General features: G+C 40.4%; 3 protein-coding genes across 5 annotated transcripts; 1 reads left to right on the forward strand and 2 right to left on the reverse strand.

The window, feature by feature from the left end:
• Positions 1-12112: 12112 nt before the first annotated feature.
• LOC119659737 lies at positions 12113-126402 on the forward strand. Its single transcript, XM_038067999.1, has 14 exons — positions 12113-12928; positions 108488-108744; positions 115264-115581; positions 115639-115768; positions 121778-121996; positions 122061-122175; positions 122288-122559; positions 122621-122896; positions 122953-123173; positions 123336-124886; positions 124951-125212; positions 125272-125418; positions 125475-125628; positions 125755-126402. The coding sequence occupies exons 1-14, from the start codon at positions 12897-12899 to the stop codon at positions 125998-126000; spliced, it is 4200 nt and encodes a 1399-aa protein (XP_037923927.1). The 5' UTR covers positions 12113-12896; the 3' UTR covers positions 126001-126402.
• Positions 126403-133253: 6851 nt separating this feature from the next.
• Positions 133254-140962, reverse strand: LOC119661329. 2 transcript variants are annotated; one of them, XM_038070629.1, is made up of 6 exons: positions 140070-140962; positions 139629-139859; positions 139336-139546; positions 133968-134160; positions 133724-133909; positions 133254-133640 (listed from the first exon to the last, which is right to left on the reverse strand). In XM_038070629.1, exons 1-6 carry the CDS (start codon positions 140166-140168, stop codon positions 133415-133417), a joined length of 1146 nt encoding a protein of 381 aa, XP_037926557.1. In that variant the 5' UTR covers positions 140169-140962; the 3' UTR covers positions 133254-133414. The 2 variants fall into 2 exon arrangements, with proteins under 2 accessions (XP_037926557.1, XP_037926558.1); XM_038070630.1 differs by having other exon boundaries at positions 139336-139543; positions 140070-140958.
• A 7258-nt stretch (positions 140963-148220) lies between these two features.
• On the reverse strand, positions 148221-232918 carry LOC119661332. 2 transcript variants are annotated; one of them, XM_038070633.1, is made up of 5 exons: positions 232482-232918; positions 173959-174252; positions 155867-157004; positions 155066-155359; positions 148221-149178 (listed from the first exon to the last, which is right to left on the reverse strand). In XM_038070633.1, exons 2-5 carry the CDS (start codon positions 174236-174238, stop codon positions 148494-148496), a joined length of 2397 nt encoding a protein of 798 aa, XP_037926561.1. In that variant the 5' UTR covers positions 174239-174252; positions 232482-232918; the 3' UTR covers positions 148221-148493. The 2 variants fall into 2 exon arrangements, with proteins under 2 accessions (XP_037926561.1, XP_037926562.1); XM_038070634.1 differs by lacking the exons at positions 173959-174252; positions 232482-232918 and adding an exon at positions 157110-157130.
• Positions 232919-248859: the final 15941 nt, after the last annotated feature.

The following is a 248859-nucleotide window of genomic DNA, read 5'->3' on the forward strand; positions in this document are numbered from 1 at the left end:
GGAGGGGAGGAAGGTCGTTAATAAAAAATAAAAATAGCAAAGGACCCAGAATAGACCCCTGTGGGACGCCAGAAGAGGGGGAGAAGGAGCGGGAAGTACAGCCGTCAAAAGAGACGCGGCAGGATCGGTTGGAAAGGTAAGAGGCAAGCCATAAAACCAGTGGTTTGGGAACATTTAGGGACGAGAGTTTGGATAGAAGTATCTTGTGATTTACAGTGTCGAAGGCTTTCGCGAAGTCAGTGTAAATGGTATGCACTTCTTGCCGTGAATTTAGACATTTGGCGACAAAGTTGGTAAAGTCGAGCAGGTTGGAGGCAGTGGACCTACGTTTAACGAAGCCGTGTTGTTCTTTCACTATGTGTTGGCCAAAGTGGGCGGACAACCAGTCGCTGACATATCTTTCCAGGATTTTGGAACAGGAGGAGAGGAGGGAAATGGGACGGTAATTCTCGGCAAGCGAACGATCGCCACTTTTGTGAATGGGGATAATGAGAGCCTCTTTCCACAAGCTGGGAAAATGATTCTCTTCAAGGCTTTTGTTGAAAATAAGAGATAGGGGAAGGGAGATGGACTTACCAGTTTTGATCAAAAAGAGGTTTGGAAGACCATCGTAGCCAGGTCCGACATTGGCATCAAGTTCGCCAATGAGGTACTCGATAAGGATAGGAGTAAGAAGGGGAATGGTAGGCGATGCGGGGCAGGCTACATCTACTATCGGGAGGGATTCGGAGGAAGGAGGAGGGACATAGACTGACGAAAAGTAGCGGCAGAGTAAATCACAAGATCGTTGGGGGAAGTTAGCTGAGAAGCCAGAGAATTTAATGGACGGAGGGGATAACTGGGCGGGGCAGCGAGAGTTGCGAATGTGGGACCAGAAAGGTTTCAGATTTCCGCGCTTTAGTGAGTCTTCCACGCTGGACAAATATTCCTGTCTGGACTTACATATTAAAGATTTGACCGAGGAACGAAGGGATTTGAAAAAAACTAAGTCAGCAACATTTCTAGAAGACAGGAACTTCTTTCTCGCAGTCTGTTTTTGACGTAGTTTTTTGTGAATTTCAGTGGTGAACCAGACGGGGTAAGAGCGTAAGCACTTAGGAGAGGAGGGAACGTAACAAGGAAGAAGATCAGATAAAATGGTATAGAAAGTGTTGAGTGCCTGGTCACATGTAAATGGAGAGAGCAGGGGGACCCAGTTGATTGACGCCAGGGCTGAGTTCAGACCTTCGAAGTTCGCCTTACGAAAGTTGAACTTGGTAGACTTGCGAGCGACAGGAGAGTGGAGTCGGGATATCTGAACATCGAACTCGAGAGCAGGATGATGGGCGTCAGGGGCAACGTAAGACGGAGCATGAAGGGATTGGGAAAGATAACGTACAGGAAGGTTAGAGAGGACAAGGTCAAGAGTGCGATCTAAGTGATTTCTAGAAAGGTTAAATTGGAGGGCCCCACAGGTGTACATGAAAGTGGATAGAGGAAGGGAAGGGTGGGTCGAGTTATTAGGGAGGGAGGGAGGGAGGTGTAACGGGCCAGGAGAGCATAGGAAGATTAAAGTCACCACAGAGGATGAAAGGAATTGAGGGAAACCAAACGGTTAGGGCCTCTGATAATCTGTCGAAGAAATCCTCGTACAGAGAAGGCGGGCTTAGGCAGGGAAAATATACACACGATATGATAAAGGGACATACGTTTGGCGGAAGGACACGTATGGTAACAGAATCGTAGGAGGAGGAAGAGGAGGAAAAGATGATTTCGGCACGGAGAGGGGATTTAACAGCTATTAGGTCACCTCCGCCAGTTGTCTTGCCAAGCGCAACGCAGTCTCTGTCACAACGAAAGACAGAGTAACCTTCGAGGAGCTCAGAATCTAAAATCCTGTCATCCAGCCAGGTTTCAGAAATGCAGATGACATGATGTTGGAATGCTAAGGCAGACAGTTTGAAATCCGACAGCTTGGTCCTTAGACCCCTTACATTTTGATAAAATAGCGTAAAGTTATTGGAATCATTCAAGTTCGGCGAGGCAGGCGGGCGGGCCGGAAATTTTGACGAATCTTAGACCTCTGATAAGGCTTAACGAAGACCCCCTGTGGCCAAAAGGAGGATTGGACGATAGCATCGAAGTCATGGGGATATGTCACTTTGAAGGAAGCGATCACTCGGTCAGGAGAGCCATCCTTCGTCAGCTTCACACAGGAAAGAGGTGACAAAGTTGAGTTGCTTTTGCTTCTGATATAGGCCAGAATTTCGTCGGGCGTAGTGGAGTACGCTAGCCTTGACACGAACAGCTGTTTCGGTGGCGAGGCGACGTTCAATTGGGGGCCGCTCGGACGACATGAGGTCGTAAGAGCCTGCGGTTCAGCGGTGGCGGGCGTCGATGATACACAGGAGGAAGCGTGCGGTGGTGCTAATGTAGCGACTGTAGGATAAATGCCAGAACTTCGTAGCGCATCCGATGTTGCGTAGGGAACTTGTCCCTCGGATGGAGGATTTTTCAGTAGGCTAGCGGACGTCATCGGGTTGATACCATCTTTTATGGACACACTGGAATTAAGCGAGGCAGATCGAGGCAGAGAATTAGAATTAGTCCATAGTTATAGTCATAGTTTTGTAGTTCTCGCATGAAATTAAAGGGGGTTTCCGGTTAAATTTCTAAAAAATTCTAATCTAATATAATATTATTAACTTTATTTGTGCAGATATCGGAACGGGATGTATTTTGAGGCCTAGATTTCTTTTAAATACACCATTGCGATTTGCCGGTTGGATAGGCTCTGAGAACGAGACCTGTTACACTTTTTGGTGCTCATTTTTTGAGTCCTCACTCCCCTACGTTTCACCCGATATCAAATGTGGGGCCAGTTTCGAAAAGTACTAATTAAGCCCTTTCATTTGATACACCACATGGCTACATTCAAACAATGCACCCTGCATTCACAAGTATGGGGAGCAGGAGAGAGTTTATAAGAAATTTTATGTAGTTTCCGAAAATGATACCAAATATGGCATTATATGATTGAGGAAGTGGAAAATTGTTTTTTTTTTTTGGGAAGGTAAAGCTTTTTCCCAGTATTGACGAAAAACACTACAACTCTGTACCGGTAAAAAGTAGGGTACCCATGGACCAATTTTCCTCAACCAAGTGATTCTATCCACCATTAAAAATTGTACCATACAGTCTGTGATTTACTGCTGACTTGGTCTGAAGAGCAGGATTTATACACAAGTGGGGCGGGGGTGTAAAATTTTTTTGCCGCTATGAGACATCAATATTTTCCTTTACACTCGATAAGCCATGAGAAGATATATGATTTATTTGATCAAATGCGCGGACACCTGACAACAACTATGGTCCCCTTTTTATACACAAATGGAAAATTAAATAAAAAGAGCAGAATTTTTTTTTTAAAAAGACAACCGTAGTTCTCCCCTCCTCAGTGCTTACAATCTAAATCAAAAAAGTCCTATCCTCATTTAATAAATTGTCTGAATACTTCAATTGCGAAGTAATTAGTTGGCCATTAGAGTATCCGGAGCCCCTCTCTAAGCACCATACGTGGGCATGCAAGTATGTTGCGAAAGCTATTTGAAGTTCAACCTAGCTTCTACCACAAATTTCCCATTTTGAAGCGAGAATTTGTTTCATTCCTGCTATAGGCAACCTCCGTAAATATTAGCTAATCAATTGCCCACTCCAGTTCGAATCCTCATCATATTGCAAGCTAATGAAGGACTAACGAAAGTCAGATTCACTCTCGGACCCTCCTTCGCAATATGATATATAACTGTGGTCTCTACGGCTATATATTAAAGTCAGCGGCAGTGACTTTCAGTCTCTGTTCGCTGCCGTCCAAGTCCACAACCAAATTGAGGCTGGTAGGAACATATAAATGATGGATACCAACAATTTTTGCCCATACGAAGCCAGTGGAAAACTGCTTCATACATTCCTCTATGACTTGATCACTACATATGCATAAATCCACCCCTGCTGCATCAGCTACCTACTCATTGTTCTGGGAATTTCTAAGGGGTACCGTTTATTGTAGACAGTTGCGTCTCAATGCAAATGCATGTCTTAACCGGTCCCACAGTGTTTAGGATTAATTTAAATCAATCTCCTCTTCCCACCGCAATTAACACCTCTTCGAACTCAAGATACTTACCACGACTGTGAGTATTGCAGGTATCCAGGCTCTCCTTTCCATAGCGCAGCGTGTACTTGGGATCCCTGATGCATCTCCGGACAATGTAACCCTTTTCCCCGCACCATCTGTCTGTCACACCCAATTTATTCGGAACGGCTGACGCTATTATCACGAAATTGGGTGAGAATGTGTGGTATATTCCTACAAACAGCAAGTGGTGCCATTTTGTGTTGAGTTTAAGGAGGAGGGATCCCCATAGATGCGAAAGGGGGTGCAACAATTATTTGAAATGGCTATGAAAGGGCTCAATTAATACTTTTCGAAATTGATCCTGTTTTTGGTATTGAGTGAAAATAAGCGAAAGTGTAACAGGTCTCGTTCTCAGAACCTATCAAACCGAAAATCTGAGAAAAATCAGAGGATACACTCCACTGCGAAATCTAGGCCTCAAAATTAACTTTGCTTTATTGTTCGAACTACGTTATCATAACAACCTTGTTCAGTTTTTCCTCGTGCACCATAAATTTCGGCGTCAGCAGTCTGGATGCATCAATGCTAGCCATGTTCATCATCATCAACGGTGCAACAACAGGTGTCTATCTGAGTGTAATTACGTGGCATTTCTAGCGATTAAATTATTTAAATTAATTAGAACTTGCTTTTGTCTATTCGCTAGTGTCTAGCTAGACTTGTTAACACTGAGGAAGGGAACAAGTGGTTCCCGAAATATCGGTGCTTAGACGACCAATAAATAACATTAGCGAATTGAAAAAAGAACAAGTTTTAATTATTTCAAACAGGTATCTGGTCTTAGCCTGCCTTAATAAGAAACTCGAGACATCCCGGTTTGGCACCGTCTTAGAGTACCTATTAAATTGCTGGTGGATTCTTAAATTCTTGGCAAATCCAAATGTCTATTGGCGTACTTTTGTTTGGCTTGGAATCCAGAAGCATACATTTTTTTAAGTGTTCAATAGGTTTTTATTCGTTATTGGTGCAGATTTCTTCACCCTTCCTCACTCCATTTACGGCTGATCCCAAAAAAACAGGCTAACGTCAACTAACTCCTACTTCCTTAGTTTATTATTTATTGTATTTCCTTAGTTTGTTATCAGTGCTTCGATCATGTTTGCGAACTCCATTTTACTCTCAGTTCTCTCCTGTGGGGGGCCATTCCGTGCCCCGAAGAAAATGTCGAAAATGAAGAATGGGGTGATATCCCAACTAGCACGCAGTTTAGCGCCGCCAACAAGAGAGTCCTATCTTCAATTTTTTCCAAAGTACAAACGCTTTTGTGTTTTTCATTAAAAAAAAAGGCAAAATGCACTAACGAAATATCAACCCTCAACTACATTCGGATAATGAAATTGAAATGTTGAATATCAAAATCCACTAATTTGATTACCATTATGGGCGTCTCAATATGAAAGGCAAAAACACTTGGCCAACATTAACCAGTCATGCTGGGAAAACTTGAAATTACTCTATTTCGGCCAATCAAAAAGGACTAAATAAATAGCCTAGGGAAGAAGAAACACGACCCATTACCCTATAAACCTAATTTATTAATTCTCCTACAGAACTCCCCTGGAAAGAGTGTTGGACGTGCAGATTGATGGTTTTCCCTGATGACCTAAGGGTGGTTGTCGATGAGAAATCTGTTGTGCAGATCCACTAGCAATCCATAGTGATACAGAAAGCCTACGCCTTAGCTGGTAGTGCGACGATAATGAAACTCCAAAAAAACGTACGTCGAAGCCCCAGACTCATGTCTATCTACCTGTTTTCATAAGTGCGCATCGACGAGCAATTTTCTGCTGCGAGTTTAAAGATTACACGATTGCGGGAGAAATCGAAACTTCAGTATCTGTATCTATCAGGTAGTAGCTTCGGCACAATTATAAATTGTTACGTGGCATGGTGGTAGATTTCGGATAATAGCCGCCAGAGCCTGGGAAAGTCAATTTTTTTTTTCGGTGAAAAATCGCAAGGGCTAGTACATTTAGTAGTCTTTTCCTACTTTCGCTAATATCACCAAAACACCAACCGTGTCTCCTAACTTGGAAACGGCTTCTGTTGGTACTGCTAAAATCTGCTGCAGTTGAGTCACCTGGTCTCTTGCAAACCACGAGTCTTCTTGGATTTTAATGGCAGCGATGGCGGTCCAATGACATTAAATCCGCACACGCTAGGATAGATAGGATGTACTCAGCTACAGCCACAAAAATCATAGCAGCTCGGCACCGAATTTGTCACTAACCTATGGCTTCATCTCATGTGTAGGAACAGTTTCCTCCTCGTCCAGCCTGACGCACGCGTGGGTCTCAAACCGGCAGGATAATGTACCAAAATGGTTGCAGCCGTACTGCCAAGGTAACTACTGAATGTGTTATTATATTTTCGTTAACATCGCTATTTTACAAGATCGCGGCGAACGGAGCTTTACAACTTACACCGACAATCACCAAGTGGAACGAGGACTGAAAAACTGGGGACACAAAAAGCTCCGCCCCGTCTCTTACGATGTTTTGTTATTATTTTGTTTAAATAATTAGTTAATTTAACTAAATGAATTAATTGCTAAAAGTTCTTAAATTTAATTTTTCAAAATTACCACCAAAATTGCTTGTCGGGACGATTTGCTCCTGAAATTCAGGCTGATTCACGAAAAGGCGGCAATGTCAACATGACTGATAGTTGTTGGTGCTAATCTCGTTAGCACCACACCAGACAACGGCTATCTTTATATACATGCAGCAGAATAAGACAAAAAGTTCAACGTGTGATGGTGCGAAACAATATGAGTGTAATCGTTCAAAAAATCAAAGCTTTCGCTTCAACAAGGTCACATTTTATATTGATTTTCACGCTCACCCCTCAGATTGCCGAGTTACATCGACCGTCGGAATTACATATTTCGTATTGTACTTTCACCAATGTATCGAGTTGAATCAGGCTCACTCAAAACGTGTGGTTTTTTTAAGAAAGGTCGGTGGTAGGTACTATGCCAACTTCTGAAAACAGTCCGACAACTGCAAAACCTACCCCTGATGTGGCCCCCGTATTCAATAATTAAGGTCCTTGTATTGAAAGCGCTTCTAACAATATATATCATCTTGATCCTGATGAAAATTATCCAAGAAAATGGCCATCGAGGGTATGAGAGAATTTTTGGATAGGCGAAAAAATCAAATTCCAACTCGGTGTGATGATTTTCGAGCCCGTTTGTGCTTCGTGCGTCGGGATCACCGCTGCAGTATTATATCCAATTTATATCCTCCACTCATAATTAATGACATGAAAAGTAGCACCGGAATGATAGAATTTGTGTTGCAACCCGCCGCGACCCTCATAAATTTGGTATTCATTCAAATTCCATTCACTGTACTTCATGAAATTAGATTCTTGCAACTCAGCACAATCCAGGGCTGTCCTAGAAAATTTTTATATAATGAATATCAGCAAAGTAAACAAATATCGGGGAAAACCAGAAAATTGAAGATACACCATTTCTAAGGTTTTGTGTAAAACAAAGCCTTATTAAAATCGGTTTACAGTATCTATCCGTCTGTCGGTCACATTTAATATCTGAGAAAGAGTTATTCCTATTGATACGAAATTTGCTAAAAAGTTGAGGCTTGAATTTAGGCGAGTATCAAATGAGAGATAGGGGGAGTATCAACAAGTCTGTGAACTAGAAAAGTATAGGGAAATAACCGCACTAGGCACGCAAATGTCACCAGAAAGTTAGCAGGATGAAGCCTTATACACCTCGATGCTCATCCTGCCGAGGCAAAGAGGCAAATCTGATTTCCGAAAGAATGGGCACATTCGAGCGATGGGCTGAGTTTTTTGATGAGTTACTCAACAATCAAAATATCGGCGAGTTGGAGGTCCCGCCAACTAAAGAAGATGTGCGAATGCTGCCACCACCAAGCATAGAAGAAACAGTCGGTGCAATTCATCGGCTTAAAAACCATAAGTCGCCAGGAGCCGAAGGAATTACAGCCGAATTGGTTAAATATTCAGTCGAACAACTACACCCAACGGTTCATCCACTTATGCTCAAAGTATGGGACAGCGAATCAAGGCCTGACGACTGGCAACGGGGCATTATCTGTCCCATTCATAAAAAGAGAGATATCACGCAGTGCACCAATTATAGAGGTATCACACTGCTAAGTATTCTCCGCTATCTAGCTCGGATAACACCATACGCCCAGAACATCATTGGTCCATACCAAAAAAGCTCCACTTCAGGCAAATCAGTAACAGATCAGATTTTCTCTCTGCGGCAAGCAATGGACGAACTGTTGGAATATGGACATCAGTTGCACCATCTCTTCACCAACTGTAAAACCGCCTATGATAGCATAGCCAGGGTAAAACTGTATACGGCCATGAGAGAATTCGGTATCTCGACGAAATTGATAAGACTGACTAGGCTGGCCATAACTAATGTGCGAAGCCAGATAAAAGTACCAGGATCACTCTCAAGACCATTCAACATTAACAACGGTCTACGACAGGGGGATGCCCTATTATGCATCCTCTTTAACCTGGCCCCTGGAAAGTGATTCGCGACGAAGATGTAAATGCGAGAGATACCATCTTCTTCAAGTCCACCCAACTACTGGCCTATGCTGACCTTATTGACAATTATGTGAAGAACAACCCGAGATGTACAATCTACATTCATCCAGATCGAGCAGGCGGCTATTGGCTCTTGGGGTGCACATTAATGAAGGTAATGATAGTCGCAAAGTCAGCGCCAAAAACGATAGAACGAACAACATCGAATGGCACTAGTCAAACGAAAACAATGAAGATAGGAGACCACAACTTTGAGACCGTTGAAAATCTCTCCTATCTACGGTCGACAATCACAACCGATAATAGCTATGACAATGAAATCCGCGCATGGTTGCTGGCAGCCAACAGAGTCTATTCCAATTTATAAACACGTCAGTCCTCATGTATTCCTGGGATTCTTCGGAGACTTGGGTTCTTAGCAAGGAAAATTGCGAACTCTTGGCCACTCTCTCGAGAGAGTCCTCTAAAGAATTGTTGTCCCCCTACAGGAGGATGGACGATTCCGTAGCCTACATAACGACGAAATCTGTGAGTGATACGATAACCGTCTGGTTGTAGATAAAATCTGGCTAAACAGGTTGCGGTGGGCAGGTCACTTAATAGATGATCCAGCCAGGAAAGTATATAAGGGCAATATCTATGGTAGAAAAAGAATATGAAGCAGACCCTGGCTGAAATAGAACGTTGGTGTAGGCCAGCACGCCAGACAGCTTTTAGGGATATCGAATTGGTAAACCTCGGCGCAAAACCGGGGTGTCTGGGTTTCCTGATTAAGGCAGGCCTACGCCGGATACCGATTGTCGCGCCGTTGATGATGATGATAAAATGAAAGACCTCGATTAGTACTTTTCGAAACCGATATTAATTTCCACATTGGTTGCAAGGGGAGGAGGGCGGGCTTCCGGAATGGGTCAGTTACTTCAAGTTTTGCATTACGTTTTGAGAAACTAACCAACTCAAATATCTGAAAATAAATATGGCAGTCCCTGCATATGGTATCTAGGCCTAAAAGTACTCTCCATATTGATGCCGGTTTAAATAAAGTTAATAATACCATATTCATTATAAACATATTTTCCAGAAATCGATTGGGAAACCCCTCTAAGTTTTTAATAGGATCATCAAGCAGTAATAAAGAATATATAGTCTCAGCAGTAATAAAGGCCATACTTTGGAGCATAATCTTACCGAATGTGGTGGAAATCGCACTATTACTAGCAGAGCTGTAATAAGTCAAATTTATTGCATTCCAAGACTTTGAATGCAGTATCATATTAAAGTGAATGGTGTGACAAATTAAAGTGTAAAGATTACGACCTAAGTAAAAATAGGACAAATGCCCACTTTTGATACCTGAAGTGTTTACCTTCCGGTTTCCCAACTCATTACAAACTTGCAATTGTTGCTCGGTATTTAAGGGACAGTTTTAAAATGATGGACAGTCAGTCACCGAAACTCCGGTTGTTTTAATCACAAGTAAAAGAACCCGTTCTCAAACAGTGTGTATCTCCGCCGTGGTTCGTTGGAAATGTCACATGCAACTGAAAGTTGGGCTGTTTTAGTCTAAACATGAAGTCAGCCCCAGGTTGATATGTTGAATTCTCTAATTCTGATATTCCGCTATACATGCTCGCATTCCATAAGAATTTCATATTGCTTCGTATAAAATGTTTTTTACTTCAGTAACTAGTTTGTAATTCATCGATTTCATCGCATTTCCGGCTAATACCAAAGGTGTACCAATAATAGGGTCCTTGAAGTATTTCCAAATTTCGCTTAGTGTAACTTCGGCATCGCTACGCTACTAAATGAATTATTCACGGTCCGTTATCATTAGTTATGCCACCCTTCAACGAAACGAAGGCGGGCTCTTTGACCATCGTGCTGTAAAAATCCCAGGCATGATTATAATGCCATATTTCATATTCTTCCTAGCCCCCTCGAAAACAGCATCCTTGTCCTCCTTGTAGACTTCTTCGGAAGTTAATTTTACAGAAATTGCCTTGGAAGCACACATTTCATATCCTTCCATTAATTGCGTTAAAAACAATAGCAAAAGGTTTCATATTCCAACTCGCCTTCAAAATGACAATGTACTATGATAGGAAGCATGAAATTCGATATTAAGCCTCCGGATCTGGATCTGAGGAAAGGTGTGAAAATCTAGCCGTTTCGGCTTAGGTTAGGTTAGATTGAGATTAGAGACGGCCCCAGAATTGTCCATCCTCATGACGAGGATTAAAAATTCGTCGAAGCATTCTTCTCCCAGAGAGCGAGAGAGTTTGCAATTTTCATGCTACGCGTAGAAGTCTCTGAATAATATATGGGGACTGGTAAGATCACTCTCTTGTAAAGTAAGAGCCTTGAAGACATGGTGAGATCATTCAACTCTATATATGAGAAACTTTCAACGGTTTCAATGTTATAGTCCCCTACCTTTCTTGCTCGCGGTTAGCCAATACTAACTAATGTTATTGTTGGCTTCATTTTTGCCGCTGACACTGTCAACATGTGCAAACTTCACGTCGCCTTCATTAGAGTGGAACCCAAGGTTTCACGCCGCTCGATCTTAATAAAGGATGTACACATCTCGGGCTGTCCTTCCCATTATGTCAATATCGTCAGCATAGACCAGTAATTGGGTGGACATTTATAGGATAATGCTCTCGCTTTTACATCGGCGTCATGGATCACCATTTCCAAAGCTAGATTGAAAAGGATACATTATAGAGCATTCCCTCATCTTAGACCTTTGTTGATGATAAATGATCGCTAGTCTGGTACATTGGTCAGGGTCAACGTAACCATTTGCATTAGGCCACGGTAGTACCCTCTGAACCGCCTGCAGTCTTCCAGCTCGCGGCACATGTGATAAGCAGAGGGTATGAAGATTACTCGTTAAGGACCTTTTTCAGTAGGATGCAGTAACCGGATTTACCCAAAATCGAGAATATAATGTGATGCCTCATTGTGAAAGTTACGAAAGTCCTCATCCAGTGACCTCAGGGTGAACCAAACTCCAAGGTCCACTCAGACAAATGGACGCTTTCTCTACTGATACCATCGGTTTACAGTTTCTAAATTTACCTCTTCATTACATGTCATCACTAACCCGTTACGACCACTCTGTTTTAGACCAATAAATTTCTGCAATGAAGTAATCTGCGGAAACCATGTGATTCTGGATTTCAAAGTAGATCATTAGGCCATCATCACGTGAGGAGGTTACCCATCATGTGATATAACTCGCCCCTCAATTGTGTTGTCGGCAACCCTTCCGACTCAACCACGTGACTCCTTTCACATAAAGAAAACTTTCTCTGTTAAGTCAGGTTTGCGTTTATCAACCAGTTGTGCCCCAAGCTATAGACTCTTAAGCTCGGACGAATGGTGGATCAGTTGCTCGTAGTATTTCGAACGTATCAGTTAGTCCAGCTGAGTTGGGTTCGAGGTTTTAGTTTGGATCGAGTAGTGAGTTGAGTGCGGCGGAATCTTGGGTTTCCAGTTTTCATGGCGCGTTAAATTCAAATATTCAAGTTGAGGAGTTTGTTTTCTTTTAATTCCGAACGATCAAAACCAGTGACTTGGGGTAGAGCTCGCTTGGGCAACGCTGAAACACTTGCTCGATTACGTAAATGCCGTTTTAGTTCCCATTCAAGAAATAATAGAAACGTGAAAGAAACAGCGCACGGACAAGAGACCGCAGTAACAATAACGTAAACTACACAGCGCAGGCTCTCTGGGTGGACTACCGCAGTGGGAAGAAGATTCACTTTCATTACTGATGTAATACATTTTCCGTTTTATTCGTAAGGCGGTTAGTGCAGTGAAACGGTTGGCGCGATCTTTTCTTACCTCCGAAGCTACTTAGCCGCATTAGCAGCCAACACAGCGAAAAGATTAATTTCGATTTAGTCAATTAGTAGAGTCTTTTCCCATGATTTGTTGAATGCTTGAATGACTATTTAACGAGCTACGGATTCTTCCGAAAGGTGGTTAATTAAATCCGGGTACGGGTTAGACTGGAGTGACTGGTGTGTGCGCGGTTTGCCAACACTTGAAATACCACACGAGTGCCGTGCGAAAACGGAACCAAATGTGTCGTCCAGTGATCTTCTGAAATAAAGGGTTAAAGTAATTATCGATCGCTGGCAACATGGGTTTTCCTGGAACCTACTTATTATGCTGGTGAGTAAATTAATTGTGTTTGCGTCGAAAGCAGGTGTGGGGGTTTTACAATCAACATAGAGGAGTTTCGTTCTTTTTATATTCAAAAAGATGCCGGCTATCTTTCATGGGAGAATGATTACAAAAAAACACTAGAATAATCAGAAAATGTAGTTAACACAAATGGATTACTCTCAAATTATTGCATATAATATTGAAGAAAATCTGCCAGACAAAAAAAATGATGTATTACCACCAATAGGTTACTTATTATATAATTATCGAAAATGCGGGTTTAGTTATAGCTGGCACAGGGGAGAATCTCCAGTCATTTGGCTTTTTCCTGGGAATGGATTATCAAGGCTCAAGCTAAGGAAGGAGTTCTCGAATCACCTTACCAATGAAGATGTTTATGGTCTTAGGATATTTTCAACAAACCCGTATTTGCATAGTTCAAGAACGTGAATTATCAACTTCAAGAAATTCCGGAAATAGACAGAAGTATCTTTTCAATGCATGTAGAAAAAAGGTTCCTGTATAGAAACATATATATCATGTAGTTGTATGAAATATAATTTTGAATTTAAGCCTAATTTTCTAGATGGTCCTAACCTACATATGTGTATCTCAAAAAAATTCCCTTTATTATATAAATCGCAGTCATGGCAAGCAACACTAAGGCGATTTGAGTTAAAAATTTTCTCTTCATTTCATTACTAGGTAACCCATAAACCCCCTGTTAAACGACTGGATTAATTGGTTGATTGATGAAAACATTATTAATTACTTCAGATTGCATTAGCCACTCTTGCCAATTAAATGTGCATTTAACATGATTTCATGAGAGCATGGATAATTACTTTCGGTGGGAATTGCGTGAAAGTGATAATTAATTTTTTTTTTTTGTAGCAAACCAAATTTTATCAATCTATTCAGATTAAGGGTGCTGCAATAATCCTTTTTTTTTACTAAACGTGGTGCCTTGATATAACAAGAAGGAAATGTAATTTTACGAAGAAAGATTGTAAGTGTCAACAAATGACAACATTGGAGCTTACTTAAAATTTTAAGCACGTAATTAAATTGGTTCAGTCCAAAAAGGGTAGATGCCTTGAAAATTGACAACCAAAGCAAGTCTAAAAAGAACTCTCCCTGCATATGTGGTTAGAACGTACTACTAGAGGGTAACGAGGCTTGACGAAACATACAATTCGATATAAAATAACATAGAATGGCACCGGATATAACCTACCAGACAAGAATAGTCATAACCGAAATACATGCATTGACCACCAAATTTAACAAAAGTCAAGTTAGACCCATTTACCTCCTATGTTGGCTCCATTGCTAAATTCAGTCCTCCATTTGTCAGTCAATAGTAATAGTCAATAGCATCATAAGATTGCTCTGAAATATAAATTTATTATGCAGTTGTCAGAAAATTCTTTGAAAAGAATATAAAGGGATATTAGTTACAGACATTCCCCAAAAGATCAAAACTAGAGAGAGGTAAGAAAATCTAACACAAGACGCTCACCACCCTTGTTGCTGCTGTGCTGCTGCTGGTCAAACCCCTAAAAATGCAAGTTGACACCGGACGACTATCCTATAGTTTTAGAATTGACAGTACCCCTTTGCCAATGTGTTCTATTCATACTTTTGTAGAACTTATGGCGTCCACAAAATGTCATCTTTTTTATTGGCATCTTTTCCGCATTTCGATTTCAATAAGGCTACTTTATCATCGCCCATGATCTACAAATAATAAACCAACCCGCACCATATCACAAAAATCGGATTCGAAGCCGGGGCACAGAAATCGAGATGGTAACGCTTTAAAAATTCGGCCTTCATTATAAACGCATTCTAGAAAAGAACGATAAATAATTGGGAAAAACCAGCTTCACCCTCCAAGTGCATTGAAGGAAAAATGGTATGCGCTTTCATAAAACATTGATTCTGGTGATAGCAAAAGTATAGCAGTACTAACCCTACCTATTCTAATTTTGAACCCACGGTCCAATCCGTCTCATCCAACAGCATTTAATTTGACGATTTGACCTTTCCCTAATGTAGAGATTTCAAATCACCTGTGCATCAACGTGCCATCCCTGCTGGAGGAGTGAATAAATAATGCACTTCGTTTTCCCTCGCCAGGTTGACCAACCAATCATTCTTGCCAATCTACACTCCAACCAATCTACACTCGCCTTCCAATTCCGACTGCTCTCCACTTACACTTCGGACCCGCCTTTGTTTAGATGCTCATTATTACAAAAATCCGAAAAGCGGACCTTACACGATCAGTATTTCAACAGTCTGACAGAAGTCAACCCATCAAAAATGGACTGATGAAAAACTGATGGATTGACGTGTTTAGTATAAACAAGACGACAAAAACCATTTTCGTCGCATGTATTTAAAGATCCGAACCATTCAAAAGTCATGTTTCAATTAACAATACAATCACACTCAACTTAATATCAGTCCAGCTAAATTTTCAAATAAAATCTGTCACTTTGAATGACTGATGTCTAAATAAAATGGACGGTCAGTTTGCCTAGCTTTGTCATTCTGACTGATGCCAAGCAAAACGTCTTAATCGCTCTGAAACGACCTATCAGCGGTAGAAACGTGTGTTAATAGTATACATATATTTAGTGAGTTTTTCCATTTATCTGGCAAAAAATCCTGCTAGTTAGGAAATTTAGAAGGGAGCCTCAAGATATCTGGCTAACCTTCCATGTGTAATAAAAAGAAGAGTAATTTTTTTCCGCTGAATATTGTCAGGTGGGATATTAGCTTAAAAGCCGCAAATAGTACCTTACGGTGCAGGTTAAATCATTGAGGTCGTTTTTTAAGGTTTCGAGAAATACTAGCGGGAGGCGCGGAAGCACACGATTCACGGACGGAAGATCCGCGCCTACATACGAAACCGAGCGAACGCATATACCACTTTAAACGCTTATCCTGCGGAACTAGCGATAGATATTATTTCGTTGGGCCGGTTAGCATTTATGCTTCTATACTTGTCTATCAATCGATCGCCTCTCCTTTTCCGCGACACCAACGCCACCAAATTCAACCATCGGTCCTCCCACTGAAGTACATACTCCAACACATTCAAAATATTGGTCCTCCACGTGACAAAGCGTCTCCAAAAAAAAAATTGCATGCACTGCGTTTTATTCTGGGCCTGGGCAAGTTGGACTTTCTGGAGACCCGTCTTGGCCAAATGTGTATAGGCAATTTCGGTAGATACTGTGACGAATAGTAGCTGCGTTAACTGTTACTTCCCCAATCGATGATGAGAATCGGTTTATGCGTCCCCCCGCCTTTCATTAACCCATCAGGCATGCTATCCGACAGTTGATGTTGTCCTGTCTTCGATTTTGTTCATTTTCACGTCGTCTTCGGTTGTCGTTCTGCTGGTGTAGATTCGTGACATCGCTTCAGTCAAGATGTTTACAGCCAGCAAACCGAGTATAATTAACGTCGTGTCAGCGGAAATAGTTCGAAAGATACTAATTACTTTCAGGGCACGTATCCTGCATCCCTGAGGGATGGTTGTTTAGAGACCTGGCTGAGATGCGCAAAGGTGCACACATGAATCAAATTCAATTCAAATTCTCAGGAACTATCCCTGCAAAAAATTTGCCCCTATGCGATATCTACATATCAAAGTAACCCACATGTCGAAATGGGTTCTAATACACATAGAAATGGTATATTACTATATTTAGAAATTTTTTTTATCATAGAATCATACCTCAAGAGTAACGTGTGCTAAATATAATCGAGCTATACCACAAACCATTCTCAATAAAGTAAATACATTTAAACAGATTGGTAAGGTTGTTGCGAAGCGGTATCATCCAGGGCAGAGGTAACTCATCAGACGTTGCCTCACATCTGCCCTGAGAAGGCGGGGGGACTTTCTTCACAAACCGTGTGCTCGGATGGCGAAAGTGGTTAGAGTGATAAGCTGTCGTAGCGGAAGGTCGCGGTTCAAATTGCACCACTCAGCTGTGAATGAGTACCTGAGTCAAATCCGGCTAATAATCTCGAGCGAGCGCAATGCCGGCCGTATTGCCTCCTACAGTGTACTGTAGTGTACCGTTACGGTCTTCAATGAAGAACTCTAACACACTTCAAGGCCCTGATCCAATTGGATTAGCACGCCAACGATTATTATTATTATTAGTACCATGTATCGTGGAGACGAAATGTAAGGAGGTGACAGCCCTATATTGATGGCGTGGCGCGCTCAGGCTCCTTTATCGAAATGAACTACGAGCAAACAATTGCACCATTTGTTGATGAGGGAAGCAGAAGCTGCATAAACAACATTTCGCCATCGTTTTTGGCACCACGAGAGAAGGTGCAGGTGGTCGTAAGCTATTCAACGGTTCTGTAATGGACTTTAACGGTAGACTCGCATCCATAATGATGAGTAACTGACGAGGTGGAAAGCGCACTTCAGATTAAGCTACACCTCTTGCAGATACGGATTATTCCTCCAAACAAAACCAAATTATCTTGACAATCAATGCTCTCGAAGGAACAGTTTTCCTGCGACATTTTCCCTTGCAACGCCTCCTGTCTCTGAAAAGTTATTATTCCTACTCATTCTCTCAAATGCTAGGATTTTGAGATCGTTACCAATGAGTGGAAGATCGTTAAGAAGGACACCCTCGTTCATCATAATCGAATATATCAAGGAACATCTCGAAAGCTTTCATTAAGGTGCAGTGCATGGAGTTTAGATCTCCTTCGACTCTTGTTGAGCCATGTACCTTTGCCAAATGGATAAGGAAGTAATTAAAATCGAACTGTAAGCGACACGAACATCAGCAAAACCAAGATTTTCTGTCTAACTACCTTTTTGCGTTAATGTGAAGCATATAGAAAGCGTCCAAAAATTTTTATCTCTAGGCAGTGCTGTTTCTACCGATGGCGGCATCGAACTTTGCATAGTTCGACGCATTAACAGTGCTAAACCCGCCTTCATTTTTTCGTCCAAAACCTGTAAATGTAACTACGTTAATATCAATATCAAGTGCAGGTTGAGGTTGCTAATGTTCTCTCTGTGCTACTAAATGAACGGCTTTGCTACTCAAAAACTTTAAGGTTTCATCGATTCATCTCTGAGCCTTGTCATCGGGATATTCTCTCCTAACATGATAGTAGATCAGTGCCTTTGTTAATAAACGAAAATTGCAGCATTTGAAGCTATCGATATCATGCTATTTCATATCTCCAGATTTTTCTTGTAGAGTTATAAGAATCGTTGTATCTACACACATAATCCAGAAAAAACTGAGCATTGCCCGAAATCTGCCAAAAAGCCTTCGAAAATTACCTTAAGCAAATCAATTCACACATAATGACAAACGGCATGCGCTGATAATAGCGCAATTTTTCAAGGAATTATAATTTTTAAAGTGCCTTTTTTGTATTTTACTTTGTCAAGTTGAAATTATATATCTATATATTTTTATCAGTTTTTCCTTACTTCTTATTACTATAGGTAGAAATATTGGCAGGATTTAGTCAGGGATTTACGAAAACTAACTGGGTGCTCATGATTATAACAAGTTACTAAAAAATTATTAAGAAAAAATCTATAAACAGAAATGTACGAGGATATCCAGAATTCCTGCTGATATCATATTATTATATTATTCAGAATTAGTATTGTGTTTCCTGCTCCTTCGAAAAATATAGTATAACCACACAATCTCAGCGCTGACACTGTAATTTAATTCACTATCATCATACTTAATGCTGTGGCAGTGATAGGCTTACAGTAGCGATAGAAAACAATGACGAACACAAGCATCCATGACGACTAAGACTGGAATCCGGGATATGGAGATCGGGAAGCTTGCTCTCAAATATTTCAAGCACCATATTCGACATCACTTACGACTAAAATGCATGTCTTAGGTAGATAGATAAATCGATAGCACACCTATCCAATTTGAACCAATGACTGTGACAAAGTACTTTATTTCTTGACCGGAAAGGTACTCTAAGTACCGAATATGGTCAGCATCCGTTCATCCGCAATTATTACTCTGATTTGACTTAGGCACTCAATCCTAGTTAAATTAACTGACAAACGAAGCCTAGAACACAATCTATCTATTTTACCTAGGCTACACAGTTACATCAATACGTTCTTTTATTTTGTTGTAATTTTTAACATATATGACCCATCTAACATTACACGATATACGATAAATAGGAATACGCGAAAGGCACATCAAGAGCTTTTTCACAATATTTCGTAGAACTTTCTCAAAGAACAATGGCTTCAGTTTTATGGGAAGAAGTCTATAACAATGATTATATTTCTTTACTAATTTACTCATAAATCGCTCTTTAAATTGATTAAAGTTGTAGTGAAACCTCACTAATGACTGAAAATTCCTCATTTTTCCAGCCATTGCTACATTTGCTCTTTTCTTTCTATTCAGTAAAAGGTATAGTTTTTCATAAGCCACTCTTGCCCATCCGTCCGCTCCGATAAGCCTACTTAGTTCCGCTCGTTCTTATAGGGTCTTTTTCTTTTTTGCTGAAGGCAGATTTTCAAGTATACGAGTATACACCAATAGGGAAAATTAGGCAAGAAACCAAAGATTTCACAGCTTGCGTTCCGCTATTTTGTAAAGCAATAGTAATTTGAAAACTTTTGATTAATAATTTGAAAATCAGTGTAAAAACTCCAGACGACTTGACATTTTCAAATGATATTCGAATTTTAATCACTCCCTTGAGCGATTACATAACTGCTGTAGTTCTCAGCAGCAACCTTAGTTTCACCCCCTACAACTATCACCATGGGTGCTCACAATTTCGACTAATTTATCAAAGACGTCTGAGTCCGCTGGATTTTCGGCACAAAAGAAAATGAACAAATCGTAATTATATCACCGCATTGGGACCATTTGCTTTCTATGAAGCTGACATTTAATTTTTTGCTATTCATGCCGAAACCTGGAACGAAAATTAATGTCATAATCCCAATGTGGTTTTCATAGCTTATAATCCACGCGCCTTCCTGTCAAGTTAAATTTAGTCTTACTCGTAAATGCGCAAACGAAAAAAAAATATTTATTCACAGAACAGGATTAGTTAATAAAAAAAAATCAAGTTATTCACTAAGTAGTCTCAAAAAAATTAATTTGTAATATTTTAGAATAATCTTCTTTCTAGAGCGTGTAAACCTGCCATTTTAATTGAATAATACGGAAACTTGCCTTACACGTCGTTCCCTCTTCATGGGTGCAATATATGAATGGGTACAATAATATGAAGAATAAATAGCATTGACTTCCTCGATCCTTCTTGTGCAAATAACGTACTTTAAAGTCTGAATAGCAGATGAGCATTAGGCTCTCATTTCCAATTCAAATCCAACAAGACAGTCTAAGCGCTGTTTCCAGGCCGATGAGAAAATAACCTGTTTTAGAAAATATTATATCCAGATCAAAATATTTTTTACAACCCACGTCAACCTGTCGATAAAGTATAAATCCTTTAGCAGGGTCTTAACCCTCATCCAAATCGATCGGCCGAAAATAAATTATAAATACGCGTATAGTAACGCCTTCGGGTGTAAGCTGGGTTTAAGGCGAACATAGTTCTTTGGATGTACACAGACGTGGTTCGTCCATACTTTGTTTGTAATGCAAGGTAGTCAGAACCGAGGAAAAATTACATTAGAACCAAGATTAATAGGATCGAAAGTTAGAGTGCTACTATGTAGGACTCTGCAACCCTGTTCGGGAGATGTCCGCAATGTGCCTGTATTCCTGCATCTCCTCCCCCCGGACCTTCACATTAAATGCGCTGTAGCGTGCAGTACTCTCAGACTACGTGAGTCCGGATTTTTGACAGCCGCCCTAGTAACGCCCAGATTAAATACCTCCGAAGCTGTAGGCATTCCCAACGGATTACGCCACATACAAACCGTGCTTTAAAACGAATTTTGCGGTGGACATTGCAAGCAGTGAAAAATAAAAGACCGGCGATGTGGTACGACGATACGACACTATTTTTTAACGTGTCCGAGTGACTGAGTTAGCCACTGGTGGCTCAGTGATTAGAGCACTAATCTGTCGTACCAGAAAGTCGCGGTACAAATCTCACTGGTGGCAGAAGGATTTGTATCGTAACTGTGAATGATTACCTGAATCAAATCAGGGTAATAATCTCGGGCGAGTACAATGGACCACATTGCCTCCTACATTGTACTGTACTGTACCATTACGGTCTTGAATACAGTGCTCTAACACAAACCAATGGTATTATCACCACAATGATAATAATTATTATTCTTTACCGACGAATCAAAGGTGGTTTGTGGATGAAATGAAAATCTTTGTTGGGTTGATTCTGGTCCCTTGCCGCTTGGATTTGTGACATCAAAACGACGTAGCAATTGGGCTCCTCGGAGCGGCCACTAATTCTACCTACTTACTTTCCATCCCATCGTTCAAATCAACGCCGAACCTTCTCTTATCTGACGGCGATTCTAAATGTTTTTATCCCTTTGTCCTTCCACAAATCACGGAAATAAAAAAACAAATCCATCAGTTCTGTCAAGAACAAGCGCTGGGTTCACACTCGCTAGCCATTAACTGTCTCCACGCTGGCATTGACACAAATTTTGATCACCACTTACCGAGCTAGACGAAGGAGTTCATTGCTATTTACTTTTTTAATTGAAACATTTCTATATAATTTCTTTTGAATGTTAGAATGAATTCAGAAGTTTATGAACGTCTACTGTTTCAAATTAATATCTGTTTTGTGCTAAATTCTATGGCCCAACAAAGCGGCCTAGATTACAAATCTATAGGTCTACCCGCACCTAAATGTCGCTTCACAGAAATATGGATAGACATATATTTTTGACATTATACCATATATATACATTAGGAAAAGAGAAAAAAAAATGGTCTGATTACGCACATGGAAAAGAGCATTCCTCTACCCGGAAAACGCGATCCGCATGAGGAAAACTCCAAAGAATTGCATCGTTGCTTAATTCTTCCTTTAGGCTTACCCTAGCTCGTCATCTCTCGGCCTGCAATATATTAAAGATATCCCTTCTAAAACGCTACAGGAAGTGGAACTGGCTGATAGGCAAAGGCATTAGAATGCCGCTAATGTATTTGATGCCTGCCGCACCTTCAAAGTGTGTTGAACCAACAGAGCTCCATTCTAAGTTTCCACTTCATCTAACTACTCTTTTCGTAGCTTTGAACCTTATTATTGCACAATACGTAATTCGCAAGATAGATAGACATCAATAAATATAATATTTCCGATTTGTAAACCGACAAATATCGTACATGAACAGATATTTAGCATTGAATCATTGAATTCCAGATACTTGTCTCGAATTAGAACTTCTAGAACCTAGAACTTTTTCCACCGAAGTGATCTACTCTCTAAAAGTTAGCTAATTGCCAGCAGGTTAAGTGGAGCTGTGACTGATTAGAAGAGGGAGTCCACTCACAGTTCCCACTTTCTGAACATCACAATTAGAAGCAGGATCGATATTGGATTTAACTAAACAAATCAAATATATGAGCACGGCTTTCATTCAACTTCTGCTACAGCCTCACCTGATAATCCCCTCCCTCCCCTCAATGTGATCCAGTGAAAGCTAACAATAGCAATCCCTTTAAAAGTTTATAATAATTAGAGATACATTTTAATATGCCGTCGCAAATTACCCATTTTTGCTACAAACCCTTCTGTAAGAACCATATTGACAACTTTTCGATCAGAATGCAATAGTGTCCAAGGCATTCTATCCTTTGTATGTCTGGGCAGTAATAGCTGAATAAATCAGTGTTTGTCAATATGTCTAAAATATGAAATACCAACATTAGGTTGGAGATTATCAACGAAAGCTCCTATCTACATCTGCACCCCCTGTTTAGTTTTAATTACAAGGCGGATACCTGGGAATAAATTCATTGGAAGCCCACAGCAAACGATTTTGAGAACTGCAATACCACGTATATTAACCTATTTTGTCAATATAATCCACGCTGGAAGGGAAAACCGATTGCATGCTAGACCCCGTTTTCCCTCCCTCCATGGTTTCAAATAATCTCCAGCTATCTTTGACAACACAACATTCAAATTAATCATAAAAAGTTAACAGGTAGATTGTTAAGTGGCCTGCTTACTCCCCTTACGCCACGAAAGTACCTTCCAGTAGAACATTCATAACAACTATCCCTTCCATCTATCTAGCATTGACTACTAAATCTAGTAGAGACAAAACTGCAGTAATGGGCACACTTTCCTTAATGCACCCCCTGGCATGGCTTGACTGAACGATCGACATCGAGACGCTTTTGTGAACTCACCTTAGCCAACCAGCCTAAAAGACACAGACGGCAGATGAGATCTTCATTTACAAAGTGAGAAGTACCACGAAATCGATGACAAAACAGCAAACCATCTGCTTGCAAGACACCTTCCAGACAGCATCCAAAATCACAGCTAAAGGCGGAAAGCCATATACACTCGTCTGCTCAGAGACTGAACTTTGGTAGTGCAAAATAGTGTCTCTTGCACGAGTAAAATCAGTATTGGCTCCGTTCCATAAATACAAATCTGCAGACCCAGATTATATCATTCTTGCTCTAGTAATGGAATAAACGCCTTAGGTCAATACATCTCACATTTTTGAATTATCTGACGTAATTTGAAGATAATATTTATTCCCAAACTGGTAAACCCCGTTAAAAACCTCAAAAAGCTTGAACCGATCACTCTAACTTCCTTTTTACTAAAAGGACTAGAAAGACTAGCAGATCGGTTTATTAGGGATATATACACGCCTAGATAACCAGTCTACCAGAACCCAAACCCAAGACATAACATAACACTCCCCCAGCTTACGGAAAAAATTGAGAATTGCCAGTTAAATAGATGGGTATGATGCTGAACCTTGCGGAAGCTGCCAGCAGAGATCCAAGGGTTGGTTGCCTAGCTGTTATTGAAGCAATGAGAACTACGGCATCAGTGACCCTTTAAACTATCATAAATTCGTCCATGGTAAACAAATGGGCTTAAGTCATTTGGAATAATGGACGTAGTAATTATCCCCATGTTTTTGGATTATGGGGGGAAAGTATTGAGCATATTCCAAGTGGAGATACATCCCGCTTTTTTGACAATGCAAGAATGTCTGAACCACCAGTCCATCATCCAGCAATCTGCAATACAAACCTTTTTAGAAGAATTCGAAACCTCTAGAGTACCATTTTTATTGTCCCCATAGAGCCTTTAAGAAGAAAAGAAGGTCCTATATTACATATCTAACTGCTCAGCCTCCTCAGGCCTCAGACGGAACAATTTATTTCAACGAAGCAAACGACGCATGAACGATTAAAAAGACTAGAGACAAATGCAGAGCAGATTATTTGCATTGCTTGTATGTTGAAAAAGTTCTGTTATCAACTTTGCACCGAACATGCAGACTATCTACACACGTGTTCTGCTTGTTGATTCTGGCGGTATCAATTAGTTGCTGGTATATGGTATCTCTCTGATTTGTCTGTAAAAAGTAGCCACTAAACCAGATTTAAGACTCCTTCGAGAACTTCCACACATTTGGAATTCATGATCATGAATTGATCATCCACCAAGTGTATACCTCATCACACAAAAGAGCTCTTCCGATAAAAGCTTCATTCATGCATTTTCCACCATCTGTTGATTTAGCTTTCCTAACCGCATCCACCTCGAGGTTACAAACCTAACCGGAACTGGATGAAAATTTGCAACTTTTGCAACGTGCCTAAGATAAAGAGATAGTGCCGGTTTTGAGCCCACACAAAGTGATATCTAAATTCCCAACCTCTCAGCGGTATATCTACATGTTCTTTTCACCTCATTTGCATAAATTAATAGTAAAATTTCGCACCGATTAGATACACCTAAAAGCCGGTACACCATGCTGCAGTCGCGACAGTGCACCTGGATTACATCAACATCTGTAGTGCATGTTGCGTGTCTTGTATAAGTCCGGGTTCTACCGATTTGCAATTTACTTCAACTTTTAATTTTGTCCTACTTTTAAGCAAATTATTACATAAACTAACCGCATTTTGCTTTTTGCGTTACTCGCCATTTGTCAAGTATCTACTAGCGAACGTACAGGTCACCTGGTAACGAACAGAACCAAATAGATTGAAAAAAACAGCGGGCAGGGCTGGGCCGAATAACCCGTAAAACTAGCTTTTCAAATAGTCTCAATATTTCAACTCTCAAATCTTGTTTTCGTTTTCGATTTTGATTTTTTCCAAATAAAGTCACTATTTAACTTTTTTCGCCAAAACTCTCCAAAGATTTCATAAAATTTCGCCTTTTTGACACACTGTCGGTGTTATGTGGCAACGTAAATAAATCAGCGTCGCTCCAACATTGACAAGGACACTGGGCCGACAGTAGTGATATCAACAGCGCAGCAGCAACAATGGCAACAACCGATTGTCGTTTACTTGTTTAGTTGGCTGATCTGAAGACAACCTTGGTAACGTACGTATATGAATGCCAGCAACGGAATCTTGCTAGACTTGCTCGTACAAGCGAATATACTACGACCCACTTCATATCGGCGTGAATTCAACAATTCAATTTGGGGGAGATGGTCATTTATACTTACAATTGCAGTTGAATTGGTTAGTTTTTCAACAATTATTTTAAACTTTATGTGAAATTTATGGAAGAAAGATGGAAGCTTCCACCTATCCTCAACGTAATATATATGTAGATACATGTTTTACTTCTGTAGAAACATCATATACATCATTCCAAATATAAATGACGAGTATTGCTTATGAAAAGAGCAAAGGGAGGGTCTAATATATTAATATATTCCAAAGGATTCCCTCATCAGAATCTTTTGGGGTTCCTCCCGTGGACCGAATACAGCACTCACAAAAGAATCCCACCATTCTCTAGGTAGCATTTCATTCGCAAATTATGTGTATTTAGTTACCTTCAACTAGCTAAACAACTAGTACTTCTGGTGTTTATGAAACCCATGGAGGACTCAACCAGCCAATCATGTTTAGATATGGTTGAAAAGATCGCATCAGCAAAGGCACTTGGGGGTGTACATGATGAAAAGAATGCTGACAAATTATGAAGGTATTATATTTCAAACGGAAGAGAGCTACACTCTCTAAATGTGCCCTTTTTAGATGGTTTAGCTCTCTTCCGTTTGAAATATAACAGCTTTGCTATATTGTTGTATTATGTTACTTTATGGCGGTATAATGAAGCTATTAGCCAGTTGCTCTTATTTTCATAGAAGTATCAGTATCAATTGAACTTGGGGAACTCTCCGATCTCTCCCTCTATAATTTAGGAGTGCATTTTTTTCATTTAAGTTTATGTTTTCTATCTACTGGATCCCACCTAGATCTATTTGTTTAAAAGTTTGAAACCGATCCACTAGCGGAAGAGTTCCCTCCAACTTTCTAGCTCTACGTTTATACACAAATTCTCTTCAGGTTCTTTAATGTAAACCTCTGCATTCATTTCATTTGATACCTTGGCAGATATGCATTTATTGGATATCCAGCTATTTATAGGTATAACTTGTAAAGAATATCAAAGATAGAATCAAAAAACTACACTACCCTTTTGGCAATGTCATACGGATTGACAAGATGTTCGCTTTATAGGAGGACTTTTTTATGGTTCGGCTATGTTTTCTATAACCTCGCATCCGGAAGAACTACTACCTGGAAACTGAATACTGGAGCTTATGAATTTAATTACCTCCCTAAGCGAACTGAACTAATTTGTGGATTCGTTCTTAGTCGCTGACGAACCCCAATTTTAAAAGATATTATTACGAGTAGTTAGTGTAATACTTCAGTTATCTGGAACTTCTATTTTTCTGTAAATACATAGTAAGCCATAAGTTCTGTCAGTCGATGCGTATAGCGAGAAATGTTAGGCCGCCGAAACTGGTAATACTGCGCACGGAGAGTACCTCACCATACCCCACTTCCGTCAGACTTTCAGATTCCAGTAGCGCGTGAACGACAACACGATGAAGTTCCGTAACTACGAATAAAGAATCGCGATTATTGCGTTGCACCAATGCGGGAATGCGCCGAAAAGTTTGTTGCCGGTAAACGAACAATTCATTTTTAGGATATTATAATAGCTCGATACCGCGAAACAGCTAATGTGGTTGACAAGTCGCGAGGGGGCGCCCGCGCTCCTACGTCGCCCGAATGTCGTGCATGCTGTGCGTAAGCGTATTCGTAGCATCCTCTCCGCAAGCAGAAACGAATGTCGGCGGAAATGGGCGTTTCAACTCGAATTGTGAGTCGTATTTTACGAGAAAATTTCGGTCTCAGTGCGTACCGACGACATATGTTAACGCCAAAACTGAAGGGAATACAGCGAACTCGGTGTGCTGCTCTCCTGCAACGATTTCTCGGTGAAAAATATCGCAAAATTCGATTTTCTGTTGAAAAAAATGTTTACCATTAAGGAAAAATTCAACCGACAAAATGATCAAGTATATGCTCACGCGAGTCCAACATCGTCACCATCTGACTTCTGTCATGGTATTGTGGGGCGTCTCATAACACGGAGTAACTGATATTCATTTCTGCAAGGCCGTCATCAAAACCAATGCGAGCGTGTACGAAAAGATGTTAGAGAATGTAGTCGAACCATTGAGTGAATCTCTATTCGCTGGAAAGCCGTGGTGCTACCAGCAGGACTCGGCCCCCGCTCGCAAAGTCAAGATAATTCACCAGTGGTTAGCAGCGCATGTTCCTGACTTCATAAACGCGGATCAATGGACCTCAGGCAACCCAGATTTGAATCCTCTGGACTACAGCCTTTGGGCTAAGTTAGAGGAGACTGCCTGCGATCGAACTTACACCGATTTGGAGAGTTTGAAGGCCAGCATCGTGCGTGCAGCAAGAGAAATACAGCTTCATACCGTGCGATCGATGCATGTTCTCACAGACTTCGGGCCTGTATAGCTGCTAGTCGCGGCCATTTTGAATATTTTTTTTTCGTTTGAAAGCTTTTCTAATGGTGCACTTTTCGATTGTTTTATTATAGTTCACTACTTCGTGAGAAATAAAGATTTGTTTGACAGACAGAACTTATGGCTATACTATGTATTTACTAAATGATGTGCAATAATCTGGACTATTGCTTTGACCGGCAGTTATCCACAATAAATACTATAACTGACAATCAGCACGCAAAAGAAAACGGTAGTCAAAGGCAGCAAGTTCTCGACAAGAAATCTCTTAAATTTCTTTTCTGGGCATATTCCAATTTCATAGATTGAAAATGTCAAAGCCTCTTGTAGCTTCACCAGAAAAAGTCTCTTTTCATTCATTTATGATTCACAATTTGGTCTTTAACCCCATACTGACAAAACATTGATTTGAGTGAGCTGATCCGATTGAACTATCGTTTTCCCTTAAACTGAGCAATATTAATCGGGTTAGACTAAGGGGCAAGAGTAATAGCTTACAACAAGCAGGACACCTTACCGATTTTTTTATTATTATTTCAGCGCTAATCCATTAAAATTTGGGGTTATTTTTCTAAGTTGAAAAGGGGAAATTGAAAGCGAGCACATACTAAAATTACTTCATTTCTATATGTATATCCCTTTCGCCAAATAGCTCAACTTTACGATGATTGCCTATTACCACTACTTCCATCGCCTACTTAATATACATTTTCCAGATAGTAATTTCCAGCCGTTTCCTTGTTAAGCCTACCACTTCCATAATGCACGGAAAAATTCCACGCATGCCCTCAACGTTACCAGGTATACAATACACGTTTGGGGTGTTATTATCCACTATCCTACTGCAGTTTTCCAACAGCTCATCTCTACTTACTGCAGGTATTAGTATCGCATCCAAAGAACTCACTTTCATTTTGGGAAACAGCCTGAAGTTCGGAGGGGCAAGATCAGGTAACTAGGGTGGGTGTTCGATCACAGTCACCTCTTTTTTGGCCAGGAAGCTTAGCAATGAGAGCGGAATGTGTTAACGCACTGTTTTGCTGCAAAAATCATTCACCGTCATCTCACATTCCTCTTCGTACTCGACGGATGTGATTCAACAAACGCTCCCACATATCTTTGTAAAAAAGCCCGCACCTTGATTGGCTGTTCTTCCGATCTCTCCTTTCAGCTGTTTAGCTTGTCGTAGATGGGTCTTGATGCATCATTTGAAACATTTCTGACGCTTTTTTGCGCACTTAAAACAAAGTTTAATTGCCGCTCTCTGATCAAAGGTTCGACGGTTCATTATCTCATCTGTAATTATGCTGTTTCTTGGAAAAAGGGTATGTTCTTAGCTTAAAGAAATCGCTCCTTTACAATATGCATTATATTGTGTTATATGAAAATATCTGAATTTCATCAGAAAATTACAAACAGCTACCAGCGTTTACCGGCTATAAAGGAAATAAACGTCCCCTTTCGTTTACGGGACTACTGTACTGTGGCCAAAATATGAGAAAAGAGAAACTTTCTTAGATAAACGTTGGCAAATATAGAAACATTTCGAGAGATAACCAGTCTGTTAACTGTCAAAGATTTTCTCCACATCTATATATATTTTCCACGTCTATAGCCATAACAAACTACCAACCATCCCTTTTAGGGAATGAGAGAAAGCAAGTTTTGTTTATAATGAATTACTCGTACATCACCACCGGAAACATCCGCTTAGTCTTTGATGATATTGAGACACGCCATTTTGGATCTCCATCCTAACTTGGCTTTTCGTGGCCTAATGAAATTGTTCCCTCAATCAGCTTCCGACCAACTCACTAGATTATCTCAACTAGACGAGCGATCATTCCCCTACTACGCTCTAACTACTTGAACCATCCAGATAGACACAGTAAAATCCCAAGCAAAGGGCAATTTGATATCCTCACACATCTGGATAACCACACCTGCAGAAGAAAAGTTGGTATTGTTAGACCTTATCTATTAGATGAGCATTATAAAATTTATATTGCGGAGAATATTTAGACAAGAAATTTACGAATTTACAAAAAAGAAGAAAGAAAGGAAAGCTAAAATAAATGCAATTTGCGCAGGCAATCTTCACACTACGTCTCAAGCATTCTGTCCAACCCAATAATCATAACAAATTATATGAAAATATTACAGGCAACACAGATTTAAAGTGAAAAACCACGTAAAGAAATACAAAGTTAAGGAGCAGGTTCTCAGATTTAAGGACCGCATATTGAGCTTGTAATTTTTTTTCACCAAATATAGTTACCTGGGGTATCAAATGAAAGGTCTCGGGTAGTTCATTCCGAACCTGGTGTTAGTTTTGACATTTACTAGAAAGGTGGGTAGTGCGGGGGGTCGAATGTGATCATTTCTTTAACGAACCCATTCTGAAAAAAAAATCAGGAGACTGCGACTATATAGTGCCTGAGCTCCGAAATACCCTCCATGCCGATATCTGTTCAAGTAAAGTTAATAATAATAATACTATATTTTTTAGTGATTGGCTCCAAAGCCCACTTAAGTTCATCTTAGAATCACGAATGTAGGCTATAGCATAGATCATGATCCTGCCAAGTTTGATGAAAACCGCATTATTGCTAAGGAAGTTATAATAGGTCAAACTTGCCGTTTCTGTGCAAATGCAAGACTTTGGATGTCAATATCACGCGAAAGCGAATATTCTCACATAATATATGCATATATTACGTGCGAGGTACTAATGGGGAAAACACACACTCAAATGACTTTTCTTTAGCCTATATCCCCTTCATAAGTGGGGGCGGCTCGCCGAGATCGGTTGCTTCATTTTATTTTACCAAAAGCCTGATCTGGATATGGTTGTGAGGCCTTTAAATCATTATCCAGCCTATCAAGCCACCGTTGTTTCGGCCGGCCTTTTTGTCACTTACCGTCGACTTCGATGTTTAGATCAATCTTGTCTAGTAAATTCTCTTTAGCACGAATTACAAGACGCCTCTCTTGCAATTTTGCGCAACCCCATATCTATCTCGGATATCCTCATTTCGGATGTGGTCAAGGCGTGTTATTCCACTAGTTCAACGCAACATTTTCATCTCCGTTGCCGCAAGACGCCGTTCATTGTTCTTTATAGTCGGCCAACACACCGAACCATAAGGAGTGAAAGAGGGGAAGATATTGCGATAAAGCTGATTTAAGGCGTTCGTTGATACTTTGATCACAAAGAACACCAGTTGTGGGCCGCCACTGCATTTAGGTTGCGCTAATGCGTGAAGCAATTTCATAAAGAAATTCTCCATCGGCTGATAGCATTGGGGCGTAAAATTGAGAAACTGTAAGGCATAGAACAAGAACAAAATTGTTTTAGGTGAGAAAACCCTGCTATAATAGTTCCACTGTATTCTATCCCGACGCCCTACCCTATTAAGGCAATTTATAGTTTATGTAACTATAGGACTTTTATGAATTTAAGGATATCTTCTAAAGGCATCATCGAGAAGGATCCCTCTGAGGTGACTCCATCTTAGTTCTGTGGAAGCCTGGAATTTGCATATCAAATAGGGAGCCCCCTCTTCCTCTTCAAAGGGTTGAACATTTTCAAGGGATGTAAGACGGATAGCTCAGTGGTTAGAGCACTAGGCTGTCATACGGAAGGTCGCGGTTCAAATCTCACTGGTGGCAGTGGAATTTGTATCGTGATTTGACGTCGGATACCAGTCGACTCAGCTGTGAATGAGTACCTGAGTCAAATCAGGGTAATAATCTCGGGCGAGCGCAATGCTGACCACATTGCCTCCTAGTGTACCGTTACGGTCTTGAATGAAGTGCTCTAACACACTTCAAGGCCCTGATCCAATATGGATTGTTGCGCCAACGATTATTATTATTATTAAGACAATAGTGAATATCATAAGAAAAAATCAACAAGGAATCAATTCAATTATTATTGAAAACCTACCTTACCATAGATTTCTATTTTTATACACCTATAACAGTACTTTCCACCTACGATAATCAGCTCCTCGCTTCCTTTTCAGTAATGATGGAAACCATTTCTTTCATTTTGAAAAATAAAACAAACATTTTTAAATTATATGCATTTCAAATTTAATTCAGATTCATACTGACTGGAAGGCGCGCATGACATGTGACGACACAGGTCACGCCGAGAAACGTCAATAACCCCACGGCCTACGGTTCACATGCATCGATTGCACTCTCCCAACTGAATTATCTTCATAGCTTTCACGTTTGGATCTGCATATTAAATTATGTATAAATATGAGGAAGATTTACATGAATTTAACTTTAACCCGACACAGCTTTTATTCAAACTACTCGCCCCGTGATGTCATCAGGTTTTTCAACCACACTCCATATTTTTTCTTATATTGTCACAATTTTTGAAAAATTATACTAAATGAAATGAACGGGGTAGATAAATTTACTATTTCGATACAAAAAACCACAACCAGGAACCTATTCTCTAACTCCCAAATCAAACTTTTATAATTAGTTTATTTTTTAGACTATGCCGGAAGGTTTACCAAGTAATTCTCGATCTGGAAAATGCACCTTTGCCAGATTATCATCTGTATAAATGCAGTATCGTAATAAATGGAAAACCAAAACTATATTTAGAGGGCCTTCTTTCTGGGACATATTTGAGATTTTGCGCAGTTTTATTAAGTACCGAGATGCTGACATGAGTTTCATCGTCATGGTCTCCATTAGACACATTATAATTTCCCATGATATACAGAGATTCCAGCATCTCCCCGTCCGATAGATTGGCTTATGGTCATTTAAATGTGCAATCTGAAAATTTTGCTCCAACTTATGCTAATATCTGCATAAATTTCGAACTACTTTCAGGGTATTTTATGTAATTTTTCATAACGTGTTTACTCTGGCTTTCCCACTAATTTCTTTCAATTCACCTCTGCAGCTATCATGACAGGTTTGTTTAGACGTTACGCTTTTAATTTCAGATTTTCGAGTGAATTCGTGTGCATTTTGAGTATATGAGGCTGAAAATAATCATGGAAGTAAATTATTTAAATTTTTTGTAATGCGCGTTTGCCTACCGAGCTACTGAAAAGAAGCTATTTTGGTAGTGAAGATGCCGGCTGTACTGCGTAAAAAGTGTGTTCATCTCAAGAGAAGAGATATAAAGGCCGAGGCACTGAAGTGTTTCACTCGAGGTCAAGGTTAATGGTAGGAGTAAGCTTCAAATTAAAGAGTGCATAATGATAAATGTGCTCAGATAAAATCAAATTTGTCATATCTCCGCGGATCAAATGACATCTTTTTCTGGCTGCTTCGTTGCATCAATATACTTATAGCGAAGTAGTTTGTAGTTATGGCTGCTTTTGATGAGTACCTTCACCTTGAAATGAAACTCGCTCTGTCAGGAATAGTGAGAAGCCACTGCAAATTATTTCACGATGGTATTACATTTTATACGAATTTATTTTAATTATTCCACAAATCGCTCTCCTAGTGGGAATATGTGAGTCAGAATTCGAAATTCCCATTAAATTTTTTATTTAAGTAAATTATCGTAATTAGGACGATTAATTACCAAATCGGCTGACGGCAGATTCCGTTTATGGTGGGGGTAAATGCCAAGATGCAAACTATGGTACGTAATGCGAAAAGGGGATTCTGGTAACAAATTATTCAAACCAACAATTGACAATCTTTTATGAGCTACAATAATATGAATCTCTAATTCGAATTTTTGAGCCATTTTATTATACGCAGCGGATTTTCATTGTGTAGCAAAATTAAACTGCATCACATTTTATCCCATGAAACATGTAGCAAGAGGTAATCCATATCTTCACCAGCATCTGAATTCTGCTTTTTTTTAACAGTGTCCGCATCGTGAATAAGTTCAAAGAAGTTGCCATCCTCTAATGAAGGTACTATGAGGCAATCAAGACCATATATTTTTTGGACCCCGAAATTCCGCAAACAAATCGTCTCGTCTCAATTATGTTTTGTACCACTCGCAGTTATATGTGTTGAGCAAAAACTTCACCCCAATCTTGTCTCGTTCCCAGTACTAGAAATTAAATCATACAAATTTTATTGTATGTATTTTATGCAAGTTCAACGACCTGCAGCGGCTTTACTAGTTCTTAAGTTGTGTTCTAAGTATGCCCGATATTCACCACATTCACAACAGAGCCTATTTCAGCATACAAAAACTGTTTCTCTCGAAACGTCTCACCATAGGGTCAAAACTCTATGCCGTTGCCAGTCCTAATGTATTCCTCGGAGACTTGGGCTATTAGCAAAAAAAACTTCAAACTCTTGGCCGCGTTCGGAAAAAAAATCCTCCGAAGAATTGTTGGCCCCCTACATGAGGATGGAAGATTCCGTAGCCAACGACGACGAAATCTAGGAACGATACCACGACAGTGTAGTTGTGGATAAAATCGGTGGCGGTGGGCGGGTCACTTAATCCGTATGGATGAGGATGATCCAGCCCGGAAAGTCTATAAGGGCAATATTTGTGGTAGAAAAAGAAGATGAGGCAGACTCTGCCTGAGATGGAGCGATGGCGTAGGTCAGGCCGCCAGACAGCTTATAAAGATATCGAATTGGTGGAACTCGGTGCAAAACCAGGATGTCTGGAGTTCCTTATGAAGGTAGGCCTAAACCGGATACCGGTGGCTACATCGCTAATGATGATAATGAAAAACATATGATTTGATGAAATAGATACACTATATCCTCTGTAAGTTAGGTTGGAAATCATCTCGGTGCCGCCTCCATGAATCGATTTCTCGTGGTGAGCCTCGTCTTTCATCTAAATAAGACATAAATGAGATGACCCGCCCATCGCAATGAAGTGAGCCCGTTATATATGCTACGGAATTATCCATTCTATTGTTGAGGGGGCAACAATTTCTCGGAGGATTCTCCTTTCGGCTAAAAGTTAACAATTTTTCTTACTAAAAACCTAAGTCTCCGAGGATTGACAAGATAAATGCCTTATACAGTAAGAGCCTTGATTCTATGGTGGAGCATTTCGGGCGAAAACGTCTGTGTAAAGGCTTTGTTGGCGACAACCCTGCTTGAGTTTTACCGTTATCGGTTGTCATATTCAATTCTATAGGCATATGACAGCAAGCAAGTTTGAAAAGAATGCATAGTAGTGTACTCCTTTGTCCTTTGAGCATTGGTAATAAACAGCCTTGAAATGAATGAAAACATTGTACAACCGCTGGTCATATTCCAACAGTTTTTCCATCGATTATTGCAGAAAATCTAATTTTTGCTATTTTGGTTGAAGTAAAGCCCTTTTGGCATGAGCCTAATCTGCCTAATCAAATTGTGGTTGGTGCTTTATAGTTATTTCTACTTCAACCATTGCAGTGCTGAGTAGTATCTACTTTTTTTGTGTACAATATTAGCATCGGCTCCCTGTCCCAAAATTTGAAATTAAGTCTTATAAACCGCTTTGTATAGTTCGGCTGCGATTCCATCAACTCCGGGGGAGCCATTATTCTTAAGCATTTGAATAGTTCGAACTGTTTCTTCAAAATACTCAACCCATCGCTCCAATATCCCTATGTGGTCGAAAGTCAGACTTCTCTCTTTGTCTCGAGAGAATGAGCATCAAAGGCATATGGTTTCATCCTGCTAACTTATTCGTAGAAATGCTGTGCCTAGTGCGGTTGCTCCCAACACTTCTCAAGTTCATAAACCTGTTGATTTTACTAGGGTTCCTTTTCCTATCTGTGAGGTCGTTTTCCGCCGTAAAAAGTTCGTTGTAAGTCTCTGCACGTGCTTTTTTTTCTTCTCACACTATGATATGAAAAAATTCATAAATAACTCAGCCAGTTTCATTTTTTCACACTAGCTATTAACAATACATTTCATGGAAGTTGGCCAGCTAAGAATGATAGTTATCATAGTTGAAATATGAATTTTCTGTTGGTAGCTAGTGTTCTTAGTGTACCTTCTTCTGAAGACATATTTCACCACTTTCTGAATGACAAAGGTTCTATTATTACATAATATCTACAACGCAATTACTACCATCAAAGATCATAAAATCCGCGCTCCCAGTTAAACAAGAAAGAATTCGATTTAACGATACTTAACTGAACGAAATTGCTAACTGAAAAATATTTCGAATCATGGAAGACTCATTCACTTTCTTAAAGGTGTCCCTATTCGCAGTTTCATCATGACTGGCAACGGTTTTTAGAAGAACTTCACAACATATCTATTATCACAACTGGCGCGATTTACTTTGAAAGATGATAACTTCCTTTCCTTCCTTTCAGCTTCTAACGCAAATGAAACAATCCTTCCAATCGGAAGAGCTGAATCTGCAATATTACTCCTTTCAAACTCCTAGAAAACCCATAGCGTAGATCCTTGTCGCACAATATTTATTACTCACTTGGATGTTAGAGCTAGCTCTTTCGAAGAAGCAGTTTTTCAACGTTTTGATCTCAAGATTAATCCATACCACAAATCCTCAACTCCCAAATGTCATTAATCCATCTGAAGTAATTGTCCCTAAAAAGCTTCTTCGGGGAACCTTTCCGTCTTTTTAGTGCCAGAAGCGTCCATTGTGATGTCATTTGATAGAAGATTTTTTTTTTTGGATTTGGCAAATAATTAGTTGTGTTCATCACCTGTAATCTCTAGCTTTTGTGATAGGATGTTACTAATGAATATGGATTGAATGTTTTGATAACCGGAGGAGTGTGGATAATGCTTGAAGAAAACCACGCTTTGCACCACATATAGTCTGTATGTTAATAATACCATTCTAACTTCATCGGCCATCGGCGGCTACATCAAACGCAAATGGTCTCTTCAGCGATGATCTCCTCAACTAACGCATTGGAAATGCCTTTCATAAGGTTCGATTTTTCTACTTAAACTTTTTTTCAGGATTTAATCCTACTACTCAGCAACAGAAGAGAGAGAATGTGCTATTCTTTTAATTTGCCACTAGTCGCTATCACACTTTAATTTGGTTCGACAGAACGTTTCTCCTACTCGAGTACCTAAGTGCTCAACAAATTGTTAGTCCCACTTTTCCAATCTAGGGAAACAAAGGCTGTCCAGCGGGTGTTCAAATTAGAGTCCGATCATCATCAACACGGTTACTTGTGGAGGAACGTCGTGAAAAACATCGCTTTCTCTACAATTCCATGAGCTAAAGAAGGCGACAATGTGCGAGACAAACTCATCTGGTATACTTTGCAACAACAGCTAGTGCAGAAACTTGTGCGCTGGGTTAAATTTTTCCACCACGATCACATGTGTTCATTAAGGAAGCGCTCTCTCGCTACTCTACTTTGTTCTGTTATGAATCGTGTCTTACATTTTCTCTGCGTCTTATAGCAAAGCTGATTTCGAGCAACTTGTCCAAAATATCTTTAAATAACTTGGGAGGATGTTATCAGCGAATGACAAATGTCAACAGTAGTAATTCTCTTTTATCAATATGGGATTTCACCGAACGTAGAAAAATTGCGAGAGATTGTTCTTCGATGGTATGGACATGTAATTGTTGATAACCTTAGCTCAGTTCTCATCGGAGAACTCAGTAGGTATGATTGATCTAACATGAAAGTCGATGGCAAATTACCAAAAGACCGACCGAAACAATGATGGATTGATACGCTAAATGGTGCCTTTCAGCTCCACCCAGATCAGACCTATGACCGAGGAAGATGATGTAATCGATCGAAAAGAACCGATTTCGCTACTGAACCGGACAATATCTAAACAAAACGAAGATGAGGGTTCATTTATAGCAATTTCCTTTTTTAAATTCTCTCATTAGTGCTCCTTCAGTTCCCATTCATGATGAATGTAATAAACCTCTTAATAATATTTTTCCATGACTACTTCACTTCCTCAAGGACTTTTTGCATATTTTTGTGTATAGGCTGTGATATCATATTTGAAGAATTTGAATATTTTGCGGCTACCTTGATTGCACTGAATTGGAATCATAAAATATGCTGGCGTGCCATGGCCTTACCAATTTATGATTGCCAGTTTTCAAATGGTAGAAGTCACCTTATCTATGTTGACGCTCGTTTATTACTTTCTTATTTTCATAATATTGAATGCAATATGAGGTCAATGAACATCAATAACTACAAGTCCACCTCTAGATGATTGCAAGCACTACAATATACTCGAGCTGACCCTGCTACCAAATGGTACAAAGCCTAAAAAACAGAATAGGTATTTGCATTAGTACTCCTAAATGTATATGGAAACTGGACAAAGTTACTTTCAAACTCAAAGTTAAGTAATTTTCATTTCATTTAATGCGTTTATGAATTCTTCTAACTATACTATAATATGAAGGGGTAACATAGTAACCAATGACACTCTCGCTGAAGGGCTAACCAAAGACAGCAGCTACTACTCAACTGTGGTGTTCGAAGGTTTTATATAGAAAGGTAGACAGAAACTGCACACTCAAAATATCAGTGGCGGTTTTTGACTTTCAAATGGACACAAACACCTTCGTCTGAGTGCTAAAACATGCTTCAAAAATTGGCAAAAATCAACTTTTACTGGTCTCACATATCCGTAAGAGTCCCTATCAAGTGGGTTTTAAAAAAGCACCTGAGGTGAAAACTCAAAACAGCTGCAAGAAATATCCACTTTTCACGCATTATAATACGCTTAAGGGCATATTTTGCGAAACAAATTCAATATTTATCGAGATCCACTCGAAATGCCCGCCTGACCATATATCAATTATCTCCAGTCGTAGCTTACGTAAATGTGACTTTTGCATATTTTAACGAATTCGCCATCAGCACCGGTTTGATAAGTATGCCATACATGCAAAAATACCCACAATACATCCAGAGCGCATAACTGCTCAGCTCGGACAGTATCTCAGGCACAAGCGGAAATTAATTTTAGTGCAGAATGCAAAGCAATAAACATACATACACTAGTGAGTGATTGCCGCTGTGATGCCCATAAAACACCGACAAGATTTTTGAAACACGATTATTGTGTAGACTGTAGATGGATTGCATTGCGACGGCTATCATGGGGATTAACACATGTTTCGGTTATGCAACAAACAACAATTACATGCATGCCTCCACGCTTCTTTACGTACTATCCACATCCGTTAGTGAAGAAATTCCCTAGCCATCAGAGCAAAAATTGTAGAAAAACCCCAAAGTCTAGAAGAATTAGCATCCGTGCGGACCAAATGAGGCACCGAATTAAAAGACAAAGTCCTTAAAACAACTGAGATTTCCAAAAAAATTGGGATTCCCTGAAGAGCGACAATTTGGCAAACCGGATCAAAATCGAACTAATAGAAGGAAAGGAAACTAATAGAAGGAAGGAAAGATCGTGTTTCCATGATATCATATTTTCACATAACAACCGAATTTCTGTTCCCTCCTCGACATTGACATTGAACACTCCGAAACATGCCAATTGTTTTGACCATAGTACCCACTGGCTTCCCCATCAGCATTCAAAATCAATCACAAAAAATGTAAATTGAGTTGTAAAAAGCAACATCTTCAATCAAAGAAGTCATCAATCTGATCAGCTCTCGATGATTCTCTAGTGTTTGCTGAAATTGGAAAACCTGAATCGGGAGTTACCATGGCTCCTCTTTTGTGCAAGCATCACAGAAAATTTTTCAGATAATAATCTCTCGACACAGCATGACCTTAGGATGGCTATCATGAAATCGGAGACGACTGCTGGAGAACCAATTGTTATGCATCAGAGATTCAATGCAAATTCTGCTCGACATTAAAGCGAATAGAGTGGAAAGCTTGATCCGAGCAAAAACCCTAATTGCACAATCAATCGTGCCATGAATTTAATGAATAAGCGAAAGAGCGGCGATCGTGGCTCAGTGACGACATCGCTAATATTAAAATCGAACGTGAAGATGATTCGAACCCGTAGATTGGTTCGTTCTCAGATTATTTGGTTTTTGACGACTCAGTGGTTTTCTTCGGAATAAATTTGAATATCCAATGTAAACACCAAGCAGCTCACTTCCAAAGATAATGCTTTCTCCATACAATCTTACATAACCAACTCCTAGAACTGAAATATTAAACATATTTGAAGAATAAAGCCTAGATCGAAAATACGATGTTCAAAACTAGCTGAACTACCAATCATAATCCGCAATCGCCTCAAGATACGTGTTTTACAGTGAAATATTGTTGGTTATTGTTAGTAACAATGACGTCTTCCAAGAATGTGCGCGTGATCAAATTCCATAATGAAATCATAGTCACAAAAATACCATCAATAAATTGGAAGCCAAAGCCAGGCCTGATCGCCAAGTACTATACATAGATAAAGGTCAAGAGAGTACGATGGCCGAGGCGGTTGATCGTCAGCCTGACAATCTCGTTACCCCGAGTTCCGATCCTGGTTTATCATGGATGTTTATGTTCTCTTTGTGTTATCGATGCGCTTATGGCTTCCACAGCATTAAGCAATGATAGCGAAATTGGACCATAGAAAATGAAATAGGGAAAAATTATAAAGAAAAGGAAACTGCAAAAACACTTCATGATCCGCAAAGAATGAGTAATGAGAATTAGGCTGATATCCATAACGTCCGTACGTTGAAACACATCTATGGAATCATAGGGAGTTAGAAAATTCGAACTGATTATAAGATTTATCTTACATTTTAATTCAAGAAATCAATCAAACGTTAAACTTTATTTAATATTTGACTTACACTTTATATGCCGGTTTCAATGAACACTGTGTAACAAAGGGCGAAACGTGGTCGTGTAGATTTGTCATCACGTAAGTAAAGGTGAACAGGTATTTCCACATCGCTAAATCTATCAGTTCCTCAAAAAGAAGAGGTTCTTATCCCCTTTACCACCGATAATGAGCCTAAAAGCTTAAATAATAACTTCCAACAATAACTCGGGATGGATTTTATATTCAAACAAAAATTCTTCAAGAACTTTTCAATTTCAATGCATTGTAGGGATAGCGATATATGTATATGTGTATGTAGTTAAGGAAATATAAAAAAAATTGTTCAGGCTAGCAGTACCCTTTTCGGTTAACTAGGATGATTATTATGGGCACCGCTATTTCTACGCACATTACAAAATGACACCCAGCGTTGGGCCCAACTTCGTTAGGTAACAACTAACCTTTATGCTGGAGAGAGACCTAGGAGTGTAGTCTCGTATGTGGATGCCTTCCAGCTGTACGCTGAAAAGGAATGCCATCCGAACTTCTCAGGTGTCCTGTCTGTGTATGTTAAGTGAGAATATTTTTATTCAATTATTTCAAGATATTTTTTCTTCCTTACCGAGCCGAACGGAACTTTGATAGAATACGATCGGCTCATACTCTACCTAGTCCGTCCTCGTTGTTGTATTTCCATTTTGTCCCCTGGTTTCAAAAGAGGAAGGTTGTATTTCCATGATTCTCTTTCAGTTATTGAATTATGCATTCGACTGCGACTTACCACATTCCTCTTCAGTTAAAGTGCGATGCATGTCAATTTTAAGACCTCCCATGTTAATATTTTGGTGGGTCTGGAATTGAGAATTTCTGGAGGAGGATTCTTCAGTAAATTTGGAACTCAAATACATGTTATTTTTTTCTTTTCTTTTTGCTGCTTTTGTTAAGAAGTTTTAGTGAATATAAGCCAATTTTCCTTAAGTTAGCTAGTTTTCTTCGGTAGTGACGTAACATTAGTTTTATTTCCCGTGATTTCGAAATTTCTTGCTAAAATTATTTATATAGAAAAAACCGAGCATTGCACTCGTATTTAGAACTAATAGAAAACTTCCCACCTTCCCAAACTTGTCCGATATTCGAACTGTTGATCCCATTTAGACCTCAATCGTTGACATTGATTAGGGCGTAACTGCTAACTGGAATTTCGTTGCGCAAATTACTTTTGGTTTTGCCTTTTTATATTCTGAAGTCGGAAGTCCTTTACAGCATAGATGAATAAGGAGCCGGTCCAGACAAAGTTCACAAGGTAGAGGAATCAGCAAAAATTACAGGAGGCAAACCAAAAGGAGAAAACTTTGATCAAAAAACAGGCTCCTCCTATCATATGGCCTTTGACCCCTCTATACTATCCATTTCCGGCTCCTGCCGAAGAATGCGAGAGGCAACTGACTACTACACAATAAATCCAGCAGAAGGCACGCTTGCTGTCTCGATTCAGTGTAACCATGACAGAAGCTTTAAAGAAGGAACAGCGTTTTTCCATTTTAGCTTGCAATCTCACGGAAGAGTCAACTGTCCAGTTCTTTAGGATGCCCTCAGAAAAAGATTTCGGGATCGATTGTCGGACATCATTTGGAGTGAATATCGAGCCGGTTGCAAAAACACCAGGCACTTACTGGCTATTGCGGTGATATTCGCTCATTGGTGTCCATACTCCAGCATCCACCCAGAGAAGTAGAGGTTCATTATTTATGGACGGACTTTTACGAAGAATTTATAATAGCTCTGTTCTTATAAACCCTAGAGTTTTATTGTAATTTCAGTGGGGACCCTTTTTGTCATCAGTTCGCGGGAGACTGCTCTACTGACTAGGCAATCAAATGCTGCCTTTAAACCAATAAACAATGTGACTTTGACTATATTTGCAATGGAATAAGACACCGAAAAGACCTGACCCATTGTCAACCAAATATACAATAGCAAAGGATAACGATAATGTGATTGACATACTTAGTCGCAATCGGTTTTAGAAGACATCATCATCATCAACGGCGCGACAACCGGTATCCGGTCTAGGCCTGCCTTAATGAGGAACTCCTGACATCCCTGCTTTGCGCCGAGGTTGACCAATTCGATATCCCTAAAAGCTGTTTGGCGTCCTGACCTATGCCTTCTTCTTCTACCATAGATATTGCCCTTATAGACTTTCCGGACTGGATCATCCTCATCCATACTTATTAAGTGACCCGCCTACCGTAACCTATTGAGCCGGATTTTATCCACAACCTGACGGTCATGGTATCGCTCATAGATTTCGTCGTTATGTAGCCTACGAAATCGTCCATGCTCATGTAGGAGGCCAAAAATTCTTCGTAGGGTTCTTCTCTCGAACGCGGCCAAGAGTTAGAAGACATCTCTCGTTGAAAGGGACGAAAAGTAATATGCGTTACTCTGCACTTAGTGATATGGTGTAGCCTGTAATTTAGCAGATAGTTGATCATGTTGTTTCGGTTTCGTCAATGCCGAGATAACTCTCTAATTTAAATTAGGAGGTTGTTACTTTATTTCGTTAAAAAATAACATTGGCTAATACTATCCTATCTTCGTTTGAAAGTATACTATTTTCAACCTTGATTGGGCCATTAATCAATTAGCGACCTCCCACTCTCCTACGACACCAAAAACTGGAACCGAAAAATTTGGATCGATTCAAATTAGTTCAACGTCTTTTTTAGAAAGCCTTTTCAAATACAGCAAACTGGTCGTAAATAAACTTAATAACGTAAAGTATTTTTTTGAAATAAATACATTTATATAGGCATAAAATGTGTAGCAATTTTGGCTCCTAATATTAAATTTTGTAAATATTGTCTTAATTTGTATGGAATCTGTTCATTTTCTGAAAATATATTTTTATTTCTTTTCAGGTAAGTTAACGATCATCTTTCACGGTATCGAAATTCAATGGTTACTTTTAATGATACTGTTTGTAAGTATTACTGGCCAATTAATGGTTACCAATTGCAAATTGTGCTTTTCTTGGCATGCTGTAGCATATATAGCATAGGAAATTAGCATAACCCAAGGTGTGGTGTGATTCACTGTAAACCCTAAATAAGTGGCTGTTGTCCTGTGGAATTATTTCAACGATACTTAGTTTAGGCGTAACATATCTTCCACGCATATTCCACACCTCTGTAATTTCTTAACTTTAGCTAAGATTTTTTGAAAATGTACTGCCTCCGTTGAAATTTTGATCTCCTAGAACGACTAGATTCATAGCGTAGTAATCAATAGAATTGCGGCCCTTTCGTATTATGTAACATATCCATTGACACTTCCATACACTAGACAATTCTAAACAATTCGTCAGTTAATAGGCTGGAGGATGTATAGCCACTAATTAGTATATGGGGGAATAGAGAAAAATCCCCCGCGTCCGCCTCGCACATAAGATTGGTCAACCAACTTGGGAAGCATTCTTCAGGTTTATCGCGCAGAATTATGTGTGTAAGAGTTCGGCAAATATAGAACTTCCATTTCCGTAATGATGGAAACTTTTTCAATAATGATAATACACTAATTAGTGGTTACCCCCCAATAGAATAGCACAAATTAGAGAATTTTGATATGAAGACATTCACAGATTGCTTCTTCTTCAGCAAATTATCATAAATTAACGTTTGAAGACCGAACAGTCACTTGTCCCAGGACATAGTCTGACTTATCATCACATCATCAACGGCACAACAACCGGTATCCGGTCTTGACCTGCCTTAGTAAGGAACTCCAGACACACCGGTTTTACGCCAAGGTCCACAAATTTGATTTCCCTGAAATCTGCTTGGCGTTCCAACCTACGTCAACGCTCCATTTCAGGCAGGTCTGCCTCGCATTCTATTTCTACCATAGATAGTACACTTATAGACTTTGCGGGCTGGATTATCCTCATTCGTACGGATTAGGTGACTCACTCACTGCAACCTATTGAGCCGGATTTTATCCACAACCAAATGGTTGTCATATCGCTCATAGATTTCATCGTTATAGAGGCTGCGAAATCGTCAATCCTCATGTAGGGGGTCAAAAATTCTTCGGAGGATTCTTCTCTCAATTTTGTAATTTTTCTTGCTAATAAGCCAGGACTCCGAGGAATATATGAGGATTGACAAGAGGATTGTCTTGTAGAGTGAGAGCTTTGCCCCTATGGTGAGACGTTTGAAACGGAACAGTTTTTGTTAGTTGAAATAGGCTCTATTGGCTTTCAGCATCCGTGCGCGGATTTCATCATCGTGGGTGTTATCGGTTGTGATTTTCGACCCTAGGTAGAAGAAATTATTAATGGTTTCAAAGTGGTAGTCTCCTATCTTTATTCTTCTCGTTTGACCAGTGTGATTTGATGTTGTTGGTTGGTTGATTTTTGATGCTGACGTTGCCACCATATATTTCGTCTCACCTTCATTGATGTCCAGCCGAAGATCTCGCGCCAATAACCGCCTGCTCGATCTGAATAAAGGCCGCTTGTACATCTCGGGTGTTTCTTCCCATGATGTCGATATAGCCAGCATAGGCCAGTAATCGGGTGGACTTAAAGAGGATCGTGCCTCTCAATAGAGAGGCATAGTCAGTCTTATCAATTTCTCCGAGATACCGAATTCGCTCATGATCGTGTACGATTTTACCCTGGCTATTATATCATAGGCGGCTTTTAAGTCGATGGAAAGATGATGCGAGCAATGGCCATATTCCAACAGTTTTTCTGAAAATCTGATCTGTTGCTGATTTGCCCGGGTCAAACCTCTTAGGTATGGGCCAATGATGTTCTGGGCGTATGGGGCTATCTGACCGATGGTACTCAGCAACGTGATACCTATACAATTGCTGCACTGCGTGATATCTCCCTTTTTATGTATGGGACAGCTAATGCCCCATTGCCAATCGTCAGGCATTGATTCACTGTCCCACGCCTTGTGCATTAGTTGATGAACTGGTTTGTAGTGGGTTTCCTCCATATTTATCCAATTCGGCTGTAGTTCCATTGGCTCCTAGCGAATTATGATTTTTAAGCCAATGAATTGCATGAACTGTTTCTTCTAAACTTGGTGGTGGCAGTATTTGCCCGTAGTCTTCAGTTGGCGGGGCCTCCAACTCACCGATGTTCTGACTGTTGAGCAGTTCGTTAAAGTACTCCACCCATCCCTCCAATATGCCCATTCTGTCGGAAATCAAATTTCCCTCTTTGTCTCGGCAGGATAAGCATCGGGCTCTATAAGGCTTCATCCTGCTGACTTGTTGATAAAACATCCGTGCCTGGTGCGGTTGCCCCCTGTACTTTTCGAGTTCACAGATCTGTTGGTTCTGCCAGGCTTCCTTTTTCCGCCACTCCGGTCGACGGAATTCGTGAGAAGTCTCCGCGCGTGCCCGATTGTGAAGACTTGTCCCAACTACAATTTCAGACCTTATGAAATGTCATATTCTCACTGGTATAACAATTAGACCTTTCAAACTTCTTCTTCAATTGTACCACTTCGGAAAGCTCAACATCTGGGGAACTAGGAGCTGGGTACTTCAGGTATGAATGGTTTTGTCCATTTCCATTTGAACATAGCTAGTCTTGGTATCCAGTAAATCACGAAAATAGTAAATTTAACTTACTATAACTTTCTTAATAATATTGGGATTCCCTTACATAATATATAATATACAACATTACTGTAATTAGCTAACATGATACATGCCCCAGTTTTAAGAGTTATCAAAAATACGTGGCTCATGAACAACAACCCATTGCTGCAGAACTTAGGAGTCTAGAAAATGTAGTGGCGTAATTCCATTTGATGTACTCCAAAATCCATTTATACATTCACCATTTGAAGGCCCAAGACAATCAGCTCCTCCCTACGACACCTTTCCTGTCGCCGCTTGTAGAAACAAGTGGAACTTTCTTATAATAAGAACCTATACTACAAGTTGCATACTAAATAAGGTCGAACAAGCAATGGCATAAACGAAATACTCATCAAATATGTACCCCTTTTATCTGAGTTCATAGAAATTTAAACACTATATAACTTTGCTGAATTTACTACTTACCTGGCATATATCACGTTTTGTTACCAAATATAAATTGGAAAGACAAATGCTATTCAAGCAGACGCGCTACTACAGACGCTGCTAAAAATTCAAGCATTTGAATATTTCATAGGTCCACACGTTTTCATAATGCTCTGCCTCCACCTAGACAGCCTTAACGGGGGTCATCTCGTGTGAAGGTCGGTTTTTCTGGAAATTTTTGTAAAGAACTAGATAAAGACACAAATGCTAATTTTTCACCATTTATTTATTAAGATCTTGAGCATTCGCAACAATTCTTGGGGCCCGATATCTTAGTTCATTATTGAAGTACAGCGTAACTTATACACCTATCTCCACCCACCTTTGGGTCCCACGCTAAAGGGCGCCGGACTTTTCTTAAACAAAACATATTTAAAAATTAGATGATGATTATTAACATAAAATCTTAACTGACAATTAGTCTTTTGTGCTTGGTCCAGAAACTTCGGTATCTTTAAAAACCGCATGTAAGGTCTTGGCTTCGATTTTCCCTCTTCTAGCGAAGCTATTCGAATGTCGTTCGGAACAGTAAATTCGGACTTCATAACGGCAATCGACATAAATTTAACATATGACTCTTTACTTGTTTAACACTGTGATTTCCGAATGACTCGAAATATCGAAAAATCTCTTTGCCCAAATATTCTGCAATACTGCAATTGATGCCAAAGGAAAATCAATTCCTCGGATCCGGCACACTGAATGACCTATATCCTTAAAGTTTGTTCAAACAAGCGTTCATCGAAATATCCGGCCTAGGCCTGCCTTAATAAGAAACTCCAGACATCCCGATTTTGCGCCGAGGACCACCAATTCGATATCCATAAAAGCTGCCTGGCGTCCTGGCCTACGCCATCGTTCCATGTCAGGCAGGGTCTGCCTCGTCTTTTTTTCTATCATAGATTTCGGCATTATGTAGGCTACGGAATCGTTCATCCTCATGTAGGTGGTCAAAAATTCTTCATAGGATTCTTCTCTCGAACGCGGCCAAAAGTTCGCAACTTTTCTTGCTAAGAACCCGTCTCCAAGGAATACATGAGGACTAGCAAGAGGATTGTCTTGTAGAGTAAGAGTTTTGGCCCTATGATGAGACGTTTGGAGTAGAGCAGTTTTTGTAAGCTGAAATATGCTCTCTTGGCTGCCAGCAACCGTTCGCGGATTTCATCGTCGTAGCTATTATTGGTTGCGATCTGCGACCCTAGATAGGAGAAATTGTCAACGATCTCAAAGTTGTAGTCTCTTGTCTTTATTCTTCCTGTTTAACCAGTGCGGTTGTCGGTTGGCTGGTTTTTGGTGCTGACGTTGCCACCATATATTTTGTCTTGCCTTCATTGATGTGCAGCCCAGGATCTCACACCGCCTGCTCGATCTGGATGAAGGCAGTTTGTATGTCTCAATAACGAATTTACGTGAATTTAAAATACATGAAAGTTAGCCAGTACTACTTAGAAACATAAACTACTATAAACAGATACACTAATGGATTGATGAGGACAATTTTCCAGAAACCCCTACTATACTGCTAAATAATCAGGATTCGCCATCAGTGTACTTGAACACAACAGTGCATTGTGTGTGCGTTTTGTCGAAAGTTGACAGTCATAATTTGACAAGATATGTATTATATGTGTCAATATATCTAATATATTTCTTTCTTTCTTCTTTCCACCCCGATGGAGGCAGCAGTTGGCTCTGATCAAAAACTTGAAGAATTGACGGTCCTGTTGAGTAATTTTGACCTGAATTGATTGGAAAGTGCGATTTTTTTAAGGAAATTTAAATGCATTATCCAAGGACATTGTGCCTTCTCCTAATCATTTTTAAGGCTTTGGGGAAAACAAAATCTTATTAAAATAGGTTTATTGTCTGTCTGTCTGTCCGCCTATCTGTCATAGATACACTCAGAAATGCTTGCACATATCGACACGAAATTCGGTAGAATGTTTGGAACTGTAAACCGCTATACATGACATGAATTTCATTGTTCTACATTTAAGTTAAGGGAACAAGCGTCCCATAATGACAGGTGGGAGAGCCTAAATGCTGCTCTACACACCAAACTGTTCCTGCCAAAACCGAACATACGTACCGCAAAGTTTATCCTGTCGAAAAGCAGGAGGACTTGCAGGTGTATTGTGGGCATTCTGACAGGCCATAATTCACTAGCTAGCTAAAAATGTTCAGAATAGGAATTACTGAAGATGATACGTGTCCCTCCTGTAAGGAGGAAGCGGAATCCACGGAGCATTTCCTATGTGAATGCCCCGCCTATGGACGCATCAGGCATCAGATCTTTGGTGCCGATGTTCTCCAATTGCGACGGGTAGCATCACATCCACTATCGGAAATCCTGCGATACGTTAACGAATCCGGAATATTCCGTTAGACGGGGGTGGTGAGTACAATGGGCCAACACTGTAGCCAACACTGTAGCTGTAGCTTCTCCCCACCATACACACACACACAAGGGTGTCATCCCGTGTGAAGGCCGTTTTTTTTGCTTTTTTTACAAAGTTTTTGTGAAGAACTGGATAAAGACACAAATCCGATTTTTTCCAACCCGATAACATAGTTCATTATCGAAATGCAGAGCTATTTATACACCCATCTTCGAAGAAAGGTGTTTTTCTGGTACCTCGCTAGAGGGCGCTGCGATCATCTTAAAGTAAAAAGTAAACGGTATCTCAACGTGCAGACGTAATTACAGTCCGCAAACTAGGATTATTAAAAAATATTGAAAGCAACATTTTTGATGCCTTGTTAAACTTTTTTTGTGAATTTTGGTGTTTTTTCAAGGCTTCTTTAATGAATAAAAAAAAACTACCGAATGAATCGCAATTATCAAATATGTTCTGAATAAATCGTGAAAATTTCAAAGAATTTCATTGGATGGATTTTGGACTATGGTGGCAGCAGGTTTCCAATATGCAGTTTCGAGAAAAATGCATTTAAAAAGTAGAATGTGATTTTTAGCCATAAAATCTTAACTGACCATTAATCTGCTATACCTAATCCATAAACCGTAGGTTTCTTCAAGAAATACATCTACAGCCTAGATCAAATTTATGCCAAAAAAAATTCGATTCTTCGGATCCGGCACACGGGATGACTCCCTTAAGGAGTTTTTCACCGAATATAGCAACATACATATATATGTAACTTTGTGGGGCATTGAATGAAAGGTTGTAATTAGTACTCTTCAAAGACATTGTTAGTTTTGAGAGTTAGTTTTGAAAGAGAAGGAATGCAGGGGTTCGATATGGGTCAAGTAGTCCAAGGACCCATTCTCAGATACTAACCAAAAAAGGAATCTAAAAAAGAAATTATTGTGGTTCACGCGTATGCTATCTAGGCCACGAAATACCCGAAATACCCCATTACGATATCTATACAAGTAAACCTAATAATAGTGTAATAGTGTTCCATTCTGACGTTACGTATATATTGGTGAAAAGAAGTAAAGCCGTTGATGATACACGGGCAAGATAATCGTTCTTAAACTTATATGATAGATAACTGGGCTTCTTAGGCATAACTATCTTTTGCAGCATATAGTTCTTGTTTTGATTTTACCTAATACTAGCACGAAGTGCCAAGCAGTTAAGCTCGAACGATCCTGCCTACTCAAAAACTAAAGGGGTGCTGGTGGTGATGGCCGGTTGTAGGTTGATTGGAGAATCCGTCGAGAGCTCCCCGCAACATCCAGCACGTGTGACTGTCTGCGAGTCCAAGGACATCAAGGGAAATTTTGTTTTATTATTTTTTTTTCTTTTTTGGTTTCATTACCTTTCACCGCATTGGTAGACATTTCCTCGCCCATATATATCACAAATATATTTATTTATGAATATTTTATGTTAAAATACAGTTTCTAAAACTGACAAAATGATTGCTAAATGCAAGTAACAACATTCTTTAGTCGGAATGTGCATCACCAAAGCTACATGAACTTAAGTAACAGATCCAATTCGAAAAAAATGTCAATGGAAACTTATTATCAAGCATCGAACCGCCGGCGTTGGAACGTGCCGCGTCAAAACGAGCGGCGTCGAAATGACATGTACCCAAAATGTCAGCACCCCATCGAATTGAGTATCGGGTATATTCATGTATGTATAAATGGAACCATCCTATACTTAAATATTTTTAAATAAAACTTTTCATACGTGAAGCGCTGAGCTTCCAGTTTCCGATTTGTTTGTATTTCTTATCAAAAAAATTCTCCACTTCAAAGCACCCTGAGAATGTAGTAGAAATGAAGCGCCATAACAGTTGAAAGCAGAAGCCACTTATAATTTATACTTTCCAACTATCAATGGTCAGATTGAAAGCATGATATTAAGTCTTTCCAATGTGTTTTAATTCACATAATGACTACTGCGTGAACTCAATTCCATAGCAACTTGCCTTATCTTTAACGTTTGATTATTGCGGGTTTCGTAAAATCAGATTCAGTTTGCTGCATTTCTTCTTTTTCCATTTCCAGATATTTTCCATTTTCGAAATATCACACTTCATTACATTCGTCCAATAACACAAAATTTCCCCGACTGCCATTAATACTGCATTTTGCTCAAATATTTATCATTCGATTTCTCACTACTAAAATAAGAATGCACCCCAAAATATGGAAGCCGTTTCGACTTATAGTACATCTCGACATACTTGATATCTTCTGTATATTTACTCAATTAAAATTTCTATATTGGGCTGGTGGCTTTCAACAGCTTCTGTATCACATCATTCAAAGAAAACACCAATGTATCATACATAGATCACGATGAGAGCACTGCAAAGTGCTAATAAACCACAGAGCGGGGTAAAGAGCTCCAAGTGCACGACCTACCCAAAACCAGACCTTTGTCAACAGAAATCGAAAGTGATCCGTTAACCGCGATCGCTTTACACATTCAGTGACACGCTATTGGAGTCAGAGCTAGTCCCGCAGTCACCAACCAGCTATCGGTTGGAAGATTAATGGCCGTAGCACAACAAAGACTGCGGTTACCCGTAATTTAGTAGGCATGTAATGGATTTAATTATGAATAATGCAATAGTTTCACGTTTAAGCGGATACTGTACCCACTAAGAAAACATTGCTTTGTACTCGCCAACAGTAGTTATGCAGTATTTATCGGCGTTGGTGTGCGTTTTAGTTGATTCATTAAAAAACTTGTTCATTAAAAACGGTAGACGCAAACAACACCGGCCCCACTGCTCAGGTGCTTATCACTGTGGAAGTATTGACAGCCGAACCTAACACTTTGGTCACGCCGCAAAGATCTCAGACAGATGAATATACAATAATAATAGTAACTACAATTCAACCAAAACATTCATTTCCATATAAACAAAAGTGAAAGTCAGGCTACAGCAGAAAAATATTATCTTTACACTTTTTTCTCTGTCTCCATTACGTAGTTTGAAATCTTCAAGGAAAGGCTTTACTGGCCACGCCGTGAAAGCCACAATAGTTTGCCGATGATCAACTACAACGTTATGACGGCATCATCGTTGTTCACATTCATATTCTCGCCTCTTTCGAATCGATAAACACAACAACGACCCTGGGATGCATCAGGAAGCTATCATTAACCGAAATGCATGGTGCACATATTTCCAGGCCAAGTGTTTTATGACTCTACGTCAGTACGACACTTCTAGTAGCTCTTCTTTTTACGCCTATGTATTTGGGAATTAAACAGCAAAGAATTAACAATATTTTGCTTCCCAAGAGTCGGAAAATCCCGAATATATCGGTTTCATCGCGTTCATGGGTTGTTAATTTTATCAAATTATGATGCCCCTTAACCTCATAGGTAGTTATTGCCTAACTAACCAGAATGCTCTGCAATACCTTACCCATCTATTCGCTGAAAATTAAATTAAATATAATTGGGGAACTTCATTTCACCTAAGTTGTTCGCTTGCCATTACGAAAGTTTCTCGCTTAAGTCTTTTGATTTTGATGCTAGTGAATTGGAGTGGAATACTTTCCGTAGGAACGATGTACAAATTCTAAAAGGTCATGGCAACGGCATTTACTACGCTTGAACACCGGGCTGCGTTATTGGAACGACAACATTTTATGGGAAGATTCAAGATACAAAAATCTTTGAAAGTTTGTTAGAATTTTATGAAAATCGGCCAAGCTTATATAAGAATTTAGGTGAGTTAGTTCTTAGAATCAACATGCAATTTCAACTGGAAAATTCTAAAATTATATCAAACACAAAATGCAGAAAGATATCAGACGGGGAAGACTACTGGAACATATCTACAAAATTACAAAAAAAAACAATTCTTTATCGAACATTTCCTGCGCCTTGTAAAAAAACTCACTTCCCACGTTCATTAGAAAGTTGTATTCTCTTAAGAATTAGATTTTCTAATCATAATAGTCTAATACTTTATACATATTGAAACCGTATTCTCTAAGCGATTTTCATTTTCTTCACCTATACAGTTCAGGTTGTTTCTAGACTTTTTAGTCTTTCAATTGTAAAATAATAATAATCGTTGGCGCAATAATTCAATTGGATCAGGGCCTTGGGGTGCGTTAGAGCACTTCATTCAATACCGTAACCGTACACTACAGGATTACAGTAGTAAAATAAACTTCTGCCTTATCTTAGAATTCAGCATTATTTGTACACATGATCAACATGGGTGTTCCACAGCAGATAATCGGTCTTTGCAGGGCTTAGATCGACTTTTTTACCAACAAGATAGTTGACGTTACTAACTGCACCGCATGCCTTACTGCTCATTATCAGACGAGTGGGGTTATAAAAATTCAATCCAAGGTCTCTGCTTGCTTGCTTGCTTCTCAAGGCTGTGGCTCTTATCTTTGGGGACCCGACGAAAGGATAAATGTTTCATCTATGTGCAAAAAGTAGGAATATAGCCCCCTTTAATATCTAGTTTTTGTTACTTTACAATCTATAAATTTGATTTTGAAAAATGTTAATTTTACTTGAAAAACGTTAATTTGGTTTGGGAAAAGTTAATTTCATTTGGGAAATCGTGAATTTGATTTGTAAAGACGTGAATTTGATGTGAAAGCCATTAGTTTGATTTGGAAAATTGTTAAATGCAATATATACCATTGAAGACACTGATCGTTTCCTCATACGAACTCTAATTATTGGTCTGGATTTGCTACTTCACTAATTGTTGACATTTAGAATTCAAATTTTCCTTGTTTGCATACGTCTCCGTCTGTCTGTTTGTCACCTCTACTTACTCTGAAACTACTAAAGTTATTGTCACGATGGTATCTGACACAATTTTCATAAAATATGGTCATATAGGACGTCAAATCAAAGAATTAATTTAGTATTTTTCGAATCTTTGAATTCAATTATATTTTAATGTTCTTCTTCAATTCTGTCTTAATGTTTGCTTCCTGTTTTTTTTTTTTTGGAAATTTCCCAGAAAAGAGCCCTTAGCTTTATTCTGCATGTACCGCCGCGACATAGACCATAATATAAAACTTAATATTGGAAAGTCTTATGGAAATACTGCCATTCTTAAAACAATGGTAGAACAAATTTTTTTTTGCGGAAATTTGCTTCATCCTTGTGAAACTTCGCATGTTCTCTGATATGATTTCGCCCCTTTCTCTGAAATGCGGCACAATTTAAAAGTCGGTCATTATGCGCACCAGGTGCTTAGGCCTTCCTAATTTAATTGGGGTCTTCAGTATTTTGTCTATATCGCGGAATTGAAGGCAAGTATTATCACTGTAGAACATTGTTCTCTTCGAAAGCCACTTTAGCAATGTTAGCCACAAAATTAACCGCATTGGCCGTAGACCTTTTTTCGAAATCTGAACTGATTTTCAGAGAGACCACCTTCTTGTTCGGCAATTGAAACTAATATATTGTTGCCAATATTATTTAGAAGGCATATCGATCTGTTTGATGAAGGTTCATTCAAAGATTTATCTAGCTTCGGAATGAGAATTAGTCTATTATATACTATCTATTATATACTATATATATCTATATCTATACTATATACTATTCAAACATTAGAGTTTGAACGGATTCCACTTAGACAATGATGGCGGTGTTCACATTTTGTGGGAAAAGCTTCGTCACTATCTCGTTAGCAAGCTAAGGGAAGTAATCAGTTGAGAGTGTTTGCCTTTAATTTTGGTCATTACCGTTTTGTAAGCGTCACCTCAGGAGTCCGAATCAGCTTTCTTACATGGCCACTTGAAGTGTTCGCTTTTACTTCTTAATATAGACACATACAATTTTTTCCGCGCACTTTGTATGGTTTATTTAGATGCTCGTATCCAGATCGGTTTCTGTTTCACTGACTGCGTTTTCTAGCCTTGGTGCTGGTCTTGCTTGTTGTAATTTGGGCACTATAGCCTCCAGAACATACAATTGAGTCTTTCATCACAATCCTTAGCAATGTGACCTCTTTTTCCAAATTTATGGTACAGCTCGGACCAGTCGTGTACACTTGTATAGTTTTTTGCCATATACCCAAAGTCTAGACATCTGAAGTATATCTGTCTGTCTGTCAGTCTTTCAATCAACGAGTGGCATCATTTTGCACTGGATTTAAGCGGCTCCCTATACATACCAAAAAGGATGTAAATTTTTTTTCCACAATATGGTCATGTCGTGTATCAAATGGTGTTCTGATGTTGTTTGAAACATAAGGCAGTTAGAGCTTAAAGTAGGTGACCCGAAAAGTGTAACAGGCGTCGTTTTAGGAACCTATCCAAATGAAAAATCTGAAAAAAATCGCAATAGTGCATCTATACGAAATCTCAAAGACCTTCCTTTCCGATATCTGCTCAAATAAAGTTGATAATAATGTATTATCACGCTTTAGAATCCGATTAAGTTGATCCTAGAAGTACAAAATTTTACACCATTATAAGTAATAATATTATACACAATTTTGGAAAGTTTGAATTTATAGAAGGTATTTCGACTAGTTCAAATGCTCTAGTCAATGACGGAACGCTTCAAAGAAGCATCTCCTGGAGAACTCTGCTGTGGAGAAGCGAATATAGGGATATTTGGGTTGTTCTTTCCTTTAGCTCTGTTGGAAGACACTTGTGAACTTCCTGGTGGAAGCTCCACTTAAGGCGTTATATATGTCACTCTATTTGATCCTTTTCCTTTGATGCACATCTTTGTCGATACTGCACGTTCTTATTGTTTTGTCATAGTTCATTTTAAAAAGATCGTCCAAATGCGAACCGGCAATATCTCATTAACACTCTCAATAGGAAGCTCGCCGGGCTTCCAAGTTTTCCGTCATTTTCCTCTATTTGCAGGTTCATATAATCTTCCATCAGTCTTTTAAAATCGACTGGCGAAGAAAAACATATCCAACTTAACTCTAAACTCCGGATCTAGCCATCATCCACTAAAATAGAAAGAAGAGAGAGAAAGATTCCGACTTCCTGCTAGTCAACAAAAATTACTCTGGAAGACACATGTCGGAAACACTTGTCGGAAAGCCACGAGGGCTCTGATGACTTGCAGATCCATAGCAGGAAAAAAATGGGGTTGTAGCCCGAAGATACTACTTTGGATATATACTGCAATAGTAAGACCAATGATTACCTATGGATCGGTAATCTGGGCAGAAAGAACCCAACTCAGTACACAAGCCAGGGAATTACATAAGCTCCAAAGGCTGGCTTGCGTGTGTATCAGTGGGGCAATGAGGACATGCCCAACGGCATCCCTGGAAGTCCTTCTGGGATTAACCCCTCTCCATCTGCACATACAGATGCAGGCAAGGAGATCAATATTCAGGATGGCCGGTAGCATGAGTGAGGCGGGGAGCTGCCTAAATCGAAGGAAGATTGATATCCTTTCTAGGCGGTATCCCGAATTACTGATACCGAGGGACAACATGACAACGAGGTTTCACTTCGATAAGAAGTTTGAAACACGTTGGAGTAACAAGGCAAACTGGGAGAGCGTGGCTGCGACATACGGCCTAAACCAGCAACTGATTACTTGGTACACTGACGGATCCCTCACAGCAGAGGGAGCGGGTGCCGGTGTCATTGGTCCAAGGAAAATGTACTTTGAGGCAATGGGCAGGTACACTAGCATATTCCAGGCGGAAATTTACGCCATAGACAAATGTGCCTCCTTTAATCTGCAAAGGAACTACAGGGGGCAGAACATAGCTATTCTCACCGATAGCCAAGCAGCGATCAAGGCACTTAGGTCCAACCAGGTGAACTCTAAACTGGTATGGGAATGCCTTGAGAGACTGAATACACTCGGCTCGTCCAACAAGGTCTGGATACTTTGGGTTCCAGGCCATGCTGGGCTGGAAGGCAATGAGGCAGCGGATGAACTAGCCAAGAAGGGAGCAGGGATGCCTTTATACGGGCCAGAACCCTTCTGTGGAATCGGAAACGGTTTCATGGCTATGAATCTAAGAAACGAAGAAAAACGGTTGAGGGAACTATATTGGGCGGGCCTACCAGGGATGGAGCAGTCCAGGGTGCTTATTGGGGGATACGAACCCATGCGCACAAAGGATTGCTTAAACCTCACAAAAAAGAACCTCAGAATCATAGTGGGAATTCTCACTGGTCATTGTCGGCTGAACTACCACCTAGGGAAGCTAGGGATATCTACGGACACTGCCTGCAGGTTCTGTGAGGAGGAGGACGAAACCTCTATGCACGTCCTGGGACAGTGTCCAGCACTTGTGCAAAGTAGGTCGATACATCTGGGAGAACACTTAATACCAGATGCAAAGCTGAAACTTCTGGAAGTGGGGAACATACTAAAGTTCCTAACGGTTACTGGCCTGCTTGAGATACTATGATCAACAGGTACACTATAACCAGTAAAAGGGGCACAATAGTTCTTCAAGGACGCGGTGCGACTTTCCCTTAACAGAATAATAATAATAATAGTCAACAAAAATGAATTGACTGTCCATCAGACTATACAGAAAGAACATATAGAGGAACAAATGTATATAAAGCAGTCCAATTTATATTTGACACATCCTTGTATTCCACTTTTAAACTCGTATCTCTTTCCAATTTCCCGCAAGCTATACTATTAAAGTTTGCCCATGACTTTTGGCATTGTCCGATGCCCTGCAGCACTAAACAAGTCGGAAATCGAAAGCGGCGCTTTAGGTACGAAAGGTTTTGTGGATTTCTAGTGTAAAAATATTTGGGTGTTATGCATGTTATACATGTGAAACTGACATTTTATCTCTTAAGTGGCAAGTACTTTGACCTACTGTAACTTTGTTAATAATAGTATGAAAGCCACTAAACTTTCCAAAATCACACTCCGGACTAAAATGTATATTACTACATTTATGGACTCAGGGTGAATTTTATGGGATTGGCAGTATATTTGCAAAATATGATAATGCGCTATTATGAACTTTATTTGAGTAAATATCGTAACGGAGGGTATTTTGAGGACTGAGGCCCTACGTATGGACGACCATAATTTGTTTCAAGTTTTTCTGAGAATGAATCCTTGAAATAACTGACCATTTTCGGGCCTCGCACACCTCCTATTCAAAAGTTACCGTTTGTACCTAACCTAAAAAATACAGCCCGAATTTTACTTTTAAAATTCTATTTGCTATTACGTATCTTTCTTCAACCATTTAAAAACTAGTACCAGGAACAATTACCAAATTTCTAAACAACCATGAATTACATCAAACCGTTTGAAACTGGAAGTAAATAGACAATAGACAACAATTTAAGTACATTTCTAGGGCTTAACTGTAATTGTGAAATCAGAGGATCAACAAAATGCTGCCTTTTAGATAAAAGGATGTTTTCTTAAAAATAATGGATTGTAAGGGTCCTATTCTTCAATGGCAAAAGTATACTCACACTTCATCGGTAAAACAACACCTGGAAATTTTTTAGCAGAATTAGACTGATTAACCCTTTTAAAATATAAATTAACTTCACCTCTGCAGTGATGCGTAAGTATAAAGAATTGAAAAATATTGTTCAACTCTGTCTCTGAGTAAGAGGTCCCGCCTAAGAATCTCTGTCAACCGAAGACTTGAATAAACATTCTAGATACTGGAAAATCTCGCTGAAGGGCATTATAACAACTCTCAGAAAATGAATTGTTGCTCAATATAGACAAAGACAAAGCTTATTAGTAATCGATATTGTGCTGTTTCCCAAGAATTAATTTCCATATTCAAATACCTCAAAACTCATACGTAATTATTTGCAAATTGAATGCTTCGGGTTTCACCACCTGAAATAAGTCAATGAACACTCGTATAGATTGCCTAGATGTATGAGAGATCTGTGTGCATATTTTACATTTTTCTAATTAATATCGAAATTTGAAATTCTGTACCCTTTGACGTCTTACAGGAAATTGTCGATAAATTGCAAGGAAGTGGGGATATGCGTATGAGTATTTCTGCTCAAACTACTTTTACCAGACCACTGCAGTTGCAAAGAACGCTTGACAGCAAATACAAAATGAGTAGATGATCCATCATCACCTTCGCTTTTCAGTTTTATGAATCATACCACGCAGCGGACAAGGACAAGGGGAATTATAAAAATGTTATGCCAAAAGAGGAAAAAAGTGATGTAGATGTAGAAGCGTTTATTCCGGGCACTTAGGTGTGAAGCACTGCGTAGAGGGGAATCCTCCGCAAAATTAAAAATGAACGAACACAATATGCATTAGGAATATATCGTTCATTATGATTTATCAATGAAGTTCGACTTAGACCCGATTTCCTCAGTTTGTACGCGGAAATAAAAATTAGAAATCGCTAATGGACAAAATGTTAACCACCTTTTCGTTAAGATCTACGCGACTTTACCCCTAACGCACTCCCTTTCTAGTGGACTACTACATCAAATATTCGCCATCTAGCCTTTGTCAGTGACTAAACATGCAATGCTGCTTATGCGAATTCGCAATGGAAAAGAAGCTATTTTATACCTTTATGTTGATGTTTACATAACTTTTATGCTTAATCAACTGTTTTATTCATGTTGCGCGAAACTGCAGAGTTCTTATTTAAGTTCCAAGCTTGTCTCACAGTTTCAACAATAACTAGAAAATAGTTAACTATTTCGATTCCAGAATCATAATTTCCCTATTATGATCTTATGATCATCTTATGATCATATCTCGTATGAGAAACTTTTTCTTCGAGGAAAAAATTGGCGATCATGTTTTCGCAACTTTCTCCTGCAAAATATCAAATATAAATCCTGCTAGTTCTTTCCCAATTTAACCATATTTATAGAAATACAAACTCTCAACCTGCACCACTATTTAAAAAAATTCCAGGAGAAGGTAACTTGAAAAAAAATTAACAGATTCAAATATTATTAAGCGGTTAGTTAAATGCATGTGCTAGTTTTGTTTAAATAATGATTCCTTCAGAATACCTTGTATTAAAATTCAGGGAAAATAGACATCGGGTTACTCGCTTAAATCTTTTAATAAATTTAAACGAGAAGCTTGGCTTCTCTTCAAATAAGGGGTGGGTTTTATTTAAAGTAATGTCTGCACGATGAACAGTGACACACTTTCACTTAACAAAATAAGCACGCTTGGTCATATTTATTATAACAACGCTTATCTAGACCTTCATATCAAGCTCATATATGTACACACAAACGACATATGTAGCAACGCTTCAGCTATCTGCGTCCCCCGCATATCATATCTGATCTGGATATCTCCCACTCATCATCAGTGAATTTCTTCCGAATAAAGATAATCTTACCAACACCTCATCATCATCTATTTTATTTCACCTTCCTTTTCTTTTCGAATGCATATGTCAAGTGTGAAACCATGGGTTTTCTCCAGGCTTGTGGTGATCATTTTCAATTATCACAACTTCCATTCCATTCATTTATTTCCTACATGTAATGTAGACGAATTGGATTATATGATATTTTGTAAGTCAGACTGCACGCAATCTGGAAATCTATTTCAATTACCAGTTTAATACGATTAAAAGATAATAATTACTTCTCGGATTAGCAGCGTGTAATAGAAAAGTAGTTGCATTTTTATTTATTAGTCATGCCGACGATTGATCTAATTCGAAATGAAAGATTAGTCGGTTTGTAATTTTTTATTATTGATATAGATATTAAGCAAGTTACCGTTACTATGCAAGAGTATATGAAATCACTAGCTATATGTATTTCATGTAACTTTCCGACATTAATGGTTGCATACGTGATGTCAGAGAAATAATTTCTTAATTAAAAGTTTGTTTTGATGCAAGAATGTATATTATGTCATATTTCCGAATATCGCTCTTCCTTCAAGTGTTTAATACTTTCTTAAGGATATTTACTTTTCTATCAAGACGAAGCCAAGAAAAGACCCGATAATATCAGCACAACTTACCAAATTATTTGCAGACGTATTCATAACGCTGAAAACAACTCTTTTTTTACTCACTCCATATTAAATTTCGAGGGACGACAAAATTCAAAACTGAACGTTTGGTATCAGTCAAATCCTCCTAACATATCTCCCACGTCATGATTCTGTGCATCAGTTTAACCTCTTTTCATAGCTACTCCTGGACAAGATGAGCACCTACTACCACGAAAAATGCTCCTAGTTCCTATAGCACTAGAATATAATTAATAATTCTTGATTACAGCCTTCCATTGCGATTTGCTGATTTCTACCTAATTAGTATTATCTGTAAAAGGAATCAGTTCTCCAATGTAAGATAATCATGCTAATATAACTTTATAATTTTATTGCAGGTGTAGCTAGATAATCTTCGAAATTGAATAGAGGACTCAAAATAATGGCCTATCCCTAAACGTGTAAAACAAAACCGTATTAAAATCCCCCTCTGCCCCGTGGAACCACCATTCAATAGTTAAATTAATGGTTGGAATTGGCTCACTTTAGCTAGGTCTTTTTTCATCTATTCGGGGAGTTCATAACCGCGCCTGCCTAACTTCTTCCGCTTCACGGAGTTTATCATAGATTGTTCCGATCATCCCAGTCTTGCTGACATGTTAGAATTCTCCGGACAATATTTTCCCGTAAAAGGATTTTACCGAGAATTTCCTCAAGATTTCTCCTCTCGTCCACGAATCTTGGACATAGTAACAATACATGCACAGGGCCCTCCGGAACCTCATTGCAGTTTGAACACTCAGATGAGAAACCTGTAGAGGTACTGACGGTATCCTCCATAATCCCTAAGAAACAGGATGAGATTGTAATTAATCTCCATATGTTTTCTGTCCAGGATCTTATATATGCTCATCATCTCATCTGCCAAGATGTCAATCGGCATTATTCCCGAAGTGACGAATGCCGCTGCATCTGAGACGATCCTGAAGGCAGAAACACCCTTAGCGCTGTTCTTGCATAGACTGCACTCAGTTTCTGTGCGTTATCTAAAACATGCAATTCTTGGGACTACATACAGTGAGATGGAACTCACCATCCATGAGCAGCCCGCAAGTATGCCACGGCCCTCCTAAATTCAGCATCATTATTGCCAGAGCCATACTCGAGGTGCATGCTTTTCCACAAGTATAGTTTATGTGCTGCTTAAACTTGAGTGTTGCATCTATTGTCTTCTTCTTCTTCTTTTTCTTCAGCCTTTGTCCCGTTCACAAGCATCTATTGTCACTCCCAAGTATTCGATGGCCAGCTTGTAAATGATGAAATGATTCCTAACTCTGATCCGGACGTAATTTCTCTTACGGAGCTTGCTGACGGCTGCCGTCTTCTCGCCCGCAAGTGCCAGTCCAGCGCTATCTACCCAAGCCTTAACAGCTCCGATTGCCTGACGTGAGTACAACTCAGCATCTTGGGGATGCTTCGCGAACACAATTAGAGCTCCTCTGCATAATCCAACACCGTGGCCTCCTCCGGAAACGGAAGACTAAGTACCTCGTTGTACATGATGTTCCAAAGTACATGCACGCCTCGTGCAACTCACTGAACATGTCTGCTCTACATCTCACGGCCACATACCCCATCCGGGGACTTTATTGTTTCCTATTCTACAGCAGATTTCCAGCAGCTCACATCTGGTGGCTATCAGAATCGGCATCATATTCAAAGACCCACTAGAAGGTGTCTTGCTGGGGAAATAACCTCTGGAAGATTTTTAATAAGAGGCTTGTGTGGCTCTATGGCAAATCGATCGAAGTTCACTATTCTACCAGTACTCGGATCTTCTAGTGAAAAATGAGCATTTCCTAGCATCTATGCGTCACATGCTTTAACGATGCATTGTGTGACATCAAGAGCACTATCTTTGGTTATACCTTACCGCCTTGTAAGGATGGTCTAAGCACACCTTCATGAATGTTGGCTCATTCATTGCTTTTGGAGACCATCCTGACGTTCCTCTCAATTTTGGCTTCCGGCGTGCGGGTCTCCTGCCCTGTGGCTCCCTCCACAGTTCAAAGGTGATTTCCTGGTAGTTGTTGTACATGAAGTCCTCTTTAACTTAGCAATACAAGTGTATCTAACTTGGCAAATGCTTCTGATAAGGTACGGACTCCCTTTGCTGCCCCATTTCCCCTCCTGCAGTCGAATCTGTCACTCATATACTACCACCAACGTTTCTGCAGGACCCACCTATGATGTCAATTTTCATCTCGCATTCCTAAGTGATCTCTGCATGCAAATCCTGCGGAACCCTGCAATGGACTTTATTTGTATTAATATAGTATGAAGTCATGCCAATTTTCTGCAACCCAAAACACAAAATATCAATATCAGCCTAAGGTGAATAGTCTGAAATGCAAAGTGCTTATATATTGCTGAACGTACAATAGTCATTCAATCAAAAATACCTATATATTATTATTATAAAAGAAAAATGCACAAAAATTTTCCTACCTGAAGGGGTTTTCGATTTCCCTAATCACCGCAGGTCTTTCTTCAATTTTAAACAAGCTAATTTCTTTCTCCAAATGAAGTTTTCACTTGTTATTAATATTAATTAGCATTTTTTTACAAGAATCGATTTATAGCGTGTCTGCCTGTCTGCCTATTTATCAAACGCACTTTTCTCATACCTATTGATACGAAATGCCGTAGAAAGATTGGAACTGTGACCCCCACACTAGTTTTTTTTCACCGAATATAGTCTGGTTGGGTATTAAATGAAATGTGTTGATCAGCAAGTACTGGTATTGGCATTAGTTGCGGAAGGGAAGAGTGTAGGGATTCAAAAAAGGTCAATTATTTCAAGGACTCGTTCTCAGAACCTACCCAACTAGAAAATCTGGAAAAATGATGGTGGTCCATAGTATCTAGGTCGCGAAATACCTTGCACTACGATATTTGCTCAAATAAAGTGAATAATAGTGTTTTATTATGTTTTGGAAATTCACTGCGATATTCTCCCCCTTAAGTTCATCCTTAAGTCGTAAGTTTCAATATAAAGGATCAGAATGGAAAGTTTGGTGAAAATTCTATTATTATTCACAAAATTATAATAAGTCAGTTGCCTCTTTCGCATCAGATTCATACTCACTAAAAAATAAAATGTGAGTATCTTTTCATACCTGAAGCGCCGAGCTTCTGTCTATCGACTTGTTTTACATTTGCGATGGTCATAAACATGAAGAGTAGTATGGACTCATTGAAGGAGCAGTAGTGTGTAGGATTTGCACTCACTGAAACGACTCCTCTTTCTACTTCTTGACATTTCTTTTAGATCGTGGGTATTGTGGCGTTTACTGCAATCCAATCTGCCTCTGACCTCCTCTTTGGGTTTTGGGGGCCTCCCTCTCCATGAACCTCGAACAATGAAACATAAGGTTCTGGGATGTAGAGGCACACCCGGGACAATCAATAAACTAGTCTAACTCGAACCATTGGCCAAGTTAGGTGGTAATTCAATTCTCCGTCTTTTCGCTCGACCTATCTTCCATTATGCGGGGTCTGTGTATGAGGGTCACTACCTGATGGCACACACTGCTTCACCTGATGCTGTGCTATATGCACTGCACACCCTCAGCACGATTGGTCTTCCCTGAAAATGAACTATCTTTTACTGCATTATCTCTAGCCTAGTTCAAGTCTCGAGCGCGTGATCACCAATCCAGATGCCAGCAGTATTGATAATAAGGACCAGCTCCGTTTTTCACCCTTTACACCTGGACCATATATATCTTTAAGTAGTTCCAATATGCCTCCCGTTGTTTAAGCTTGTTACGAAAGTCCAAAACCTTTCTGAAATTAGACAGCTTCCCATACCACCATGAAGGTGGTTTTTTTTTGTTGTATTTTAGTGTGCGTTATTTTTTTTGGCATCAGAAAACTAGCTTGGAATCGTTTGACAAATTACTTCGGGGTAGCCCTCCCACTCTCCCGACTTTGGGAGCCTTCAAGTCAGGGAATTCCTTTCACAAACGGGAGGGAAGGAAGGGAGTTGTTAGCTCAGGGTACCCCTTATCGCCCGATCGCTCCACGGGCGACTTCTTCTTCGCAATAAGAAGAGCCCGAACATTATGCGCAATATGATTCCAGCTGCCAGCGCTTTTCAGCATCTCTCTGACAATGTTGTCTGGAGAGAGCTGCCCTGTGTATGCATAAAGCTGCTGGCGAAGGCCGTCCCACATCTCGCAAGAGAAAAAAGTGTGTTCAGCGTCGTCCGCCACTCCTTTACAGAACACACAATCAGGAGATTGTGCAGGTAAGACTGAAAACCTTCATTCCCCCTTAGAAGTTGGGCGAAGAAGTAATCAATCTCATCGTGCGTTCTGTTCAACCACGGGTCTAATTTGTCGATGAGCCGCGCAGTCCATCTGCCCCTTGGCTCATTTTGCCAAGAAAGTTGCCACTCGGTAAGGGTGGTTAACGGCCTTCACGGGCAACCACCTCTCTTAAGTTTTCGCCCTAAAGGCGGTAGATAGCTTTACGCTCCTTGGCAACGGGGATCACTGCCGCGATCACCATCACAGCCGGTTCGGAGACGATGCAATAAGCAGACGCCACTCGCAAAGCTGCCCGCCTCTGCACTTGAGCAAGACGTTTACGATGCACCTCCTTGTCAAGGGCATCAACCTATACCTCCGCATCATAGAACAGCACCGACTGCGTTGCTCCCATAAGGAGACGTCTCCTAGTTGATATAGAGCCCCCAACATTCGTCATTACCTAACTCAAGGCCGCAACTCTAGCTGCCCTGTCCACTGCTGCTTTGATTTGCTCGAAGAAGCTCATCTTCGAGTCGAGCATTAAACCAAGGTGATCGATATGGGACACAGGGTCAGGATTCTCCTTCTGGTCAAGATCACTACTTCGGTTTTTTCAACGCAAGGCTGAAACCGTAAGCAGCCATCCATCCGCTTACCCGTCGCATCAATATGCCAAGTCTGCTTTCCGCCTGCTCAAGAGGCAACTGCATAACCGACCAGGAGAGACTCTTCGGGCATATCGAGTCTCAGCAGACTATCGTAGGAAACGCTCCAGAGGTCCGGCCCTAGGATGATCCCTGTGCCACTCTCGACGTGATTTTCATCCTCCTTTGGCCCTCTATCGTCTCATAGAGCAAGGAGCGGTCTTTCAGATAATCCCTCAATATCCGCCAGACATAGCTTGACACGTGAAATGAGCTTTCTAGTGTGCCTAGCATATCTGTCCATCTTACAGAATTGAAGACATCTCTGACATCAAGCGTTATGAGGAGCACTATCCGTCGGGATCGGCGGCTGTGTGCCTCGGCTCGATGAACAGCATAGCATGTACGATCTACATACCAGCATCCCCCGTTGATCTCCCTGTTCTGAACCCAAACTGCCGTGCGGATAAGTCCCTGGCAGGGCGGGTCGCTTCAAAGGGTCTACCCCTGATGAGCTTCTCCAGCACTTTCCCGGCCGTGAGTGTGCGTTATTATAGGATCAACTTGTATACTTTTTTCTCTTAAAAATCCACGTGCTCTTCTAGTGTCCAACACCGATTCTTTTATTCGAATTGTCAAATTCTCTTTGTCGTTTCAAGTTTAGCGTTTACAAGTCAAGAACAGATTTTGAGACTCGCCAGCTTTCACTGGTAGCATATTTTCTGGCTGGGTTATGCGAAAGCACTTACCCCGAGTTTTGCATATTAAAGATGATATAACTTGCTATACATAGCTAAGCTCCGAGTTACTTAACACTTAATGTATGCCAAGTTTAAATTTTTATTCATTTTATCTTATTTTCTTTTCAGGTAAGTTTGCTACGTTTCTATGAAGCATAATCATGAACGAAAACTATTTGCGATGTAGAGCGTAAGTAATATTAACAAAATTGGCCATTAACGTTTTCAATGCTCTCAGAATAAAATATGAATTTGCTCAGCTATTAGTCACCTTTAAAGATTCTACAGTCGGTTTTGTATTGGAGACGCTTTGTCACCATTTAACAATTTACAATTGCACAACAAGCCAAAATCTTCAAGCCCGCAAATAGTATCCCATCCAAGGCAAAAGCCATGTATAAGAAAACAGTGTAGATAGATTCACTAGATTAATACAGTGCAATAGACAGTTTAGCTTAATTATCTAAATTCAGTGTCTCAGATTCGAATTATGATTACGGTTGGATAGGTTTGTGTTTAATTTTCTGCTCATCCCGCCTTTTCGGTTGACCACTTGTAGTATAATGATAATGAAACTAAAGCATAATTCTATTAAAAATTAAATGAGAAAAATGATATAAGTATGAAATCATCAACGGAGCAACAACCGGTATCCGGTCTAGGCCTGCCTTAATAAGGAATTCCAAACATCCCGGTTTTGCGCCGAGGTCCACCAATTCGATATCCTTAAAAGCTGTCTGGCGTCCTGACTTACGCCATCGCTCCATCGTAGGCAGGGTCTGCCTCGTCTTCTTTTCCTACCATAGATATTGCCCTTATAGACTTTCCGGGCTGGATCGTCCTCATCCATACGGATTAAGTGACCCGCCCACCGTAACCTATTGAGCCGGATTTTATCCACAACCGGACGGTCATGGTATCGATCATTCGTCGTTATGTAGGCTACGGAATCTTCCATCCTCATGTAGGGGGCCAAAAATTCTTCGGAGGATTCTTCTCTCGAACGCGGCCAAAAGTTCGCAATTCTTCTTGCTAAGAACGCAAGTCTCCGAAGAATACATGAGGACTGGCAAGATCATTGTCTTGTATAGTAAGAGCTTTGACCCTATGGTGAGACGTTTCGAGCGGAACAGTTTTTGTAAGATGAAATAGGCTCTCTTGGTTGCCAAGAACCGTGCGCGGATTTCATCATCGTAGCTGTTATCGGTTGTGATTTTCGACCCTAGATAAGAGAAATTATCAACGGTCTCAAGGTTGTAGTGTCCTATCTTTATTCTTTCCGTTTGACCAGTGTGGTTTGATGTTATTGGTTGGTTGGTTTTCAGGGCTGACGTTGCCAGCATGTGCTCCACAAAGGAGGGAGGTGGGGCTCAATGAGATTTTAGTTGCTCCTCATTTTCCATTGTTTTCCTTTGAGAGAGCACCTAATTTAACTTAGTGCCGCTCAATAAAAGTGGGTGAGACTCCTTCAGGAACAATTGCAACTACCGACGAAGGTCACTAAATTATCACCTCCCGTTTGGTTTGGGCATGATGAAAGGCTTCAGTGGTGATAATTACTCGCAAGAGAAAACGATTGGCAAGGTCGCGTCTAGATCATAATAGTTGCGATGCATCTGCATAGAAACTTTGAAAGCTCAACCGCATCCAATCCTTGTGCAGGAGCAAGTTCGATGTTCGAATAAAAGGAACGATGATTGAGTTGGTTAAATACAAACCTCTCGATCTCGGTGCACCACGTTCGAGTACCGGTTGCGTCATGTCTGTTTATCTCGTCGTTGTGTTTGTCCTATTGCTGTCCACTTATGTCTGTGTGTATATAGAGGAAATAAATAACAAAATATCATATATGTATGTCTAAATTTAATAAAGAATTAATAATAACTCAAGTTCCTACGTATGTGTTGTACACCTACTCGTTATCTGACAAGTTACTCCTGAGCATAAAACTACAAAATAAGAGTCCCCCAAATTATCTACCACACCCCTTCTTATATTTAATAGAACTTGTTAACCACCGGGTTCCGAATTTATATGCCACATGGCACAATTTCTTTAACTGATTTGAATTAAAACGTCTTAAATAATAAACGGGCTTAGCTACAGCTCCTAAAGTATTAAATTTAGATAGAAAAAGATATAATGAAACCTGTTTGTATTTTTTCCAAGTAGTCCTTATAGTAGATTAAAAAATTGAAATTGAATTTAAACTACTCATAAATGTTATATACATGCCGAACGAATAATGATAGATAGATAAATATATTAGTTCCTATATACATCGACGTTTTCGGAATGCAAAGTATAGTATCAATCTAGAAAGCAAATAACTCTTGTAAAACTGGTTCCGATGGTAGTTGTGACTTCTAAGTTTATTGGTATCCGAGGTTTCTGACCGAGGAGGATGTGATGACTGCGAAACAAATTCTTATTTATATGAGTATCGCGATTCTGATGAATGTTCTTTTAAATGTCGATGACATCCTTTATGTGCATCCATTTAGTTTACGATTAATCGGTAATAAAATTTTTCACTCAGATGATGAAAAACATTTTCACATTCCTTCACTTTCACGGAATCAAATTCTATGGTGATTATTTTAAGGAATAGATTCTGATCTATAAAATGGAAGATAGATTGATTTTTAAAGCAGAAATAGATACTGACGGCTCATAGTATTATATGCCTTTTTTTTTTAATAAAACAGAACAGAGCAAGTTCACTCCAATATCTATCAAGCAGAAGGCTTCTGGAGACGGCATTGGAGTCAACCCAGCCACTGTAGTTTTGAAGTCAATGATGTCAATGCGCTCACGCTAGCCAAGCCAGGCAAATTATATTCGCCTAGTGCCATGATATCTAATCACATCAACCGCCACCAATCGGAGAGCAAAGAAATTATTTTAGAATTTTGAACTTAGATTTTATTTTTCTAAAGAGCTACCGCTCCTTCAATCCGTCACTGCAGCAGTATAACAGCTGTTGATATTTGATTTAGGACTTAAATAATATAACAATTTTTAGATACAGTTGTCAACACAGATACTCCCTCCTTTCCTGTTCCCTTGCTCAACTAGATTACGCATAACCTTGTTTCAAAAATCCAAACTTCAATACAAAATCTATAGCTATCTAGTAGTTTAAACGTCTCAACCTATTTCACGAAATTTGGTATGGTCTCTAAGTTATTATATTGAGTTTAAGGAAAGGGCTCCTGATACACACCAAAAGAAAGTGAAATGAAAGAGCGTAATTGATATTGCACAGCAGGAGAACAAGGACGTTAGGGTCCAAAATGTACGAGCCATAAAAAGCAATAGTTCTCGTGGTCAGAACCTATCCAGCCGAATATCTCGACCTTAAAATAAATTCTATTCAAATTTCTTTCCAGATAAAATTAATTTTGGAATATAACAGTACAGGAAATTTATCAAAAAAAGAAGTTTCAATTCATCCTCAATTTTATAACATGAGACATGTTACTGGAAAGCTTGATGGACAAACATATACTAGGTTAAAACTTTCTATGAATATCATATATTCTATGTATATGATATATTCTACGTATGTATATATTGATGAAGTCGGAGCGGAGTTCCCCAGGGTTGCATCCTGTCATCGATATTATTTCTTCTTGTTATTGGTGACGTTCTTCTTGTTGCCTTGTCCGGAGGACGTGGAGAAAAGTTCAATGAACCACGACATCCTCGACCACACCGATGACATCTCTTTGCTCTCTCACCAGGTCATTGGCCTTGGCCAAAAGGCTCTGGATTTGGAAAGAGGAGCAAATAGAGTTGGACTGAAAATAAACACCAATAAAACCACGTTTCTCAGTTTGACGGTTGATCGCATTCTTCCTATATTAATAAATGGACAGAGGATCGAAAACGTCAATCAATTTTTATATCTAGGAAGCGTGGTCTCTGCCGACGGTACCACAAACTGGACGTTGCCAGCGCTTGATCCCCTTTCGCTGCCCTCTCAACACCAAAATCAAGTTGAGGCTATTCTGTGCTAGTATTTTTTTGTATTTTGCTATATGGAAGCCTTCGTTAACACCTATCTGCATCGTATCATCGGACTAGGCCTTCCTGATACAACTAGAAATCAAGAATGTGAACGATAGCTTGTAGGTGTGGTTGATGCGCTATACCCCACGAAATGGTGAATGGCGCGGATAGTGCCTAATTCAGATGGATACATATACATGCACTTACGAATGTCAGATTTTACTACTACGCAACTACTACTCCGTAAGTAATTTAGGAATAGTATGATTTTGAAAAATGTTATTTCCAAACAAATAAACAGATTCTAATTTCCTTTTTGTCAATGATTTTCATTTATTTTCTGAAAACATACTCGGCAACCATTCGCTGCCTTCTTCAGGGGAACTAAGTGGCTGCTACCTTATTCGGAAAATAAACGAAAATCATTGACAAAAAGGAAATTAGAATCTGTTTATATGTTCGGACATGAATTCTGTCAATGCAAACACGCCGAGCGCAACACGCAATACTATTGTCATGCCTCACTATGGGATTTGAAAAGCTGCTGCATTACTGATCAATAATTTCAGACCTGTTTTTAAGGTTTCATTTAAAAAAAAAAGCTTATTAAAATCGGTTTACTGTCTATCTGTCTGTATGCCTGTCACATATGCTTTTCTCAGAAATGGTTACTCCACGAAACGCCGCGCACGCAATCAATTACATTGTTCTATGTTAAGTTTAAGGGGGTCCCCCATATATGCAAAAAAGCGATACTAGAATTACTTCAAGGGGGTGGCAGTCAACTATTAAGAAATACGGTAATATGCTGCTACTGACCTTACTTAAACAGATATCAGCATGGTGCTGTGTAGGGTGTGGTGGCAACTTTCTGAACGAGTTTTGAAAAGCACTAATTGACACCTTTCATTTGGTACCCCATGTGAATATATGCGGTGAAAAAGATATACACCTCCATTTTGCATGTATGGGGAGTCCTTCAAACAGCGTGTGGATTCACAGTTCTCCCATTTCTACCAAATTTCATATCAATGAGCGTAACTATTTCTAAGGAAATGAATGTGAGAGACAGACAGTAAACCGATTTTAATAAGGTTTTGTTTGGCATAAAACCTTAAAAAGCTATGCAGGGCTGTATTGTAAGAGGGATTTTTTAGACTACACCACCCTATATATGGGGTTGATAGAATCAGTAGTTTTGTTTGAAGTATCAATATTAGTGTTCCTATTATCACATGCTAAATCCGATATGAGATCATTTGTGGTAAGGCACTAATTGCGAACGGCTTCGATGGTTTGGTTATGCCATTCGCACAGATGATAAGGTCCTGGTTAAGATTTGCCCGATCATCCAACCCAATGGAAAATGACCCAAAAGATTAGCGGAATAGGAATGCCCAATGATTTAAAAGCCTTTTGACTTTACGCGGCCTAAGTTTATGATTATAAAGTGGCTAACGCAAAAAAACATCAATACGGATAATAATTCTAAATAACACTAAGTTCGCCATTTCTTTGAAGAGTCATTGTGAACGGGTTTGACAGTGAAACAGTAATAAGACAGAAGATAGAAAATAAATCTTATACATCCTTACCCAAAAAGCGAGTACTTCAACTCCAACATTAATTTGTGGAATTTCTACACGAATATTCCCCCTGTGCTGCTATATGACAACATTTGCCCCAGATCATGGGACTGCAGCTATCTTGCTGACCATGCCATGTTGTAGATTTCACCAAGAATTACCACCGAGTGGATCACCCCTGAAATCAAGCAGGAATGTAGGCTTCCCAGGAAGGTCCTTTGGAGTTTCAAAGATCAATGGTATATACAGGATATAATTTTCAAATTGGTGAACAAATATGTGTGTTTCAAGAAGCACTGAAGAGGGTCAGACATTCATAGCAGACTGATCACGTAGCGTCAGTAATTTCTGTGCACCATATGTACTCACAGAAAAGCACATAATATTCAATTCTAGATTGCTTGTAATTTTAGTTACTATAAAAGATGTCTTCAATTCATTCAATTTATAATTAACGATAGTTGGCTGTTAAAATCCAACAGTGCTAACTAAGCTCAGACACATGGGGCTTCATCTTCGGTCCTATATTCTATAAAGAGATGTTACAGAGAGAATTTATCAAACAATTCACTAGTGGAGTATTCGCGTACCTTTCTGAAATATCCTGCGAGGTATAAGAAGTCCAAAATGCTCAGTGGTTAGTGCCAAACTGGTTAGTACCAAAAGGTGGCCGTTGAATCTTGCTACCAGAAGTTGGATTTGGATCGTCACTAGATATCAGATACCAGCTACTCAGTTAAGAATGAGCACCTAAGTCAAATCAGGGCAATAATTACGGGTGAGTGCCATGCTGACCACATTGCTTCCTACAGTGTAAAGTAGAAATGCTCTAACACAATTTAAAACCCAGATCTAATTGAATTGTGGCGCCAAAGATTACTATTATTATAAAAGAACCTGGGATCCGCCCTCAGAGTCAATTCTGTTTCAAAAATAGGCTTATTGCGCCTCCAATATAATTAAATTTTGCATAATTATTTACCTATAAAAATTGTATATAAGCTGAAGAAAGGGTTTTTATTAAAACTTTACACAATTCGTGGCGCAGATCCACGGAACGTATATGTGTAATTTCTACGACAGTTGAGAATTATATGCATGCATTCTCATAACGGTTTATTACGATTTAATACAGATTCAAACATAAACGAACATTCAAGTGATAAATCCTATCAGAAGGATGATCAGATGACCCTTTACTTAAACAACTGGACAGCCCTGAAATGACAAGAAATAGGATTGCAAGTACATTGAGTAAGGCGTAATCACAGCTTTTGCCCCAAAGGTTGTCCGATCGAAAGGAATTGCAGATATCAACATCAAGTTTAGCAGTTATGGCCAATGAATCAGTATCAGGCTGCCATCACAAACAGATATGTCCTAAGATTGGTATTCACCATTATAGCCCTGAAAACAATCTCCTCCCGTAGCAGTCAAACCCTGGAAATGCGTTTGTTTACTTCGAAATTATGATTATATTCTTACATTCAATACGCTTGATTTGGCTGGCATGCTTTTGGATCAAGTAAAGGCTAAAGATGCAACAATCTTTTAGAGACGTTGCTTTGCTTCTAAATATGACTCGATGCCACCTATCCCACCACAAATGAATTAAATTATGAACTTAGATCCTTTAAGTCGGCTTTGGATCTTCCAAAGCTCGTGTTACCAAACTGTAGCAACTTGTGGCAAAAAGACCGTAACGCGTCTTAACTAATCCGTAACATATAAATTGGTAACGGTTGACAATAAGTCGGGAACGCAAAAATTTGTTACATTGAATGCCGGCTCGACAGTTCAGTCCTCCAGTCCTCGTGTGATTTCCGTTAGGCCTCTGACTAAATTCTCGAGGAGAGGAGTGGTTTGATAATGACTTGAAAATTGAGCTGATCCTATGTTAAGCGTTGAACCAATTGCCCAACCCTTTTTCTAAAACATATCAATTCGTTGGGAAAATGTTTTAATGAAATGATAAAATATACGGAAAAGTAATAAATTTTTTATTAATTTTTAAAAACAAATACTGGTTTCTGTCTAAATGACCACAATATTTACCGACGAAATTTGGATACAATTTTTCTTTATTTTTTACTGAATTTCAATGGCAAACCAACTCTTGTTTATGTCCTAGTTCCATCCAACGCCTACGCAAGCTTTTGTTAGTTCATTTCACAGCGAGATTATATCATTACTACTTTCAAACCGGTGGCAGCATCTTATATGTTTCGGATACTTGAACCTCTCCACCCATTGGTCTTGACACATAAGTCATAGCCCCGGGAAGTATTCTTTGATTCTAGCAGCTTTGGCAGTACCGACTCCATCACTAAAATTATGTCCGAGTTTTGTGATTTATGACGTTGATTTAGGCTTTTGTCTTCAAATCACATCAATGACCTTAAAGCTATTGGCGAAATGTAATTAAAAGCCTACGTAGGTGAAAAAAATCCAAACAATGTTCGAGTAATGTTTGTATTGACCGCGCCACCCAACCCTAAGAAAACGGCGTGAAGCATTTATGAAGGCTGAGTCGAAAATTACTCGCACAAAGGGCCTACTTGCCAGACAATGAATTCTCATCGTCAATTGACCAAACAGCACGAGGAAATCATTATAGAAAGTGTGAAAAAATATATAAATAATTAGCTCTCTACTGGTAAAGAGACCACGTCTTAACAACTACTTTGTGAAGAAACCTTGAAGAATAATTGCATCCACTTTGAAATTTCCAGTGGAAAAAAATTAGACTTTTCATTGGGAGTGTGTACATCTATTAGCATATTTTGTAAATTCCGAATAAGCTCTTGAAACTTTAATGCGATCAAGAAGTTGGAGCGGATTATCGTGAAAATGGGATTATACTCTTAAAGTTGGAAAGAGTTGGACGAATTCTGGGGAAGATAACAATTAACACATTGGTTGGTATGTGCATATCTTTCCGGGAAAAGTACCCTTATGTAATATGGTATATTGCAATACGGAGTGGAGATATTACTGAGTACTGTACGTGTGCATACTCTATGCCCGTGACCCGTCTGCAGCTGGCCTTCAGTAAGGTCAAAACTGATCATCTTCACTTTCGGAAATTGCAAATGCGTTCGGCGAAAAGTAATAAATCCGAATGTCATTTGTAATGTGATTTTAAACATTATTGCTTAGTTTCGCTTTCAAAAGAGACATCCGCCGCGGCTAATTCTAAGTCATCAAGATGGAAGATTTAAACCTGTTTTTCTATTGGACCGAAATTAAGATTTGTATCTTGCAGAATAGTAACTGGGAGTATATTATAATCTATTTTGACTTGTAACTCCTAGGTAAAGAAAGGGCAATTCTTCTTAAAGTATGAAGTGTAATCCGGGATTACATAGTTTGGTTCCTATGGAAAACCAATATAGGCGCAGCACAATAAATGAACTAATATATATTCACACTTAAGGTCCGCTGTACTTAGGTGCAAGTCCGCACGAGCCCAAGTACAAATCCGCAAAAATAACCATTAATACGGCCTTGTATGCCGTCATAATAGCTTGGTCTGCAATGTGTGCAATGTCCTTCACACTTCAGCCCTTCATACATCATTTGAAAAAAATATCATTAATCGTTTTCCAAACAAAACCTTAAAAGTACTACGTCGTAGGAAGGGGAATTTACGGAAACATCTAGATGTACTTCCCAGAGGACAACGAAACAGAGGCTGTAAAATAGGCAAACATTATAATATATATTTTTAAAAATACGCACGTACTTGTCTCACCACTCAGAATTCCACCGAGGAAAAAAATTACACTGAATAATACCAATGAACAATAGGACTAAAAAATCTATTGAAAACCTTATAAACGTTCGTTATTAAGGGCAAAGCAAAGGATATATTATTGAACGTTAGGGCACGTAGCCATTATTTTTCCAAAACTGAGATACTCTAATAATCGCGGTGGTTGTTAAAAATCAAATCGATAACTCTAAAATGTTCAAGATAAGACACTGAAACCCGCTTCCACACACAAATAAATCAGAAATGATTTAAATGATTGTAACGAAATAACACATTTTCTAAGAAGCATATAACATACAATAATATAGTGTTTGTTCTCCAAAAGAATCACCAAAAGAATTGTGGTGGAGCGAGCAATTTGCAGGTCGGACGCATGCAAGTCCGAATCACGGCGGTCAATTTTCGGAGTGTTGTGGCGGATCGAGTCGGACACACACAAGTACGAATCGCGATGGCCCTAAGAGAACCACTAATAAATTAACATAACTCTTCTTCAATATGTTGACAAATTATTCCTTGCCATCCAACATCCTAAAATCAATAAACGCGTTTTCAGTTTGGGTTGCCGTACACAAAAGTGACTTGTTGTGTCAAATAAGTTCTCCCACCCTTGCCTTGGACTCTTCTTTTTCATGTATAGCTATCGATTCTGAGCTCATCCACGCCGTTACTGTGTTCAGCCCATTTTAGTTTTCAGAGTCTCGAGAAAACCGAACCTGATGAATAAAAATTAGCATTTTCCCATCTGTAATATCTTCGAGTCTGGTTTTTATTTTTCATTTATTGACTTCCAACCCCTGCTTTACAGCTGTCAGAGAACACCACTAATTGAGAGGTCTGGTCTGGATTTCTGACAACAAATTACAATGCCAAATTGAATAGCATAGGAACCTAACCCCCCTAAACCTCCTCTCCTAACATTGTTTCGAAGTTTTCCGCAATTTAATTTTAGAACTCAACTTGGGGTTATAGCTTTTGATTGATTTGCTGTCGCCCTCTATTATGAGTACTAGCCGACTATCAAAGATAATGAACGGCGCCTCGCGATAATCAAGACGAAAATGCGTAACACACCATGATCATATTTGAAATCAGAATATGCGTGATCTATCGATCACGGGTTGCACCTTTGAATACCAAATGATGATCTCCTTCAAAACCAATGTCAGCGTGTAATGACATGGCCAATATATTTGAACATTCGGCTATGCTCGAACAAATAGATACCAATAAAGAGAATAAAACCAGAATATGGTTTTTGCGACGACGATAAGTAATGTGTTATCAGAGTCTACGATAGCAACCAGATCTCCTAGCAAGATTCTTGCTCCTGCATGAACCTGATTCTATTAATCAATATTCTTTTTGAAACCGGTTACAAGATACTAAGGTTAGGTCTGTTGGCTACCATTAACATTAATATGAACTCGCCGTTGTTATCGTAAATGCTTACCTAAGTACAAATCCCCTGTGTCACATATCAAAGATGAGTGTCTTCGAGAATCCTTTATTTCACATCGTCCCCAATGGCTAGTCAATGCGCCTGAAATTTTCAATCATGTTGCAGAGCGCGATCTTTCTGGGAACCCCCGATATCCTTATCGAAAATCATGCCGACAATACTTCTTAATCTGCCAGAAGTTACCAAAGAAGTCGCTCCCTCTGTCAGGTACTTGATGCATTTAATGGTGGCCGCTACTACCATTAGTACCAAGTGGAATTATATCTCATACACCCTGAGACGACTAGATGCTTTATGGTCATTAAAACTAAGGTGACTCTCCTCTCTTCTGTTTAAGCGAACTTCGACTCCTTTTTGCAGTTCTATCTAAGAGCAATATTTGCCGTGAAGTAGGTGAACATTCCCACGCCGCCGAAGGTACTTATTATGAATACCGTATCGTATTGTAGATAATTGCATGATTCTTTATATGTCATTTCTGGTGAAATTTTATAATAATGATCGACGGTGATGCATTTATTTTCAAAATATGGGACTAATAAGAGGCTACACATTTGACTTTCTAATCCAGAAGTAAAGTAAAGGATGCATTTTGTCTGCGTGTATGTGGATCTCTAAATCCCATGACATCTGTTCTGAGAGACTTTTCTGTAACCCATTCTAGAAAGCAAAAAATTCGTATTTTAAAGTCGCCAGTGCAACAACTCTCCATGAACAATCAGCTCCCGGTAATCCCATTATCAAATATGCAGCGCAAAAAAACTGGAAGCTATAATCAGTGGGTACTTTATTAAACCAAGAGTAGTTCCAAATTATCAAATTAAATCCACAACACTATCATTTACTGTTCAATTATATCAGAGCTACTACCTTAATATGTATAATAATGTCCATACTATGTTTTATTTCCCATGTTTGCAGACTAGCTATGTTATGTAGCCTATCGGTCTAGCATTTAGTTTCAGTTGTCTTGGCTTTTTTGCAAAGCAAGTGAGCTAGTAATTATTGAGGTATAAAATACAGTCATAGGGTTACTCTATTTTCAAATAAGAAACTATATCTTTTGTCAGAAAGACGTTCTCATGGACATATAAAAGTTCAGATTTATACACTATTGAAGCCTTTCCATGTTCACTGGAGAGATTTTGTTGATGTCATAATAAATAGTACCCATGCCATGTGTTCAAGTAGAAACAAAAGTACAATAGAAAGCAATCGAAATAACACCACCGTGACAAGCAACTATCGCTTACCGAAGGTAAATTATTCCACAGCAGGGTTCTCCGTCAATACACATGAAAGTACCTTCTCGTGGTGCCACCAGAAGAGATTTTTACACATGGCCAATATGTGCTTCTTAAGTCTTTGACTCGTTCAGTAAATGGGCTGGTTCGTCTCAATCAGATTCTTAATTGATTTTGGGCTATAGGCTTGGTTCTGGTCGAGATACTCTCAAATCACCATCTAGCGCATCAATTTGTTGTTATTTCGATCGACCGTTTACTACTTCGTCCAAACTTAGCTAGTGAATTATTGTGCCTTACCATTCCATTAGAGATGCCTACCGTGGAATTTTTCCACGATGCGTACAACCCCCTATCGGGTGCGGACGTGCTCATTTGGGACCTAATCATGTTGTCAAGTCACTGATCCAAAGCAACATCTTCATCTTCTTTACCGCGAGTGTTAATTGTTTCTGACATTCACCCAACGCTCAGAACCATACGGGGCAATTCAGCAAACGTCACTGTGGTAGGTTGTGTGTAGGGCTCTGTACTGATAGGGCCTGCTTCATTGGGCTCGATTGTCAAAAACTATGTTTTATTCAAAGTATTGAAGTTGCACTTTTTATGATTTTAGTCGTTCCTAAAGTTATGGTTACTGAATGTCGGATACCAGTCGACTGTGAATGAATACCTGAGTCAAATCAGGGTAATAATCTCGGGCGAGTGTAATGCAGACCACATTGCCTCCTAAAATGTACTGTAGTATACCGTTGCGGTCTTGAATGGAGTGCTCTAACACGCTGCAAGGTACTGATCCAATACGGACTGTTGCGCCGACGATTACTTTCACGACTATGGGTTATTTTTTCAGATAGTGTTCACACCTGGGGCAGTATGGCACTATACACCACGTGGACATGCTAGCTGCTATGTTGGGCTTGCCTTTTCTTAGCAATCCCTAGTACGCCAATGGCGAGCGCCGATTTTACGTTCGAACCACTTCTGTAGATAAACTCCTTCGAATCAGAGTACTATGGGCTACCAGGTAATTCCCTCTTAAGAAATTGTCCCTACTCCAGATGAAATCACCATTCCATATTCCTTTTTTTTTTTAGTGTTATTTGCACAATTGACAGTCAATATGCAGTGGATCTGGCTTCTGAGGTTGAAATTATAGGATTATTCGTGGAATCAAACCGGCAAATTCGTGCTGCTGCGTTTTTCAACAGCGCCATTATTTATTCGATTCTATGAGCTTCGGTTTCAGCAGTAATGTTTGCTGTCACCTTTCAAAGAGCAATTAGGGCACAAACAACACTCCAGAAATGTGTTGACAAAATACTTAACCAGGACAAACTAAATACTCGGCGCTAAGCAGAAATTGTGATGTTAAGCAGGAACAGCGGTATACGAAATTAATCTTCCTGAAGTGCAGCATTTGATAGTTGGATGAGGGAATTCGCATTCCAGGACATATGTAATTACCATTAACCACTAAATAGGACAGCCCGTTAGCAACATTGAGGGTGATTGATGCTCATAATCATCAACGGCGCAACAATCAATATCCGGTCTAGGCCTGCCTTAATAAGAAACTCCAGACATCCCGGTTTTGCGCCGAGGTCCACCAATTCGATATTCCTAAAAGCTGTCTAGCATCCTGACCTACGCCATCGCTCCATCTGAAGTAGGGTCTGCCCCACCTTCTTTTTCTACCACAGATATTGCCTTCATACACTTCCCGGGTTGGTTCATCCTCACCCATACGAATTTGGTGACTCACCCACCGTAACCTGTTGAGCAGCTGATAGATTGCATCGTTATAGAGGTTGCGCAATCGTCCATCTTCATGCAAGGGTTCGAAATTTTTCTTGCTAAGAACCCTGGTTTCCGAAGAATACATAAGGACTGGCAAGATCATAGTCTTGTACAGTAAGAGTTTTGACCCTATGGTGAGACGTTTCGAGCGAAACAGTTTTTATAAGCTGAAACAGGTTCTGTTGGCTGCCAACAACTGTGCGCTGCTTTTATCGTCATAGCTGTTAACGGTTGTGATTTTCAACCCTAGGTAGGAGAAATTTTCAACGCTCTCAAAATTGTAGTCTCCTTTCTTCACTGTTCTCGCTTTTCCAGTGCGATTCAATGTTGTTCATTTTTAAGGTTTTGTGTAAAACAAAACCTTATTAAAATCGATTCAATGTCAATGGACAGATGGGAACTATGAAATCCCACGCATACAGTGAGTGGCATAAATTTAGGTGGAGTTTAAAGGGGCGCTCCCCATACATGCAAAGGGGGGATTCAAAAATTTTTTTCACCAGATATAGTTGTGTAGGGTATCAAATGAAAGGCCTCGATTTGTACTTTCCGAAACTGATATTAGTTTTGGCATGAATTGCAAAGTGCGTGAGTAATGAGTCAAAATGTACGCACTTGAAGTGAGACAGGAGTCATTTTCGGAAACTACGCAACCTAAAAATCCGAAAAAAATCGGAGTGGTGCGCCTAGAAGAAATATAGGCCTCAAAATATGTCCCATTCCGATATCTGCTCAAATAAACTTACTAATAGTATATTACTACTTTTTAGAAATTTACTGAAAAGCCCCCCTTAGATACATCCTAGGACTTTCGAATTTTGTACCAGCATAGAGGACAATATTTCGTATATACATGCAAAATTTCGTAGAAATCTGGCAATTAACGCCAAAGTTATAGCAGTTCAAACTTAGCAATTTCACGCGAATTTACCGCTTCCAAAGCCATGCAAATAAGATGCTGACGTCATAATTACCCGGAATAATTGACATTCGCGTGAAATATTAAAGTCGCATTTATGAAGAATCTACTTATCTGCAACCCTTTTTAAGATTTTGGGTAAAACACTTATGTGAAATCTAATCTTCGAGAGATGTCCTATTCCGGTATCTGCTCAAAAAATGTACTAATAGTATATTATCAACTTTTAGAAATTGACTATAAAACTCCCCTTAAGTTACTCCTAAGTGTACTAAATGCACTGACATAGAGGACAGCCTCGTGCATACACATGCCAAGTTTCATGAAAATCCAACTATTATTGGGAAAGTTATAGCAGTTCAAACTTATCAATTTCGTGCTAATTAACAGCATCCTAAGCCATACAAATAAGATGCTGACGTCATAATTAACGAGAATAATTGAAATTCGAGTGAAATATTCAAATTCCATTCAAGAGGAATCTAATTCTCCCTAGCCCTTTTTAAGGTTTTGTGTAAAACAAAACCTTATTAAAATTAAAATGCGTATGAGGTTGACTATTTCAATACAGGGCTTTCCATCAAATGATTTATTTAACTTACTTTCTAAAAAATAGATGCCAATAGAATTTTTAACTATGTGACACGGAACTATCAGGCTCATCGCTCCTCACATCTTCTTCTTTTTCTTCAGCCTTCAGTTCACAAGCGGGGTCGGCTCGTCGTGATCGGTTTCGTCATTTTATTTTATCAAATGCCTGATCAGGATGTAATCGCGAGACCTTTAAATCCCCATCCAGTGTATCATGCGACCATTGTTTTGGTCGGTTTTTTGGTTGCTTACCATTGACTTCGATGTTCTGACCAATACTGGTTGTTGAATTTTCGTTAGCGTGAATTACGTGACCACACCATCGAAAACGCCTCTCTTGCAGTTTTCCCACGATCGGTGCAAACCCATATCGATCGCGGATATTCTCATTTCAGACGTGATCAAAACGTGTCACGCCACCAGTGCAATGCAAGATTTTCGTCCCCATTACCGCAAGACGCCGTTCATTGTCCTTTATAGTCAACACTCAAACTATAGAGAGTGACCGACGGACGACATTGCAGTAAATTTTAGATTTGGGACGTGCGCTGATACGTCGATCACAAAGAACACTAGTTGCGGAATGTCACTTCATCCAGGTGGCGTTAATGATTGAAACATTTCGTTACGCAGTTCTTTATTGGCTGGTAGCATTGACTCGGGATATTTAAATCGCTCAGTTCTTTCATTGGCAGTAATCTGCCCCTCCAGATATTTAAATCGCTGAGTTCTGGCAATGGTGGTAACCTGCCCAGAACTGAGCGATTTAAATATCTCGGGTCAATGCTATAAGCCAATGGAGAACTACGTTATGCTCCTCACATAGGGAAACACAAAACCTTTTATACCTGAAGCCTCAAGCTTCCGGTTTCCCGACTTGTTTGTTATTTTCAGGCGGACGTTACCACCACATACTTCGTCTTACCTTCATTAATGTGCAGCCCAGGATCTCGCGCCAATAACTGCCTGGTCGATCTGGATGAAGGTAGAGTGTATATCTCGGGTTGTTCTTCCCATAATGCCAATATCGTCAACATTGACCAGTAGTTGGGTGGACTTGGAGAGGATGGTACAGAGGACGCATGATATGGCATCCCCTTATCTTAGACCGTTGTTAATGTTAAATGATCTCGAAAGTGATCCTGCTTTTATCTGCCCTCCCACATTGGTCAGGGTCAGCCTCATCAATTTCGTCGGGATACCGAATCATCCCAAAGTCATGTACAGTTTCGCCCTAGCTATGCTATCATAGGCGGCCTTAAACATTTTTTCCATCACTTTCGGCAAAGAGAAAATCTAATCGGTTGCTGATTTACCTAGAGTAAAGCCTCTTTGGTATGGACCGATGATCGGCAATGTTGGTTCTTTGAAATCTCTTCTGTGTGTATTCCCGATAAGGAGTAGTTCAAGCTCCTCCGCTGTTCTGCATCACGTAAATTTGGGGCGACCCACTCGCCTGAGAAAATCAGCAAAGGAATTATCGCCCTTTCTTAAAGTGGGACCTATCCACTACAACTTATGCTTTCTAATCAGGAAAGATGGGGCCGAAAATTATAGGCGACCTGAAATTTGCAGAATTATCTGTTATAGATCAAGTAAAAAGCAGGAGAAAAGCTTAACTAGACAACTTATGACAAGTGGAATTCAAATCTATTTCATTGTCAGACACACAGATAGAATAGATACTTTGATATTATAGTATTTCAGACAATTCTCCACACTCCTTAATCAATACAAAAATAGATGAAGCACCTATCGCAGGAAACACAGTAAACCGTCTTGATTTGCTGCATTCAACACAAAAAATTCTTCGGATTTTTCTAGGTTCCTATGGAAAAAAACAAAGTCACAAAACACATTAGGTATTTGCGTCAATATGTGTTTGTTTGGTATTTCCATTCAAAACCGGTTTCCCTCCTTTTTCTACAGTTTTAATTTGAAAAAGCAATTCATTGATGAAATTTCGAATATATAAATAAATATAAAATAGATTGAGCATTACAAAATGCGTTAAAGCATTTGCCCAGGGTGCATAATAACACAAATATTTCCATAGTGTGAAATTCACTCAAAAATTTGCAAATATGCAATAAAGTGCAATCTCGAATTCGGTACCAAAGTCATTATGCCCCCTAGCGGATACATGACCACAGCTCCATAACTCATATGTATAGTTTGGAAAAATAAAAATATGGATTCCTGGAGAAATAGCATATCATCCAAAGATGCGAATCATGATTTTTAAATAAATGAAGTTGAGCAAGATTTTTTTCGAACAAATCTAAAATGAAAAAAATTATAATAAAATAAGAAAAACATCTACAATGCTATGACGACAGACAGGTTCGAAAAGTGACCTTTAAATGATTTGACTATTGTTTATAAATTAACACAACAATTTTATTTTTCGACTAAGGTGTTCGAGATGTTGTTATTTCAACCATAATCCCGATGCTTCTTTTTGATTCATAGCCATAATGAGATTGTCAATTGTCAATTAAATTTCTGATGGCATTCCTACTGATTTAAGTCCCTTTTTTTTCTTTCGCAAATTTCAACATCACAGCTAAACAGTTGTGAAAATCTTACCTCCACAAGTTCGATTCCTTCCCCACGACTCCACGTCGATCACCTTCTTTTCTCGTGGAAGGTGGGATGAGATTGGTCAACCACACTATGCCGACGTAGGGATGCTCCACACATCGGATAGGATAGGAAGGAGTTGTTTAAAATAAAACCTTCCCCTCCTCCCCTCTTCTCCCTATGATTTAAAGAACTCCTTGACTTGAAAGCTCCCTAGGAAAATATTTTCGTTCTACCTATATACGTGTGGTGAACATTGCGCTCACCCGTGATTATAATCCTGATTTATCTAATTCACTGTGAAATTTGAACCGCGATCTTTCGCAACGATAGGCACCGCAATCGCACCATCTGGACAAAAATGCATTTCTTTGAATTAATTAGTTATTTGGCAACGATGTCTTAGGGAACAGTATACGTAAGATATTGATCCCTCAATATTATTTCTAGGTTCAATCGTACCTAAATAATTTCTGTATAGTACGGTTCATATACTTGAACAAAAGCTAAGCCATCACAACTTAACTTAATTAACGTGACACACCACGGCCGCCACCCATTGATGGTTAGCAAAGACAGCCTTGAGACACATGAGCATAGCGCAAAGCGCACCAATAAGCTTTCAACTGTAACAAGTTCATCCAAAGCCATTGTAAAAAGCAACAATGCAATAATTTTAACTCTTCAGTTTTCAAGTCTTATCTACTTACATAGAGATGCTTCCTAACAACTTTAGACCAGGGCAAGCAAATTTGCTCCGCCTTGGATTCCTTAACGGCTCAAGCAAATAACGCTAAACACTTACTATTCAAGCTCCAAAGTTTTTAAGATTTTGTGCGAAACAAAACCTTATTAGAATCAATTATTTGTCTGTCTGTTCGTCTGTCTGTCTGTCTGTCACACCCGATTTATTCGGAAATGGCTGGACCGATTGTCGCAATTAGTACTTTTCAAAACTGGCTCTACATTTGATATTGGGTGAAACATAGGGGAGTGAGGGCTCAAAATATGACTATCAAAAAGTGCAACAGGTCTCGTTCTGACAACCTACCCAACCGAAAAATCTGAAAAAAAATCACAGTAGTGCATCTCTACAAAATCTAGACATCAAAATATATCTGGTTCCGATATCTCCATAAATAAAGTTAAAAATAGTATATTGGCATATTTTAGAAATTTAGCCCCTTAAGTTGATGCTAGAACTACAATATTTTGCATTTGTATAAAGGACGACATAAGGCACAATTTGGTTAAGTTTGAAGAAAATCCAACTATTATTAACAAAGTTAAAGAGGGTCGAACTTTACCATTTGTTGTGCATTTCGTGTATTCTACAACGAGTATGACGTCATCATCCCATATCAATTCGTCAATACCACAGCAAAGTGAGCTTACATGAATGGGGGGTTATATACAAACATTTTATTTTAAGTTTTTGGGTCATTTACATATCAATATCAATTACTCCAGGCAGACATATGTGTGTATGTAGGTATATATTACGTGCTAATGCAGTTTGCGGGTAGTTAATCCAGATAGATATATTAGTACATTAAACCAGCGGTGTTCAATATACGTACTATATATGTATGTACATATGTATACTTTTGTGCATAAAGTAAACCGGAAATATAAGTACGATGAATTTCTGTATGCATGGATATTTACAGTATTGAGTAATAGGCAATTTGTATGTTTAAGGTGAGGATAATATCTATGTCTGTAATATGGACGCATATTTTGTAGTTCGGAAAAATATGAAAGAGTATGTTGGATTTCTAGCTATATACGCATGGAAAAATGTGCGTAGAAATTTCTCATATAAGATGAACACAAAATCTTTATACCTCAAGCGCGAGCTTCCTGTATTCCGACTTGTTTCTCTATTTCCGCACTTGTATCTTTTTCTACGCGTTAGGAAATAATAGCACGGTCATGGTAATATGATTTTGCAAGAGCTTGATTTTACATTAAATACAAGAATCCGCAGGGAAAGGCCCCAATTAGTCTTTTTCGAAGCGAACACAAGCTTTAAAATGAACCTCAAAAAGGAGATATACATAATTTCTGATGTCAGTATGCAAGGAGACTTTTTTGTTGGTCCGCTTTTAATAGAAAAAGGACAATACAGATTCATTACGATTAAGTGAAATATTTAATTTGTTGAGGGACCTACTCAAACTTTAATATTCCCTAATTATTGTAAAATGGGTCGCTTCGGGTATGAAAGGTTTTGGTTTGATTGTTTATGTAAGAATATTTGCGTACACGATGGTTCCATTGGTACATAAGGCATAATGTATATACATGGAATATACCCAATATTCAACTCGATGTGGTAATGACTTTTTTCCCTCAGAAAGTAGTAATTTAACGCGAAAGAATTAAAAATCACCTACTATAAGATGTCCGGATAGCTGAGTGATTAGAGCACAAAGCTGTCGTACGGAAGGTCGCGATCCAAATCTCACTGGTGCCAGTGGGGTTTGACGTCGGATACCAGTCAACTCAGCTGTGAATGAGTACCTGAGTCAAATCAGGGTAATAATCTCGGGCTATCGCAATTCTGACCACATTGCTTCCTGTAGGGTATCCTGTAGTGTACCGTTACGGTCTTGAATGAAGTGTTCCAACATACTTCAAGACTCTCATCCAATATGAATTGTTGCGCGAAACTTAAGGGGAGTTCGCAGTAAATTTCCAAAATATAATAAAATTCTTTCATTAATTTCTCTTGCGTAAATACCGGAAAGTATGATATTTTGACGTCTAAACATTATGCTCATGGACCATCATATTTTTTTTAAAATTGTTCAGTTAGATAGTTTGAAACTGATCTTTTTACGACCCCCGCGTTCCTCCCATTTGCAATAAATGTCAAAACTAATATCTGCTACGAGAAATACTAATCGAGACCTGCTATTTGATACCCCACATGATTATATTCGTTAACAAAAATTACACCCATTTTTACGTATATAGGGACCTCTCCCACCCTGAAGTACAACGTGCAAAAATGCAATTCGCCGCACGTAGGGGCGCTCACAGTTCCTTTCTACCAAATTTTGTGTAAAAACAAGTCAGGAAACCAGAAGCTGGGCGCTTCAGATATGAAAGGTTTTGTTTATTTCTTCTGTGAGTATATTTGAGTGTAGAACTATCCCATTTGTACACTTTTGAGCTACTGTAACTTTGTTATTAATAGTGTGATTTTGATCAAACATGGAGATAATATGCTTTATATTATATTTTATATTACTACAGATTTTTATAACTCTGAGGTAAACTTAAGGGGGGTTTTACTCAATTTTCCCAAAAATATGTTAATATACTATTATTACCCTAATTTGAACGGATATCGATATGGAGAGTATTTTGAGGTCTGGGCACCATATAGAAGCAGCTTCATGATTTTTTTCAGATTTTTCGGTTGGGTAGTTTCTGAGAATGGCTTCCTTAAAGAAATCATCACTTTGCACCCCTCTCACTCCCCGTCTTTTTAACCAATCTCAAAACTAAGACCGGCTTCGAAAAGTACTAATCAAGACCTTTCATTTGATACCCAACATGCCTATATTTGGTGAAAAAAAATGTACACCTCCATTTTATATGTATGGGGACCCCCTTAAATCTCAACGTAGGAGGATATCACTCACTGTATGTCTGGGGGTACACAGGTCCCACCTTCTCACCAAATTTCGTGTCAATCGGGATAGCCGTTTCTGAGAAAAGTGCCTGTGACAGACAGACAGACATTGAACCGAAAAGACAGACAGACAGCACTGTCTGTCTGTCTTTTCTTTTCTTTTTTCACATGAACTTTTCTTTTTCTATCCAGTTACTTCAATAAAATCTTAAAACCAAACATATCTTTCCCTAGCTCCTTCAATATGCGATCATTTCTTTGACAGTAACCACAAATGGACATTTCCCGAAAATTGGCAGTTCAGTGCCCATAAACGCGGCTTAGATGAGTAAGAGGTGAGAACGGGCTACACCAAGGAAAACGTTGTTATTCCAATCAGCGAGATCAGATCCTCCTCAAACGCTATCATGTATAATATATTTACTCAGAAAGCCTATCTCCAAAGTTAAGATGGTCCATCTCCGGCAATTTTTAGACCATTCTACACACTCCTTATGAACCTATTCATTATTTCATCTACTCACTGAAACTCGGTACTCTTGCTTGGTCCACTGCGTTTGAAAGTGAAAAGTATGTATGTACATATGCATCATAAATTTGCTGGTGTTTAGACAAATACATGTATTTATTGTGGTTCTACCCCAAATATGCCTTTCTGCAAAAAGTTCTGGCTTGCTATGCGAAAATATCCCCCAGCCAAAAGATCCTGTTATAGGTAAATGGCTTTCCACACCTATAAAGTCACTTCCTCCTTGAGCCGGAACATAATCCAAGTCGGTCATAAAACCCATTAAAGCATGGACCTCTGTCACGTATAATGCCAATTCCGTGTCGTTAAGTTATGCCTGCCTTTATCTCGATCCAATCCACATTCTGGCAAGAACCACAAACGGAACGGACATCCAAGATTCTATTTTCGCGATGGTTATTTATTCATAAATTTAAATTACATAAAGAAACGAAACAACAAAAGAATCAAAGTAAAAAACAAGAAATTCAGCACGAGATTATCCGCGACGAAGGCAATTATTATTACGTTTGGGAAGACTCGCGACATCCGCTTAAAAACGGGTTTCTCGCGGGCATCTCACGGATCCAATCCGCCTCAGAGCTCTGATGGTGGAGTTTTCAGTTTCATTTCTGCCCATGTGTTGGTGGATATCATCTTTATTCCGGTGTTGAGTATCTTCCATCTGTTGAATGAAAACATATGGAGGCAGAGAAGCCATCAGGCAGCGATTTCAATTTCAAATACCTTCCAGCAAGGTCGTTCGTTCAAGTGACAACATTGTACTCGGCGTAATGGATATCGAAGCATTCCGCCGATTTGTTCAAATTGGTTTGTTTGGAAGTTATGTCCCGATTAGATTTCCTATTCCAAGAGACACTCGATACATCGAGAAATCGAGATACTCGCTGGTAGCCATGTTCAGTGGTATCTGCAAATATGCTCCCCCGATAAATACCAGAAAGTCAACCTTGAGATTGGAACTGAGGCGACTACATATGTACATATGTTGGAGATGTAATGCTGCTCACGATAGCCATTAATCTGAGAATCTCCAGTGTAAGTTAATCTTGGTAATTTCTGATGGTAGAAATTTTATAAGTCGACACGTTAGACAAATATATTTTGGAATCTGTAACCTGTTCATTTAAGATCCGATTAGTTGTTTTCAGTATCATAGGAAAACATATTCATTGATATGGCATGTATTCATAAGGATAAATGCGGGTAAAATTATCGGAAAAAACATCACAAAACGGAATTGCATCACACAAACTTTATTTCCTTCGAAAATGACAGTTAAGGGACCATCCGGGAATATAACGAACAATACACATGTGTATTACCCGGGATTTGCTGCTTAAATCAGGCAATGTACGCACAATGGGGTCTCATTGAAATAGGCAAACAGGACAATCTCTAGTCCACAGTATTTTATATGAAGGAGGATTTTCGTCACAGAGTAAGTCACGTCTGGGTTCTTTCTCATTTATTCTCTTGCTGCTTCGTTTCCTTCGACTTTAGCCACGTTTGAAGCTAAATCGGCTTGACTGAAACGAGTCCTCCATTTGTCGCAGGCCTCGATTGAATTGATTTTCCCGCTGTTTTGCAATTATGAAAAATAATAAAAGGGGCAGCTCAGAATAACTTCATTCCTTGGATTGTAATCCTAATATTCTCGTCAGGATTATTCTCCAGTCCCTTAGTATAATATTTTTGAATTCGTTAGAAAGCAATCGTTCCATGAGTTGTTTCGAATCGATTTAGTTACCATAAATTATGGTCCATTCGACTTGGTGTGGATGCTACCGCATCAGCTGCGGGCCCGCTTACCTTTTTGGGGTTCTATGTTCACTATTTTCGCCATTTGACAAGCAGAAACAATGTCCTTCTGAGCTTGTAGTGAAATTCTGATGACCTCTTCCACTGTCACTTGAGAATACGATTCTCCCAGCAGTGAACATTACAATCCTTCATTTTGACATTATCAGTTCAGAGCTAAGTATTGCACTTGAAATGTTTACAAACTAGCGCTCCCAAGCATTTTCTAGACTTCTGTAGGGAAAGTTTTCCCTACCACAATAGCCAATTAAACGTGAGGACCGTACTTCTACCTTCGAAGTAGATAATAAGACGATACGAAATATCAAAATGGACGATGACAATCTATCCAATCAGTGACAACATTTTAAGAATTCACTCCTGGAACAAGACGGTTTTCAAGGCTTCGGCTGCGGACTTTGTCGAAAGCAATTTTATGGACAGCATATCAAGGTTTAAAATCAATTCTTGAAGCACCTCAAAATTTATTGAAGAAGAGCATAGACCGTTAATAATTGCGTCCCTTAAACGTAGTAATTTTGAAATATTTAGCAATTTCAAACCAAATCAGATTGAATGCCTCCTTCAGATCAACGTTGTACCTTTTGGAGTAATTGCATAGAAAACTGATTTACCGAAAAAGAACTTTGGAATATATTTGACATTTTTTTTATTACATTTCTATTGGAAAATCAAAGATACCAAATTTCAATGAGAACGCAGAAATCATTCTTTGACATGTTAGATTCCAGTTACCAGAGAATGCCACAAACTGTTCTTTGGAGGTCGAGTATTTCTCAAGGGCCAAATAAATTCTCCTAATATCCCCCAGGGGGGAAAATTACAACCGATAACAGCTATGACGATGAAATCCGCGCACGGTTGTTGGCTGCCCACAGAGCCTATTTCAGCTTACAAAAACTGCTCCGTTCCAAACGTTTCACCATAGGGTCAAAGCTCTTACTGTACAAGACAATAATCTTGCCAGTTCTTATGTATTCCTCGGAAACCTGGGTTCTTAGCAAAGAAAACTTCCAACTCTTGGCCGCGTTCAAGAGAAGAATTCTTCGAAGGATTTTTGGTCCGTTACATGAGGATGGACGATTCCGTAGCCGACCAAATCTATGAGCGGTACCATGGTTGTGGATGAAATTCGGCTCAACAGGTTGCGGTGGGCGGGTTATTTAAATCGTATGGATGAAGATGATCTTGCCCGGAAAGTGTATGAAAGCAATATCTATCGTAGAAAAAGAAGACGTTGTAGACACTGCCTGAGATGGAGCGATGGCGTAGGCGAGGATTCCAGACAGCTTTTAGGGATGTGGAATTGGTGGACCTCGGCGCAAACTGAGATGTCTGGAGTTTCTTACTATAGCAAGCCCGAACTGGATACCGGTTATTGCTCCGGTGATGATGATGATGCTAACCTAAGTCCCGTCAATAACTTGATAAAAAGAGCAGGATTCCAAACAAAAGCGACTCTACGTGAAAACGCACCGACTGATCTAATCGGAGATGAAGAACAGATTAAAACCTAATGGTTAAATACTTGGGAGGGTCACTAAAGGCGGCTATACAGTCCATCTACTTCGAAGTAGCAAAAACCGTAGGAGTGGCAAAGGAATCAAAAATGCTGTAAAGATGCTTCGAAATAACACGGAAACTCCAAGGGATAAGCCATGTAATTGATGTATAGAGGAGAATCCGGAGACGTTTATAGAAGGAAAAATATGAAAGAGCTCGAAACAAATATGATGACTCGATTAACAACTCAAAATATACTCTCGGCTTTCGGAATCAATGCGACCACTCGACCGAGAAGAGCGGAGGGTTAAGATTGATATCAAACTGTAATCCTAGAAAACGATAAGGTCAGAATCGTCCTTTTTATTGAAAATTCACTGGACCCGAGGATATCATAGAATGTCAGTATCACATTAAAGGGTATATTTTAACATAATAATGGTTAATATACATATATAGCAAGAGTATTCTCATTAGGTGCAAATTTCTAGACAAACTGTTAGAATTTCACTCATCTAATGTTATTACTGGGAAACATTAATTAACTGGCTGAAAAAACCGACTTCGTTCGATCTCCAACGTTAAGCATTGTTGGTGGTAATTATTATTTAGATTGGGGACAAAATGGAAAGGTTTTGTCTTTATTTTCCTACATTTTCTAAATATTGTAAAATTAATGCAATATCTTTTGAATAGAAACAGATGCATAGATTAGAATAATAGTCGAAGTAGTTAGATTTTATTTGCTTATTGAAAAATGGTGAACTCCCATCATGTCGTGAATGGATTATTTAGGCTGTTGCCAATATAGCACTCTTCAGAACAAAATTGTGGTCCACTGCGCCAATTACATCATCATACGGTGACGAATTAACAATTAAATCGTGTCACAATCGTTTATTTATAAAATTATCACAAAGAAAACAAGGAATTGTAAATATGTGGAGATAGCAGTTTCCCCGGAATTTTCCGCAGCGGACAACAATGACAAAGTCATCACACAGCTGCAAAAACAAATTGTTATTTCAAAGGAATTGGACGTTTTTATTAGGTTTGATACCTTAACTAGTACCCATTCCTATATGGACTGTACTAATTTTACTGCGTAATCAACGAAAATTGCACTCAGTTCTGCCAAAAGGCGACTTGTCAGTTGTACCTTGCTATTAATAACAGTGAATCGCAATTCCAGATAATCCCAAAGATGTTCAATCGGTTTCAAATCTGGACTTTGTGCTGTTTTCAACTGGCGTGGGGTGTTAAACAATAAAAACAATTGCGAATTCGTAGTAGTATGTTTGGCATCATTATCTTGTTGAAAATAATTTTCCAATCCATTGGCAGCCATGCACCTCCAGACCATAACATCAGCTCAATTGTGTTTAACCGCTTTGGCGATATATTTGGGATTAAGGCCTTCCCCCTGTATTTAAGCCCTCTTAATAAATTCTAGAAATTTGGTATATACAGAGTGCGTAGTTTGGGGAAAGCGTGAATTACTTCAAAAACAAAATATTTTATTATATTTTTCTCAAAACACAATTATTTTTTAAAAATATCTCACAAAATAAAGATCATATTGAACAGCCCCTGAACAAGGAAGAGACCACATTTTTTTACATAGTATTTTCCTATTTTCTGAGATATTTAAAAAATGAATTTTTCATTTAAAAAGAAAAAGGTAAATCCCTTTTTTCCAGAAACTACATCATCATACACCAAATTTTCAAAATTTATGGCGATGTGTTAAATACAGTAAATTCTCAAGGGGGTCGGCTTAGTTTTAATTTATATAAGAAAACCGCACTTTTTTATTGGTTTTTATGTCAAAAATTGAGATAATTACATTATGTTGATCAAATCATCAACGGCGCAACAACCGGTATCCGGTCTAGGCCTGCTTTAGTAAAGAACTCCAGACATCCCAGTTTTGCGCCGAGGTTCACCATCCCCCTACGGCATCGCTCCATCTCAGGCAGGGTCTGCCTCGTCTTCTTTTTCTACCATAGCAATTGCCCTTATAGACTTTCCGGGCTGCATCATCCGTGCTACTGATGCCATTTCCCAGCAGTGTTTCTATCACTTACCGCAGAAAAAAATCTGAGCTGTTGCTAATTTGCCTGGAGTGAAGCCTCTTTAGTATGATCCAATGATGTTCTCATAGTAGAGGGCTATCCGGCCTAGCAAGATAGCGGAGAATATTTTATAGATGGTACTCAGCAACGTGATACCTCTATAATTGCTGCACTGCGTGATATCTCCCTTTTTATATATGGGACAGATAATGCCTCACCTTGAGCATAACTATATGAACCGTTTGGTGTAATTGGTCGCCTCCATATTTAACCAATTCAACTGTAATTCCATCGGCTCCTGGCGACTTATCGTTTCTAAGCCGATGGATTGCACGGACTGTTTCTTCTATGCTTGGTGGTGGCAGCATTTGTCCATCGTCTTCAGTTGGTGGGACATCCAACTCACCGATATTTTGGTTGTTGAGTAACTCTTCAAAATACTCAACCCATCGCTCCAATATACCCATTCCGTCTTAAATCAGATTTCCCTCTTTGTCTCGGCAGGATGAGCATCGAAGTGTGTAAGGCTTCATCCTGCTGACTTCTTGACAAAACTTGCGCGCCTAGTGCAGTTGTTCATTATACTTTTCGAGTTCATAGAACTGTTAGTTCTCCTGGGTTACCTTTTTCCGTCTGTGGAGTCACTTCTCCACGCGACGATATAAGTCTCTGCGCGTGCCCACGTTCTTTGAGAATGCAACATTACTCGGTATGCCAACGAGGTAGTGACCCGAGTCTATAATGGCCCCCTTATATGTTCTGACATTCATCAAGGCTGAGAAGTGGCTGCGTTCAATAAGCATGTGGACAATTGGTTGAAAGTGGTCCCGTTTAGAGAGGCCCACGTATGTTTGTGGACCGCTTTCTGCGCAAAGCAGATACTTACAACAACCTTTTCGTGCGATACTGCTAACTGAATAATCTGCAGTCTATTATCATTAGTATCCTTATGTAAGCTATGGGACAGGTTTCGAAGGTGCATTCAACTGTCTCATAGAAGGTACCCTTTTCCGACCCTGCAGTCTCCTCGGTAGGGGCGTGAACATTAATGAGACTTATATTTCTAGATTTGCCTTGCAAACGCAGAGTGCATAGCCTTTCGCTTATGTTTTCAAAGCCGACAACAACAGGTTTAATTTTGTTGACTGACTGGGCAACCTACTCCGACCACATGGTTTACTAGATGCCCACTATAATATAGGGTGTAGTGGCTCTGCTTAAGGAAACTAGTCCCTGCCCAATGCATCATTTGCAATGTTGTCACACAACATACGAGGGGGAACCCAAAACTTCTGGGAATTACGCTGTGGTGGGGAGGGAGAATGGGGGAACCTATTGTTTGACCACATGTCCGTTAGTGTTATGCCACCTGCGTCAGTGTGCGAAGTTGTGTCGCTGTGAGTGCATCGGGGCATCGGTGTGAGATTTTTTTTAGTAAAACAACTTTGTACATTTCGGCGAAAACGTAATGGCAGACTGTCGAGTACAACGCGCGGCTGTGAAATTTTGTTTCCTGGTGGAGAAATCGGCCGCGGAAACGATTGTAATGCTTAAGACTGCTAACGGGGGTGCTGCCTTAAGTAAAACCAGAGTTTACGATTCGTTTCCAAGTTTAAAAATGGAGAAATGTCTATTGAAGTCCAACTTCGTTCAGGACGCCCCTCAACGTCAAGAACTGATGAAAACGTCGACAAAATAAATGCCCTCGTTCGTGAAGACCATCGCCAAACCATTAGTCAACTCTGTGAGATGTCGGGAATGTCATGGAGTTCAATTCAGAGAATTTTATCCGAAGATTTTCACATGAGAAGGGTTGCAGCCAGATTCGTCCCACGCCTTTTCACAGACGAGCAAAGGGGGCGTCGACTTCAGGCATGTTTTGAGTTTCAAAATCAGCTCGAAGAGGACCCTGAAGAAGGGAGATTATCCGGAAGAAAAGGGGCAGATCTTTCGCGCACAGGCGACTGGTTCTTCCATCATGACAACGCGCCGGCTCACACCGCCCTTTCCGTGAAGCAATTTTTGACCAAAAACGCCATGACACCGTTTGTCCACCCCCATACTCACCAGATCTACCTCCCTGTGACTTATTTTTATTGCCCAGACTCAAAAGGAATATGAAAGGAAAGCATTTTGCCACTGTGGAGGAGGTGAAACAAAAATCGCTGGAAGGCTTAAAGGACATCCCGATGAGTGAATTTAAAACATGTTTTGAATAATGAAAGAATCGTTTAGAGAAGTGCGTTGTAGTCAAAGGCGAATACTTTGAAGATGATCAAAATTTGGTGTAAAAATATTGAGAAGTTGAGAGTTATAACGAAATTCCAGTTTTTTTTGGGTTCCCCCCTCATATACTCTTTTTGCTGTTTGATGACTTCTTTGCCATATATTTCCGCCAGTAGCGGAGAATTCCAGGAATTATGCTAGACAAGCAAAAATTATTTCGAAACGGCTATATTAGAATAATCATATTTCCTTCTTTTCGTTAAGTTAAAATTAAATTCATAAATAAAATATTGAGAAGCGATTTAATTGTTATTTTGTCTCTGTATGATGATTTAATTGCGCAATGTATATGCTCTTAATTGAATTGAAATCTTAGTTATTTCAAGCCCTAGCTTCTAGTTTAATTAATTTAATATGCGATCTGACCTGTTGGATGTTTTCTGCCGTTTCTTTTCTAACAGCCAAGCTTGAAAGGAAATCCCTCCACGAAAGAGCAACTATTCTTGCCCACCTAGAAGTCAATGTTGCAATAATCTCCATGAAACTCTCAAAATCTTGTAGGCTGAAATCTCATTGAAATACATATCACCACTTTGAAATAATTAATAGACTCCAATTACTCAAAGAAGTGACTATGACACGTACAAAATCATGCGAACACATTCCCCAAATATGTACATCACTTTTCGCATGCGATTTCTATTCAACAAGGTTACATCGATACATCCGGATATCTTCAAATTTCAAAGTTTCTCCAAAATCTCTTCGGAGGACCGTACACGCGAAGATAGGTTGCTAACATGAAGTGTTAATGGTGTCGCAATCTTCATAGATTTCATCATGACTGCATTGAACCTGAGTTGGTGACGGCGTTGTTCGTCGATGGCATGTAGGTACCATGTCAACGCCGCGTGAACTCGTATCTCCTAAAACGAGATAAAACTTTTATAAGCACAAATAATAAACGCGCAGATCCAAACGCTCGTAAAAGGGGCCTTGAAGAACCTGGCTCGTCATAAGAGCTGTTTAGATAAATAATACTGTTTTACGCTAAGGTCGTGAATCTTTAGTACAAATGCAATGCAAGTGCGGCGTACTCAAGTCAATCCAATACATACTCACCGTGTGGGACAAGTTCCATTATTGATTGCTGAAGAACCACCTTTGGGACTCCAGCAAAACTCTTGTGCACTCTTATACAATTCACGGCTACATAATTTGTGACCTGTATGAAGGAAATGAAGTTGAAATGAAGTAACACTCTCAAAAGTAATAACAACAAATATGCTACTAAACTTCGAACAACTTTTTTGAAACAACTGTTGATAGTTGACTTGAACTGCTAACTTTCAAGTCTGCTGTGGCATGTGGTTAATGAAACTTTTCCCTTTTTACAATAATTTAACCAATTATTTTCGCAACAAGAAAATCAGACCAAAAATGATGATGTGATACAAATGGGAAAAGACTTTTGTAACCAATTGCAATCACACATTTTATTTTCGTGAACAGTAGAAAGCACTTCTACCAATCTTACCCAGGGAAATAAAAGAAAGGCAATCAGCAGATACTTGGAAGCTTACGCAATCAGAAAATCAAATGGCCGTTAACTTCAATGGCACTTAATCCTACGTTATTAGGGGCAATTGCAAATATTCTTAGGTTGAATCACATCCTCCAATCATTAGGTTCCCCAAATTAATAATTACTCCTTTGCACGTTGTAGTTTCCAATCAATAATCACACCTCCCCTGCCTCCTTTGGTTTATTTTATTGCTTTGACCATCAGCAAGGTCCACTCCACATTGAGAACACTCTAAGGATATGCCAGTTCACTCAGCTTAATTCGGACGATTGCTACCATTTGCACGATTGTGTTTGTTACTAAACTTTCAAATAGAATATTTGTAACTTACACTGTCTTTCATAAAGATACGGTTCCCGAAATATCTACAACGGAAAAATCTTTTTTCCCTTTAAAAGAATGACAAATGACAAAATGTTTAGTCTATTAACCGCGACCCCAACTAAAAGCGAGTATGAAGCAAAAGGTGCAAGTTAATAACATCAGAATCACTTGGAAAGTAAAAACAGGAACCTTTCACGCAAATAAAATCATCATAAATTTGGATACGAATGAAAATTAAACAAATCCAAGCAGTAAAACGTTCACTTTCTCGATTTGCATCTCAGTTTACCAAAGATTTTATCAGAGTTGTCCAGATTTCCAAGGTATGGAACGTTTGACCAAAACCGGTCAAAAAACCGTGACCTTATGCATTGAAAGTAAATGCTTCTGCTGCCTACCAAATTCCCTGGTCTCAGCTTTGTATTGCACTCGAACTCTGCATTTATTTCCTTCATTTCTCCGAATTCAGATTTTATCACTATGTGGACGCAGCAGGGTTTTAGCAAAATATTAACCTCCGCTTGGGTCGCAATTCAACGCAGCATCGCATATTGGTCTCTTGAGGATGATCAGGCAAAAACGCTAATTCATTTCTTATTTTCAAAAGCCATTTGGAACTGTTGAGGTGGCTCAATTGCTTCAGTTCGGAGGTAATTGCAAAGCTCTTGCCGCGGTATTTCTTGGTGAGTTCGAAACAAGTTGTCAGTTGAGGTAATTTTGTCGAGATCATTACCACGACGTGAATGGAATCAATCAGACACATAAATTCCTCCTTCTCTCATACATTCCCCGGTCCATTTGCTCGGCTTTTTTCCGCATGCCACACGTGGAGGTCACTTCACGCTAAAGGCCATTCAAAAGAACGACATTTTATAATACATAAATGAATAATTACTAACACGCTCGGCGTACAAATCTCAAAGGTACATTGACTACAGATACTTTGCTTCTCATTATTTGCATATGATTGACTGACTAGAGGATCGCTGCAAACCGGTAAAGTTAGAAGTAGATTCTTGCCTCCTGCCACGGATCAGGCTGCAATATACCACTGCCTTCTGAGAAGCTGTCCTACAAGCCAGCAAACTACCGACGCCGACCCTGGTGGAATGGTGGTAAAGACAGCAGTGACAATGGTGGTATTATTTATTTACTTTTGTCGTACGGCGGCTAAGAGTGAAAGTGACGCCGGTCTATTTAGATTACGGCCCGCAGCTATATTAAATGGAAACCGAACTTAATAACTCTTAATTTCAACGACAAAAAAGGTTTGCGTTGAGTGTGAAGATTGCGTTTTTGTTCACAACGAAGGAGTGAAATATTTAGCTTAAGCGTCTTTATGGTATTCACTGTAGAAAGCGAAAGGATGGTCTTGATGATTTTGAACGTAATGGTGGTTATCGATGATGTAATGGTAATCTGAAGCCAAGTATGATGATGTAATTCAAAAAATATGACTGAGTAATAATAAAGCGTATGTGAATGAAAAGAGCGGAATTCCTACAAATAGAGAATCGATTTTACAGAAGAATTATTTGGCGAGTGCACTCTTAAATCCATCTTATACGCTTTATGTAATACAGCAAAATCCCGATAATTCGTTTGATCAAGGGACAGGCGGCTTGTCACGAATTATCCGGATTGCCAATTATCGGTTGTACAAAATAAAGAAAATTAATTCTGGGGAAAATTTAGCCGGAAATACGAATAATCGGGATACAGATTATGAGAATTCTACTATATTATCTCTATTGTGGGCTTACACTTTTAACGGGCACAGTACAGGAACCATGCGTATATGATATTGTCGACAATTTTCCCCTCAATATGCGAGGAAGACCCCTTAGGAGTGGGAGAATCAAAATCGAATTGGTAGTATGCAGAGTGCGAATGCGGATAGTCCCCACCAAGTGCTACAGGTGGCTGGACTATGAACACACGTCAGCAGCTTGCAAGGGTCGGGACAGAAGGACCTGCAAGGAAAGCGAGAGTTGCGTTCTCTGCAGGGATCGTAGTGGAAGCGTCGCACACACTGCGGGCTCGGGACGGTGTCCGATCTTCAGGGCGGAATTAGAGTAGGCTAGGATGCCAACGGCATGATCCGCATTTTGCAAATTAACATGAACCGGAATGTAATCGCTCACCAGCTGCTAGCACAGTTCGCTGCGGAAGTAAATGCTGATCTAGTGCTGATTAGCGAGCAATATCGAAGCAAGGATCCGTCCTCATGGTATCTCGACCTATCGAACACCGCTGCCATCTGACTTCGGGACAACGTTCGACTTCGTGTTCTTGCCGAAGGTCGGGGGAACGGGTTTGTCTGGATCCGGTGTTTAGGGATAACGTTTTTTAGCGTTCACTTGACGCCGAATAAGACGATGCCGGACTTTCGGCGCCGGCTTGATGCTCTAGAGGACGCCGTTTCGAGCACGGAGGGACGAATCCTAGTTGGCGGTGATTTTAATGCCAGGGCTCTTGAATGGACATGCCTCAGTGAGACTTCAAAGGGAAACGGATTCTGGAAATGGCGGCGAGAACCGGGCTCGTAGTTTTAAACACCGGATCCACGCCAACATTTCGGCGCCCAGGCTGTGAAGGAAGCATTCCTGACATCACTTTTGCATCGGAATCTCTGGCATCATCGGTGGATGGGTGGCGAGTCCTAGAGGACTTCTCGTCTTCTTGCTGGCGAGCACCAACACGACGCTCCCCCCTGGTGGACGGCAGAAATTGCCGACCTACGGAAGGGGTGTCATAAGCTCCGCCGTTTGGCACAACGTTTGCACGCCAAAGAGAAGGCATGTGCCATAAAGGGACAATATAGATTAGCAAAAAGGAGACTCCGCAGCGCTATAAATAAAAGGAAAGCTCGTGGCCGGCAGAACCTTGTTAACGAGGTGAATGAGGACCCGTGGGGACATGGCTATAAGCTTGCCATCATGGCCCTGCGGAATCCCTGCATACTGAGCACAGACCAGATGGACCGCATTGTGCAGGCATTGTTCCCCAGACACCCTGTACGGGTTTATGTACATTGCACGGAAAGCGTCGTGGATTGCCCACTTTTCACAATGAAAGAGCTCGAATAAGTGGTTCTCACTATGAAAAACAGGAAAGCGCCAGGTCCTGATGGCATCCCGGCGGAAGTTTACAAACTAGTGTTCCGTAAACGGCCAGAATTTCTGCTTGAAGTGTTCAACGCCTGCTTGAAGGAAGGCATTTTTCCTTGTCGCTGGAAAGTGGCCAGACTCGCGTTGATCAGTGAGGGTAAAGGAGACCCGGAGCTCCCGTCTGCATACCGACCGCTGTGTATGCTTGACACGGCCGGGAAAGTCCTCGAGAAGCTCATCAGGGGTAGACTCTATGAAACGATCCGTGTTGCCGGGGACTTATCCGCAAGGCAGTTCGGGTTCAGAATAGGGAAATCTACAGTCGATGCTGTTATGAAGGTCGTAGATGCGGTTAATCAAGCCGAGGCACACAGCTGTCAATCTCGACGGATAGTGCTCCTCATAACGTTTGATGTCAGAAATGCCTTCAATTCCGTAAGATGGACAGATATGCTAGGCACACTAGAGAACTAATTTCACGTGCCAAGCTATCTCTTGTAGATATTGAGGGATTATCTGAAAGACCGCTCCCTGCTCTATGAGACGCTAAAGGGCCAAAATAGAATGGAAAGCGTTACGGCACTTGTTACTGGACGCACTGTTGAACAAGCGCAAAGCATACTTGGCATATTGATGCGACGGGTAAGCGGATGGATGACTGCTCACGGTTTCAACCTTGCGCTGGAAAACCGAAGGTCAGGATCACTGACCAGAAGGAGAATCCCGACCCTGCGTCCAACATCGATCGGCGAGTTGACTATAGAGTCAAAACCAGCGGTTAAATAGCTTGGTTTAATGCCCGGCTCGAAGATGAACTTCTTCGAGCAAATCAAAGCAGCGGCGGACAGGGCTGCACCTGGAGTCACGGCTTCGAGTCGGGTAATGGCGAACGTCGGGGGTCCCATATCAACTAGGAGACATCTCCTTATGGGAGCAACGCAGTCGGTCCTTCTCTATGGCGTGGAGATATGGGCTGATGCCCTTGACAAGGAGGTGCATCGTAAACGCTTTGCTCAAGTGCAAAGGGGGGGAGCTTTGCGAGTGGCGTCGGCTTATCGCACCGTCTCCGAACCGGCTGTGATGGTGATCGCGGGGTGATATCCGTTGCCCTCCTTGCCAAGGAGCACAAAGCTACCTACCGCCGTAAGGTCGAAAACTTAAGGGAGGTGGTTGTCCGTGAAGAATGTCAACGCACCCTTACCGAGTGGCAACTTTCTTGGCAAAATGAGCCAAGGGGCATGGAGGTTTTCAGTCTTACCTGCACAGGATTGGGAAGGCGCGATCTCCTGATTGTGTGTTCTCCAATGGAGTGGCGGACGACGCGGAACATACCTTTTTCTCTTGCGAGAGGTGGGACTTCGCCAACAGCTTTATGCAGACACAGGGGAACTCTCTCCAGACAACATTGTCGGAAAGATGCTGAAGAGCGCTGACAGCTGAAATCGTATTGCGCATTATATTCGGGCTCTTCTTATTGCGAGGAAGATTAAACTCGACCAGCGGCCAGCGGAGAGATCGGACGGTAAGGAGTTCCCTGAACTAACAACAACTCCCTTCCTCCCCTCGCCTCCCGTTAGTGAAAGGCCCCCAAAGCCGGGAGAGGGGGAGGTCTAGCCCGAAGTAATGTGTCAAACGGTTCCAGGCTACTTCTCTGATGACAGGGAGGTGTTTAGTTGGTAGTCCGCCAACGTGCTGTTGTGGGAGTCCAACACTCTGTGCGTAAACGCATTCACCTACCCTACTCCCAAAAAAAACAAGATTGGATCAAGCTTTATGGAAATCAAGAGCTAATAAGTAGCGATCACTTCCAAGTAATCCCGTAGATTTGTGTGTATTTCCCCTGTTCACTCCTTCCATGGATGTGGGTATCCAAACAGTTTCAGTTTTCAGCAGAACAGCACGAATATGAACACAAACATCCAAGACTACCGGGATTCGAGCCCGAGGTAACGATATCTAGATCCTGCACCCATCAAAGGGAAAGAATCCTAAATAAAAGTTTGTTCCGTTTTTAGCTAAATTTTGTTATCACAGTACAGTACAGTATTTCAGGAGCCATTTCTTCTTTTCTTCTGCTGGTTTTCATTCATATGATCTATTTGGTAGTAACATTTGAGGAGCTAAGTTTCCTTGTTAAACTAATCTGACTGGTTTGGATTTATAATTACCCGAACTAATACTCAATAAATTGTATGCTCTAACATTTAATGAGAAACGAATCTGTTTATTATGTAATTATCAAACCCTTCCTGAATTCAAGTCTCCCTATTTATCAGGTAACTTAATAATTTGATTTCTTTAACCTTAAATTACTAGTTCTCTAAGAACACCAACAATATTTCTTTTGTAAAGTACATCCCACGATTTTTTTAGTTTTATGACCCCCAAATTCGTTCATCTTCAAATGCCTACATTAAATATTATATTTCTCTACTGTTATTATTGCAATTTTACTGCCCTCTCGAAGAACTAGATGGGAAGTTGAACAGGGGCGCCTTAACCCAACTTTGTGCAAGGAGTTGGAGGAGAATTCGTCCTGGGTGAATGGTAGGTAAGGAATGAAGTGTCTGGTTAGAAAGCGAATTCAGTTCAGTTGCAGTTGAGAAACAGTTATATTATTGCTGATAAGCACGACGATCAAATACAAAGGATCTGCTGTATAAGCTGCTTGCAATCCTATCGCGGAGTGTATTGCTTGCGACTAACTTTCATTTGCTCATACCTTTCATTGTTATTAAATTTACAAAAGAAGCCAACCATGATAATTTTCGCTGAAATGCCTGGAGAGACCAGTTGAGCATCACATTCGCCAGATGGCGCTAAGGTCACAACCACTAAATGAAAACCAACACGGTTACCAGCGTGAAATTTATGTGAGCCTGCTCTTCACGCTTTGGTCTCGAAAATAGATGACGCAGCTATGAAAGGCGAGTACACGATTGGTATTCGTGGACATTGAAGGGGCGTTTGATTGTGTGCCTTTCCAAAAGCTCTGTGATGCCGCTAGAAACCATGGTGTTGATGAAACTTTAATTAGGGGGATCTATGTTAAATGGACCTTTGCCTTGCCATACGCTTCAGGTAGTAATGTAGATATACGTTGCTATCATTAGGCCGATGTTCGCTTATGCATCGGCGATGTGATGGGTTAAGGTGAAACAAAAAAGTTTTCATAGCAAACTAACCAAACTGCAAGGAACTGTGTGTCTGGATATTACCGGTGCCATGAACACAACATCCTGCATCGAATACAATGGACCACTAGGGTCTGACTGCTCAAAGGCTTTGCCTCCTCCCCACCTCGGACAGACACAACCATTATCGTATTTTCTGCTTTCCAAGCTCAGATTTCAAATTCTAATGGCTGTTGATTTTTTTTTCCTTGGGGCATCAGCAAAGCAGGCAAAAATGCTGAGATACGTCTGAAGGTGACCGGGAGAACTAGTTAACATTCCCAAAATTCCTTGGAACAACGAGCTGCCAAATAAGAATATGTACATGTTATTTGAGTTAACATGGCTGGTCTTGCATGGACCGTATCCGGAGCATGATCACTAGTTTGTGTTCAACTGAAGTAGGCCTCCTGTCTCCTACTCGAGGTTTGGGCCATTCAGTAGGTTATAACTTATTAGCGTAAGAAGGGAACCACAAAAGCTGCGACTAATTTTCGGCTGAGATTAAAAAGTTTTTCTTCGTTTAAATCATGGTATCCAGCTAGTAAAGTATCCCATTCCATACGCCGTTTTGCAGACCTTACGTAGTTAATGTTTTCACCCCTATTCTGGTTTAGATTTAGGTTTAGATTTCCAGCTAAGACATATGATATTCTAATCATCCGTAAGGAACAGGCTCTACCCATATTTGCATTCTAACAAACCCACCAATGCACGGATCCGCAACAACGAGCACATCACATCACTAGATCCGCATTTAAATGCGAGAGGACCTGAATAATCAGCGGCCACAAATTCCTTTCCTAGTTAGCAGTAGTAAACTGTTTATGGAATTGCATCTGATTTGAGTTCCCTTTCGAATCAGAAGTTTTTAGTTACATTGCCACTACCAACGACCATATTGCTTCTCTACTTAAACAAGACTGAATTTTTGACGACCAATCTCCATGAAACAGGCACAATCACTGTCAGCGGCAGTGATCTGCCCAGAACTGAACGATTTAAATACCTCGGATCAACGCTATCGGCCAATGGAGAACTGCGTTATGAAATTGCTTCACGCATTAACGCAACCTGGTTGAAGTGGCGTTCCACAACTGGTGTTCTTTGTGATCGACGTATCAACGAACGTCTCAAATCTAAAATTTACCGCAATGTCGTCCGTTCAGTCGCTCTCTATGGTTCTGAGTATTGGCCGATTATAAAAGACAATGAACGTCTTGCGGCAATGGAGACTATTGGCTTGAACTATTGGCGTCACACGTTTTGATCACATCCGGAATGAGGATATCCGCGATCGTTATGGGGTTGCACCGATCGTGGGAAAGTTGCAAGAGAGGCGACGCAATTCGTGCTAACGAGAGTTCGCTTGCCAAGATTGGTCTGAACATCGAAGTCGATGGTAAAATACCAAAAGGCAGGCCTAAACAACGGTGGCTTGATACGCTGGGTGGGGATTTAAAAGCCTCGAGATTGCACCCAGATCAGGCATTCGTTAAAGCCAAATGGCGGAACTGATCACGAAGAGCCGACCCCGCTTGTGAACGCGACAAAGGCTGAAGAAAAAGAAAATTGTAATCAGCACCTCAAATCAGTGGAGCCAAAGAGCTCGATCCAGTCGATTGTTGCTAATCATGGAAAAAAAGCTAGAACTCACCTTAGTCCATCAATCCTTAAACATTCTTCGGCCCTGCTTAGGCAAAACTAAGTGGGTTTCGTCTTCAATATAAATCGTATCCATGCCGTGTTTATAAACCTATTATTTACAATGGAACAAATAAGCTTTGGCAACTTCACGCTTTCGGTCATCATGGTCACAGGGCAGAAATGAGGCAGCGTCTGAAGAGTTATCTTTGCCCTTGATGATATCGCAAATCGTCTTTTTGAGGATTAATAAATTTAGGAGAAATTTCGTAAATTCAAGCCTACGAAATAAAAGTATGGCTAGATGATGGTTGAGTTTATTTAGCATCAGCCTCTCGATCTGATCTCTCCGACTCCAATCTCTGTGATTTTTTATTTGTCCTTGTGTGATCATGCTGCCATAAGCTACAAATCAATAAAAATAATCACTTTCCTGGTTTCAAGATAAACGTCTGAATATGAGAAATATAATAAAGTAAAATCAGACACATAACAAGGCCTAGGTACTCCTGTTAGTAACTGTATTCTATTCCTGGTATGTCGATCAGCATTTCAGTGGGGAGGGTGCGTAACCTAACAAAGTGGTGAGAATTATCGAATAACTAAAATTATATTCTGTCACTAGCATATTCGAGAGCGTCGACCACAATCCCACCAGGGATCTATATTATGTGCGCAAACACTCCGCTTCTTTTTACAATAAACGTCCCTCCATCATGTAATCTTACAAATGAACACAATACTGTATATGTTTATTCACAGCCTTACTCATCCGGACTCCCTTAATTGACTTGCTGTACTAATAGTTAATTACATCAGAGTAAGGCTTTTCCCATAGCATGATAAATTCTCTCCAGACTGTTCCACACTAAATATCGTAATTTTAATTACAACTAAATTATTTAAAATATGGAATTAAATTTACCCGGAAGAGTGGTTTTTTCATTACAACAATGTAGTATCAATTTCACCTTTCCCAACATTAACTCTGGCAATAAATTAACAATTTTTTTCAATATATTGTTGATATTTTAGTTTCTTCGAGTGATCGACGACTATAGCATTAATGAATAATGTATTAATTAAATCTCCTAGTGGTGCACTGAGTGCTGACACAGTTGACTTCCTACAGAATGTTAGAGCAGTGTGGCGTTAGTTAAATTAATTGCTGCACAATAAACAATAAAGCACAACTGCTGCAAATTATAACGTTAATGATAACTCATAACCTAACGAATACATTTATCGTTGCATCATCAAATGCAGTGGGTCTAAATCAAAAGATTTAAGCGAGAAACTTGAACTTTAATTTTAATAAATTGACTCCCTCTCTCTCTCTTTCTTAATTTCTCTTTCTCTAGAAGTTTTTCGAATACAATATTTAGTTTTCTTTCAAGCTAAGTAAACTTTTTCTGAACAGTTATGGAGCTTAGCTACACATAAACCAGATTTTTATGAAATTTTCGAAAGACTTGAGATAAACATGGACACGAAATTGTTTGCTTCATTATCTTTAAGTCAATTGATGCTATTAGAAAAAAGGCCTCTTCTGGACTCACAAGTTTGATTATTTTCCTGAAATAAACTTTTGAAAATCGAAAACATGCAGATAGCTAAAAATTAAAATTGCCAATTACTGCAAATGATCATCACTTCTTGTCACTGCCAATGTGCGGAAATCAATGGTTATTAAAAGGAAACGAAGATTCAAAGTAAAGTCTACGATACAACCAATCATCAACTGGAAACGAACTCAAAATTCCCTCAACCAACACAAGCATTATTTTTTCAGCTTAGTATGTAACTTAGATTTTAAATCAAATGAATAATAATAATAAGGATATCAAGATACCAATCGGGAATTCTTTCCGTTCACCATTAACACTCAGAATTCTTATTTTTTAATTCGTATTTCAATGTTCAGATATTCCGTTGATATCATTGTATTTATCCTACAATCGTTCGTATCTTCAAAATCACATTCTAACCCATATTTTCCTTTCTCTTTACAGCATATATCTCTTAGGACTAGTATATTATGTACAACCTGATGCTACACCTTCAGACTTGAGAGCAGCTGCTAAAGCTGCACTATTGCGAGAAAAAGAGAATAATCTTCAACCATGTAATGAAACGACCACTTCACTGCCAGTTTGCCCACCAAGTAAATTCAGATCAGCTACAGGCGAATGTAATAATATCCTGCATAGAAGTTGGGGATCGCGAGGAGATGTATTCCTTCGTCTACTGGAAGCAAATTATGCAAATGGTCAGTATTTTTTTTACTTTGTTCTTACATTTCAAATATTTATGGTTCTAAGACTTAACGTATTTGTTTTGAAATAGGCATAAGTAAAGGCATGAGGTAAGGTCGACAGCTGTTACACAGGAAGGCCTTCTATATAAAACACTGTTCCTGTTGCAGGCATCCTGCAAAGAACAATCGAATTTAAACCCAATTTCAAAAATAATAATTAGCTATTATGACGGCATATGACGATTTTTTACAAAATCAAACTCAACAGGCCGCGATAGACAAATTACTTGATCCAAATGAACGAGGTAGATCCTGCCCGCAAAGCTTTATGACGATCCCCAAAACCCTCGCTTTTCTCGAACTTAAACACAAATTGTGACACTGAATTTCAAATAGGTAACTTAGTAAAACTCAAGAAAACACTTCTCTTCACTGCAAAGTGTTGAAATCTTGAAAGTATAAGCATTACATAAACGATTCTAATATTCGAATCATACAGGCAACATTCTCATTCCTTGATAGAAAGGGAATTTCTTTTCCAATATCATTCCTTGAGTTAAACTCGGAGTATGAATAAGGAGCATTGTAATGGTGCTTTGTTCTGTACACAAAGGCACTTCACGTGCAAAAGAGGGCGAATTCTTCTAATAGTCATTTAATATAGTCCGGCAGAACTGCTAGGAGTTGGAATTGTACTTTTTCTTCTTCTTTAGCCTTTTTTCGTTCAGAAATGGAGTCAGCTCGTTATGGTCGGTGACGCCATTTTGTCTAGTCAATGTCCTAATTTGAATGTAGTCGCAAGGCTTTCCAATTACCATCGAGCGTATCAAGCCAAGGTTGTCTCGGTCGGCTATTTGGTTGTTTCCCATCAACTTCGAGGTTCTGACCAATCTTGACAAGTGAATCCTCGTTAGCGCCAATTTCATACCATACCATCAAACACGCCTCTTTCGCAGTTTTTGCACAATCGATGCAACCCGATATCGATCAAGGATGTCCTCATTTCGGTTGTGCCCATGGCGTGTTCTGTTAAATTCCGTGTTGCATGAGACAATCAATCAATTTTTGTACAAGTTGCTCGAGATCAGCTTTTCTATGAAGCATAGAGCAGTATATAGGGTACTGCACGCGGAAAGTCCCGTGTGACAGTGTCCAGAACAAGAACAAAAAGAAGCGGTTATAGCGCGCTTCTTTGATGACACCAACAAAGACAGCACCTGGTACTGCCGCGGGGCAGACCACATGAGTTTGTGTGGCACACGATCAAACGCCTCCTCTAGATCCAGAAGTATGATGTAAAAAGGGCAATGCTTCCCGCGGTGTTTCCCCATAAGTAACCGCACTGCCTGTATTGTGTCAGTAGTTTTCTTAACAAACCCGGCTTGATTCACGATTATTTGAACGATGTCGCGAATACGGTTATCAAAAATACGTTCAGAAATCTTCATAGTATTGGACAGTACCAGATCGGATGGTAATTTGAACACTCGGCTGGACTACCTTTCTTTTTCCGTATTGAAACGGTCGTGCTTTCTTGCCAGTCAGATGGTGAACTCACTAAAATTGTACTTGGGATGGCAAATCGAAATGTCAAAGGATATTATTAAACATGTCAAACAAGTTTTTCCCTGATTGGAAGGGAAAACCCAGAAAAGACCAATTGGATCACTTAGAATCAGCTATCTCCCCAGGAAAGGAATGAACAGATTAGAGATAAAACATTGTCACATGGAGGAAAATCATCATGTATTGGATTCCATACTTTCAAGGGCACGGTTTTTCCTGGGCTGCTGTCATCATTTGACAATCATAATCCGCAATCATTTCCATATCAGTAAATTGGCCTGATAGAGATTTTACCTATGATAAATTATACACATAAATATTTGGGTAGTATAGTGAGTCCTTTTAAGTTGCATAAGAGTTTTTGAGTGACACAAAATGTTTAAGGAAAGTCGGAAGATGAGCACCACGTTGGACGCCCGACGACTGCTCTAACCTATGCTCAAGTAAAAATATTTTAGAATCTGACAGGCGTTTAACCATCGCCCTTTGGTCGAAACTGTCGACACCATTGTAACAGAGAATCTTGCGATGCCAAAGTTGACTGCTGGTGACATTCAACGAGGCAATGTTGCCTCACTTCCTACCCTCTACAGCCCACACCTGGCTTCATCTGACTTTTTCTTATTTCCGCGAATGAAAAGGCGGCCCAAAGGATATCGATTCGATTCCATCAAGGTGGTTCAAGTGGCGACGACAAAGGCTCTCAACAGTAAACCGAAAACCGACTTCCAGCGGGCTTTTGACAAGTGGCAGACAGGATGCAGGAGGAGTATATTTTTCAGATTGTAATGATTGCAATAAATTTTGATTTTTGAAATCAGTCCCTATACTTATTGAACGGATCCTGTATATAGGATGCTCGATTTTCGTTCACCGGTTAATTATGTCATCCCTTGATTGGTTTTCTCTTTTTGTTTGACACTGACATTCCCGCTTTGAGTAATTTTCTCACATGGGTCTCCAGCGATAACAATTCTGCAAGATTTGTGTGTACGATCTTTCGCCTATCTACAAACAAATGCGAAAAATGCATTTTCAATATACAGCATGATCTGGTCTAAGACCAAGCCATGCAATACACGCTTAGTACAAAATAAATAAATTTTGGGGTTTTGGAATTGGAATTGGAAGGAGTGCAATGGAGAAATTAAAGGAAAGCAAATTAATTTTCTCGTGAGCTCATCACAAGACAAAACAAACGAATGCCGCTAAGCTGCGCACACTAAGGATGTCAGGTTGTAGAATTGGGAAAGAGAAGCGCTAGTTCTACGCTGGTCCACATTCACGAGCGCGCCAACATGTGCCAGAACGCTGGGAATATCCGACGTACTTTTAGGTGGCTCAGGCTTGAGCAAAGAAGTGAGGGATTTTCCAGAAATCCGAAATTCTATCCATTGAACACAGCTCAAAGGATAATAAAGGGAACGCATAACTCCGGCCCGGATGTTCTCTATTCTAGCTAAAATGCATCAATTTAAGAAGCAATTTGGACTTTTGTTTGACCTAAGGAGAAGATAACTCACTGCTGGAAACGTGTTATAGAAAGAGTGTGGCTATAAATTGTATTTTTGTGTGGATGTAGAAGTCGGGCCGGAGAGGAACTTAGCCTCTAAATATTCAGAACTTAGTGGGGAATTATTCTCGATGCCCTCATCTAACAGAATTTCCCAGATTTGTTTGTGTATCGCGTTAGCGGATGCGATGCTACCCCCTCTCGCCATATTTAGAGTACATCAAGAAGGCATTCACGTTCAAAGTATTCTGTGGATTCCACTTTCTCCTTACAGGATGGGCCCGTATTATTTTGCAGAATTCCTATTCTGAACATATGTCCGAACTAGTGAATTATAGCCAGTTTGAATGCCCACAATACCTCTGCATATCCTTCTGCTTTTCGATAGCTTTTCAATACAATAAAAACCATCATGTAGGCTGTGAACAATTACTTATGGGAAGCTTGTTCCCATGATCGTATATTCTTCAGCCTGAAATTCATTGTATACTGTTCCAAGGAAAAAGCTTACCTTTCATTTTTATCTGATGAGTAGAATTATACTGCAGAATTTTGTTCCGTTTTCGAACCATCGGTGTAGGAGACCTCAATACACGCTGCCACGCATTCCTTTGATTCATCGAAATTTTCGCCACGTCCACTATCTTCGTCCAAATGGGTGTACAACTATCGTGATCCGAAGATATTACAAGAACCGGATTCAGTTCTTCGAATATGTTTTCCAATAACACTCAATTCCGTTGCTTTTTCATAGACAAAAACGAATTAGTCTTTGAACTACTTTTATTGCAATACTCTGAATAAGTATATCCAGCGCTTCGTCAGATGTTGTGCACATATCACCTTGTAGTTATGTTATGTGTTGTTATGTTGTGTTATGCTTACAGTTTGGCGCTTTGAGCAGCTCGTTCCCTAAAGTGTCATTAAACGGATAGCTGAGTGGTTAGAGCACAAGGTTATCGAATGGAAGCTCGCGATTCAAATCTTACTGGTGGCAGCTGTGAATGAGTACCTGAGTCAAATCAGGGAAATATTCTCGGACGAGCGCAATGCTGACCACATTGCCTCATACAGTGTACTGTAGTATACCGTTTCGGTCTTGAATGAAGTGCTCTAACACACTTCAAGGCCCTGAGCCAATATGGATTGTTGCGCCAAAGATTATTATTATTGTACAAAAATTCACGTGTCCTTTATTGTTATCCGCACCGGGTCCTGAAAAGTAAACAAACACGGAACCTAGCGGCAATGCGGGCTAAACGTGGAAAGTTGAAATAAAAAAGATGGAGAAACCGAAAGCTCAGCGCTTTAGAAATGAAAGGTTTTGTTTATTTTGTATGTAAGAATATTTGGGTGCACAATGGTTCCATTCCATTTTGTCTCTTAGGGAGTAATAATTTGATGCGAAAGGGGTAAGTTCAATATGCTACAACTTTGTTGATAGTAGTAGAATTTCCACCAAACTTTCCAGCACGATGCTTCTATATTTTTTTAAGAATCTAGGATGAGCATTAAGGAAGTTCGCAGTAAATTTTCAAAATACAGCAACACACTATTATTGACTATATTTGATCATATATCGTAATGGGAAGTATTTTGAGGAATTGTTTTCCTACGATTCAAAATGAATATTTCATGAAAGTATGAGGGGGGTATTTTTTGTTGAGGAACGCAGGGAGTCCTGAGTCCGCCCTGGACGAAACCGTCAGTCAACCTGCTCTGTTTAAAACTTGGATGTTTAATTCAAAACGAGGGGTCCAAATGCTTCCCAAATGGTTCGGTCCGTCATCAAATGGATGCGGACTCAGGAGGATGTCAAATTGAACGCATATGAAGAGAAACTCGGGGAGCCAGAAAAAGGACGATACTCATAAACCACTGTAAGAGAAATTAAGTTTTGCCTAACATTAGCAATTAAAGCGCCTGCTTTTAACTTGGCCTTTATGTCGGAGTCATGATAGATCGCAAGAGGTGTGCGGTATACTTGAAGATATTATAAGAGGAGAGGAGGAAGGGAGCAATTTCTCCAAGTCTTTTTTTTCGGAAGCTCACCTCGAGTCCGTTTTTCTCTTTACGGCCCTGCTAACGTTAAATGCTTAAAAGGTACGGGGCATCTGTCAAGCAATCGCACCTTTCCATAGAAACCATCCAACGTGAGAAAAGAACCATGACAAATATTCGAAACCTATTCTACAAATATCTGACGCGCAACCTAAGTAATTGATGAAGTAACGTTATTTCCAAAAACATGAAAGCAATTCGTAGTCAAATTATAGAGCATAAATTATAAAAGGTCTTGTGATTTTCTTATGTGAGGCTTACATGCGCGACTATTCACCCCTAAAGTGATACAGGTAATTTATAATGTCTTAAGGTACGGTAAATTCATACCAAAAGCATAAGGAGTAAGTTCTGTCCTGTCTCACATTAAGTCTGCACGTCCCCCCCCCCTGACTTCCTTAGCAACAAAGATCTGCATCATAAAATACCAACCTAGCCCCTTCATTTAATATCCTACACAACCACATCAAAACGAATTATTCAAACACCTCCCCCTCCCCCAAACCGAAATTAATGCACAGATTTAAGGATCTATGAAGCTATAATTACAGGAGAACGCCCTTAACCCTGGACATCTGCATAAACTGGCTGTCAAAGTAACATACTAGCGCGTTTCGGCAGACTTTAATTGGAAGCGGGTGGACCTAAGCAGCCATTTATCGCTAATTTACCCCAAACTTCATGACCATTACATATCAACCCTCGTGGTTGACAATAGGCGGAATTCTCAGGGTGGCCATCTGACCAACATCCAACGATCGTGGTCATTACAAAGCCAAGAGTAAAAGTATCGATTTAATAATCTTTAATTAATATAACATATTAAGAGATTTGCATCGAATTCGGCGCTGCATCTCGAACAAACCCTACGAATCAAATCCCAAGTAGTGAATGAACCTTTCAGAAGGTGTAGACGATGGGTACTAGACCTTTTATATCCTCAATAGAATTCGGCTTTCGGCTACCATGCTCAATTGATCTCATAGCTGGATCTTTTACTTATTCAAGTGGCAAGGACCACACAAAGTACTGAATTTGGACAAGATATGAAAATATAAAGTGTAGAATTGTCGGATCATTCACACGCATTTTAAATCCGCATGCTTCATTTTCCAAATAAAGAGTTGTTTGGCCAAGGTTTATGACTCGGTGAACGAGTTAGTAGATATCAACAACGTAGTCTAGATTTTTTAACAAAATTTAAAAACGATGGTAGTAAGAACGATTTGTAGCTTTACAGTATGCAGGTAGGCATAAAGGCAAAATTCGACAGAAGCTAATGGAAATATGTATATACGAAAAACCATATTTACTTGAAAGTCTTATCGTATTTCAATTAACATTCACATAAATCAGAACTATTATTCAACCATTTTATTCTATCTTTCCAGGATTCAATCAACCCCGTTCGTCGGTTGGATCTCACGCCCTTCCTGATGGAGAAGATATTATTAACTTGTTGCAAAAACACACAAATTCAAAAGCAGTTCATCCCCACATTACAGCTATGTTGCCTGCCTGGGGTCAACTCTTAGCTTATGATTTAGTTGAAATTACACAGACAGCCACACAGGCACGATGCTGCAACCAGAAAGAGAATCCCACAATGACTCCCGATGAGATGATTCAGTGCTATGTCCGTTTGGGTGAGGGATGCCGTGAATATAAAAGATCTGCACCTTCGCTAGATCCCGACAATTGCCACTTGAGTGAGTTTTGTCGATAAAGCTCCAGTTTCGATTTTTTAAGTATCACTTATGTTACAGCTCGACGAGATCAAATGAATGTTGCTTCAGGATACATTGATGGATCTGGTCTATATGGTGCTACAGAAAAGGAGTTCCAAGGACTTCGAACATTTTTGAATGGAAAAGTTGATATCAAATCCTGTCCTAGGTAAGTGCATTGCTTGGATTGTCGTTTCTCCCTTAGTTTCACTAATAATAATAATTGATGGCGCGACAATCCAATTTGGACCTGAACCTTAAAATGTGTTAGAGGACTTCATTTCTAGACCGTAACGGTTTACTAGAAGGCTGATGTCCGATCCAACCTAGATCCCTCTGCCAAAAGCGAAGTATAAGTTGTGACCTCCATTGCGACAGCTAGTTTCATGTAGGCATTAGCAATGTATGAACAATTGATATTATAGAACAACCAAGTCGCAATACCGAAAGCTGGCGCTTCGGGTACAAGGTTTGTGTTCATCCTCTGTGAGAAATTTTCTACGCACATGTTTCCATTCGTATATGACGAAAAACTCACTTAACCCCTTTTCTTTAAACTACAAGAAATACGTACATATTACAGAGGTAGACATTATGCTCACGCTAAACAGACAAATATTGCCTATTATAATCGTACGCCTATTTTCGATTTACTTCGTCCATAAAAATGTACATATACACATATAAAATTCGTATATTGAATTCCGCTTGTTCAATGTACAAATATACATATCCGTCTGAATTAGGCATTACCCCAAAGTTTTATTTACATATATATGTAATTTGTAGTTCTAGCATGAACTTAAGGGGGTTTTCCGGCTAAATTTCTAAAATATGCTAATAGACTATTAATAACGTTATTTGTACAGATATCGGGACGGGATGTCATTTAAGGCCTGAAATTCGTTTAGATAGACTAGAGTGATTTTTTTTCAGATTTTTCGATTCTGACAACGAGACCTGTTACATCTTTTGAGGGTCATATCTTAAGACCTCGCTCCCCTACGTTTCACCCGATATCAAATACGGGGCCAGTTTCGAAAAGTACTAATTGAGCCCTTTTATTTGATATCCCACATGGCCACATTCTATGGAAGAAAAAATTGGCACCCACCATGCACATGTATGGGGAGCCCCCCTTAAACTTAACACGAAATGTCGCCACTTACAATGTGTGAAAGCAACACAGACCACACGCTCTCATCAATTTTTGTGACCATCGATCCAGCCCCCTTTAAACCGCGCGTAAATTTATGTCGCTCACTGTATGCATTTGATAGTTCCCATATGTCCACCAAATTTCATTTGAATCGGTTTAGCCGTTTTGGAGAAAAATGCGTGTGCTAGACAGACAGCGAATCGATTTTAATAAAGTTTTGTTTTACACAAAACCCTAACAAATCAGAAACCGGAAGCCCGGCGCTTCAGGTATTAATGGTTTTGTGTGGTGCTTATGTAAGAATATTTATGTGTACATTTGCGTCGAGCTCGTAATTTTCATGTATTTAGATTTCAGACTATTCACTTTTGGGTAAAATAGTCAATCTTAGATTGCAGTAAATTTACACAAAAAAGACAACTTGACGTTATTATAGAACTTTCATAGTAACAGTGCGATTTCCGCCTATATTACTGCAAAACTTGATGATTCTAGAATAAACTTAAGAGTGGTTTCCAGTAAATTTTAAAAATATAGTAACCTCAGATGTAGTAATAAACTATTATTAACTTTAAAGTTTATACAGACAGTTTTACAGTTTAAACAGATAACGCCCTTCCCCTATTGCATCGAAAAGGAGGTCAGCTTTGGAAAGTGCTAATCGAGATCTTTCATTTGCCCTTTCATACCCCACATAACTATATTCAGCAAAAAATAAAATTACGTTTGCATGTATGAGGACCGACAAACGATGGCACTCACTGCATACCATAAGATTTACAGTTCCCACCTTTCCCAAATGGGTGGGACCGACTCAGTGGAACAGGTGCATAAAAAATGAAACTAAAACATTTCACCATTGCTTCTGTAAATATCCTCTTATTATTTTCCACTTGCCTTCTGTGCATGTACGACATTTTCCAAATGATGGCACACTGAGCAAAAAGACGTCACCTTAGATAAACTCGTGAAACTTGTAACTGGGAAACCAGTGTTACTGTCAAATCTGCAACTACAAAACTAAAGGAATCACATATTCAAAAATAAATAAAAAAAATTATCCAATTTCGGTTTCGCTGCCGTTTCATCCATCAAATCTCATGGTAAAAATGTTTTATAGGAAAACATTGTTAGCACTCAACTCCCCCATCCCCCTTCCTTAAGATATGCCGTAGTCGTCTCTCTCAACCATCATCCGTCCGCTGCTGCAGTAGCTAAACACCCAGAAGTCACGCTTAACTGTAGGATTCAGTAGCAAAGTTCTAGATGCTATTTATTTTTTGTTATTTCACAAGATTTGCACTTCAATATACACAAGATCACCACGTCTCCCTACAATGACGAATCCATTTTACAAGGAGATTCCATCTGGAAATATCATCAAATATTACCACAGCGAACCAAAAAGACGATAACAACTATTTTTTTGTAAAAGTTTATAAAACGTAGTTTAGGGAATTTATCTTTGTCGACGTTGTCATATTCTTGTGCCTTTAGTCCCTCCTATGTAGCCAATTTTTGAACTACTAATGAATTCACTCTTAAGCCTTATTAGGACGAAGTTACTTGTCTTATTATTCTCATTATTGATTATTAGAAGCATTCAAAGAGGTTGAGGTCCGATGGTCGAATTGTTTGATCGTCAACATCTCGATCCCTTCCCCCAAGTTTGAGTCCTGGGCCGCCATGGACGTTTGCGTTCTTCTTTGCATTATCCCGCTGCTGTAGGCTTATTATTTGTACAACATTAACTGTAAAGCCGGATACTTTATCAGATATCACGTTCTATACAAGAAATCACAATACGGAATCTTGAGGATCTCATGCTCAGTCTCGTATCATAAAATTATTTCTGGAAGGTAATACCCTATCACCCGAGCTAAACAACCTAGTGGGCCCAATTTAGCTAAAATCCCCTTTATCCAACCCCAGTTTTTCTAATAAAACATATACTATATATCCAGCGTCACCGCTACACAACCACTTACCCAAAGCCATCGCATCCCCACTTAGATCCACTAACCCTGTCATCGCCATATCCATAGTAGGGCAGGTTGAAACCTATATTGCTATATTGCCTTGATGGGCCACCGGCTTCTTCAATGAACGAAAACAGTCTACTATTGTTTTTTCCAAGACCTTTCCCATGGTGTCTAAAAAGTAGATACAAACCGGGTGGTTCTTTGGAGTTTTGGTGATGAAGTCAGCTTTCGTCTCCAATACTGGGCGGAAAGCACTCCTTCTACCATGCTCAATTAGGCCCAGCCGAGCTCTGTTCAAAACTCCGTACAATTCCCTAATCTTATTGCTTCCAATACGTCTACAGATCTCCGAAGATGTCGCAATAGAGACCCGTAAACAGGTCACTTAGAGTAAATTCAGTCTATGTAGTTCGTTATCTTATTCATACCTTTAAAATACAATTTCCTGTAGCGTTTGCTCTTACTTCTTCATTACGACCGTTCAAGAGTGTTCTCGAAATGCCGGCACTCTTGTCCCTACTTTTAATTATCAAGCCTTACTCTTACTATTTAAAAAAGGCTCTCTCGAAACGCAAGTTAAAATATTAATTTTCTGGTTTCCCCCACTAAAATTCAACTGCTGCTCGTCTTAGTATGCCAACGTGGCGTGCTTCGGGTTCTGAATCCACGATAATCGATCGACTTTGGCGCGATATTTTGGGTTTAGCTTCACCTTTTGCACAATATTCACTGGATTGGCCACTGGCTTTCGGATTGTAAGCATAAATCCAAATCTCATCTCCAATAATAATCTATTTCGTGGCCCCTTGATAGTCATGGAGCATCTCTTCGCCGATCTTAATACTGCGCTCTTTTTCGTAGAAATTGAGTTGTTTTGACACTAGCCTAGACTTGGTATTGACAGATCCTTTCAAAATACCAGCAGCATCAGCAAGGTCTCTAGCAGTAGTCATTCGACGATGGATAAGCACAAGTTTCTTCAGATTTGCTGGACGTGTTACTCGTCGGTAGAGATTGAAGATAGTCAGGAACGCTCTTCATCTTCGACACTTTCACGACGACGCACGATTTAAATTGAAAACTAGTTTTAGAAAATTGAAATGCATTAACCGCCGCTTATAAAGTATAGCAACCAGTACGCCTTCGCAAGGTTCTTTATGGTGCTTTACTCCAAGCCAGTAATACAGAACTGCTTAAGTGCAGTGAAGGTATTTTCCCACAAGATGACCGCATCTGGGTTCCTGTCGTTAAGTTGTGATATTTCACTGCTCAGTATTTTGCTTTTTAGTTCGTCCATCATAGAGAGTTGCTCTTTTATTCCGCGTGTAGCTTTCCCAGTTGTTGTTTATGAGTCTTGCTCCGCCAACCACTTAATGTAAGGTGATTTGATTCCCGCTATGTTTCTTCTCTTACGAACTGGCACAGTTCATTTATTTTCTCGGCAAGCGAGAATCTACTGCCCGCGTCGTCCACTTAATGAGTTAGTTCCCGTCAATGAAATATCCATGTTCTTTTTTGACTCTGGCAAGGAGTCAAAACTAGTCAAAGACACCGTTTTTACCGGTGGTCAGCTCATGAGCATGGAGCTCATCTTAAATAAATCTGACGTGAACTTAAGTCTTACCCTTTCGTGATTTCTCGCAACTTTATATAGTACAGTAGCCAAGCTTGGCACTATTGAGAAACTAGACCCATTGACCATGGGCACCGGGAACTGCCTTATTTCTCACGCTCCCATAGTTCTTAGCACACTTGGCAAACTCTTGTTCATTCCTTTGGGCAGCATAAGACATCTACACAGTCTATTTTGCATATCATTAGCCAGCTGTGCTTCAGCTACAAGTGGGGAGCATGCAACAGCGAGACAAGCGTGAAAACAAACGCGAACATCCATAACCACCGGGGTTCAAACCCAAGGAAACAAAATCGATGGTATGCGATAACCAGATTTCAGATCGGGTGGTATTTCGCGATTGAAAAACTTCCTGAGCCAGTTTGTTTGACCACAACTCGTCTTTCTCCAAGGCTGTCATTGGGTCCTCTTACTTTTACAGGTTTCATTCTCTTGATTGCTTCTTCAACTTCTTTGACAGAGGTAGGTACTCCAAAAGTCGGCATTGCCTGCCAATTAGAGATAATCAAGAGGTGGTCTTCTTTTAGTGATGTACTATCAGTGTTAATATAATTTTCATCGAGGTTTTAATCCCCCATGTATGCTTCTCACATTTTACTCCCATGCACGAAACAATCTTTGCTTTACCTAAAAACTATCGTTTTAACCTAATCACAGTAATTGTGAACAGGCTTCAAACCATCATTATTGTGCGCCACCTGCTTCTGACTCGCCGGAGAACTACTAGACGCAGAATAATAGAGGAAGGATACACGCTTCACAAAAAGACGTGGGGATTTTGTAAATGATACACAAGCAACTTCTTCTCCTGTAGAAACAACTTTTATGTTGCATATACATATTCCGAGAACTGCTTACTCGCTTATTCAGTGCTTAACTACTCTGGTGTAGTGTTTTTTAATAAATGAAGATCCTATACCCAAAGCACAATCCCAGGCAATATATTCACCGAACCTTAAGCATCTTTGGTCCATCCTAATTTATAGCGGATATAAGCACTTGACTATCGAATCATATTAATGTCGTCGCTTGCATTACCATAATAATAATAATAAGCGTTGGCGCGATAATCGGAATGGATTGTATGAGGCAATGTGGTCAGCGTTGCACTCACCCAAAATTATTTGACTCAGGTACTCATTCACAGCTAGGTCGACTGATATCCGACGTGAACCAGTGAGATTTGACCTCCCGTACGCCAAAATTAGGTCACCACTAAGTATCTGCTTTATTAGAATTAGAAGACACACCTGCGAACAAAAGAACATTTTGCTATTTATTGACTACACTTTCTTTCATCCCCAAAAAACTGAAAAATCACATAATCCCCCCCACTTGAATGTTCATTCAACCAGCACCTAGTTTACTCCTACTTTGACGAATACACTATATTCCCTTTTACAGATGCAACCAACCTGGTGCTGTTGGAGCCTTACATACTGCCCTTCTTCAAGAACATAACCGAATCACTGATGTACTTCTTGGACTCAATCCATCATGGAATGATGCCACCCTATTCTTTGAAGCACGTCGTATTGTCACAAACCAAATTCAGCACATCACATACAACGAGTTCCTACCCATCCTTCTTGGACAAGAAATTACAAATCGCGATGGGCTGAGGTAAGTTAAAATATAAAATTCTCCTATATTTTGGATGATAACCGAAGTCATCTATTCTTCCCAGATTACTTTCGGGTAAGCACTTCTCAGGTTATTCAAGCATAAACCGAGCGGGAGTTTTCAATGAATTCGCAGTAGGAGCGATGCCAGCATTCCTAACAATTTTACCAGAGGAAATGGTAGGAACATGAATAATAATCTTAATTAGTTACAGTTCTTTTCAATAAAACCTCAGACGTCCGTTGTACCCACTTGCACCTGAACCATACTAATCTTATGTTTTCCTTTCAGCTTAATGAAAAATCATCAGCAGCTTCACTAATCGAAGTACCAGCTTTAATGAAATCATTCGTGCCACCCAACTTTGAGCGGACAGAATGGAGTCCTATCGCTTTAGCTATACAAAGAGGCCGTGACCATGGTATACCCTCGTACCGACATGCCTTGCACCTATGTGACCCCCGATTCAGTGTTAACAACAGCGAACCACTCACCTTCGAAGCGTTCAAGAGAATTTCAAATCTTGGAGATGAGCCAATCGCTCTCTTGCAGAAACTTTTTCAGTAGGACGATTTCCATTACTTCCCAAATTCCAAAAAAATTAATTCAATTTTGTTACTTCAGAGACCCAGAGGATGTAGACTTGATCGTTGGCGCTCTCTTGGAAAATGCTGCCCCTGGTACTGTTTTTGGTCCAACTATATCTTGCATAATGGCTCTGCAATTCACTCACGTGCGTACCAGTGATCGATTCTGGTATGAAAACGATATTCCACCATCTTCCCTGTCAATTGAACAACTTCAAAGCATCCGGAAAACATCCCTCTCGGGACTACTCTGTTCATCGTCAGGAGTATCAAGGTCGCAACCAAAAGCTTTCTTCCGTGAAGATATATTCTTGTAAGTTCGGAAATCCTCAGCTAAACAAAAGAGTTACAATTACTCATTTATTTTAGGAATGCTGGTTTACCTTGTGAACAATTGCCCGGAATCGATTTAACTCCATGGAAAGTAGAAACTTTGGAACAAATTGAAGTTGAAAACTACATGAGTGAACCAACCAAAAGGCCAGAAGAGTTGGAAGAATTGAATGACGAACTTATCAAAGCAGCTGTTGAAAAGGCCAAGGAAGATTTGATTGCACGCCGCAAGTTCGAATACGAAGCATGGCTTCAACGTAAGTGCAGTACAGTTTCAGTACACAAGGAAATAGAATCAATATTAAGATTATTGGCCTGCAATTTCGAATTCAAGGATTTTTTTATTAAAATTTACAATATATTTTGATATACACTTTAGTATGAACGGTCTTCAAAATTTTCATTATTTCAATTTCCAGAGGGTGGAATTGACGCCAGATCACCAGACGGAACTGCAGCATCTTTTAGCAAAGCCAACCGCAATGCATTACTCTTGGCCAATTCGTCTCTAATCTACGAACTGGCTTCCAATGAAATCCTCAACACACTGCACAGAATCAATCGCAAGAAGCGACAAACTTTTGACAACAGCATAAGCGTATTCAATCGTGATGATCTCTCTGAAACACTACAAACAATCGACATAAATTCTTTCATTTCCGGATCGATTTCGCCACTGACCTTAGAGCCTCAATGTGAAGATTTCTCAATTGCTTGTGATCCAAGCGGGCCATTCCGATCTATGTCAGGACATTGTAACAACTTGAGGAATCCAACTCTCGGACAATCTCTAACAACATTCAACCGCCTGTTACCCGCCGTGTACGAGGACGGTATTTCGAGGCCAAGGATATCTAGTGTTACAGGAGCACCCTTACCCAACCCACGTGTGATCTCTACACTTGTGCATCCAGATATTTCAAATTTACACACACGATATTCCTTAATGGTCATGCAGTATGCTCAGTTCTTAGACCATGATCTTACCATGACTCCAATCCATAAAGGATTTCATGAATCGATTCCAAGCTGCCGCAAATGTGATTCACCCAGAACGGTTCACCCAGAATGCAATCCATTCCCAGTACCTCCAGGTGATCATTTCTATCCAGAAATCAATGTAACCAGTGGAGAAAGACTGTGCTTCCCATTCATGAGATCTCTGCCTGGGCAACAAAATTTAGGCCCTCGTGATCAAATCAACCAAAATACTGCATTCCTTGACGCATCCCAAATTTATGGAGAAAATAATTGCGTCGCCAACAAGCTTCGTGGCTTCTCAGGACGTTTGAATTCCACCATTCATCCAATAAAGGGCAAGGAATTACTCCCACAAACCAATAGCCATCCTGAATGCAAATCTCCAAGTGGACTTTGCTTCGAAGCCGGAGATGGTAGAGCTTCTGAGCAACCTGGTCTTACATCAATCCATAATACATTTTTACGAGAGCACAACAGAATTGTAGAAGGACTTCGTGGTGTGAACCCACATTGGAACGGTGATCAACTCTTCCAACACGCAAGGCGAATCATAATTGCACAGACTCAACACATCACATACAACGAGTTCCTGCCGCGTCTTCTCAGTTGGAATGCTGTCAACCTTTACGGACTAAAACTCTTACCTCAAGGCTACTATAAGGACTATGATCCAACATGCAATCCATCGATCTTTACGGAATTCGCTTCAGCATGCTTCCGTATTGGTCACTCATTGCTACGACCACACATTCCACGATTAAGTCCCAACCATCAACCTGTTGATCCTCCACTATTGCTTCGTGATGGTTTCTTCAAAATGGACCAACTCTTACAACCAGGAATTATGGATGAAATCAGCCGTGGTCTTGTTGCTACTCCCATGGAATCCCTTGATCAGTTCATAACGGGCGAAGTAACTAATCACCTGTTCGAGGACACTCGCATTCCTTTTTCGGGAATTGATTTGGTTGCCCTCAATGTTCAACGAGGTATTATTCATCAGCTGGACAAATTTCTCGAACATATAATCTAATAATTCTTTACACCTTTCAGCTCGCGATCACGGTATTCCGAGCTACAACAACTATCGAGCCCTCTGTAACTTAAAACGGGCTCATACTTGGGACGATTTGAGCCGCGAAATTCCACCAGAAGTAATTACTCGTTTCAAAAAGATTTACGCAACTGTAGATGATATCGATCTTTTCCCTGGTGCCATGTCTGAACGGCCATTGCAAGGTGGTCTGGTGGGTCCTACATTGGCATGTGTAATAGGCATTCAGTTCCGTCAACTACGCAAATGCGATCGTTTCTGGTAAGTACTTAACCTTAATATGAAAGTCCATTATGACTCTATGTTCACTCTCCAAAAAGGTACGAAACCGAAAATCCCGATTTGAGGTTCACAGAAGCTCAACTTGCTGAACTACGTAAGACCACATTGGCAAAGATCATTTGCGAAAATTTGGAAATTCCAGGAGACATGCAGCGTGCTGCCTTTGATTTGCCCAGCAACTTCCTGTAGGTTCTCATATTAAATTATTTATTTCTCAAAGTAATGTTATATCTTTTGACAGCAATCCTCGCGTACCTTGCCAATCCATGCCACAAATTGATTTGAGTGCATGGCGTGAAAATATCCAAGGATGCCAAATTGGCAATCGACAAGTGAGAATTGGCGACTCTGCGTTCCCATCTCCATGCACAAGCTGCGTATGCACAGTTGAAGGAGTAAGTACTTTGTGTCCCCTAAAGTTTATTTTGCCATCAGGGGATCCACTCCTTTGGAGCCTTGAACTAATTTTTGTACGCATTCCACTGAGACAAAAATTACTCACCCTGAAAATCTTTTTTCAGCCCCAATGCGCCTCCCTCCGCATTACTAATTGCGCCCAGTTAGCGCGTGAATGGCCCCGCGATGCTATCCTCCGCGACGACGTATGTAGCGCCCAATGCGGATCCGTTCTACAGAACGGTAATGGTGCAGGATTCTCAAATATTGCCGGTCTCAACCCACCCCCATCGAGAGTGTCGAGATCACGTCCACAAAACACTTTAGGTTTCAAATTGCCCGATCTTACACCATTCATTGCATCTCTATAAACAGCAGAAAGTCAGATGTTATCTCCACATTTTTCAACATGTTCAATCCTTATTTTCACAAAACATAAAAAGAGCACATAAACCGACTACACTTTATACAAATATTGACGGAAGGAAAGAGCCATATTTTAGGATGCGTTAGGTCGCCAAAAATAACGTTCCATTAAACCTATAAAAGTATATTTCTTTGTAAAATATATCTGTATATATGATAAGGAAAAATATTTAGAGAGATTCGAGAGGGAGCCAGTACCTTAAGAAAAAAAGGTTAAATATTAAAAATTGTAAAAAGTGATGATGTAAAAAGGTTAGCGCCTGTTACCGACATCTTAGAAAATAGTTTCCCATCATATTTAATGTATGTATGTAAATTTTAATTTTAAATAAATTATTATTATTATATCCCCGTTTATTTCTCCTACTTGATTCCGAGGACACTATCTCCATTTGGCTTTTGCTACAGATTCATTAGTTCCAACAGCCCAGAGCCCCCAAAGCAGCCTACAATGTGAGACATTTCAAATGGAAAGTTGTCTATTTACTGGTGGAGAGCCGAAATGGTCAATTTACGAAGAAGTTGGCTAAACCTCAACGGATTGCACAGCGCAAGAGCTGTAGACGAAGCTACTCTTAAGTCCACAGAATTAAACACCACGAGAAATAAAACCTTTCACGTAATCAATACTAAACCTTAACACGGACCCATGTGGCCTTGAATATAAAATGGTGATCCAAAAGCTCGAAACTTATCGATGGAAACTCGTTTTCACATTACAGGCTAATGAATATATTGCTGACTACCTATCCGACCACTTTCTACTCAATAGAACCTGGAAAGCACAATGGAAATTGAAGTTCGCAATGACGGTAGCCTAGGGATCTGTCGTTAATTTGTGAGGAGAGGGCTCGCACTCCCAGCAGATGGCAGCAATCCTGGATGAATGAATTGAGGAAGTCAGGTAAATCATACAACTAACCAAATACGAGCGACTCTGGTTTGCCCGACGGAACGATAGGATTAAATAATACCTAACTCAACCAGCCCAGAGAAGAAATAAAGAAGATTAGTTTGAGGAGAAATTTACCACCTAAATATATATATTCAATCCAGATGCACCCACGCAGATCAAAATTATTGAAATGTAGTCTCCATTATCGGGGACCATCAACAATGGTAGGTACAACTTAGGTTAAATTAGTTTAGGGGATTGGGAGAAGCCACAACTGTAAGAATGCTCTCTCTCAATTTAGGTCCACTGTACTATAGCCTAAAATCATTTATTTAACGACATCCTCACTGCGGCTTTCGCAAGCTTTTTCGAATCTGAAAACGTTTTCCATTGGCAGTGAGTGCGCCAATTCTTTGTTATCTTTATCCTTAGGTATCTGTTACGTACGCAACAGATGTGGCCTACGTTAAGCGCCAACTCTGTTACGATGAGAGTCACAATATGAGGAACCGGACGGCAGGTGCTGGCCCTAACCCGAATGCTAGCGCTCGGCGAAATGAGGGCCAAGGCTCTTGGTTCCCAAATATTATCTCCCTGTCAGGACACAAAGATTTTATCACATGCCTTGATTCGATAATAAAAAAAACTAAACCCACTCAGGGTAAACTACTCGAATAGAAATGAGAAGTCTCAGAACGGATTGTTACCACCGAAAATTTCAATCCCAACGGATATAAACTGCCAAACGACCTAATAAGGAAGGGGACACAATCACAAAAACAAACTTAACGCGCGCGTGAGCATGAGAAATGATTACCTCTAAGCCGATTTCGGCATCTTGGTGACGAATAGGAAATCATCGCCCTGATTTTTTCCATACGGTAGTTTAAGAAGCAACGTAGTTATTCAAATATCTCCCTTCGGCTAGGTGAACCCTATCCTTTAGGGTAGACTTATAGATAATGGGTGGCACCCCTGTAGCCGATACATATTCTACGACTGACCGGCCAAAAGGATCGTGGCTATTTCTCGACCATTCTTCTCTTTTAGTAGCAGAACTTGTCTTTTCAAAAATAAACCTGGAAACTATACGATCAAAGGACATCACAATCACCTGATGTTTGTCCAGAAATTTCCATATGGATGCACCATCCTATTAAACCTATTTGTGCTCCTTCCAGTAACACTTAAGCAACCGAGCTGTTATCAGGGGTCAGCCACAAGGTGTTATCGTTTCCATGTTTCCGTGGAGATTCAATCCTAAATACCTTACTGTCTGTACTGGTTGGATTTCCACCCCAATGCGGTAATTACAGATTACCTGCAGAGTTGCGCTCAAGCGAAGATTTCTGTCCTCAAGGAGCCAAGCAAGATGTTCGTAACCAGAACCTATGGCAAGGCAATCCCCTAAAACATTTTGTCTCAATAGATTGCCATCCGGCCACAATGTAAATCTGTCTGAAAAATGTAATCACTTAAGGGGTTGACGATGGTCGGATGAAAATCGGTCCATTTTACCTCTTTGACCTCGGGAAATAGGACAAGTTTCTTCAAAGCACTCTAAATGTATGTGATTCAGAGTTTCCAATTGATCTTCTGCCTCCAAATGAGCCCTTGGTCACCTAGGGAGTGGTACTTTGTTGCTAAGAAGTTCATTAAACTTTACAAGACTAAATTCAAAGTAACGGTGATCTGAGAGTAAGATATCTAGCACTCGCCAATCCCTAATCCACTCTAACTTTGTAGTGCAAATTGCTAGATCAATTACTTCACTGCTTCTTGGCCCTAGGAACGTAGGGACACACTCTAAGCAATACCACATATTTCGTTAATATGAACCCGTAGCTCTTATACCAGAAATATATATGGCTAGTCCCGCAATGTTGCCAGCATGCAGATTGCAGGTTAATTTCACTAACCTTTATGCTTATAGACCTAACGGTAATCTAATGTGAAAACCGCCATTAACTGAAAAGTCTACTGCGTTAGATTTCTCTGAATATCGCCACACTTGGTAGTATAGCAACGCCGATGGCCTCATTCAAGGGAAACTTCGCCTTCTTTTGCAGTGCCTTCCATTGTCGTCTACTGTGAGCCTTCCCAGTTTCACGGTGTCCGAGCTGCGTAGATCTGTTTCCACATACCGGTATTAGATCAGTTGCGTACACATCACCAGCTTCCATTTCTTCCGCTTTTCCAGGTAGAGGCGGAAAGGAAAGTTCTAACAGGCTAACCTGTGGTGTCATCTCCTTTAGGGGTGAAGCTTCCTTCTGCCGAGCCTTCCTCTCACGTTTACTGGAAAAGTTAGGCAATAATGTCACCGACAGGCCACCGTAATCAGATTTCCAGTTCCTCCTATTTACTATCTTTTCTAGCTGACCACGCCGTAGACAGTGGGTGCAGGCTTTCCACTGAAGTGGATCTGATGAGGCCTCCAAATCCATGCCTCGACCACGATCTGATTTCTCAAAGTCGCGGGAGGATTCGAAGTTTGTGACTCGTTATCACTTGGAGAGTTACAATCCATTCCTGCCATCTTCATGTGTCTTGGACACTCTTAGTGTAGTAGTAAACTACTACAGCCCTCCTCACGACCACAAAGTGGTGTCCGAGTACATACGAAAGGCTTGCCAGAATGCAGCACTGCATTCGTATGAAAGAGAAGAGTACTCTCCAGAGTCCTACAATCTTTTTTCGCTTAACCGCTCAATGTAAAAGCAGTATTGCTCAAATTCTCGCTCACCTTAGAAAAAGTATCAAATTATCCGATAACTTTGTTATCAAGAAGCTTACGCTTATCTGATGACACGTGGACATATGTGTGTTCACAAATTGAACTGGGCATTTGGTCATGTATTCTTTCAATAAATTCTAGATGGAACAGTTGTTGAATAAAAAAAAGTCAAGCGACGACGGCTTTACGGTTTCTTACCAGGGCAGAGGCAAATCGTCAGACGCTGAATCACCTCTGCCCTGGGAGCAGCGTGACCGTAGCGGCTCGCAGATGTTGAATGCTCCTTTACATAATTCGTAGAACACGTCATGCCTACGAATTATATTGAGCGCAAATCCGCCTTATTGACGAGAGCTTGGCCAGAGCTGAAATATTCGTTTTGAGAATGAAGGAGTTGTTGAATAGATTAATTCACACAGGGCAAACTCTTTTTTTTTTTTTGTTACTTTCACCCTATTTCATTTCGAACGAAGCTCGTTTTCAGTTTTATCATTCTCACTATACACGATAAGCAACCATTACGAATGCGGAAGAATCGTGCAACCAAATGAAATACACAATCGACAAAACGTCCTTTGCAACCCTCGAGAGATACTTGGCTTTGGAATAACGATGTTGAAATGGAGGTCCCTGAAAAGGAACGCCTCTACCACAAGTTTCAGGACGATAACACGCTGGCCAATTGGTAAATTTGTAAGAATGACAACCGGGAAGCAAAGAAAGCAGTCGCTGTCACCCGAGCGGATCATTACAAAAATCTTTACGATAAACTGGACACTCGGGATGGTGAGAGAGATTTGTATCCACTTGCTAAAAGCCGAAATGAACGCACACAGGATGTCGAACACTTCTGTTGCGTTAATGACAAGAACGGTACTTTGCTTACCAACTGTCGAGCCGCGACTGATAGATGGTGAAAATATTTCGAGCAGATTTTAACTGAAGAATTTCCTCATACTCCATTTCCACAATCATTGCCGAGATTTGGAGCAGTTCCACCTATCAGCGCAACTGAAGTCGAGGAAGCAACAAAACGAATGAAATCAGGGAAAACTACAGGCCCTGACGACATCGCATCTGATCTCTGGAAAGCGAAGAACTGGGACCCAACACTGTGACTCAGTGAATTGTTTAATCGGGTTATTCAGGAAGGTAGAACACCATCTGACTGGCGAAAAATTACCACAGTTCCAATATGGAAAAAGAAAGTTAGCCCAGCAGAATGCTCAAATTGCCATCCGATCCGATTACTTTCCCATACCATGAAGATTTTTGAACGCATTCTTGACAACTGACAACGTGAAATCGTTGAAGTAATCGTGAATCAAGCCGGCATTTTCAAGAACTGCGGAACTACTGATGCAATACACGCTGCGCGGTTACTCATGGAGAAACACCGTGAGTAGCATCGCCCTCTTTACATTGCATTTCTCGATCTAGAGCAAGCGTTTGACAATGTGCCACATGAACTCATCTGGTAGGCTCTGCGACAACACTTAGTACCAGAAGAACTCGTGGGATGGGTTCAATTGCTCTACCACGATCCGAAAAGTAAAGTTCGAAGTGTAGCGGGTGTGCCAAAACGGCTTCGTGTCTCTGTTGGTGTTCATAAAGGTAGCGCCCTCTCACCATTCCTCTTCAATCTTGTTATGGACACCGTGACACGGAATATCCAACGTCCAGCGCCCTATACACTGCTTTATACAGATGATATTTTCCTAGCGTCTAATAGCAAAAAAAGCAACTTGTCCAAAAATAGAATCGGCTCATACAACACGGTCTCAGATTGAATCTGAATAAAACTGAACTTTTAACGACTGATCCCCAGGAACAGGTATAATCAGCAGCAGTGATCTGTTCCCTGGCCCTCGAGAAAGTGATCCGTGATGCCGAGGTAAATACAAGGGGTACAATCCTCTTCAAGTCCACCCAACTACCGGCCTATGCTGACGATATCGACATCATGGGAAGAACCACCCGAGATGTACAAACTGCCTTCATCCAGATCGAGCAGGCGGCGCGAGTTCTTGGGCTGCACATCAATGAAGGCAAGACAAAATATATGGTGGCAACGTCAGCACCGAAGACGAATCAACCAACAACATCAAACCGCACTGGTCAAACACAAACACGAAGAAGAATAAGCGTAGGAGAATACAACTTTGAGACTGTTGACAATTTCTCCTATCTAGGGTCGAAAATCACAACCGATAACAACTACGATGATGAAATCCGCGCACGGTTGTTGTCAGCCAACAGAGCCTATTTTTGAGCTTACAAAGACTGTTCCGCTCGAAACGTCTCACCATAGGGTCAAAGCTCTTGCTGTACAAGACTATGATCTTGCCAGTCCTCATGTATTCCTCGGAAACTTGGGTTCTTAGCAAGAAAAATTGCGAACTCTTGGCCGCGTTCGAGAGAAGAATCCTCCGAACAATTTTTGGCCCCCTACATGAGGATGGACAATTCCGTAGCCTACACAATGACGAAATCTATGAGCGATACCATGACCGTCAGGTTGTGGATAAAATCCCGGTCAATAGGTTACGGTGAGCGGGTCACTTAATCCGTATGAATGAGGATGATCCCACCCGGAAAGTCTATAAAGGCAATATCTATGGTAGAAAAAGAAGACGAGGCAGACCCTGCCTAAGATGGAGTGATGGCGTAGGTCAGGACGCCAGACAGCTTTTAGGAATATCGAATTGGTAGACCTCGGCGCAAAATCGGGATGTCTGGAGTTCCTTATTAAGGCAGGCCTAGACCGGATACCGGTTGTTGCGCCGTTGATGATGATGATGAGTGATCTGTTCAGAACTGAGCGATTTAAATATCTCGGGTCAACGCTATCAGCCAATGGAGAACTGCGTTATGAAATTGCTTCAGGCATTAACGCAACCTGGATGAAGTGGCGTTCCGCAACTGGTGTATCAATGAGCGCCTCAAATCTAAAATTTACCGTAATGTCGCCCGTCCTGTCGGTCTCTATGGTTCTGAGTGATGGCTAACTATAAAAGACAACGAACGGCGTCTTGCGGTAATGGAGACGAAGATGTTGCGTCGGACGAATCGCGTGACACGTTTTGATCACATCCGAAATGAGGATATCCGTGATCGATATGGGGTTGCACTGATCGTATGGTCACGTAACTCGTGCTAACGAGAATTGACTTGCCAAGATTGGTCTGAACATCAAATTCAATGGTAAACGACCAAAAGGCCGGCCGAAACAACGGTGGCTTGATACGCTGGATGGGGATTTAAAAGCCCCGTGATTGGATCCAGATTAGATGCTTGATAAAATAAAGTAGCGAAACCGATCACGACCAGCTGACCCCGCTTATGAATAGGACAAAGGCTGAAGAGAAAGAAGACTATACAAGTTAATAACACGTGGTGGTCTTAAAACAAGGAGACGAGCGAAAGGTAAGCACACAGATTCACAATATAACCAAGTTTCGAACGTACGGCACTAAACCAAGTGGTCAACGCCCAACAAACTGCGCCACTGCACCGTATCGGACAATCTAGTCAAACCTAAATGCTTGACAAAATAAATAAAATCTGAATGAGAATTTGCAAATATATATTAATTTAAAGCACCTATCAAATGTACCAACGTTAAAAATACAGTTTCCTGTCCTTCACATACAACTTACAAAATTAACTTATATCTTAGATCGCAAAGTTCTTTTCGAAATAGATTCACAATTTATTACAAATTCATTCGCTAACCCGTGTCGATTGCGACATTTGGCAGATACACTTTTGGTCCGATTTCCTTCATGAAAATTTCCATCCTGTGATGCCGCAACTGCTTTGCTAAATCCAATGTGGCTTCCTCGGCGTCGTTGAAATCCCTCTTCAAAGTTTTTTCGAAAGTGGCATAGAGCCACTCGACAGCCTTCGCTAAATTGTTTTGGTAAGCCTCAAACACTCGATTTGTGTGATTGAACCTAAAGTAGCAAAAATATTATTTAAATTTTCCAAACCTTGCACCTGCTATATGGCAAGATATGAATTCTAGTTTAATGGTCACCTCGTATCATCTGCAATATCCGTTAAGAGATACACACAGGCATGATGAACAGCTAAACACTGCCTTTTAGTGACGAATTTCATATCAACTTGAGGGAGTGCCATTTCTGCACACTCCAGTGCGATGAGGGAGGCCTGCGAAGCATGCCGGCAGTCCAATATCAGTGAAATACGTTCCTTTTCGTCACTACAATCAAACATTCTTTCCATTAAATGAACTTCCAATTTAAAGGTAAGCCTTGCACCTTGATTTTTTCGCCAACTGCCACAGATCCTGAACTTGACGCGCTGCCTTCCAGCTCGTCTTCAGTAGTAATCCACAGGTTCGCCATTGCTCGAGGATACTCCCTAATTTATCACGGACACTTCTAGCTTCCTCTAATCGTGCATCCAGCCTTTCTTCTATTACATTTGAATAGACACCTCCATTCACAGAAGCTAAAATAATATTTAAAATTATGCATATTTCATTATTATGGAAAACTGCCAGTTTATTAAATATTGCTAAAGGAGCTAAAAATGAAGATATGTCAGTTTATGGGCACACTGGACGCAAGCGCATCCCCTCTATATTGTGAGTGACAAAAAAAAGTATAGTTTCCAAGAGTTTTTATCGAACTCTTTCACTTGATAGCCCGTAATACTCTGCTGTTCTAAAATCAACGTGAAAGGATCGAGACTATTAGGGTATCTGTTAGGAACCGAACTGTCGATTCTCAATTTAGCTAATGAACCCACTTTTTCAACGTGGTCAGGCGGGAAATCATCGACATCACTGCTACGGAAAGTGGAGAGTATCAAACGATAACACGCTCTCCGGTCACAGGCGCATTGATTTGGTAATGGGCATGGATTCACTTCCAACCATTACATTTCGTACGTATAAAATAGCACTGAGCGCCCGAATTATGATGACTAGGAGGCGAATTCAATCCATTGCTAGAATCGAGAAAACACAGACAGTTGTCCACTCAAGACGCCAAAGAGGAATGGAACATAAAGGTTGTTACTAGAGTAATAGAGGCAATGGATGCCCTGGATCTAAATACTTGGAATATATACCGTGCGTGCATAAGATACCTTTGTGTTATAACTAACTGGGGTGATGTAAAGTTTATATTTATTCCCAAACTAGAGATGCCTATCTATACGGACACAAAAAGCTTCCAACCGATCAGTCTAACTTCCTTTCTACTAAAAGGACTGGAAAGACTAGTAGATGGGTTCATAAGAGATACATACATCTCTAGGTGGCCACTTCACTATAGACAACATGCCGCCAGAAATGCAAATCCACGGAGGCAGAACTCCATCAGCTCATGACAAAAGTTGAGAGAGGCTCCCGGTAATGGACGCCTTGCTATGGCTAGGTTTTTGCACGAACAATTGCGGACCATCTAGCCGGAACGTTAGTTGGGGCAGCTATATGCTGCTTACGTTATCAAGAGCGAAAATCCAGCCGGTACAAACAGTCAAATATTTAGGATCACATTTCTGCTCCAAGCTATCGTGGAAGCACTATATCCAGGAACAATATCAGAACTCCTGCAAATTGGTCTAGTACTGTAAGACTGCTATAGATAAAGGGGATTCATTGGATGTATACATTCATAATCCTGATATATGCGTACATCATCTGGTGACCGAGACTAAACTTTGCTAAAAGAAGGAGAGGGAGGCTCGGTTGCCTAAGTACTACTGGACTAATAAGTACTACGTCGACTGTGTCTCGAAAGTCTTCTATCCTCCATTCGTTTGGTGAAACGGAAAGTAGCTAACGACGCATATAGGCTTGATACTATTGGCGCGTGGAAAGCCGGATCACCAAAAGAGAAAAACAACCGATAAATGGTCTGCTCGAATAAAAACAGCACTTCGAATCCCCTCTGACAATTAGGGAGAGTGGGCACTGAAGCTATCCATAAAGTTGTCCTTCGTAACAGCTATCTGGGAAAATTGAATGCCGCAATAACCGCTGCTTAGAAAAGTCCTGAAACTGATGCTAATACTTCACAACCGTTTGAAGAACGTTGGCGTTAATATGGCCACAAAAATATTTGGCAACAGCCACAAAAATATTTGGCAACAGCCACAAAAAATCCAAACAATTTGTTCAACGATGATTGTAAGCTAGCAACGAAACCTGCAAATCGGGCGATGCAACAATCTCAAAGAACATGAGCACAATCAGAGCCTTACCACGAATTCCATCGAGCAGAGAAGTGAATTCACAGACAGAAAAATAGAAAGCTTGAAAAAAACAACAGGTCTGCCAACTCGACAAATACAAATAGTAACTGCCCCAGGTATTCAAGTTTTACCAAGCAATCAGCGATATGAAGCCATATACACCTCCATTTTGGAGCGTTGGATATTTTGATGAACTGCTCAACAATCCCTCAAGATACCGCCAACTAAAGACGACAATGTTGCCACCACCAAGCGTGAAAAAAACAAACGGTCCGTGCAATTCATCGGCTTAAGGTGGTCATCCCGTGTGAAGGGCGTTTTTTTTTCGCTTTTCTTAGAAATTATTTGTGACGAACTGGATAAAGGTACAAATACACCATATATTTATCAACATCTTGAGCGGCGCTATGACCATTTTAACGAAAGAAAGTAAACGGCATTTTAACGTGTAGACTTAACTACAGTCCGCAAACTAGGATTATTGAAAAATATAAAAAGCTAAATTTTTAGTGGCGTTTTAAGCTTTTGTTTGTGAATTTTGATGTTTTTTTAAGGTTTCTTTAATGAGTAAAAAAAACTACTGAATGAATCGCAATTATCCTAGTTGGCGGACCGTAGAAATTTGTTCGGAATAAGTCCTGAAAATTTCAAAGAATTTCGTTTGATAGATTTTGGGCTATGGTGGCAGCCAATTTCAATCTTCAGTTTTGAGAAAAACGCATTTAAAAGAATGTGATGTTTAGCCATAAAGCCTTCTGATCATTAATCTGCTATACCTAGTCCATAAACCTTAGATTTCGCCAAGAAGCACATGTACAGCCTTGGCTTCAATTCTTCTCCTTTTAGTGAAGTCAATCGAACGTCATTCGGATCGATAAATACGTGCTTTATTGCGGCGATTATATTCAATGAAAATACATTTTACTGCACAAAGCCTTGAAAAGGGGAAGTCACGCATTCATCTACATATATCTGTAATATGTTCACCTAAGCCGGATGATCCCATACGCCCACAACATCATCGGTCCATAGATCCAATTGTTTCTCTATAGTATGCGATGGAAAAACAGTTGGAGTATGGCTATCAGTTTGCACCATCTTTTCGTCAACTTGAAGGTCGCCGAAAGTAGCATAGCCAAGGTCAAACTACCGTATACAATTTGAAAAAAATCGGTATAACAACTAAACTGGTAAAACTGACTAGGCAGGCCCTTACGAATGCCTTTCGGCATCAACAACGGGCGCTGCACATTAATGAGAGCAAGACGAAATCCATGGTGACAACGTCAGCACAAACAACCAAAGAAACGCAATATTAAACAATTCTGACCAATTGAGAACAATAAAGATAGGGGGATCAAAATCTAAAATCCTTAATAATTTCTCCTATTTAAGGAGGAGAATCACAACCAATAAAAGCTAAGACCAAATCCGCCTGGATAAAATTCGGCTCAATAAGATAGGGTTGGCGAGTCACCTAATCCGGAAAGTCTATAAGGTCTATATCTATGGTAGAAAAGAAAGACGTGGCAGACCCAGCCTCACATGGAGCGATGGCGTAGGCCAGCAGGTCAGGCAACTGCTATCGAAATAATAGACTTTGGCACAAAACCAAGATGTCTTTATAAGGCAAATTTTAACCCGGTAGTGGTTGTGGCGCCGCTTATGATGGCGGTAATAGAATAAACGAAATTTCATTACAGGACGTTTTTGTGTTCCATCAGGGAATGTTAGGTTGCGAAGCAACACGTCACGAAATCAATAGGCAAGAAGCGCAGACACTTTTTCTTGTCTACACTATTTGATCAGACGCTATCGACAAGGAGACTGCAGACCCCCACTCCATTGTCCATGAAGGGCAAAAAAAACGTCAAGACGAAATAGTATCTCGAGAAACTCAAAACAATGTGGTTCTAATGTAGAGCGATCCACAATTGATGCGATTGTGTAAGTGGTGTGGCTAGTCCAGCTGAGGTATCCGGCCATCACTGACCATGTGTGGTGCTCCTCGTAACACTAAACAAAAGGAGCACCTTGAATTCTACTAGTAACACCAACATGGTTGAGGCATCGGAAAATGATTTCCACGCTCGAGGCTACTTTTTGCGGATATTCAGACACTATTTGAGGGACCGCACCCTACTCTAAAGGGTTTGGGAAATAAAACGAAAAATTAAAATCACATGTGGAAGGGATTTATCCTTGATAATGATCTCGACAACGCTCGTGTAGTGATCAACTGTAATTCTGCTGCCCGACAAATCACGCTTGGTCGGATACGCGGATGATGTTGTGTGACTAGTCGCCACACATTTGTTTATACGAAGCCAGCGACGCGACGGGTCAGCAAATGAATGATGACTAAATGCGAATTCTCTCTAGCTCTAGTTGTGCTGATTAAAGGAAAGATTAACGCAGTCCACTTTATAACCCGTTGGAGAGTTCCCATGTACTCGAGGGCGGTCAGACCCGAGTCTAGAATTACTGTGGTGGTTATCTGGTATCTGGTACCATGGGATCCAGGGTAGTCCCTGAGAGTATATGTCCTGGAAGAATTCCTAGGGGATATGTTCTCGGCCCAATTATTTGCGGTTGCCCCCTTGCAAAATTTCATGGTGATTGTGATAATGCAAATATCGCAGGCAGAACTCAAGCGTTGAGTTGCGCTGTGCAACTCGGGCACCGTACCCCTTAGTTGCGGCACAGGCATCGCATCCACTTTTATGAATGCTAAGAGTACTCTTAGGATAAGCCAATACCACTGTGCTAGTCAAGGCGGGGTCCTAATTGGGGTCTTCAAATCAATCCGTGTTCAAAGAGGTCCGAGCAAGACTAACACAAACGTCCATGATGACTAGAATTCGAACTCAGGGCAAAAAGGTTGAGAGCCAAGCGCTTTACTCAGTTCACGATCGAGCTGTCAGCCCAACCTGAAACTTTGTGATATTAGATTTTATCTTTGCACTTTTAGACAAGTTATTACAGTTTTCCTCACGGAAACACAAATAAAGATTTTTGCTCCTTCTCTCCAAATTCCGCTCGATTTATCTGCAGAGATATCATCCCCTTCATCTGATTGTCGAAATTCTGGTTATCTTCTTAAAATTTAGTTTATCGTCATTTCTCAAATTTTTCGTATCGGCATTTAAAATTTTACATCTAACTTCCAGATTCCTGGCAATTTTTTCTGACTTTCTCCACCCCACATCAGATATACTTTTCAGTCCCTTTTCATCCCGAAACCTCTCAGCGAAAACTTCTCTATTTTCCTCAAAATTTCACCATGCTACCGAGATAATTGCATTCACAATTTTCCATTTGATTTTATACGTTCAGTGGATTAGGTACAAAATTGTAACTTAGAAAAGTATGAAGCCTTTTCCCTCAAATAACATAACACCACCTTCATCACAATCTACTTACCAATTAGGCCGTCTTGTTCTATGTAGAGTGCTTTCAATTGATTGTAACTCATCAACAAGGTTTTTGCGCGATTCTTTGCTCTTTCAATCATATCCAGATAATATTGGTTGGCAGATGTTTGCAGCGACTTGCGACTGACCGTAGCTAGAAAGTCTTCATTCGCAACTGATTTTTCAACATCAGACACAACTCCCAGCTTCACCGTCAACTGCTTATAATGAAGATGTTCATAGAAAGGATAATTGAAATGTCAATAAAGCAAAATATAATCGAATAAATGTCAGCATACTGACCTTTACGATATCCTTAACATCGTCTTCACTTGCTTGTTGCGTTTTAAACCAAAAGTCGTCATCCAAAGTTACTCCTTCTTCTGCTGTGTCGGACCAAAGACTCTTCAGCTTCGCTTGTAAATGTTCGATCCATGCCTCGGCGGTGGCTAGCCTCGGGCCAGGACATCTACCTTCCAACGCACAGATTTCCTTATCGAGGCGTTGATAAGCATCTGTTATAGTTTCGTGACGCTATTGATTAAATTCGAGTACATATTGTGCATATTGTATTACACCCACATTTCATTGAGTAATAAAAATTTAATTAATTGTAATCAGTGGTTTACAGACACGTTTCTGCGAGTATGATTCGTCCTTGTTGATAGTAAAGCACCATTTTATCCAAAACTTTAAAACACTGAGTGCAATTCGACATTGCAGCAGGAAAACATTCGGACTTACCCCCACTTCTTGTATATTGCGATGAATAAGAGATTCAGCCAACCTTTGAACCTTGTCCTCCCTACTCGACGAGGTACCGCAACCCATTCGTAGTTCCATAAAGCGATCTACAATCCAGTCAAAAAGGCTCTGAATTCATTTCGAATTGATTGCCAACTACCCTGTGTTCGTAACCACACTGACCCGACACAATTCATTATATGCAGAGATATCATAGCGTTCATTAATGTGGTTCGCATGTGTTCGGAATGTGTTCACGAGACAGATAATATCAACATGACCAACTGCTGTCTAGGCAACATATGCCCACACAAATAACTCCTTAATCCTTGTAAACAAATTAAGATACTTGCGACCCGTAAATTACCACCCTTTCGACACGGAGCTAGCGTGCATTGTGATGGTTTATTTAACATGTAGATTTCGTTAATACATAGAAACTGGAATATGCATAGACTTTAATACTGTCCTCCAGGCATTAGTAACCGTGAAAGATGAATGTATCGAAGCTATCGGCTATCTATTAAGTGCAAGGTATTTATTTTCTAGTGACCAACGTAAATTAAGGTCACATAATCGGGAAAGATTTCCGACAGTCGAGCTTTTATGACAGTGTAACACATCATATCGTTTTCCCACACTGCTCAGTAAAAATCAAAGGAATAGGAATTAATCTCACAATGATACCACAAACACCCACCCACATGCTTTGCCCTTTCCTCGGATCTAAGCATAGCCAGATATTATCTTTTTTGCGTTGATACGTTGAGTAGAGAAATTGAAGGATATTAACCTCACGTGTGTAGGAGGTTTTTGAAGGAGCAATCGAGGCTCCTATTTTTCTCTCATTCCCAACTACAAATCTAGGTAGTAGTGGGGGCTAAAATCGCAAGGGAAGCCCGAGTCTCGACATTCACCGTGCCCGTGAAAGATACGCCAGTTCCTTAGTCAATGTACCATCGAAATAAGGTAATCAAATGTAGTAGTTCAACATTTTTATGTAATTTCATGCTTTTTATTTGTATCTTTGATCTAACGGTTTGTTATTTCTCCATATTTTTATAGGAAATTAAAATTTTGCTATATCATTTTGTGTATTTTGTTTTATTAACTTAAGTTTTGAAAATGGATGGAAGAAGTGCAGGTGCATTATAAAGACAAGTCGTAATGAGCTCGATAAAGACGAAATTCATGAAAAAGTGAACAAGGAGCAGGATTGCGACAAAGACCTCAATTTTGATCAGAATCTAAAAATGGTCGTAGGACCGACGACGGTCCTTTATGTTAAAGAAATAATTTTCGCTGGTAGGGAAGCGTATGTGAAACCTCGGGGCGCTGTTCGTTCCTCGATGACTTCTACGTTGTCCCATGTGATATGTCTCTCTTCAATTATGTGCCATGCTAGCATTCATTTCAGTGTTGTGCTCTTCTTTTCCTTTATTCTGGCCGTTTCCGCTTTACTCTCGTGCTCTCCCCAGTGTACCGAAACAAGTCTTTTAGTTTGTCATATGTACCACTTCTCACAATCTTTACATGTCACTTTGTATATTCCACTGGATTCATGTTTTAATCTACGGTCCTTAGGGGTTCCCAGGCTGTTTCTGAGTTGGTGAATCCTACTCGATGGCACCATGTCGGTGTTTAGCCCATTCACTGTCTTTATGAGTTTCGACGAAGCCGCAGAGTGTGAGACCCCTAAAAACGTAAAAAGGTGCTAAAAAAGAAAAAATAAAGATATGTAAGCACATATTGTAACTCCGCCATGCTATTAACATAGTACGCTGCTCCCAAGCCCAGATAAAAGAGGAAGGTTTGAGGCAACGTACTCTGCACCATCTCCAGTAAAACAAAAATAAAATGCTTAGATCAGGGAAAGAGATAAATAGAGAGTTAAAGTTATTCCACTATGCTAAATCCTACCTGATCTCTCTTGGTAACAGGTGCCGCGACACGCCGACCAAGAAAATGCATATAATGTCGTTATAGACATGATGATCGGATTGAATCACCGAGCCGACTCCGCTTGTGAACAGGACAAAGGCTGAAGAAAAAGAAGATGTAAGCGCATATTGTCAGATTATTTCATATGAGCTCCACTTAGCTACTAGTAGGACTTCACGATCAACTCCATATTTTGGTAAAGCTCTGCTCTCATGGTTAGTTTTACATGGTCAGCCCGGATGTTCCCACTCCTTAGCATCCTCAACCAAAGGTTAAATCACAAAATCTAGTGGGACTCATTTGCTCCGGCCGATAAGTCCAGATAGCTATCATTGTTTCTACAACTATATTAATTCAACATGTTATTTTATTCTTCTACTAACTGAACTCAGCAGACGTTGTCCTGCCTGTGCATATTAGCGAAAACTGCTGAATTTTTTCGATTACTGAGAAAAATGAACCAAACTGGTGATACACTTGCCCTTGCACTTTAGTGCTCTAAAGTAGCGATGAGGCACCCGGGCAGCAATCCTGGGGTCTGAATCAACACCAAGTGGCCAAAGAGAAGCACTGTATTCACCTTTGACTTCGTAGTCATAATGCATAATGCCGAGTCTTCACGGTGACTCATCTGTAGCTTCAGCCTTGAAGTCTCACCGGAGGTTATCTGATATCATGGGAACTGGGATAGCCCCCTGAATTCATATGTTTCACGTTCTTGGGGCATATGCTCTCAACCCGGTTATTTGCGGTTGGGCCCCTATAGAGAATTTTATTGAGAGAGAATAGAGAATTTTATTGGGGTAGATATAATCTACATCGTGGACAGAGTCCTTCGGGTCTCAAGCGTGTAATTGGAATGTCGTACACCTCGAGTGCCTTACTCCTTAGTTCGGTAGAGGATTTAGGTAAATCTTGCATTCACCAGTATGAATGCTGAGCATACACTCAGTATAAACTGGTACCGTTGGGCTTGTCACAACGGGGCCTGGTTGTGGTCACAAAATCAATCCGTGTCTCAAGATCATGCGATTAGACCGACACGGCGGATATTCATGTAAAACCACATACTCGAGGAGGGAGATCAGCCTCGAGTATGCAAGTCGCTAGTAGCTCTTGTCTAGAAACTTCATGGGTTTTCTGGTACCATGGGAACCGGGAGGGACCTCTGAGAGCATTTGCGACTTCCTCAAGGACAAGCTCTCCATCCGGTTATTTACGTTTGGTTGCGCCCATATCGCGAGCAAAGTTCCTCGTGAGTTCAATCCATGGAGTTGTGGCGGAGGTGTTGGGTACGCTTCGCGTCCACTGGTGTGAGTGCTAAACCTGAACTCAATATAAACCAACACCGCGGTGCTATTCACAGCGGGGCTCTGATTGTAATCACCAAATCAATCCGCGTCCGAAAAAGACCGTGAAATTATGCCTAAATGGTTGGTACTTACGTAAAACCGTGAAATTATCATATTTGCGACACTCTCGAGGACACCATTTGAAAGTAGGAATTGTATATCCGAATATGCTGCCAAATGTGAGTAGCTACCCCGGCTCAGACAGTTGTAGTAAATTGAGTTTGCCAGTGGGACCACACATACATTCCTGCACAAAATTAAACATCCACCCTACTTTTTGTAAATGGTTATAATAATTTCTTCTATTTAAGAGATTTGCTTAATGAAATATTTAAATGAAGTACTTGGACACAGTTTGTATAAATTTAGCCCAATGTAACACAATAACCATATAATTATTCGAAAAAAATGGATTCCTGGAGAAGAGCCACTACACCATATATTATACCGGTCATCCAGTAAACCTTGTGCTCGAAGTAGGTTTCCTAGTCAGTCAAAAAATGAAACCTGCTGTTGTCGGCGATGAAAACATAAGACTTTGCGCTCTGCGTTTGACGGGCAAATTTCGGAATATAACCGCCATTAACATTCACACCCCTACGGCGAGGCAGTAGAGCGGACCCTTGAAGCCCGTCATACGTATATCAAAACCATACTTGAAAATTTTAACAGTCAAGTAGAAACGAGGCCCGTATTCGGGAGAAACGTCGGGCCCATAGTTTACATAAAAACACCAGTGATTCGACTGCGGATTATTCAATTAGTAGTATCGCACGAAATGGCTGTTAGAAATACTTAGTTTTTGCGGAAATTGACCTTTAAACAAACGTGAGCCTCTCCAGGCGATTTCATAGCGTGTATAACGGCGAAATTCATGAGCGATACCATAACTGTCTGGTTGCGGATAAAATGCGACTCGAGGGGTTGCGGTAAGCGGATCACTTAGTCCGTATGAATGAGAATGATCCAGCCCGGAAAATGTATGAAGGCAATATATATGATAAAAAAATAAGAAAGCATGACAGGCCCTGGTTGAGGTGGAGCAATGGCGTAGCCCAGGACGCCAGATAGCTTTTAAGCATATCGAGTTGGTGGACCTCGGCACCAAACTGGGATGTCTGGAGTTCCTTATTAAAGCAAGCCTAGACCAGATACCGGTTGTTATTATTATTATTATTTTGTTAAGGGAAGGGAAGGGTTGTTGCGCTGCTATAATTCTAATTTGTCAATTCAAGCTAAATCCATCTGGTCTATCCAGTATTTATTTATTTTCATCTGACCAAACGATTTAAACAATAAAAACAACAAGTAACACTAGTAGCTCTCAAAATTGAAATGCATTACATTTGAAAAATTTGTACGTAATCTGTCGTATGCTAATTCTAATCTGTAAGCTTTTGTTTGCATCAGTTAGCACAGATACTTTCAACATTTTACCATAGCTCTTTCAATTATTAGAAAATTGTTGGTCTTATAAACTTAGGCAGCACATCGAGTTCGGAAATCACCCCAAATTTCGTCACAGGGAGCTACCGCTGACAGTGATTGTACTTGTTTCATGGGGATCCGTCGTCAAAAATTCGGATGTCCCGTGTGAGGAGAGGTGAGAGGGCGCTTCCTTGATGAACACCGAAGCGGTTTTGATACACCCGCCACAAAGAGGGCGATGTTTCTCACGGTGTTTCTCCATGAGTAACCGCGCAGCGTGTATTGCGTCAGTAGTTCCGCAGGTCTTGACAAATCCGGCGGTTATTTCAACGATTTCACAAATACGGCTGTCAAGAATGCGTTCAAAAATCTTCATGGTATGGGAAAGTAACCGGATTCGGACGATAATTGGACATTCTGCTAGGCTACCTTTCTTTTTCCATATTGGAACTGTGGTACTTTCTTGCCAGTCAGATGGTGTTCTACCTTCATGTATAACCCAATTAAAGAATTCACAAAGAATTCGTCAGGTGCTGTGGTTTTCCCGGATTCCATTGTTTTTTTAGACTCCTCGACCTCAATTGCGCTGACAGTGAAGCCCATAGTGTTTTACGTAGGCACCTGTCGTGAGACTTAATCCTACGGTCCTCTTAAGACACGGATTGATTTTGTGACCACAATCAGAGCCCCGCTGAGACAAGCAACAACAGTACCAGTCTATACCAAGTGCATGGCTTAGCATTCATACTGGTGGATGCAAGAATTGCCTAAATCTCTACCGAACTATGGAGTATGGCACCCGTGTTGATACGCAACACCACGTCGAGGCCCGAAGGTCTCTTCTCGCTTGAGCATAACCACAGCCACCATGAAACTCCCACTAGGGGGGCCAACCGCAAATAACCGAGCTATCCTCACATACAACAGGAGTTCACCCGAAGTATGTGAGTCCAGGGGCTTTCCCGGTTCCCATGGTACCAGTATACCCCTGGTAAGGTTTCGTTACCAATTTGCCACTTCAGATGAGTCCCCGTGCAGACTCGGGTCTGATCGCCCTGATTAAGTCTTTGGAGCATTTGCCTAGTGAATCACGGCCGGCAAACCAAAGTGATTACAGCGTCTCCCGGTGCCACCACTATGGAGGTTCTCCTCGACCACTTGGTTTTGGTTTGGCCTATAGGGTTGCCGCCCCATCTTCCTCGCCGCCACCTCTGAGCACCAAGCAACAGAAGTGTTCGATATCCTGCATGCGTTCGTTACGACTTTTGGCAAGGCGATACAGATCTCTTTCGTCACCCCGAGAATCCAGTTTATCACAAACATTTTTATAGTGGTCCGCTCGGGGGACAGCGATCACATTCCCGGTTGGCAATCTTATAAATTTGCCAATTGGTCAGCGTTTTATCGTCGAGAAACTTGTGGTAGAGGCGTTTCAACATTGTTATTACAAAGCCAAATATCTCGGCTGGTGTACTTGGCTATAAAATAACGATGCTGAAACGACTTGAATGCACATATTTATGATAATCAAAAATCGCAACTTTTTCAGTTTCATCATCATCATCAACGGCGCAACAACCGGTATCCGGTTTAGGTCTGCCTTAATAAGGAACTCCAGACATCCCGGTTTTGCGCCGAGGTCCACCGATTCGATATTTCTAAAAGCTGTCTGGCGTCCTGGCCTACGCCATCGCTACATCTTAGGCAGGGTCTGCCTCGTCTTCTTTTTCTATCATAGATATTGCCCTTATAGACTTTCGCTCATAGATTTCGTCGTTATGTAGGCTACGGAACCGTCCATCCTCATGTAGGGGGCCAAAAATTGTTCGGAGCATTCTTCTTTCGAACGCGGCCAAGAGTTCGCAATTTTTCTTGCTAAGAAACCAAGTTTCCGAGAAATACATGAGGACTGGCAAGATCATAGTCTTGTACAGTAAGAGCTTTGGCCCTATGGTGAGACGTTTCGAGTGGAACAGTTTTTGTAAGCTGAAATAGGCTCTGTTGGCTGACAGCAACCGTGCGCGGATTTCATCATCGTCGCTGTTATCCGTTGTGATTTTCGACCCTAGATAGGAGAAATTGTCAAGGTCAGGTGTATTCTCCTATCCTTATTCCTCTTCCTGTTTGGCTAGTGCGGTTTAATGTTGTTGGTTGGTTCGTCTTCGGTGCTGACGTTGCCACCATATATTTTGTCTTGCCTTCATTGATATGCAGCCCAAGATCTTGCGCCGCCTGCTCGATATGATTCTTAAGTTAACAATAACAATAATGTCAGAAAGAAGAAAAAGAAGAAAAAGCAATTCAACTCAATAATGTATGCCATAAACACGAAATTTTGTGCAGGTCAATTTCACAAAAAAAGCTCTTATATCTGTAAATCAATATTCAGTATTTTCGGTAATAATAAAATAAATTTGCTGCACGCGCTAGTAAAACATTTCAATAACCAAATTCCTTGAAAAACCAAAATTAGTTAAGAAAATTTCGAAAAAAATGGATTGTACGTAGAATTTTGTGGAGGAGTGTATCAGAAATTTGTTTCTAAAGCTTCGAAGCATGTAAATTTGAGCACAAATTCAGGTGTTCCAGCGGTACTTAAAGTTGATGCTCTTGTTCGAAAATCTGCAATTCATACAACTCGCACAACATGTTGTTGAGCTGCTTTCGGCAGCTCGTGAAATAGAAGCTCACACTCGAAAGTTACCAAATTGTGTATTTCGCCCATCTTATGTTTCTTGAAATAGAAGCTTTCTTAATGTTTCAGCAGCGCTTCAAGTACAGGCCCTGATTCATTCTGCTTCCAGCCGTGAGTCCCGTTCTTTATATATTTAAGCAATTCTGGCTGACAGTTGCTGGGTATATCTGGTTAATCTTTCAATGTTCAACTTTTAGATGGTGTTTTTAAATAAATATCAGAATTTAATATCTGTAAACATTTTAATTGATCAATGTTAGTATTTGCACAACAGCAGCAACTCAGGATGATCTTTTGGCCATCTTGGCGATGGTCAAAAGACAGTCATTGCAAACTATTTCGGTGTGTATAAATCTCAAACGGTTATATGAATAGACCAGCACTCATTTATAAGGTCTTGTGGAAAGCAGAACCTTATTAAAATCAATTCACTATCTGTCTGTCTGTCACACGCATTTTTCTCCAAAAAAGCTACAACGAGCCGGACGAAATTTACCACGAAGGAGGGATGCAAAAAACGATCTCGAATAGTACTTTCCGAAACTGATATTAGTTTTGACATGAATTGTAAAGTACGCAAGTAAGGAGTCATAATATGCACATTTAAAGTGAGACAGGACTCATTTTCGGAAGCTACCCATCCCAGAAATCTATCTATCTATTCAAAACACCAACTATATCTCTTCTCAAAAATGTGGATCTTCCCTCGCGTAATTACTCAGTTAACAAGGCAGATTAAAAAATATGACTTTATTAGCAATTACAAATTTCCAAACTAGCATCAGATATCAAAAATTTTACTTTAACACCAACATTAAGTATATATTTATATTTAAGCGCTAAGGTACATTCACATTTTTTTAAAAAACTGACAATATTTTAATTTTATAAAGTAACATTAGACTTTTTGGCAAAAATATTTTGTTTCATTCGATTAGAACATAAATTCAGTTGATCACATATAATTGCACTAACCATGCTTACAAACTAATGCCTAACGTTTACTTCTTATGATTCTAACTTATTTTCGTTGCCGCCGCTACTCACTGCAGCTGAGCTCTGCTTCTCTCTCCGACACACCCGTAAGACAATCTCTCCATTTCGTATTGACTTAAATAACTTCACTGCCTCTTCGTGCGACAGATCGTGACAAACTTGACCATTTACAGACAAAATTTCATCACCAACTCTTAACCGTCCATCTTCAATCGCCTGGCCAGTATTCAAAATACGCTTCACAAAAATTCCTATAGCACCCTTAGGACTATCCCGACCACCAACTATCGTAAAACCCAGAGACTTCTTCCCAGGTCCTTTCTCATACCGAATTGTGTGGAAACCATAGACCCCAATCTTCGATTTCCGCGGTAGGGTGAAGAAGTTTGACGACACAGATCCCTGCTGCCCGGTTTCCGTGCTGTCCGATTCATTGCCCGAGTTATTTGTCGTAGAATTTTTGTTTGAGTCACCGGCGGTTGACAAGGCCTCCACTTCGGAAACATCGACCACACTGTTTGAGACGACTTTGCCCAAAACTGAACGGCGAATTAATTTGCGGGAAATACTTCCATATGCACTTACGTTCTTCTGGAAGTGCATGGAAGAACCTTTTATTGAAGCACATTCGGCCGACTTCTTTTGAAGTGTTGGCGTATCGGTCGGAGGCTTCAGCTTAGTACGGGATCCATCGATCCTAAAAGAAAAATATTTAACATTTGGTTAAATTGAGAATACGGTTTTAGAAATTTCTTCAATTTAAATGAAAAAAAGAATCAAACCTTCTTTAACATTTCTCTCAAAAATACTTCCAAATTATTAAAACATTCAATCACAGAGTGCCTGGTGATTTCTCTCTAGTACAAATAAAAAAAATATTTCTCACCAAAGCTCCGACTAAACATGTTGCAATCATATAGCTTGAGCCTCCAGCGTAATTGAAATTCAAATTGGATCAGCTTCGAATTCAGTTAACCAACCGTATCTTCAGCAAAATTTACTATACACAACCGATAATGTTAAAGTTTTATTTTGTTAAAATTGAATGCAAGGGGAGCCCACTGCAGACTATTTTTCTCAAAAACTGGCCTATTATTATCATTGAGGTTATTTCCCAATTTGCTCTCAGATTTCTACTGAACCTTTTCCTGTTAACTGTAATTATTGTGTTGAAAAACCTTCTATCCAAATGAAGCACTATAAAGTTGCCTTTAAAGAAGAGAATCATTTTTGAGGTTTGGTGTGACCAAAACCTCCGAAACGGCTACAGCTTTCATGAAGTAGTGCCACCAGTATAAGTGATAATATCATATAATAATATATAATATAATTCTGAAAAATTTGATTGCAATGCAACTATCAATAACAAAGTTATAGGAAGTCAAAAATTTCCGTTTGGATCCAGTGGCAACAGAAGTCAGAACGACCTGTTCGACAATAAATCTACGCCAGCAACGGAACAGAAAAATACTGCATACCGGGCAATGTTGTAGTCTCAAAGAACGGGGCGAAGCAGAGACCTATTACGAACTTCATTGAGTGGAGAAGCGACTTCACAGACAGAAAAAGGAAGCCTGGGAGAACCAACAGGTCCGTAAACTCAAAAAGTACAGGGAGCAACCACACCACACGCAGTTTTATTCACAAGTCATCAGGAGGAAGCCATACCTCGATGATCATCCTGCCAAGACAAAAAGCGAAATCTGGAAATATTGGAGCGTTGGGCTGAGTATTTTGATGAACTACTCAACAATCAAAATACCGCCGAGTTAAAGGTCCCGCCCACTGAAGACGACGGACAAATGCCGCCACCAAACATGGAAGAACTAGTAAGTGCAATCCATCGACTTGAAAATCATCAAACGCCAGGAACCGATGGAATCACAGCTGAACTGGTTAAATATAGAGGCGACCAACTATACCAAGCAGTTTATCAACTAATGCTCAAAGTGGGGGAATCAATGCCTAACGATTGGCAATGAAGTATTGTCTGTCCAATGCAGAAAAGGAGAGATATCAAGCAATTATAGAGCTACCATGTTGCTAAGTACCATCAAGAGCATTGACTATTGGCGCGAGATCGTGTTCTGCACATTAATGAAGGTAAGACGAAATACATTGTAGCAATGTCAGCACCAAAGAACAAACGCTCTCACCATAGGGTCAAAGCTCTTATTGTAGAAGACAATGAAGTTGCCAGTCCTCAGGTACATATTCGTCGGATACTTGGGTTTATAGCAAGAAACATTGCGAATTCTTGGCCGCTTTAGAAAGAAGAATCCTTGGCCCCCTACCGAGGATGTACGATTTCCTAGTCTATATAACGACGAAATTTATGAGCGATACCACGACCGTCTGGTTGTGGAAAAAATCCGGCTAAATAAGTTGCGGTGGGCGGGTCGTTTAATCCGTATGGGTGAGGATGATCTAAGTCGGAAAGTCTATAAGAGCAATATCTATGGTAGAAAAAGAAGACTTGGCAGACCGTGCTTCAGATAGGGCAATGGCGTAGGCCAGGACGGCAGACAACTTGTAGACATATCGAATTGGTGGAGCTCGGCGCAAAACCAGGATGTCGAGAGTTCCTTACTAAAGCAGGCCCGTCCACCTCACTAAGTTCATAACTAGCCGTGACATTTGCACGTAGTCGATCGTTTTGTAGCTTTGAATAAATAAAATATTGTTTTCCATTCGACACCGCAACTGTGTACAGATGCCTGCACTCCATCATCACCAGCAGCCTCTCCATGACTGCACAGAGCCAAAAAGCCAAAAAGCCGGTGGAAGTTATCTTCAGCCATGAAGAAAGCTTGGCCTTTCACAGGGAAAACCCCACGAGTCCTCTCAGAAGCTTAATGAAAAAGAAAATGTGAAATATATTATTCATTAAAAAGTTATGAACAAGTCCAATAATAAAACCGCCAAAGTTTCGAACGTGCTCCTGTTCTGGAAAAAAGGACAAGAAGAAACAACACACCATCTGCCTAAAGTCAGGACGGATACGAATGGCGGTGTAACAATTGAAAAGGCAAGGAAAAGAAGGATAAGTATACCGCCAGCTCTACTCAATAAACCGACAGAAGAGAAGGCCTTTGCGAAAATCCCCAGTGAGACCCGCTGTAAGTAAAGTCGAGGAGAAGTGTCATCCATACGCAAAACGAAGGGGGTGAAGTAGTCGCTGAATCAGTTCCGAACACAACCGACATGGGTACGCTCTGTGAGGCGGTCAAGGGGCTACTGGGAGAGAGAGCCATTTTAGCCTAGAACCCATATGGTTCTTAGAAATCCGAGAGATATTGACTATCTTACAGTAAAGACTAAACTGGAAAAGGAGGTCAAACATGAAAGCCCAGAAGCAAGCAATGTACAGATATGCGCAACTTTTAAAGGCCGAATACCCACAAAAAGAGTCGCAACAGCTGGTTTGACGATGAACGTAAGCCAGCTACGGAACGGAAGAATGCCGCATACCGAGTAATGTTACATTCTCAAAGAATGCGGGCACACGCGGAGACTTATCACGAACTCCGGCGAGCGGAGAAGCGAGTTCACAGATGGGAAAGGAAGCCTGGGATAACCAACAAGTCTGTGAACTTGAAAAGCACAGAGAGCAACCGCATCAAGCGCGCAAGTTTTACCAACAAGTCAGCAGGAGGAAGCCTTACACTCCTCGATGTTCATCCGACAGAATGGGCATATTGGAGCGATAGGTTGAATACTTTGATGAACTGCTCAACAACGGCAAGTTGGAGATCTCGCCAACTGAAGACGACGGACAAATACTGCCATCACCAAGTATAGAACAAACAATCCGTGCAATTCATCGGCTTAAAAATCATAATTCGCCAGGAACCGATGGAATTACAGCCGAATTGGTTAAATATGGAGGCGATCAATTACACGAAGTGGTTCATCAACTTGTGCGCAAGGTATGGGACCGCGAATCAATGCCTGCCTTAGCAACGAGGCATTATCTGTCTCATACATAAAAAGGGAGATATAAAACAGTGCGGCAATTATAGAGGAATCACGTTGCTGAGTACCATCTGTAAGATATTCTCCACTATCTTGCTACGCCAGATAGCCCCATACGCCCAGAACATCATTGGCCCATACTAAAGAGGCTTCATTCCAGGCAAATCAGCAACAGATCAGATTTTCTCCCTGCGGCAAGCGATGTAAAAACTGTTGGAATATGGACACCAGCCTATAATAGCATAGCTAGGGTAAAACTGTACACGGCCATGAGAGAATTCGGTATCCCGACGAAATTAATAAGACACTAGGCTGACCCTGACCAATGTGCGAGGCCAAATAAAAACAGTAGGATCATTCTCAAGACCATTCGACATCAAAAACGGTCTACGACAAGATGGTGCAATATCATGCGTCCTCTTTAGCCTGGCCCTCGAGAAAGTGATCCGTGATGCTGAAGTAAATGCAAGAGGTACGATCCTCTTTAAGTCCACCCAACTACTGGCTTATGCTGACGATATCGACATCATGGGAAGAACCACCCGAGGGGTACAAACTACCTTCATCCGCGAGATCTTGGGCTGCACATCAATGAAGGCAAGACAAAATATATGGCGGCAACGTTAGCACCAAAACCAACCAACCAACAACAACAAACCGCACTGGTCAAATGGGAAGAATAAAGATAGGAGAATAGAACTTTGAGACCGTTGATAATTTCTCCTATCTAGGGTCGAAAATCACAACCGATAACAGCTACGATGATCAAATCCGCGCACGGTTGTTGTCAGCCAACAGAGCCACTGTCCCGCTCGAAACGTCTCACCATAGGGTCAAAGCTCTTACTGTACAAGACAATGATCTTGCCAGTCCTCATGTATTTCTCGGAAACTTGGGTTCTTAGCAAAAAAAATTGCGAACTCTTGGCCGCGAGAAGAATCCTCCGAACAATTTTTGAACATGAGGATGGACGATTCCGTAGCCTACATAACGACGAAATCTATGAGCGATACCATGACTGTCAAGTTGTGGATCAAATCCGGCTCAATAGGCTACGGTGGGCGGTTCACTTAATCCGTATGGATAACGATGATCCCACCCGGATAGTCTGTGAGGGCAATATCTATGGTATAAAAAGAAGACGAGGCAGACCCTGCCTAAGATGGAGCGATGGCATAGGCCAGGACGCCAGACAGCTTTTGGGGATATCGAATTGGTGGACCTCGGCGCAAAACCGGGATGTCTGGAGTTCATTATTAAGGCAGGCTTAGACCGGATACCGAGTGTTACGCCCTTGATGATGATGATCAATTCTCAAAAATAAGACTATGTATAGGAAAACAAATAATATATAAAACTTTGATTCGGCCGGTCCTGTGTTAGGGCCCCAAGACGTGATCGATAACAAAGATTAACAAATAAACGCTTTCGAACAGAAGAATCTTAGATCCAATGAGGGCGGCTGGCGAATGAGATACAACACCTAGCACCTATTATACGACGAACTATTATAGAAAGCGTCATCCATATTACGGTCCGGAAGCTCCTCTGGGCAGGTCATGTAGAGCATATGGATATCAAAAGAATTTCCAGGCGCCGACGATCACCTGGATAACCTCGAAATGGATGAGAAGATACAGTGGACAATGTACGCTGCTCGGTTTCCAAAATTGGAAAATGGTGTCGTTCAACCGAGAAAAGTGGAGAAGCAGACTTCGGGCGACGACTGAAATAGTATTTTATTTTCCATGAAATCCTAATGATAGACTCCCCACCTTGTTTTCAGTAATGTTGAAAATCGTTTCTCTAGGACAATTTAATAAAACTTACAATAATAGTTTTTTTGAAATTAACGAGACCACAGGATACGACATTAAAATTAATGCCTTACGAAACGCTGTAACAAAGGAAGGATGCTTATCATATGTATAGTTTAGACAAGTAACGAAATTACAGAACTACATAAAAATTATAGCGATTTTAGGGCAAGAATAAAAGATACATTTGTGTCTAACTCCATCCTCTATAAAATTGAACGCAAATGTCACCAAAGAAGATAGTTATCAAGAAATCGATTCGCCAAAATCTATTCAAAAGAAAAATAAAACAACATAAAACTGCTTTTCACTTTCGTCTTCACTATTATACACGAAAAGATCAAGTAACTTGAAACTAATTTGCCTCAATGAAAGTAAATGGTGTCTATTGAAAACTCGTTGAAAGCACGACTCTGCGGATAAAAAGAGCGACAAAAATGTCAAGGCGTCCAAAAATAGTAAATCGTTTTGTCTTCACATCAATAGAAAGAATATCACTTGAAGATGTTTGCAAGCAGATTGTGTGTGATTGCATGACTTACATTTCAAATAATGGTAATTTTGAATTGTACCAACCTTGGCCCCTATTTCAATATTTTTCCCCTATACTTAAACATTGCCTAATCTAAATCATGCGAGGATTGAAAGTAACTATTTGGTTGTAGCCGCTGACACTGAACCAAAGGAAAATACAAAAACAATTCTGCCTGCAATCTGCCCATTAGCACCTGCAAGCTCTGGTGAATTCAGACCTTGAAGTGGCTATTATCAGGGAGCGCATCATTAACATACCTTATTGCTTTCGCAGCATAATCTAATGATTTTTCCGACGATTTCTCAAGATCGCGTAATGAGCAAATTCCATTTCGTCTGCTATTCACGACACCTTTCTGATATGCATTGGCAACAGTCGCACTGCCATTCCCTCCAATCTCTGAGATACGCCGTAAAAGCATTCGTACATAATTATTTTGTGTGTTTAGTTGGATGTTTTGCAATAAATTGTAGACTTCAATATAAGATTTTCCCCGAATTGGAATTCCACATATGTCCAGTATTTCGTCTCCAGCCAAGATGAAACCGTCACTGCAAAAAATTAATTACAACAAATTGAATCAAATGAAAACCACCTGGCAAAATACAGTATCACTAACGCAACCAACTTCTTATTCAATTACCGCATTGCATTCGTTTCATAGTAATGTAAAATGCAGCCCAGTGCAGCCTCAGAGCCGATGCCAAATAAAACTATATGAATACCGAACGGGCAACTTTTACTTTTCCCACATTCCTTTATAAATTTACAAACTACGTTCAATTGATAACTAACGTTTTCTCCTGCATCTTATACACTTCATTCAAAGTGGTTATTATGCGAAATTGTTAACAGGAACGTCGTGGCAATCGTGAAGTTACAGCCGTTTCTTTGAATTAAGGGGAACCAAGCATGATTCAGGGTTTTCCCTAATGTAATTCCTTCGAAACGAAGCTGTGACTCCTCATGCCCGCGTTGCATTGCGCAAAGATGCATTCGCATACTAACTCAATTTGCAGAAACCAAGTGATTGGACCATCTTAAATTCGAGTACTCACATCAATTTAATTTTTTTCACGATAATGTTCGTCATGAAATACGATCCTTTGCTATGATACAAGTGTCTGGCCAAATCGTTGAAGCTCTCATCACATAGCACAGTGACTAGAAAATCTGCATTAGTCAACATTCGAGCTTCGCCATTCGAGTTATGATTTATCGTGGTGAGCGCGTCATTGAACCCGACGCCAGTATCTGTTGTCGCCAATGTTGATGATGATACACTTTCCGTAACCGGTATCGAATTAAGTGAAGATTGGCCTGAATCATTCTCTAAAATGCCAGAGTCAGCATCTGTTGTCGTTGTCATTAAGTGCGAGTCAACCAGAGTTGAGTAGCAGCTATCGGACAGTCGATAGTGGCTGGGAAGGCACCATTCATTATTCATTATATCCTCCGATATTGGCAGATCAGTGGCGAATTTATTATCCATTTCATAGCTCCGATGATTGTGCTGATTAGGTGGCGATTGCTGCTTCGGAGTCGATGAATTCTTTTCGAAACGGGTTCTATAGAAATTACTTAAGAATTTCTGCGTTTTCCCCGATAGTGTTTTGAATTTATTCTCAGGCTTGTTCAGGCGGTTGAGGGTGAATATGTCTTCTTTGGAAAAGTCTTCCACGGATTTCGACTTATTTCCTAGGAAATTATTATTACTGACTTTGGTTCTGCAGTTTTCGTTATGATAAAATTGATTCGTGTTGTAGTTGTCTCTACTTGTCGTCGATATATTCAGTACATCGTTAATTCGAGGATTCAATCTGTCGACGTTGTAAGCTTGTGTTGAATCCGTGCAGTTCGAATAGTTCGAAATTTCATCGTAAGCTAATTTCGGTTCGCAAAATGATAGGCGGGTTGTTGGGAGGGGGTTTCGTCGTTCCTTCACTAGATTATTCCTACATCTAATTCTTACTGTATTCACGTTAAAGTCTTGACTGTTTGATTCCTTTGGTTCTTTGGTTCTCTTTGTTTCGAAAATCTTCCGGACGTCCATGACATCGCTCTTTTTTCGACGAAGAAAGCTGGGAGAAAGGCTGCGGTCACGTATCTTCACGTTATCAATAATTTTGCCTTCTTGGATGTTGTAGCAGTTTATTGTGTTTCGGTTGTACGACCGACGCCAATCACGACGATTCTCTGAAATGACAACAACAGATTGTTTTGAAAATTGAACGTACATAAATGTTTCTGTTTGCATTAGCATAAACGTGTTTATCGGAATCGACAAAATATTCTGCTTACAATTCGAGAACAACAACAGCATATTTATCATGCCGTTCGTGCGGTCATCCATTTGCTATCGTTTCAAGCGAACGAGTCGAGATTCGTTTTTAAACTAAGCGCCATGCAATTCGGAATTTGAAAGCTCAGATTTTTTATCACAAACAAAATATCTACCAACCTAAATGTAGGCGTTTTGATACAACAATGGCGCCAGGAACTTGGCGACAAGACTAAGGCGGAAACCAGAACTCGAACGAAATTTATTCTCCTCAAATCTGTTTGTTGTGTAATGCACAAGATAATATTTTACCAAGTAACCTTAAACAAGCGTGATTACTTCGTCAAATGTTCTTGTATAAACGCGGGAAATGTATACATATATAAAAATATAATGAAATTCAGATTTCAATATTTAGAAAGAAAAATTTAATATTTTTGCGAGAAATGTAATTGAACATTCTAAGTGTGATATTATTATAAATCCGGAAAACGCCGTGGTTATTCTGACGGCTAGAACGCGTATCAAATAGCATTGAAATTGTAGACACACTTGGTTTACGATTGATGCATTTCAACATGTAATTGACAAGTCGGAATACCGGAAGCTCGGCGCTGCGGGTATAAAGGTTTGGGGTTCATCTTATGTGGGGAATTCTCTTTGGACGTTTTCCATTCCTCCATATCTAATAATGCAAAATATTCCTTCATATGTTGCCAAACTACAAGTTATACACATCATCATCAACAGCGCAACAACCAGTATCCGGTCTAGGACTGCCTTAATAAGGAGCTCCAGACATCTCGGTTTTGCACCGAGGTCCACCAATTCGATATCCCCAAAAGCTGTCTGGCGTCCTGACTTACGCCATCACTCCATCTTAGGCAAGGTCTGCCTCGTCTTCTTTTTCTACCATATAAGGGCAATATCCCTTATAGACTTGCCGGGTGGGATCATTCTCATTCATACGGATTAAGTGACCCGCCCACCGTAACCTATTGAGCAGGATTTTACCCACAACCTGACGGCCATGGTATCGCTCATAGATTTCGTCGTTGTCTAGGCTACGGAATCGTCCATCCTCATGTAGGTGGCCAAAAATTCTTCGGAGGATTCTTCTCTCGAACGCGGCCAAGAGTTCGCAATTTTTCTTGCTAAGAACCCAAGTTTCCGAGGAATACATGAGGACTGGCAAGATCATTGTCTTGTAAAGTAAGAGCTTTGACCCTATGGTGAGACGTTTCGAACGGAACAATTTTTGTAAGCTAAAATAATAGATATCGTACTCATTCTAAACAAACAAACATTTGAAGACTAGATTTCATATAAACTCCGCATTGTGACTTCAGATTTTTCGGTTAGATAGGTTCTGAGAACGTGACCTGTTTCCCTTTTTGGGGCACATCTGCCCCTAAATAAGACCATTTTCGAAAAATACTGATTGAACCCTTTCATTTGATACCCCACACGAGTATATTTGGTGAAACAAATGTACACCCCTCCCTCGCATATATGGGGCACCCCACCCTTAATCGTAATACAAAATTATACCACTCGCTGCAGGTAAAGGGGCAGACAGACCGCATATTCTCCCCAATTTTCGTGACAATCGGTTTAGCCGTTTCCGTGTAAATCGGGTGTGACAGCCAGACATTGGATCACTTTTAATAAGGTATGGTGGTGGAACAAATTTTTAATGCATTATCCCTGTCATACCAGAAAAATGACACCGACTTGAAGTTTGCAGCCACTCAACGCGTTCTTCTTTGTTCCCCGAATAGAAAGCATTAACGCTTGTTTGACCAACCGAAAGCACCGACCTATACATCACTTGAGAAAATTGGCGAGTGTTGATCCTCCAGCTCTGCCCGCATATCTTTTTTCTTCTTCTTCTGTCTTTGTCCCGTACAAGAGCGGGGTCGGCTCGCCGATTTTGGAACACCACTTCATCCTGGTTGCGCTAATGGGTGAAGCAATTACTTACCGCAATTCACCATTCGCTAATAGCGTCGATCCGGAATATTTAAATTGCTCAGTTCTGGGCAGATCACTGCCACTCACAGTACCCATTTCATTAGATTTGGTCTAAAAAATCCTGTTTTATTCATTTTATACATTAAAGTGACGTATCCCCAAAACATTTAAACTTACAACGAAATCAGCCTTAAAATCAAAAATACAATCGAGCCCAGAAAAATAAGCTTGACCAATAGTTCAGCAAAATAAAAGAAGAACAAGTCGGAATACCGGAAGCTCGTGCTTCTGGTATAAAGATTTTGTGTTCATCTTATGTATGAAATTTCTACGCACATTTTTCTATCCGTATATAGCTACAAATCCAACATCTTCCTTCATATTTTTACAAACTACGAGACATACGTACATATTACAGCCATAGATATTACGCGCACCCTAAACAAACAAACTGTCTATTTCCGAACACTGTACACATATATGCACGTATATAAATTGATCGTACCCATATTTCCGATTTACTTCTTATATCTATCTGAATTAGACACTACCCGCAAAGTTCATTAGCACGCATATACCATATACCTACATACTCGTACACACATGTATGGTTGGAGTAATTGATATTCATATACAAATGACTAAAAAACTAAAACAAAATAATTCTTTGCGCCCCCATTCATAAGAACTCATTTCGTTGTGGTATTGACGAATTGATATGTGATGATGACGTCGTGCAGGTTGTAGAGTGCACGAAATTCACAAAAAATGGCAAAGTTTCACCCCCTATAACTTCGTTAATAATGTTTGTATTTTTTTCGAACTTGGCTAAATTGTGCAATATGTTATCCCTTACACCCATGCCATGCTGGCATGAACATAAGAGGGGTTGCCAGGTAGATTTCAAAAATGTGGAAATATACTATTATTAACTTTATTTGTGCAGATATCGGAACCGGATATATTTTGAGGCCTAGATTTCATAGAGATGTACCACTGTGATTTTTTCCAGATTTTTCGGTTGGGTAGGTTCTGAGAACGAGACCTGTTACACTTTTTGATGGTCATATTTTGAGTCCTCACTCCCCTGTTTCACCCGATATCAAATATGGAACCAGTACTAATTGAGACCTTTCATTTGATACCCCGCATGGCCACATTTTATGAAAAAAAATTTTACACCCTCCATTCACATGTATGGGGAGCCCCCCTTAAACTTAACACAAAATGATGCCACTTGCTGCATGTAAAGGGAACAGCAGATCACATACTCTTACTAATTTCCGTGACAATCGGTCTCGCCATTTCCGGATAAATCGGGTGTGACAGATAGACGGACCGATATACAGACACAGACTCGATTCTAATCAGGTTTTATTTCACACAAAACCTTAAAAATGTACACCCTTCTAAAAAGGAAAAAAAGGTGGAAAAGAACCAAGAACTTATATACCTTGTATACTTTTCCTGTATAAGTTCAAACTCGGAGCAAAGCAACGGAGGCGACCAGGAACATTAACAGCACATTTGGAGCTGATACGGTAAGCGAACAAACTCCACGGCGGTAGTTCGAAAAATTCCGGTCAGGTGACGTAAACCTTCAAAGTGAGACACGTCGACATCCAGGACCATCGATTGACAACGACGAGCTGCGTTTGCTAGTCGACACACGTCAATCTGTGAGAGACATTGTAGATAAACTGGGCGTACATTATTCGACAGTTTTCCGATACTTGCAACAACTTGGAAAGGTGAAAAAGCTCGGCAAATGGAGTATAATTATGCGGTGTTTCCAACGATTAATTATTTGAAATAATAAAAAACCTGTTGTTTCTTTTTCGTTGGTGTAGATAGAAAGATAAACTTCGCAAATACCAATATTTCGGGAACCACTTGTTCCTTTCATCAGTGCTAACAAGTCCTTGAGTCCTTGACTTGTTAGCACTGATGAAGGGAACGAGTGGTTCCCGAAATATATGTTTTTGCAAGAATAAATATCTACACCAACGAAAAAGAAACAACAAGTCTTTTATTATTTCGAAAAATGGGTTCCGCGTGCCCTTACGAAACAAAACATGGCGCTTCGAATGGACATTTGCATTTCTTTACTCTCCCGCAACAGAAGTGATCCCTTTTTACAAAGAATGGTAACGTGTGAAGAAAAGTGGATATTATACGACCAACGTCGCCAATCTGCACAGTGACTAGATGCTGATGAGCCACCGAAGCATATGCCGAAACCGAGCCCATGATCCCGTCTCCAGAACAACGGTTCAAAAGTTGAACGAATTGGAGTATGAAACTTTGCCTCATCCAGCATACTCACCGGACCTTTCGCCAACCGACCACCGACTATTTTTAAGCACTTGCATCATTTTTTGGCGGAAAAGCAATTTAGGAATGAAGAGGCCATCAAAATTACCTTCGACGAGTTTATCAAAAACTCGAAAACTGGATTTCTACGAAACTGGCATACATGCTCTTGTATCTCGCTGGGAGAAGTGTTTTGAATCGACTGACACCTATTTTGATTAATTAAATAAATTTTTGTAAGCTTTACAGTCATTTTAAATTTTAGTACCAAATCGGCCACTTCATGTGCAACAACCTAATACATGTAATTACATAGATCATACATTCTCACCAAATTTCGTGAAAATCGGTTCAGCCGTTTTCGAGTAAATCGGGTGTGACAGGCGGACAGACATTGAATCGATTTTAATCAGGTTTTGTATTTACACAAAACCTTAAAAAGGCTAATCATCATGTAAATATATAAAGAAAGATTGTTTCTTACCTAAATTATTCAAATCAATCACAATCACTTTAAAATATCAGACAGACGACTTCAAATTTCACTTTGAGAGCGGTAAGAACAAGACGTGCCCTTTGTCATACGGTCAAGTTGCAAATCAACATATTTAAGAGTGCGGATGGTTAATCATTGTTGTTGACATTTTTCTTCAAACCTTCAATTTTAGCTCACGTTTCTATGGCCACTTTGAAAATTTTACTTTTGGCCTCCTTCAAATCGGCCTATATGTGCCAGTCGTTCTTCTATGCAGCTAAAAAAAAAACACTCTTTTTGAGGCAATCCTCACACAAGAAAAAAACAAGTCAGAAGCTGTAAACGCGCTCCAGGTATGAACGATTTCACTTAAACATATACAACTGGTAATATATAGACGATATTCAACTCGATGTGGAACTGACATTTAATTTTTTAGGGTGTAGTAATTTGACTCGAAAGGAGCAACTTTGACCTACTATAAGTTTGTTAATATTAGTAGGATTTTCACCAAACAGTATGATGTTTCCTATTAAAATCTGCTGATCTAGCGTGAACTTAAGGAATGTTTACAGAAAATTTTCAAAATATAATAATATACGTTTAACTTTATTTGAGCAGGTATTTCAAAGGAGAGTATTTTAAAGCCTCGATATATGCACGGACGACCATCATTTTTTTCAGATTTTTCAGTTTAGTAGTTTTTAATAACGGGTCTTTGAAGTAATTGATCTCTTTTGGAACCCCGCACTCCTGCGCTTTGCAACAAATACCAAAACTAACATCTGCATCGAAAAGTACTAATCCTTTAATTTGATATCCCACACAACAATATTCTTTAGAAAGAAATTTGCATCCTGTTTTAGATACATGGGGACCCCTCCTTAAGTGCAATGTGCAGCAATGCTATTCACCACACACTCCCTACCTTCTTCTTTTTCTTCAACCCTTGTCCCGTTCACAAGCGGGGTGGGCTCGTCGTGATCGGTTTCGCCATTTGGCTCTATCGAATGCCGGATCTGGGTGCAATCTCGAGGCTTTCAAATCCCCATCCAGCGTATCAAGCCACCGTTGTTTAGGCCGGCCTTTTGGTCGTTCAACATCGACTTCGATGTTCAGACCAACCTTGGCAAGTGAATTCTCGTTAGCACGAATTACGTGACCATACCATCGAAGACGCCTCTCTCGCAACTTTTCCACGATCGGTGCAACCGCATAACGATCGCGGATATCCTCATTTCGGATGTAATCTAAAAGTGTGATGCCACTAGTCCAACGTAACATCTTCGTCTCCATTACCGCAAGACGCCGTTCATTGTCTTTTATAGTCGGCCAACACTCAGAACCATAGAGAGCGACAGGACGGACGACATTGCAGTAAATTTTAGATTTGAGACGTTCGCTGATACGTCGATCACAAAGAACACCAGTTGTGGAACGCCACTTCATCCAGGTTGCGTTAATGCGTGAAGCAATTTCATAACGCAGTTCTCCATTGGCTGATAGTTTTGTTTAAATTCAATCTGAGACTGTGTTGCATGAGACGATCATTCCATTTTTGAAGAAGTTGCTCAAGATCATTTTTGCTATCAGATACTAGGACTAGGGCGCTGGACGTTGGATATCCCGTGTGACGGTGTCCATAACAAGAACAAAGAGGAGTGGTGAGAGGGCGCTTCCTTGATGAACACCAACAGAGGCACGAAGCGGTTTTGATACACCCGCCATACTTCTAACTTTACTTTTCGGATCGTGGTAGAGCAATTGAACCCAGCGAACGAGTTCTTCTGGGACTAAGTGTTGCAATCCGAACATCATGTTTACAACGACATTGTATACATTTTCTTGGTCGACCTGTCGCGGGGCCTGTCACCAAGAGAGATCAGATAGAATTTAGCATAGTAGAATAACTCCAACTATACTCTATTTATCTCTTTCCCTGATCTCAGCATTTTATTTTTGTTGTACTGAAGATAGTACAGAATACGTTGCCTCAAACCCTCCTTTTTTACCTGGTCTTGGGACCAGCATACTATGTTAATAGTAATGTCTCACTAAATTTCATGTCAATCCGTACAGTCGCTCCTGAGAAAGGTGCCTGCGACAGACAGACAGATAATGAGCCGATTTGTTTCACACTAAATCTTAAAAACGGATACAATTTTCACGATACTTACGTTAACGAAATTTCTACGCTGCGGCTACCGGATGTCAACAGTACGTGCGCATACTCAACAGTTTCCATAGTTCACCAATAAGATAGCAACTGATGACCGCCAGGAAGTCTCAGCCACATTCAAAAACATAATCGCACATAAATGCTCAAATGCATGCAAAAGCCAAACAAGACAATGATTCGAAATTAAATCTGAAGGAACTTTTTTTTCTGAAATTGACATTATTTGAGAGCTAATCGTTCAAAGTAAACTTAAATTAAGCAATAAAATCCTAACTTTATAAAGTATGGGCAGGTACTTAGGGCTCACCTCAAATTATCACCCCTGATGTCATGTGTGTGGTGTATAAGCATTGACAATTAATCTGTCATTCAAACAACAGGAAAATTCTAAAACCTCTGAGAATTATTCTGGTGTACACGTAAATGCTGGCTTTCTCGTTTTTATTCATTTCCCATGGATTGTGGGTTCTGTACGGAAACCAGGCAGTTTACACGGGCCCAGCACACCAAAAACGACAATGAAAGCCACAAAGCTGTGATATAAATAGAAGAGATAGCACATACGGTTACGCATCGTACAATTATGCCCATTATAGATATGGAGTACTCATATCTATACTTCCAAGTGACAAACTCCCTTAATGCATACATATATAGGCAAAGATAAACTGAAAGAGTGTTGTCACCATTGGTTACGAATATTTACTTTAGAAAAGATATGGATGTAACGCTCCTCAAAGAAGATTAAACTCGAATTCTTTTTATAAAGCGACCAGTTTTTGAATTAGAATAATTTCATTCGTAATTTGAGAACTAAATTCGGAATAGATACTATAATGGAATTTAATGCAAATTTGTTAAGAATCATATCACATGACACATGTTTCAAGCATGTACATAATTCGATCACGAAGCTACAGACATCAGATTCTTTGGTTTTGCTGCATCTCCTTGCAATAATTACCTTGCGATGCCCTTAGCACATGTTCTTATTAGATGACGCAGTGAAGCTGTACTATAACATATCTAGCCTATCGACTAGATTTTTTAAGGAAAATAAAGTCGCATAATTGCTTCATGCTCATCATATCTACAACTAATTACCCCTTACAACTTGCCTACTGTTGTAGACACGTACGATGATTACATATAATTCCCAGTATCTCAGTATCAGTGGTCAAGCTGGAGCAGCCGGGGCAGAGAACGTGTATATTTTCTTACATGGCTCACGACCGATCAGCTCCGCCAGAAGAACAAAGCAGCAAAGCAAAGCAACAAAGAAAGTCAATCTGCTGATAGGCTGCGACGCTAATGCAAGGCATACGCTTTGGAGCAGCTCCGAAATCAACGAAAGAGATGAGTCATTCTTTGATTTTATTATTACTTCAAACCTAACGTTGTGCAACAGGCGCAGTACACCACCCTTCCATTTCCCCTGCTCGGATAACTCTGACTGTTGGAAGGAGGTCCTTGATATCACCCTAATAACCGACCATGGGATTCTTAGGGTGGAGGACTGGAGAGTGTCTGACCAGAGATCTGTCTCTGATCACAGTTAGATGCTTTTCAGACTAGATCTCGCCGCAGAGGTCTCCAAACCCTTTAGAAACCCCAGGAGGATCGACTGGAGAAAGTTTAGTCAGGTCAGATTGGCACGACAGACGAACTAGAGTCAAAGGTCGGGGCTCTGGAAAAGGCATTCGATACCGCCTTAAAGTCTCGTGCCCAGAAAAATCTTCAACATCTGCTACAGGTAAAAATACTAGCAGCCATACAAGGACTATCTGAAGAAGTACAAGCCGGCTATCAGGACCGCCAAGAGGCGGTTTTGGTTGGACTATTGTCAGAACATCGAAAACACCAGTGAATCCGCGAGGCTCAGTAAGATTCTGCCCAAGGTACATAAGAGCTCATCCTTTCTTAAAAAGTCGGAAAGCTCCTGGACGGAATCTTCTAGCGAAACCCTGGAGCTGCTGGTTCAAACGCACTTTCGCACCAGCGAGGTGAGGCGTATGCCGACGACTTGGTGATATTAGTATCAGGAATGTTTCTGTCCATTATGAGCGACATCATGAAAGGAGTATTGAGAAAGGTGTGCCTGTAGGCCGCAAGATGCGGACTCAGCATAAACCCAACCAAAACGCAACTGATGCTATTCACCACCAAGACAACGATACCTGAATTCCATCTACCACGGCTGAATGAACAAAGATTGGTTCTTTCGTATAATGTAAAGTATCTGGGTGTAATCCTGGATCCAAAGCTAAATTGGAGATTGAACATAGAATTGAGGATTAAGAAGACCTGTATAGCCTTCTATGCCTGTAAGAGAACCTTTGCAAAAAAAATGGGGTCTCCGGCCGAGGATGGTTCTCTGGATGTACACCGTTGTAATGCGTCCGATTCTAACATACGGTTCTATTGTATGGAGAAGAAAGAAAAAATAAAACATGATGAAGTTTAATAGGATTCAAAGAACCGTGTGTACAGGTGCTACTGGGGCTTTGCAGTCCCGCACTCCTGCATCTCCTCCCCCTAGACCTCCACATTAAATATATTGCAGCGTGCAGTGCCGTCAGACTACTGAGCAGCGAAGTCCTACGGCCACAGCAACATCCTAAATGAAATACCTCAGGAAATCTGGGCATCTCCCACGGACTATGCCACACGCAAGCTGAACTTCACGAGAAACTTTGGTGTGGACCTTCCAATCATGGCAAAGTGGAAGACTAGCAGCGTGTTGCAAAATTATGACACAGTATTCTTTACGGACGGATTAAAGATGGCCTGTGGAGTCGGCGGGCGGCGCGGGGGTTTTCTTGAATACACACACAGTGTATTCCAGGCGGAAGTACTGGCAATATTGTAAGTCTGTCGATGGCTGGAGCGAGATTCGAGCCCCAAGCGTAACATAGCTATTCTGACCGACAGCCAAGCGGCCGTCAAGGCGTTGTACTCAGCGACGACATCTTCCAGGCTGGTGGTTCAGTGCAGAGACGCGCTGAACCGTCTGGGCGGTCACTCTCCTCTGGATTCCCGGGCATAGGAACATACGAGGGAAATGAGCGGGCTGACGGATTGGCCAGACAAGGCTCTGCTCTTGGCAGTCCTTTGGCGAATACAGTCTACTCGCACTACCTAGCAGCCGCAGGCCTAAGATGGCAAAGGCTTACGAGCTGTGCCAAGTCAAGGGGAATTTGGCCCACTTATTACATAGCCCGATCACGAGAGCTCCTGTAGCAGACGCGTGGGCTCTGAAGATCTGAACTCTGAACTGCTCTCATAACAGTCACGGTCTTAGGTGTTTGTGGCATCAAAACGGCGTACCAAAGCGCTAATTAGGCTCCTCGTGGAGGCCACTGATACCTACCTACCTACCCCTACACCCTTGTTAAATTCGATTTCAGTTTATAGTGCAAGTTACTGTTTTTACACCATTGCTAAAACGTTCACAGTACCATCGAGTTCATCAAATTTACTGGACAGGATTCGACATACCACTCTGCCCAATATTTCAGTATATCTCCTTATTTCGTTCGATAGATTATGGGCTATGGTGGCAGCCGATTTTCAACACGCAGTTTCGAGAAACATGCATTTGAAAAGTAGAATGCGATTTTTAACCATAAAACCTTAACTGACCATTAATCTGTTATACCTAATCCATAAACCTTAGGTTTCTTGAAGAAAGACAAGTAGAGCCTTGGCTTCAATTCTTGCCGTTTTAGGGAAGTCATTCGGGCCGATAAATACGTGCCTTATTATGGCGATCGACATAAATCTGGCATGTGACTTATCACGTGTTTTTACACTATAATTTCCGAACGACTCCGAATATCAAAAAATCAGTCTGCCCATATATTCTACACTATATCTAGATACAACTGATGCCCTTAACGAACCCATTCTCCGAAAATACCCAACCGAAAAATCTGAAAAAAATCACGGGGCTGCCATTATATAGCACCTAGGCTCCGTAGTATCTCTGCAATTCCAAGAATATAAATGTCAATATCACTTGAAGCGTCTAACTTCCGATTTCCCCGACTTGTTTATATTTGATGTTGGTTAAATTCGGCTTGCTAATAAGATTAAACTCAGAGTGTGAAACGTATGAAGTTGACTATTATCAATACAGGGCTTTCCATCAAATGATTTATTTAAGTTGCTTTCTAAAAAATAGAGGGCAATGAAATTTTAGCTATGTGACTCGGAACTGTCGTGCACTTGTCGCTCCTCGCATCTTTTTCTTTGAATTCAGCCTTTGTCCCGTTCACAAGCGGGGTTGGCTCATCGTGATCGGTTTCGTCATTTTATTTTATCAAATGCCTGATCAGGATTTAATCGCGAGGCTTTTAAACCCATCCAGCGTAGCCACCGTTGTTTTGACCGGCTTTTTATTTGCTTACCATTGACTTCGATGTTCAGACCAACATTGGTAAGTGAATTCTCGTTAGTGTGAATTATGTGACTACACCAATGAAAACGCCTCACTCGCAGCTTTTCCACGATCGGTGTAACCCTATATCGACCGCGGATATCCTCATTTAGGATGTGATAAAAACGTGTCACTAGTCCAACGCAATATCTTCGTCTCCATCACCGCAAGACGCAGTTCATTGTCTTTTATAGTCGGCCAACACTCAGAACCATAGAGAGCGATAGGACGGACGATATTGCGATAAAGATTTGAGACGTGTGCTCATACGTCGATCACAAAGAACACCAGTTGTGGAATGTCACTTCATCCAGGTTGCGTTAATGCTTGAAGCAATTTCATTACGCAGTTGTCCATTGGCTGATAGCGTTGACCCGAGATATTTAAATCAGTTCTGACCAGGTCACTACCGCTAACAGAACTAAGCGATTTAAATACCCAGCCCAATAGAGAACTGCGTTATGCTTCTCCCATAGGGAAACACAAAACCTTTTATACCTGAAGCGTCAAGCTTCCGGTTTCCCGACTTGTTTAACATAAAACCGAAAGAGTGTAAGAAAAAAAGATAACAGTGGAACTTAAATTTGGTAAGCGAATTATATACTCCCAATTAACGCTTAAATATTTAGGAGTAATGACCGTCAGGATGTTTAACTTCTAGAAATAGATAGTGTATACAGTGGTGTTAGAAGGAATACTCCCCTTAGACACCCTAACGTATTTCGATGGCTGCGAACTGGATGGAAATCCATTGAGGATAGGCAAATGAAAAGGGGCGACTTCCAAACTGGTCGTTGGATATACTGCACCATTCTAGACATTTGAAGATGGATTGGATGAAGCCATGGGAACACATAACACATTTGTTGACTGTATATTGAGGATACCGTGCATGCCTACAACGGTTTGGTCGCTGAGAATGTGGAGCATATTGTGATTCGTTGCGCGAAGTTTACTGTGCATCGAAAAATATTGGAGGCTGTGGCAGAAACACACTCAACATTTGAATATATTGTAGAGTTCATGGCAGCAGGATCGCGATGCAAAGAGCACAACTAACTGAAGTCGTTGATTGCAGTGTTTTTATCTCATTGATAGGTGCCACTGATATCCTAGTTTTCTAGTACGATTGACGGCGCCTCTTCGGAGAAAGCATCCAGAACCGGAAACTCGTATCTTTTCCATTATTTTATATACTTTATCATACTAAGCCGACTTGAGTATTAACACAATTTGTACAATCTATATTATTTGAAATTGGGAAATCCAGTGTAATTTGCACTGTTTTAACTTGCCAATAACACATTACAAATATATATACGTTTACAATGCACTACCAGGGTAATGAATAACCATTAAAATTCCTGCTTATGTCTGTGCAACTCTTGTCCAATTTTTTTTACGTTTAGCTTCACTGTAGTTTAAAGTCATATTAAGTCCTGCCAACAATATTTCAATATTGTTAAAATTTCATTCATTTTATGCTGAATTTTATTCAATTTAGATAAATGGCATAAAAAAGTATGATAAAATATTTATTCGACTTTGTTGAATCTTATACAATTCCTGTTCAAAGTCTATATCATTTTGGCTAAGTTATATATACCGCATACTATAAAAGTCCATTAGATTTCAAACTTTAGTTAATAAAATTAAATTTCTGCTAAACTTATACTTCATACTCATCTAGACTAAAAAGCTTATTTCATTTTTTCTAAACTTCCTTATTCATTAAAATGGCCATTCGAATTCACTTCCTACTTTGTATTGGCTTTTAAGAAAATTAACTTTTACTTGTGCTACTTGATTAATAGGGCGAGGCTAGTTATTCGATATCAATTCCACCTGTTGTTGAATTAAAGCATTCATAAGATTATTTTGGCATCAGTATCTTCTTAATGTCATTTTCTCACACTGATGGTTGTACAACATTATTATTTTGTTGTTCATCAGTTAAGAAACAAGTCGGGAAACCGGAAGCTGGACGCTTCAGGTACGAAAGGTTTTATGTATTTCTTAGTACGTAGCACGTAATATATGCATATATTATGTAAGAATATCCACTTTCGGATGATATTGACATTCATAGTCTTGAATTTGCAAAGAAGCAATAACTTTGTTAGTAATAGTGCCATTTCCACCAAACTTACTTGCGCTCCATATTATACCCTATATTGTTGCGAAACTTCGTGGTGCTAGCATGAATTTAAGGGGGATCTTGCAGCCAATTACTAAAAATTATAGTAATATACTATTATTAACTGTATTTGTACAGATATCAATATGGAAGGTATTTCGAAGCCAAGGCACCATATAGTGGCCGCAACCTGATTTTTTTCAGATTTTTCGGTTTGGTAGTTTCTGAGAATGACCCCCTTAAAGGAATGATCACTTTCAACCCCCCGCACTCCCCACCTTTCTAACAAATGTCAAAACTAACACCGGCTTCGAAAAGCACTAACCGCGACCTTTAATTTCATACCCCACATAACTATATTTGATGAAAAAAAATGTACACCCCCCTTTTGCATGTATGGGGACCCCCCTTTAAATTCGTCGCAAAAGGATATAACTCACTGTATACGTGAGCGCTCTCAGTTTCCAGCTTTCTACCAATTAATTTGATGTCAATCGCTGTAACAGTCTCCGAGAAAAATGCGTGTGACGGACAGACAGACAAACAGTAAACCGATGAAGCCGAAATGAGAAATTAATTCCGTTTGAAGTAATTCTGATTTAAAGAATCAATCCTAACCCCTCCTATTTGACCTCCACATACTATACGTTTAGGAGCACAGCTTGTAATTTCTGACACAGGGCATATTTTCGACATCAGTTGCTGAAAAAAATCATGGTGGTACTTGTAAATTATATCTTTGCCTCAAAATACTCTCCATCTCAAAGGCTGGTTCTAAAAGCACTGCAGCCGTCAAAGGCATCAACCAGTAAATCGAGTTCACCTGCTTCCGCCTCTGACAGTTTGCAAGCGCCTCTCCCCCACACAGGTGACGAGTGTAGGGAACGCACCACTCCGGGTAGAAGTAACCTACGACAGTGTTTCGGCCCACCAATATTCGGCATCACTTTTGCAAGTGCCGCGGTAGCACTGACTGCCTTTTGGCATCCATATTCTAGGTGTTTCCTAAAGCTCAGTTTGGTATGAATTATCACCCCCAGGTATTTGATAGACGGCTTTGATACGACCGTATATGCACCGACTTCCACTTTCACAGTGTTATTTTTCCTGCGGTTCATCTTTAAGACCACTTCCGTTTTCGCGTCCGCCAAGGTCAACCCGGCCCTTTCTAGCCAGGACTTTACCGCTCTCACTATTTCCGTCGCGTAGACCTCCACATCGTCTGAGTGTTTTGCTGCAACAACCACAGCTAGGTCATCAGCAAAGCCGACAGTCGTAGTCCCCTTTGGGACGGGAAGAGCAAGCAACCCATTATACACGATATTCTACAACGGGAGCCAACTACCAATCCCTGTGGTACCCCGACTATGACAATGTACTCTTTGGAGTCCTCATCTGTCCCGTATCAGAGAGTCCTCTATGAGAGGTAGTTTTTCACCAAATTCGCTAAATATCCGGGGACACCTATGTCAACCAACGCCCCTTTAATTCTGTTCCAGTTCGCCGAGTTGAATGCATATTTGACATCCAGCGCCAATACGACATAGCAGCCGCCAAAAATCAGTGCACCTTTTGCCAGATTTACCACCGTGTTAATTGCGGCCACCGTAGAGTGGACACGTCGGAAACCAAACTAGCGTTCCGACAAACCATTGCTGGCTTCGACGATGGGCAGGAGTCTTTTGTAGATGACTCTCTCCATAATCTTCCCTATTGTATCCAGTAGGCAGATAGGGCGATATGATACTGGGTTTCCAGGTGGCTTGGCAGGTTTCAGAAGCAACACCAACTTTTGCTTTTTCCACTGGGCAGGGAATATTCCTTTTTTAGGCACGCCTCGAAGCTGTTGGCGGAAAAGTCGGGCCTAGTCTTCACTGCCAGTTTCAAAACTCGGTTTGGGATACCATCCAAAACCGGGACCTTGTTCTCACCGATCCTACCACCTATTTTCTGCATCTCCTCCATAATTACTGGAGTTACTATGCCCTCATTTAGCTGAACAACCATTTGCCTTTCCCTATTTTCGTGGTGAAGGAACAGAGTGGTAACAATCTATTTCAGGATGCGCGGACAGATCACCTGGGTGACCTCCGCAGCCTTTTCATTGCCAATCTGTAAGCCTCACCACCCCCTTTCGACCGTTTCCCTGAGCCTCTGGCAAAGTAGTTGAGTTGTCTACTGAGGAACAATCGCCTTCTGGGTTCCGTCACCCATCGGGTGATTTGGGCGGCTTTTCCTCTAGCTGTATCATTCAGGGACATGTCAGGTTTCAGCGCCGCGAAAAACGTGTCCCTCTCGAAAACTTTCACTGTCCAGCCGAACATACCACCCGACACTTTGCGAGAACTCTTTTTCGAGCTCGATCTGCCCTTGATTTCTATGCATACATACATATATCTATCTGGAGTAACTGATATTGTTATACAAATGATTAAAAAACTAAAACAAAATGTTTCCCCGCAACGTTCCATTCACATGAGCTCACTATATTGTGGTTGTGACGAATTGTTTTGTTATGATGATCTCATACACGTTTTAGAATGCATGAAATTGTTAATAATAGTTGCATTTTCTTTAAACTTCCCAAAGTTATCCCTATTATTATCATATCCCTTATGCAAGAGTCGAATTTTATAGTTCTAGCATGAACTTAAGGGGGGTTTTCGAGTAAATTTCTAAAATATGCTAATATGCTATTATTAATTTTATTTGTGCAGATATCGGAACAGGAGTATTTTGAGGCCTAGATTTCGGGTAGATACACCGCTGTGATTTTTTCATATTTTTCGGTTGGATAGGTTCTGAGAACGCGACCCGTTACACTTTTTGGAGGTCCTTTCATCCGAGATCAAATATGGGACCAGTTTCAAAAATTAATTCCATTTGATACCCACATGGACACATTCTGAAAAAAAAAATTTGCACCCTCCATTCAAATAAATGGGGAGCCCCGCCCTTAAACTTAACACAAAATGGCGCCGGTATATATAGTAAAGGGAACAACAGACCACATGCTATCACCAATTTTCGTGACAATCGGTCCAGCGGTTTCCGAATAAAATATGTAAATGTGCACCGCGAAGTTTTGAAAATGCATTAATTATTATAAGAAGTCCTGGGCAGCTTACCTTGAAGGTAAGCCAACAATAATTTGTCCACCGTAATATCCCAATTGGAAGCTTTTTATCTAATATTTCGAGAATATCTTCCTGATGCAATCGCACACTATGTAAGCTTTCTTGAACAACCATCTTCACAAAATCATGATAAAATCCACTACCACTTCTCATACCGTCAAAAAGGAAATTTCATATTGTTTTCAAATAAATCAATCGGCAACATCGTCAACAAACCTTTACTGCGAGAATGCCTATCTGACTCATTGCGTTTCACTGCATCTGCATACTGCTGCCACTGCTCTTCCTCAATTCCAACTGTTGAACCCAACATCGAAGCTGATAGAAATTCATTTCGCGATCCAACTTCCCCAGATTTAATAGTGGCAGCAATGCCGGCTGATGTACCGCCAGCCATAGCTGGGTGCATTGAACCTGGCTGCAACTCATTATTTTTCAATGGAGACAATCGCTTTAAATGTGGCGTATCAGCTGACGACCTCTTGAACCAACGCATCTCTGATCTGGACTCTGAAAGAAAGAAATTGAAAAATGATTATGAGGCTCACAACTCATATTGCAGCCATTAGAGGCCATAGTACACATGTGTGGAAACGGGTTGAAAAAATAGATTAGACGATAATATTCTATAGATACTTGCTCCATCACTCCGAGAAGCCGAGGAGGTGATGGTTGGGTGGTTCATGGCGCTCTACGGGTATGTCGGCGAATTGTTTTGGAAATGCGACTCAGCAAGTATAATACGGACGGGCAGATGCCCCGAAAACAAACACCCAACACTGTTTTTCTAACAATTTCATGAGCTACTTTTGGGTTTCGAGATAATAGTTACTAAAAATTTCGAATCTTAGCCAGTGCAGCGAAACGGTGCCACTCGGCTGATAATATACATCAAGTGAGATGTTAAAATATAATTTGACTGAAGTGCTAATCAAACCTAATGCTTTAATTGAAACAATTTGCTCAAATTTCCCGAAGACTAATTGTGTTTGGTTGAACTCAGAGAGATTATTACTAGTTGAAGCTATTATGCCTCTTAGCTGGCAGCTACTGGGAAAATTGGCCTTCTTCAATGACTGTGCAAGAACTGGCTATTATCTTTCCCGAAGTGAGAAAATAATAACCTTGGAAATGTAGAAACAAAGGTGCTTTTGTAAAGGTCTTGTAGAACCTCGACTTTTGGAAGGCAATTTCCGCTATTCTAAGTTAACATGTCAATTATTACTAAGAACACTCCGGTAATATTAGTTAACTCTGTACATATGACTACTCATAAATATCATAATACATAGTCTTCTAAGTAATCTTTTGGCTTTTGCTGTCTTTCTCGACAAACTTTCCAACATTTAATAAGACCATCTAAAACACCACTTTTAAACTGATATAGGTCATGAACATTTGTCATAAATCCCCGGATCTTGGTTCCGTTTCAAGATTGCGACGCGTCCCGCAACTTCTGCATGTGGGACAATCGCATTAGTCCAATATTCTCAAAAAACACTATGCCCATTTAGACACATTGTCAAGTTGTAGCATCACCAGATCATCATCATCATCTGATTTAAATCATCGATTTTCTTATAAAAATCGCTGCTCCACCGTAGTTGCGCATATACTTTTGTAACTTCATCGTCGTATATACTGCTTGTAGTTGCAAGCAAGATAGTGGCCTGTAGGCAGCATCAAGTCTATGTCTTCAGAGTAAAGACTGTATAGCCCTGGAATCGACAACTCGATGGATTGTCTTTTAAAATGAAAAACACAAACTTGAAACTTTAAACGCGATTTGCGGTCGACACGATTACTAAAAAACTACTGGTCCAATCAACGCCAAATTTTTACCACATATTTACTATGATAACATCTATATCTGAACGAGTGTCTTTTTAAGGTTTCGTCTGAAGCAAAACCCTATTAGAATCGATTCGATGTCTATCTGTCTGTCACACCTGATTTATTCGGAAACGACTGGACTGTTTTTCAAATTGATGAGAACGTGTAGTCTGTGGATCCTCTTACATAGAGCAAGTGCCGCGATTTTGTGTTGAGTTCAAGGGGAAGCTCCCCATACATGCGAAAGGAGGGTGCAAAACTTTTTTCACAGAATGTGGCCGTGTGAGGTATCAAATGAAAAGGCTCAATTAGTACTTTTCGAAACTAGTCCCATATTTGATCTTCATAAATTTCGGGAGTTTGAAGGAAATCCAAACCGGTATCCGGTCTAGGTCTGCCTTAATAAGGAACTCCAGACATCCCGGTTTTGCGTCAAGGTCCACCAATTCGATATCACCAAAAGCTGTCTGGCGTCCTCACCTACGCCATCGCTCCCATCTTAGGCAGGGTCTGCCTGGTCTTCTTTTTCTACCATAGATATTGCCCTTATAGACTTTCCGGGCTGGATCATCCTCAGCCATACGGATTAAGTGACCCGCCCACCGGAACCTATTGAGCCGGATTTTATCCACAACCGGACGGTCATGGTATCGCTCATAGATTTCGGCGTTATGTAGGCTACGGAAACGTCCTTCCTTATGTAGGGGGCCAAAAATACTAAAGACCGAAGAAAATTAAAAAAAACGAAAATTAATTTCTTCTAATTTGACATACCTTCATTTATCTACTTTCATTGAAAAAAATCGTTTAACAAATTATTTGTGTATGTGTTTATTTTCGACGTTTTCTTGTACTCTAATATTAACACACAAATCTTCCACGAACCTTTCCACCATATTCTCTAAATAGAACTTCTGTTGGTGTAGATAATAAGAGACAAAGCACAACTTTATTCCTCAGCTCCATAATAAACCCGAAAAACCCCTTTTGAACTTGAATTTTCTTTCATACTCGCAGTGCGAAATTTTTCTTTCGCCGGGCACTGTAAGTATACTATTCGGTAATAGGCAATGTTTGCTTGTTTAGGGTGAGCATAATATCTACGTCTATAATATGTATGTATGTATATCTTGTAATTTCAAAAATTTGGGAAAAATTTTTTGGATTTTAAGCTACATACGAATGAAAAAATATGCGTATTAAGTTTCTTATATAAGATGTACCAAGTTGGACGAGTTGGACGAGTCTCCTAACTGTCCTGAATGCGGTGCTACACTCCAGGACCCGGAGTACGTTATGTTCTATTGTCCCAGATTTCTCCAGCAGAAAAGGAGGTTTAACAGCATCTTAGGGGCGGACATCGAGCCCTCCAACCTGGTGGAAGAGATGTTGAAGTCGGAGGAAAACTGGATGGCGGTAAATGAGGCAGTAGCCGTGGTGCAGACAAAACTCCTGGAGTTGGATCGAGCTCGGAAGGCGGCGCGACGGAGACGTGACATGGACGAGCTGGTATAGCGAACCAGAGCCTCCCCCGCGAAGTAAGACTTCACGGTGGTCCCGCGGGGAGGGGCGGAAGAGTGGGGGTGGTTTTAGTGGGTGTGAATCCCACACACTGCTGCAACCTGGCGCAGCAGCGTCTTTCTAAGATTTCCACCTCCATCCATAAAAAAAAAAAAAAAAAAAAAATATAAGATGTACACAAAACCTTTATACCCGAAGGATCAGCCTCCGATATTCCGACTAACCGCCATTTTTTTAAAAGTCCATATTTTGACAAATATATATATAACAACCGGTTTCCGGTCTAGGCCTGTCTTAATAAGGAACTCCAGAAATCCCGGTTTTGCGCCAAGGTCCACCGATTCGATATCCCTAAAAGTTGTCTGGCGTCCTCACCTACGCCATCCCTCCATCTCAGACAGGGTCTGCCTCGTCTTATTTTTCTACCATAGATATTGCTCTTATAGACTTTCCGGGCTGGATCATCCTCATCCATATGAATTAAGTGACCCGCCCACCGTAACCTATTGACCGGGATTTTACCCACAACCTGACGGTCATGGTATCGCTCATAGATTTCGTCATTGTGTAGGCTATGGAATCGTCCATCCTCATGTAGGGGGCCAAAAATTCTTCGGAGGATTTTTCTCTCGAATGCGGCCAAGAGTTCGCAATTCTTCTTGCTAAGAACCCAAGTCTCTCCGAGGAATACATGAGGACTGGCAGGATCATAGTCTTGTACAGTAAGAGCTTTGACCCTATGGTGAGACGTTTCGAGCGGAACAGTTTTTGTAAGCTGAAATAGACTCTATTGGCTGACAACAACCGAGGGCGGATTTGATCATCGTAGCTGTTATCGGTTGTGATTTTCGACCCTAGATAGGAGAAATTATCAACAGTCTCAAAGTTGCAGTCTCCTTTCTTTATTCTTCCCGTTGGACCAGTGCAATTTGATGTTGTTGGTTGGTTGGTTTTCGGTACTGACACCATATATTTTGTTTTGCCTTCATTGATGTGCAGCCCAAGATCTCTCGCCGTCTGCTCGATCTAGATGAAGGACGAAAATATGGTTGGATTTAATTTCTAAAACACCAGCCGAATTGTACAGTCCTTACGCTCTTATCATACTTGCAGGCTCCCGAGTGAAACACAAAGATAATAATAATAAGCAAGTATCCGGATCTGAAATTTTTGCTTTGAAATTACGTACAACTAAATAATATCCCATTTTTCTATATAATCTCTTGATTTTAAAAGGCACTTCTTAAGACGTTTTTCAATACCATCATAAAATATCAGAAAAAAGGCTAGTGAAAGTGAACAAATCAATTGTGTACAAAAGTTTTCACAGCTGCGTTTTCATTGACGCGGCGTACTCTAAATTTCTTTCTTGGAGCAAATTCTCGAGTTTTCACCAGTTCGGAAGCTTCTCATTGTGTGGCAAAAGAATCACGCATTAGAAACGTCCGACTTTTCTGGTGATATTCACATTTCCCCGCAAGTAAAGAGTTGCATTATATATGGTTTGCCGTTGTCTCCTAAATGCGACGTAGTGCGTCATCGCTGTTAGTTCACCGAAATGTACTTCAACTTGCTCCAACTCAGACCTTATTTTTCTGATATTTATCTTCAAACCGACTCTGTTTGCATCCCTTCCAGGATTATTTTGAGTATTATTTTTGGAACAACATGGAAAACGCAAATATCGCTCGAATTGTCGCACGGTCATTTTCTTCTTCTACTTTACAGATATTTGGAAACAGAGGGTCTGCAGGAACTGTAGGGTCTCCAGTTCCTCGGGAAGACTGTCAAACCAATCATTATTATTTGCGGCAGCTTTCGCCTTCCCCACCACACGATACACATAAGCGCAAAAGACCGCATTAGTACTCAGAATCAATGATATGGCGAAAGTCGTAGAGAAATCAATGCAATGTATCAAGCACATCGTTGGTATCCCAAGAATCAAAATTTTACTTTGATGGGAAATTTCTTTCAACTGTCATTCCAAAGTCATCTCATTACGAACCAAGGGTGGATTCACACTTCATTACAGTTCACGATTCTGTAGACTGACTGGCAGCTAAGCACCCTTTCTAGTACCGACTACTAGAGCTAGGGGGAATATGAAGAAATGCTTGTACACTTTCCCTGTCGCTGAACAACCGTAGATAAAAGTAATCAGCAACTTTAAACAAAACTTCTGAAATAATCCCAAAAGTTCGACTTGTTGTTCGATTATCATAGGTAGAAATATCGAAATAAAGTGTGTGACCCTAATTCAATGAGCGTAGACTGCAGCAAGGAATCTACGCAAAGCTTGGCTAGCGCCCCTTGATCAGTAATAAAGAGGATTGAAAAAATGATGCAAAACTTAAATGATAAATTAAGGCAAGGGAATGACTTTCAACAACAACGGTCTACGACAAGGGGATGTCCTATTATGCGTCCTCTTCAACCTGGCCCTGGAGAAAGTGATCCGTGATGCTGAGGCAAACTACTGGCCTATGTTGACGATATCGACATCATGGGAAGAACCACCCGAGACGTATAAATTGCCTTCATCCAGATCGAGCAGGCGGCGCGAGATTTTGAGCTGCACATCAATGAAGGCAAGACAAAGTATATGGTGGCAACGTCAGCACCAAAAACCAACCAACCAACAACATCGAACCGCACTGGTCAAACTGGAAGAATAAGGATAGGAGAATACAACTTTGAGACTGTTGATAATTTTTCCTATCTAGGGTCGAAAATCACAACCGATAACAGCTACGATGATCAAATCTGCGCACGGTTGTTGTCAGCCAACAGCCTATTTCAGCTTACAAAAACTGTTCCGCTCGAAACGTCTCACCGTAGGGTCAAAGCTCCTACTGTGCAAGGCAATGATCTTGCCAGTTCTCATGTATTCCTCAGAGACGGGTTCTTAGCAAGAAGAATTGCGAACTCTTGACCACGTTCGAGAGAAGAATGCTCCGAACAAATTTTTGGCCCCCTACATGAGGATGGACGATTCCCTAGCCTACATAACGACGAAATCTATGAGCGATACCATGATCGTCCGGTTGTCGATAAAATCCGGCTCAATAGGTTACGGTGGGCGGGTCACTTATTCCGTATGGATGAGGATGATCCAGCCCGGAAAGTCTATAAGGGCAATATCTATGGTAGAAAAATAAGACGAGGCAGACCCTGCCTGAGATGGAGGGATGGCGTAGGTGAGGACGCCAGACAACTTTTAGGGATATCGAATTGGTGGACCTCGGCGCAAAACCGGGATTTCTGGAGTTCCTTATTAAGGCAGGCCTAGACCGGATACCGGTTGTTGCGCCGTTGATGATGAACTTTCAGGTCTATGAGAAATTACTTACTTTCAAAAATGTTTTCTTGAAAGCATGAGGAAGCCAAATATATAGGAGTTCTCAGTCTAGGTATTAATATTATGTATCAAAAATTACATCATACTGTAATGAATACATTGCATTTTACTTTCACCGCAATCCGCAACCACAATCAATTCAATACTTTCAGGCATTGTTCACTATCCCAAAATATTGTAGAATTAACAATTGGCACTTAGAGAAGTGAGGTAAACTCAAAGTGCAAATCACAGTGGGCTATTATGTGCAACCCACTCAAGATTAAAAAGTTACCAAACCCAATCATCATATACATATCTTCAAAAACGCAATATTTCTAAATATAGCGACAGCATACACTACATTTGCAAGCAAAGGAAAACATAAAAGAGTGTTAATTGCTTGAAGCATTTCAGGGAAATTTCATAATCAATAAGATGTTGCTCTATATACCACACAGCACAACCACAAACCTTCTACCCCGCTCAAGTCTCCACTCATTTGCCAGCTTTCTACATTAATTGTTATGTTCATTATGGATCCATGCCCAATTACTCTGGGAAAATCATATTTGCCAAGGTTGAATTCAATGGCCATTTTCCAACTACCTATAATGCACATAAAAATTTCGTGTGTCTCATCCGAATTTGCTTGTCTCCACCAGATTCGGATGAGGTTTAACATCATAATATAAATACTCTAATAACAGAGAGACATCATCACGTTTCAGTATTCAAACGACAACAAGATAAATGGCTAAACAAACAACCAAATTCAACTTTCCATAACTAACGAAGCAAATTTTTAAGAGCAACATTCCACTCCGCAGTGCTACCCCAAATTGCTACATGTTTTGCACGGCAATTGACGCAAATTCATTCACAAAGAACTATTGTCCATAATTCTCGAAAATAATATGACAAAGCAAGAAACCTCAATTCGCTGAATGGGTGCTATACTGCTGCTAGTTCACACCAATCCTACCGAAATGGGCCTCCTATTCTCTCGTTTTTACTTCAAAATCTATATCAAATCCCAAATCGATGGGCACTCTAATTAAACGGAAACTACCTCTGATCAAGGTGCATCAAAATTACAAAGAAAGATATCTGTAAACGGCCACATTCCTAACGATGCCAACAACCCATTTCACCAATGCCCACTGAATTCGTCTAGCCTCGCCCAAATGCAAAAGCAATTACCCGCAATCAACAAGGGAATAGGAGTCATACCTAACAGTATCGGTCAAGATTAGGAAGGTAAAAGTATAAACGTACGAGCCTGAATCAAGTGGCCTAAAATTAAAAGTACAAATTTCTCTCGTACGAATTTAGTAACTGTATCTACTCGTGTGCCTTGTTTCACTTTAGATACTAGTACTTACCTACCTGCGAGTCTACCAAATGCGAGCTGACGAACTGAATGTGGCTCATTGGATTCGGGCAAGTCGCACAATGCGCAAACAACAAGAGCGACAAATCACACAGAACAGTGAAAGCAACTAGGTAAGTTTAAAGGTGTTAAATTCAATTTTCAACTTGAACAAATTAATTTGTACTATATGGTCGCAGAGGACACCATAACCAGTGTTGTTGGCAAAACCTGATTTTCAATAGTAGCAAGCTGAGATTACCAAACTATAGCTCGGGAGCACTATTTAGATGAGCAAACCATTTGACAAATTTGAGAGTTGAATGGGAAATTTAATAGAAGGTAATCTAATAGATGAATGTACATAGTTTAGTTTTCTAGGAATTCCATGACGTGCAGAGATAAAAGTATGCCCTATCTGGAGAATTTGGGGGTTTTCATGTAGTTATTGTTTATGTTGGTACTGTGCCAGAGATTTTTTCGCTTTTTTAGGTGCAACCTCTCCATATGTCCTGGAAAGATATTATTTCAGAAGATGAAATCGAAAGTGATCTTTTGTAAGATAAATGGGATTTGGGGGTTCCACTTGGTGCGTTGTTGATATGGAATATGCTGGATAGGCCGGAGCTACTGGCCACACCTAGCTAGACGTTCTGTTTCACTGTTTGTGAACTTGTGTGGTGCTTGAATTCTCAAGAATAGGTTCGGGGCAGTTTCCGATGTCATTCTCATTGCTTTCCCTCGAAAGAGAGATGTTTAAGTATTTCCGGAGATGAAGGACTAATTTCCATTTTGTGTCGTCCAAACATAAATTAAGCTGGGTCCACGGCCAATATACAATTCGTCGAAATGACCGACGAATGAGCCATCCTTAAGCTAGACGGCACAAATAGTGGAAAATGGCCTACCAAATAGGCAGAATTACCAATTGAAATCATTTTGTTTCTCATCGAAATTGTCTAATTTTTTTGACAAATTACTAGATATTCAGCTGCCAACCTATTGTGTTAGCGCCAGGAGCAACGTCGCATACCTTCCGAGTTACTTCTTCTAACGCCTCTGATCTACATTTTTAACGAAGCAGAGTCCATATTTCGCTCTTTGCAGAACCATGGTGCTTACAGCTAGGAAGAGATCACTATGCAATTACTTTGATATGGACCCAAAAAGTGAAAACTAAAACGTCCCCATGGACGTCGCCGTTCATATAAGTTCACTTTATATGAATATAACGTCATACACGTCTTAGTTCATTAAATTTTTAAAACATGGTAATATACTATTAGTAACTTTATTTGTGCAGATATTGCAACGGGAGGTATTTTGAGGCCTAAATTTCATATAGATGCATCATCGTGATTTTTTCCGATTTTACGGCTGTATAGGTTCTGGGAACGAGGCCTATTTCACTGTTGAGAACTATTTCGCCTATGTTTCACCCCATCTTTCATTTGATATCTCACATGTGAGCCCTCCTTCAAACTTAACAAAAAATAGCGCCACTCGCTGCATGTAAAAGGACGCACAGACCACATGTTCCCACAAAATTTCGTTACAACCGGTTCAGCCATTCCCAAGTAAATTGGATGTGACAGACTGCCAGACAAACATTGAATAATTTAATAATTTTAATAACTTTAAAAAGAACGATTAAACACTACATTTTTATATATTGAATAAGCCTGCCAAGTTTCAAAAAGATCGATTTAATAGTTTCCGAGTAATTTTGGCCATTGGTTTCAAACATCGCGTTTAAAGTTTCAACCTCAGGTCGTTTTCAATTGTTTCAATTTCAAAAAAATCAAGAAAACAACAATACCGACTTCAATAACTCTCCCCCCACTATCCGAAAAGAAACTCGCTCTCAATAGTCAATTTAACATACGTGAATAGGAGGAAGATCACCTAATAAATTAGTTAGCACTGCACACATAGAGACTATCAATCATTATTCTTCTAGATCGAAAGTGGATCAAGCGATATAAGGCGTCTTCACAAAAGATATGTTGAAATACAGTATTGGTTCGTTGAAAGATTTGAGGGGGATATGTTCGGGGAGACCCTGTTTAGTGGTCATGATTTAGGACTAAAACAAGGTAACATAACAAGAAGTACACTGGAGACATACTACCACTTCCAAGCCCCCAAATGGATGGCAAACTACTACTGGAATGACAAGTTTGCGGAGTTTCAAGCCACATAGACTGGAAGCTTCGATAAAAAAACAGGAAGCTTAGAAATATCTTCGGAGAAGACTTAAGCAGGCCATATGCCCCAGCAAAAACAAATACTTTAAAGAATTTTGCGAGGAAGGAAATTTAAATCCTTTGGGAGTTGCAGGAAAATTTTCTATGAAGAAGATGTAAACACAATAACTCACCTGTCTGCATCTCCTTCTTAATATAGCGACAGTGGTTCTCAACCTAACCATGTTTTTTCATGAATGGTGGCAGACTTCTTTAACTTGGATTGTAAATACTGAGGAAGGGAGCAACTGGCTTCCGAAATATCGATACCTGCAACTAAAAACAATAGGGCTGTCCCTAATCAAAAGACAATCTCTTCGTTCCTTTGGATACGGTCCATATTCGATTTGGTGCTCATACCATTATCCTAGAGCAGCCTGGGAATAGTAATCTACGCAAAGTTCAATTCCAAGGAAGGACAATTGTATGATGCTAGGATAACAGAGTGAAATTTAAACAAGTCGAGAAACCGGAAGCTAGACGCCTCAGGTATGAAAGGTTTTGTGTATTTCTTTTATAACGAGATTTGAGTGTGCATTTGCCCCATTAGCATGTAGCACGTAAAATATGCATATATTATGTGAAAATAGCCACTTTCAAGTGATATTGACATTCATAGTCTTGAATTTGCAGAGGAGCGACAGCTTTGACCTAGTATAACTTTGTTAGTAATAGTGTGATTTTCACCAAATTTGGCAAGATCATGCTCTATACTATAGCCTACATTGTTGAGAAATTTTGTGATTCTAGGGTGAACTTAAGGGGGGTTTTCCTGTCAATTACTAAAAATTATAGTAATGTATTATTATTAACTTTATTGGAACAGGTATCGGTATGGAAGGTATTTCGGAGCCTACGCACTATATAGGATGGGTAGTTCCTGAGAATAGCCCCCTTAAAGAAATGATCACTTTCAACCCCCCGCACTCCCCATCTTTTCAACAAAATTCAAAACTAAGATCGGCTTCGAAAAGTACTAACCGAGGCCTTTAATTTGATACCCCACATGACTATATTTGATGAAAAAAAAATTTACACCCCTCTTTTGCATGTATGGGGATCCCCCCTTAAATTCGTCGTAAAAGGATGTAACTCACTATATGCGTGAGCGTTCACAGTTCCCACTTTTCTACCAAATTTGGTGTCAATCGCTATAACCGTCTCCGAGAAAAATGCGTGTGACGGACAGACAGACAGACAGACAGTAAACCGATTTTAATAAGGTTTTGTGTTTACACAAAAATGTATGGGCCATATTGTATCATTTCGAAAAGTTATATGGTTTTTAGACTTAAAGAGCAGTAAAACTCGAAGTCTTTTCATCCGATCAACGTGAAAATTTAATTGTAGCTTCTTCATTTGATTATCTAATGAAGTACGTTCGATTTTAGCAATTGACAAAGAGAATTTTTTTAATAATTTTTTTAAGTCATTTTTTTTTCGTCAAAAAAGCGAATTTCTTTCTATACCCCGTCATTTTGCAAAAAAAGATTGAAAAATAGTGTTAGAGCACTTCATTCAAGACCGTAATGGTACACTACAGGAGACTGTAGGAGGCAATGTGATCAGCATTTCACTCCCCCGAGATTGTTACCCTGATTAGACTCAGGTATTCATTCACAGCTGAGTCGACTGATATCCGACGTCAAATCACGATACAAATCCCACTGCCACCAGTGAGATTCGAACCGCGACCATCCGTACGACAGCCTTGTGCTCCAACCACACAACTGTCCGGACACCATTGGTATATTACTTGCGAATTATAACTCAAACATGTGCTCACAGAAGAATCTTGAAAAAAAAATCTTTTTGGGAGTTGAAAACACAAAAGTCTCTTGTTCTACTGTAAGGTAATGATTTCCGGCAGTTCCTCGAGAAAAAAGAAAGAAGAGAGTAGGAGCGGTTTTAATTTGACTTAATCCCTAATATTGAATCAATCAGGCGCAGCAGCATCTTCCCACAATTAACAATTCCAGCCATATTAAACAGAAGTCATAGCGCAATTCCATTTGTAAGGTTCACAACGGCCCACATCAGAGTGTGACCATTGGATGTTTGAACAATTTCAAATTTCATTAGCATATACGTACACACACACAGGCCTGTCTCTAGTAATTGATACTGATATTCAAGCAATAAAAAAAAAAGGTAAAAAAGAAAAGCGAAAGTGGCTCCCTGGACCCTCCGGCATTCATATAAGTTCATCAATTGAAGATGACGTCATACACGACCTAGAATGCAATAAATTTACATGAAATGCAATACTTTGACTTTCAATAACTTTGTTAATAGTTGGATTGCGAATCATGCCCTATCTACACTTTTGCCGAATTTTGTACTTCTAGGATGAACTTAAGGGAGGTTTTCGGGTAAATTTCCAGAAAATGATAATAACTTTAACTTTATTTGTGCAGATATCGGAACGGGATTTATTTTGAGGCCAAGATTTTGTATGAATGCATCACTATGATTTTTTTCAGACTTTACGGTTGAATAGGTTCTGAAAACGATAACTATTATATTTCACTTTTTGGGGCAAACATTTTGAAACATCACTCCTCTATGATCCATTTAATGTCAGAAATAAGATCAGTTTCGGAAAGTATTAATCATTCGATGCCTCACACGAACATTCTCTGTAAAAAATTTATACATCCCCCTTTCGCATACTTGGGGAAGCGCCTCCTCCCCGCCCTTCAAAATCATCACAAAATGGCGCCACTCGCTGTATATAAAGGGACACACAGACCACATGGTGAGAACCTCTCTCCTCTTCTCTCGCTGCCGTAGGTTTATCGCTTGCACGGCATTATGTGTCCCAGGCTCATTGAAAGTAAGATGGGGTGAATCAGTAACAAGATAGGATTGTTTGAAAGCTCTATACTCCACAAAGGAATGAAAAGGAATGAAGAAGTGAACTATGAAAAGACTAGTTAGTCTAATGAAGGATGTACGGTTATTATCAACACCATTTATTTGTGAGAAAGAAATAAAGCCAATAGGCTGCTGGTGAACTCGACAAAGTAGATGATATCAATAAAAACTGAGAGGAACAAAATTTAATTGTCTGATTACAGATATCGGGACGTAAATCTCAAGCTAAAATCCTCTTCTTCAAAATAGTTGTGAACACTTCTCGACATTTCGCTGGGGCATGAAAGGGCGGAGATTCCCCCATGAAACCAATTTAACCAGAAAAGTTTGCAATACTACAAACTGAAAAGAAATATACAGAAATAGATGAACTAGTGTAGTTGCGAGAACATCACAAATTAGTAGTTAACACAGAAATTATCTGTCTACATAGATGCAAAGATGCAGTCCCCAAAATAAACTATAAATTGACGTTCTGTAGAATTATCCGACCTCCAAATACAATATCCTATTCGAATCAGATTAGGAAATCAATTTTTACACCGTATCAGTTACGCCTAAGAGAAATTTGATAAATAATCAAATATTGATATATAGATTTTTCTCATTTTTCCTCATATATTACGAGGAAATTTCGACGATAAAATACTATCTCGAGCCAGTTCGTCAAAATGGCCTGCGTTGGGAGCGATAGTAGCGCAAATCAACACTAGTAACTGAAGTAGCTAGCGGTAACCATCCAATCACTGACCATAATATATCTACTAAACAATACTTAACCACATTCATTACCCATTCGTCCGTTTACATTATTTGTGTTGATTCTAGTAATCCACAAGTATGCACATTTGGATTTATTTCTCTGGGTTTATAGAAGCAACATTTCATTCCATTCTTCAGCGGATCGAGTGAGAGGATGAATAATTACCTTTTCACTAAAAAACATACATCATTTATAGAATACGTTTAAGCACGACTATCAGATAGAAGATTGGTTTCCCACACGTGAGCTTTTACAAGAGCGTTATCCCCCAGCAGCGTATGCAATATGCATAAGTGGGACAAATCGTATTCGAGGGCATCAACTCCACAATACGCAAAACAACACCGTAATTGAACTCCTTTGCGTTAAGTATATCCCACTTACTTCTCCATACGAAGACCAAAATATACTACACCCTCGACGCGTGGGTTAATCACAACCAATTTCATGGATATCGTATTGTACATTAGATTGCGTATTACTTGCATAAACAGTTCTGTCCGTGATCTGAAAACGTTGCAGAACTTCTGTCTGGGACGCAAGTATCTAAATCTTCACGATGCCTCTATAGTTTGTGTCTTTTTTAACATCTCCAACACACCAGACACGAAGATGAGATAATTCACAAACGGGAATGCGTCAGAATCGAGTAATCCACGATCTGTTTTGATCTCTTCATATGAAACACGTCAGATTTCAGATATTCCAAGGTCGATTCAAACCACTTTTTCACCTTTCTGGGAGCATTTTATTGCTCATGTTCGTATAAATCTTCATTTCTGTCCCAGCAATGCACACATGTGTGGTTTTTTCTTGTAAATTCCATTGTAGTACTCAAGCATTATTCAATTTCGAAGCTGGTATCTGAGCCGCCGACTCCATTATTTTCTCAGTATTGATATTTGATATAAAGAAAAAGATATTTTATCTTTCCATTTTGTTTAAATGAAAAAACATGTTTTCGCTTCGATAACTTTTATCGGCGCTTCAAGCACATGTATCGCTCACGAAATGGAAAAAATAACAAAAAAAATGTCCACATGCATGTGGGGCGAATTTGAAAATTTTCGTAGTGTTTGCGTGAAGGACAAATGCTACAGTGGCAAACAGATACGATTAAAAAGTTAATACGCTCCATTCGTAGTTTGATCGATTTTGCAGGAATTCGCTGCAGAATACAATTAACCCTATGAAGAGTATTCGGGGGTTTGTTTTGAAGCTTTTATCAGGACCCTAGTTATTTATTCGACTTGATGGAAGAAATGAATAGAATCGTGGAGGAGTGACCATATATTCAAGAGCCTCCGCAAGTGGTGTCATAGAAGTTTACTTTATTGATGATCAAATCGATGCATTCGTTTCTGAATTCATGCATGTATGGTCAACTCTTTATTTGTCTTCGGTATGTGAGTCAGAACAGCTATAGAACACTAAGATGAGAGAAGAAAAAATGAAACTTACAGACGATAGATTGGCCTTAGAAGCTGACCTAACTTCCCTCTATTCTCTTTACAGTTATCTCCAGCTAGAAATGATCGTTCGGAATGTTACGTTTAATTTCATCTATACTGGCAATATCAACTATATTGTTATAAAACAACGGAAACGGAAATAAGGGAATACCGGAGGCACGCGCTTCAGATATAAAGGCCACATTGTGTGAAAACAATTTTGCACTTTCCTTTCGCCTGAATTGGGCGCCACTTCCTATATGTAAAGGGATTTACAGACCACACATTCCCACCAAATTTCGTGACAATCAGGCTAACCGTTTCCGAATAAATTGGATGTGACAGACAGATGGACAGGCTGACATCAAATCGACCCTAATAAGGCAAAACCCCAAAAACGGTAACGCGGTAACATTGAAAGTCATGCCAGATTTGTGAAAAATATTTCGATTGAGCTCTTCTCTAAAACAAATAATAATAATAATCAAAACAAGTCGGGAAACCGGAAGCTTGACGCTTCAGGTATAAAAGGTTTTGTGTTTCCCTCAGACAAGGGACCTAGGCCATTTATTCCGGCCGATTTTCGCAAAGAAATATTCCACGCAGTACACGATATTACGCATCCAAACATAAGGACAACGAACCGACTACTCACTGGAAAAGACTTTTGGCCGTCCGCGAGCGAGGACAGAAACTCTTGGGCCAAACGCTGCATCGCGTGGCGGAAGTGTAAGATCAACAAGCACGTAAAAAGGAAATAGGCGAATTCCCTCGGTCGACCAAGCGCTTCCACACCATCCACCTCGACATCATTGTCTCTTTGTGAGACTCGTACGGTTACAAATATTGCCCCACAACTATCGACAGGTTTACGCGGTGGCCTGTAGCAATACCTAGGACTGCCTTTTCTGCACAATCATGTGCCGAGGCCCTCTGTCGAGAATGGATCCCGCGTTTTGGTGTATCTGGCGTAATCATCATGGACCAGGGAATGCAATTTGAGTCTGCCAACATAAATACAAAAACTGTTCCGCTCGAAACGTCTCACCATAGGGTCAAAGCTCTTACTGTACAAGACAATGATCTTGCCAGTCCTCATGTATTCCTCGGAAATTTGGGTTCTTAGCAAGAAAAATTGCGAACTCTTAGCCGCGTTCGAGAGAAGAATCCTCCGAAGGATTTTTGGCCCCCTACATGAGGATGGACGATTCCATAGCCTATATAACCACGAAATCTATGAGCGATACCATGACCGTTAAGCTGTGGATAAAATCCGGGTCAATAGGATACGGTGAGCGGGTCACTTAATCCGTATAGATGAGGATGATCCAGTCCTAAAAATCTATAAGGGCAATATCTATGGTAGAAAAAGAAGACGAGGCAGACAGTGCCTGAGATGAAGCAATGTCGTAGGTCAGGACGTCAGACAGCTTTTAGGGATATCGAATTGGTGGACCTCGGCGCAAAACCGGGATGTCTGGAGTTCCTTATTAAGGCAGGCTTAGACCAGATGCCGGTTGTTGCGTCGTTGATGACGATGAACATAAATAAGCCATAAAATACAAATTTCATTGTCCACCGGAAAATAACTCTAGCCGTACCTGCCATGACTCCTAACTTTCACGTTATCGTCCTAAGCACGCCATTTTAAACGGATCTTTTCACACAATATGGACATGTAGACGGTCCTGGGTCCCAGCTACCCTTCTTTCTTGCAACAGGATTCGTGCTCCGGAATTGGGCTACGAGACGCTGAGTTTCCTAGCAACTACTCTCTGACTAGAACTTTATATACCACTTTAACGATAAACAAACCATAAATTGGAAAAATTATTTTGAGCTCAAAAAATTGACGAAAATGGCAATAATGAAAACATCATCACACATTTAATTCTATACAAGATATGCTACAAATTATACACAACATACTATAACATAAGGATTAAAAATGCATTCGCTTTTTAACGGAAAACATCTTTAAACACTTTGAACACGTTTTTTTCCGCCAACATACGTATAAATGGGACCATCATATATCCAAAATCTTTCATACCTGAAGCGAAGAGCTTCCGGTTCACGATTTGCTGTACCTGTAATTCTCATCTAAATCACTTCGTGAAAGTGTTCTAGTTTAACAATAATTCGAAAGTAAAACTATCAGCGTACAAATGGATAACAGTGGACAAGCTGACAGTAAGAAGCACCTGGTGCGGCGCAGCAATATCTTGCGAAATACCAGCTCGGCATGTTGTGCAGCGGTAAACAATTATATTTTAAGCATTACATTCTAAATAGCTGTCTCTCAATTTAAAAATTCTTCAAAGTAAACATTACATTTGATCGATTTTGCATTGACGTGATTATAGACAGGGGAAGACATTTTGACGCAGTTTCATGTGATATTAATTATTTCTTATTTGTATATTATTAAGTGAGCCACTGACAAAAACTCTCGATCTTATGTGAAAACTTAATGTGTTAAAAGGCATACATTACGAAAAAACGTTCTTATGCATTAGAACCCACCTTCCTATCGAGTGGATCATCCTAGAACTACATGACGAAGAATAGTAAAGAAGAACTGTAAAGTCCATGTAAGCCTGGCCATGGCGCTGGGACCATGTATTCAGAAATTTCTAATTAAACCGTAAAAATCGAAATTCTTAGATTCAAGTGAATGGATTGACACATTTACTTTGTTTTTATTCAATGAATTGTTCTGCTTCCATTCAACTTAATAATGAATATTCGATTTTGTCACACTCCATTTGCATCTAAATATGAATAAATTTAAAATATTTAACATAAATCCATTCGACAAAATTATAAACAAAAACTGGATTGTCCTCATATGCTGATTCACATTTTATCATCGGAAACATAATAAGGCAACATGACAATGAAAGCAAAAAGATACTTTCTCATAATTGCACTCCATACCCAAATATAGCTCGCCATAATGCGGCAAAATAAAAAGTTTCAACCCTTTATTTGGAAAATTGTCACCGTAATTCCGTCGTAAAATTTACAATAGTTTAGGCCCTAAGCAAACAGCGTCGGCAATAAAACCAGCACCTTAAAAGAAGGCAAAAAATAGGACAAAACAAAGTGCGGCGCCAAAATCTGCTGCAACCACAGGTTCGTTTCGAAATGAGGGAAAGTGTTATTATTATAGAACATAATTAAGCCTACCCGGCGGCTTAGTTCTCTCAACATTCATTAGTTCGGCATATATTAGGCACCTGACAACGCCAATATAATAATTCTCTGAACCAGTTGCTTCTATGGAAACTTGAAATTTACATAAAGCGGCCTAGGACAGACAGACAGACAAATGATCCAAACAAATTCCCTCTGCGTTTATGCTTCTTTCAAATTCAATTATATTTGACCTCCAGAAGGAAACTGTTGGGAATATTTGAAAAAAAACATGAATATGTATCAACCATAGAAGTTAATGTAAAAGTCACGGCAGTCCACTGCGTTCCATGATTTCAAAGAAAGGGAAATTTTGCATCGTTTAATTCACGGTTCTCATAAACAATGACAAGTTGATTACTTATCTATCGCCTGTGTTCCAAAAGATCTTACAAACCACCCGAATTACATGTACAGATCTTTACACGATTATCTTATCATTTAAGAAATTATGTCTATAGACAAAGAAGATAATACACAGCCGGAAGACTACAAACGCGGTCCATTCAAGTGGATTGTGTTTGCTCCGCACCAAAATACAACTCTAGATGGAGAAAAAACAACGGCTTCACAACGAAGCGACGAAGATAATTAAACTCATGAATAAGAAAATTGTAAATATCATTTTATCCATATCTTTTTCGGGGATAACCTTGATTGGGTTTATGGTAATGCGTTTTAACTACGCAACGCAAGGTGACTAGTTCGTTGATAACTCATGGGAGTTCTGTTCATGCGGAGACAAAACGGAAATTGTCACAAATATCAATGTCTCACTCAAACATTTCTGTCGGAGACCTTCATTTGCTTATTAAGAGCTGAAGACATTTTTGATATATTGATTGAAATTTAAATGAAATCGTGGCCGCAATTTTTACTTCGCATCGACATATTGTGAAGAAATTTCGCGAATAACGCGCAACAAATGTTTCAGAAGTGATTTCCATCCAGTCGAAAACGAAGCATTGTTAATGAATGGTATCTTTCATAAAAATATTAAAATGCATCTTTCACATCAGCATAAAAGCTGTGTATATCATTTTGTGAATTTTTCCAGATGGTCCATCAGTATTTCCCATCGAAAATAAAACCGTAAACCAACAATAATTTAAGTGTTGATTTGATATCGATTTATAATGAAAAGCCAATAAACGAAACCAGCGGCAAAAATGCAATACATTCAGATGGCACGATTCCTCAAATATAGAAAGCTTCTGTACTACAAAGGGAGGGGCTCAGCTGAAAATACTTCGATCTAGACCTCCAATTAAGACTCTCTGGTAGAAAGAAATATGCTAAGGAGAAGATAACATCAGCCTGGATTAGAAAGATAACGATCTCCGAAGATAAGAAAGTGCTATCCAAGCAAAGAAACTTACGATGAGAGATAATACAACATTAAACAACCAATTTGATTCTACTAATTAGTTGTGTCAGAAAACATTGGATATACATCTTGCTAATGATATTGTAGAATATATAAATAAATTAAAAAAAGAATCTTTTACCAAAACAACAGCGAATTTAAATCTTAAAACTAAAGTCTAAAACCAACAATCAGATGATGTCACACAGTAAAAGAGAGCAAATGCTTTATGTGATAGTTGAATACAGAGTTGAACCATTCAATGGAACTTCTTCAGTTGTTGTACATTTAAAAATTAGTTGACAACCACACTCGATTATGATATCCGTTCCTGCTATTATCACCACCAAGACCTTTGGGAATCTGATCAACTTCGGAATGTCGCGGTTTAAATCTTACTGAGCAAAGACGTTTGTATTGGAACTGGATGTCGCCTATTGGTCGACGCAGCTGTAAATGAGTACCCGAATTAAATCAGGATAATAATTGTGGGCGAGACTCATTAGGTTTTTGCAGATTCATTCAGTGAATGAAGGCTTAGGACACGGATTGATTTTGTGACCACAATCAAAGCCCCGCTGAGACAAGCAACAACGGTACCAGTCTATACCAAGTGCATCGCTTAGCATTCATACTGGTGGATGCAAGAATTACCTAAATCTCTATCGAACTATGGAGTACGGCACCCGTGTTGATACGCAACACCACGTCGAGGCCCGAAGGTCTCTTCTCGCTTGAGCACAACCACAGCCACTATGAAACTCCCACAAGGGGGCCAACCGCAAGTAACCGAGCTGTCCTCACATACAACAGGAGTTCACCCGAAGTAAGTGAGTCCAGGGGCTTTCCCGGTTCCCATGGTACCAGTATACCCCTGGTAAGGTTTCGTTACCAATTTGCCACTTCAGATGAGTCCCCGTGCAGACTCGGATCTGATCGCCCTGATTTGGTCTTTGGAGCATTCGCCTACTGAATCACAGCCGGCAAACCAAAGTGATTACAGCGTCTCCCGGTGCCACCACTATGGAGTTTCTCCTCGACCACTTGGTTTTGGTTTGGCCGATAGGGTTGCCGCCCTATCTTCCTCGCCGCCACCTTTGAGCACCAGTGAGCAATTACAGAAAGAATGGATGGCAGTCAAATAAGGGTTATACAGGGTCAACAAGGGATATTATTACGGCATTTGGAGAATAAACAGTTAGTAGCCAAAGCGTTAGTTTGAAAAGTTTCGTTCAGGAGATATGAGCCTTGAAAGTGAGCCACGTGGACCACCCGAAGCAACCATTTTGGTCAATTAAAGGCTTAGGTCGAATCTGATCCCCGACAATCAGTTCGAGATACCACAGAAAAATTAGGAGTTTATTATTCAATTGTTTCCCGACATCTGGATTCGATCTGAACATTTAAAAAGATAGGCAAATGGGATCCGAATCAATTGCAGGATCGGCATAAACACTATGATTAGAAGTATGCACTTTCTCCATGAACGAAACAAAATGAATCCATTTTTGCAAATAATTGTGACGTACAATGAAAAGTGGACCCTGCACAATAATCGCTAACGATCTGCTCAATAGCTCCACGATCAAGCGCCGGGACATATGCCGAAATCAAGTATTCACCGAACGGATATAATGGTGAGCGTTTGGTGGTCTGCAATTGGGGTTATTCATTACTTCGTCCTCAATTTGACGGATCGACATAAACACTATGAGAAGTATGCACTTCTCTCCATGCGCAAAACAGCATGAACCCATTTTTGCACATAATTGTGACGTACGGTGAAAAGTTGATCCTGTACGATAATCGCTGACGATCTGATCAGTAGCTTCACGATCAAGCACCACGACTTATGCCAAAACCAAGTCTTCACCGAACGGAAATGATGGTGACCGTTTGATGGTTTGCAATTGCTGTTATTCATTACTTCGTCCTTAAACCCGGCAACAAAGTACTGTACAGAACTCCAACAAATGCATAACAAATTATTGAGAAAACAGCCAACATTAGTCAACAGACATGGTGCCATTCTTTTCCACGACAACACCAGGCCGCACGTATTGCGTACAACAGTGCAGAAACGGCATCAATTGAATTACGGCACTCTATTGCACTCACCATGTTCACCAGACCTGTCACCCACTGATTATCAGTTCTTTAAACATTTGACGTCGCTAAGAAAATATTCAATAATAGAACAGCTGTGGAAAATCGCTGCGAAGAATTTATTGCTTCCAGAAATCCATTTTATCCAAATGGTATAAATGCACTTGCATCCCAGGAAAAGTGTATTGAGACTATTGGTGATTATTTTGACTAATAAATATAATTTTAACCAACATCATATTAGTTTGAATTTTGAATAAAACAAATCGGAAACCGGAAGCTCGGTGCTTCAGGTAAGAAAGGTGTTGTTGATCTTTCATGTAATAATAATCGAGTACACGATGGTTTCATTAATACATAGCTCGTAGCGTATATACTTTGAACGTACCCGATATTCAATTCGATGTGGTATTGAAATTTTACTTCCTAGGGGATACCAATTTGACGCGACATAGGCAACTTCGACCTAGTGTAACTTGGTTAATAATAATAGGATTTCCACCAAACTTTCCAGTAGGCTGCTACATATAAAAATCTATATTAATGCCTAGGATATAGGATGAACTTAAGGGGGACTCATAGTAAGTTTTAAAAATATATTAATATACTATTATTAACTTTATTGCCCGAAACCGGAAGCTAGAAGCTTCAGATATAAAAGCTTTCGGTACAAGATGGTTTCATTTATATATAATTCGTAGTATATATACGTTGAATATACCCGATATTCAATTCGATGTGGTACTGACATTTTACCTCTTAGGGAGTAGCAATGTTACGCGTAAGAGGCAACTTTAACCTACTGTAATTTTGTTGATAACAGTACGATTTCCACCAAACTTTCCAGAATGCTGCTTTATATTAAAAGCTGTATTACTGTAGGAGGGGTCCGTAATAAACAATAATATATAATACTATTAACTTTATTTGAACAGATATCATAACGAGAGTTACTTCGGAGCATATCCATATGCATGGAACACCATAATTTTTTTCAGATTTTTTGGTTGGGTATTTTCCGAGAATGGGTCCTTGAAGTAATTGACCCTTTTCAGACCCTCGCAATCCGGCCCTTTGCAACCAATGTTGAATCTAATACCTGTTTGAAACCTGTCTGTAAACCGATTTTAACAAAACATTGAAAATTGGCAAATATGGAAAGTCGCCGAGATTTAAAGGGTTATATCTGTTTGAAATTTTATCTTTTTCCATTGTTTTTATTGGCGTAGTGTACGCTAAAAAACTGATGGATTTATAATCACTAACATTGTTGTATAAAAACAATTATTTATGCACCCCTACACCCATCATTTGGTGACAAATTATCAATAATAAATTTTCCTTGACTCCTAAAGAGTTGCTTAATCGATTGGCATATGAGTTCTGGATTATAATTTAAAAATGTACTCATTGAAAAATTTTGGAAAAGGCCCTTTTTTGGTAGGCACAACACACACACACAACACACACATTTGCACGGTGTGCTGGACTAATGGCGGTATCATAAACCAAGCCTAGGTTTGGAGCACTTGGCAGAAATTCATTCTCTACACGCTTTTTGCCACTATCTGGTTGATCGAATATACTATGGTATAGTTTGCATCGGCACTCGTTTGCCGAGGCCCAAGGATGCGTTCAACCGTTTCACTCGTCACTATTTGCGTGACCACTCCTGGCATATTTTCGGCAAATGTTTGAATATTTCTTGTTGCTCCTACGCATATTCTTCACATCTTATTCTCCACACTTCCTCCTGAAAGGATCCATTTTTTCGCGGCGTTTTTGTGGATCCACAGTATTTTGGTCCTTGCTGAAACTAAGCCCACGCTATCTTTGAATTTATTATAGTCGTTGGCTGCGAGTATTCATCCTCGCGATCGTCCAATGATTTCACTTCGATACATTCAAGATTTATAGAATAAATGTTCTTTACAAAACAATAGCAAAAGTCGTGATGTTTACCTGAATGTAGAATGTGAATGTCAACTGACGAAAAAATGTCCATTGAAAAAATGTCCATTTTGAGTCCTCGTTTTATTTTATTGTAGACAGAAATTGAGTAGTACGATTCTCACCGAACTTCTCAATATTACACCTTATATTGTCCTCTACGTTTCTACATCCTTGATGAATTTGACTATGGAACCATTATTAGTTTTATTAATATATATAATTTATAACTTTACAAAATAGAAGCTGCAGTAATTCGTTCCAAAGTATGTGAACGCAATAATAATTAAATAAAGAATTTCAAGATTTTAACTTCAGCAGGACATTTGTGCCAAAATTAGACGACATATCTACATTGCTCAGTTCTTCAAGTTGTCGAAGAAATCCCCTTATGACAAGTAAGAAACTATGTAGTGGATGCGATTAAAATCAACATCTGTAGCAAAATCAACTTACAAACTCATATACCTTTTGGGCATTATACGGATAATCTAGCATATGATAAGTAGAGAAAGGAAAGAGAGAGATTCGCATTGGCATTGAAGTACGATTCAGCAAGGTAGCCCCATTCCTCCTTGCCCTTAATAAAGGAAGGAACTTCGTATGATTAGGCATATTAAAAACGCTACTCTTTAGTATGTAACTATATATCACTGCGGGATTGAGCCTTTTGACACTAATGGAGAAATCGATGAGTAAACTAAGTTACTTCCCGCTGCTTACTTTCTAAGCAGGGCAATTTGGAGTCGCCCCTCAAGTCTCTTAAAAATGCCAAGTAAATATAATTGAATCAGATACAGCAGTGAGTTGCACCCGGCCAGCAGTCATTGTGATGATAAAGAAACTAAACCAATATGGCTTGACAAAAAATGCCAATTATAGCCGAAAAGCAGAAACCTTCAAAAGTGAATGCCGCTTAATGTAACAAAACAGATACAACGGATTACATTTGTCCAACAATGGGGACGACTAAAAATCTTAGAGCTGATACTCAAAGCCAGAACAAATAGCGAAACATGTAGATTACTTCAATTTCCAATCATTAACGACCCCTTCGAAACACATACAACTTTCTATCAACTTCCAAAAAAACTAAAGGACCGAAAGACCACACATATTTTCAAAGGACCACCCAACTGGTTTTCGAGTCCCACTCTATTTCTCCAAACGAATAAATATAAATTACCCCCATAGATAGCGACTGAATACCTGAAACGCTTTCAAATACATTCACATTTAAGACTGAATGGATTCAGACCCCAAAAAACTACAATAAGATCACATCGAAACTTCAAAATTTTATCAAAACTATCATAGTTATCCTCAACATTCCTGAGAAATTTCGATCAAAATAATTCAAAACTGATTTCCGAATTATGGCTCGCCAGGGTTCTAGTCCTAGGGCCTTATTTGATTTTCTCTCAAACTCTTATTTCTTATGGTTTATAAAATCCAGGGCATCGCAATCAGATAACTTAACGTATACTAATCAGAGAACCGCAGATCTAAAATTATCATAATAATAGGCAATTATATTTGATAATTCTAGATCACTCTTACTATTGTTTGAACACAATGAGGTGCTGAAAAACTTAATTGATGCGTTGTAAGGTCAAGATACTTTCTGGTGAAAGCACTGAGGTGTGTCCGAATTGTTTATCGTGTCATGATGTTAAATTATATCTTCAACACGTGGAATTTTGTTTTCAAATTGGATCAACAAAGATTGTTAGTTCTTGTTCTTCATGTTTCTTCAGAGACGGTGGAAATGAAAACGAAATCTCTGGGAATTGAATTTACTTATGCTACTCTAGAGATTTTTTGCAAAATATTAGATATTTCCTGTCTATTATATTTTTTTGGACGTCGGACGTAAATTTTTAAAAGTGGGCATTAAGATTAACAGTCTGGGGCATCCACGATCGGGTTTGCTGTCGGAGAAAATCGGTTTCAAGCAACGTTTTTCTAAATATACCCAGCACGATCGTGTCTTTCAAACCTTAATCCGATTCATACAATTATTTCAATAGAAAAATAACATAATCTTGGAAGAAGATTGGGATTATAGAACATAAAAGTTACGTCGTTACGTCTAGACTGTTGAAATCCACCCAATTCCAACTACCATATTTTATCGTATATTTACAATGCGTATCATACCCGCCTTTGACATCGGCAGAATAAACCTTCTTATATATGTATATATAGAATGTCATCCAGAATATTTTTCTGCAGACCTACTTCACAACGGTGTCCGGGGCCCCAAAATCCTCACTTTCTCCAAATTGAGCGAGAGTTCCGGCGGTATCTCTTGGACATACTAAGCCTATGTGAAGTGAAATGGCGAGAGCCTGGAAAGTGCCCTCATCTTTGTCATTAATGCTATCAAGCGGAATGTTCCTTCAAATCCTGGCAATCGGAGTTCTTTCAGCTAAGATTGCAAGGAAGAACGCATTCTGATCGCGATAGTAAGAGGCAAATTTGCAAATTTCCTACCGTCACAAAAATAACAACTAAAATAATGTTGGAACGTATCAAAGAACATCTCAACACTTTGATCGACAGAGGCTGCTTTCCGTTCTGGATCCTCCTGCACTGATCATCTTTATACTCTTTGGGCCATGGTTGAGCACCACTCCATCTACTCTTCATCGATTTCGAAGAGACTTTGAACAGCATCAACTGGTATTGTATCCGAAGTGTTATATGACGAGTGGTATTCTATTTGAAGTCCAAAACGGAGTCCTTATAGTTGTAATTTCCAATTAATACTTTTTCTTTCTGTTACCAGTGCCGTTCGTCATGCTGCTTTCGCTAGAGAACGTAGAACGGTTCAATCGAAGATTTCATCCTCCCTTAAACATCTTGAATGCGCTAACGATGACTGCTTGGTAGAATCGCTCTGAATTTTGAGGAGGTAAGCAGAGTCGGACTAAAGATAAATATGTATCAATAAGACCAAGATTCTCAGTTTGATGAATTAATGTATTCTTCCTGTTTCCAGAAGAAGATATCAAATTGCTTGCATGGCGGAATTTTGAATCTTCATGTATAACCTATAGTCCCGTGGGGTCGAGCATCTTCAACACTTTATATAAATCTTTCGGAACTAATCCCGTCGCTGAAATCACAAATGGGACTACTTTGATCTTTTATAGTCTATCATCTGCCAAAGGGTCGCTTTTCCGGGTTTCTTTCCATTATGAAGTAGGATCGTTCTTCATTTAGAAGCAAAACTAGACTGAGCCTACTTTGATCAAAACTGTGGAAATTTGATCCTGTCCTCAAGATTCAATGCGAAACATATTTATAATGCGGACAGTAGTTTTACTACTACTACTAACAGAGACAGAACTCGTAATTAACGTAAACGGCGAAGAATTTGTGTTGGATACAATTATTTCAACCGCCAGCTGTTTGGTCGATGATCAAAAAAATACGAAACATAACTTGAGGAATCAATTTTATAGAGAATTTAAAAATTCAGAAATGCAAGATCCGGCGAAAGTAGTGATAAATAGTAAATATCAAATTGGCTCTTTATGGCCAAGAAACTTCCCTTAGGTGCTTGCAAAACATTCTTCATACTCTGCGCGTACTCCTTTCGCGTTGTAAGTAGTTATGATGTGCCAGAGGTGGGAGGTAGGTAAGAGATTATCTGTTGCCAAATCTTCATATCGCCAGAGAAACATCGCTCTTTTCACATAGTAATTTTGGATCTAGAATAAGCGTTCGGCCGTGTGAAACATGAACCCATCTGATATGCTCTGCGGCAACATCTAGTGCCGCTGGGTTGAATTGCTCTACCACGATCCGAAAAGTAAAACTCGGAGTGTGACGGGTACGTCAAAACTGTTTCATGTCTCTATCGGTGTTCTTCAAGGAAGCGCCTTATCACCATTCCTCCTTGTTCTTGCTATGGACACTGTCACCCGGGACATCCAGTGTCTAAATAAAACAGAATTTTTGGCGACCGATCCCCATGAAAAAGGCACTTTAAATATCTCGTAGCGTTATATAATTTACGCATTAGCGCAACCTGTATCAAGTGTCGTCCCACAGTTTTCTTTATAACCGACGTTTCAACGAACGTCTCAAGTCCGAAATTTGCCGCATTGTCGTCCGTATGGTCCGTATGGTCATATGGAAACGATCAAAAAGCCGGCCGAAACAATGGTGGATTGATACCCTGGATGGTGATTCGAAAGCCTCGCGACTACATCCAGATCAGATATTTGACAGAACAAAATAGCGCAACCGATCAACGCGAGCCTACCCCGCTTCTGAACGTCACAGAAACAAGACTTAAGAAGAAGAAATTTGATCATTCTTTGCTGAGTCCGCAGAAGTAAGTGAACTTCAAACAAATCAGAGTACTGGCAGCTGGACGCTTGGTATAAAAGTTTCGCAACTATCCACATATTCTTCCATTCAAAAAAAAAAAACAAAAAAGTACTGCAGGCATAAATATTTCGCTCATCATAGACAAACAAAGCAACATTGCCTATTAATGTATACCGATGCATAATAATAATAATAATGCCAAGGGAAGTTGCACTGAGTCCTAGGAGAACGATTGTGTTCCTTTTATGGTTACAATATATATATATTATACCTATTAGGAATTATGTTCCCTACTTCCAAGTATTTCAAATTGACATCTGTTATTTTCCCCTCGTTGTCATGATTTTCTTAGTTACAACAATTCAGGATACCGCCTGTCAATCTTCCTTCAATTTAGACAGCTCATCACCTCTGTATGTGAAAATAGAGAGAAATTAATCCCAGAACGGCCAGTAGGGATGCCGTTGGGCTGAATTGTACTATGGCGGTCTTAGTTGGATTGATATTTAACCTCGCCTTCCTGCAGCAGACATCAATGTGTCTTAGTCCAGTCCAGTTGCATGTATGGGAAGCACTCTTAAGCTTTACATGAATTTACTCCACCCACTGTATGTACGGGTGAGATTTCAAAGTTCCTTTATGTATACCAAATTTCGATATCGCGCACGATTGTTGTCAGCCAATAGAGCCTATTTCAGCTTCAAAAACTGTTCCGCCCGAAACGTCTCACCATAGGGTCAAAGCTTTTACTGTACAAGACAATGATCTTGCCAGTCCTCATGTATTCCTCGAAGACTTGGGTTCTTAGCAAAAAGAATTGCGAACTGTTGGCCGCGTTCGAGAGAAGAATCGTCCGAAGAACTTTTGGCCCCCTACATGAGGATGGACGATTCCGTAGCCTACATAACGACGAAATCCATGAGCGATACCATGACCGTCCGGTTGTGAATAGGCTCAGTAGGTTACGGTAGGTGGGTCACTTAACCCGTATGGATGAGTATGATCCAGCCCGGCAAGTCTATAAGGGCAATATCTATGATAGAAAAAGGAGACGAAGCAGACCCTGCCTAAGATGGAGCGATGGCGTAGATCAAGACGCCACACAGCTTTTAGGAATATCGAATTGGTGGACCTCGGCGCAAAACTGGGATGTCTGGAGTTTCTTATTAAGGCAGGCCTAGATCGGATACCGGTTGTTGCGTCGTTGATGATGATGATGAAATTCCGATTGGAGAAAAATGTGTGTGACAAACAGACTGTAAAGCTAAAAGAAGTTTTGTTTCACACAAAATGTTAACAATCCGCGTTTTTGCTTCTCAGTGGTTCCATTGTAGCAAGATGTGCAAAATGTGCCCCAAAATAAAAGAAATATGTAAAATATGTGTACCACCGAGACACAAATACACATAAGTCTAACCGGCTCGTACATTTATTCCAAACTTTTAAAAAAAGTCCGTATGTTCTATTGTACACTTATCCATAACATAAATATCTTGAAACGTCTATCCATATGTAAAGGGTCAAAGCAATTTCTGACTCTCGGCAATTTATTTCTGGAGGAAAGTGTCAGATGTAAACACACCTTAAGGGGGTCATCCCGTTTGAAGGCCGTTTTTTTGGCTTTTTTTAGAATTTTTTGTGAAGAACTGAAGAAAGATACAAATACGAACTGTTCACCATAGATTAACTAGTAATTTTTGCCAGCCCGATCGCATAGTTCGTTATTGAAATGCAGAGCAATTTATCATATATACCCATCTCAAAAAAAGATGTTTTTCTGCTGCCACGCTAGAGGGCGCTGCGATCATCTTAAAGCAAAAAAGTAAACGGCATTTTAACGTACAGACTTAACTACAGTCCGCAAACTAGGATTATTAAAAAATATTAAAAAGCAAATTTTTGGGGCCTTGTTAAACTTTTTTTTGTGAATTTTGGTGTTTTTTACGGCTTCTTCAATAGGTAAAAAAAAACTACTGAATGAATCGAAATTATCCTAGTTTGCGGACCGTAGAAATATGTTCTGAATAAGTCGTGAAAATTTCAAAAAATTTCGTTGGATAGATTTTTTACTATGGTGGCAGCCGATTTTCAACATGCAGTTTCGAAAAAAACACATTTAAAAAGTAGAATGTGATTTTTAGCCCTAAAACCTTAACTAATCATTAATCTTCTATACCTAGTCCATAAACCTTAGGTTTCTTGAAGAAACACATGTACAGCCTTGGCTTCAATTCTTGTCCTTTTAGCGAAGTCATTCGAACGTCATTCGGACCGATAAAGACGGGCTTTATTACGGCGATCGGCATAAATCTGGCATGTGACTTATCACGTGTTTAACACTATAATTTCCGAACGACTCCGAATATCAAAAAATCACTTTACCCATATAATCTACACTATATCTAGATACAATTGATGCCAAAAAAAATTCGATTCCGCGGATCCGACACACGGGATGACCCCCTTAAATCGTAATTCAATGCAAGGTCTTGATAGGGAATCTCGCAGATGGAGTTTTGACGGCTGCTGTTCTCCGCACTATTCAGCATACTGCGCGCAGATGCGACGATGTGCTGATAGTCTCCTGTTTACAGTTGTATAACATACAATTGAAATTGGTAATTGCGAATTGTGGTTAGAGCACAAAGCTGTCGTAGGGAAGGTCGCGGTTCAAATTTCACTGGTGGCAGTGGGATTTGTATTTGTATCGTGATTTGACGTCGGATACCAGCCGACTCAGCTGTGAATGAGCCACCCAGCCAAATCAGGGTAATAATCTTGGGAGAGCGACATGCTGACCACATTGCCTCCTATAGGGTACTGCAATCCTGTAGTGTACCGTTGTGGCTTGAATGAAGTGCTCTAACACACTTCAAGGCCCTGATCTAATTGGATTGTTGCACCAATTATTATTATTAATTGCGGATTTATAAAGAATGTACCGTTTACAACTATTTATTGGAAGCGAAGAATCCAGAATTGAAGTAAGGCATGTTTCTGTCTCGTAAAGCAGTTGGTCAACCATTTGTTGGACGATGTCTGACACCAGCAAATGTTTGGTGTGTTTTTGGTGAAATGGTTTCGCTTTCTACATGTCGATCTTCTGCTGGACTGAAGTTACAATCAACATGAGATCCCATTCTCTATTCCTCAAATTCAAAAAAGTTAAGTGACTAGTACTTCTAAGGCACTATATCCCCCCCCCCATATTAGAAGTTGCAATTGCAATTAGCTCCCAAAAGGGGAATGATCGTAAAAAACTCGAACTCCAACGTCGAGAGAAAAAACCTTTAGTAGGTCAGGAGTTTAGGTCAGCGCTAAGAAACCGACGGTTTTCTAGCACCTAGTAATGTTAGCGGATTAAGAACAATAAGTATCGCTTCAAATATAGATTCGGTAATATCCCACTGCAAATTACTGCCTATTACCGAACAATTGTACCCTATATCTACCATATATCAAGACCCTACTAGAAGAAAGTCTGCAGATAATACCTTTTGCGAAAAAACAAGAAATTCCATCATTTCGAAATACATTTAAAGGAAGGACTCGCGAATCAACCGGAACAAATCAAGACGGTCATTGCGTCTAGGAATATATCCTGGTAAAATATGATCAGACCCTATGGACAGATATTTAAGCTATTCAAACGTTCAAATAAGCCTCGGACTGTTCAAAACTAGATACTAACGATATCTAACTATGCGATCAGGCAAACAAAAAGAGATTATTTCAGGAAATTCTGTAGGCACTGAACAGACATATAAGCATCTAAGCTCTGGAAAGTATAGGCCAAGATCTGAAAAATATATTCTTATCTGCCTGAAAAAGGAAGGGTTTTACTTCTCAACGCTTATTTCCCGGTGTCCTATCTCACTGCAGAAAACTGCACAACGCTAACATTTCGAAATTAGACAAGAGAAGAAACAGCAAAGACTAGACAAAAACGAAGGAGGTATACTCGGAAGTTTGAGTAAATCGGATAGAGGGAACTTTCAAACTTTTTATGGAGTCACCAACTGTGGATGGCATTTTCCCCCCGTTACCCAAAAGAAATCCAGAAGAAATTGTAAGCTCGTTCCTAAAGTAGTAGAGGTGAGGTGAGGTGAGGGGGGTCGCGGGTCATACCAAAAACAGTACAGAAAATCTAGACAACTACATTAGTAGCAACTTTTTAACGCCTAATCGCTTACATCCAAGTCTACACACCTGGCAGAAAGGCTAGTTGGAAATGCCTGGCAGCAGCTGATGAATGTATTACGTGGCAAAATAGCTACAAAGCAGTAATTTTGTTGACATCTTACATTATAACAGAAACAAGTTGGAATACTACAAACATTACGAATGAATGATTTCTCCTTTGATAAGACTTGCTACATCGTCCGAAAGTGAGAAGTGGGTACCTTGCGCACGTGCACACTTTATTAACCTTTTTCTATTCTAAATATACAACTGAGATGATTGAATTTATTACAAACCCGCATGTTGTAAATCAAATCGCTGAAAATGGGCAAAAATAGAAAAAAACGCTTTCATTTATAATGCGTAGGTGAGGGCTTTTAATCTTCTTTCAAAAGTATCAATTTCCGTGATTTCAACTAAAAGATTTTTGAATTCTCTGAATTTCGAAAATACTAATTCATTCCTCTCAGCCACGCGATACCAATTTGTATAGATTAACTCTCCATCGTGAATTGAGGGTTTCCGAGGTATGTCTAACTTTTTGGGTAATTCCGAACAAAGGTTGTTCACTGGAGATTGCATTTCATATTAGAATAAATTAAATATTTTGCCAATTTCGAAACTCAGATCTGAGAAAAGTTTACAAAATGTGAATAGCTATCTTTTATCATACAAAACATTTTCTGATTCAATCAAATAACCAGATGCAAGTCATTCATTCATTTCAATTCACTTCCGAATTGCTACAAGCCAAAGCGGTTTTCTGCACTCACTGGAATACCAAATTAATTTTTCATTCATAATAAATACGCGATTGACTTAAATGGCAACTTGACTGTTACATTTATCGCGAAGTGATTACACCCCTATTAATTTGGTATGCCTTTGGACGTTTAAAGTTTGTTTAGTATTTGTCACTATATTTATCTTCGCGATGAAGCTCAATTGGAAATGTTACGGGTATTTGTTAATTACGAATTTTCTGAGCGTATGTTCCGCATACCTACAAGGCAGACATACCGCTATGGGCCAGTTTAGATATCCCATATATGCCAGTGGGAAAAGAGTCACTCGGAATAATGGTTTTTTGCTTCTGCTTAACACAGTTTTTTTAATGTTTTCGTGAATCATTCTATTCACACATCATTTGGAATGTATGTTTGCTTCCACATCGATCATAGCACAAGCGTGAATCATAAAAGCTGCATCTAATAACATCAGCAAAGGGTTTGCAAAATTTTGATGAAGAGCGGTGTGAAAACAGTATTTGAATCTAGAAGCAAATCGAAACCACCTCCGGTGATACACCCTACTGAAAAAACACTCAAATTGACTGGAAGATGTCTGATAATAAACAACCGCTAAAATAAAATGTCCAGCCCAAGATGGAGTCCAAAGTTCAATCAAAGTTCCCCATGCGCTCGACCATCCTAAATTATATATGCACATCATTTAGACCGGAAAATAGTATCTGTAAGATTCATTTTACTAACATTAATGAAATGAAATTTCTGCATGACTTATGAAGACTGTGCGTCACCGGTATGGCGCCGCTACAGTTGGTCAATTTTTCCATTTCATTATTCTTCTTGAAGGTCAGCCTCGTCAATTGTTGTGTTCTATTAAATTTGCCTATCAAGTTGATAAGGGTATTTTTTAACAATCTTAGGGACTTTGCTGCATTCAAGACCGAATCACTGAATATTTTTGATAAGGTTGCTTACTTTGCAGGCCATAATATAATTGAGAGCCCTTCAATCACTATTTCTGTCAGTTTTATTCACCACTTGTTATCGTGTCAATTTATGATCTAAAGCATTGCAATAGAAGCTAAGAAACCCCTTAGGCTTTCTATGGTACAGATAATCATCCTTCTGACTATTGATAGGCTGTTGAAAATGGAGGTACCATTAGGGCACTGGACGAGAAAACGCCTAAGCATCAAGTGGCAAAGCCATACGTGAAACGCAGGTGATACCTTAAGATAAGGTAGGCGGAAAACCGGGAAACCAAATAGAGACCTTGTCGGTGAGACCTTGGGATCCTAGTAAGCTAGCAAAAAGGAAGAATACTTTCCAACGAAAAAAGCTGAGCCGATGAAAGTACTTCCAATTTCTCGAAGCAAATACATTAATGAAAGAGTCTAGCACTCGGCAGCCCGAATAATGGATAAAGGTGAACAGCAAAAAGTGGAAAGATATGATTCAGATGCCTTGATTTAAGCCACTTTGTACCATAATGCGCCGGATAAAATGATAGGTCGAAAAGATGTAGGAAGTGCGAAGAGGAAAAAAAATGAGGTTGCTACAAATAAATATTCCCTTGATTTTATAGGCACTTAGCTATCTGTACAAATTACTTTATTTCATCAAGGGATTTCAGATAGTTTAAGTTATTTAATTTGCCACAGTTCTCCCTGAAAACACTGGCGTCATTCTACAAGTCATTTAGCCATAAGACTTCGTTGGGATAGACTGAAGTGTGGTATTTTAGTTTTCGTAGTAAACAGCTTCATGTCAGTTTTACATGAATTAAAATTGACACTACGTCTCACAACCCACGAATATACCTCAATTAATGAAACCTCCATTATCTCTCTAACGTCGGAGGGAAACCCTCCTAAAGCTAATATCACCACATCGTCCGTGACCACTATTGGTCTACGCCTGGCTTTATTAAGTTTCTTCAAGATTTCACCCATAATAAACAATCAGAAAGGAAAATGAGTCCCTCAAACTTTCCACAATAATATTGCTTTTTCCTACCTTTAGTAGTGTAGATCTTTCTTTCAGATATGGATGCTGAGAACTGCTTAGTGGTGGCGCAAACAGCAGCTAAACAGACGATGGCTACTGTATTTTGATATTCACAATTTACTATTCATTGAATACCTTGAAAAAGGGAGAACTATTAACAACAAAATTTTATATATTAGAGAAGTGTTTAAAATTTTTAGGGGAGCAAACATATCGTTCTGTCAGAAACATAGGAATGGTAGAGAAGCGTTTCACACACACCACTCTCCAAGGAAACTATGTTGAATGATAAATCGAAATTTGAGCGAAACCTTGTTTTTCCTTCCAAAGAAATGGAGTATTTTTCGAGCCATGTCGTAGAATCGTTTTAATGTATAATTCTAACAAGCATTCCAAGAATTCTAGTATAAAGGAGGTGAGGCTTATAGACCTGAAGTTCTCCCAGCCCTCATTGCTGCATACACCCGCCTTCGGGCGGGTACTCGTTTCCATGATCATGGCACATAAATTGCTGCTGCTTTATGTGGTTTTTCTTTGGGTCGGGTCACGCCACAGGAGGGAGAGAAGGACTTGAGGTCCACAACGGAGTTCAATAGAGTTACATTCTGTTACCGATACTTTTCTTTCTCGTTATTCGTGACGGCCTTTATGTTGCTTTTGCCGAATAACGTTAGGCACTTCAAATACATCGATAATGACTACACCTACTTTATCTCTCATTCAGTTGTAGACCGAACGGATCTGTATTTGGAGGAAGAGGCGGCCATCGCACGCTTCCTATTTGCATTAATGGCCCCAGTATTAAAGGGGTTGATCAATTTATATAATGTATATAGATATGTTAGCTTCGTTTTTTCTCACTCTCTCAGTGCTAACGAACTCGATGTCACTCTTCGCATTGATAGCGCTAGATCAGCCTTCACTATTTTCTCCAAAGTAACATCTGTAGTGTCTGTGATTTTGCGACATGTGCAGTATTTCATTCACCTTTTCTAGGGACAATCTGACAAGAGGGCGTATTCAACAATATATAATATTTTCTCTTTTTCTCCAAAATTTTAACACCCCTTAGCTTTCCCTCTTTCTCTCAATTTCATAATTCCCATCCCGACATTCATTTATATCCAACGTTTAACATTTCTAACTTTAGTTATTTAAAAAAAAATAAAAACTTAATAGTCATTTTCCCTTAAACTTAAGAATTTTCATTTGAACAAATTTCAATTTGTATTTAATAACATTTCTCAATTGCAAACGAACACTGACGGGGCAAAATGTACGGTGACCCTTTTGCTTGTATCTAAACCTGCCCAGGTTACACAACATATTATCAAATGTACATAGGCACCCGTCGTGACCTGAGCTGATCTCTCTTAGTTTTTGCTTCCCGTCGCAAGTTTGTTTCAAATAAGTTTTTTTCAATCGCATAGTCAACGATTTCGACGATTTTAGAACAAAAAGAAAAATTAAAGACAGGATATTCATGGAGTAAGGCAAGGAATCAATTGTTTATCAAGGTGTCTTCCACGGTTTCCCGATTCGAAACATTGCTGTTCGTGAGGTAAATGTTGCTCTAACTCCTGGAAAGTGATGCATCGTTTTTCGTTTTCTAGAATACTCAATGCGACTTGAATTTTCCGTGGCTGGCTATGGGCGAATAAAATTTCGTTTCTCTATGTTTTTGAAACTACTACGTGTATATTGTTGCAATTTGTACATTTTTTGGATCTGGATACCAAATATTCAAGTGCTCACATTTACTCTTGGTCTGAGATATGAAATTGCCATGGAAATGTATGTACCGCACATCTCTTCAAGGAGGAGCGACTCTGCTATTTGCGTAATCGGAGTTCGGAAAGGATATTGCACAAGCGAACCCGCATATTACATACTGCACCGTCTTAGAACTGCTTGCAATAAGTTCAAAATTTCGCACGAAGGATGAAGGAAATGATTAAAGTTTTCACCGAGTACATACATATATTCCATTTCGAATACCAAAAGGAATATCACCGGAACTATCGAAACGTTGCTGGATACAAATCTAAATTGTTTCGAATCTGGCGCAATTGCATTTTATAAAAATTTTCCCTGTGAACCTAACCCTTAGAGCTCTAGTAGTGTAGGCCCTTTTAATTTCTCATGCATTATGTATTACTGTGCTTCCCTTTTAAATATGTATTTTAGGTTTTAATTTAATTTTTTTCCTAATTTTATCATCGCTTTTCGTTTACAATACTTATTATTTAAGAATTTACCATTAATTTTCTTTTAGTTTTTTATTATAATTCTAATTATACTTTTCATTTCTTATCCTTTTAGATAATTTTTTAAGTTTTAAATTTTTTTTTTAAATATTTATATGATGCGTTATAGTATGTTACCGCGAATTTTAGATAAATCTTCTTGATTTGGGGACTTCTCTTGCCCTCTTCTCTAGCCGCGCAAAATTCACATTAATAAGGGACATCCTCCAAAAGAATGGCTTGAGGATGTCAAGGCAAAGAGGGAACCTTAAAGCCCACATTTGATTATACATCTGAAGCAGGAGAAACAACAATTGGGGTTCTAATTTTACGGTTCCACGCGGCCAGTCGAGGCGTTACTTTTTTTATATTCTTTCCTAGTTTAGCTCGTGATATTTCATTAGGCTCGGGCGAATCGCCCTGTTTTATTTTGGAACTTCACGGTCAGTTTCGCCTTCTTTTTAGATTTATGGGATAACTCCCCCCTCTTGGTTGTCTTCGGCCACTTAGGATGGGCGTTTGGCCATCGCCCATCACATTTTGTTATTACACATCAAATTGAGGATCGTCAGCGCAAAAACACTCACGCGGCACAAATGCAAATTACCCACATTTGCCTTTCACCAAAAATTCGAAAAAGAAACAGAGACAGGGCGGTCAAATATGATACAAACCCTTACATAGTTTACTGCAAAATTTGTACTTAACTAGCCACTTTAGAATTTTTTTCCTGGTTTTTTTTATAATGTGATACTTAAACTTTATTTTTCCTTAACAAAAAGATGGAAAACACTCTCTTTGAAAGAAAGATAAAATAACGACAAAATGTCCTTTGAAAATATGTTTCGATAATTGTCTTCATGATCTTTATGGTTTCTGAATTTGAAAAAGTTCTTTACGAAGCGAAAGTTTTTCCTTGTTCTTCCTTTTCAAATTCGCGGGAATAAATAAAGAATGCCGTTATACCAACATCAGAGTATAGTGACCCACTCACTAACATACGCTTTAAGGGGGTCATCCCGTGTGAAGGCTGTTTTTTTGCCCTTTTTTGAAAAATTATTTTGAAGGACTGGATAAAGATAGAAACGTGATTTTTTCACCATATGTTTATTGATATCTCTAGTATACGTGATCAATTTTTCAGCTTGATTTCGAAGCTAATTTTCTGAATAGGTGTTAATTTATGCACCCATCTCCAAAAAAAGGTGTTTTTCTGCTGCCACGCTGGAGGGCGCTGTGTTCATCTGAGGGAAAAAAACTAAATGGCATTTTAATGTGGACAATATTCCACGGTCCGCAAACTAGGATAATTAGAAAATATTAAAAGGTAAATTTTTGGTGGGCTTTTAAACTTAATTTTTTGGATTTTGGTGTTTTTTTACGGCTTTTTTTATGAATAAAAAAAAACGACCCATCCGATTGCAATTATCCTAGCTTGCGGACCGTAGAAATATGTACTAAAGAAGCTGTGAAAATTTCAAAGAATTTGGTTGGATAGGTTTTGAGCTATGGTGGCAACCGATTTTCAAGATGCGGTTTCGAGAAAAACGCATTTGAAAATTTAAATGTGATTATCAACAGTAAAATTTTAACTCACTATTAATCTGCTATACCTGGTCCATAGAGAGCACCCTCCGTTTCTTCAAAAAAGTCTTCTAAGGCCGATTGTTGCTCTCTGGTGTCAATTGTGGCTCTTTTAGCGAGGTCAGTCGATCGTCATTCGGACCGCCAAATTCGCGCTTCATTACGGCGGTCGGCATAAACCTGACATATGTGACCAACTTGACATCCCATTGTCACTAGGATTTTGAAAATGCCATTGAATCCTTCATTGAAAATAATTACAGCCAGAAAAGTGGCTATTTCTACGATCTTGGCCCCAGAATGAAGGTGTTTAGGAGCGAAAGTTCAGATCATTGCATTTAACGACTCATTGTTATTCTGGGTCTCTACTCCTAAACATCTGTTCAAGAGATCATCTCGTGACAAATCTTTGTAGATTGGTTTGATAACTGTTTGAACTTCTTCAGTCAAAGGTGCCTTCTCGTGGTGAAAACTATCCAGTTCTCCTTTAGCTTCCGCTTTGCGCCATTTGCACCAACTGTCCTTGCCTGCTGGACAATTTTGGTGCTGAGGATTTTCGTCTGTAGAACATTTATGGAAGGAAGTTTCCCAAATTTCTTGCTTCATTCGTTCTATCGAATTTGCGTGTCGACGAATAGCTAGCCCAGAAAATGTAGTGAGGTCCTTATCAGTAAGTTTTCCAGCCCCTTTTCCACCAATGCCTTTGTGATTCTTCTTTGCATTTCTAAACCACGTTCTCATTCTTTTCTCAACATGTCCTACCCAATCCTTTTTTACTACCACGTATATTTTATTATTTGTAGAAATTTGCAGAACCACCGGAGAAAACTCCAGCAAAATCCAATATACAATATACAAAACTTGTCGCAATTGCTTGCTAAAAGTTTCTTTGCTGATGTTGATGCGAAGTCCTTTTTCTTCTCTGATAACTATCGATTCCCATGAAATACTCGATTTTTAGTGCGAGCATGACGTTGAACGTTAAAACGATCTCCCTTCGTACGATCCATTTAAAAAAATCACTGAACACACAAATAGCACAATACTTTCAACAAAATATAACTGAGTATAACTTGAACGCCTTTCAGTGCTCACTCTAGACTGGATTATCCTTTTGATTCCAAACAGCAAATAAGTTTAGACAATTGATTGGTTTTTCACCTTTTTATATTTATATCTGTGTTCAAATTTATAAGGCTCAGATAAAAAACTAACAGGTAAAAAAAGATTCGATGCTTTTTCTCATCGAGTACTCTAGCCGCGGCTGCAAACTCCTTACTTGTTTAACCCTGTAATTTCTGAAGGGCTCGGAATATCGGAAAACCCCTTTGCCCACATATTCTCCACTATATATAGATACAATTCATGCAAAAAAAAAATCGATTTCTCCAACCCGACACACGGGATGACCCCCTTAAATTAACTTTCTTTTTTAACCAATGCGAGCAGAAAACTTGCTTACCATATACCCGCCAATAGAATATTTTAATGAAGAGTTACCTGAAATAGAAAGCAAGAGAAAAGCTTAAATGATTTCATGAAATAAAACTAAATGTTTTAACATAATCCCAGCGAACCGACTAACCCAAGTTAAAAAAAAAACTGGGCGTGTTCTGCTTTTTAACAAACATCGTGTGGCTTCTGGCTATTCTCGGAACTCAAAAGAACACTGCGAGGAAATCGTTTTGAGATGACAGAAGGAATATAACGTGAATCGCTACGCGCTCTGAAGGCCATCCTGAAAGGCGACTTCAATTTTTGATTCGAGGATTGAGAAATACGTTGGCGTGTATTGTGTCCGAAGAGGATTACTTTGAAGGCGACGAAATAGATTTGCAATAATAAATAAATACATAAATACAACTTTTTAGACACAGTATTGTATCAAAATTGCTTCCTGTCTCTGACCGTTTCTCTTTGTCCTTGTCATGAACACTACACCGGAATGGCTCCAATATTGTTAGTGATAGCGGCCTTCCCTAAATCACGGATGAAATGCACAATAAAATTTCTTCACGAATCACAACTGGTGCTCTTGGTGACCGACGCTTCAAAGTACCACTCTAATCTAGTCTATTGCAGTGTCGTTCATCTTGCTGTCATCTATGAATCCGAGTGCTAGCGGGCTACCAAAGAAAATGAACATCATCTTGTGGCAATGAAAATGCAGTGTTACATTGGATCATTGGCATGACAGGTCATGATCACATCCGAAATAAAAGCATTTGTGACAAGCCGACATCATTGTCGAAGGGAACAAAGCCTAAAAAGTAAAATGAGTAGCAATCGTTTGTTGTATCATTTTTAAGGTTTTGTTTGTAAAATCAGTTCAATGTCTATCTGTCTGTCCGTCTGTCTGTCACAGGCAGTTTTTTCAGAAACGACTATACCGATTGACACGAAATTTGGTGAGAAAGTGGAAACTGTGGACTCCCGGACATGCAGTGAGTAATATCCTCCTACGTTGGGTGTCCCCATACATGTAAAAGGGGGGTGTAAAATTTTTTTTCACCAAATATAGTCAGATGAAAGATCTCGATTAGTACTTTCCGAAGCCGGTCTTAGTTTTGAGATTTGTTAAAAAAGCGGGGAGTGGGAGGGGTGCAAAATGATGATTTCTTTAACGGAGCCATTCTCAGAAACTACCCAACGAAAAATATGAAAAAAATCATGAAGCTGCCTCTATACGGCACCCAGGCCTCAAAATACTCTCCATATCGATATCTGTTCAAATTAAGTTGATAATAGTATATTACCGTATTTTTGGCAAAATTGAGTAAAAGTTTATGTCAGAGTTATAAAAGTTGGTTGGTAATATGCAGCATATCTCCAAGTTTGATCAAAATCATACTATTAGTAACAAAAGTACAGTAGCTCAAAGTTGCCTTACCGTCTAAATTTTCAACCCGAAGTACTAAATCTGATATGCTAAATGCATATTCTTAACGTACAAATGGGATAGTTCTAAACTCAAATATGCTCACAGAAGAAACAAACAAAACCTTTCATACCTGAAGCGCCCAGCTTCCGGTTTCCCGACTTGCGACTTGCAATTATATAACAAGTCGAGAAACCGGAAGCTGGACGTTTCAGGTATGAAAGGTTTTGTGTATTTCTTTTATAAAGACAATTGAGTGTGGATTTGTTCTACGCAATTAGTACCTAGCACGTAATATATGCATATGTTATGTGAGAATATCCACATTCAGTTGATATTGACATTCAAAGTCTTGAATTTGCAAAGAAGCAATAACTTTGAGCTATTATAACTTTGTTAGTAATAGTGCGATTTCAACCAAACTTGATAGGACTATGGCCCATGCCGTAGCCTATGTTGTTGCATTAGGGTCAATTAAAAAAAATGATCACTTTCGACCCTCCGCACTGCCCACCTTTCCAGCAAATTCCAAAACTAATGCCGACCTCGGAAAGTACTAATCGAGACCTTTCGTTTGGTACCCCGCATGACTATATTTGATGAAAATTTTTTAGACATTTACATTTTAAAATTTTGTTTTACACAAAGAACAATTTCCATCTGTTGTCACTTTCGGTCACGCTGCTCCCAAGGCAGAGATGAGGCAGCATCTGATGAGTTTCCTCTGCCCTGGACGGAACCGTTATTTTTCTATTTGTTGTATCGTGCAATAATTTTTCCAAAATATTCGATCATCGGAATAGTGTCATCTCGACTGTCTTTTGCATAGTAAGTAATAAGAAATCTTAGTTGAACGTACAGTTTAAATGAAGACAAAAATTATGGTGGTCAGCGCTTCATTAATTTTGCATCCAACAGAGACCACCTTTTAGTTCGACACTCTTGCAACAATTTCACATTCACGAAATAGAACTTGAGATAAGGGATTGATGAAATGATTGATTTGACGATGAATACAAAGCAGCATACAAGAGAAAAACAAAGTCTATTGACAACTAATGCGACCTATCAGAGCTAAGAACCATAAATATATACCATTATTGGCCACAAAAGGGCAGCAAATTACTTAGGGGTAAAAGCTGTTCAAGAGGCTCTACGAAGTATTCTCAACACTCTACAAATTCATCGACTTTGTAACAGACAAGTGTAATAATTTTCGAGAACGATATCGAAACTTCTGAGAATAACCCATATCATGACGGACAATTTCTCTGATACCGACTGGACATTCTGGGGCTAACTAAAGTTGTTTATTGCATTTACAATGTACAAAATGTGATACAAGCGACACGATAATTGAATTTGCTTGAAATGTTCTAAATAACGGTGATGAGCTCAGCGCCTGATCCCGGAGAAAAGAATATGGAGTGAGCAGAAACCTAGTCTAGTTGAATTGATTAGCAGTAGCGCCCCATAAAAATTGGTCCCCCCCAACAAAGCTATGGCGCCTCAAAGAGCGGCTATTTTGGAGTAAAATGGTAGAGCTTAATTCTATATTGCAGGATAGGAACAATATGGAGAATGAAACGGAGGTCGTCTCTTCTACCTCATTGGAAAAGTGCGGCAGTCATTTTACCTGAACATTTTGATATTATCATGAAGTTTGATTTGCCAACCCCACCGCCCGAAAGGGAGGATGTAAGAGAGCTATGTAAGAAGAAGACTAATATCTCCCTCTATCGTTCGTTAAACAAGTCGGGAAACCAGAAGCTGGGCGCTTCAGGTATGAAAGATTTTGTTTGCTTCTACTGTGAGCATATTTAAGTGTAGAACTATTCCATCTGTACGTAGCCCGTTATGTATTTGCATTTAGCATGTCTGACTACCCACTTCAATGTGATATTGATATTTAGTTGCAGTAAATTTACAGTGGAGAGTCAAATTTGAGCTACTGTAACTTAGTTATGGTATGATTTTGATCAAACTTGGGATAATATGCTTCATATTATATTTTATACTACTACCAACTCTGGGATGAACTTAAGGGGGGTTTTACTCAATTTCCCCAAAAATATGGTAATACACTATTATTAACTTAATTTGAATAGATATCGATATGGAGAGTATTTTGAGGCCTAGGCACCATATAGATACAGCTTCATGAATTTTTTCAGATTTTTCGGTTGGGTTGTTTCCGAGAATGGGTCCGTTAAAGAAATCATCACTTTCCACTCCTCCCACTTCCCGCCTTTTTAACAAATCTCAAAACTAAGACCGGTTTCGAAAAGTACTAAGCGAGACCTTTCATTGGATACCCCACATGACTACATTCGGTGAAAAAAAATTTACACCCCCCTTTTACATGTATGGGGACCCCCCTCTAAATTCAACCTAGAAGGATATCACTCACTGTATGTCTGGCGGGCCCACAGTTCCCAGCTTCTCACCAAATTTCGTGTCAATCGGTATAGCCGTTTCTGAGAAAAGTGTCTGTGACAGACAGACAGACGGACAGGCTGCGGTCCGAGATCTGTGAAGCCTTGCAATCTCAATTGGGACGACAGTCAGTGAGCGAGGCCAACGTGCTACGACTTAGGAAGGCCTACGGGGATACACAGATAGCGTCGATAAGTCTTCCTGTCGAAGCAGCAACAAAAGCGATAGCAGCAGGTAAAGTTCGTATTGGATGGGTGTTTGCCGGATACGAGAGCAAAGTCAAGTTCATAAATGTTTTAAGTGCTGGCAGTTCGGCCACATTGCGACAGCCTGTACCAGCTCACAATACAGATCTAGTCTGTGCCGCAAGTGCGGAGAGCGAAGACATTTTGCGAAGGATTGCAACGGAAAGCCCAAATGCGTGTTCTGTGTCGAAATGAAAAACAGCGACAGCGCCCACATTGCAGGAAGCAGTAAATGCCCAGTATTCAGAAAGGCGTTCATAAATAAGTACAAATGAAGTTTATGCAACTAAATCTGAACCACTGTCGAGCGGCCCAAGACCTGCTCTCCCAGAGGGTGTTTGAAAATAATGTCGACGTAGCTATTGTATGCGAACAATATGAAAATCTTCATAGCGGAGTATTGGTAGCTGACAAAACCAGCAAAGTCGCAATATGGAGCTGCGGAAGTCGTGCTATAGAATATGTAAAAAAACATCCAGAGAACGGATTCACACGTGCCAAGACAGGAGGTATATACATCTATAGTTGTTACGCAACAACGAGCCTCACGCTGAAGGAATTCGCTTTGTTGCTTGAGAAACTATCCTTTGATGCCAGGCGCTATAATCCCAAAATCATTGCCGGTGATTTCAACTCATGGGCAGAAGAATGGGGAAGCAGAAAACAAATGCAAGGTAGCAAATACTGCTAGAGACATTCTCGCGTCTAAATGTCGTACTTGCGTACTCTGGGAGAGCCAACACATACCGGAGGGGAGAATTACAATCGGTAGTAGACCTCACTTTCGTCAGCGACACCCTTATCAAAGACTTGCAGTGGCATGTTAGCGAAGAGTACACACACAGCGATCATCAGGCAATTATCTTCCAAACCTCGCGTAGGAATTATATGAAGCCACCAAAAAGAATAACGATGAGCTGGGTCACTAACAAATTCGATGAAGAAATGTTCAAGGAGGTACCTCTAGATGACACATTATTATCGGGAAGCGCACAAGAAAAAGCTTTACAGGTCGCGGAAAAATTGCAGCGGGAATGCGATGCCTCTATGCCACGGCGTAGCGCTTTCCGAAGACGAAATCCCAATTTCTGGTGGAATTCAGAAATTGAGGAATGTCGGAAAAACTGCCTCAGAGCTAGGAGATGCTCCCAGCGCAGAAGAAAGCAACTTGAATTCGTTGAGCTACCCATGCAATACAAGAACGCGAGGAAAAAATTGCAAGTAGCTATCACGAAGAGCAAATCCGAACATTTCAAGCGGATGTGTACCGAAGCTGATTCTGGTCCATGGGGTGGCGCCTACAGGTCTGTAATGTCATCACTGAAAGGCAAGCGCTCCCCACCGATTACCTGTCCAAAATTACTACAAAACATAGTGGACACTCTCTTCCCAGAGGATGTGAACTACACAAATCTGCCTAAAGTTCACGTAAACCCCGACGAAATTTCTGAAGTGGTAGAAGAGGAAATTTTTGATGCAGCAAGGAAATTCGCTGAAAATAAGACCCCAGGGCCAGATGGAATCCCGAATATCGCCCTGAAAGTGGCAGCCAGGTCAGCACCAGGTATGTTTGCCAAAGTTTTTATGGCATGCCTTAGAGAAGGAGAATCCCCCGAGCAATGGAAGCTGCAAAAGTTGATACTTATTCCGAAGCCAGGTAAACCATTGGGAGACCCCTCCTCATATTGACCGATATGTTTGGTCAATACCATTGGTAAACTATTTGAACGAGTATTATACAACAGGCTGCTCGCTGTTGCGGAAAAGGAAGGAGGCCTATCCGACAAGCAAATCGGGTTTCGTAAGGGGAGATCAACCATCGATGCAATCAACATGGTGACTGGCCTGGCTCGTGCCGCAATACAAGATGACAAATGCTGCGCAGTGGTGACACTCGATGTAAAAAATGCATTCAACACTGCAAAGTGGACGAAAATCGTAGAGGCTCTAACCAAACTACAGGCTCCAAAGTACATTGTACGCATCGTTGTTGCATTTCTTCTTGGAAGAAGATTATATTGCGACTCGGACGATGGAGAGAAATTATTCCCAATGACGTGCGGCGTACCACAGGGGTCTGTCTTAGGTCCCTTACTGTGGTTAGTTATGTACAAAAGAGTGCTGACACTACGCCTTCCTAACGGCGTGACAACTATTGGCTTTGCGGACGATATTGGGGTGACAATAGTGGCAAAACGCTTAGACGAGATCGAAATCTATGCAAATGAAGCGATATGGGAAATCAATTCCTGGTTGAAAAAGTCCGGTCTATCATTTGCTGAACATAAAATGGAACTAGTGCTAATCAGCAAAAGAAGGAAAGACATGACAAACAAAACCTTAAAAATGCAGCGGGTCCCTTTAAGGAAGTTACGGTGCCCCGGAGATGAACCTTCTTCATGTCATTAATTATCGCCGCAGTTTGCAAAAAGTTTGGAGAGGTGTCCGGGCAAAGGTGAAGAAAACACAACGAACAAACTATCTTGATCCTCACTTCGAAAGGTACCCTGACACCCGAATGTGTCTATGTTTGTGTAAAATATTGACGCATAAGAAAAGTCACACTATTGTTTGCTTCTTAATGCAAGATTCCAATCCATTCATCGGAATAACATGCAACTAGGGGCTCCGAAACAGTATGGAAACCGGAAATTCAACACTTAGTTCTCCTTACAACAATTCACTTCTATACCCACAAAGGACCAGTTATGTTAACCGGAAATGATTTCTCAAATCGAAATCGCCATCCTAATATGTAGCAAGAAAAAGGTCTTCTGTTAATTTGACCGCATGATAGAACTACGTTCTTTCGGCGCATGGGAAGCAATTATTTACTTTTTATGCCATTTAGATTAAATTTACCTGGAATCAATTCGTTTCGCCTTATCTCACATTATATTCCCCAAAGAAGCTCGACCCCAGACCGGATTTCTCGTGACCAGAAAAAAATGGGATTTATATGAAGGTCAAGTTGTGCTAACATCCAGTTTTAATCACAGTAAACCAACAGCATGGAATTCAAGCATCTAAAGGTCGGAGCAGATACTTCTGCTAACTGACATGGATTAAAACGAAATATATTCAACGCGAGGGCAAGCAGAATGAGAGGTTGATAATAAGCAGTCTCTGTGCACATCGAAGTTTGCAAAGCAGCAAAACAACAAACAAAACGCAGAATCGTGGCGTACTCGCAACTATCTCCGCAACAGAATGGCAGTTATTGGGGCCGACAAACAGAAAAGCCACTGGTTATAGGGAAATTATAATATAATTTAACGACTTTCATTAGTTCAATTTATTTGTTATCAATGTTTACGCTGATCTCAATTCGACCTGAAAAATAGATCAGTCCTCGATGTTGGCAAAGTGTACTGAGAAAATTTAGTTAGCGCAACGCCAGCCGTAATTCGAATAACATGAGAAATCGATAACAGCTGCGACCGCAAAAATGCCGTGTTAACAAAGGTGGCAAAAAGGTCTCTAGTTTAATGACGACAGTGAACCGACGCAACACCAAATGCATACGAGATCAACTCGTACAGCGAATACGAAGGCCGAAAATGTAATTATTCAGCATTTATTACTCGTTTAAGACATGTTGCATTCTTGAGAAAAAAGTGAGTCAAGCACATGGAAGCGCAGGTACGAGTGAACGTAGCGAATATGGCACTGAGGGTATACCTGGCAAATACAGAAGAACACACATGTTAATCAAGTCATGCTCGTATCACCGAAATTTAAAACCAGCAAACGTCTCGGCAGAGTGCAGCGTCATCTTGAGAGCTCAATTGCCACCAGAATTTTACGTAAGGATTAATGGGAGCTCTGAGGAGTTTTCAAAGTATTCATCTTTATTTTTGATTCCACTAATGCAAGGGAAATTTAACCATCACGCGCTGAAAAATGAACACGGATCAGATTTCCCTATTTTCATTGTTCCATCAGAACCAACCTGCCTTCTCTATGGGAAATCAGAAAATTTGGAACATATTGTATTTAGTCAGAATCTTTTCCAAGATCTACCATGCAATGTGCCATAAGTTCTGCCGATATCGAACCGAAGTCACTCCGAGCAAAAAATTTATAGCCCTAACATGAGCTGCTCTGAAATATAGAATCTCCTAAAAAGAACATGACAAAAATTACAACTGAATCCTTTTAGAATATTTTTTCCTTATCGTAACGACACGCAATCGAACTAATGACAGGGAGGACTAGACATTCCCTGATGTCTTCGCTTCTATCCTATCCTATCCTAGTAGATCTTATGTTCTTTTAAAACCGTTTTATTGTATAATATTAAAAAAACTTATATAACACTTTTTAATTCCAAAAATTCCTTCTGTGGATAAAGATTTTAAAAAATATAAGTTTGTGATGTTTTTTCAGCACCATAATCCGAAAATACGATTAGCTTAGTTTAGTTGTAAGCTAAGCAAATTGTCCGCTGTTGGGCTAATGTTTACGGCAACCGCAAGTCAGTTACGGACAAGAAACTCACTCTAAAGCTCGCCTCCATGTTCTACTCTGACCGCTTATAATCGCTGATCGATTCGATTAGCATGAAGATTTGAAGGTTCCGCTGATCGAAACAACCAATAGCGAACGTAAGGCACTCGAGCTCCGATATTGTAACAAATATCAGGAAAAGCAGCATAATGTATGCCACGACAAAAAGTCAATTTACTAATACATTGATTGTCCAGTCAAAAGCTTATGAAATGCCATGTCCACGTACTCGAGGAGGGCCACCAGACCAGAATCTGCAAAGGGCTCATCTGAAGTGACTTTTGGCACGAAGCCTGTTATTTGTACGCGACCCGGTTATTTGCGCTTGACTCCCTTGTGTGAGATTCATGGTGGATGCTCCCATATCGCGAACAGAGCTCCTTGTGGGCTCAAGTGTGGAGTTGCGCTGTATAACTCCGGTTAATTGTGATAGAAGTACTAGATAAGGCTCGTCTCCACTAGTACGCATACTGAACCTGTAATCACTACAAATCAGTTACAGCGGACTCTTATTGTGATCGCAAACCAATCCGTGTCCAAAGAGGACCACGGCAGATACATAAGTTGAACCCCCAGAATCTTCGTTGTATTGATCGGCTATGCAGATGTCATTGCAAATAATAATGTTTTCAAAATCTCGACCCCCAATCTCACGATGACCGCCAAGTAGGTCGAAGTAGCAACAATAACGCGTAAGTGTGATTCAGGTGGTCAATGATAACAATATATGCACATATATGCGATAGCATTCCTCCTTAAGGCGGTCAAAGGGTAGTATAGGTCCCAGGGCGAAACCTGGATTGGTATCCACGATGGAGCATAAAACCTGGAAAACGCCTGCTGAACCGACACCAACAGCTCTACTACCAAATCCAATCTCCACCTCCACGTGGTGATCGCTGGGAGTTCTTTCGTAACGAAAAACTGCAGACGAAGAAGGATGAAGGCGAGTCTCCCGCGCCTAAAAACGGGACAAAATGTAGCAATTGGTCTTCCAGGTTGGGGGTTGGGTAGGGCTGACAACCCTACACGGAAAACCGATGTTACGAAGCCACGAAAGGAGCCTTAGACAGGATGGATCTTACAACGACGAACCCGGCAACGACAACGGATTAACGATTTGCGCATTTTCTCATGGAACGTGCGCTCCCTGCACAAAGATGAAGCTACTGTCCCAATATAGGGCTGATGTAACAGCGTTACAAGAGATGCGATGAACAGGGACCGGTTTCCTGGAGAAGAGCCGCTAAACCATATATTATAGCGGCCATCCAGTAAACCATGTGCTCGGAGTAGGTTTCTTAGTCAGCCAAAAAATAAAACCTGCTGTTATCGGCTCTGAAAATATAAGCGAAAGGCTATCCACTCTGCGTTTGCGAGGCAAGTTTAGAAATATAAGCCTCATAAACGTTCATGGCCATACAGAGGAGACTGCAGAATCGGAGAAGCATACCTGCTACGAGGCAGTTGAGCGGACCTTCGAAGCCTGTCCCAAGTATGATATCAAAATCATACTTGGAGATCTCAACAGTCAAGTAGGGACGGAGCCAGTATTCAGGCGATACATTGGCTCCCATAGCTTACATAGGGATACCAATGATAACGGATTGCGCATTATCCAGCTAACAGCATCACAAGAAATGGCTGTTTTAAGTACCTGGTTTGCGCGGAAAGCGGTTCACAAACATACGTGGGCCTCTCTGGACAGGATCACTTTAAACCAAATTGACCACGTGCTGATTGAACGCCGCCACCTCTCAGCCTTGATGTCAGAACATATAGAACATATATCTCATTGGCATGGTGCTCCGAGCTCGAATTACGGCACCACCTACAATCCCCTCTGACAATCAATCAATCACAACCCTCCGCGACACCTATAAGAGGGAAATTGATGCCACAATAACCGCAGTCAACAGAGGTGCTGGAGATAAAGCATCAACAAATGATCTTCACAACCACCTGAAGAACGTTATCATTGATACGGCCCCAGCTGCAAAAAAAGTCGGAACGGCTGGTTTGACGATAAATGTAAGCTAGCAACGGAACGGAAGAATGCCGCATACCGAGTAATGTTGCATTCTCAAAGAACGCGGGCACGCGCAGAGACTTATCATGAACTCCGTCGAGCGGAGAAGCGACTTCATAGACGGAAAAAGGAAGCCTGGGACAACCAACAAGTCTGTGAACTCGAAAATTACAGGGACCAACCGCATCATGCGCGGAAGTTTTACCAATAAGTCAGCCGGATGAAGCCTTACACACTTCGATGCTCATCCTTCCCAGAAAAAGAGTGTAATCGGATTACCGACAAAATGGGCATATTGGAGCGATGGGTTGAGTACTTTGAGGAGCTACTGAACAACCAGAACATCGGCGAGTTGGACGTCCCGCCAACTGAAGACGACGGACAAATACTGCCACCGCCAACAGGAGAAACAGTCCGTGCAATTCATCGGCTTAAAAATCATAAGTCGCCAGGAGCCGATAGTATTACATTAGTCAAATATGGAGGCGACCAGTAACACCAAGTGGTTCATCAACTTGTGCTCAAGGTATGGGATAGCAAATCAATGGCTGACGATTGGCAACGAGGCATTATTTGTCTCATACATAAAAAGGGAGATATCACACAGTGCAGCAATGATAGAGGTATCGCGTTGCTGAGTACTATCTATAAGATATTTTCCACTATCTTGCTAGGCCGGATAGCCCCATTTGCCCAGAACATCATTGGCCCATACCAAAGAGGCTTCACTCAGACAGTTGATAATTTCTTCTATCTAGGGCCGAAAATCACAACCGATGATGAAATCCGCGCACGGTTGTTGTCAGCCAACAGAGCCTATTTCAGCTTACAAAAACGTTCAGACGGCGCAAAACCGGGATGTCTGGAGTTCCTTATTGAGGCAGGTTTAGACCGGATATCGGTTGTTGCGCCGTTGATAATGATGATTCCTCCTTAAAGTGTCGTATTATATAATACAGATTAAAGGATTGATATCCAAAAACACGTGCGTCTCCTCATATGCAATTATGGGTGGTTTAGTAGTACCATAAAGCCGCAAACTTTCTTTTTTTTGCTTGTGGGTTTTACAAGGATGTCAGAATACTTCAAACTTATGGACATGTTTTTTATTTTGAAATTTGTTTAAATTATGCAATGACCTTCCAAAATTCGAAAAATAGACCAAACTATTTTGGAAACTTTAAGGGGTTAACCCACCGTGTTTTCCCCTTCTCAATAATTTGAGATGTCATTCTTAAAGTGTTAGGGCATTTTTCAGTAAAAAAATCGATTTTTGAAATTTCTACAGTGATTTAAAGATTCTTACTGATGACGAACTAGATTCTAGGAATTTTCGATTCAATTTTCAATACCAGGGTCGCATCACAGAGTTGTGTTCTTGGTTTCTCAACAATCGAAGGTTAAATTCTAAAATAGTTATACCGGACCTGAAAGGATGACGTTTCGAGTTCCCTATTATACGGCGTATTTCTGATAGCACCAAGATCTGAAATATACAAAACCAAAAAACAATCTATTTCTTGATACCTTAAAGTAAATGGACCTACAATAATCCCAGTTCCTTCATTTTCTAGATTTATGTAGCATCCTCTGATAATAAATAAAGCCCACTTAGAATCCACGCGTTCCGTGAACTTGCTTCGGAAAAAACAACAAAGTTCACCTAATTGATCATATCACTTTTTCCCCAATAGGGTAGCATTTTATGATTCCATTTATCCCAGAATCCATTTCCCTCTATTCCATATTCAATTTCATATAATAATTATAAATTCAATTGGCTTTCAAGATGACATTCAAAGTAATCATAACTAGTCAAACTTTGCTGAAAACATTAGTTTTCCTACCTACCCACACCCTGGCCCCGGACTTATTAACGCCATATGATAAAATGTATTTTGTCTATTTTTCTTTCCTCGGTAATTAGGGGAAAACATAATAAATATTAGCCACTAGTGGCAGCAGATATGAGATGTTGACGAATCAGTGTACTGGCGAATATATGACCAGCATTTTCGTTTCCCTTTTGTATTAACTTTTAAAAATACGTTGGTCTTGCCTTGTTTGCAATATAAACCGAAAACAGTTATAGCCAACTTTTGCTAGTCACCAGCACCAAGGTGCTTCGGCTAACCTCGATGATTGCGCCGAGACAGGAGATGTTTGTATACATCATCAAATTGCACTTTAATGACGGAACAAACGACAATTGCAAGAACTTTCAATGGACGTTCCACCATTTGTGCATATAGATAAAGATATTTCTTCATGTATTCCCAATTCAAATGTATATGCACATACTAAAGACGTATCAACAAACGTCTCATATCCAAAATTTACCGCAATATCGCCCGTCCTGTCGCTCTCTGTGGTTCTGAGTATTGGCCGACTATAAAAGATAATGAACGGCGTCTTACGGTGATGGAGACGAAGATGTTGCGTTGGACTAGTGGCGTCACATGTTTTGATCATATCCGAAATGAGGATATTTGCGATTGTTATGGGGTTGCACCGATCGTGGAAAAATTGCGAAAAAGGCATCTTCGATGGTATGGTCACACAATTCGCGCTAGCGAAAATTCACTTACCAAGATTAGTCTGAATATCGAAGTCGATGGTAAACGACCAAAAGGCAGGCCGAAACAACGGTGGCTTGATACGCTGTATGGGGATTTAAAAGCCTCGAGATTGCATCCAGATCAGGCATTTGATAGAGCCAAATGGCAAGCCGACCCCGCTTGTGAACGTTGCACTTGCATAATAATTTAAAATTCAATTGGGTACCATTCTTCAGCAGCTATTTACACAAATAATTTGATTTTTAAAGTACTCTATCGATTGTAGTTAATAAAATACGCTTCACACTAGGACTTCAACATTATTAGCAAATGTGAAGTTCACCTAAAACAGATACAAGCCAGTAGGAATATCGGAATCTGGGCGCTTCAGGTATTAAAGTTTTGTGATCATCTTATGCGAGGGACTTCCTATGCACATTTTTCCTTTGAGGAAAATCAAAATAATCCTTCATGGATATATTTCAAATGATATATTGAAGGCATAAATATTATGCGCATTTTATATGGCACTGAACCCCCTATCATGGCTACTGAATGAAGCTAGAGGGCATGATTTTGCAATAAAGTGTGGCCTACGTTTGGATTACAAGTGTCGCATCCAAGCCATCCGCAAAGTCATCACGAGCCGCATGCCGGACATAGCATCGGTGACCTCCACATCGAAGCTATGACCGAAGCAGACTTCCGCAAGTACCTAGGAATTCTGCAAGGAACCCATGCTCAAGTTGGTGATCTGAAGGATGCTTTGCTGTCCGAATTCCTGCGACGGGTAAAGCTGGTGCTGAAATCGCATCTCTCGGGGAAAAATAAAATAAGCGCGTTAAATGTATTCGCTATCCCTTCACGGGCTTATGCATTCGGAATATTGCCATGGATAAAGACCGATCTGGAAAACCTCCAGCGGCGGATACGGACAACTATGTCCAAATTCCAAATGCATCACCCAAAGTCTGCCGCGGAGCGGATGAACTTGCTTCGACATTGCCAAGTCGACTCACTGCGCGCTTATTTGTACAGCAAAGAGCAGGCAATTCCCTTGCATACGGCTGTCTGTAAGGCAGACTGTGAACTGACTCCACTTAACTTGAAGGATCGATCTTTCAATCCTCTGAGCGGAGTAAAGTCGAACCAAGAGCGGATCGATGAATGGAGGTCGAAGGCAATGCACGGTAAACACGTGAATTGTCTTTGACAGCAATTTGTCGATTTGCATTTGTCGAACAGATGGCTGTGTACTGGAGAGCTCTTTGCTGAGGCGGAGAGGTTGATGTGTACCATTCAGGACGGTGTGGTCGCTACCTGATCTTATAAAAAGCTCATAATGAAAGAACGGGTGGAAAACGACCAGTGCAGAATGTGTGACTCGGGGTTAGAGACGTTGGACCATCTTATTTTTGGCTGTCCTGTTACTGCACCGGTGCAAAAAATTGCAAGGTCTTCTTTTCATTGATCGTATAAGTTTTTCGGTAGCTTCTGCAGGAAACAACCTCCGGATATTCTGTATGTGATTCTTCGAGTCATATTTGCCTTTTAGCTCTCTTTTCTGTAGCTCTATTTCGACATTTGCCAAAGTGTTCTATCAAATTTAAATCCAGGTTCCAAGGTGGAACAGTCCTTTTGACATTATAGAAGACCGATTCCTTAATGACCTTGGGTGTGTTTTGGATTATTGTAATGATCTAACATTATATCAGATGACAAGCCCAATATAGCAACCGTAGCTGGTATGCATTGCCTTGGCATGACAAGTTAACCTATTTTAGTGACGTTTTCTTAGATATACGCAGTAATCCTGGTCCTTTAGCCGCCGTAGCATTCCACATAGTGATGCTGCCCCCGCCATGTGGTTGATAATACGAACTTCTTAGGCAGTGACCACGTTTCTCTATAGCAATTGTAGGCTTAACAAACACTTAAGCAGCGATAGTTTCTTCTTTGGAGCGTACTATACATTTGTGCCAAAATTCTTCGCAATAGATGCTGCATCTGTCTTGTAGTTGTTTATGTTTCGCAAAATCAGCTGCTCATCGTTTTGGCCTTTTAATGCGCGATACGTGCAAAGATTTAATCGTTGCCTTATACGGCAGACTGCCCAGGAATTCTTAATACAGCACAAAACATAAAGGTAGCTCCTTTTAAGCAACAATCGCCTTACGTGTTGCGATATAAAGTGATCACTTAAAGTGTAAAAGTCTTCCTTTTCTTCAGCCTTTGTCCCGTTCACAAGCGGGATCGGCTCGTCGTGATCAGTTTCGCCATTTGGCTCTATCGAATGCCTGATCTGGGTACAATCTCGAGGCTTTTAAATCCCCATCCAGCGCCGTTCATTGTCTTTTATAGTTGGCCAGCCCTCAGAACCATAGAGAGCGACAGGACGGACAACATTGCGGTAAATTTTCGACTTGAGACGTTCGTTGATACGTCAATCAGAAAGAACACCAGTTGTGGAACGCCACTTCATCCAGGTTGCGTTAATGCGTGAAGCGATTTCATAACGCAGTTCTCCGTTGGCTGATAGCGTTGACCCGAGGTATTTTTAGATCGTTCAGTTCTGGGCAGATCATTGCCGCTGACAGTGATTGTGCCTGTTTCATGGGGATCGGTCGTCAAAAATTCAGTTTTGTTTAGATTCAATCTGAGACCGTGTTGTATGAGGCGATCATTCCATTTTTGGACAAGTTGCTCGAGATCATTTTTGCTATTAGACGCTAGGAAAATACCATCTGTATAAAGCAGTGTATAGGGCGCTGGACGTCGGATGTCCCTCCCGTGTGATGGTGTCCATAACAAGACTAAAGAGCAATGGTAAGAGGGCGCTACCTTGATGAACATCAAAAGAGACACGAAGCAGTTTTAACACACCCGTTACACTTCGAACTTTACTTTTCGGATCGTGGTAGAGCAATTGAACCCAGCGCACGAGTTCTTCTGGTGTTGTCGTAAAGCATACCAGATGAGTTCGTGTGGTACACCGTCAAACGTTTTCTCTAGACCCAGAAAGACAATATAAAGAGGGCGATGCTTCTCACGATGTTTCTCCATGAGTAACCGCGCAGCGTGTATTGCGTCAGTAGTTCCACAGTTCTTGACAAATCCGGCTTGATTCACGGTTATTTCAACGATTTCGCGAATACGGTTGTCAAGAATACGTTCAAAAATCTTCATGGTATGGGAAAGTAGCCGGATCGGACGGTAATTTGAACATTCTGCTGGGCTACTTTTCTTTTTCCATATTGGAACAGTGGTATTTCCTTGCCAGTCAGATGGTGTTCTTCCTTCCTGAATAACCCGATTAAAGAATTCACTGAGCCACAGTGTTGGGTCCCAGCTCTTCGCTTTCCAGGGCTCAGATGCAATGTCGTCAGGTCCTGTGGCTTTCCCCGATTTCATTCGTTTTAATGCCTCCTCGACTTCAGTTGCGCTGACAGTTAAGCCTTTGGGTGTTTAACGTAGGTATCTGTCGTGGAAACTTAATCCTACGGTCCTCTTCAGACACGGATTGATTTTGTGACCACAATCAGAGCCCCGCTGAGACAAGCAACAACAACGGTACCAGTCTATACCAAGTGCATGGCTTAGCATTCATACTGGTGGATGTAAGACCTACCTAAATCTCTTCTGAACTAAGGAGTATGACACCCGTGTTGAAACGCAACACCACGCCGAGGCCCGAAGGTCTCTTCTCGTTTTGTCATAACCAAGAACCCCCATGAAGCCCCCACTAAGGGGCCAACCGCAAATAACCAAGCTGTACTCAGATACGACAGGGATTCTCCTGAAGTATAAGAGTCCAAGGGCTACCTCGGTTCCCATGGTACCAGTATACCCCTGGTAAGGTTTGTCAATTACCACTTCAGATGAGTCTCCGTGCAGGATTGGGATCTGATCGCCCTAATTAGGCCTTTGGAGCATTCGCCTACTAAGTGAGTACAGCGTCTCCCGGTGCCACCACTATGGAGGTTCTCCTCGGCCACTTGGAGTTGCGCTGACAGGTGGAGCTGGTCCAAATGTCGGCAATGATTGTGGAAGTGGATGATGCGCAAATTCTTCAGTAGAAATCTGCTCAAAGTATTCTCGCCACCTATCCGTTACGGCTCGACGGTTGGTAAGCCGCAACGGATAGGTGGCAAGAGTAAAAGTTTTTTTTTTTTTGCTGCGATAAACGCTCACTTTTTTCTGCAATCTTTCTGTGTAACATAGAATTAATAAAACAATAATAACGGTAGAAAACGCCGATAGAGTTACTGTTTTTCTTTCATAACCATTTACAAATACCATATGCCTTCCGGGATATTTCCTTAAACAATAAAAATGCGGCTTACGGGCAAGATACCCAGGGATGTCGGCGGCGGATTTCAAAAATACTGGAAGATTATCGAATTGAGAACACAAAAATAAACTATTAAACTTAATATTCCAACTGCCAATGCACTGAAAGCATTGAACCAAAAACATGGACTCCTGGGTATTAATAGCCAAACATTCTGATATTTCTCAAGAATGCTGTTGGCATATACATCGTTAGGCTTCAAGGACTTATTATGCATTCTGTCTGCAGATTGGTGCAGTAAGTGAAACAGAAATTAGACAATAATTGCATGAGACTTCCACGAAAGCGGCACAACTGGCCTCAAAGGTGTACACATTGGAATGTCATTATTAATTCCATATTCACGTTCGCTGCCTGATTTGTTCATTTATTTATTCTGAAAGAATCGACATTGAATACGTCGCCCTGGAACGCACCGTCGATCGCGCAACCAGCCACAATCGATCAACCACCAGCGGCTGACGCAGTCGATGCACCCATTTGCATAGACAATGCCCACACCGGTCGCTCACCAGCCTATTCACACTACATTTCTGAGCCGCACTGTGCACTGGCCGCCTATGAAATATGGACGGTACCGTTATTGTTTTGTTCTTACCTCTTTACGCGAATTTGTATTCCAATCTCATTGCTGGGTTGTGCTGGATTCGCTGCTGCCTGTGCAGAACCACAACTCGAACTCACTGAACTGTACAGAACGCGAGCCACTGGCCGGGGAAGGCAAGGCCGACCTTTCGGCAAAGGTCTCGAGCGGGCTTCCCAACAGATGTGAGTCCGCGACACACAGGGCACAAACTACTCGATTTTCTCCGAACACTCGTAAACAAACAAAATGGAGTTCACGACACTTTACGGTACCCTCAGATGTTGCGAAGTACTTAATCCAGCAGAACGCATCCAATTGAGGGGAACAATACACAATCTAGGAAAATACACCACAAAGAGATAGTACGAGCCGCTAACAAACAGAAGCACAGGAGACGAAACCGACCGCGAACAAGACGAACCACCCAACACACCATTCACACGCTTCGAGTGTTCTCAGCGAACTGACTTCTCCCGGTTGACAGCGACCAGTTTACCGTGAGAGCCGCACCGGCGAGTCAATTCACAATGAGAGGAAACCAAATGTGCATTGATGGACAGACTGTATTAAAGCACAATCCCAGATATTTGCAGAGGTAGTAATCGTTCAATAAAGATAAATCAAAGTTTTAGAGTCGAAAATTATTCCCACACTAATATTAATTAAAACGCCCCTTTAATGCCTGGTTTGAATCATTCTACCCCAAAAATTAAAACGTTTCTACCGGATAATAATACAGTAGGTCGCAAAAGTGTTCGTACCCTAAGCGTTTGCACTGGAAAGTAAGGTATTTCTTCTTACAAACAGGTAAAAATTAAAAACACGCCCGCCATAAACAGATTTTAGTGTGCGACTTTAAAATATATCGAACGGTCCTCTCCAGCTATGCGAACAATGGAAAATGAATGCACCAAAACACAAAAACTAGCATTTTTAAGTGAATTTGTTCCATATCAAGGCCTCTCCCATGTAATGCGTAATATTGCTAGATTTTTCATAATTAAATCCATTATTTTTACATATCAATTGAAAACTAACATAATGAGGCAACTTTTGTCAACTTTACAGATTTATAAGTTTAAAGTACCGTAACGATATTGCATATTGAAATTCAGATAAAAAATCTATTTTGAAATTACTTTAAAGTCTGAGCACTTATATCTTCGAAGCGATGATGACCTTCAAATTCAGAAAATATCAAGTTATATGAAATTTAATGTAGTTTCAGAAACCTGGGATTAAATGATTGAGGGAGTGCCAGCTTTTTGACACTATTCAGGAAAAATGGTATAACTCTGCAACGGTAAAAGATAAAGTGCCCACTCCATGGACCAATTTTCCTCAAACAAGTGGTACTATCTTCATTTAAATAACGCTTTATTTAAAAGTGCAGTATGCTGAGATCAGAGAAAGAGATAAATAGACTATCGTTGGAGTTATTCTACTATGCTAAATCCTACCTGATCTCTCTTGGTGACAGGGCCCGCGACAGGTCGACCAAGAAAATCCATACAATGTCGTTACAAACATGATGATCGGATTGACTCACAAGCCTCGGAGAAATGCTAGGGCGTCCACCTCAGTCGACGCGACAGGACGGACCCCGGTCCTAATCTCAGAGGGTTTCCGTGATGCCATTAAAGAAGTCGAACGATTTGATGATCGGCTAATGAAGCTCACCATTATATTAGCTAATTGCACTATCCACTTCTTCGCCGCGTACGCACCTCAGACAGGTCGACCTGATGCCGAGAAAGATGCCTTCTGGCAACTTCTCGATGAAAAGACTTGTCACGTGCCTGCTGACGACTATATCATTGCCGGTGACCTTAATGGTCATGTGGGTGAAAAGGCAGACGGTAACAGGTGCCATGGGGGAAAGGGGTTCGCAATGAGGGTGGCGAGCGTATAATCGATGCGGACACCCATGACCTTGTACTTATGAATACATGGTTCATCAAACGATGGTCTCATCTTCCTACATTTTATAGTGGGAACAATAAAACGCAAATCGACTATATTCTCATAAGACGCCAACATTTTACCACTGTCACTGATTGCAAAGTCGTTCCCTATGAGACTATCGCACCTCAACATCGGCCGTTGATTGCCGTCCTGCGAATTAAGTCACCGATAAAACAGCGTGAGGAACGAAGAAAGCGGTCGCTGTCATCCAAGCGAACCATTTCAAAAATCTTTACGATAAACTGGACACTCTGGATGGCGAGAGAGATCTGTATCGACTTGCTAAAAGCCGTAATGAACGCACACAGGATATCGAACACTTCTGTTGCGTTAATAACAAGAATGGTACTTTGCTTACCAACCGTCGAGCCGCAACGGATAGATGGCGAGAATACTTTGCAGATTTCAACTGAAGAATTTGCTCATCCTCCACTTCCATAATCATTGCCGACATTTGAGGCAGTTCCAAAGAAAAAGAAAAGTAGCCCAGCAGAATGTTCAAATTACCGTCCGATCCGGCTACTTTTCTACACCATGAAGATTTTTGAACGCATTCTTGACAAACGTATTCGCGAAATCTTTGAAATAACCGTGAATCAAGCCGGATTTGTCAAGAACTGCGGAACTACTGATCCAATACACGCTGCGTGGTTACTCATGGAGAAATACCGTGAGAAACATCGCCCTCTTTACATTGCATTTCTGGATCTAGAGAAAACGTTTGTCCGGGGACCATATGAACTCATCTGGTATGCTTTACGACAACACTTCGTGCCAGAAGAACTCGTGCACTGGGTTCAATTGCTCTACCAGGATCCGAAAAGTAAAGTTCGAAGTATGGCGAGTGTATCAAAACCGCTTCGTGTCTCTTTTGGTGTTCATCAAGGAAGCGCCCTCTCACCACTCCTCTTTGTTCTTGTTATGAACACTGTCACACGGGATATCCAACGTCCAGCGCCCTAAACACTGCTTTAAGCAGATGATGTTTTCCTAGCATCTGATAGCAAAACTGATCTCGAGCAACTTGTCCAAAAATGGAATGATCGCCTTATGCAACACGATCTCAGATTGAATTTAAACAAAACTGAATTTTTGACGACCGATCCCCATGAAACAGGCACAATCACTGTCAACGGCACTGATCTGCCCAGAACTGAGCGATTTAAATACCTCGGGTCAACGCTATCAGCCAACGGAGAACTGCGCTATCAAATTGTTTCACGCATTAACGCAACCTGGATGAAGTGGCTTTCCACAACTGGTGTTCTTTGTGATCGACATATCAACGAACGTCTCAAATCTAAAATTTAATGCAATGTCGTCCGTCCAGTCGCTCTCTATGGTTCTGAGTGTCGGCCGACTATAAAAGACAATGAACGGCGTCTTGCGGTAATGGAGAGAAAGATGTTTCGTTGGACTACTGGCGTCACACGTTTAGATCACATCCGAAATGAGGATATCTGCGATCGTTATGGGGTTGCACCGATCGTGGAAAAGTTGAGAGAGAGAGACGTCTTCGATGGTATGGTCACGCAAGTCATGCCAACGAGAATTCACTTGCCAAGATTGGTCTGAACATCGAAGTCGATGTAAACCAAAAGGCAGACCTAAACAACGGTGGCTTGGGGATTTGAAAGCCTCGAGATTGCACCCAGATCAGGCATTCGATAGAGCCAAATGGCGAAGCCGATCACGATGAGCCGACCCCGCTTGTGAACCGAACAAAAGCTGAAGAAAAAGAAAAAGAGTATCAGATATTCGTGTAATAGCACTAGGGTGCCAAGGGAACCGAGAGGACCAATTCAACACTTGAATACCATTAATTATAGCAGCAATCTTCAGTTTTATGGTATGGCACGCTGTAATCAAAATATTGTCGAACCATCTAGTAAACAATTATTGTTTTTAAAATAACCAAAAGAAATTAATAGACAAAGGAGTAAGTTTACCCAAACTGTTATGAATGTATATATATACCTGGCGTATCAGGTTAATTCCGACCTGATTTGCAAACGCAGAGCTGCATGTGACCAGGTGCGTGTCATAGGTTGCGGATAATGACCCACCGGCTCAGCTACGAATATCCCAAGATGATCTCGCAAATAAGTACCCGCGGACAAGGAAAACGTTTCCATTTGTGTTCGTCTTCCCTAACCTATTCTTCCCTTTCTGGGGGAGTAAGCCTTCTTAACAAATCCGTAATCCGGGGTGAAGGAATCGACGCGCCTATCGGATGAATTACAGTGACGTTACACTGTCTTTCAGCGGCTCCCCTCCAAATACCTTCAATATCTTTGGATGTAACCATTGCAACATTGGAGCTCTGTACCAGGACTGACCGGTTCCCCATTACTCGTGGGAATAAAATTGGTAACATTTATTTAAATTCTTACAATGGGACCCCAAGGATACGAAGACAGTACCCAACATGGTCAAGAGTCGCTCAACATGTCTTGGTGGTTATGCCGTCATCCACCAGGGACGCAAGACTAAGGCGTCGTATGGTTTGGACGAATCAACTCAATGAATTTATCGTCCGCGCCTATTACTGTGTCACGGATTTGCAACGGAACCCATCAGGATACAGACACCGACTCCATGACGCGTTCATAACCCGCTTTCTGGAACTAAGTCATGTTCCGGCACAGAATGTTGTCAATTAATACCGGTTGGTAGTGAAAAATAATCGAGTTGTCCTAAAAACTAGGCAACAAATTTCCCACGAAGTTTCGCTTCAACTCGGTTTGGAGTCATCAAATTACCGGACTGAACGTAGGAGCAATTCGAATACTCCACCTATAAGGCATTCCATGAACCCAGTAGTCAGGAGAAGCTTAGTGACTGGGGATGTCGACCCAATTTATAATGAGGTTTTGACCGCATTCCAGGTCGCATTCACAGAATATGTTGAGATTCCCCCAGACGCTAGGCCAAAGGTCCCTAAACTAAAGTTTACTTCGGCAACTGCGAACATCATTGCTGCCATTGACAAAATTTTGGCTGATCGTTTGGCTAGCAAGATTACTGCTACAGAGGTTCACAGCATGATCTACATTGCAGCTGCCGGCGTTATTCGTCTTCATAATTAATTTGTTGGAGCGAATAACAGAGGTATGCGCAGGAAGACTTTACCGTTCTGGGTATTTCGGCTCAATAAAAGGGTTGAAAAGTTGAGAAAGAAGATTGGTCGTGTCACACAAGCACTCCTTAGAAATCCATCACCAAGAGTGCACTGATGCGTTGCGAACATCATTGGAAACTACCATCTGTCTAATGATATGCCAATCGAAGAAATCCTCGAGGTGCTGAAGCGGAAACTTGCGGTATGCTCCAATCGCATCCGTACGTATCAGAAAAGCTTTCAGCGAAGGACAGACAACACCTTGTTCTTCCAGAACAACGGGGATTCTACAAAAATCTCACCAACTCAGATAGGGAAAGTAACCTCGATCTGGATCAGGCAGAAGACTTCTGGAGAAGTGTTTGGAGCGAATCCAGCCGTTGCAATTTAGAAGCAGCGTGGCTCCCACACCTCATGCGTTCATGCGAGGCCCTCCCCGAAATGACCATGCCTGACGTAACTGAAGTCGATGTTGAAGCAACCCTTGACAAGGCAGGTAACTGGAAGGCGCCAGGAGTTGACAAGATTCACAACTTCTGGCTGAAGCGGTTCAAGAGCACTTACAGGATATTGGCAAATCAATTTAATCAGATGATTGCCGATCCTGATTTAGTTCCACCATTTTTCACCAAGGGAATAACTTTCCTCATCCCCAAGGAACAGGGTGCCTCTTGCCCTTCTAAATGTCGACCAATTACTTGTCTTCCTACCATCTACAAGGTCTTCACTTCAGTTCTGTGCGCGAACATCTCAAAACATCTTGATGTTCATAAATTGATAGCTGAGGAGCAAAAAGGATGCGGAAAGGCTGCGAAGCAGGTAAAGAACAGCTTATAATCGATACAGTAGCTGTGAAAGACGATGTCCACCAAAAACGAGATATCTCGACAGCCTACATCGATTATAAATCAGCCTTTGACTCCATATCACATTCGTGGTTACTACAAGTGTTACGCTTGTACAAAATCAACTCGAATGTGCTTCTCCTCCTGAAAACAGTAATGAAGAATTGAAGCACCAAGCTATCGGTATCCTCATAAACATCAGGAGAGATACCAATCAGACACAGCATTTTCGAAGGCGACTCTCTAGGCCCACTGTGGTTTGTTTGGCTTTGAATCCACTATCCCATCTTTTGCATGAAAGCAAATACGAGTTCCAAGTCAAACATGGCATATTGTCGAAATGTACATTAAATCATTTAATGTATATTGACAATATCAAATTGTATGCCAAAAACAAAAACTAACGTCACCAGGAAGGAACGGGGTATTTGATTTGAAAACATTGCACTACAACCAAGTGCATTCTCTTCGTAAGTTTTTCTTCGAGAAACAATCCTCTAGCGAAATACATCAGGCTACCGCCATTGCAGATAATAAATTGTACTTTTTGAACTTGAAAAGCAGAGAATGAGATCCCATGTCGAATGTGACTTTAGTCCAGCAAAAAATCAACATGTGGAAAGACTGCACAACTGCACTCTTGGTGATGGATTTCCAAGAAGTGCTTGCGTGGCACGGTCAGTCTCCTTTCTCAACTTTTCAACTCTTTTATTGAGCCGAAATACCCAGAACGGTAAAGTCTTCCTGCGCGTACCTCGCTCCAAGGTATTGATTATGAAGACGAATAACCGTGGCAGCTGCAACGTAGACCATGCTGTGAACCTTTGTAGCAGTAATCTCTGTCAACGGCAACAATGATGTTCGCAGTTCCCGAAGTAAAATTTAGTTTTGGGACCTGTCAACATATTCTGTGAATGCGACCTGGAATGCAGTCAAAGTCTCATTATAAATTGGGTCGACATCCCCAGTCAGCTTTTCTTGACTACCGGGTTCATGGAATGCGTCAACAAAAACATGTGATTTGGATCTATTAAATATAATCTCTCAAAAGACTAAGCGCATCTAAGGACTGCGGTCTGTCTATAATTTTATAGTACGTTAGTGAACCATCAAACCTACGGCATTTGTATTCATTCTTTACCATTCTCAACTCCCTTTTTCTGGGGCCCCACTGGTTTTTATTGAAAAAGGCGGATCCACTGTGTGGCACACAGTCTAGAAGCTTCATCTGGTAGCAACTAAATAACTCTCAACTTATTCGAAAGTTCTTTTCCGATCTGGATCTATGCCGCTTTTTTCTCTGTGAGAGTTCTATAGTAGATATCCTAAATCGCCGACAGAACTTTCTGAACTTAACTTAATTTCAGTCGTACGCCGGCAACAAAAAACAACCAAATTGATCATATTTTATATGTTAAATTGGTATTTTTCAGAGCTTTTCAACAAAAACCGAAACGAAGTTAATATTTAGTAATATCACATTTTGCTGAATGACGAAGTGAACGAACATTTGAACGTTACACTGCCTGTGGTCACTTTATGAAATGAATCAAAATTTCCGTGAATTCACAAAAAAAAGTAGTGGTTTTGGTGAAAGTAGTGTACGACATCATAAAATAACAAAAGTAAATACACGCTGTTTGGCTTTAATAGAAAGCAGTATGTCTGTAAATAAGCTAACACAAAGTTTAATACTCGCGACATACATAGAACCGTCAAGTATAGTGGAGGAATCTGGTCGCTTGAAACCGACTAGAGTGTGTAGATTGGTATTTATTGACCTGAACATGAAGAAGAAGTATACTTTAATGTATTGTGCTTTAATTTGTTAGGAAACGCCACCAGCAGGACAACAACCCCAAATATACTTCCTACTCGGCACGAGAATAGTTGTTGAATAATGTCCCACGCTGACTTTATATGCCTCCCCAATCGATAAACCTTTACCTGGTTGAATATATGTTGCATTTACTCGAACTCCAGATCCATAAACGGCAAATCTTCTCAAAAAAAAAGTTCGCCGGTGTGTTTCAATCCTTTTCAATTCGTTCTATCGTTGTCTTACAGCTGCAATTGCATTCATAACATGAAATTGAAATGTAAGTTCGGATTTGGTTGATTTTCATTAGAATCCGCTGATTTTTCTTGCCGAGCCAATACTTTTGCTGCACTCGGTTTGTGTTCATTTTCTTTGCTTTCCTTGTATGATCTATATCAAGTGGGAATAAATGTTGTGGTCTTTTTATTGTGTCATCTATACAAGTATGAGAGATTTGCGTTCCTAGAAGAATTTTTCACAGTGTATCAACATCATCGGTAGTCATATTACACAAAGTACGCAAGTACGCTCATATAAAAGTACCAGGTAGTAGCTTTTTGTCACATTTTTCGATACCATCATTTTTTCGCTTTTGCCAACACTGATTGATCGGCTTATAATTGCAATTACTATCCTATTGTAAACTTTCCAAGGCGTTTTACCGGCGTTCTTATGTTCCTTATATGCAATAAAGTCGAGTTCTTTCTCCATGGCCTTACAAACATATTCCTTTGTGGTGGTCTCAATTATATCTTTGCTTGTTAGCTTCCCATCTTAAAGACTTTTAATTTGAAGCAAGAATTTATTCGCAGTTATACTCTTGAACTTTTTAACCCTAATATGTCTTTAAGAGCTCTCATCCTTTTCGCGAGGATTGTGGCTTTATGCGTTTCAATAACAATTACAGCCGCTCTCCTAATCTGTTTCACTTTTTAATTGTTGCCGTTTGCTTCTTAGGGGTTTGCTGCTCCGTTGATTGCCACAAAGGCAGCGCGTTTTTCGCTTCCCTTAGCCCCATATTTTGAGTGGGCGTCGTCCGGCATACTTTTTCACTCGTCGCTTTCATGCCTCTTTCGTTCAAGGCTGTGCCTTACGCAAAGTAGGGGTCAAGCAGTGTACTGCAGGATAGACTGATGCGGAACATAGCTCCCTGAGGCCAACCTATCTTTGTCTAAGGATGAGTTGTCTCTCCTCTGGGACGGTGTGTGCCTTTTCAGGGGCCAAGCCTCTCGTCTACCAAGACCGTTAGTGAGTGGTGATAGCCACACCCTGTACGAGGTGACCCTACTATTAACAAAACGCTACGGATCTAGACTGGGGAGTCGAAAAACACCTCCCCCAATCCAGGGTGTCATGCGAACCGTGCCCATTGGATAGTTTGCAGTCGGGGGTAACTGACTGTATTCGAACGGAGCCTCACTGATACCTGGTCGCCTCAGTGAGTAAGTTAGATCTTACCGTGCTACGGGGGGCTATGGCACGGCGGACCTCTTAACCCCCATACTCGTGGGAATCAAATGAGTACTAAATTGGAAAAAAAAAACAAAAACCAAAAAAGCGGGGCCCCGTACCGCACCAAGACTGGTTAATCAGGTGGAGGCACGTCTCCGAATTACTGAAAGCCAGGTGACTACACCCAAGAAGGGAGAAGTTGGGACGTCAAGCAGTGGATCCAAGGTGACCATTGGTATACTGCATGGACTACAGCCAACGAACACCACTGCTCAAAGAGCAGGGACCAGCAAAAGCACGTCTGAGATAAACATAACAGACGTCAGGAAGGAGACAGGTCTCAGTGGCGCCGGGGTTAAATGGTACCTGCGCTATCTGAAGGAAGGCCTGAAACCAGAAGAGGCCCTTAAGAAGGCTCAGGACAGACCTAAGCCATCTCTACCGGAGCCGAGAAAGCGGGGAGCAGCAGAGATCAGCCCGCATGAAGGGAATGCCCCCAAAAAACCCAGACCTGAACCCTCGGGAGGAGAAAACCCGGGCAGGTCAGGAGTGAAGGCAGGACCCAGGAAGCCCGGCATTAGCTATGCTAGTGCGGTCAAGGGCATTCGGCTGGCCATACTGCCAAAAAGGTTTCCCGAGCAAATACTCACTCGGGAGGAACAGGAAACCATTGAAGAACTGGTCGTCAAGCAGATGATCAAGGGATGGACGTCGAAACTGGTGTTCACCGGGATACGCTTTCGACCAGGCCTTATACTGGTGGACTGCGCGACGGAAGGTACCGCAGAATGGGTCAGAACCATAATTCCTAGATTGCCAGGCTGGGAAGGGGTGGAACTGTCAACATGTGCTGGAGATGATATACCAGGAGCCCACATGGTGACAGTTTTTCTCCCAAAGGCCGCGGCAATAGTAACAGAAGACCTCATGAGACTCCTAATTGCTCAGAACGAAGATCTCCATACTCGACTATGGAGAGTCTTCAGAAGCAAGGTAGAGGGAAAGGGTAAACTCCTCACGATCGGGGTAGATGACCGATCCCTAGAGGCAATTAAACGTCGGAGTTGTCATATCAACTACCGATTTGGCAACATACCCGTGCATGTGCACAAGGAAAAGCCAAGGAAAGAAACCTCGGAGGAGGCATCGGGTGGAAAACTTACCGAGGTCCCTGAAGAAGTCGCGGAAGCCATAGAGGCGGAAAGAACGGGATCAACCAGGGAAATAGACCTGCTGCCCAGTGAAGAGCAGAAGCTGGACGACCTAGACCTAGGACTGCTAGGGCTCGGGGTGGACAGCGACGCGCAGGAAAGCGCCATGTCGGAGGAGGAGGATGACACTCCGACAGTGGAGAAGAGCTCCAAACAATAACGGAGCCAATGGCCAGCACTAGGATAGCCCAGATAAACCTCCACCATGCGAAAGCTGCATCTGCAGTGATTGCAAGGGCAAATTCCAAGGAGAACATTGGAATAGTGCTGGCTCAGGAGCCCTGGGTGTACCGGGGGCAGATTCGCGGTCTGCAAGGAGGAGACATGCAGGTAATTTGGGACTCGTCTTGTGAAAAACCAAGAGCTTGCATAATTCTCAAACGTAATCTAAAATACATATGTCTTTCAGAGTTCTTAACCGGGGACCTTGTGGCTATCCAAGTCTCATTGGAAGCCGGGAGGAGCACTCGAAAGGTAGTGGTAGCATCGGGATACTTCCCAGGAGACGAGAGCCGGACTCCACCGGAACAAGTCGCAAAGCTGACGGAGTATTGCGAGGAGAGGGCGTTACCACTTCTTCTCGGCTGCGATGCCAACGCCCACCACGTAGTGTGGGGAAGCAGTGACACTAATCGTAGAGGTGAGTACCTTCTCGAATTTATTCTTAGTAATAAGTTAGAAATATATAACGTAGGGAACACTCCAACATTTGTGACCAGCACCAGACAAGAGGTACTAGATATAACTCTAGGAAATACCCTAATGAACGGGATGGTCAGGAATTGGAGGGTGTCGGATGAACCCTCAATGTCTGATCACAGGATAATCAGATTCGACATTGAGGGTAACTCCGAAATAAAAAGAATAATAAGGAATCCCAAGAGAACGGATTGGGAATCCTACACAATGCACCTGAGCAACAACATTGCCCACCTTCAAGGGAGCGGTGACATCAGGAGCGAATTAGAATTAGAAACGGTGGTGGAAGACCTCAACACAATCGTCATTGACGCATATGAGGCCAGCTGTCCGGCCAAGACAGTCAAGTCATCAAGGGATGTACCATGGTGGAACAGAAACTTAGCCAGAATGAGAACGGAGGTACGAAAACTCTTTAACCGGGCAAAACGAACCGGGGACTGGCGGAGGTATAAAAATGCACTGACTGCGTATAGCAACGCCATCAGGGAAGCGAAACGGAACAGCTTTAGGGAATTCTGTGAAGGGATTGAACAGATCACAGAAGCAACTAGGCTGTACAAGGCTGTAGCCAAAGACGGGAGAATATCCTCTGTCTGCTTGAAAAAGGAAGATGGGACATTCACCGAGAATGAGGAGGACAGGGTACACCTGCTTCTCAGAACTCATTTCCCGGGGTCCTACCCCTCGGCGGCAGACGACAATAATCTGCCTGACACCCCAACAACGAATAAAAGGGGAAGGAAAGAGAGCTGGAAACTAGCAAAAGAGGTATGCTCGGAAGCTAGGCTAAGATGGGCAGTGGGAACCTTTCAACCAATGAAATCTCCCGGAGCAGATGGCATTTTCCCTGCACTTATCCAGAGGGGCCTAGGAATTATCCTAGAGTCTCTTCTGAGGGTGGTAAGGGGGAGCATAGCACTGGGTTACATACCAAGGGCATGGAGACGGGCAAAAGTGGTCTTTATTCCGAAGGCGGGTAAAAAGGATCCTTTTCACCCTAAATCTTTCAGACCAATCTGCCTAACATCGTTCGTACTCAAAACGGTGGAGAAGGTCATAGACAACTATATTAGAACTAACGTTCTAAAGCGTAATCCCTTACATCACTGTCAACACGCTTACCGGGCAGGAAGGTCAACTGAAACTGCTCTGTATCAGCTGACAGAGGTACTACGGGACGCCATTGAAACAAAAGAAATTGCACTGTGCGCGTTTTTGGATATCGAAGGAGCATTCGACAACACATCGCACACAGAGATACAGGATGCCCTGAGCCGCAAAGGAGTGGGAAACACCCTGGCACTCTGGATGGGCAAAATGCTAGAAAGCAGACAAATAGAGGTACAAACAGGTACAAATTCTATTATCATGAACACCACTCAAGGCTGTCCACAGGGCGGAGTACTATCGCCGCTGATGTGGAGTATGGTAGTGGATGAACTCCTGGACGTGTTAACTAATACTGGAATACAAGTCCAGGGCTACGCGGACGACATTGTTCTAATCTGTAGGGGCAAATATGAAGATACCCTATGTGATAGAATCCAAACTGGATTAAGGGTTACTAGTGCCTGGTGCAGGAAGGTGGGACTGCGGATCAACCCAACCAAAACCACCATAGTACCATTCACTAGGAGGCGTAAGCTGGATCACCTGAAAGCCATAACATTACATGATATGGAGGTGAAACGAGAAACAGAGGTCAAATACTTGGGAATCACGCTAGACCAAAAATTACTCTGGAAGACACATGTCGGAAACACTTGTCGGAAAGCCACGAGGGCTCTGATGACTTGCAGATCCATAGCAGGAAAAAAATGGGGTTGTAGCCCGAAGATACTACTTTGGATATATACTGCAATAGTAAGACCAATGATTACCTATGGAGCGGTAATCTGGGCAGAAAGAACCCAACTCAGCACACAAGCCAGGGAATTACATAAGCTCCAAAGGCTGGCTTGCGTGTGTATCAGTGGGGCAATGAGGACATGCCCAACGGCATCCCTGGAGGTCCTTCTGGGATTAACCCCTCTCCATCTGCACATACAGATGCAGGCAAGGAGATCAATATTCAGGATGGCCGGTAGCATGAGTGAGGCGGGGAGCTGCCTAAATCGAAGGAAGATTGATATCCTTTCTAGGCGGTATCCCGAATTACTGATACCGAGGGACAACATGACAACGAGGTTTCACTTCGATAAGAAGTTTGAAACACGTTGGAGTAACAAGACAAACTGGGAAAGCGTGGCTGTGACATACGGCTTAAACCAGCAACTGATTACTTGGTACACTGACGGATCCCTCACAGCAGAGGGAGCGGGTGCCGGTGTCATTGGTCCAAGGAAAATGTACTTTGAGCCAATGGGCAGGTACACTAGCATATTCCAGGCGGAAATTTACGCCATAGACAAATGTGCCTCCTTTAATCTGCAAAGGAACTACAGGGGGCAGAACATAGCTATTCTCACCGATAGCCAAGCAGCGATCAAGGCACTTAGGTCCAACCAGGTGAACTCTAAACTGGTATGGGAATGCCTTGAGAGACTGAATACACTCGGCTCGTCCAACAAGGTCTGGATACTTTGGGTTCCAGGCCATGCTGGGCTGGAAGGCAATGAGGCAGCGGATGAACTAGCCAAGAAGGGAGCAGGGATGCCTTTATACGGGCCAGAACCCTTCTGTGGAATCGGAAACGGTTTCATGGCTATGAATCTAAGAAACGAAGAAAAACGGTTGAGGGAACTATATTGGGCGGGCCTACCAGGGATGGAGCAGTCCAGGGTGCTTATTGGGGGATACGAACCCATGCGCACAAAGGATTGCTTAAACCTCACCAAAAAGAACCTCCGAATCATAGTGGGAATTCTCACTGGTCATTGTCGGCTGAACTACCACCTAGGGAAGCTAGGGATATCTACGGACACTGCCTGCAGGTTCTGTGAGGAGGAGGACGAAACCTCTATGCACGTCCTGGGACAGTGTCCAGCACTTGTGCAAAGCAGGTCGATACATCTGGGAGAACACTTAATACCAGATGCAAAGCTGAAACTTCTGGAAGTGGGGAACATACTAAAGTTCCTAACGGTTACTGGCCTGCTTGAGATACTATGATCAACAGGTACACTATAACCAGTAAAAGGGGCACAATAGTTCTTTAAGGACGCGGTGCGACTTTCCCTTAACAAAATAATAATAATAATACGCAAAGTAGTGGTCATGGTAAAATACCTCATATCATAGCCCTTACTATATATTCACAATTTTTGCGTTCTTTAATAAACTCATGTCTGGATGGCTCAATGGTTAGAGCGCTCGTAGAGGAATCTCGCGGTTTGGATCTCACTGGTAGCAAAGGGATTTGTATCGGGATTGAATATTGGATACCAGTCGACTCCGATGTGAATGAGTACCCGAGTTAAATGAAAATAATTACAGTTGAATAAACTCCCCCTCCTCCCATTAAAAGATATACATTGAATCGTCGTTGGGAGATCTGCAAAGAATCACATCTTCTGGGTAGGCCCATCAATGAACCCAGCTTTTTCTTTCGTACGATTGTAATATTTAATTCCATAGTAACAAAGATTCCCACTACTGGGACACTATGGTCATTGGATATCGACGGCTGGGTGGCCGCTTCTCCACTCCAAAAAACTGTCCGCACTAACTTCCTGAAGCTCAACACCGTAACATTCTCACTTCTCAGATCTCTTCCTATTTCCAATTCTTTCATGAATGACTTAGTTTTTTTTTATATAAATTCATCGACATTTCCTTTTTTTCGTTCTACCCACTAAGATTCCCGCATGGCTTTGAATTTCTCTATTGAAGTCTAACTGGTTCATATACCTTTCCATCTTGTTCACGCTGTGCGAAAATCAGTCAAATTCAATTTTCACAAAGCGTAAAGCAGTACGTCCTTCAAATATATCACTGACGTTGCTCATTTCAAAGATATGCGTTCCTCCGTGGAATCAACCACTAAGAAATCGTTTACTTGAGTATTAAAACGATCGAGTCTAGCATGCGGGGATTTCAAGCAGTTTTTGGTTCACATTCGTAATTCCCCTAACCGCAATGTGTCTTTCTCCACTCCTTTTTTGCTGACTCCAATGCCAATTTCCCACAACAACCCTGCTTACTTTGTTCTTACTTCTTTTCCGTGTTTACCTCCTCACACCTCTATGTCTCTTCTAAGCGCAGACTATTCTGAGTCGCTCGTCATTTCTCTTCGTACTCTTTTATAGGTTTAGCTCCTCATTGATAAATCTATCAACACCGGAATTGCATCATTTCTAGCTTTTCTGTTCTGTCCCTTTCCCCCTACGCTGAATTTTCAAACAAGGTCTCGAAGAGTGCTATTTTCCATACTCTACTATCTTTATCCCCAAAAGCGCAGACCCTACGCAAGCTATGGACTAGCGTCCTATCGCACGCCGTTACCCTGCCCAAATGCCTTAAATTATGGCAGGAAGTACACGTCATTTATACTCACATCAATCACAACATATTCCTCTCCGAATTCTCCCCTTGAACAACTTCCTCCAATCAATTATCACGCGGTTTGTCTCCCATCTTTCCAGCCAATCCTCCAGAATTTCTTCTAATGCTTGCCCATCCATCCATCTCTCTTTTCTATGGAGATTCTCAAGGCTCTGTGCTAGACTTCTCATTATTTCTACTGTTTATTAAAGACCTCCCGTGTTTCACCACCTTCCACTTTACGCAGACAACCTTAAATTGCTTGATCTACTTTTCTCAATTGTGACTGATTCGTTCTCGAAAATGTACAAGACAAACTTACCAGAAACTTCCCCTTTAAAAATAACTTTTCCCGCGTGGAGTCGTTTTTCCGACTCCGCACCCGCAACGACGAATCTTCCCGGACATACGCTCTGTAATTGCCCAATGGAAATCTCTGCCTCCTCTTATATTAACTTCAGCATTACTCTCCGTAGTGGGATACTTTCTAAGTTTTCTTCGCGGAGTTCGATAGCTATTTTCAATCCCGATACCGAGATTCCGCGGTCCTACAACTTGGTTTCTTTGACTCTGCCTCTCTTCTTAATTTGAAGCATTGAATAAGTTATTTACTTCTCTGATGGCAATACGTATTTGGAAAATCTATCTTCTCCTTTTTTTTGAGAATTGTGGGGTCATAAGTCCGCATCAACTTGATGCCGGACTGGACCAAATAGGGAGCAACTTACTGCTTCTTTTTTTGGTCCACGGACCCCTCGTTTAGGGTTTAGCACCCAAACTTGAAAAAAAATTT

The sequence above is a fragment of the Hermetia illucens genome, chromosome 1 (assembly GCF_905115235.1).
Source record: "Hermetia illucens chromosome 1, iHerIll2.2.curated.20191125, whole genome shotgun sequence".
Taxonomy (NCBI): domain Eukaryota; kingdom Metazoa; phylum Arthropoda; class Insecta; order Diptera; family Stratiomyidae; genus Hermetia; species Hermetia illucens.

Bases quoted from the DNA above. Each gene is read 5' to 3' on its own strand.
- LOC119659737 (XM_038067999.1), top strand. From the start codon at position 12,897: ATGGGTTTTCCTGGAACCTACTTATTATGCTG. The intron at 122,176-122,287 runs GTAGGAACATGA...TTTTCCTTTCAG, and splicing joins CAATTTTACCAGAGGAAATG to CTTAATGAAAAATCATCAGC. The intron at 123,174-123,335 runs GTAAGTGCAGTA...TTCAATTTCCAG, and splicing joins ATACGAAGCATGGCTTCAAC to AGGGTGGAATTGACGCCAGA.
- LOC119661329 (XM_038070629.1), bottom strand. From the start codon at position 140,168: ATGGAACTACGAATGGGTTGCGGTACCTCGTCGAGTAGGGAGGACAAG. The intron at 139,547-139,628 runs GTCAGTATGCTG...CTTCATTATAAG, and splicing joins ATGTTAAGGATATCGTAAAG to CAGTTGACGGTGAAGCTGGG. The intron at 134,161-139,335 runs GTAAGTAGATTG...ATATTATTTTAG, and splicing joins AGAACAAGACGGCCTAATTG to CTTCTGTGAATGGAGGTGTC.
- LOC119661332 (XM_038070633.1), bottom strand. From the start codon at position 174,238: ATGCGTTGGTTCAAGAGGTCGTCAGCTGATACGCCACATTTAAAGCGA. The intron at 157,005-173,958 runs GTTTGTTGACGA...TTGTCATTTCAG, and splicing joins TAGGCATTCTCGCAGTAAAG to AGAATCGTCGTGATTGGCGT. The intron at 149,179-155,065 runs GTATGTTAATGA...TTTTTCTTTTAG, and splicing joins TATGCTGCGAAAGCAATAAG to GATCGATGGATCCCGTACTA.